Source organism: Tamandua tetradactyla, chromosome 18, assembly GCF_023851605.1.
Source record: "Tamandua tetradactyla isolate mTamTet1 chromosome 18, mTamTet1.pri, whole genome shotgun sequence".
Taxonomy (NCBI): domain Eukaryota; kingdom Metazoa; phylum Chordata; class Mammalia; order Pilosa; family Myrmecophagidae; genus Tamandua; species Tamandua tetradactyla.
The window spans coordinates 73350848-73606774 of NC_135344.1; the positions used below are offsets into that span (position 1 = coordinate 73350848).

A 255927-nucleotide genomic window follows, 5' to 3' on the forward strand; every position below is an offset into this window, starting at 1 on the left:
GTCTTACAGGCATCCAAAAAATCAGTCTTGGCTGATCGCCATGGGTGTCACCATTTCTCCAGGAACCAAACCATCTTGTTTGCAACCTCAATCAACCCCTCACCCACCCCAGTGATCAGCTCCTCTTACTATCTTCCAGTGCTTTCACTCCACTCCACTCCCAGCCTTGAACTGTCCTTTGTTGCATAGAGTTGAGCTCTACTCTCCCTTCCCTGTTGCATCAGCCCCTGAATTAAGTCTCAGAAAGTATCTGAACATCCACTGGACCTCAGGCCTCTCAACTGGACTGACTCAGAAGCACCATGGACCTGCTGCCTCTGCCTGCTTGGATGCCCAGGGCCTGGATATGAGTTTGAAGATAAATTTCAGGAATGTTTTTAATCACTTAAAATCTTAGGCTTATCCTACGTCATGTATGCAAGGTCACAGAAAACTAAAACCTGACGCCCACATCCTTACTGAAACTCTAGGTTGTCTTTTTATTGGGTGCATGGTCGGGGAATCGAACTCCTACGGGTAAGGCGAGCATTCTCCCACTGAACCACCCGTGCACCCTCTGGGTTGTCTTGTAAGTGGCCTTTTCCCAGGATCTAAAGAAGCACTTTAGATGACTCAAAGTACTCATTGCTGTGGCAGACCATGGAATCAGCTAGATTTCTCCCTGGACCAGCTGCTTCTGGGTCACTAAGGCAGTCTCTTAACATGCCCAAGTCACACGTGCCCTCATGTGAGAAATAACCATGACTGTGGACGGCACCACCATGACCATCTGTGCTCCAGCTTCAGGAAACTAAAGGAGTCGTGCCAAGTCAGGGACAGATTTTTATCCAACAACTTTGTAGACTCTGATACAAACTTTTATAATAATACTTTGATTTTTCCTTAACTAACTCCACCTCTCAAAAATGATTCTTCTCCTCCACCAATAAAAAACATCGATATAAGTGCCAGGTGTTTTTTTTTTAATTCTTATTTTAAAAGAAAGAGATGATATTTACAACAACAATAAACAGAATTACATTTGTAGAAGTTGTCGTAATGGGGAATAAAAATAAATATCAAATCCAAATAAAAGAAATAAGGAAAAGCTTGAATTCACATAGAAAAAATATCCTGGTTCTTACCTGATGCAATTAATGATAACACAATGCCTGAATTTCAAATGTGTAATTCAGCTACAGAGACAATAATGTTTCAAGAGGAAATAAACATATAAGCATAGAAATCCTGTGCTATTCAGCAAACTTCCCAAAGTCCTTGACTGAGAAGAAGGTACCCAAAGTGGCAGACACAACTATTTTACTCATTGGAAAGAAATTCTCAATTACGAATGTAAAAAATAGTTCTCTTCTATACATTAGTCTCAAATTTTATTCCACACAACCTGGCCATTTCTCCATGAATGTATAAAACCAAGTCCTGAATTTGCCAAAACTTATTACACATTAAGTATCTATCAGCCTTATGCCGAGTATACTACATACAAAATGTAATAAATTCGCAAAAAAATTTCTGAGAAATAGATATTATAATCCTTCTTTTACACATGAGGAGACTGAGGCTCAGGGAGGTTAAATAGTTTATCAGAGGTCATATGCAAATGAAAGTGGGATTCAAATCCAGGACCAAATTTGAAAACTGTGCCCTAAACTGCCATACTATACGTCTTCTAGGTACAAGATGGTACTAGAATTCAGAAGAATGGAATACTATGGAAGGAGAATTGTATGTAATTTACTAGACAACTAGCTTAAGGAGGTACAAATGATATTCAAAATTATTCTATCATGAGCCACTAAAGCTTTCCACTAAGCAGTGCTCCAGTTTCCTTCTTTCATTGTCTTGGTTTTGCATTGTTCATTGATCCTGTATTTCTTGCCTCATTGATCATTCCATGTACAATTTGCATCAATATGCCTTTTCCCTTCCGTCAGGACTTGGAATGAAAATTACAAAATTTCATCACTCTGCAGTTGCTCAAAGTACAGAAACTTTACCAAATTTGCTTAAGGAATTTTGCTTTCCTTTGATGTCAAATGATGCTGGCAGTAAATTGTGTCTCTCTGTTCATAAGATTCCATCTGTCTTCATATATACTATTTCTTCATGAAATATATGTCAGCGCCAAGGGAATTTTTTCTAAGTACATTTATTTCTTAGATGTACTTAGAATTAGTACCTTTTTACAAAGCAGTTTTATTGAGATATATTTACACACCATACATTCTGTCCAAACCATACCATCAATGGCTCACAGTACAATCACAGAGTTGTGCATTCATCACGGCAATCAATTTTAGAACATTTTCACTATTCCAAAAAGAAAAGTCCTATACCCCTTATCCACCCCCCATCCATTATAGACTCTTAGTGTTGCTGTAGTACTTTTGCTACAATTGATGAAAGAATATTAAAATAATTACAGTTAATTATAATCCATACTTTTTGCATTAGATGCATTTTTCCTATATACCACTTGTATTAGCTTGTTAAAACTGCCAGAATATACTAGAAACAGAATGACTTTTAAAAAGGGGAATTTATTAAGTTGCAAGTCTGTTGTTCTAAGCTGTGAAAATGCCCAAATTAAGGCACTAACAAGACATTACCTTCCCTCAAGAAAGGCTGATGCCATTCAGAGCACCTCTGTCAGCTGGGAAGGCAAGTGGCTGGTGTCTGCTGGGGTCTTTGGCTTCTGAACACCTCTATCAGCTGATAAGGCAGATGGCCATGTCTCTACCAGCTTCCCCAGAGGCGTTTTCTTTCTGCATCTCCAAAGGTCTCTGACTGTGTAGGGTCTGTCTTTTTCCAAAATGGTTCCCTCTTGAAGGGCTCCAGTAAGCAATCCTGCCTTGAATGGGTTGAGACACTTCTCCATGGAAACCACCTAATCAACAGGTCCCACTCACAACTAGGTGGATCTTATCTCTATGGAAATCATCCAATCAAAGTTTCCACCCTAAACATTAGGTCTGCCCCCACAAAATTGGATTAGGAAAGAAAGCATGGCTTTTCTGGAGTACATAACAGTTTCAAACCAACACAACCCTGTTTTCTATTTCTACTTTGAGCTTCCTTGAACAGGGAGAAAATAATGCCTTTTTCATGTCTCTGAATCTTGCCTTTTACTCCAACTGGCTACTACAGTCCAGACAAGATCCTGGACACACTGATGATTTGGTTGGTGAAGCCTTACCGAAGTGTGCCTTCTCCACACTGGGCCCACAGACTTTACCCAGTGGAGTTGCTGTTTTATTCTGATTCCCATCTCTGTGCCTTCAGCTCGGACTCATTTCTTCTCCTTTTCTTTAGTTCTGTCCTTCTCGGTTAGTAGTTTAAATTGTACAGACTACCTCTTTTCTGCTTTGGATCTAAATCTATTTTCTCCAGCTTGTATATTTATTTTTAGTCACTACTGCCCTTTCTCCTCAACATTTATGTGTCCGAACCCACATTTATGTTCATGAATTCTCATCTTGCAGCCAAAGCACCAAGGCTGGGAAAGCACTTTGTTTCTTAAAAGGGTCCTGGGACAGAGGGAAGCTCAGCTGTCAGCCTCCTGATGACAGGGACTCTGTGTTGGCCTTTTGCATCCCCAGCTCCTGGCATCAAGTCTGGCTAAGATACCAGGGGGTGCCTGATGAATATTTTGGGGAACAGAGGCAGTATGTATGCCCATGGGTGGTTTGATTCAGAAAATTTTGAATATCATTGTTGGGTTTATTGTTTGCTCTTTAAGTAAGAACTCTAGGACATAAAAATAACATGGTTGGGTTGGAATGTGTGGGTTTTGTGGAAGTGGTCTCATTTATTTTACAAATATTTAGTATTTCCACTCTTTGGGAGCAATTCCTCGGCCCTGTGGGGAACACTAAACTGTTCAACGTGCTGCTCTGTCTGGAACCCCTTGGGAAGTCCAGTCAACAGGAAGAAATAAGGTTGTTATGGATGGAATCGTGTCCCCCAAAGAGACACGGCCAAGTCCTGACGCCAGGCCTGTGAGCGTGTCCCTAATTGGAAATAGGATCTCTGAAGATGTTAGTAGCTAAGCTGAAGCCAAACTGGGTCAGGGTGGTGTCCTTTTGAGAAGAGGAAATTGAACACAGACAGAGATAAGGCAGAGGGAAGAATTGTGATAACTAGGACAGAGAATACCATGGATTGCCAGGAAGCCCTGCCCAAAGTCAGAAGAGGTAGGAAGAGATTCTTCCCTCCCCATCGCTCAGTGAAATAAAATGGCCGCCTGCATGGGGCATTGCCGGGAGGGGCCCTCTCTCAGAGAAGGGATTTTTCTAGAGAACAAAAACAATTGACCTGCAGGGGCTCTCGGAGAAAATGGAACCCACTCTGTGGGGCTGCAGAGGAGTAACACCTGGTGATAAACCAGTTTCAGACCAGTAGAGAACGCTTAACTGAAGGGACAGCACAGCACACTAGCCAATGTGTATCTGCCCCCCCACTTCGTAAGCCCCCCCCCCAGTCCACCCCATGTAAAAATGGAAATTCAGCGTGAGCCGGGCAGGACATTTCCTCACTGGCTTAGTGTTGACCCTCTAGCTGCTCCCCCTTTCCACTTCCTCTTCCTGGGTGGAGTCCTGCCCTATTCATGAATGGCTCCATGCTGCTGTGAGAGCCAAGACTGCATGGAAAGTTTTTCTTCCAACATGGTTTAAAAGGAAGCCCTGTTCTGCCGACATCTTGATTTTGGGCTTCTAGGGCCCAGAACTGTGAGTGTGAAGCCACGCGGGGTGGTACTTTGTCATGGGTGCCCCGGCCACAACCAGGCAATGGTGGTCCACAAGTAGCAGTGTGCCTGGGACGATGCCCATGGGTTTCAGCTCTCCTGCCTCCCTTGGCTATATCGTTTTAACTTGCAATAGCCCTGTCAACACCTCTAATGAAAAATGAACTAACATGAATCATATCGCATGGTGTTCAGCTTCTGAGGTTGAGTCCCTCGGATCCTTAAAAGGGACCTCTTGACCTAGGTTTCAATCACAATAGCGGCCTCCTCTGGGGAGGAGAGTGGTGATGGACTGTATGGAGTATTGGACAAGTCGGTGCGTGGTGCCCAGCTAGCTTCCACAATGGTTTGCTCTTATCGTTGCCTGAATCGTTCTCCCTTCTAGAATCTCACATTCAAAAGAGAAGCGCATCACCAGTCACCCAGGCTAAAACTACAGGTCCTTGCCCTCCTCCCCCTTTATCTTCTAAATGTAAATATAGTATTTGGGGGGGAAAGCTGAGAGCATCCAGCTTCATTATCCCCACGCTCACCAGGATTTAGAAAAGACTAGAGGATAAATTTGCTCATGGAAAGACTATAACACAAATAAATATTGCATCACAGAGAAGATGCAAATGATAGAGAATGGCTGTAAAGATATCAACATATTTAAAGGAAGACAGTGTGGCTCTGAAAACATTAAACAAGTGTCTTCCCTGACCAGCCTGAATGAATACTCACAGCAGCCTGGAGGTGTTGTTTCCCAACTTGGCTAATTTGATACATAAAAAATTGTTTCTTGATGTTTTACCCTGCATTTTTATTTGCTAGAGAGGTAGGCTACTTTCTTCATACATTTGATTCCAACCTGTGAATTGCCTGATTGTGTCTACTAAGTGTTTTATTTAAATTAAAATTAATTCTTTCTATCTTAATATCTTTAACTGAGTCATATTTATGTCAAATATTCTTCCAGATTGCCGTTTAACAAATTTTTGTTCATGATATTGCTTGCACAAAAGAGATGCTAATTTTGATATGGCCCAATCTATTCATCTTTCTCCCCGGGAATTCTGACATTCAATCTGCTTTTCCCTTCCCTCCATTTAAGTGGAATAGAGCCAGTGCCCTCTGCTGCAGCACATGTCCCAGCCCACCACCCACACCAGCTTTCCATCAGTCACCCAAGAGTCAGGGGCTCCACATGGCCTGGAGCTCACGCATAGGGTAAGGAAATAATTGTACGGAGAAAGACCTATTTCCAGAAATATTTACCCCAAACAGGATTCTGCCCCAAATCCCTTCTACCAGAGCTGTTGGTGGGTTGGGTTCCAAGGGAAAAGTCCAGTTCAGAAGAAAACTATGACATAAGACACGTATGTGCATGTGTCCACATGGGTGTGTGTCCATGTGCGTGTGGGGGGTTGGTCTGCGAGGGAGCTGCTAGGCACTTAGAGAAGACTAGGACTTGTCAGAGAGGGGACGGGCCCCAGCAGAGGCTTGGGAAACTTAAACAATCTCTTCTTATTCCCTGTTGTTTTTTTTTAACCTGGCATGTCTTTCAGTGAAGCCGTTGATATTCAGCTGAAGTGTGAAACTGCGTATTGAAGCCTCCCTTGGGAACTGAGTGTAAGATGGAAGAGAATTATAGATAATTCTATAAAAAGAGCTACATCTATAAAGAGAATTGTAGATAATGTTTATAGCCATGTGTAAAGGACCCATACTGCTTGCTAAGCCTGGAGTCTTCTGTAAGTTCCGATCTGAAAAATTGAGGAAGGAAGTAAGGATGTGTGGAAGTTAACACTTCCTTTTTAATGGATATTAGCCGCCCTATAAACAGTTTTATAGGCTTAGGGTAGGGAACAGAGTGACCCACCTTTCCGGTTTCCCCAGGACAGAGGGGATGCAGGACTTTCAGAATTTAAACTTGGACAGTCCTAGGCAAACTTAGCCCCACACGTGGGAATCTTAAGCAATCCTACCCAAAATAATGCAACAGCTTTTTTATATCCACTTTTCAAAAACTGTATAATATAACATATATACACAGCAAAGAAAGAATAAAGCAATAGTCTTCAAAGCACTCTTCAACAAGTAGTTAGTTACAGGATAAATCCCAGCGTTTGTCATGGGCTACCATACCATCATCCCAGGTTTTCCTTCCAGCTGCTTCAGAATATTGGAAGCTAGAAGGAATAAATATTTTTTATCATCACAATTGACTGTTTTGTTCTTTTTGTGAAAAATAACATATATACAAAAGAGCAATAAATTTCAAAGCATACCACAACAATTAGTTGTAGAGCAAATTTCAGAGTTTGTGTGGGTTACAATTAAACAATTTCAGGTTTTTACTTAGAGTTGCTCTAAGATACTGGAGAGTAAAAGAAATATCAACATAATGATTCAGCAATCATACTCTTCTGTTAAACCCTACCTTCTCTGTATAACTCCACCATGACCTTTGATTTTTCTCTTACTCTTCAGGAGTATTTGAGCTATGCCCATTATAATTTTTTCATGTTGGAAGGAGCTGTCAATAATATGGGATAAGGAGATGGAACTAGCTGATGTTCTGGAGAGGCTGGGCCCTCTAGGTTTCAGGATTTATTTGGTTCAGGAAGCCATCTGGAGGTTGTAGTTTTCTGGAAAGTTACCCTAGTGCATGGAATCTTTGTAGAATCTCATATAATGCCTTAGGTATTCTTCAGGACTGGCTAGAATGTTTTGGTTGTGGTTTGGCGAGTTATGATAGGTAGCAATGTCTAACTGAAGCTTGTGTAAGAGTGACCTCCAAAGTAGTCTCTCATCTCTATTTGAACTCTCTCAGCCACTGATACCTTATCACTTTTGACAAAGAATGAAATTGCAGATCTAAGATGTTCAGGAAATTCCATAAATTCACATAAACAGGGAATGAAGGAGCCTGGATTTAAACTTAATTCTGTCTGATATTAAAATGCTTCTCCTGCCCTATCACATTTGAGATTTATGGCCCTCTCTCATTTACTTGTGCACCAAACATTTCAGGGTACTGAATATGTGCGGCACGAAGAACTAGCTTATAGATTATTTTTATAACAAGCTCTGTCATACTGGTGAGTTGTGCAAGTCCATGAATAACATTTCAAGTCACTTTAAGTTAGGGGATGGTTGGTAGGCTTTTCATGGTCTAGGGCCATCTTGGGAACTCAAACAGACCAAAGAGAAGATCACATGCACACTCACATATGCATACACACACACACACACACACACGTTCACACACTCATGTACATGCACACACATGTGTGCACACAAACACACTCATGTACACACATGCCCACACTTGCACAAGCACACATACCACTTGCTTTGCCTGACTAGGTTCAAACTCTACCCATCTTGATCATCTGCTGCTTTACTTGCGGACTAGTTTCGATGGCATTCATGGCATGCTGACTCTGGAAGTTATGCTTATTTTCTTAACGGAAACAGTAAGAAAAATGAAGCAAATATACCAAGCCTCAGGCATTTGATAGCACACTCGAGTTTCCTGTTTGTCTGTCTCTTTCCTTTAGAAGCCCCACACCTCCATGTTCACACTTGCTTGTACACGTAAAACTAGCACAGGGTCCATCTCATAGCCTGCATCCTCGTGTTTGCTGTAGGATATATAAACGGTTAAAAACACAAACTTCCAAAGATATGAGCTCGGTTGTTGCCATTTGAAATTAATTTGGTTTTCTAGTATGATCACAAATAATGCTAAAGTACAAAAAAAACGTCAAATACAATGTCTTTAAGGAAAAGAAAAAATCTTACATCCCAAGTATCGTTAAAGCAGTTGTAGTAAAACTTATATGACTAGCCAGAAAGAAAAATCTACCGAGGGCCTGAGAAATTAATCTGGGTGGGCTTTTTATCTACATAATTGTAATTTAATCTCCCAGTTTTACAAGAAAGCAATGAAAATGAACAGAACTGACTGGGTTACATACTACCTATGACTTTTGGGAGGTTGTCACAGCTGAATTAATTTGTCCCTGTTTCATGGGAGATGTTAAATAAAGGCCCAATATTTTGTCTTCTTTTAAGTCCACACTTTCAGCTCAAACAGGATTCACAGGCCTGTAGACTCTGTGAACAGGGCCATCCAGAAAGCATGGAGTTAGGTGATCAGGTTGGCATAGGATGCTCAGTGTTGCACTCAGGAAGGCGTATCTAGAGATTTAAAAATGATCGCCGGACATCAGTCCTTTGGGAAAGTCCAGGAGAGGTCTCCATTGGTGAAGCAAGGGTTTGAGCTCCTCTGACTAGTCCCACTGAAGTTGCAACGGATAAAATAGAGACGGGGAGTCCCCCCACCCCCATCTGCTAACTAATGTCCAGCTGCTCCTGAGCCACTATTAAAAGCTGCCACTGTCCTTTCCGGATGCAGATGGATGACAAGGGGTGTCATTCACAAAGGGTTTTGTATCCATTTACCTACCCGCACTTCACCTCAGCGGCCACATTCCCAGGCGTTGTCTGGGGCTATCCCGTCCCCACAGATGGAGACCCCTCCACTTTCCCAGGCCTCTCCATAAAAGCGGAGTCCCTTGCATGGGCTGCCTGTTCTGTCTCCAAATCTGTGGGTGGCTTGTGATGTCCACCTCCCTGGCATTCTAAATACTTCAAATCCCTCTTCTCCCTGGTGGCTCAGGATTCAACTCCTCAAAATGTGCTCAATGGGTCTGAGTTACAAACAAGAAATGCAGCACATGCCAGCTGGGAAGTTTCTGAAACTCAAGGAAGGAAAGCAGGGAGGGCGGGAGCTGGGGGTGACTCATAAAGGACAGATAATAAAAGACAAAATGATATTGCGAACACTAAAGTTCCATAACAAAGATGTTATTATTAAAAACCAGGTTCATAAACATTTTTCTTTTTCTTTAATTGACCCTTGAGCAGACAGCTGTCTCACCTCTGGTGTATCAGAATCAGCTTCCTAATATTATTTAACACGCCGATCCAATTTTGTGTCACATTATTTTCTACAAACTTTATCAATCTACCTAACGTACACAATTCGTTTAATACCTAAGTAACATATACTATTGTGTGCTACTAGATGCACTCTAGAAAAGACCCTCCTTAGTTAAGAGATTTGAGTGGTTTTCACCCCTTTAATTTGCAATAGTGTAGATGTACTACATTTGTAAGATGATTTTGGGGTGTCTTTAATATATTTCATTGCTTTTTTGAGTGTGTGTGTGTGTGTTTTTGCACAAGCCGGCAGGTTTGCTAGTTAGTTTCTTTGTGCTGAGTAAATGCTGAGAGAAGCTTAGGGGTAAACTTTATGAAGGAGGTGGAATTTGAGTAGGTCCTTGAAGGATGATGGGGCTTCGCCACACAGGCTAAGAACACTTCAAGTCTGGACACCATCTTCTAATGGTATGATGTTGATGAAGACGTTAAAGCAGCAGAAAAGCAGAAGTCTGAATTACTACAATGTCCTTTTACTTTACAAAGGTCCATAAAGAAAACTTGCATGTTCTACTTTTTTGATCAGGTAATTATGTCCCATTGACTTTGTTTTTTTAATCCCTGCTTAAGCTATATCAGAATTTATTTGCAGAAAATTCCAAAGGACTCTAGGTGGGTCCTTCATTCAGCTATGTAAGAGCATGATGATAGCATTCATGGAGAACAAGGTATCTTTAAAGAGTTGAGAGCTGCCTCATCTCCTCCCTCCTCCCCCTCCTGGGCTAGTTTTGTGTTTCAGTTGGGTTGACCATGGGGGCATGTTTTTTCCCAAGGTCGCAGTTGTCCACCAGGTCCACCTGGCTGAGAAGGCGAGTCAACCCACGAGCGTGGTCGGATGACCGCCTAGAATTGCTACTTTGTAAAGCAGAGTGCATGTCCTCTTCAGAATGAGGCAAAAACAAGGTAATGTTTAATGGCGCTGGGGATAAGAGAAAGACAAGCAGACCAAGGTGATTCTCATTTTTGTCTGGGGACAGTCCTGCCTTCTGTGACTTAATGCAGCTTTACTAACCCTCACTCATTCTATGGGGTATAGAAAATGAGAAAATTTCCCTGTGTTTTGATGGGCTTTACCCCTCCCCCCACTCCTGAACTCTTTTATGAAAAAATTTCTTTAGGGGAATTTCTTATCTTGGAAAATGACACTTTTCCTACTGTTTAGTTGCTATAGCTACAAAGAAAAAATAAAAAGAATTATAACAATGACTCAATTTTCATAAGCTGCCCTTGTGAATTAGTAATAAATTAGCACCACTATTTTATCATGCTGGTTCTTCATTTAAGTTGGGGTATCGATTTTGGTTTATCAACATTTTTGCACTTTGAAATTATGGGATGAAGTCTTGGGGTTTTGTTCCATTGGATAGGTTTTTTTCAGCAGGAGGTATTTTCGCAATGGGTGAACTCTTTCTTTTAAATTTTTGTTTTGAAGATACCATCTTTTTTACTTTAAGTATGATATTTGAAATCTGGAGACCATCCACCTATGTGGATTGGCCAACTTTTAGGAAGCAAGAGGAAAAGCCAGGCGTGCCTGCATAAACATGGAGATTCAAACACCGCCAGCTGGATGGCCCACATGCTGGAATCCCCTGAAGACACAGGAGAAGACAAGGCTCTGCTGTGCCCAGGACTGGGAATTCTGTTTCACTCTGCCCATAGAGAAGATGTTCTGTACTTTAAATGCAAAACCAAGGACAGATACTGACACAATAGTCCCAAAGTTGAAAGCTAGGAAAAGATGTTGACCTTGGCCCATGGCTACTTTTTGAACACTGTAGTACAGAGCTGCATGAATGAATGACCTTCCACAACCGGGCACGTGGCACGTGGGAAGGTCCTGCTGCTTGGGGACTCTCATTGACAATTGTGTTTATATGGGTGTCTTTTTGATTCCAGCCTTCTAGGACTTTACTCTCTGAAGGTCTCGATTTGGAAGTCCCCATTGCATGGGGCTTTTGGGTGGTGGGTAGTTTAAACCTGGTCTCAACCGCAGCAGAGCCAGATAATTAAGGTGGGTGAGAATGGAAATGCCGTCTATCAAAATTGAAAATCTCGCTCAAGGGTTTGGGATTTTTTTAAAAAAATCGTATTTCTGATTTGAAATGCCAGTGACTTATTCGGGTAGTATGCCCGAAGGCTGACATTTTTATGGCAGTAACAAATGAAGCCACGGAGTGGATGAGGCAGACCAGAAGATACACTGAGAAGGAAAGAGAACGTAATTTAGAACAGCCTCCCTTAGATGGGTTGCAGTCCTTTTGTTTCCTAGTTTAGAAAGGCTGCAGAAGGACCTCGTGCCGTGACTGCTGGGCGCTCCGGGTTTCTAGCTACGGTTCCGGGCGCTGGGTTTCTGCCCACTTGAGCTGGTCTGGGAGGGCAGGGTGGGGGGCGGCCAGCAGACCGGCGGGGTGGGGCGGGGCCAGGGCGGGGCTTAGTCGGGGGCGGGTCCGGTGGGCGGAGCCTCCTGGGCAGGCCGCCGCTGCTGCCGGGCTGGTTGGCGGCGAGGAGGCGGAGACCCGAGTGCGCTCGCGGGGTGGGTGGAAGCGGCGGCGGCGGCGGCCGGGGCTGTGGGACCCGGGCCCAGAGGATGCAGAGCCCCTGCCTCGGCCCAGCCGGAGCAGATGATGGCGATACGGGAGCTCAAAGTGTGTCTTCTCGGGGTGAGTCCTGGGGCGCCGCGACCCCGCCGGGGCTGCCCGCTCGCTTGGGACCCCCTCCCGGGACCCCCGCCCGGGACCCCCTCCCGGCGATCCCTGCCCGCTTCAGGCGGGGTGCAACCGCCCGCGCCCCTGCGCCGGGAGCCCAGATGCTCCGAGGACGGGGTTCAAGGACTCCCGCGTTCATTTCCTCGCCGGGGTTCCGTTGCCCCTCCGCTCCCCACCGGTTCCCGGGACCCCAGCCCAGTCCAGGCGGAGATTCAGCCGCCCTCGGCCCTGGGGCCTGGCCCTCCCCCGCTGCCCCGCTGGAGTCTGGCGGGACCCTGGGACGCGCGCTGTCCCTCCCCACCCAGGGCCGCCGGATCCCTCCCTGGGGTTAGCCGGAGGGTGAGGGTCCCGGCCACCGACCGCCCCTCCCGCCTCGCTGGGCTCGCCGCTTCGCTGTGGTGATTTCCTTCCGGCGGAAAGTTTACGTTACTTGGCCAAGTGTGGCCGAGGCCTCTTTTGCCTCCTGGGGGCAATATGTTTACCACCCCCCACTCCTTTAAAAAAAAGAAAAAAAAAAAAAAAAAAGCCCAAGCCAGGGTGAAAACCGAGAGGGTGGCGGGGCTGGAGGGTGAAGAAAGAAAGTTCTGCATGCTAGTGTGTTTGGAAAACTTTTGTGCCTCGGATAAAGAAGCAGCAGGCTAGGAAACTCCTTCCCCATCACCACTTCCCTTCGCTCACATGGGGCTTTCTGACCCTGGAGAAATGTAAAAACGGCCAGCAACACACACACACACACACACACACTACACACACACACACACACATACACACACACACACAGCCGTTTGGATTGGCAGACCAGAGAAGACACAGATCAGCCCCTGGGGCACCCCCCTTCCGCCCTGGGGAGAGTCAGCTCGTGTTCAGGGTCATTTCCTTGTGGGTGCCACATCAATTTCTACAATTACTTCTTGTAGAAGAAGAGCTGGTTCAAAACTGTGTTTTGAGCAGCCTTTGGCATCCACGCCGGGTGTTCCGCCCTTCTGGTTGGCAGATCTGGTCTCCTAAGAAAACCATTTACTAAAAAAGAACAGTGAAGAGATTAGAGCCATTCTTACTTGTCTCAAAGAAATGTTAACTGGGCTGTGACTGTGGACGCACAGAAGTGTTTAAAGAGGAAATGATTCTAGAGCATCTCACCAGCCTGTGCCACTTGCCAGGGGTTAGAACCCAGCTGTGCTAAACTGAGATCCAGTCCTGGCTCCCTCAAGCTCTTCTTGAACCTTGGGCAGGACAGTGCTCTTGACTCGCCCATCACTGCCCTCCGCCAAAGTATTCTTTACATTGGCTTGTCCGGTTTGCTTATGGTTCCAGGGCATCTGACCCTGTCCCCCCCACCCCCTCTCGGGCACAGACCCCCACCAACCCCCTGTCCCCCTGGCACCCTTGTGTCCTGCTCTGGCTCTGCTGATTGTTGTCAGTGTCGCCCGGGCTTGCTAATAGAATCCAGGCGTGAATTCCTTATGGGGAATCATTTCATGTTTCCTTGGGAGGAATTGCTGTAGCCCCAGGAAAGGCCTCCAGAGACTTGGAAGGAATGTTTGGTTCCGAGGACTCAGGAGGCAGCATTGCGTATGTTGCGTGTGTCAGAATTGGCCCCAGGAAGAAACGAAGTGGGGAATGTTTTTGCTTTTTTTTTTTTAAACGTTTTCTCCCTTGTCATCAGTTTAGGCTCCATCCCATCTATGACTCCGTCTTTCCAATGTTGGCATTTAGGGATGAGTTTCTATATCCTTCTGCAAGGAACTGATCAGGTGGCAGAATCTTGTCTCAGGAGGCAGGAAACATGGGTTCTCATTCTTGCCCACGAACTGGCTGCACATTTTTGGACAACTCACTCATTTTGCCTCATCTACAAAATGAGCATGGTAACATCTTCCTTCTAAGGGAGGGGACTATTTCCTGTTAACCTGCGATTCCAGGGTGACAGTTGGAAACCTGGGAGATGAGAAAGCTGGAGGATATCCCTTCATTTCCACCCCCCTCCTCTTATCTCCAGGAATGAAACACTCTGTTTTAGAGGCTTCCTGCAGGCAATGCCTCACCTTTTGTTCACTCCTGCTATGTAGTGAATCACTTGATGGGGATTTGAACTTGGAGCAGATGCCAGAGCAAACCAAGGAGGTATTTCTAGGCAGATGGAGGCTTTGAAGCACCCGTGGTAACACACCGTATCTGTGGTGTCCATTTTCTGTGGTGGTTGTGTTTTAAATTTTATTTAGGTCAGAGCTTATCTTATATGGAAGGGCGAATGACCTTACTCTCTAGTCTTAGTAATATTTGCTCAGTACCCTGGTTTGGCTTGACTTGGGGGCACAAGAGCTGCTCTTACAAGAAGGGCCGTTCTCTGGACAAGACAGCATTTGGGTGAGATCCAAGGGTTTTCTGTCTTGATTTGAAGTGGGTGGAAGAGAGAGTCCATGCTAAGTCCAGAAATTCTTGCAGATTTTTTAACAGGAACCCTGTTAGCTTCTTGGTCTTTGTGTAGGAAGGTCTGTCCTTCCAGGATGTGGTCTGGCATACCACCAGCACTCAGCTTCCTCTTTTTTGGACACCACCACATCTTCCTGGAGTCTCTTGTGACAAAGACCCCAGGAGCCACGCCTCCATTGGCCCTGTTGAGATCCCTTTTGGTTTGTCCCCATCCTAGGATGGGATAGAAAAGGTGGCCCTTGGTGGCCCAGTGAATGAAACCTTCCTATTTCCCTGGGAGACTGAGGGGCTTGGCTTTTTGTGCCCTGGCTATTCAGGGTTTATTTGAGGACATGCCTCTCATTTGGCACAGGCTGGTTTTGGGCATAGGCAGTTGCTATGCTGGTCTTTTCCTCTCTTGGTGGGCTGGGGACTCTGCCTTCCCACGGTAGGGTTGTTTGCAACAGTTGGAGGTGAGGGTAGGTCACAGGCCATGTCTTTTTCACCCATGCCTGGGTCTTTCAGAACCTGATGCTTCTCATCATTTTCCTGGGACGTTAGGTGGGTCTGATTTTATTTTTTTCCGTGAGTGCTCCCAGATGGGATTAACAATGGTCTGTGGAACCGTCTCTGAATGCTTTGTGTTGTGAGAAACCAAGAACTCAAGAGCATTAGGTTTATTTGGAATTACCTCTTATATTCTTGGTTCTCTCCCTTTTTTTCCCAACCACGTGTGAACCTTTTCATGTCTGTTACACGTGGTTACACCTCAGTGAGCCTGTGTGAATGCCCTCTCTTGGGGCACTGCTGGGCCCCTTAGGGAAGCTCGCCATTCAGGAGGACGTGTGGGACAGGGGATCACAACGAGTGATCCTTGTTAGACACTTAACGGCCCCGTGGGTCTCATTCTTGCCAAGAAAGTGCCAAGCATCCTATTTAGTAATCTGAACCAGGATTATGAAACATGTAGCTTAAAAACAGCCCCCCCCCATAAAATCCGCAAATTATGTTAAAAATAACTAACAAAAACAGTATTCAGGCAGCAGCTGTTTAAACCCCAAAGGTGGAACGGTTCCCAGTATGCATTTTCAACACACATCACCACGTGGCAAAAAGGAGGAGGAGAGGGAGAAGGGAGAAAAAGAGGAGGAGAGAATCTTTATTTTATTGTTTCCTCTGTGTGCACTTCAAAACTGCTCCCTCATGGAATCCCAAAGAGATGTATATTTGGATTTTGGTTGTCTTGACAATGATTGTAGAGTGATTTCTGCTTCCTCCACAGCTGAACGAGCAGTTGAAAGGCAGTTGAGGGCTTCCCTGCTGCAGGGAAGGAGCTTCTTGAAGCATCTACTGTTGGCCTTGTTTTCATCAGAGAGCAAAGACCTTGGATTTGTCATGACACCTGGGCGATAGGAGACCTCAGATGCATACAGGACCTTCATGAGAAGGGTCTTTGGCTGCAGAGGGCATCTGAGGGGCTGAGGATGGAACAGATTTTGCTCAAAATTACAGCAGAAAGTTCTAGCTGTCAGAACCTCACATGGCCTTCTTTGATCCCTGGTGAGCTTCCTCTTTCTGAAATGTTTCAGTCAAGTTAACCAAATTTGGTTGGGGCGTGGTGGGGGAATGAATGCCCAGGGTTCAGGATTGGGGCTAGATGATCATCACATTTGCTTTCTAAGCCTGAGATTCTATTAATATACTTTTTTTTTCTTTCTTTCTCAGAAACCAGCATTTCTTTGGGGGAGTGGGGGTGGGGGGGAGGGGGAGCTCAGAGAGGCAGGACAGCAACTCTTTCTTACCACACTTGTTTCCTCTATTAAGTTGAACCCTTCGCGGAAAGTATGGCTCAGCATTGGTAGCTTCTTCGTCACATGAGAACAGATAGAAACCATATAGTGGGGCATCTTTCTAGCAATGTCCGGCAGGCATTGTCCCTTGAGCAATAACGAAACCTGACCCAATCCCTCAGGTCCTTCTGGTACATTTTGGCTCAGTGTCACTATTCCCACCAGACCTTCTCTGTGGGGTATGCGTCAGAATCGTTTGTGGAGCATTTTCAAATACCTGTGGGTCCCTCTTCCCATCCTCACCTATGACTCACTGTGGCCTCCACCTCTACCCTAGGCCCACATCACCTGTTCCAGTGGGTAACTCTCAGGGCTGTTCCGGTTTGTTACTTTACCACTGGAGAACAAAAACTTCACCTTTAGAGGGCCTAAGCAGATCTTGAGCTCACCAAATAGGAAAGGTCTTCACATTTAACCGTGTCCAGTAAGTTCAACAACTTTTGGTGTTTGTGCCTTTGTGTATGTGTTACACTTGCGTTGTCTTTGTTTTTGTGATGTCTGGTATACATTTGAGAATGGGTTAAGCATTCATTCATCTTTTCACCATTTATGGCCATTTCATGCCAGGAGCTGTCGTGGCTGTGGTCCCTGTCTACAGAAATGGCTGTCTTTCCTGGGAAGTGGACACTGGCAGTGGATCCCAAAGTGTTGCTTTTAGTGAAATTCCAGCATGCATCGCGGAGGGCCCTGGAGAAAAGGGAAGCAGTTTAGTGGGAGGATGATAAGTTTTCACTCACCCATCTTATTATTTAGGGACATTTAGGGACAGAGGCATTTACTAATTTAATTACTTATTTATATCAGAGTTGTCGAGTTCTCTTATACTACGCCTTCCTCTCCACAGTTTCTCCTGTTCTTAACATTTTGCATTCCCTTTGTTTCAATGGATGAACCAATATCATTATGCTCATATTACTAACTAAAGTCCATGATTTATGCTAGGATTCACTCTTTGTGTTGTACAATTCTATGGGTATTCTAAAATTGTTATTGTGATACCGCATATATGACATAACATTTCCCATTTTAACCACTTTCCTGTGTATAGTTCATTGGTCTTAATTACATTCACAATGTTGTGTTGTCATTACCAAAACTTTCCCATTTCTCCTCCTCCCCAAACAGAAACTCTGTACCCATTAAGTGGTAGCTGCCCATTCCACACCCCCGACCTTGGTAACCTGTACTCTGATTCCTCACTGTGAATTTGCATTTTCATGTAAGTGGACTTTACAGTATCTGTCCCTTTGTGTCTGGCTTATTACACTCAACGCCATGTTTCAAGGTTCATCCATGTTGTTACATGTATCAGAACTTCATTCCTTTTTTATGACCAAGTAATGTTCTGTTGTATGTATAGACCACGTTTTGTTTATCCATTTATCTGTTGAGGGGCACTTGGGTTGCTTCCACATTTCGGCAATTGTGAATAATGCTGCTGTGAACATCCGTGTACAGAGGCAGGGGTTTTGCTCACAGTTTGATATGAGTACCTACTGTGGGAACTCGGCTGGAGATGAGAAGTTGATGAAGCAGATTCTGGTCCCACTTGTGATCGAGAGCCTTCAAGTTTGGCAGAAAAGACTGTCAGGTGCACAGAACGTCCAAAGGAAGTCCCTGCCTCCTAGTGCAATGGGGTGTAGGGGAAGGTAGAAGGATTATAGTGGGGTTGAGAAGGGAGGAAAGTCTGGTAAAGCCTCAAGGGGTAGGAAGGGTTTGAACTGCGCCTCCAAGGATGAGTAGTGCTGTGAGTGGAAAGAAAGGTGGGCTGGGAAGGCTGGGCACTGGGGACCACTTGGGCTGGAGCTCAGAGCTGCCTGGTGTTTTCTGGAGTTGGACGGGTGATGGAGGGTGAAGAACAGGCCAGGCCTGCCAGTCTCTCCATCCCAGTCTGGTCCCAGGGGGACCCTCTGTCTCTCCATCATATGGTCTTTTATTTTTAATCCCTACCCCCCCATGTTTTGTTTTGAAAATTTAAAAACTCACAAAAAAGTTGAAAGAATGGTACGAGGAATAGCTGTACACCCATCACCTGTATGTAACAGATGTAATATTTTGCCACTAGTGCTTTCTCTCTCTCTCTAATGTATGTAAATAATGCTAAGTGTTTTTCTGAAACATCTGAAAGTAAGTTGCAGATATGATGACGCTTCACCGCTAAACACTTGGGTATGTATCCATTAGGAAAAAGCACATTCTCCTGTACAATTGCAATGACATTGTCTCACCCCCCACATTCAACAGGGATACACAATAAGGTAGCGAACATATAGGCCATATTCAGGTGTTCCCACTTGCCCCCAAATACCCTTCATAGCGTTTAAAGAATCCAGGATCTAGTCAGAGAACACACGTTATGTTTGGTCTCTTTAATCACTGCTAACTAAAGCAGTTCCCCTTCATTCTTTTGCCATGACGCTGGCATTTTTGAAGAATCTAGGCCAGTTGTCTTGTAGAAACCCCCACAATCTGGATTTGTCTGACTGCTTCCTCGTTGCTCATATTGGATTAAGTGTTTTGTAAGAATACAGCATAGACAGTGTCGACTGGTCTTATTGTCTATGGGACTCATGTATAACAGTAAAATACTCTTTCCCATTTTACTCTCTGGTATTCATTAGAAAAATATTGACTGGCTTCTACAAGTGCTAGGGGCTGCATGTCTGAACTAAAAGGATGTTACCCTAAGGAACTTGCATTTAGCAGGAATGTGGGAAACAAACAATGCAGCCAGTCTGAAGGTTGTTGGTGCTGTATGGAAAGAAGGGGTGCAGGAGGTCTGGGAAAAGTGGAGGGCAGCTGCTGGGCAGGTGGTGGATGATGGAGTCTCTGGCAGAGGCCGGATGGAAGTGGCGCCTGTTGCTTCTCCAGGGATTGATTTGGTTGTGCAGTTGTGGTCCCAGGGGTGCCCTCTGAGCTGCTGGGAGTGACAGGTCTGAAGAGCTGGCATTGTCTTCTTGCTGCCTCCCTTGGTCAGCAGAAGTGAGGGAGTATGGAAAGTAACCCTGGGTCTCTGACCAGGTGCCTCAGCGAGGAGGCTTTTGCTTTGATGAGTTTTTCTGATGTATTTCTTTGCTCTTGATGCCGCAGACCTGCCTCATCCTCTCTGAAGGTCAAGGTGTCACTTCTTTTTGCTCAGGATTTAGCCCAGAAGGCATCTTAGGTGACTCTCAGTGCCCCCAGGGGTGCCTAGAAGACTTCCGCTATCAGGAACTTGAATGGGTCCCGCAGGAGAGCAAACAGAACCCAGGGAATAATTCCCCTTCTCTTTTCTCTTCTTTGACCAAGACAACAAGGAGAGCTGGACCCCTTTCTATCAGCAGTATTTGTTTTTCTGGAAGAAAAGGACATCGGAATTGTCCGCTGTGGCTCCCTTTCAGCCCTCATGGAATCTCTGTTGTAACTGGGCTCTGCAAATCTGAATGCATAGTCCTACAAATTACCTTCCCTGAAGACTGTCCCAAGGAAGGGAGGAGGGGCGAAAGAAGAGAAGGACAAGGAGGAGGAGAGAGAAGTGAGAAGAGGAGAGAAAGGAGTACAGTATCGCATACTGTTTGCCCTCTGCTGGTGAGGAGAAAGAACAGGAGCTCCTTTTTCTTTTTCCTGGGCAAAGAATTGGCCAGGGCATTATTTACATTTATAACAAGTTTAATTAAGAAAATCTTCCTTCCTGTTTTTTAAAGCACATCCCATGGCATCAATATTACGAACTTAATAGAGTTATCTTTCATTCTAGGAGCTAAAACGATTCTCTAACCTTTTATTTTTGGGGGGTGCGTGGTCTGGGAACCGAACCTGGGTCTCCCGCATGGAAGGCGGGTGTTCTAACCACTACACTACCTGTGCACCCTTCTCTAAACTTTTTGTAATAAACTTCTAAAAAGTTAACTTTTTCACTGTTAACGTGTACCTGCTCATCTGAATTAAATTTTGAATCTAATGATAAGGTTAGGGGGAATGATTTTTAGAATGCAAAGGTGAGGGATATGGGATTGAGCCACCCACCTCATTTCCCTGTAGTGATATGTGATCATTGCTCCCTCTCACCAGTTCCCGTCCATTTTCCTTTTTAGATAGTTCAGGTCCTACAGCTGCAGAGAAATCCTTCTGCTGCCCTGTCCCTCATCGCTTGTTTCTCACAGCTCTCCTTTGCCCCGTCTTTTGTTTTACATTCTGGTGACGGGTCCTTATTTTATGATCAACATCAGCGTCCCCTCCCTGCTCTTTGTCTCCTCTGGTGTGTGTCTGCCCTTTTCTGCCCGGACAGGCTCATTTCCCTCCATCATTTTAATTTGCTGTCTTCTGTCCATTCTCCCTGGCTGAGTCATCTTCTGCCCTCCTTTAAAGACGTCCAGAGCTTTGCTCTTGTAGGAAAATGTTTCTCACCCATTTCTTCGCTGGCCTGTGATCCCGAGGCTGTGACTCAGAGAGTTGCCTGGCTGGGGGTTTGGTGGTCGCCCCCCAGCAAGCGGCTGGCAGTGTTTATGGGTGCAACCTGGCCTGGCTGACCTTTTCCAGAATAATTCACACGTGTCATCACGTTCTGTTGGTTCCATTCCACAACCCAAGAAAGAGGGTCCCTATAAAGTCAGTGGAGATTTAACCAACACCTGTGCATGGGTAGGTGCTAGAGGATGGGTAAATGCTCAGGTCTCAGAAACGTACAGTGTGGTTCCTACCGTGGTGGGCACTGTAAAATGTTTCCATCACGGAGGAGCCTCTGGCCTTCAGGCTTGGAGTGTATCAGTGTTTTTTGGCTGATAAGGTGCAATTGGGAAGAGTGAAATAGCAGCAGACAACCCATGGGCCAGATGCGTGGCGGGCAGGGGCCTGTTCTGAGCTGGGAGGACGTGGACTGCTGGGTGATCCCAGGGTGGGGGTGCTGGGGGGCAGTGGGCACGGCTCTGTTAACACTGTGCATCCGAAGGTAGAGAAAGGTTCTGAATGTCACAAGACTCCAGGGTCCATGTTACCTGCATGGGGGAGAAGACAGATTCGGATTTCAACGGAACTTCCCCTTTTCTTTTTGCTTCTCTCTATTCATTTAGTGAGCGTGCATTTCTCGTGTGATTCAATCAAAGCCTGTGGAAATTGATGGCCGGGCCCAAAAAGAAATGTTCGGCAGGTAGCGATCAATTTGGTTCTCCCTGGGAAGAACTGATAAACTGAAAATGAAATTGGAAAGGAGAAGATTTGGGTCAGATTGTAGGAAGGCCCTGACCTTGGGAAGCTGACCCCTGGTGACTGTGAAATGCCTGGCGTGCCATTCTGCTGCCGCGGCCTGGAGAGATCCACCTGGCAGCGATGTGCCCGCATCAGGGCCTGCTCTGGGGGTGGTTGACCCTGCGGGGCTAGGTGAGGTGTGGGTCTGCAGGTCTGTTCGTGCGGCCTGCTGGGTTTCTGTGGCTGGGCATTTCAGTAGTGCTCCGTGGGAAAAAAAAAAAAAATATATATATATATATATATATAAAATACCTCCTGGATTGAGCAGATGATCATATAATAACAGAATCACCGCACCTTCACAGCCAGTAACTCTGGCTAATGAGGAACGAGCAGGTGGAGTTGGTACACACTGGGGGATAGGACGAGCACGTGACTGCACAGCACCTGGCGACAGGTGTTTCCAGAGCATCTGCCGTGTGCCAGGCCCTGCTCTCAGTGTCGGGGATGCAGCAGGTGACAGGGCAGACTCGGAAGGCCCGAACCTCACCAGTGACACACTGGGGTGGTGGGAGCCAGATGGCTCACAGGTCAGGGTGTAAGTGCCTGGGGAAGTAAAGTGAGCCAGCGCCCCAGGCGGTGCCACTCGGGGTGAGGGTGGTTTCAGCTAGTGATTGAGAAAAGCCGTGTTGAGAAGGTGGCAGAAGGGACAGCCAGGCTCTGGGGCTGGGCCGGGGGTGTCCGGTGTGTTTGGGGGACCCACAGGGGGATCTGATGTTGGCGTGGGAGTGATGTGATGGGTGAGGAGTGGGAGATGAGATTAGCGAGGCTTGGGGGATGATCGTGCGGGGTCTTGGGGTGCCGCTGCAGGAACTTGGGCATTCGCGTGGCGTGGAAAGGGGAGCTGTTGAGGTTTGTTTGTGCCAAGGAGAGAAGGCCCCGACCTACACTGATGTGGACCGTCTGGCGGCCTCGGGTTGGGGAGCGGGCTTTGGGGAGGGTGGGTCACGGGAGGATGCCAAGGGGAAAACAGGTCAGGTCGGAGGCTGTGCCACCAGAAGATGGTGAGAGCTGGTGTCCTGGCCCTGGTGGGAAGGGAAGACCGACGGGACTGCAGACAGATCGGGGAGGGTCCGGGAGTGAAGCCATCACGGGGCACACGGGGACAGCCGCGCCGACCTGGGATTGTGACCGCGGTGGTCACTTCCCGCTGTGTGCTTCAGAGGGAACGGAGTCCACTGGAACCGATGTCATTCCTTTGAATGTGACTTTTTATCGTTGGTTTTATCGTTGAATTTGTTTTCCATTTATTGGTATCTTTTTAGAAGAGCATTAACAGACTCTTAAAAGAGCCTGAGAAACACCCCCGTGCCCAGTGCATTTGGCTGTGGACCAGGAGGACTGTTCCGGAATTAGGGGTCAGAGTGTGGACAGGGCTCTGGCTGCAGGCAGGAGGCATCACTGGTCCCCGGGCACCCTCAGGTGAAACGTGCAGGGGTGTTCACAGGTGAGTGTGTCCACAGAGCCTGTCCCACTCCACACCTTTGTTGCTTGCTTGGGTGTGACAAAACCAACAGGTGATCTTGAAAATCCCACATTCTCCCAGGGGTGTGCATGGCGTTGGCTGAAACCTCCAAGTGTACATGGGAAAATTAGCCAGATATTCCCTTAGGCTTTTTGTTTGTTTGTTTTTTTGGCGTGGGCAGGCTCCAGAAATTGAACCTGGGTGTCCGGCATGGCCGGCGAGAACTCTGCCACTTGCCTGCCCATGAGGTATTTTTTTTAAACTTTTTATTTTATTGTGAAATATAACATATATACAAAAAAGCAATAAATTTCCAAGTACATTTTAACAAGTAATTATAGAATAGATTTTTAAAGTTTAGTATGGATTACAGTTCCACGATTTTTCTTCTAGCTGCACCAAATACTGGAGACCAATGGAAATATCAATATAATGATTCAGCAGTTTATTCATACTCATTTGTTAAATCCTATCTTCTCTGTTTACACTCCTCCTTCTCTTTAAATAATATATATATATATGTAATAAATTTCAGAGAACATTGCCAGAATTAGTTGTAGAACAGATTTCAGAGTTTGGTATGGGTTACAATTCCATAATTTTAGGTTTTTATTTCTAGCTGCTCTAAAGGTACTGGAGGCTAAAAGAAATATCAGTATAGTGATTCAGCAACCATACTCATTTGTTAATCCCTACCTTCTCTGTATAACTCCACCATCACCTTTGATCTTTCTCCCACTCTTTAGGGGTATTTGGGCTATGCCCATTCTAACTTTTTCATATTGGAAAGGGTTGTCGATAATATGGGGTAGGGGGATGGAACTAGTTGATGTTCTAGAAGGGCTGGCCTCTCTGCATTTTAGGACTTAATCTGGTCCAGGGACCCATTTGGAGGTTGTAGGTTTTGGAAAGTTACCCTAGTGCATGGAACCTTTGTAGAATCATATATTGTTCTTTAGGATGGGCTGGAATGGTTTTGGTTGGGGTTTGCCCAAGTTATGATAGGTAGCAATGTCCAACTGAAGGGTGTGTAAGAATGAACTCCAGAGTAACCTCTCGACTGTATTTGAGCTCTCTCAGCCACTGATACCTTTTTTGTTACACTTCTTTTCCCCCTTTTGGTCAGGATGGCAGTGCTGTTCCCATGGGGCCAGGGCCAGGCTCATCCCTGGGGGTCATCTCCCATGGCATTAGGCATTTTTAAAAAATGCTTCTGGTCATAACAATATTTTTATCAGCCTGTGGATAATGAGCTCAGTTATTTAAAGATCTTCCACAGCAACTCATTTTAAAAGGAACTATTAGTAAATGTGGCAAATCAGTTTTTTAAGAAAAAGATTCTGATTTATAAAGAAGAGTTATTATTCTAGGCCTCCACTTCATAGGGTAATCTTATTACGTAGCATAGTGTGTATTACTATACAATCAAAATATTGATATTTTTAAAATGTTGCTGTTAAAATTACAGTTCTTAGGACGTACTGATTGTATGCTGTTGCTTCTATTCACATGAATTGCGTTACTGCACGTTTTACTTGCATCAGCCCTTGGCTTCTGATTTGTTAATCTTAACAGTTGCACCACAACTAACCAAAGGCGCACTGTCTCCCTTTTGCCTAAGAACGAAATGGACACAGTCTCATTGCCCTGCTTCATATGTCCTCAGCTTCCTGCTTATCAAAAATATCCATGGAAAAGATAACAACAGTCATTATAAACTTTAAAACACTATAATAACCTGTAATTGTCCCTCCTACTGATTCCACAGCATGAGTAATAGTTGAGAAGGTTGGGGTACAGTCCCAACCAGGAAAACACTTTAGAGGGGTGCCCATGCAATGCAGAAAAGCATGGAATCACTCTTTTGAAAACAGGTAATATCATTATACTCATAACAGATGACATGCATTGAGTATAACTCATGTGGTGAGTGTTTCGGCTCTCCATTGCTGTGTAACAAATCACCCCCAGATGATTGTTGTTTCTCCTGGTTTTGTGGGTGGCCTTGGCTCGCGTGGGCAGGCCTGACTTGAGGCTTCTCATGCAGTTTTGGTCAGGTGGAGCCGGGCTGGGGGCCTGGGCTGGGCTAGCTGGGCCAGTTGGGGGTGGTCAGACAGCTCCTTTGTGACCTTACCACATTAGTAGTTGGGGGCTTCCCCACAGCTAAAGAGGTGCTAAAGAGGGATATGAAGGTGGAAGGGAAAAGACACTGGATGCTAGATCTAAGTCACATGAAGTGGTAATGACCTGGGTAAACATAAATAACATAAATGCCAGTACTATTGTAGTTTTGGTTTGTAACTCTACTTTTTACTACCTACAGGACCTAAAAGGCAAATGCATGAGACGTAGTGATTAATCCATGGTTTTGGATTCATAATATATGAATATGCAATTTGAGATAAGAATTAGGAGACAGACATGGTGTAAGAATGTAGTTTCTGTATACTATTGAAGTTAAGTTGGTGTCCAATCAAATGTCATTGTTACAGGTTTAGGATGTTAACTTTAAGCCCCGTAAGTAACCACAAAGAAAATATTGGAGAATATGCAAATAAAGTAGAGTACAGGTTACCAGAAGCAGGGGCAGGGACGATGGGGATTTAGTGCATGATGGGCTTAGGGCTTCTTTTGGGGTGATGGGAAAGTTCTAGTAATGGTTGTTGATAAATAGGGCACCGTAGTCCTCTGTGATTAAGCCCTCTGAGTGGTGTGCTTGGGTGTGGTTGAGATGGGAAAGCTTATATTGTATGTATGCTGCCACAATTGGAAAAAAAAGAAGAAAGAAAGAGCCACTAAAAACAGAATGACAGTTAAATATAATACTTGATCCTGGATGAGATCTGTCAAGGAAGGAGGAAAGACTCAATAGGGCATTATTGGGACATGAGAAAGCTGGAGTATAGACTTTAAGCCTTATATCAATGTTAAATTTCTTGAACTTGACAAATGCAATTATGGAGGTTACATAAGTGAATGTCCTTATTCTTAAGAGATGTATGTGGAAGTATTAAGTGCCCAGGGACCATGATGTGTACAGCCTGCTCTCTAATGTTCAAAAAGGAGATCCAGATGGATGGATGGATGGATAGATGGAAGTACTGTTAGACAGACTGACAAATAATTAGATAGAATGATATGGCAGATGCAGCAAAATGTTAAAATTGGTGAATCTGCGTAGCTGGGGGCAGTGATGGGGGTATGTTGAAGTTTTGTCTGGATTTGTATTGCTTTTGTATATGTCCTGTAAGTTTGAAATTATTTCAAAATAAAATGTTTAAAGAAAACCCCAGAATATCACCAGCTCCCCTGGAAGCCCACCTTGTTCCTCCTTCCAGTTATTATCTTATCCTTTGGGATGGGAGGTGGGGGCCGAAAAGCAGCCCAGTCTTCTGACTTCTGACACTGTGAATTAGTTCTGCTTGTTTTCAAATGTAGCACGTATTTGCTGTAGGATTTTACTTCACTGTTTTTAAGTAATTGCACTGCAATGGCATTGCGACAAGAGGCGCCCAGTTCTTGGGTTGTGGAGTTGCCGGAGGAATGCTGGGTGAGTCCAGTTCTCCTTGTCCGTTTGCCCTCAGTGTGCTACACAAATCACATCGTTTTCTGTGTTTCCTGGGATGTGAAAAAGCTTGTAAAACAATGTCTTAGGAGGCTCTCAATTAATTAAGAAGAGAAGCATGTTAATCATATGTAAGTAAGCCCTTCTGAAGTGTTCAAGGGCATTTAAAAACAATTCTCCCAAGTATGCGAAACATTTCCTCTGTAATCCTGTTCCCATTTTTTCATGGAGAAAACCTTTGCTAAGATCAGGCTTCCTTAAAGTTGTTTTTAATGACTCTACTTAATACATGCTTGTAAAGAATAAAAAAGCGCAGAAAGATACCAAGTGAAAAGTAAAAGACTTCCTCCCTCTGCTAATCACGTATGCTTCTTGTGTGTTTTTCTAGATATGGTCTGTTTTAGTTTCCTTGTGGCTAAAGCAAATACCATGCATTGGGTTGGCTTAAGCAGCAGGTATTTATTAGCTCATGTTTGAGGCTTGGAGAAGTCTGAAATCAGGGTGTCACCAAGGCAGTACTTTTCCCCAGCAGACTGTGGTGTCCTGGGGCTGACTGCTGGCGATCCTTGGTCTCGGGCTCCTGCCCCGCGACAGTGCACATGGCGGCCTCGCCTGGCCTCTCCCTTCTCTCACAAGTTCTGTTGAATTTCAGCTTCAGGGGCTGTCCCCTCTGTGGCTGTTTTCTCTCTCTGTGACCTTCCCTGTAAGGCCTTCAGTAATGGAGTTAAGATCCATCCCGTCTCAGCTGGGCCACACCTTAACTGAAGTAACCTCCTCACAAGGTCCCATGTACGAGAGTTCACCTGCACAGGTATGGGTCAACTCTAAGAACATGTTCTTCTGGGATACTGTGCCACACTGAAACTGTTATGTACCCCAGGAAAGCCTGGGGTCTTAATCCTGATCCAGTTTTGTGGGGCAACCTTTTCTTTTAATCCTGATTCAATACCATAAGGTGCAAACTTCTGATTAGATTATCTCCACTGAGATGTGATGTGCACAATTGTGGGTGTGACCCACTCATTCAAGGTGCGTCTTGATTAGTTTAATGGGGTCCTTTTAAAGAGGAAACATTTTGTAGAAATAACAGCTGATGTAGACATTTGGAGATGAAGACAGAAGTAGCCTGTGTGCTAAGCAAAGACTCACAGACATAACCGGGACCTGAAGAGAAGAAATCTCTGGCCTTGGCAGCTAAGCTAAGAGATGAAACCCGGAGTTTTGTCCTGGAGCAGCTAAGTGAATGCCCACGACACTCAGGAAACCACTGGCATCCGAATCTGGGCACAGGGATCCCCCAACACCAGCTGTGTGCCTTCCCAGATCACCCTTCCTTGAGCCAAGGGTATCTTTCTCTGGGTGCCTTAGTTAAACATATTTATGACCTTAGAACTGTAAACCTGTGATTTATTAAGTTCCTTTTATAAAAACGGTTCTTTTTCTAGTATGTTGCTTTCCAGCAGCATTAGGAAACTAATACAGATGCACAGTTCCAAATCATCCCATGACTTACGCATAAGCGAGGGTTATTTACTTGCCTTCTTTACTTAGCAGTAAACCTCGAGTTGTTTTCCTTGTCAGAACCTATAAATCTGCCTCATTTATTTTAGAAGTCTTACAATATTTTATCACAGCAATATATCATGCTTTACTTAATAGGCGCCCTATTGACAATGTTAATGCAAACTATTCTGCAATAAAAATCCTTGTACCTGAATCTTAATGTGCTTGTTTGAAATATATTTGTAGGATAAAGATCTAGAACTGGAGTGTTGGGTTAGAAGGTATGAACGTACTATCTTGAAAAAGATATTCCAGAATTAACCTCCAAAAAATTATACCCATTGATATTCTCTTTAGGTGTATGAGGGCATGTTTTTCCATCCCTTAACCAACACTGAAAGCCATCATACTTTTCAAATCTTTGTTATTATGATAGATTAAAAATGATAACCTGTTTTGATTTGCATTTTTAAATTATTTTTAGTGATTTATGAGCATCTTTTCCTATGTTTATTGACTATATTTTTCTGTTACCCATCTATTCACAACATTTTCCTGTTATCTATGGGATATTTTTCTTTTTTTCTTTCTTTTTTTTTTTTTAGTGCTTTGTGAAAACTCTTTGTATATTAAGACTCCAGACTCTTTGTTATTTGTATTGCACATATTGTTTGCTTTTTTTTTTACTTTGTTTACTATGTCTCTTTAGTTATACCAACATCCAAAAATGTTGTGGTTTTGGTGTTCTATGTCTTGCTTAGAAAGCCCCTCTCCATCCTAATGTAATAAGTATTTTTGCTACATTTTGTTTTAGTACTTTCATAGTACCTTTTTTACATTTTTTTACCATATAGTCATGTGGAATTTATTTTGGTATAAAGAGCCAGGTAGGGATCAGGCCCTTTTTTCCTTTTTAACTCCAAATGCCTAGCCAGTTGTTTTAATACCACTTATTGATTAATTTATCATTATTTACTGATCTGATATGCTGTCTTTATCATAAGTGAAATCCCCCTATTTACAAGGGTCTCTTCATGGCCTCTATATTGTTCTATTAAAGATCACTTTATTTCTGAATTTAAAAAATCAGTCATTAGTGTCTGAACTATGAGTTTTACTACTAGTCATTTCATTTCCTTCTCTCTTGACAGACCTGTCTCCTTTATTCTGTTGTACAAAAGAAGTAACATAGTTATAAGGAAGGATGCTGCCTCAGTAATTATGTGGTAGATTCTGGGTGATTTTCTGTATGCTCTAGGCAAAAAGATCTGTTTTGGAAAAAACGTAATTTGAATCATTGAGATGGACTGATGAAATTCAGCTCTTGTAAGCTGTGTGTGGAGGTAGCTAAAATGTAAGATTTTAAGCTTAAATACAACTTCTGCATGTTATCTGGAGATATTTTTAGTGTAAGTTCTCAGCTAGCCAAAAGCTTAAAGGGAATATTTTAAATGTGCATTTGATGTTTTAGTATTTTAGAAATATAGTCTTCAACAAAGCCCTTTGAGTTTTGTTATATTTTTGAAAATATGGTTAGAAAATTAATTGCATCTGGAAAAACCTGAAATTCTAGGATTTAAGTCTTGTTTCCTGAGGACCAACATCGTCCTCGTACAAACGGAATGAAGTGACGTGTTGGAAGGACAGCGTGAATTCAGGAACAGGGAAGACATACGTGTTTAGTGTTTGCTGCATCTACGTTCCCTTTGTGTGAGATACTCAGAAGAGTTGTGCATAGCAAGTGAGTAGCAGGTATTAGTTTCTTCTCTCTTTTTTTCTTTCCTGGTGCTATGGCATGAGTTTAGGGAAAACATCTCCTTTAAGTTCTGTTCTGCAATAGGTGGAGAGAAGGAAGATGTCTCTGTGTTTATTCTCTCTTGTGAGTTGAGTTTTGAGGATAGTGAGCCGACGTCTCTGGATTTTGAGAGTTCCCCTTGAACCTCTCCGGAAATGAAATCAGAACTGCAGGGATGAATGCATGCTGTTTTTCCATTGCATCTGGACTTATGCCCTCATAATTTATGGATCTATGTTGTTTCATGCACCTGCTTGTAAAATAAGCACTTTTTAATTTGGAGACATTTTAGCCATTTGGTATAATCAGAGCTTCCATGATATTTTCTCTGTTTTTTGCTTCCGTTTGGAGGATTTTGTTTTTTACCTTATGTAAATGATTTATTAGCTCTACTCTGGTGGGGAAGATAAAATAAAAGAGAGGATAATTATATTTAAAAATTTTACCACTTTTAGCAATAATGACATAACTTGTGCAAGATGATATGCTCTCTGCATTTTATTCAGACATGCTGGCTTTGCGGGGCATTGGGACAACCCATATTAAGGAATCTGCCCTTTCTAGTGCATTTCACATGCTGGTGCCTGCGTGATGATATAAAACATTGTAACCTTTCTGAAAAAAAAAATTTTAAGCTATGATAATAAACTCCACCCTCAAACATACATGAATTGAAATAAAACAAGTTTTAATGTTGTTTTGTAAAGGCAGGCTTAAAAATGTAATTTATTTTCTTTTTATATGCATTCTAAGTACAGAGTACAAAATGCAGACGATACAAAAAGATATACAATGAAAAATATTCCCCCGCCCACTGCCCGAGCTTGCATTCCAACTCCCCTCTCCAGGAGGCGCCAGTATCTTGGACCCCCTTTAGAGCTGGGGTTCTGGGCCAGTCGGGTTGGGGTTCCTGGGAGTCGGAGTGGCACACACGTGTGCAGGCTTGGAGAAGGAAAGGCTGGGTGAGGCAGGGCCACTGGGGCGTGCCACTAGACCCTGGGTCAGCCACAGTCCTGTGGTCCCTGGCAGTGGGCCGGGCTGGGTGAGCAGAGGGCGGGACCCACACTCCTGGAGCAAACAGCAGGACTGCTCGTTCCCAGGCACTGCCCTGGGCGCGCCCTGCCAGGGTTTGCCCTCTCGGGCCTCGTTCTGCCCAGCCAGGAGCCGAAGCGGCAGAGTCAGGGGCCTGCACACAGAGAATCGGCGGAATTTGAACCCAGGTTCTCCTGCAAAGGCTGCACTCCTTTCAACGTTGTTCCTTTAACACCACGAGAACATTACTCTATGCCTCCCCCGCCCCACCTTAACTGTCACGAAGTGACAGTGTCTTAGGCAAATTTAGAAATTCCACAGAGGGACCGACTCCTGGCAGTAGGAGCACTGCAGGTGCCCTGGACACCTGGGCTGGCAGTTGGAATTAGTGAATTTGCTCATTCAGCAGATATTTATGGAGCTGCTGTTAAAATGCAAGCGTTTTGCTAGGTGCTGAGTGTATTGCCAATTTAGATGGTCTGTGATAATGCTGATCTTATCAAGAATAATGATCTGGAGCATTGGCTGTGTGGAATTCACTAGGGGGTTACTGTAAGGAACTTTAGAGAGTGAAAAATTTGAGGACAGCAAACGGGAAAGAGTGGTATTTTGATCTGATCCTTAGCTGGGTTGGTACCTGGCTTTAAAATGTGATGGCTCTGTGTTTGAATCAGTGGTGGGAAAACAAGCAAGTGATGGATTACACAGTTTCCACCATCTCCAGTGCTTAGGTATTTTCCATGCTGTAAATCTTTGATTTTTTCCACTTCATTGTGAGTTGGGATCACTTCCAGTGGCATTTGTTGAGAAATTGCTAAGTCAGTGGGAATTATGAGTCTAAAAGCTAGGGATAAATTGAGCTTAACATGTAATACAGTCTATTTAAAATGATCCCAGATCCTTCCTTCCCCCGGTAATAACGAACACTGGAATCACACTGTACATCGGGTCATGCATTTCTTATGCATTATATGAAATAAATGGCATCTGTTCTGATGAATGGGTCTCAGGAAACCTTGGCCCCAGATTGTAATATTGGGGTCCAACATTGCTCCAGGTCTTGTCATCAATCAGACCTGGGGCCAGCTGCTTCCAGCAAGGTAGCGCTTCCCGTCTGCAGAGCTGTCCATTCTTCAGCGTTGGCAGGAGCTGTAAAGGCCCAGCTCCTCCTCTTCCATCCCATGCAGCCTAGAACACTGATTCCTACTCTCTACCTACAGCCCCAACTCAAACCCCATCCCATCTTCGTGGGGTGGGTTTGACAAGACTTCTTGGCTCATGGCTCTGCCTGCTTCCTGACTGCTCATCCCTCTCTGCCTGCTGGATGAGGTTCTTGCAGCTGGCCTCTCCATCAGCATCTTCCTGTTTCTGTCCCATCTTTTCTCACAGCCCAGGGCTACTAGGGTGCCTTGTACCATCATCATATGGTGTTCCCCTAGCGAGATAAGGTCCCTTAAGTCTGAGGAGGTAGTTATTAGAAAGAAGAGGCCAGATAAAATGGGAAGCATAATGTAAATTTCTGTGTCTTACACTTCCATTGACAAAAGTCAGTGCATTTTGCTGGCCATAGTTCTAATTCTCTCTGTTTTTGTTTGCTAAGGCTCCCAGAATGCAACACATTAGAGATGGATTGGCTTTTAATAAAGGGATTTATTAATCCCTTTTTATAAGTTACAAATTTATAGTTCTTCAGAGGAAAGGCAGCTAGCTTTCCTCTGGCTTCTCTGTCACATGGGAAGGCACACAGTGAAGTCTTCTGGCCTTCCCTCCCAGCTTCTGGGTTTAAACGGCTTTCCACAGGGCAATTCCTTTCTGCATCTCCAAACATCTTGGTCTGAGCTCCACGTGCTGAGAGAGCTACTGAGTCTCTTCTGACCTCTCTCTTTTAAGCCTAGAGCTAATTAAATTAAACATCATTTATTGCAGAAAGCACCCCCTTACCCAGCTGCAGATGTAATCAACCATGGATGAATTTCTCTTGCTGATGATTTAAGTCCACAGCAACGGAACAAGGGAGCATCATTACCTGGTCAAGTTGACACCCAAAGTTAACTGTCACATTCCCTAACTGGAAAGAGAGGAGCATCTAAAAGTGAGGATAGGAAAGAACGTGCTCTGATACTTGGGCGAAGAGTGCTGTGGAGCAAGGGTCTGTGCTTATCACATGGGCAGCAGCTGGAGGAAGGGAGGGGGAATGAAATAAGGTTGTGCATGTGGGTCCCTCAGATCAAGTCAATAATAGCTGAGATCTGTCAGTCTCTCTGCGTGCTGGGCAGACTTGTCTTTTGAGCTTTCTTACCACAACCCGCTGTTGTTATCATCATTGTACACTTGGAAGTGAAGCTTCTCAGGCTCTCCTGCAGCTATACGTGGCAGGACCTCTGTCTACATCCAGGTCTGTTTCCGTCCAGGCCTGTTTATGTCTAGGTCTTCCTGGGAAAGGGCAGGGTAGGTTACCTGTCTAAGCAGGAGAATATGGATAGAAACTGCAAGGTTTGAAATTGTGCCTAAGCAAAGTGTAAGCCACCAGCATGCCAGGGGCTAGAGCCCATCCAACCTGGGCTTTAGCTTCACTTGTTGCCTAAGAGGCTGTGTCCAGTTGGGGGCTGTTGGGCTGACGTGCAGGCACAGCTAGGCTGGAGGAGGGGGCTGCGGTGGTGACAGTGGAGGAGTGGCAGAAGGAATGGAGAGGCTGGCACTTTCATCATGGGAAGTGTTTGCATATGGGTCATGACAGCTCTGTAGGAGCGTGGGCGTGTTCACTAGGTGTGTTCTGAAGCCAGAATAGCACTTTTCTTTTGTTTGATTTTATAAAAATTTATTTATTTTTTATTGTGGTTATATATATAATGAAATTTGCCATTTGTGTCCAAAATTCAGTGGCATAAATTACATTCTCAGTGTTGTGCTGCCATCACCACCACCCATTACCAAAACTTTTTCATCACCCAGAATAGAAACCCTGTCCCTATTAAGCATAATGCCCCCTGTATTCCTTTTGCCCCAGCCCCTGATAACCTGTAATCTACTCTCTTTCTTTAAGGATAGCAGTTTTTAAAAAACTTTTTATTGTGGTCACATATACACAACTCAGAATTTCCCAGTTTAACCGCTTGAGAGCATGCAGTCAAGTGGTGTTGATTATATTCACAGTCTTGTGCCGCCATCACCACCATCCATTATCAGACTTTTTTGCACCAGGTATAAGCTCTGTACCCATTAAGCAATAACTCCCTGTCTTACCCCCGACCCCAGCCCCTCATAACCTGATGTCGGTCTATGAATTTGTCTATTCTAGGTATTTCATGTGCTTGAGATCATACAATATCTGCCCTTTTGTGTCTGGCTTATTGCACTCAACTTGATGTCTTCAGGGTTTGTCCATGCTTCGCATGTATCATGACTTCTTTCCTGGTTAATGTTGAATAAAATCCCATTGTGTGTCTAAACCACATTTTGTTTATCCATTCACCTGCTGATGGATGTTTGAGTTGCTTCTGCCTTTTGCTGTTGTGGATAATGCCGCCATGAACTTTGGTGTACAGGTTTTTGAAATATGCCTAGGAGTGGGATCGCAGGTCATATGGTAATGCTGTGTTCAACTCTCCTAGGAACCATCACCGCGGCTGCACCATTTACATTCCCAGCAGCAACATATGAGGGTTCCGATTTCTCTGCATCCTCGACAGCACTTGTTATTATCCATCTTAAAAAATGATACCCAGAGTAGCATTTTTCATTAGCAGACTTGGTGGGTGGTAGAAGGATTAAGAAAGCTCTGGTCTGTTTTGTGTGATACCAGCAGGTGCTTTCTCTCACTGCCAAGGAGGAAGCTGCCCTGGCCTGCCAGTGCCCTTGTGAGTTATAACCAGAAAAGTGATCCCTCTGCCCTTCCCATTTTTAATCTCTTGGAGGCGATATGGAAGGTATTTTGAAGCAGTTGTTTTGGAGTACATTTAAAAATGATATAAATTTGTTCAAATGTGTTGAAAGGAATAGTTCAAAATAGCCTGTCCTTTTATGTGAGTTGGCTGAAGTTGAAATGTTTGCAATTTGGGGAGACAAGTTAGGAAGGTCCTGGCCTACATGTCCATTTGCAGCAGTGGTTCCACGTCCTCCAGCCTGGAACGGTGAAGAAAAACTTGGGTTGGGCTTTTTGTTTTTCTTTCAACTTTGCTTGTCTGGCATTTTATTGAAATGGCCACTTCATTTTTCTCATGTGGGACTCTTAGGTGAAGTGGTTGAAAGTAGAGGCCCAGGGAACTTGTCTATGTGCTACTTAGATCTAGAGTGAAAATGCTTTTCACCATCAAGTATGGTTGCTTTTTGTAAAATGCTGTTAACACACCCAGCTTCACATGCCTGAAATGTGCTGACTGCTGTTTGAATTGACAAAATTTATTTTTGCTGGAACATTCACACTGTTGTTGCCTGTGACCCTCAAAGAGGGAGGCTTCCTTGGCTCAGACACCAGATCACACACAGAACTTTTCTCAGTCTCCAACCAGTGCCAGAGAAAACAGGTATTTTCTCTGTTGTACCCACCTGATTTTTGTCTGGACAGATTGGAACTGGGTCCAGTCCCAAACCTGAATTATGCAAAGCATAAAACACAGTCAAAGAGAATGGAGCACATGATTGCCTCTTGTTTTAAGAAATTCCTTGCAGCATCAATTTTTCAGGGAAGCAGAGCCTACCTTATGAATAGAAACTCAAAAGAATAGGGCTGCCTCGGTTCTGCAAATGAAACGCATGCACGGTGCCTTTGCCGTGGGAGCTGGGGCTCCTGAGATGCCGGGTGGAGGAGGTCTCGCTGGTTCAGGCTGGTTCAGATTTGGCTGCAGCATCTGGTGCTATTTACTTGCCAGCCTGATAGCGTGATGTGACTTTTGCTGCTGCCACCATTCATTATCCAGACCTGGATGTCTCAGTTTGCCAGACTGCTATGATATGCACCACATAATGGGCTTGCTTAAATAGCAAGCATTTATCATCTCACCGTTTTGAAGGACTCCTGGCCTCAAAATCAAGATTTAGTCAAGGTTGTGCTTTCTCCTGGGGTCAGTGGCATTCCAGGATTGGTTATCCTCCATCACCTGCCCACCCCTCTTTCTCTCTCCCTCTTTGCTTCTGACTGTAAGGTTCCAGTCATGTGGATTAAGACTCATCATGATTCAATTTGGCAATGTCTTGACTAATAACATCTTCATAACATCCTGTTTACACATGGGCTGCTACCCACAGGAATGCATGTCAAGACATGAACATGTCTTTGGGGGTGATGGGATATGATTCAATCCCTACCTCTGGTTCTCCAAATTCCTGAAGATCTTGGGAGTCCACCAATATACCTCTCACCCTATCCCATTGTTTTGTTCCTTGGCTGCAAGGGGCTGAGACATCAGTTCATGGCACATTATCCCGGGTCCATGTAAATACTGTTTCTTCTTTTTTAACTTATTAATTCATTTTTATTTCTTTATTTCACTCCCAACCCTCTACTTAGAATCTACAGCGACCATTCCATTGTGTTCATTGTGTATCTTTTGTTTCTGTGGTCATATCTTTTTAATACGTTCCTTCTGGCTTTAATGAGCCATTCCTACTGTTTTAGCTTCCTGGATGCTCAAGCAAGTATCATGAAGTGGGTTAAACAATGGGAATCTGTTAGCTCACCATTTGGAGGCTAGAAAAAAAGACCAAATAGAGGCATCATCAAGGCGATGCTTTCTCCATGAACACTGTGGCATTCTGGGGCTGACTGCCAGTGATCCTTGGTCTTAGCTTGTCACATGGCCAGGCACATGGTGGCCTCTTCTGGCCTCTGTGCTCTTTTCTACATTCTGTTGAATTTCCTGTTCTTGCTTCATGTAGCTTTCTCTTTCTTTGTGTGAATCTCCTTCTTTTATAAAGGTCTCCAGTAGTAGGATCAAGACCCATCCTGATTGAGGTGGGCCACATCTTAACTGAAGTAACCTCATCAGAAGTCCTGCTTACAGTGGGCTCCACCCATTGTATTAAGTTTAGGAATGTGTTTTTCTCTGGTACATACAGCTCGAAACCACCACACTTACCACACCTGACTTTAGGGGTGATGTTCGTGTGCCCAGCTAGGTGGGTTTGTTGCAGTTGTCTCCAGGAGGCGCAGCTTGGGTCCACAGTCTGGAATCCTGGAAGAATAAGGTCAGTTGTAGGGGCGTTGAGAAAGAGCCAGAGGAACGATGTACAACGGAAGGGTCGTGAGAATCACCCTATGGAAGGAAGCACTTGTGAGAGCTCTGATCACATGAGCCCTGGCCTCGGCTTACAAGCCTGGCTCTGTGGACCTGCCATCTCTGGGCCAGTAGACGTAAAGGATGAGCAGAGGTGAAGAAGCGCAGGGATAGATTTCTACAGGACCACCCAGTCACTCCCCCCACTGCAGGTCTGTCTTCAGTAGCTAAAGCAGAACAGACAGAGACCATGGTCATGGAAGGACAGTTCTTAAATCAGCCTGGAGGCCCCCAGGCCAGCCTCATCTTTGTTGTCTTGAGGCAGAACTCCTGGCCACGGAGGGCGAGGAAGAAGCCCTGGAGTGGAGGCCTCATGTGTGAGTTGGCTCCAGGATCAAACCACCCTGTCTTGAGCTGTATGCGGGGAAGGAATTGTCACTTGTATGAAACACTGTCTCACTTTGGCATCATGTACCTGACTTGTGGGTGATTTCACTCTCTTAAAATGGATTTCTTCTTTTAGATGTGCAAATGACCAGTAAGCACATGAAAAGTTTCTCAATATCGTTAGCAATTATGGAATTGCATATCAAAACCACAATGAGATACTGTTTCACACTAGGATGGCTGTTCTTAAAATAACAAGTCCTGGTGAGAATGTGGAGAAATAGGAACCTCATGCATTGCTGTGGAAAAGTTTGGTGGTGCCTCAGAAAGGTAAACATAGAATTACCATCTGATCTGGAAAACCCGTTGCTAGGTCTAAACCCCAAGGAACTGAAAGTAGATGTCCAAATAACACCATGTATATCAAAGTGGCATTATTCACAATAACCAGAAGGTAGAAGTAATGAAATGTCAACGGAAGAACATTTTCTTTTGATTCTTTTATCTACATCCTAAACCTAGAACTGGTGCTTTAGAAGCACATTACCCACAGTTGTTACTTATCTTTGCTCTGGGTCCTTTCTCTCTGTCTAGACCATGCAGACCAGAATTATCCACGGTTCCCTTGTGGGTGACCCTCAGTGATGCTGGGTGATGTGTGGAGAAGTCTTCTCCAAGACTCTGGAAGAGTTTCCCACCTTGCCTCCCATACTCTTTGGTTCATTTGTTGATAGGTAGATTTGAAATCTTCCAATGTATATAAATCTGTATTTGCTCATTTGTAAGTTCCTTGATGACTTAATATATCAAACTAGGTGCATTCATCTTGGGAATTTTTTCTAAATATTTGCCGATGGTGCTAATACGATATCACATGTCCAAAGCACTTCAGTAAATGTTTATTAGTAATTAGGTTTACCAAAGGCAGTGACGTCCTCAGTGGATTATGCTTCCAGGTTCTAAAGAGCCTTCAGACTACAGTGGTAATACCTTTACATTGAAAATTGTGTATCATTTGGATTAGAATATACTAATTTATTTGTTTTTAAATGCAGTTCTATTGAGGTATATTCATATACCATATATTCATCTGAAGTGTACAATCGGTGGTTCACCGTATAATCATAGAGTTTTGCATTCATCACCATACTCAATTTTTGAACATTTTCATTACTCCAAATAATAAAAAATGAAAATAATAAGAATAAAAATAAAAATAAAAAAGAACACCCAGAATATCCCATATCCCTTATGCCACCTATTATTTATTTATTTTTTATCTTTATTTTCTTACTCATCTGTCCATATACTGGATAAAGGTAGTGTTAGTCACAAGGTTTTCACAATCGCATGGTCATACCATAAAAGCTATATATTTATACAGTCATCTTCAAGAATCAAGGCTACTAACAGTTTCAGGTGTTTTCTTCTAGCTGTTTTAATACACTAAAAACTAAAAAAGGACATCTATATAATGCATAAGAATAACCTCCAGAATGACTTCTTGACTCTATTTGAGATCTCTCTGCCAGTGAAACTTAATTTTGTTTCATTTCTCTCCCCCTCTACCCAAGAAGACTTTCTCAATCCTACAATGCCCAGTCCAGGCTCATTCCCGGGAGTCATGTCCCGTGTTGTCAGGGAGATATACACACGGAAGTCGTCTGGAAGTCGTCTCTTACTCCTAGGGAGTTTACATTCCAAGTTGACTTAGAGAGAAAGGCCACATCTGAGCAACAAAAAAGTTTCTCTGAGGATGACTCTCAGGCATAATCACAACTAGGCTTAACTTCTCCAGTCTGTGTATGCTCTGAGCTCTTTCCAAAATTGTTCCCTTTTAAAGGACCCCAGTAAGTGGAATAAGACCCACCTTGAATTGGTGAAGACCCATTTCCATGGAAACCACCTGATTAAAAGATCCCACCCACAACTGGGTGGGTCACATCTCCATGGAAACAACTTAATATAAAACAATAAGGCTGTCCCCACAAGATTGGACTAGGAAAAGGAACACAGCTTTTCTGGGGTGCACAACAGCCTCAAATTAGCACACTCCACCAGAGCTTGGCCCCACCCACCTATTCTTGGCAAAGATCCACCTTTTAGGTGATTATCTCCTTCACTTGCCTTGTTACTTTGCTTCTCAGACCTATCTTTTTTTAAAAACATTTTTATTGATAAATCTTAACATATAAATATTCCATACACGGTGTCCAGTCAGTGGCTCATGATATCATCACAGAGTTGTGTATTCATCACCGTGATCATTTTTTTTAACATTTGCATCACTCCAGAAAAAGAAATTAAAAGGAAAAAGATAAAACTCATACATACCATACCCCTCCCTCTCATTGAATACTAATTTTTCCATCTATCCAATTTATTTTAACCTTTGTCCCCTATTATTTATTTTTTATACATATTTAAAATTTTTATTGATAACATACAACACAAACATTCTTAACATACAAGCATTCCATATATAGTATACAATCAATGGCTCACAATATCGTCACATAGAATATGCATCACCATGATCGTTTTTTAGAACATTTACATCACTGCAAGATGAAATAGAAAGAAAAAAGAGAAAACTCATATGTACTGTATCACTTAGCCCTCCCTCTCATTGACCACTAGTATTTCTATCTACCCAGTATATTTTAACCTTTGTTCCCCCTCTTTTTTCTATACCCCTTACCACTCCCTTTCATTGATCACTAATATTTCAGTCTACTCAATTTGTTTTAACATTTGTTCCCTCTATTATTTATTTATTTATTATTTTTTAAAATTTATTTTTTAATTTATGATACATAATCTCATACAAACACAAACATTGTTATATGATCATTCTGTTCTTGTTATATAATCAATAACACACTATCATCGCATAGTTGTATATTCGTCATGATCATTTCTTAGAACATCTACATCAGTTCAGAAAAAGAATTTTTCTGTTTATGAAAAGAAAACAGAAAAAAATTCATATATACCATACCCCTTACCCCTCCGCTTCACTGATCACCAGTATTTCAATCTATTAAATTTATTTTAACATTTGTTCCCTCTATTATTTATTTATTTTTAATTCATATGTTTTGCTTGTCCATCAATAAGGTAGACAAAAGGGGCATCAGACACAAGGCTCTCACAACCGCACAGTCACACTGTGACAGCCATGTCATCATACAATTATCTTCAAGAAACATGGCCAGCGGAGCACAGCACCACATTTTCAGGCAGTTCCCTCCAGCCTCTCCATTACACCTTAACTAAACAGGTGATATCTATTTAATGCGTCAGAATAACCTCCAGGACAACCTCTCAATTCTGTTTGGAATCTCTCAGCCATTGGCACTTTATTTTGTCTTATTTCGCTCTTCCCCCTTTTGGTCTAGAAGATTTTCTCAATCCCTTGATGCTGAGTCCCAGCTCATTCTAGGATTTCTGTCCCATGTTGCCAGGAAGGTCCATACCCCTGGAAGTCATGTCCCACATAGAGAGAGGGAGGGCAGTGAGTTTGCTTGCTGTGTCGGCCGAGAGAGAAAGAGGCCACATCTGAGCAACAGAAGAGGTTCTCTTGGGGGTAACTCTTAGGCCTAATTTTAAGTAGGCTTAGCCTATCCTTTGCGGGATTGAGTTTCATATGAACACACCCCAAGATTGGAGACTCAGCCTATTGATTTGGTTGTCCCCACTGTTTGTGAGAATATCAAGAATTCTCCACTTGGGGAAATTGAATTTTCCCCCTTTCTCACCATTCCCCCTAGGGGACTCTGCAAATACTTCCCTATTCACTGTTCAAATCGCTCTGAGATTTATCTGGGCATCACTCTGGACAGACCTACGAAATCTCATGCCCTACGCAAGGTTCCAAGTACTATGGTGTTTGATTAAGTTGTCCACATAAGTTATATTAGGAAATTCAGTAGTCAAAATATAAATTTTGTACCAAATAAACATTTTTTACTTGTCTCACACATACGTTAGTTTTAAAATATTAATTACCATCTATTTTCAACACCCTGCATTATTGACATTCCTTTGTTCTTCCTCATGCAAAAACATTTTTAAATTTGCACATTTAGTCACTATCATTATACACTGTAGGCATTTCTAGATTATATCATCTCAGTCTTTATTGTCTATCTTTCCTTCTGATTTCATTTGTGCCCCCAGGCCTCCTCCTTCTCACATTCATTCTCACATTCAGCTTCATTCAGTGTACTAACATAATTGTATTACAGTTAGGTAGTATTGTGCTACCTATTTCTGAATTTTTACAATCAGTCCTGTTGCACAATCTGTATCCCTTCAGTTCCATTTACCCAATATCTACCATGTTTATATCTCCTGATGGTCTCTGTTACCAACTGAAATTGTCCAAGTTCATTCACTAATGACAGTTCGTATCAGTGAGACCATACAGTATTTGTCCATTTGTTTCTGGCTAATCTCACTCAGCATAATGTCCTTAAGGTCCATACATGTTGTTACCTGCTTCATGACTTTATTCTGCCTTACAGCTGCGTAATATTCCATTGTATGTATATACCACAGCTTGCTTAGCCACTCTTCTTTTGATGGACATTTTGGCTGTTTCCATCTCTGGGCAATTGTAAATAATGTTGCTGTAAACACTGGGGTGTAAATGTCCATTTGTGTCCTTGTCCTCATGTCCTCTGAGTAGATACCTAGCAATTGTATTGCTGGATCATATGGCAATTCTATACTTAGCTTCCTGAGGAACCACCAAACTGCCTTCCACAGCGGTTGTACCATTTGACATTCCCACCAACAGTGGATGTGTGTGCCTCTTTCTCTATATCCTCTCTAGCACTTGTCATTTTCTGTTTTATTGAAAATGTCCATTCTGGTGGGTGTGAGATGACGTCTCATGGTGGTTTTGATTTGCATTTCCCTAATAGCCAGAGAAGTGAGCATCTCTTCATATGCCTTTTAGCCATTTGTATTTCCTCTTCTGAGAAGTTTCTGTTCATGTCTCAGACCTATCTTAACACCACCCTTGCCTGGGTCAAAGCTGACAATTGACAAAAACTGACAAAAAATGCCTGAGGTTTTCTCTAATAAGATACTTAGAATAGTTTTTAAAAAAAACAGAAATCCCTTTTCAGAGCCTGTCTCCAGCCCCAAAGGTTCAGAAGTCAAGAGCTGGAGCTGATACTGTGCTCTGTGTGCTCCTGTTCCCGGGGTACAGCTCTTTTCCAGTGTTCTGAGCTTGGCTTGCTCTCAATGCCTCTGGTTTTCTTTCTGTTTTTGTTTTTTCGTTCTTGTTGTTGTTTTTTGCCCATCAGCCCTGCCTCCTCTCTGCCTGGACTGACCTCCAGGTTCCTTTCCTGTGCTTGGAGTTTGTATCCAGAAGTCCAAATCTGTTAATTAAAACCACAATTGGAGTTTGGCTGAGCTACCTTCCCTTGCTTGTAAGACTGCTTCTTTTTCCCATGGGGAAATGTCTCCAAGGGAGCCTGCTGTGTCGGTGGGGGAGGGGCCCCAGCCTCCGCAGGCCAGGGGCTTTACTTACAGCTCTGCACTGTGAATCTCAGCCTTTTTCACCCATTCCAGACCGGTGTACGATGTGTGTCTGGTCACAGATGCCCCCCAGACAGTTGTTCCAGATAGTTCCTTAGAGGACTAACTAAATTCCACACACTCCTACACTGCCATCTTGCCCTGCCTCCCTAACTTATTTTTAAAGCCCAGTACTCTTTTATGATAAATTTTCAAGTTTTCACTTAAAATCCAAAATGATTTTGGTGCCAGCATTTGTAGATACTGTTGGATGAGAGGCCAAAGACTCATTATTGTTGTTTTTCCAGTCTGCATTTTCCCTTGTCTGTTACTATTTATTATATATGTATGCATGTAAATGTTTTTATATCAGTTTTAAGACAAATCAATGCATTTACTTGTCTGCATAGACTTGGCCAATCAATTTTGAATGGCGTGTCCACGGGACACCCACGCTTTGTGACTTTCCACAGATGATGGCACCTGCTTCTGCAATAAGGTCAAGAACATAAAAGTTGCAATCGAATACCATAAAGTGGAATTCCGTATGTCAGTTTAATTCTCTAAGAGTTTGTCAGCATAGTTGGTAATCCCATGCGTTTCAATTTCAGTTTAACCCCAGCCATTCCACTGTGGCAGGTGATAGCACGCACACACCCAACACCCATGCACACATCTGTCTGCACACACACTCCCCACGTCCACCTGAAACATGCATCCATCAGCACACGCGTCCACCCCCCACTCCCCACATCCTGCACACACGCAGCCACCCACTCACACACATTCACTCAAACACATGCATCCCCACCCCCACATCCACCCACAAAACACACACCTGGACACACTTACACCCGTATATACGTCCATCTGCACACAGACATATCTACCCACAAATACACACACCTGCACCCACGTGTCCACCTGCACATCCGCACCCAGCTGCACACGCACAAGCACACATGGTTTCCTTTTATCAGAAGTTTTATTCATTTTGTTCTGCAGGTTGGGGAGAGGCTGAGTGGTAGAAAACAGCATCTGTAGTTCAGTGCACGCAGTATATGCTGGTTTCTCCTTGGGAAATAAGCTGCTTTCCCACGTACCGTTGGGTGTTGGGTGGGCACATAACGCACTTAGTTATGTGCTTCCACAGTGAAGCAGATGTGTCCTCCTCCGTGGGGCTCTTCCCCAGACAAGTTGTGGCCAGAGAACATCTTATGTTGACTATTCTGGCCATTGGACAGCACCAGGTGTCTCAGTAAATCACTTTCAGGCTGGTAATAGGATGTCACTAAGGGAGAAAAGTGTAGGCTAGAGCAAATTGTCCTGTTATCTATTATAGAATCTTAACTAACAATGGGTTACTCATCAAGGGGTTGAAATACCCCTTGCCATAAGGAAACCAAGGAGGGATTGCTGAAAGGGTCAGAGGATTCCAAGAGAGACCCCACCCCCTTCCGCTCCTTTGAAAGGCCCCTGTTAGGAATGGTCACAAAAAGAGTTCTGTGTGCCCTGACACTCACCAACAAGACATGACTGCCAAAGGCTTGGTCCTGGCCCGCAGCCAGCCGGCCAGCACTTAAATGATGCATGTTGCCATGGCAACCCCATAGCCTCACGTGTGCGCGAAGCAGGTGACAACAGGAAATACATGCAGCTGTCGAGGAAGGATGAGTGCAGGCTGGAAGCGAGCATAGCCCTGGTTCACGGCATGTCACCCCAGCCTGTGCCACTGGGAGCCCTGGGGCTGACTGACCCCCCATGGAACAGCTGCGTATGGAAGCCTGGGGCTGACAGACCCCCTATGGAACAGCTGTGTGTGGGGTGGGGGCATTTCAAAGTAAGGACATGGGGGAGGATATAAGGTTTTTTTTTTTTTGGTGGTGTTTAACAACAAAGCCATTCGATGTTAATGCAATTTTTATGAAAAATGACTATTTTCCAAAACAAAAAAATTAGTGAGGAGAGTGGGACTTTTACATTTTTGCAAATCTCTTTAATGTCTGGCTTCACAGAAAAAAGCTGGACTCTCATATCTGCTTTTGCATTCAGTCTATTATGGTATCACACATTACACAACTTCTGGAAAACTCAGTGCATTCATGAAGCATTGATAGTGAAAAACAATCTATCTTAGTATTATAAAAATAGTTTTGACATTAAGTACCCCCTAAAAGGATGTCATGGACCCCAGATCCAACTTTGTGAACCACTACTCGAATCGAATCTCTTCATTTGACACATAAGAACATTGGAGTTCAGAGAGATTGAGAATCCAAAACAACGTGGCCTGTTAATGGTAGAATATAGATATCTTGCTCTACTTCTCTAGGTTTCGGTTCTCAATCAAACTTGGGGAATATACCCTAATGGCCTGTTCTGTTCCTTCCATTCTCGAGATTGTCACAATATATTACTAAAACTTTTATTAAATAAAAAAGAAGAGGAAAATCAACAAACACGATAAAATCTACAGCAGGTACAGCATGTTAGCATTTGAATTATGATGTCTATTTGAACTGAAATGCCAGACAAATTCTGTTACTCCTTACTCCATGGTGGCTAGTAATGACAAACTGCTGAGTAGACATTTTATATAAATATGGAGACCAGATTTAACACAGCATCACCATTTATCACATGCTCTGTGGCTTGCACACAATTCAGTGACATATCCCAGAAAATTTTTTACACACACTGGCCAAAAAGAAGGTGAGTATATTAAGAGACTGTAAATAAAGTGGCAATCCACTGGAATGTTTGAAGTATAATGGAGAGGCTCTGAAGTATAGATGGTTTTTCATTTCCTAACTCAGACTTTATTTTGTCTTTTTATTTTTTTTTAAATTAAAGAATCCTTTTGGCCACCCAGGGATGATTCCTTTGTATCCTACCAGATGACACATCTTCTTTAAAAGGATCATAACCTTGTTCCTTTAAGCAGTGTAGTACCCAGAAAAGTTGGTCCAGTGGAGGGAATTCATCCCAGGGAACCCTACTCCCAATCTATGAGATAAGGTCGGATGTTAATTTCTAAGTGATCCTCCATCTCTTAAAAGAGATCAGAATGTTCATTTTTATCAAGCTCTACATTATTTGGTTTTGAGTCGTGCATGAGCCAAATACACCTTTCCTTTCATTAATATAGTGACATAACACTAATCGCTTTCTCAATAAAAGAATTCACCACCAAGGCAAAACGAACATTTTTCGGGTGACGAGCTGCTGCATCCTGGGTTCCCCTTTGAGCATATTCTTTCCAGCTTTCACCAAACTCCAAGTGACGCCCAGGGAGTTGGAAAGTGCCGCTTTGCACGACCTATTCCTCTTCCCCAGGACACAATGAGGATGCCTGCAGCTGCTCCCCACATCTCCCACCACCCGCCCACCCAGCATGTGGGTTTAAGGAGATGGGCTGTAGCACTTGGCGTGGTGGCCTCTACAAGTAAATCACACACGTTTGGATCTCAGTGGTTTAGAATTTGGGAGAGCTCAGACACGGGATCCCTGGATGCGTTTAGCTGCGTGTCCCTTCTGAAATGGTGTGCTGAGAAATGGATAGGGTGAACAGGCTTGAACGGGGGTTATTCTGAGCCAATTGAGAGGAATACCCAGATTTTTAAGTTTCTTTGATGTGTGGTCTGAATTAGAATACAGACTGAGCTGCTCCACCACGAGATCCGAAAATACAGTAATGGCTTAAACAGGATGGAAATCACTTCTTTTACCTTTAAACATCCTGGTAGCTGGTTCAGGGCTGGTTTGGTGGCTTGTGGGGTCAGCATCTTGTGTCCGCTCCCATCCTCTTTGCCACACTGACTGGGTGGGGTGGGGGGGGGGCGAGACGTCATCTCTGGTTGGGGGGCCAAGGGCCCAGCTGGAACTCAGTGTCCATGAGAGAGCACTGGGGGACCACCAGCTTTCCCTCCCATGAGGCCAGCGATGGTTTGACTGGAGCTCTGTGTACTCGGGACCCAGAGGGAGAGAAGCAAGATGGGAGGTGGGCAGAGTGCTGAGACTCTAACTAAATAGACTGGGCTTTGAATTGCGACCCCATCTTGCTGCTCCTGAAGCCTGAAGCGGGGACCGGAGCCTCTCTGAGTCCCAGATTCTGCGTTTGTAAAGTGCTGATGATAGCATCTCACAGGGTTGTTGAAGTAAAGAGCATAAATGGTAGGAAAGCATCCAGGATCATGCCGGTCGTAGGATAAATTCTCAGACACAGTTGGTTTGTCCCTTCCTCTCTAGGAAGGGTTGCAGAAGTCATCTGCTTCCCTAAAGAGACAAGTTGATTTGCTCAGGAACTCGATTTAATTTGCATGATTGCACCATGATTACACCACTTTATAGTAAAGATGTTTATTTTTGCTGCTCCAAATGCACATTAAAAAATCCTGTTGAAATGGTAGGAAATAGACATTAAAATCTCCATTTTAGAGACAGAAAAATAAGCCCCAAAGAGTTATATAGCTCACAGTGTGAAAGATCCAGAATTCGAAAGCAGCTTTGTTTTACTCCTGAGCCCTTTCTATAACTACTGCACATATAGGCAAGGAGCAGAAAGAAAGTTCGCTCTGAAATGGTGAAGTGTATCAGAATCACGGGAAAGACCTGTTTCTACACAGATTGCTGGGCACTGCTTTCAGAGCTTCTGATACAGTAGGTGGGGCCGGAGACTTCGCATTTCTAACCATTTCCCAGGTGATGCTCATATGGAAACTACCTTTTGAGAACCACTGTTCTAAACCAAGATTTCCTAGAACTTTAGATTTCACACAGCAATATGATTTTGGGGGGTGAGGGTGGGGTTCATGGTCAGAGAATCCCGGTCTCCCCCGTGAAAGGCGAGTGTTCCATCACTGAACCGCCTGTGCACCCCCAGCAATATAATTTTTAAAACTGAAGTTTGACACAAGGTTATAAAATTTTATTATGCTAAGTTACGACATAAATACACACCAAAAAAAAAAACTGCACAAAAGTGATCTATATTCTAGTAGCCCTATATTTGTTTTTGTTCATTTACATTTTTTATTAAGGTATAATCTACATGTGGAAAATTCACCCTGCAAGTTTTGACGAATGCACATGAAACCAGCACCACAGCCAAGATATAGGACAGTACCATCCTCACAAAATCTACTCCCATACCACCCAATAACAAATCCCTCCCCAATTTCCAGCCTCTAGCAACCACTGACGTATTTCTTTTTTTTATAATTTTACCTTTTCCAGAATGTCACATAAGTGAAGTCAAACAGTTTGTGGCCATTTGAGGCTTGCTTTTTCAATATGACCTAATTTGCCGTCCATCCATTTTGTTGTGTGTGTCAGTAGTTTGTTTCATTTTATTGATGGAGAGAATTCTATTGTATGGATATACTGCAGATTGTTTATTCTTCGGTTGAGGGGCATTTGTTTCCAATTTGGATTAATCACGAAAACAAGCTCTTATAAACATTAATGTAGGGGTTTTTGTGTGAACATGTTTTCATTCCACTTGGGTAAATACTTAAGAAGAGGATTACTGAATGATAATTTAAGGGTGTGTTGAAATACATAGGAGATTCTCAATTCATTTTTCAAAGTGGCTGTATCACTTTTACTTTCCCATCCATGATGTATGAGAATTGTTTCACATACTTTCTGGAACTTGATATTGTCATTTTTTATCATAGCCATTTAAATAAATATATAGTGCTCCAAAAAAACAAAAACATCCTGTTGATTGACGAGTGTTCCCCAAGAGGCAACTTTGTCCTTTTTTGTGTTCCGGCCCCTTCAGAGCAGGCAAATGAAAAAGCAGGTTCCCTTGGGAAACAATGTGTGCAAGCTACCTACCACGGTCTTTGGGGCAGCCTGTCGCCTCAAAGGAGGCATTTTATTTTATTTTATTTTATTTTTTTTTAGGAGGCATTTTATTGAAAGCAAAAAGGTTGGGGCTCGCAGTCTTGAGGGCTGTGAGGTTTGCCCATGGGCCCTGGATCCTCAGAACTGACCCCACAGTGTCAGATGCTTAACGTGGACTTGCCCCTGAGGTGCTGGCTTTGGGCAGGTGCGTCTCGACCCTGGCACAGCACAGCAGAGGAGGCAGCCGAGCACCCAGTGTCAGCATATCAGGACACACCCAGCAAGCCGCTGCCTGTCCATCACGAAGACCCTAAGCTCCGGGTCACAATCCACTCACATGTGCTCACATCGGCACTCACTCACCTGCTCACAAGCTCACACATCCCTGCTGCCACCTGCACTCACACCCCTACTGGTGTGTGCGTTCATACCTGCACCTTTACTGCCATTCACACCTGTGTTCATGCCCCATGCCCATACCCGCTCACTTGCACGCTCACTGCACTCACACCCATTCACCCCCATGCACACTGCACTCACACCTGTGCTCACACCCACTAGCCCACGTGCACACTGGATTCACACCCGCAGTTCTCGTGCGGCACAATGTCAGCTAGGCTCTTAAGGCCCGTGAGTGAGTTGAAAGGCCCTTCCCTTCCCCTCTCCTCTCTTGCAAGCACCCTATGGCAGCAGTGACTCACTCACTGTCTGCCCCCAGGACATGTTAGCAGGTCTCTTGCTGCTCCAGCCACCTGTCATCCCAGCTTCAGATGCTACAAGGGACTTCCTTAGATTGAGCTACTTTCCCCGGGAACCCTGAGACTGCCATTGTGTTTGGGAGGGGGTGGGGGTGTGACACTTCGTTTGGAAATGCCCCCCTGCATTGCATGGCTCCTTTGTCTCTTCCATGAGCTGAATGCATTCCTGGCTCGTGCACTTGGGCTTGCAGAAGAAGCCGAGTCCCCAGTGGAAGCCGTGACACTGAACCAGAGCCCTGCTCACTGCCCAAAGCCTCTCCAAGCTGGCTCCCCAGGCCTCCCCAGCTAGCTTCTTAGAAGACCAAGTGGAAGGGAGAAGGCCGCTTCCCAGAGCTTTGGCGTGGGTCTGAGAGGGGCGAACGAAGGTCCGAATTTACTGAGAATGAGAAGTTTAACTGAAGGTCAGTGCCCAAAGTAGGAGCTCAAAGCGGAGTTTTCCTTAGGGTTTGACAAGGCTTGTTCCACAGTTCAGACCTGGTGGAAACAGAGAGGGAAGGTTTTGAGGCCAGTGTTTCAATGAATCGTAGGATGCAAACTCTTGTAGGAGGTTCCGTTGAAGGGTTAAGAGTGGACGGCTCCTGGGGAGTTCCTGTAATGAACAGTCATCCATTTGTCCATGTAGGAAGGTCCGGAAGAGTAAAGAAATGCTAATGAAGAGAGAGGCAGCCAAATCTTGTCATTGCAGATGGGGTGGGAGGTGTGGTCTCAGCCCCCAGACTGAATGCAGGGCCCGCCCCCCTGCTTTACTAGTTTACATACCGAGGGCAATTTACCCGTTTCTTCTTCATAGCTTTTTGTCTTCTAAGGAAAGATACGTTTTTATTCTTAAAGGTGGTAACATGGGGAAATACCCTTTTCGAAAGCACAGTACAAAGACTATCAAATGTTTACCAGCAAAATCAAGACTAGATAGAGACAGCTCTTTGCAAAAATTTGGTCCCTAAACCCTACCCACTTTTGAGTGAAATTGTTTTGTTTGAAATCATTTATTTGTCTTGAATTTTGTGAGTTTTTTTTTCCATGTGTGTAACTTTCCCTATATAAGCGTATTAGGACAGATGAACAGGTTGTGCATCATTTGAAGTACATTAATAGACGTAATAGAATTAATTGTTGTATAAGTAACTCTGGTATACTTGAAAGTCGTAAAACAATATGTTTTATTACAGAAAATAAACAGGAAAGATGTAATCGGGTTGAAATATATTTCATTTACTTGAAAATAAGGCATTGCTATAATTCAGGTGATAATATCTGAATGTTTGTGTAATGCCTATGTGAAAATATTTTAAAATTACCTTTATTTTCTGTATCTCCAGAAGGGTTGGGTCACAGTCGGGCTAATCTTTTAGGAAATCAGGCCAATTCCTTATTGCATCTCCCAGATCTATGCTATTTAGAGATTGGGTGGGTTTGGGAAACTCCTGGGACCTGGCTGCCCAGATGTACTTCTGACTCCAGGACTCCGGGAATCTGCTCCACAGCCCATGTGCAAAACCAGTTCTGCTAGTCATTCCCCAGTGCCTCTGAGTCACTACGGGAAGCAGTGGGGAGGCCTCGGGGCAGCCCCCAGCAGCCCAGTTTTGCATCCTTGTTTGTTTAGGGTCCCCCCTCTTTTACGCCTGGGCCTCGGTTTGCAGAGAGATGTTCACTCACAGACCACACAGCTCTAGGCTACTTTGGTGCAGCCCTTGCCTGAGGCACAGATGGGACAGCCAGGTCCTCCCAGCTCCTCCCAGCTCCTTCCCTGCTCCTGCCCCCAGACGCAGCCCCTCTTACCTCAAACCTAAGCTACCCCACGTGCTCTGCCTGGTGTGGGGAGGCACATTCATCTTTGGTCAGTCAGTTTAGTTCTCATTTTTATTACTTCTGTGAACTCCTTTTCTCATCTACACCTTTACTTTTTCTCTTTATTTTCTATAAAAATATAGAAAGGAAATATAGAAAGGAAATGTGGACTAAGCAGAAAAGATTATTGGGTGGCTCCAATGGAAAGCTATGGTTTTGGAGCACACCCTTCCCAGGTATGTGACTCTTGGCCTTTCGTCACCTTTGCAGTTTCCTACACTGGAAGATGGGGATGAGTGATAGCAATGCAAGATGATGACCATCTATAGACATGGGAAACAACATCTGTCTGGGTGGCTACTATGATCCCTTCCCCACACCACCATAAAGAAGCCGGTTTCTTGTCCATTTGTAAACTCATCTCCGTATTCTTTTACCTCCGGATAATTTTGTGCTTCTCTCATTTTTCCTTTGAATTGGTTATAACATCTTATTAATTCCCTCATGAATAATGAATTCCATAAAATCATTAATGTGTTCATTTCATGTCTGTATGAGTCATGATTTTTAACCTTTGAAAAATTATTATTTGACATCACATTTTATGGTCCCTACTAAAAATAATAAAGATTTTCTTAGTAGGCCGATGACAGGCAAGGACCCTAGTAAGAGGAACTTGGATGCAAACAAAGGAAAGAATTAATTAGTTCTAAAGGGTTCAAGATGCAGAAAGCTTTGCTCTTAATCTTGTAAAAGTATGCGTTCATAAACAACTGAAGAAGAATAAATCACAAGGGAAATTAGAAATTATTTTGAGACAAATGAGAATGAAAACAGGTATACAAAAACTTTATGTGATACAGTGAAAGCAGTGCTCAAAGGGAAATTCAATAGCTGTAAACACTTACATTTAAAGAATGTAAACCCAGAGCTAGCAGAAGGTAGGAAACAAAAGGTTAGAACACAGATAAACAAAATAGAGAGTAGAAAAACAATAAGGAAAATCAATATAACCGAAATTGGTTCTTTGAAAAGATCAACAAAATTGACAAACCATTAATTAGATTTAAGGAAAAAAGAGAAAAGCAAGAAAGAAGAGAACTTATTTGTGACTGTATACCTACAAATTAGATAACCTAGATGAAATGGACAAATTCCTAGAAGCAAACTACCAGAACTGACTCAAGAACAAATAGAAAATATGAACCTATAACAAGTAAAGAGATTGAATCAGTAATCAAAAACTACCCAACAAAGAAGAGTCCAGGACCAGATGGCTCCACTGGCAAATTTTACCAAATATTTAAAGAATTAACACTAATTTCTCTCAAACTCCTCCAAAAAATAGAGGGAACACTTCCTAATTCATTCCATGAGATCAGTGTTACCCTGATTCCAAAGCCAGACAAAGTACCACCATAAAGAAAACCATAGACCAATAATATCCCTTATGAGTATAGATGCAAATATCCTCCACAATATACCAGCAAACAGAACCCATCATATTGAAAGAATTACGTACCATGACCAAGTGGAATTTTTTCCTGGAATGCAAGGGTGGTTCAACACGAGAAAACCAATCAATGTAAAATGCTACCTTAAGAGAATGAAAGAATAAAACCAGATGATCATCTCAACTGATGCAGAAAAGCCATTTGAAAAAATCCAACAACCTTCCATGAAAAAAACATTCAGAAAGTAGAAATAGAAGGGAACTTACTCAACATGATAAACGATGTTTTAAAAACCCGCTGCTGACATCATCCTCAGTCGTGAAAGATGGAGCGCTTTCTTGCTAAGATCACGAACATGACAAGAAAACCCACAGTCACCACTGGTATCTCAACATTGGACTGGAAGTCAGCACCCAAGCAATTTGACAAAGAAAATGAAAGAAAGGCATCCAAATCGGAAAGGAGGAAGTAAAACTGTCTCTGTTTACAGATGATATGACACTATGCATAGAAAAGCCCAAAGTTCTACCAACAAAACCTGCTAGAGCTAATGAATTCAGCAAAGTTGTAGGGTAGAAGATGACTGCACAAAATCAGATCTGTTTCTATACACTAGGAACAAACAATCCATAGAGGAAATTAAGAAAGCAATTTCATTTGTGATACCATCCAAAAGAAAAAATACTTAGAAATAAATTTGAAGGATGCGGAAGACTTGTACAGTAAAAACTACAAAACCTAAAGAAGACCTAAATAAATGGAAATACTTCCCATGTTGATGGATTGGAAGACTTAATATTGTTAAGATGACAATACTACCCAAAATGATGTACAGATTCAGTGCAGTCCCTGTCAAAATTCCAACAGCCTTTTTTGCAGAAATGGAAAAACTGGTCCTTAAATACACATTGAATGACAAAGGCTCTGTGCTGGTTTGAAATGATGTCTGTACCCATGTTTTAATCCTAATCCCATTTTGTAAAGGCTGCCATTTCTTCTAATCCCTATTCAGCATTGTATGTTTGCAACTGTAATTAGATCATCTCCCTGGAGATGTGATGTAATTGAGAGTGGTTGTTAAACTGGATTAGGTGACAACGACATGTCTCCACTGATTCGGGTGGGTCTTGATTAGTTTCTGAAGTCCTGTAAAAGCGGAAAGAAACATTTTGGGGAATGAGAGATTCAGAGAGAGCGAAGCAGAACGACATAGCCATGAGAAGCAGAGTCCAACAGCCAGCTACCTTTGGAGATGAAGAAGGAAAATGCCTCCCAGGGAACTTCATGAAACAGGAAGCAAGGAGAAGAAGCTAGCAGATGAAACCGTGTTCACCGTGTGCCCTTCCAGATGAGAGAGAAGCCCTGACTGTGTTCACCATGTGTCTTCTCACTTGAGAGAGAAACCCTGAGCTTCATTGGCCTTCTTGAATCAAGGTATCTTTGCCTGGATGCCTTTGATTGGACATTTCCATAGACTTGTTGTAATTGGGACATTTTCTTGGCCTTAGAACCATAAACTAGCAATTTATTAAATTCCCTTTTTAAAAAGCCATTCCATTCCTGGTATATTGCATTCTGGCAGCCAGCAAACTAAAACAGGCCCCAAATAACTAAAACCATCTTGAAAAATAACAAAATTGGAGGACACATACCATACGAATTTCAAAACTTATTACAAAGCTACAATAATCAAAATAGTGTGGTGCTAGTATAAAGATAAGGTGTATACGCCAATGGAATGGAATTGAGATATCTGAACTGAGACATCTGTGGTCAGTGGATTTTTGGCAAGGGTGACAAGATCATTCAATGAGGGAAAGAATAGTTTCTTCAAAAATGGAGCTGGGACAACTGGATATCCACATGCAAAAGAATGAAGTTAGACCCCTATCTCACACTGTCTACAAGAATTAACTTGGAATCTATCAACAACAGAAATATAAGAGCTAAAGCCATAAAACTCTTATAAGAAAAGATAGGGATATATCTTCATGACTTTGTATCTGGCAATGGATTCTTAAATAGGACACCACAAGCAAGAGCAACATAGGAAAAAATAGATATATTGGACTTCATCAAAATTGGAAACTCATGTGCCTAAGAGGTCATTATCAAGAAAGTGAAGACAATCTACAGAATGGGAGAAAATATTTGGAAATCGTATATCTGATAAGCGTTAAGTATCCAGCATATATAAAGAACTTTTACAATTCAACAACAAAAAGATGAACAACCCAATTAAAAAATAGCCAAAGATTTGAGTAATAATTCAAAGACGATAAATATAATGGCCGATAACCACGTGAAAAGTTGTTCGAAACCATTAGCCATCAGGGAAATGCCACTTCACCCTCAGTGGGATGGCAGCAACAACAGTAAGAAGCAGCAGCCGAAAATAATAGAGAAAAGAAATGGAAAATCGTGAGGATATGGAGATAAAAGAACACTTGTACATTGCTGGTGGGAATATAAAATGGTGCAGCTGCTGGAAAAGATTTTGATGGTTCCTTGAAAAGTTAAAACATTGATTGCCATCACCCAGCAACCCCACTTGTAGTTGTACACACCACCCCGGCTCCCAAATTGAATACAGGCGTGCGAACAAAAACTTGTTTGTGCATATTCATAGCAGCCCTATTCCCAATTGCCCAAGGGTGGAAACAATCCCTATGTCCATTAGCTGATGGAGGGAAAAGCAAAATGGGGTAGATACCTACAATTTATTATTCAGCCATAAAAAAAGAATTAAACTCTGACAACATCAATGAGAACCTCTGAAACTTTAAGCTAAGTGAAAGAAACCTGACGCAAAAGGTTACCTATGGTATGCTTCCATTAATATGAAATATGCAGAACAGTTTTGGTTGCCAGGGTTGGGGGAGGGGTGAGCAGGAAGTAACTCTTTAATGGAGGTGGGGTTCTCTTCTGGGGTGAAGACAATATTTTGAAACCAGATAGAGCCAGTGGCTACACAACACTGTGACTCTAAGTGTTTCTGAATTACATACTTTAAAATTGTTAATTTTTGTTATGTGAATTTCACTTTAATTAATGTAGACACCTACGTGTTTGATAAATGGTTTAAATATGAGTACTTACTCCCCCAGGACCAAGGTCAGTTGTGTTACACATCCGACCAACAGCATCCACACAGAAATTCCTCCCAGAAGTTCCCAGGATCTGCACGATTCCCAGTTGAGTTTCCTAAAATGCCACCTCTTCAGCTGTAAATTAGCTCTGATCAATAATAGATTCCTTGCAATGAACCTCACAAAGGCAAGAATTTGTAATTTTAAGTGCTGATTATTTCAAAATTTGATGATATGAAGTCAGGGGACAGGAGTTTTGGGAGGAAATGTTAGTGTAAAAAGGTACACTTGTATAGAAAACCTTAAAGCAGAATATATAACTTGACTCCTAACCCTTGTCTCACATCTGTTGCTGCTTAAAAATAAATCCATGTAGTACTTTGTATATGGTTAGAGAATGCAAATCACATGGAAAGGTGCAGAATGAAAAGCAAAGGCCTCTCTGTTTTTGTGGGGTTTTCCTTTTTAAGGAAATGTTTTATGCTGGTGTGCTTGTGCTCATGTGCAAATTTTTTTAAACAAAAGAGTGATTGTAGATTTGTAGACTTGCATATAGGCTTCTTTGGCTCAGTGTATTTTGGAGCTCTTTCTTTCCTCATCTGTACCTACAGAAGTATTCTTTGAAATGCTGTATAATCCTCAGATGATAATTGGCACTTTTTTTTTTTTACGTGGGCAGGCACTGGGAATTGAACCCGGGTCCTCTGGCATTGCAGGCTGCTGAACCACCGTGGCCCACCCAGATAATTGGCACTTTTTAAACCTTTGCTGTAGCCAGCATGCGTCTAAGTGCTTTAGACATATCTTATTTAATGTTCATGGAACTCCTATGAGATAAGTACTATTATTGCTCCATTTTATGGATGAAGGAACTGAAGCAGATTCACTGTGAGAGATTGAAATTCAGTCCGTTGGACCCCAAAGCCTACACTCTTAACACCCCACGTTCTGCTCCTGACATAGTCAGCTTCTTTACTGCTGGCTTCTGCCCTTTGGATGTGCTCTTGCCAGCGGATTTCAAAGGCATGTGTGCTCTGCATCTCCCACTCCAGCTACTGACCTCTCGGTTCTGCTTTCTTGAGACTCTTTTTATTCTGCCCTCCTCAAACTAAAGAGACAAGGAAAAACCACAAAAATGAAGGCAACTATGACTCAAGCTTGCAAAACTGTTCCCAAGAATGGCTGTCAGACCTTCATCTCTTAGCCTGGAACAGAGAGTGCCTCTAATTTTTATAGCTTGGAGCACATGCAAAAAGAAAAACCCTTATGGATTCTCAGTCTGTCCAGTAGGGGAGGCAAGACCTAGCCTTGATTCCCAGAGGAGCAAGAGACATGCTGAGATGAATGGATCTTCTCTGCCTGCCCTGACACGCAGTGATTCGGCCCCAGAATAAGAGGCTGGGACTGGGAAGCTGAGCTCGTGACCCTGCAGCTAGTGGGCTCTCTTGTTCATTTACTTCTTCCTTTCGTCACACTGGTCCATTGTGTCACCCTGAATGGGGCTCCCAGCTGTGATGCAGCTGTAACCCCTGCTCACAGATGAGCTTCCCTTGCAGAGGTCAGAGGTGAGGAGTCAGGACACTTGGTGAACTTAGGGCACATTGCCAGATGAGAGGATGTTCTGGAGATGTGTTTAAATGAGAGCAGTTCTGTACTGGAGAGTTGGGTTCCTTTTGTTAAAGAAGGAAGAAATGGATGCACAGTGATGCAACCCAGCCACGTTGCCACTGTTCTGAGGGAGCATAAGCAACTAGCTGGCTTGGATCCAGAGTCAAGATTAAAGCTCATGGAGAACATCGGCCCCAAAGACTCTCCCTTTGACCGGCTGAATGGCTGACCCTGATTTGCCTGGTTGCTGCCAATACAGTTGGTTGGCCCTTTGGATCCACTTAACCTTCATGGAGAAAGCCCCTGTCCTGGAAAACGCACCTGGGCCCTGGAAACCCCACCTAAATCACTGACATCTTTTGGGAAGGGACCAGGTAAATGGACACAAAATAGCGAGAGTCCCAGTAGGCAGGTTTACCAGAATGTTCTCATGTGCGTCAGACTCTTTGGAAAGCCTGTTTTGTGCCACTTTGGGTAAGAGACCTCTGTTACAGGCAGGAAACCAATGTTTGAAATTAGCTGCTGCGGTTGTCCAGTCAGATCCTGGGAGAGCTGAAGTTTATGCTGAGTTCCGAGACCGTCTGCAATAACTTTCGTGTCCTCTGCAATTGTCCAAACCACTAAGTGAAGAAACATACTTCCTCTGTATTCATCTGACTAAATTATTATCTGCACAGTTTGGGCCCTGTAGCTTTCCTCTACCTCCGGTCTTCTTGTCTGCTTGAGACGCTTAGGTGGGGGCTGGAAGATGGGGGGAGACGCTCTCCAGAGTCAAAGCGTGAACAGACGAACGGGTCCAAATTGAAATCAGAATTTCACTTCTGGAACGAGTCATTGTTCTCCCCTTTTTCTTTTGCTTTCCTGTTCTTTTTAAAGAAGCCGTATTAATCAGCTGTGTTTCTTTGAAAAGCTGGAATGTAGAATTGGATCACTGCCTGAAAAGTTAGGAGTATGCACATAGCAATGGTGTAGCTTTCTGTAACTTGATTTAAGAGCGTGCATGTAGTGACGCTTTAAACCTTGACCTTGCCCCACCGTGTGGATTAGGTTTGCTTGAGCTGTGGGAGCCTAAAACATGGCAGGGCGAACGCTGCAGACATCTCTGTGAGAGGCAGAGTAACCTCGATGGTGGCAAGGCGCAGCTGTCAGCCTTCGTGAGCTTTTCCAGGCTCTGCACACCAGCTTTTCTGTCAGCAGGAGAATTCATTATTTTGGTGCCTCACCCAATAAGCACAGTGGCAGAGCAGCACATGATTGCGTTCATTTTTTGTACATCATAAATACAGCAGAAACCAATTCAAGTTCGTGTATGTGACAAAATGGCGCATGTAAGAGTGCGATGGGAAGGTGTTGGCAATGTTGCAATGTGACCTGGGACTCGTCTATAAGACCCTCATGAGCGTTTCCTTCTGGGAGTTGAGCCTCAGATGGGGAGCTTGCTGTTGGAAAGCTACTGGGCATCTGGGTATTATAATGGCCCCATGGTTTGGATATGAAGGAAGGTACAGGGGAGTCTCATGGAACCCAAAGCAGGAAAGCAGCTGGGTCTGGGGAAGAAATGGAATGTGCCACAATCGGTGGTGATGGGTGCTTGGCGGCCTGGCTTCGTTTCTCTCTGCATATCTGCTGCATTTCTTTTCCTGGTCTCTTCTCCTGCAGGAGGTGACAGGTGGCTGCCTCCCGCCTCCAGGCACACACTTTAGGGTTCTAGGTTTTAGGGAAAGCTGTGTCTGTGTTTTCCTTGGCTGAGGGGTCCTCAAAGCGGGGTGCATTGTTGTGCAGCAAGAAAATATATTCAGTTTCCAATCTCGTGCCCTGTCCTTTACTGCGGATGGCCCCTGCTGCCATAACTGCCACTTGGAGTTGCAGGACAGAGGCCGGCGCTCAGGACTCAGCACTTGTCAGCAGTATCTTTAGGATCCAGTCGCCCTGGTGATTGGGAGCAGGAAGCAGAGCAATAGAAGATTGAACAGAATTGGTTATCTCTGTGACTGAGCCATGTGTGGCTCCCAGAGGGGTCAGCAGCAATCACTTGTCCTTTCCAGGCTTTGGGCCCAGCGTGGTCCGGAATGTCTGCCCTCGGAGATGAGTGAAGAGCCTGGAACGTTGAGGCTAGGAGGCACATGGGGGTCCTCTGTCTATTTCACCAGACCCTACAATTATTTAGATTACATTGAGAAAATCCGATGGGGCCCTTCTCATCTGAAAAAAATTATATACCCACCAAGGTTTTCGTATGACCTCCCAGGCTACAGGATCCCTTGGTCCGCCCTAACCCCGACTTAGAGAAGGCGAACGGGGTGGGGGGTGGGGGACATACCTGGGGCGGAACGGAGGAGAGGCCTGAGGGGATGCAGGGCTCTTTCAGTTCATGGCCTCGCCTTGTTCAAGCGGAAAGTTTATTTTTGCAGTAGAAACAACGGCAGTAACGCTGAATTCCTGTAGGGGGCCAGGCACCCGGTGTGACCCTCTGGGTGCTGTGGCCCTGATATACTGACCGTCAGGACGGCTTGGGCTTCCGAAGCCCCTTGGCCCAGTGGGGGTGCAGGTGGGGCACGTGTGGAGGAGAGGCTCCAGGGTAAGGTGGTCCCAGAAGAAGCTCATCCTGGGAAGGAGCAGGGTGGGTGGGTGGGGTGGTCGTCGTTTCACCCTGCCTTCGCTGTGACCCGTTTTCTCCAAAGCACTTTAGGATCAGTTGCATGAGATTGTCTTTACAATAGTCTTGTGAGATGGGTTAGCAGGGCTGTTGAAAGCCTAGAGGTGACAACATGTAGGTCCTTTTCCCTCCCGCCTGCTTCGGGTCCTCCCACCAACCCCCGTATGACCAGAATGCTGGGTAAGGGGACAGTTGGTTGTTTGTCTTGCCAGGGTTCCTAAGTCCCATATCCACCAGGTGGGGGGAGGATGGGAAGTACGAGGAACAGAAGCCACCTCGACCCATGTTTGATGCCCGCCGAGTCTCAGTGGTGGAATGATATAGCGAACAAAGAAGAATTTTTCATGATGAAATAAAAAAGGCAGCTAATAAAATGACACAGTGCTTCACGGGGAGCTTTGTACTTGCTACTCAAAGCAGCTCTGAATCATCTAGATCAAATCTTAAAAGCAGATTCCCAGATCTCCAGTTCTCTGCTTTCTGATCTTAGAGGCTGTGATGTCTTCCCTTGGAGGTTCACTCTGGAGATGTAACTATCACTTTACACGGTAGTGCTTTATTCATGCTAACTTCACTTTTCTGCTTTAGGTTTATCAGTGGTTCTTAAATTTCTCTGAAAAGGTTTTGTTCCGTTAAAGCCACGCAGGAGCTTTCCTTTCTCACAGCCTGTGCACATATTCACCGTGACTACAATCAGAGCAGAATCCTCTAAGCCCTAGATGTTTTGTCCTCCTCATCCTTCCCAGACCAGCGTCTGCATTGCCCATGGCATGGCAAGCACGTTAAAATAATACTATGTGGGCACGGGGTTTCCAAAACACGACACCTATTTTTTTCTTATTCAACTTTAAATTTTGAAATAATTTCAACTTTACAGCACAGTTGTAAAAATAATATAAACCCCATTCTTCAGTATACAGCCAAGTATCCAGATTTACCAATTTTAATATTTTGCCACGTTTTCCATTTCTTTCTCTCTCTTTCTTTCTATCTTTCCATCCATCCATCCATATGTCTTTTTTGTTTTTGGATTTTAATTTATTTTATTTTTTTAAATACCAAAAAAAAAACACTGAACAAATGCAAACATTCCTATTTGATCATTCTGTTCTACATATATAATCAGTAATTCACAATACCATCACATAGTTGCATATTCATCATCATGGTCATTTCTTGGAACATTTGCATCTATTCAGAAAAAGAAATAAAACGAAAACAGAAAAAAATTTATACATACCATACCCCTCACCCCTCCCTTTCATTGATCACTGGCATTTCAAACTAATTTTAATATCCATATCTCTTTATCTTATACATCATCCTCCTTGAACATGTGATACTTCCACGTGCATTTTCTAAGAACAAGGATGTTCACTCATAACCACCTTAAGTACAGTTATCAAGTTCAAGACCTTTATCGTTAATATAAAGCTTATAGTCTATATTTCAGTTTTTTTTTAAGTCCCAATAATATCCTTTTAGGCCTTCCCTCTTCCATTATTAAATCCCATCCGGGATCGTGTGTTGTATTTAATTGTTATTGTGTCTTTACTTAGTCTTTTTTTTTTTTTAAATAATGAGAACATATTTGCAACATTAACTTTCCTATCTCAGCTATTCCCAAGCAGATCATCCCATGGGATTAATCGCATACGCAGTGTTGCATTACCACCCCACCTTCCATTAACAGAACTTTGTCACCACCACAAACAGAAACTGTAAATCTCCATTTCCCCCATGCCCCTGTCCCTGGTTGCCTGTGTCCTGCCGTGTATCTCTATGAATTTGCCTCTTCTAGCTATTTTGTATGTGAAGACTCACACAATATCTGCCCCTTTGGATCTGACCTGTTTCACTCAACGTGATGTCTTCAAGATTCATCCATGTAGTGGCATGACACTAATTTTGTAATTGGGACTAAAAACTGATTTGGAATACTCATTTCCTTAAGATCCACCATTTGTCAAACACTCTTGGGAATTTCCTATTTTCTTAGGAAAAAAAAAGTCCAGTTATTCCAGGCTGTGTTTCAGGAGCAGGTAGCACATACCCTGACCCTTTCCAGTGCACCTACTGCAGCCTTTCCAGACCATTCCCCTCACCCCCAGTCCTGGGCCCCACCTAACCCTACTGCTTCACCTCCCCCGGGGACCCCAGTCCCTTGACAACACCTTACCTTTTGGTTTGCTTTTATTCAGTTTGATGTGCCTTTGTCTCCTCTGCTACTTAGCAAGTGCCAGCTCGGCCTTTGAGATACAGCTCGAGTGCTGCTCAGAGAGCCTTCCTTCACTGCTCTGCTCCCCCAAGATGCTGCAGTCTGCTCTTTCTCTGTCTCCTCACAGCATTTCTTTTTAGTGTATGCCGACACCGATGTGCTGTATGCTGTCAGCCTGTTTTTACTTGGGGGCTGTTTTGTTTTTTTGGGGTTTTTTTTTGGTGCAAGGTCCAGGAATCAAACCTGGGTCTTCCACATGGAAGACAAGCTATTCTACCTCTGAACCACCCATGCACGCTGTTCTTTCTTTTTCTTTTTAACATTTTTTTAAATCACAAAATATATATACAAAAAAGCAATACATTTCAAAGTACATTTTAACAAGTAGTTATAGAACAGATTTCAAAATTTGGTATGGGTTGCAGTTCCACAATTTCAGGTTTTTCCTGCTAACTGTTCCAAGATGCTGCAGGCTAGAAAGAAATGTCAATTTTAGTGATTCAGTAGTCATTCTCATTTGTTAAATCCTGTCTTCTCTGTTATAACTCCTCCTTCTCATTTGGTCCTTCTTCCACTAGTGAGGGGTATTTGGATTATGACCATTCTAACATTTTTCATGTTGAAAAGAGTCTTGACAATATGAGATAGGGGATGGAACTAGTTACGTTCTTAGAGAGACTGGTACCTCTGGATTTCAAGACTTATCTGGCCTAGGAACCATCTGGAGGGTGTAGGTTTCTGGAAAGTAATCTTAGTGCATGAAACTTTTGTAGAATAATCAGGTAGAGTCCTGGGTATTCTTAGGGTTAACAGGAATGGTTTTGGTTGGGATTTGGCAAACTGTGGCAACTAGCAATATCTAGCTGAAGCCTGTATAAGAGTAGCCTCCAGAATAGCCTCTCGACTCTATTTGAACTCTCTTAGCCACTGATGCCTTATTTTGTCACATTTCTTTCCCCCCTTTTGGTCAGGAAGGCATCGTCCATCCCACGGTGCCAGGAGACTTTCACCCCTGGACGTCATGTCCACTTGGGGGTGTTGTTTTTTTTCAATATTTTTATTGAGAAATCTTTACACATATACAGTCCATCCATAGTATACAATTACTGGCTCACAATATCATCATATAGTTGTGTATTCATCACCATAACCATTTTTAGGACATTTGCATCACTCCAGAAAAAGAAATAAAAAGAAAAAAAGAAAAAACTCATAGACCCCATACACCTTACCCCGTCCTCTCATTGACCACCAGAATTTCAATCTACCCAATTTTTTACCCCTTACCCCCCCCACATTATTTATTTTTTTCATCCTTATTTTTTGATTCATCTGCCCATACCCTGGATAAAAGGAGCATCATACACAATATTTTCACAATCACATAATCACATTATAAAAACTGCATCATTATGTAATCATCTTCAGGAATCAAGGCTACTGGAATACAGTTCAACAGTTTCAGGTACTTCCCTTTAGCTACTCCAATACACCATAAACTAAAAAGAGATATTTATATAATAATAAGAATAACCTCCAGGATAACCTCTTGACTCTGAGATCTCTCAGCCACTGAAACTTATTTTGTCTCATTTTTCTCTTCCCCCTTTCGGTTTAGAAACCTTTCTCAATCCCATGATGCGAGGGCCCAGCTCATCCTGGGAGTCCTGTCCCACGTTGCCAGGAAGGTTTACACCCCTGGGAGCTGTGTCCCACGTAGAGGGGAGGGCAGTGAGTTCGCTTGCTGAGTTGGCTTAGAGACACCACATGTGATCAGCAAAAGAGGTTCTCTGGGGGTGACTCTTAGGCATAATTATCAGTAAGCTTAGCTTCTTTGCAGAAATGTGTATCATAAAGGTTGAGGGCTCAGGCTGTTGAACTGGTTGTCCCCACCTTGCAAGAATATCAGGAATTCCCCAGATGGGGAAGTTGACTATTTTCTCCTTTCTCCCCTAAGGGACACTTTTGCAAACACTTTTTCATTCTCTGGCTAAATTACTCTGGGATGCATTGGGGCATCACACTAACCTGGACAAATGAACAAGATCTCAGGCCCTGTTCAAGATTCCATATGATTATGGTGTTCGACTAAACTAACCATACAATTTAAATTAGATAATGTGCTACCCAAAATATAAATTTTGCACCAAATAAACATGCTCTCCCTTTGGTCTCACATAGAAGTTGCAGTTTTAAAATGTGGACCATATATCCTTTACCTTATATTCTGATTTACCCCAGTCCTATCCAGAGCAACTTCATTCATATCTCTAGTTGAAGTCCGATACCTTTTAATAGTTCAGTATCTGAGAATTTAGGATAACAGTTACGACTCCGAATATATGTGACTGCTCTAAGAGCTTACAACCTAGGACACTTTACAGTGGCCCCCAACCTGATGACCATTCTCTCGACTTCAACTCTCCTGTTTGTATATTATATATTATAGTTAGTCCATATGAGTGAGACATGATAATATTTGTCTTTTTGTTCCTGACATTTCATTCAACATACAGTCCTTAAGGTTCATTTACCTAATTGTGTGCCTCACAACTTCATTCCTTCTTGCAGCCATTCAGTAGTCTGTTGCAGGTCAAGACTACCACAGTTCCCCCTTCCATCCCTCACTCGCTGTACCCTTAGGCTACCTCTATCCATTGCGAATGGCAAACACTGCCGTCATAAACACCAGGGTGCAAATGTCCATTCATGTCCCCACTCAGTTCCTCAAGGTATATACTGAGCAATGAGGTTGCAAGATCATTTGGCAACCCCACCCCTAGCCTCCTGTGGAACCACCACCTTGCCCTCCAAGGGGCTGCCCCTCTCATTTCTCTACCGACAGTGAACAGGTACAGCTCTTTCTCCACATTTTCTCTAGCACTCGTTTCTCTCTGTTCATTTTTAAACAATTTTATTCACACATCATACACACGCCTTCACCACCATATTCTATCTGAAGACATTTCCTTTTCTTCCACAAAGAATCCATACCCCTTTCCCAATCCCCACACCTGTTGAGATTTAGTTTTGGCATAATGCCTTTGTTACATTCAGTGGAAGCATATTACAATATTATTATTGACTATAGACCCTAACTTACATTGATTGTACTTTTTCCCATATACCGTCTACTTTCAACCCTGTAATATTGACATTCATTTGTTCTCCCTCATGCAAAACATTTTTTAGTTTGTACATTTAATTACCATCATTGTACACTCTAGGCATTCCCATGTAATACCATCTCAGTCTTTATCTTCTAATGTTCCTTCTGGTTTCATAAGTGCCCCCAGCCCTTCTCCCTCTATCATATTCACATTCAGCTTCATGCATCACCCTCTTAATTGTAACTGTACCTTGTGGCCATTACCTCAAGATTGAATTATGGCAGGTTCGCTTCTAGGCACACTCAGTGCTTGTTAGTAGGACGCAGCTCCTTGTGGCCTGTTGCTGGCTGTTGACCGGAGGCTCCATCACTCCTTGGCTGTGTCCTCTCCATACACAGAAACTGACTTCACCAGCCCAGATAATGAGGGGACCACAGAGGGAGCATGAAGAGGAGGTCCAGCATAGTCTTTGATCATCTAACCTTGGAAGTGACATCCCATCCTTTTTGCCCTATGCTGTTAGATGGGGCATACAGACCAGGAGGTGGGGAACAAGGCGGGGCGGCATTTAGACATTGCCTACCATGATTATGACCATTATTTTTACTTATTTGCTAGATCTGCAAACTATGGAACCATGAATAGTAAGTGTTTTGTAAGAAATTAGAGAATACAATGATAAAAATTCGAGGTTTGGAGTGTGGGGCCCCCACAGGCCCCATATTTCATGCAGTCGAGAGGCGTTTTCCTCCGGGAAGTGGGGCGCCCATGTCTTTGGCATTGAGAGACCCATCTTGCCCAACCAGCAGCCCACATGAGCTGCTTGTGAAGGAAGCAGGACAACAAAGGAACAAAGAGTTCCTTGGGCAGGAAATGTGACTTCAGTAAAACACTGTGTTAACATTTTCTTTTTTTTTTAACAGTTAAAATAACACCTTCTAAGTCTCATCAGACAAACTGAAATTTCTGCTTAGCTACACAGAGTTTGTGCTTTGGGACAAACTGATCTCTGAAAAGGCCAAACAGCCAAGGGGGCTATTGTAAGAAAGCGGAAGTGGAGGTGCTAGGAAACTGGCTCTTCTTCCCCATGTAAAGATCGTCTTCCTTCTTCTTTTCCTTCTTTAACTTATTTGAAAAGTAAGGGAGGAGAGATGGTGACAGGAGGTCCTGTTGATATGGAGAGCTGGCACTTAGATTTTCTTAGTCCCCCTGTGTGGGTGTCTCCAGCTTTCCTGGAACTTGGTACAGTGACATCCTTGCCCACCAGCAGGGCGGGGCAGCCATCTTGCCATTGGGGCTGGAGGACAGACGGACTGAAAGACTGACAAGCTTGGGAATTCCTCCAGGTCTGCTGACTCTGGAAAAATGAGATGCCAACACATTTAACAATAATAGGAAAGGGGCAGTATTTCTTAATATCATAAGTAATTTTTTACTTGAAGCAGTTTCTTTGGGGGCAGATGAAGTCTCAGAACCATAATCATCTATCTCGTCTTTTTATTTTTTAATATTTCTATTGAAAAATCTTTATACATATACATTTCATACGTGGTGTTCAATCAGTGGCTTACAATGCCATCACCTCTTCATTTTTTGGAACATTTGCATCACTCCTCTGGTCTTTTTAAATTTTCATCTGAAGGTCCAGAGAAAATCTGAAATCGAGTCTCAACTCTGACACACAGTGTCCTTGGACAACTTTCTAAGCTCTAATTTCTTTATCTAAAATGATGACGTTGATACTTACCCAATGGGGCTTTTTTTCTGAGAATCAAATCAAATTATGTGCATGAAATTACTTTATCTAGTGGTATTCCATTGTGCTGGGGTGGGATGGTCAACTCTTAACCTAGGACCTTGGTTTCCCACACCACTGGGCTCATGGCCCCTGCCTGCAGACTCCCTGTTCAATACACACCTGTCCAGAATGTCCCATATTGTGTAAAATGTACAAATCAAAATTTTTTTAATTTGTTTTGCATGGGCAGGCACCGGGAATCGAACCCGGGTTTCCGGCATGGCAGATGAGAACTCTGCCTCTGTACCACCATTGCCTGCCGTACAAATGAATTTTTAAAAATCCAGAGAATTGTTATCAGTTTTTGAAGAAACACCGGATATAGAACATTATAGTGACTTTGGTAAATTTGAGAGGTATGAAGAGAGAACTGGCAGCTAGATTGGAAGAAAATCACTGTGAAACTCAGAAAGACGAAAAGATGGAGAAGAATACGAGATATGCATGAGAAGCGTAATTGGAGTCCTGGAAGAATGGAAGAAGGTAATGGAGCAGAAGCACGGCCGGAAGAGATAACAGCTAATACTTTTGCATGGATGGCTTTAGCTTAGTGCCTGGCACTTTTTACGAGCTCGATAAATCTCAGCTGTTGTCATGTCATTATTATTATTTACTCACCCCTGCTCCTGTGAAGGATGCACACTATTGCCGGTATCACTGGGGCCTGAATCCATCCAAGCATTTGTTCAGCCAAGGTCTCCTCACAGCACAGGGAGTTCTGCTTGCATTAAAGGCACGGAGGGTCTGGTTTGCACAGCTCCACATCCTCACTTTGAAACAGGAATACGTTTTCCTGTGGAAACAGTGTTATACGTGGACTGGGGCTTGCTCTTTTTATCCCCTGTCCTTGTAGGCACTGAATAAATGAATGTGTGTGGGCATGCCTTCTGGAGAGATGTGATTTGGCCAGTGAACAGAGCTCTGGATATGCAGAGAACAAAAGTCTGAGCTTTCGTTCTGCCTTGACTAAACTAGTCATGGGTGGACCACACCGTGACTTCAGATAACACCTTCACGAGGTCCCGTTCACAGGTTCACCCCCCTGGATTAAGAGCTTGCGTTTGTTGGGGTCCAGAATTCAACCCACCACGCCCTCTACCCCCGCCCCCCCCCCCCGCAGTGGAACTAAGCAGCCTTTTGGGTCTCACTTCTCTTGCCCGTGGTTTTTTTTAATGCAATTTTATTAATACATATTACATAGTCACATACCATGTAATCATCCAAAGTGTACAATCAGTGGTTCACACTATCATCATGTAGCTGTGCATTTATCATCACAATCGGCTTTTTTTTGTGTGTGTGTGAAAAATGACATATATACAAAAAAGCAATAAATTTCAAAACACACCGCAACCATTAGTTGTTGAACGGATTTCAGAGTTTGGTATGGGTTACCATTCCCCAATTCTAGGTTTTTACTACTAGCTGGAGACTAAAAGAAATATCAATATAATGATTCAGCAATCATACTCATTTGTTAATCCCGAACTTCTCTGTGTAACTCCACCCTTACCTTTGATCTTTTTTTCTTTTTAACTTTTTTTATTGTATGATCTAACATATATACAAAGCAAAGAAATATAAAAAAGCAATAGTTTTCAAAACATTCTTCAACAAGTGGTTACAGGACAGATCCCAGAGTTTGTCATGGGCTACCATATGATCCTTTCATAGTTTTCCTTCTAGCTGCTCCAGAATATAGGAGGCTAGAGGGCTTAAATACTTATCATCACAATTGACTTTTTTTTCCTTCTTTTTTTTGTGAACAATAACATATATACAAAAAGCTATAAATTTCAAAGCACAGCATGACAATTAGCTGTAGTACATATTTCAGACTTTGACGTGGGTTACAATTTCCCAATTTTAGGTTTTACTTCTAGCTGCTCTAAAATACTGGAAACTAAAAGAGATATCAATTTAATGATTCAGCATTCATATTCATTTGCTAAGTCCTATCTTCTATGTATAATACCACCATCACCTTTGATCTTTCCATACCTCTCTTTGGGGTTGTTTGGGCTATGGCAATTCTAAATTTTTTATATTGGAAGTGTCTGTCACTTCCAAGGGGTAGGGAGATGGAACTATCTGATGTTCTGGAGAGGCTGGGCCCTCTGGTTTTAGGACTTATCTGGACCAGGGACCCATCTGGAGGTTGTAGGTTTCTGGAAAGTTACTCTAGTGCCTGGAACCCTTGTGGAATCTTATACCTTTCTTTAGGTGTTCTTTAGGATTGGCCGGAATGGTCCTGGTTGAGGGTTGGTAGCTCACCTTTGATCTTTCTCCTACTCTTTGAGGGTATTCGGGCTATACCCATTGTAACTTTTTCATGTTGGCAGGGGCTGTCGATAATATGAGTTAGGAGAATGGAACTAGTTGATGTTCTGGAGAGGCTGGCCCCTCTGCATTTCATGACTCACCTGGTCCAGGGACCACCTGGAGGTTGTAGGTTTCTGGAAAGTTACCCTAGTGCATGGAACATATGTAGAATCTTTTATAACATCCTGGGTGTTCTTTAGTATTGGCAGGAATGGTTTTGGTTGAAGGCTGGCAAGTTATGATGGGTATCAATGTTTAACTGAAGCTTGCAAAAGAGTGACCTCCAGAGTAGCCTCACGACTCTATTTGAACTCTCTCAGCCACTGATTCTTTATTAGTTACACTTCTTTTCCCCCTTTTGGTCAGGATGGCATTGTTGATCCCACGGTGCCAGGCTGGATTCACCCCTGGGAGTCCTCTCCCACGCCGCCAGTGAGACTTTTACCCATAGATGTCATGTCCCACGTAGAGGTTGCCCATGGTTTCTCCCCCACAAGGCAAGTCCCACACAAGAATGGTAGGAGTGATAAGCTCCTTTGCACCTCGGTGGTGCCCCTTCCTCCGCCTGGTCCGATTCCTAAAGTGTTCTTGGCCTCCCTCCCTTCAGGGGTTGGAAGAACCCAACCATCCCATGATTTTGCTTGTTTTCTCTCCACCCACCTGCACAGTCCTCCTAAATCCCCTAATTTAGCTCCTTAATGCTTAAGACTTTTTAGAAGTAGGCAAGGCTGAAAGTCTACATATTTCGATAAATAAGTGAATATATGACATATACAAACAAATGGATGCACAAATCCCATGCGCTATGGGTTACCTCCGATTCCGAGGCCAGACGGAGATGCAGAGCTCCTCCTTTCCCGAGTGGGGTGTGAGGTTTAGGACCATTTCTGTAGGATGTAATATGGGCACACATATTCCAGCACTTCAAGATTCTGATAGGAATGAAATTAAATTTTAGAAGGCCACTCTATGTGCCATAATTTAATTGAGAGCTAATATATTTTGGTCATTTCTAATTTTTATTAATAATACTGTGATGTTCTTATAGGTGTTAATTTTTCCCTTCTTTTAACTACATGTTTAGGAATGCAACTGTTAAGTCTGTGGGTTTTGTTATGCTTTATAACCGCCTTTTCATAAGAGGCATATTGATGTATACATATTATCAGCCTTGAATATTCCTTATCAGTTTCCTAAAAATCCTTACCATCGATAAACATGTTTTAAATGCCTGCAGATCGAGGCTGAGCCAGTTTGGGGTGGGGGAGTGGGTCGGCACGTGACAAGTGGAAGAGTGGAAAGACAGATCAGGACTGTCGTTTCTTTGCTGGAGTTTAGGGATTGATGCGTGATGCTTCTCTGCGGAGCGGGGTTGAAAAGGATTTTGAGACCCTTTTCAGGTCCAATCAAATAAATAAAATAGTATATCCTGAATTGAATAGCAGCGCCTGCTTGGCAGGATTAAGGAGTGTTAAAATATTTGCCAGGAGTCACTATTCTTTATCTGGAGAGGTAGGAAACCTTACTTGTAGGCGGTTATCACAGCCCAGGAGTGAACTTAGGAGTGAACTTTCCACATTGGCAGTGCCTGGAGTTTAACTTGACAGCATCCTAAAGCTTTTGGTTTGTGATTCCATAATTACAGATTTAGATATGATGAGGACAGGTGACATTTCAAACAGCAAAGATTGCGATCTCAGAGTAAGTGCTTCTCAGAATTGTATCCTTAGCACAAAATAAACTTACGTGGGCAGAATATCAAATGGGGGATCCATTTCTGAATCCCTGGACGGAACAAATTGCGTGGCGTCAGCACGCTTCGATTGATCGCACAAACGAGAATAAAGTATCAATGATCCCAAGGAGAATGTGGACTCAACTTCATTCCCGGGCTGTGGAATCGGAACGGGCTTTAATTGAATGCCCCTCATCAGATTGGCAGGACGCTCCCCTTTTGTCTCTGCAAACCAGCAGCAGACAGAAAGACTCAGAACCCAGACTCTCTGGAGCAATTTGAGCAATACACCGTGAAACTAGAGCGCAGTAATGAAATATTCCCTGTGAGTTCTAGAAAATTGACTTTTTTAAAATAAAGAAGCTTAACATTCGGCAGAGAGGTTGATTTAAATTAAACTGTGAGTCTTGAGGACGAGACAGTTTGGTTCTGGCTGTACCACCCAGCCCTGCAGCCTTGAAGCCTGTTTTGTAAAACCAGGGCCTTGGACAAGAGGGGCTGTGATGAGAATCTTTTTTTTTAAATATATTTGTTTAATTTTTAAAAGAAATTTTGTTTTTAAGAACAATTCTAGATCCATGAAAAAAGTCAAGACGCTAATAAAGAGAATTCCCATCCTGCACTCAGTTTCCCTTATTATTATTTTAAATTTTTATTAATAATATCGATGAATATACAACACGAACATTCTTCACATATGAACATTCCAAAATGTTGACGTGGCTCACAATATTACCATGTGATGAGAATCTTATGTGGTGGAAAACCAAGTACCTGTATGAGTTTCCATCGTGTATGTGAGTTTCCATCAGTGTCGGTCTACGAAAACTACAGTGGCCTTTAAGCATGAAGAACGCGCTGTGGTCGTCTTGTCCCGGGTTCTCCGTGGTGCCGCAGCCCGAATGAGATCCGGTCTGGAAAAGGAAAGCACGCAACTGATTGATAGTTGCCGGGTGTGCTGTCTGCGGTCCGCTTGGACCCCCAGCTCCTCAAACCTGATGCAGGGCCTTCCCCTCGTGGCCGGCGGGGGAACTGCAACCGCGCGGCTGCCCCCGGAGCTTAGCTGTTTGTCCCAAAGCCTCTGGCCAGAAATTTGGGGATTTCTAGAGGGGTCCAGAGAGGAAGTGTGGTAACTTCCCGCGTTATTTTGATAGCAGTAGAATTAATCTTACTCAAAGCTTTAGCATTCAGAAAATACATACTCTTGGCATCACTTTAAAGGACGTTTCCTTTTCTAAGCCAAACTAGAAATTTCCCTCGCCTTATTTCTTTCCTATTAGGTGCATAAGACGGGAACATGTTGAAGGTTAAATTGTAAACACACACACACACACACACACACACAAAACAAAGAGCATTTGGCTTGAGAATTAATAGTTAGATCGAAATTCCCACAGGCATTACTGCTTTATTCAGAAAGGCTGGCATTTTAGCGTGAGTCATTTGTAGAATACTGAGTAGAGCTGAATAGTTTTAATGGGGCCTTTTCATATTTCCTCTTTAAGGGCCGTTTGAGGCTTGGCCTTGCAGGACAGCATGGGCTGCTTTGAGGGTTTGGCGTCCATTTTTCCGAGCAGAGTCCTTGGAAAGAGGAAACGGAGAGATGGCAAAATAGTGCTTCCCAGGGCAGAGACCAGTTGGTGGGGTGCACGGTCTGGGCAAAAGCCCTGTACCCTAAGGGTCAGGGGGTGCCGAAAGAGTGGTGCCATACAGCTGGATGGAAGAGGGACCTTTCTGGCTGAGATGAGCTTGAGGCATGAGAGAGGGGGAAGATTTCCGAGCTGGGGACTCCTGTGGACGTGGGTATAAATTGAGAATGCTGGAAAGTGGCTGCAGGTGCACTAGCCCTCCCAGCCTCTACCAGTGTCAGACACCTGTGCCCTGGGCCAGTGGGGACACCTGGTGAGGATGGCTCCCGTGGGTGCTGCAACACAGGACAGGATTTACTGTGTAGCATTTCTCATGGGAAAGTAAATTTGAAAGTTCTCCATGGAGCTTGGGGGTATGCACCCCATGAACTTGTGGTGTCAAAATTAAAATTGCATGGTCAGTGTTGGGGAGACTCTCCCAGCCTGCCTACTTGACAGTGTGTGGGAAACCCTGTAGCCCCAAGGACATTTCCTTTATCTTCAAGGGCGAGGTAGGGTGTCACAGTTCCTCCGTTTTAGATTTCTACAGGATTGCACAGGTTGGGGGTTGCCGAGGCCTCCTGATCCACAAAGGATTCTAAAGCAGGGGAGCTGAGAAAGAACCAAGCTGTGGTTTGAGGACTGGGCAGGATCATTAGCTGGAATCCATACTGAAGGGGCAGCTCAGAAATAGCAGCAGCATCGATCTGGAATCTTCTGAGATGTTTTAATTCTGTTGTTACCTCTGAACCCCCAGCATCGATTTGTACACTGCAGATAAACAGCTCTTTGCAGTGTTTTCTTCTGGCCCCAGAGCCAACACAGAGGCTTCTTTCACTGGAATTTGAAATTTTCTGAATCTGATGCATACCCCAAAACTAGACCCCTTTGTCCCAGGCACCCTGGAATTGTCCCCAAACACAGTGAGGAGATGGAGTCAAAATAATTCAGCTTGCCAGTTGGTTTTTCAAATCTCATTTCAGGTTCCAGTGTCTGCAGAGAAACACACCTCTCTGAGTTTCATTTTCGCCTTCATCTTTTGGCCTCTCAACCTGCACCTTTAGTGTAAGAGAACTCTATCACTACTTTTCCCTACCTGGGCTAAATAATTTGGTCTTGTCTCTCTTTCCCTTTTAGATCTCAAAACGTCTCCATGATACTTTCAGGTGAGAAGGCAACCTGATGTGCCTTCTGTGCCCTGCCTTGTTACCTGCCCTCCCCTTGCCATCCACCTCCACAGAAGCAGCTCTTAGCCGTGGAGGGTGGTTGCTTTCTTCTCGTTTCACTTCCTAGGCATCTTCCCGACTTTATCTTTTAACTCTTGCTTTGAAATTTAAATTTCTACCACCACATTTTTTAATTTCTAAGAGGTCGGCCTTATTCTCTCAATGATTTTTTTTTTAATTGTAGCAGAACTTATTTTTTTTATTTTTCTCTTAATTCAAAAAAATTTTTAAGCATAACATACAAACATGAACATTCTTACCATATGAGCATTCCATTCTTGGTATATAATTAGTAACTTCCCAATATCATCACATAGTTATATATTCATCATCATGATTATTTCATAGAACAGTTGTATCAATTAGAAGAAAGAAAAAGAAAAAAAAAATTCATACATACCGTTCCCCATACCTCCCTTTCATTGGTCACTAGCATTTCAATCTACTGAATTTATTTTAATATTTGTTCCCCCTATTATTTATTTTTAATCCATATGTTTTACTCAGCTGTCCATAAGGTAGATAAAAGGAGGATCTGAATGATTTTTTTAAAACAGCATTCTGCTCTCTGGTACTTCTTCGCTGCCTGTGTATTTGTTTATTTTGCACGGGCAGGCACCGGGAATTGAACCTGGGTCTTGGGTGTGGCAGGTGGGAACTCTGAGCCACTGTGGCACCACCTATTTAGTTCTAAAAGGCAGAGAGTAGAGAGTGGATTGAAAACTCTCTCTGCACTGCGGTTGACTGGCGCATATGGCCTTTACTTGGGGGACCCAGTCAGCATCTGTTGGTCTTTTTCTCTTGTTCGGAGAAGAATCCTCTCCTCTTCTGCCTGGGTGTGCCCAGCTCGGGGCTGCCTGCCTTGATTAACTGGGAGATGCTTTGCTCCTGGGGTGTGGTGGCCCCAACCCTGATGCTTCAAGATGTTCACTGACTATTTTCAGAAGAGCCCCTCACCGCTCCTTAGCTGTGCCTGATGCCCCATCCCCACCCTTTGTCTGACTCTGGTTTCCTGGAACCTCCATCTCCTCCTGGAGTGCGAGAGACCTGGGACCCCGAGGGTATGTGTTCTAGTTTGCTAGCTGCTGGAATGCAATATACCAGAAATGGAATGGCTTTTAAAAGGGGGAATTTAATGAGTTGCTAGTTTACAGTTCCAAGGCCGAGAAAATGTCCCAATTAAAACAAGTCTATAGTAATGTCCAGTCAAAGGCATCCAGGGAAAGATACCTTGGTTCAAGAAGGCCGATGAAGTTCAGGGTTTCTCTCTCAAGTGAGAAGGCATGTGGTGAACACAGTCAGGGTTCCTCTCTCAGCTGGAAAGGCACATGGCAAGCAATGCGTGATCCGCTGGCTTTGTCTCCTGGCTTCCTGTTTCATGAAGCTCCCCAGGAGGCGTCTTCCTTCTTCATCTCCAAAGGTCGCTGGCTGGTGGACTCTGCTTCGTAGTGTCGCTCTCTCTGAATCTCTCATTCTCCAAAGTATTTCCTCTTTCATAGGACTTCAGAAACTAATCAAGATCCACCCAAATGGGTGGAGACATGTCGTCCCTTAATCCAGTTTAACAACCATTCTTGACTAAATCACATCACCTAGGGAGATGATCTCATTACAGTTTCAAACATACAGCATTGAATAGAGATTATTCTACCTTTATGAAATGGGATTTATATTAAAACATGGCTTTTCTTAGGGGGCATACTTCCTTTCAAACCAGCACAGTATGTTTTTGTGCAGCCTTTTGGCTGACCCTGTTTTCAACCTTGCCGTCCAACTCTTGGTATTTTGGGGGATGCTGTGGCACAGAGAAACTTGCTTTTCCTTAGCATTGCTCACTGAGGCTTCGGTGGCTTCTCTTTCTTAGTTACCACTCATCCATCGACTCTTCATCCTCTTTGTTTTTGTTGCTGTTGCTTATCCAGTGTTCTCTTCCTCCCATCTCTTTGACCTTTTATTCCTTAAACCATTTTCTGAGTTTTTCTGAAGAAAGTGGATATAAACATGTCTTCAATTTCCAGTGTTAAACTGCACCTCTCTCTTAATCAGCTTTACAAAATTATTCAACAGAGAAAGACCTGAGATGGGAGCTTTATACAATTCAACAAAACTGGAGGTTGTTATGCAGTCTTCAGATTACGAAGAGAAAATGATAGAAATGTAGAAGTCAGAATTTATAGGTCTTGTAGGGTGATACCTAAAAAAGTAGATGATGTATTTTTGGAAGACTAAAGTTTTAGACAAAATCATTTCTATTTCTATCAAAAGAATAGGACATGTTGCCATAATTCTTCTCCAGATCTGTCCAAAAATCTCCAAATTTCTGGAAATCCATGTATTGTGAGCCTGCTGGTCCTAGGTTAATATTGCGTTTATGTTGAACACCGTAAGTACATGGAACCTTGAGTAGGGCATGAGATTTTGTGGGTTTGTCCAGAGTGATGCCCCAATAAATCCCAGAGTGATTTGAACAGTGAATAGAAAAGTATTTGCAAAGTTCCCTTGGGGGAATGGTGAGAAAGGGGGAAAATTCAGCTTCCCCAAGTTGAATTCTTGATATTCTCACAAGCAGTGTGGACAACCAAAGCTATAGGCTGAGACCCCAGTCTTGGGGTTTGTTCATATGAAACTTAACCCCACAAAGGATAGGTCAAGCCTACTTAAAATTAGGCCTAAGAGTCACCCCCAAGAGAACCTCCTTTGTGGCTCAGATGTGGCCTCTTTCTCCAGCCAACACAACAAGCAAACTCACCACCCTCCCCCTGTCTACATGGGACGTGACTCCCAGGGGTGTGGACCTTCCTGGCAATGTGGGACAGAAATCCTAGAATGAACTGAGAGTCAGCTTCAAGGGATTGAGAAAACCCCTAGAATGAGCTGAGACCCAGCATCAAGGGATTGAGAAAACCTTCCCGACCAAAAGGGGGAAGAGTGAAATGAGACAAAGTGGCAATGGCTGAGAGATTCCAAACAGAGTCGAGAGGTTATCCTGGAGGTTATTCTTACGCATTAAATAGATATCACCTTGTTATTCAAGATGTAACGGAGAGGCTGGAGGGAACTGCCTGAAAATGTAGAGCTGTGTTCCAGTAGCCATATTTCTGGAAGATGATTGTATAATGATATAGCTTTCGCAGTGTGACTGTGTGGTTGTGAGGGCCTTGTGTCTGATGCTCCTTTTATCTACCTTGTCAACAGACGAGTAGAACATATGGAATAAAGATGAATAATAGGGGGAGAAAGATATTGCATTTATGTGATGCGTGCCATATTTGGATACCTTTTTTTTAAATTAAGGTGATACATTTTCGTTATAGAAAATACTAGTAAGAAATAAAAGAAAATTCCCCCGCCCCCCCCCCCCCCATCCGTCAACCGGAAATAACCACATCTCTCCTCCCGTCTTGTTTCTATCAGGTCAGAACCTGGCACCCTGACTTCATGGTGTGTCCCTCTTCCCTTTCAGGACACGGGGGTGGGGAAGTCCAGCATCGTCTGCCGCTTCGTCCAGGATCACTTTGACCATAACATCAGCCCTACTATTGGGTAAGCTCCCACGTGCTCCTCACCCTTGCATTTCCCCCTTTCCCAGAACTCACAGTGACCACCCTGTGTGTGCCTTGAGCCTTCGGGCAGGGCCACAGTTTTCATCCCAGCCGAGGAGAATCGATCCCAGCTGCCAACACTTGAGCAGGCCAGACATTCAAGGACCTCCAGGCAATGAGTTTTGGCTCAGTGTCTCTGTCAATATTGTTTTTTTTTTCTCCCTAGTCAGCCTACCTCATGCCGCAGTCTAAGGCCATTTCCTGACTTGCAAGGGCACTATTTTTTTGCAAATCGTCTCTGCTTCATTTCCAGATGGAAGATGAGATGCAGGACAACTCCCCAGAGTGTCTGCGTTAACTTGCCAGCCGCGGAAAAGCTGTCCACTCATGAGTGTTGTCTGAACATTTATGGAACAGGCTGGGAGTTTCCATTTCTCGATTGATCTAATGCCAGCCTTTCCGCTTTTCTTCAGCTGGGGAAGGATGGAGGGGATGGTTTAGTTCTGAGACTCTGGCCTGGGAAAAGACGAGTGCCCTTCTTCTCTCTATCCTTTTTGTGGACTCTTTGGCCAGTGTGCTTTTGCTGCGCCATTTTGCAGGTGCTTGCTTTTTCTCACTCTTTTAGAAACTTGGCCTCAGTTATTTGTCATCCCGAAAATAGAATGCTCTTGGTAGAGAGGAAAGTGGTGTTTACCTTCAGAAGGAAAACGATGTGTCCATATATTTGGGGAACCTTGTAGGATTGATGAGAACCAAAGGAAATTGTCTGCATCAATTCCTTTGATAATCGAGAAAATTCATGGCCGGAAACAAGTAGATGTAGCCATACCACATAGGATAAATAATTTTTTTTTCATTTAACATTATACTGTGAATTTCTTATCATTAAATGTTCCAGCTCCAGGTGTTTTTTTTTTTTTTTTTTAATTTGTGTATAGAATTTTTTTTTCTCACGGGCAGGCACCGGGAATCAAACCCAGGACTCTGGCATGGCAGGCGAGAATTCTGCCACTGAACCAATTCTGCACCACCCTGTGTATAGGATTTTGAATTCCATTTCTTCTGCTAGACTTCAGACATAAGCATTTCTTCATACCTTAAAATTTCTTCATAAACACAATTTAAAATGATTATAACATAAAGTTGCATACTTTATGCAACTTCATTCCTCACTTTTTTGGAGTCAATATTATATCCCATCCTTATGTATTGTCTTTTCCTGATACAGTTTAATTTCCCAATTTTAAAATCTCTCAAAGAAAATTTCTTTTTTTCTCTTGGATTTTGAGAAAATGTTGCCAATCCCCTCTCCAAATCCAGATTCAGAAAAAAACAAAACAAAACTAGCATGACACTTCCTTAGTGAAATGTACAGGTTTTGGAAGATAGCCTGTACGGAATACACTTTTTAAAAGGTCAGCGCTTCCCCCAGCACTGGTGAATTGGGTGGACTGGGAGTCTGGCTCGTGAATGGGTTTGTTTAGCAAGCACAGTGTTTTAAAAATTTTAAGCCAATATCGAAGGAGGTTTTTGCGTAATGAACTTGCATGTCTGGCTTCATTTGAAACATCGGTTTACCTGGCAGCCCTGGGTCCACATATGGTCACAGCTGGAGCTGAGTCGCAGCCACCCAGTTTGGGTGGGTGGGTCCTCCCCACTCCCCACAGATCCCACCGTTTAGTGTCACGGTTATTTTTGTCATTACTACTTTTACGCCTACCCTACTTCACTTACTTATATCTTCTGCCTAGCTCTGCAGACATTTCTGTCCAGGTGTCCTCGCCCAGGTGCCTACTTGGAGTCCCCCTTTTGGGCTCTCCAAGGGACAGAGCAGGCTGGTGACTTGTTTAGGTGTACGCCGCTGGTGAGAAACAGACTTAGGGTTCATGCTGAGTCTACTCTCAGAGCATTCCCTTGCTCTTTCCACAACCACACTACCATTGGGAAAAAGCCATGGGCTGGGGAGGGTCATTGTTTCAGCATTGAAAGGTCCATCCTTATCATCCCCTGTGACTCACTCTGAAACATCTTGGCTCTGCTGTTCGAGGAGATTGTGCCGACTTCTTCTGTATGTTTCTATTTCTAATTCTCTGCCAGATTTTGGTTACCAAATATAATGAAGTCAGTTCATTATTGAATATGCCCCCCCCCCACTTCCACTCTGAAAGGTGATCTATACCCAAGAAAGCCCAAGATTCCTGAGATTAAAAGCTAGCAAACAAGTGGTAAAACAAACCCAGAGAACGAAAGAACGACGGTTGCCATAGTCATTTCAAATATTGGTAGTCTTTTCTTTAGTGGACAGAAATCAGGAACAGAGAAGGACAGATAGATAGATAGATGGGTGTTAGATGGGTGGATGATATAGTAGGTGATTGATAGATGGATGAATAGATACATGGTGGATGATGTAGAGAGATGATAGATTATAGATGGATGGATAGGTAGATAGATGATGGGTAAATGCAAAGATGGATGAGTGGACAGATGGATGATACAGGAGATGAATGATTGGTAGATGATGGGTGGATGAGTAGGGACATGATAGATGGATGAAGGATGGATGGATGGAGGGTTAGATAGATAATGGATAGATGATAGAGACTGATGATGGATAGATAAATAGATATAGATAAATGTGTCTCTATTATATCTACTCACATCTACCTGTCTATCTATCATGTATATTACTGCTAAAACATTCCTTATGGACTCACTGATACCAAGGGAAACTTCACAGGCATGCATACCCTCATTTGACTTTCACAATAACCCTTTTTATTATGCTGGGTAGACCTGGCTCTGCTTCACAGATGAGGAAACTGTGGGGCTTTCTAAGTATGTGTTGTATTCAGACCAACAGTGAGGGCCTCTTGTACTTTCTTTGACCAAGGACAAGGTAGTGTTCTGGGTCTCAGTTTTTAAAACTTTTCTCCTTGTCTGGAGTATGAGGGGGTTGGATTAGTTATTTTCTCTCCAACTCTAAAAGTCTATGATTCTAAAAAACTTTAGACTTGAACTTTGTTTTCTAAGTCTGAGGAGAACTTTTTTTAAGGGCAGGTTTGATGTCTTATTTATCCTAGTGCCTAGAAGGTACTGGGGGAATGGGTGAAAATCTGACATACTTTGAAAGGAAAACAAAAGCAAAGATAAACAAAAAGAAAATATTGATAAGAGTTGTCATAAAATTTTAAAATGTCTTTATGAAACTCCATAAACAAAATTAAAGAGTAAATGTTAAATTGGGAAAATATTCTTTAAAATAACTACAAAGGGTGAGTACAAAATTATTTTATTTATTTTTATTTTTTTAACTTTTTTATTGTATGATATAACATATATACAAAGCAAAGAAAGAAAAAAGCAATAGTTTTCAAGGCACTCTTCAACAAGTAGTTACAGGATCGATCCCAGAGTTTGTCATGGGCTACCATACCATCATCTCAGATTTTTCCTTCTAGCTGCTCCAGCACATTGGAGGCTAGAAGGAACATGTTTTACTCCAAGCTGTTCTAAGATACTGAAGACTATTCATGTTGGAAGGGCTGTCGATAAGAAGGGGTCGGAAAATGGAACTAGCTGATGTTCTAAAGAGGTTGGCCCCTCTAGGTTTCAGGACTTACCTGGTTCAGGGACCATCTGGAGTTTTAAAAGGTGATTTTTTTGGTGGGGGGCATGGGGGAGTTGCATGGTCTGGGAATCGAACCCAGGTCTCCCTCATGGAAGGAGAGAACTCTATCACTGAACTACCCTTGGACTGCCCAGAACAAATAGTCTTAAAATGATTAAGAAAAGGATGGACTCCCCAACTGAAAAGTGGGAAAAGGCCATGACTTAGAAATTTACAAAAGAAAAATGAAAGTGAGTAATTCACAATGAAAGGAAGTTCAAACATAGAAATGAAAACAGGAGTGAGATATCATATTCTACCATCATTTGGAAATATTTGAAAGATTAATATTGATTGGGGAAAAGGCCATCATACCCTGTCATGAGTGTGTAAAAAGGTGGTTCAACCTCAATTTGGCAAATATAACAGAGGTAGAGTATTGAATTCTTAGAAGTAGACAATTCAGCCTACAGAAGGAATTGTACAAGGACGCAAGGGTGGAAATGCAAGAATATTCATTGAACTCTTGTCATGATACTGAAAAGCACATAATCAATATGTCCATCAATGGGTAATGAATAAATTCATAGCATGGTATATAATATTCAGCCATTTTAGGTAGTGATGTTGCTCTGTATTCATAGAAATGGAATGTTGCCTATGATATAGTAAGTGGGGGGGGATTTTTTTTTAACTTTTTTTATTAATTAAAAAAAATTAACAAACAAAACATTTAGAAATCATTCCATTCTACATATATAATCAGTAATTCTTAATATCATCACATAGTTGCATATTCAGCATTTCTTAGTACATTTGCATCAATTTAGAAAGAGAAATAAAAAGACAACAGAAAAATAAAATGATAATAGAGAAAAAAAAACTATACGTACCATACCCCTTACCCCTCGCTTTCATTTACCACTATTTCAAACTGAATTTATTTTAACATTTGTTCCCCCTATTATTTATTTTTATTCCATATGTTCTACTCTTCTGTTGATATAGTAGCTAAAAGGAGCATCAGACATAAGGTTTTCACATTCACAGAGTCTCATTGTGAAAGCTATATCATTGTTCAATCATCATCAAGAAACATGGCTACTGGAACACAGCTCTACATTTTCAGGTAGTTCCCTCCAGCCTCTCCACTACATCTTGAACAACAAGGTGATATCTACTTAATGCGTAAGAATAACCTCCAGCATAACCTCTCGACTCTGTTTGGAATCTCTCAGCCATTGACACTTTGCCTCATTTTACTCTTCCCCCTTTTGGTCGAGAAGGTTCTCTCAGTCTCTTGATGTTAATTCTCAGCTCATTCTAGGGTTTTTCTCAGTCCTTTGATGCTGAGTCTCAGCTCATTCCAGAATCTTTGTCCCACATTGCCAGGAAGGTCCACACCCCTGGGAGTCATGTCCCACACAGAGAGGGGAGGGTGGTGAGACTGCTCATTATGTTGTCTGGAGGGAGAGGCCACATCTGAGCAACAAAAGAGGCTCTCTTCGGGGTGACTCTTAGGCCTAAATTTTAAGTAGACTTGACCTATCTTTTGTGGGGTTAAGTTTCATGTGAACAAACCCCAAGACTGGGGGCTCAGCCTATAGCTTTGGTTGTCCACACTGCTTGTGAGAATATCAAGAATTCAACTTGGGGAAGTTGAATTTCTCAGTGGGGGGGAAATTTATATAGAGTATTTTCGATTTGAAGAGTAAATTTCTATAAAAATTATTTGTAGGAACATATATACCAACTTAATAGTAGCAGTGATGACTAGGTGATGAGATTATAGTTGATTTTTATTGTTCCCTTTTCTCTTTTTTCTTTCTGTGCTTCTTTTTTGTGAAATACATATGTTGCTTTTTGTAATGGAAACAGACTCACTTTTATCAGTAGTCTGGGATGTTTATTTTAAGTCCTTTAAAGAAACAAAATGTTCTTTGATAATATTAGCTCATATCACTTAGAAAAAATACCTAGAATTTCCACCAAGTGCAATTCTAAGTGAATAATTAGAACCTTCTCATCATTAATCTTTGGTAGGTGTATCTATGTTGTGGCATAGTAAGAGAATTACGGGAACATACAGTTTTCTACTTCGAATTTCAGTTTTTTGAATCGTATTCTTGAGAGAAGTATTGGAATTGAGAAACTCTCCCAGGATGAGGGCTGAGAACTCGCAGGACCTGGTAAAACAGGAGGCGTCAGGCCTGGACTGGGAGCTGAGCTGGGTGGGGGCTGAACCACTGAAAGTAAATTAGGGAAGACATCCCGACCCATTTCCCCTAAAAACTTCAATGTGAAAGTCCTAAAAATAAGAACATAATGATGACACCATCATCTGCCTAGAAAATTAATGTTGATGCAGCGATCGTGTCTGATGTATAATCCAAATGCTAATTTCTCCAGCTGTCCTAAAATGTCTTTTAAAGCTGCTTCTTTCTCCAGTTGAGAAGCACATTTTGCATTTGATTGTTTTATCTCTTTCCTTTCTCTTAATCTGATTTCCAGAAAATCTCCTTGCCTTTTATTTTGTTTTCCATGACACTGATTTATTTGAAGCATTAGGTTCTTTGTTTCGTAGAATGTTCCATTTCTAGATTTGCTCGATTATTGCCTCATGAATAAATTCAGATCAAACATTTTTGGCAAGAATGCTACGCAAGTGATGTATGTACCTCTTGTTCTCCCATATCAGAAGGCGTATAATGTTAGGTTGCCCCATTGTTGGAGATGTATGTTATGTTTTAATGAATGGAAGCCTTTATCTCACGGAAGAGGTCCCCTTTATCGGGCTTTTTACATCTTTCATAAGGGCAAAGAGCTTAGAAAGAAAAAGCTTAGAAAGAGGCAAGAGGCAAAAAAGAAAATGTCATCAGGTGTTTCCTTATCTTCTGAGAATTTCAAATCCTTGCCCTTTTTGATAGAGAAAACACAAATTTTGGTAAGTTACCTGTCTTTGACCCTGCATTGATAGAAGTGGGTTGGGGATTAGATACACAGTATTGTATGATTTTGGTAGCTAGTATTGATTTGGTATCAGCAAAGGTAAACAGACAAACAAAAAAGGTAAACAAACAAACAAAAAGAGGTGGCCAGACAAGGCAGATTTTCTCTCTAGCCTTTTCAAGGCCCAAACCTTAGCATGCCACCATACCAGCTGCCTTTTCCACTCTTTATTGCTGTAATATTAATTTTTAAAAAAATCTCAAGGTTATACTCTTTCCTGAGATCTTCAGAATATTAGAACAGTTGAAGCGAAGTGTTTTTGGAAACTCGATCTTTTGAATGCATTCTTTGTCATCGTCCCCTCCTACCCCCCACCCCCGCACCCCAGGCCTCCCATTGGGCTAACAGAAGATCCAGAATAGTTTCTTTTGGGTGTGATATGTGATATGAATGTAACAGTCCTTCTTTCCTCTTGGTAGTCTCCTGCCCTGGCCCCAAATTAACTTGTTTGAAACAAATATCTTTGTGACGGTTGTGGGGGTTAATTAGTAATACGGAGATGTTGACTCTTTTTCCAGGGCGTCCTTTATGACCAAAACGGTGCCTTGTAGAAACGAACTTCATAAATTCCTCATCTGGGACACCGCGGGTCAGGAACGGGTAAGCATGCACCGCAGTGGGCTTTCTAGGGAAGACACGGAGACCCGTTTTTGAGGGCCTCTTTTCTTAGGCAAGACTCTGTTGGTGGCCAAGTGAGAGAAGCCCAGCTTGAAATAATTGCAGGAGGAAAAGAGGATGTACTCTCCAGCTCTGTGAAAAATCTAAGGGTCTACCTGAAGGCAGGGCTGAGTTGTCAAAGGAGCCCATCTCTCTTGATTCCTGTCGCTTTCTTTGCTTATCTCTCTGTTAGCTTCCACTCCCTCCCCCACCCCACCCCAGGTGGCCTCCTTTCTGCCGCCTCAGTGACCCAATGAAGTTGAGCCCCATATTTTTCCCCACGTGTTGCAGCAGGAGTCTTAAGAGATTGTGGGTGAGCACGTTTGGACACATGCTCATCACTTGTACTCAATGCTTGTGGTGTCCAGGAGGTTTGGGTGCTTCTCCCGGTGGGGCCAGTCCATGCCTGTCCCCAGAAGGTCACCCTGGCTGATGGTAGGGTAGGCTCGATTCCCCGAGGAAAATGTGGAAAATGGGGGAACAGACCCTGGCATACCTGGAACAGATGGTTTCCCTCTCACTGTCAATTCTTTTCAATTTGCTGAGGCTATTTAATGGAGAAGAGTATCTGTTTAAGTAGCTCATGTCTTCAGATTTTAAAAGGTGAAATGGTGAATGCCAACACAGATTGTATCTGTCACAGGGTATTTGTATAACTAGAGTGTGTGTTATCAAAGTGGAAAGGCTAAGTGAACTGTTCCTTTTCAGTCTTAACTGAAAGCTGAAAGCCTGAGCAGAACTTTTATTGCAGATGATGACTCTAGAGTAAAAGTGGTTAAAACTTTCTCTTGCCTGATCCAAGTTCAAATGCCACATCTGCCAATCGTCTTTAAAATTTCGACATTCCCTCCTTTTTCCACTCACTTCCTATCGCCCGTCCCTGCTTCATTTTTCTCCGTAGCTCTTACCACCTTCTCATGCACTATTTAATTCACTTAATAATTCTGTTTATTGTCTGTCTCTCATGAGGAAAAGAATCAAACATTCAAGAAAAGCCATCATTTTAATTATCAGCTCCTAACTAATCAAGTGTTGGTTTATATAATTTTCACTTGATAGCAGTGCTCTTTTAAAATTAATGTTCCAGCATATGTAGATACAGGCATTTTAAAGAATTCGTTTTATGTGAGAATAAATCTTCTGACCTACAAATTCTAACCTCATTATACTGTCTTCTGTTTTACTGCTAAATTGAAAGCGCAGACTTTTGCGAGAATCCACTGCCTGGAGTGGTATTGTCACTGCTAGTCAGCTGTGCCTGCTGATTCCTTTGGAAATGAGATGACAGATTAAAGGGGGGAAAAATGTCTATTTAGGGATCTTATTTCTTTACATATTTGTGTGTTCCTTGTACTTGATCTGCTTTTTTTTTGGCGGGGTAAGGGGGTGGTGGTTGTTTAAATTCGGGCAGAGAGATTTTCTTGCTTCCCTATTTACTTTTGGCCACGAGATGGTTGCTTTTGCAGCTGCTTTTACTGAGCATAATAAATCAATTCTACAAATAGCTGGCTTAGCATCAGTAGTACTACTGCTTTCACTGCCGGCTGATGCTTCCGGAGTGTTTGCTGTGTCCCATACACCATTCTGAGTGCCTTATTGTACGAACCCATTTAATCCTCTCTGCTCCACTCATGGGGAGGGACTGTTATTATTCCCACTTACAGAGGAAGACGTGAGGCATATAGAAGACAATAACTTGCTCAGAATCACCCAGCTAACAAGGCATAGAGCTGAGGTGTGAATTCGCAATCCGATAAGAAAAATAAAACACAAAATAAAACAAAAGCCATATTGTCGAAAATGAAATCATCCAAAACCCCACCGTGCAGATATTCCCACTTTTGGGCTTGGATGATCGCTGTTCTTATATCTATGTGTGTTGGTAATTTTATATCAGTGGATCACCGTTCTTTATAAGCTGCTATTTGTGACTTGATAATACAGTGTGACTTTGGGGAGATTTCTGCATGTCTTTTCATCGATTTATGTATTCTAATACAAGTTTGAAGGGGTGATTGCTTTGGGTGGGATTTGGCACGCTGCTAAATGTTTGCGGCAGGGTCCCTCAAAGCAGAACAGCGAAGGAAGGTTTTTCAGATGACTGTATTTCTAATTATTTTACCTAAAATTTGAACTCTAGAGGTTATTGGCATCTGTGATTGTTCTGAAAGGTCCGTGATTTTTCTCAAAAGCACTGGTATTCTATGTGCAAGGCTTCCCTCTCTGTAATTGTGGTACTCCTTTATGTTTCTGGGGGAGAGCGATTTCGTTCTGGAAAACAATTTCAGGAGCATGCCTTTTAGACCTGGATTTGTGGTGTGCGTGTGAGCAGTGTTTTGGGCGGGGATCTTCTGATCCCTCTAATCCTGCGTAGTCACACTTGGGCACACTGAGTGTAGCCTTGCTTTTCTCCAGTGACAGCAAGCTTTCATTCATTGTGGCATCTAGTTACCGGCCTTAATTGTGCTTGTAATGACGTGGCCTACTAATGTTTGAGCTAAAAATACTTCCCTTCTGTTGCTAGTGCCTATTTGCTATTTGTTCTGTCTGATTAATTATCGGAAGCCAGTTGCATTATCCCCCCTTATCTTTGTAGGAATCTGCTATTGTGCTCCTTGGTTTTAATGGTTTTAAACGATCTCACTGGATTTATGATTTGCCAATATAAAGACATGAATTTCTGTGTTCTCAGAGGGAGATGCTATTCAGCTCCGTGCTTTGCATGCGGTAATTACTCAATTTGTGTTTATTTCTGAACTCATCAAACCAAGTCCTGCCTGGCGTGTCAGGCTTCTTAATGCTCTACCTCTGTCTTGATTCTGTAACTATATGGGTTGCACAAAGTCAGGCTGCTGAAATATTGTTTTCCCCTCTAAACCCTGGAAGGGTGAAAGGACCCCTCCCTCTTTGCTCTCTTTGTATAAGAAAGGGCTCGTTATTGATGTGCTGCTGCCTCAAGATTGCTTTTTTTTTTACCCCCTGCGTGGACAGGCACCAGGAATCCAACCCGGGTCTCCCACATGGCAGACGAGAACTCTGCCCGCTGAGCCACCGTGGCCCCGCCCTCAGTCTTGCTTTCTTCATTCAACCATAGCTCGTGGACATTCTGCCTCATTTCTTTTTGGTCTATTTGGCCATCCAGGGAGTGCCTCGACCAGAAACACATCTTTTCTGTAACTGTTTCCCCGATGATTGTGGAATTTTGTTTGAAGCTGAGCATTTTCAAGATTTGCGTATTCAGTGAGCTGTTGCCTCCAGAGAGCTGTCTGGAAAAAAAGGGCCTGTTGGAGCCAGAGCGTCGGGGTGGGCTCTTTGAGCTGTTCTCCCATCCTCTTAGGGTGACGGTGCAGGTTTCTGCCTCACCCCGAGCTGTGATGAGATCACGGAGGTCAGAGATGTGCTTGGAAGGACGTCAGCAGGGACCCACCGTGGCGGGTCCGCAGGCGAGGGGAAGGAAGTTATCTGCAGAGCTCCTTCCTGTCTCCTGGCGGCCGAAAGATATGACATATGCCCTCGCATATCAACAAATCATTCCTCACCATTGAGTTTCCTTTGGCACCCTTCTTTGTTGTCCTACTTAAACCAGGTGAATATGATAGCTATTATATTTATCTATTTGATAGGCAATTTAAAATGCCTAATTGCAGTAGGAGATGCACCTTCATTTTCTGTACGTGTGCTGACAAATCATTTTGTCTGCTCTAAAACACAATTTCAATGCATAGGATAACGACATTAAAAATGTCAGTATAGGGTGGGCCACGGTGGCTCAGCAGGCGAGAACGCTTGCCTGCCATGCCAGAGGACCTGGGTTCAATTCCCGGTGCATGCCCATGTTAAAAAAAAAAAAAGAAAGAAAGAAAAAAGGCAGTATAGTGGAAGAATTTCAGACTTCGTTTTCTTATCCTGATTCCTCAGTACAATGCTATTCCAAGAATTTAATCTAGTTTTTCATATTAAATAGTAGAATCTTAATTTTTTCTTCTGTGTTGGTTGAAGTCAGTATTTATTAGCTGCCTTCCTAGTGAATTCGCAGAATCTCACCAATGGTACTTTTTAAAATTTTGTTTTCCACGAAGGCCAATTGATGGTTCTGCTGTGAGAATGAAAGCTCACGTCGGAAATCAAACTCATTAATTTATGCTTTTTAATGAAGAAACTGGGAAGAGATAATATAGAACTAAAAAATACCCTCGATTATCTAGCAGGAATTGTCTGGCTTTGAACATTAAGGTAAAGATGACATTATAAAAAGTGCTGCATAGCAAATTGTGTAATTTGTTACTACTGTTCTTTTTCTTTGGCTTATTTTTTAGTTTTTAAAACATTGAAAATGAAAGAAATACTAAGTAGCAACAAATGAAACAGGGCACTACAGGACTGAGTAAACTAGTTTTATCCAGTGTTAAGAATTGAACTATTGTAAATTCTAAGGACAATCTTAAATAAGCAAATTTTTATTTAGTACACAGGAATCTTCGTCCTGAGAACTGGTACATGGCTGTGTGTGTGAATTCTTTCTGCCTTTTTACTTTAGAATTATTTTAGACTTACAGAAGAGCTGCAGAAATAGTACAGCATGCTCTCGTTGAGTTGGCCCGTGTCGGGCTGTGGACCTGTGCATTGGCTTGGGGTGGGGGCGAGAGCTGGGGGTCCACCCCTGCATGCTCATTCTGGGGCTGGGCAGGCAGCAGCTGTCTGGGAGATCATCCCACGGCATTGGAGAGGCACAGCAGGCAAGGCCAAGGTACGAGGCCTTGGAATGCTTGAGGTTTAGAACAGACACGTCACTTCTCCAACACTTTAGCTCTGTTGGCCAAAGGAAGGCATGTGGCTGAAACCCAAAGTCAAAACTCAGCCTTCAGTGAGAGAAACTGAGAAGTTGGCATAAATACGGCACGGATTCATGGAGGAGCAAACATTTGGTGCTAAACATTTAATCTACCCTAGGCCCCTACTTGGCTTTGCTTGCTGTGACTACAGCTCCCTTCAGTCTTTTTCTACTGAGCTTTACGTTTACACCATCCATGAAATTTCAACCAAATTTCCTGATTTACCTGTTTAAAAACTCTAGAGATTATGCTTGATATTCCATGGCTTTTGGAGTGTATTCATTACCTCTTTTTGCCTCAGTGGGTTCCTCTCACCGAATTTCCTCTCTATATTGGGCAGTGGTTTATCAGAAGAGCCCAATGAGAGCAGCTGTTGTTGTGGAGTTCTGTCTTTATTTTTGCCTTGGCAGGGGCAATCTCTGTGCAGTCCTACCCCGTTCTAGACTCATGCAGAGGCCCAGCCTTGTGAGCTTTCCATGGTCATTCCCTGGCTCACCTCCAAAGTAGCTGAGAAACATTTTCCTCCATCCTGGGGTTTTGGTGGTTGGAAATTACATTAACTGATGCATACCTTTGTCTGTATTTTTTTTTTAAACAACTCTACTGAGATATAATTCACACACCACACAATTCACCCATGTAAAGTATACCACTGCTGGACTCTAGTATATTCAGATTTGTGAAATCACCATTACGATCAAATTTGGCACATTTTCATCACAAAACCCCTTTCCCATTAATTATCACTGCCATTTCCCCCCCGGTTCCTCATCTCAGGCTGCTTTCTCTCTATAGATTTGCTCTTCTAGACATTTTGTATAAATGGAGTCATATGATATTTGTTCTTTCATATCTGACTTCTTTCACTTAGCATAATGTTTTCAGGGCTCATCCTTGCCATAGCATTGGTCAGTACTTCATTTCTTTTCATGGCCAAATAATAGTTCATTAGATGAATACAGCATATTGTAATTATCCATTCTTTGGTTGATGTACATTTGGGTTGTTTCTATTTTTTGGCTATTATGAAGAATGGTTTGACTATTATGAATAATACATGTAGAAATTTTTATGTGGTTGTATGTTTTGTATTTCTTGGGCACATATCTGAGAGTGGAATCAATGGGTCAGATGGTAACTCTATGTTTAGCATCTTAAGGAACTGCTAAACTGTTTTCCAAAGTGGCTGCATCGTTTTGCATTTCCACCAGTGACATATGAAGGTTCCAATTTCTTTGCGTCCTTGCCAACACTTGTTTTTGCCCATCTTTTTTATTATAGCCATCGTAATGAGTCTGAAGTTATATCTCGTTGTAGACTCTCCCTTCTATTCCATTGGTCTATATGTCTGTTTTTATGCTGGCATCACACTGTTTTAATTACTGTAGCTTTATAGCAAGCTTTGAAATCATAAATTGTGACTCTTCCAATTTTGTTCTTTTTCAGGATTGTTTTAGTTTTTCTGACTCTCTTGCATTTGCACATTAATTTTAGAATCATCTTGTCAACCTCTGCAAAAAACTCCAACTAGAATTTTGATAGAGATTTTGTTGACTCTGTAGGTGAATTTGTAGATGAATTATAGGTGATAAGTAAGTTGAGATTACAAGTGTATGTAAATGCAGCCTGGAGCTCAAAGTGGTACCTAAAGACAAAATTTTGAATAAAGATTTAAGCCTTTTTAGTGTTTAAATGTGTTTCCTCTAGTGAATTCATGCAGAATCATAAATAAAGGTTAGGCTTGTGAAGTTATGCACAATTCAGCAAACCATTATTAGACTTGACATTTATATGATAAGCTTTTTTCCCAAGGAATCTATCTTCAAAATAATAGTATTTGCCGCTGATTAAGTTTTTTTTCCAGTAATATTATCTAACCTAGGACCACACTTTATTATCTCAATTCATAGTGATAAAGGTAATAATATGATAATATTCTGAAACCCAGAAATTCAAAAGGATGGTAGTCATTTCCCCTAGGTAATGTAGAAACTTTTTTTTTCCAATTGCACAATATTTCAAGTGTTCCGGAAAAGCGCAAATAATGTAATAAACATACGTACCACCAGGGTTTTAAATCTTTGTTCCTCTGCCAGAAGTTTTTCCTGAACGCGAGGCATCCAAAGGAGCAGAAGGCATAACAGTGCCCCCCAGTTTAAAAGGAGGCAGTAATGAAATCTGGACTGTTTAGCCCCGTACTGTTTAGCCACGCTACCCGCTTACCTGCTTTGGGTTAATTTTGAAAGCGGCCACCAGCCTGCGATAACTGGGAATGTCTGGTGGTTGGAGAACGTGAGCTAGGATGTGGAGATGCAGCCCAGCAAAGCCGTAGTGGAAACGTGGGTCTCCCCAGGCCCTTGAGAAAGCCAGAGAGCCGAAGGTGGCACTATCTGAAGCCATCTTCAGGCTTTCCAAGCATCAAGAGAAACTTCTTTGCCCTCTTTCGTTTTTGCCACAGGGCCCCAGAGTTTATGGTCGAGGAAGCGTTTCCCCATTCGTAGTCAGGGGGTGCTTTTACCTTCTGAAGGTCATGAAGCTCAGGGCCTCTTCCAGTCCTGGAATGAACTGCTCTGTCCTTTCTCCTCTTGCTTGTAGCAGCAGCTACAAACGCCCACGACACATGGCACATTCTCAAAACCTGCTTCTACCCGCTGCTAAAGAGAGATCACTTCACCTTACTGTACCTTCCTCACAAGGCCACAGGAGACCTGCTGTCATTGGGTGAGAGAGGCAGAGTCAACACATGTCTTCCATCATCCCCTCCCTTTCCAGAGAACATAGTGCTCTCCAGTTGAGATCCTGGTAAGAAACTGCCCACTCCCTCCATCCCTCCCAAGGGGGAAAATGGCATAAGGACTATATGGTGGGATGGCAGATCAAAAGCTTGGAGACAACATTTGTGCTGTTAAAAATGAGATAGGTGGTCAGGGATTTGGACCTTCCTGGCAACGTGGGACAGAAATCCTAGAATGAGCTGGGACTCAGCATCAAGGGACTGAGAAAATCTTCTCAATCAAAGGGGGAAAAGAGAAATGAGACAAAATAAAGTGTCAGTGGCTGAGAGATTCCGAACAGAGTCGAGAGGTTATCCTGGAGGTTATTCTTCTGCATTAAATAGATATCACCTTGTCAGTCAAGATGTAATGGAGAGGCTGGAGGGAACTGCCTGAAAATGTGGAGCTGTGCTCTGCTGGCCATGTTTCTTGAAGACAATTGTGTGATGATGTGGTTGTCACAGTGTGACGATGTGGTTGCGAGAGCCTTGCATCTGATGCTCCTTTTGTCTACCTTATCGACGGACAAGTAAAACATATGGATTAAAACTAAATAAATAATAGGGGGAGCAAATGTTAAAATAAACTTAGTAGATTGAAAAAAAAATGAGATGGGTAGTGATGGTTAAAGCTGAGCCATGCCATCACGGTTTAGAAAACACATCAGAGAGGGTTCCCATCAAAACCTCAGGAAGCATCTTGAGCTAAGACTGTGACAGCTGCAGAGGCCCCGTGGTCTCTGCGTACACATGCATACATGTGTACTTACTTACAATTATGGGGTTACTATAGTAAAAGGATGCAGATGAGAAGAACCCAAAAGAAGAGAGAGGTCCGGGAGTGAGCCAGCTCCGACACAAGCTTCCCTCTTCTCCGCGTGGAGTCAGAACATACCACCTTTCTGGCCCAGTAGTCGTAATTGATCATGGACGCTCTTGGTTGGAAGCTGGGAGCTGCATTTTGCTCATATGGGTGATGCCTGGGATTGTTGGCTGGTTGGGGTAGAAGTGAAGTTCATGTGTAGAATTTTCCCCTGGATGTCAGAATGCCGGCGACAGGAGGGAGAGAGAAAGGCAGGGCATGTCCATGGAGTAAAATGAATTCTTTGGGGAAGAGCATCTCATCAGCAGTGAGATGGGAGAGCTGAGAGTGAAGGATGTAGGAAGTGGAGGGTGGGCACAAATGGGCAGCAGAGAGAGACATTCCATCAGGGAGCTGATTTTGAAGAGCAAGAACAAGCTTGTTTGCATAAAGGATAGATTCTAGAGCATTGCTCTTTCTCTTTCTTCCCTGGGCTTGGCCACCTCCCACTTCGGTGTTCAGGTGTCTCTCCTCCCTCTGCATGCGCCTTCTCTGGCCCGCTCACTCTCTCTGGGCATGCATGTTCAGGGTGGAGTGCAAAAGCCTCTAGATCATGGATCTCCCCAAACTGGGCAACGGCTTCGATGAACGTGTGTTTCAGTCCAGGATGCTTCTTCTAGTTATGAGCCTCATCGGGGCTTCTTGGGCTGTTGCCTCTTTTCCGTTCTGCCAGCTCTCAGAGAATGTTGTGGCAGAGCTCCCGGGCAGCCGTGCTGGAGGCGGAAGAGTTTCAGGGCCCTGCAGTTGAAGTTGTTTTACGGGTCTCAGCCCTTTATGGAGTTGCATTTCTCTCTTTCTCTCTCTCTTCTTTTATGAGAGAACCAACTGTGGCTTACTTCCTAAATCTAGTTAAAGTGGAGGGGAAAGGGTTTCTCAAGTTCTGAGAAGTATAAATTCTCAAACAGGAACTCTGGCAAATGGACTTTGTTCAGTAACAGAGAACATGCTTCTGAGGTGAGCTGAGGACGTGTCTAAAAAGGAAGCAGCTGAGCTTTCTTTAGGACAGAGACCTGGGTGTTTCAAGGCACTGTATCCTGAGTAGCCCCTTGGAAGACTGCCTGGCTGCACCCTTCCCTCTGAGAGGAATGTACACCTCTGGAAGGCAGGGACCTCTGTCTCTTCTTCATTCTCTCTTTGAGTTTCCCACGGCTGCTGTAACAAATTTTGGGACCTAAAACCGTTTTATACGGTCTTACAGTACTAGAGCTCAGAAGTCTGCCTTCCTGCGCTGAAGTCAGAGCATCTGCAGGGCTGTGGGTTACCTTCTGCAGGCGCCAGAGGAGAACCCGCCTCCTTGCCTTTTCCAGTTTCTAGAAGCTGCCTGTGTTTCTGAGCCTGTGGCCCCTACCTCCACCTTCAAGGCCTGCCAAAGCGGCCGAACCCTTCTCATGCTGCCATTCCTCAGGTTCTCTCCCGCCTCCCTGTTCTTCTTCTAAGGACCCTTGTGATTATCTTGGGCCACCTGGATAATGCAGAATGCAGAATAATCCCCCCCCCCCATTTTTTTAAAGATCAACGGCCTAGCAACCTTAATTCCATCTGCTACCTTCATTTCTAAGCTAGAGAACCTAACATTTTCACAGGCGCTTGGGTTTAGGACCTGGTCATCTTTGGGGCACCATCCTGCCCTCTACACTCCCGTTCCCCATTGCTTAGAGCAGTGCCCTGTTGCATGCTTCATGTTCAGTGGCTACCTGTTTAAACAGTGAACAAGCTTAATGCAAACCTGTACCTTAATTACATCAGCTTATGCAGGGTTTTATTTCAGAAAAGCCACATGGGAGTGGACAAAACATGGAATTTGGGATCAAAAAACAAGTGTTCAAGGTCTGGTTCTACCATGTAAGGGTTAGGTGTCCTCGGGCAATTTGCCTAGCCAATCTGAGCCTCAGTTTTCTCATCTGCACAACAGGGACAGTTCTGTCTGCTCTCCTGCCTTGACAGGGTTATTGACACATCCAGTTTGTTCAGTCATTATGTGTTTTTTGAGCCTCTGTTATGGCCTAGTTGGGGAGACTGGGAAAGTGTTCTCAGAAGAGCTACAAAAAGAGAGAAAGTGCATCTGTAGTGAGAAGCACGCCCTGTGTCCAGAGGGAGAGGCTCCAAACGAAGGAAAAGCACGTGTGTGGCCTCGAGCCTTGGGGTGACTGTCTTCACAGGGCAGCGAGGGTACTGGGGGCCAGTGACAGGTAGGACAGAGGTTCAGGGAGGGCACCAGGGCCTCTGAGACCACTGCCCAGAGTTTGGATTTTGTACCAAGTTACTTGGAAGGGCTTTGAACAGGTAAGTAACACAATTTGATCTGGACTTACATTTTAAGAAAAAATTAGTCTGATTTACAGTTCACATAATACAATGTCATGTATTTGCCTCAAAACACTCCGGTGGTGAGAGCAGGGTGGGGAATGAGGAAAGGGTGGACATGGCGAGCCACGTCGGTCACAAACGTGACGCGAGGAGGTTCGTTATACCACGCACTTCAGATTTCTATCTGTTGGAAAATCTTCCACAATAAACAGTTTGAAATAAAGAATTCTGTGCTAGATGTAAATAAGTCCGCATAATTCTGCAGTTGAAACTGGCTCCCTCTGGCTGCAGCATGACTAGCTGGAGGCTACTCTTGTCTCTAAATACTCTTACTGGAACTTGCAAGACAACCAGGCAAGGAAAGACAAATTCCCCTGGGGCAAAGGTGGGAAATCATGGAGGAGGTGACATCCAGCTGGGTCTGTGGGCTACGGGGCATGGTGCCAGCTGACATGGCAGGGAGGACTAGCCGCATATGAAGGACAGACAGACAGAGTGATGAGGGCATGTGTGATGGTTAATTTCAGGTGCCACCTTGGCTGGGTGATGGTGCCTGGTTGTTTGGTCAAGCAAGCACTGGTCTGATTGTTACTGTGAGGGTACTTTGTAGATTTAAATCATTAGTCAGTCGAGTGCATCCATGGGTGATTGCATCTACAATGAGCAAAGGAGACTGCCTTCAACAAAGAGAGAGTCTCCTCATCTAATCCAGTGAAGGCCTTAAAGGGAGAACAGAGGATTTCAGCAGTCAGGAAGAAGAATTTCCATCTCTACTTCAGCCAGCCAGCTTCTCCTGAGGAATTCATTCGAAACCATCATCAAAGTTCTCAATTTGTGGCCTGGCCTGTGGAATTTGAACTCGCTACCCCCCATGGTTGTGTGAACTAATTATTATAACAAATATCATAATTTTACATTCATAGATAAATAGATAGAAATGGATCCTGTAGGCTGCTTCTCGGGAAACCCTGGCTGGTACATGGGGACAATGTGGAACGCTGTGTACCTTGTCTGTGAGCGAGCCCAGAGGGCTGGCAGCCCCAGGGAGCCCGAGTCAGGCCCTGGCCCAGCGTCTCCTGGTCTGCACAGAGTCCTGGGGATGTCTGCGCTGCCAGCCCTGCAGTGTGTCTGCTGTTGAAGGTGGGATGCTCCACAAGGTGAGCTCTGGACTCAAGCAGAGCGGAACGGGGAAGCCCACAACTGCCCTCGTGGCTGATATCATGGCACAGGCACAAAATAGATGTGTGGGAGGAGAAAAGATGAAAATGAGGGTGAGGCGATAGGTGGTTCTTGCCCTCTGAATTTGCTTGCCCACAGAACTGGGCCTTCAAGCCAAAGGTCCCTGCAGTTGGGTAATTTCCTGGGTGGGAGATGAGCGGAGGACACTGTCATTCCTACTGTGTCCTCAAACCTGGCCTTCTGTTTTATATATTGTTCTGGAGATAGGAATATTCCAGTTCATTTCTTTGTCCTTTAATAAACACTAATCCATGCCCTTCCACCCAGCTCCTTGGATTTCTATTTATCAGCTTCTACTGAAGATTTGCACAGAACCTTGTGAGGAGTCAAGCAGACATCAGGCTACTTCTAAGATCCAGATTCCCCTTGGTGCTTTTTCTTCAACCCTTTGATCCTTGAAAGCTGAGGAAGTTCTTTGACTTTACTTGGCATTTACAAAAAAAAAAAAAAAAAGAAGGAAAATGCTAAGAGATACCACCTTCTCATTGAAAAACTAATGTATTCTTTTCAAGTATTTTGTGAATAACTTGGGAATACATTTTTTGAAGTGGTGGTTTGCCTATGATAGCATTATTCAGAAATAACCATCGTTAATATTTTGGCATATAGTCTTCCACCCCCTTTTCTCTATAGCTTTACCTCTTTATTACTGGGTTTTTAGGATCTCTGAGTAAGCATATTTTTAAGCCTTCTCCTTTTCTATGGAGAGAGAGGGTCTAAGTAAAAATCAGAAACATTCTTCTGAATGGCAGAGAAAGAGCATTCAACGATGAATTTTCCCATTCAACTTTTGCCAGCTGAGAATGTTGGGAATGTTAGGAATTTTCTGTTACCACTTCCTTCTTTGTTTGACTCCTGATGGATCTCTGGGTACGATTAGCTTCTGCCCTTGGCCCTCCGTGACCTTGGCTTTCCGTGGAGGGAGAATTTCTGGCACCAGACAGGTTTATGCTCCACTCAGAGCCCCAGCAGTTGGCTCCTGTGGCCACATTTGCACAGTTCTCCGGGGACAAATTGTCCTCTGAAAGCCCTTCCACACCCCCGATCCCTGCAGGTTTCAGAACCCGATGCCAGAATTCTGGCTTCGATAATCCTCATCTGGAGAAGCAGAGCTCAGCTGGGGCCCTGCTTGTTTGGAAACCTCATTTCTTTTCCACCACTGCTGATTCTTGACTTGCAGAGTTCTGCTGCTATGGAATTTACAGTGCCACAAACCTGCCTTTAAGGAATTTGGCTTAGACCAGCCTGGGTGGTCTGAAGGGTTAGATTTCCTGGAATGGTACTTTCCACTGTGCTGTGAGATGGTGTAGGGTGGCAAGAAGGGGAGTTTGCGTTGCACTTGAAGCACTCAGAACAACCAAGAGCTGGACAAGCCAGCGGGCTCCATCCTGAAGCCCATCTTTTGTCAACTATGGGCATTGTCGTGGAGTTGCAGAGCTGGGCACACCGTGGCTGTGCCATCAAGCCCATCCCCAACTTGACTTCCCATTTTTCCAAATACAAAAGCCGGGGAGAGCCAGGCACACTGGTCTCTCGACTCTCTCTTGAGTCTAGGTGTCTTTATACTGTGCTCCTAAGGTAGGTTCTTTGCACAGTGGGTCCCTAGATGTTAATAGAGATTACTTGAAAAAAGGTAAAAAGGAAAGAAATTCTGAGTAAAAATAAATAGGTTTCTCTACTTTATAGAAATTTTCAGCACCTTTAATGTAGTTTGTAAAACTTTGACAGTGCATCATTCTATGCCGTGTTCCTCAAACTTTTTTGGCCAGAAAACGTTTTCTCCAAAAAGTGCATCAAGGAACTTGGGTTCTGTAGAAGAACCTTGAGCAAATGTCCCCTGATGCCATCTCACCTCATGTGCCATTTGATATTTTTCCCGAAACCTCACAATTGCTGCCCAATATCCCGTTATATGTCTGAACCACAATGTCTGCGTCCATTTCCTGGTTGTTAGACATTGAGATTATTTCCAGCCCTTCAGCACAACCAGTAATGCAACCGGAATGAATTCTGCTCCCTCTTTGACCATCTTCTGAGTATTCACTTAAGAAGTGGAATTGTTGAGCTAAAGACTCCTGACATACAGTGTCCAGTTGCTTTCTGGAAAGGTTATGGCCTTTTATCCTTCTGCCAGCTGCGGGGGTGGGGGCAGGTTAGCATGCAGCCATGAGAGCTGAGAAGTCCAAGAAACTGTAAGTGCTTAAAGAAGGCTGCCTTCTTCCCTATCGCCATGTACGCATCTAGCAATGAAAACACATACACACAAACACGCACACACACTCCAGCCTTTTGTGTGTGTGTGTGTGGGGGGATAAATTAGCTTTTCACAATTCTCCATGCTTCTTCTAAATAATTAAATGACCCTCGAGAATTATCTGGACATGTTTTTTGAACTTGGCCTTCTGAATATTTTGTTGCAGAGTTAGGGAAGAAGGGATTTTGAATTGGCATCTGTGGTGCTAATTTTCAGATAACCTTTCAAGGTGAGATTTAAAAACATTAGTCTGATCAACTTCCTGTGATTGTGAACTTTATTTCTATTATTTGAGTGCATCATCAGTTTTAATTCCCCACAGTAACTGAATTATGTCATGTTGAGTATTAAGGTTGATTGTGGCTCTTTTCTTTAATATTTGTCTGTGAAAAAGTGTATACATCATCCTCTAGAAGTGATTTATTTTTTTGTCCTCCACAAAAATTATCCTTTGGTCAATGCATTATGGGTTTTGGAACAGAGATGTGAATTTTTAACTCGTCAAAACCCCCAAGTCCCCTCAATAAAGTCTTTTAAGTGGCATCACCAACAGATTTATTTTAAAGTGATTCCATTTGGAGGAAGGAAACCCTGAGTAATGCATTATATACAAAGATTATTCAATAATTCATGGGACCTGCACACCGGTGGCCATTTAGATTCCATTTATGGCTGTTGAGCTGAAAATGAACCCTGTCTTACAAAATGTCCACACTTTGCTACTCATGCTCAAGCCACAGCTATCTTGACTTCTGAAAAATAGGTTCTGTCTGGACTCTCCTCCTCCGTGTGTTTACACAGACCGCTTTTTACATGAAGCTGTTTTGTAAAGAATGGACATTTTTATGGTTGGGCTAAAGGACACTTTACCCGTATCACAGCGGGAATAAATACATTGCATAAACACATTGCTGTTGGGCAGGAATTCCGATTTTGATTTCTGCACACCAGGACGGGATCTCCAGAGGGTGGTTGAAATATATCTGTCAATGCCTAGTAATTGTAAGACCCACGATGCTGGGCAGCTGTGGAATGTGAAGGTAAATGGGGCTCTTTTCTCTAGCAAGTGCCCACCTGGAAGTGTCCTCCTGGCCCCCCTGCACAGGGAGCATCCAGTTGCTGGCAGAGAGGTGCCCCAACGGCTGGAGCACGACCCCAACGTGCTCTACTGCCACACAGCTCGGCTGTGGAATTCCACAGCTCATCCTGAGTGTCAACCTGCCCTTTCCTATTTTGAAAACCACAGAGGCTCTAGGGTGATCCATTTTCCAGGGGAGGGGCGTGGGTAGAGGGAAAGGCAGCCTGTTCCCCTGCCTCCCTGCTCGAGCATCCTCTAGCCTTCTTCAGAGCCAGCATGGAGGAGCCCTGGGGACCAATGGGCCTCAGATATTCAGATGACTGTCTCCATTTGGCAAGTGTCTGTCCGATGATTAGTGCTCCTCAGGGAACAAAGAGGAATGACTTATGGTTCTGTTATTTGTTGGGAGAGCTGCAGGGATCCTTCCTCCCCACCCCCCCGTTAATTCGTCAACATTTTGAGGAACATTATTTTATACCTGCACACGCAAACATCTTACCTTCGATTTTATTTTGCTCCACACGCTGCTTTGAGACTCTTTTCATTTAACAATATATCAAAGACACCTTCCCCTACCAATAAAAATCCTCATTATCATTTTAATGGCTGTGGAAAATTCCATTGTATATATACACCATGAATTCCCTGTGATGGACATTTAGGCTCGTTTCTAATTTTTTCTCCCGTGTGTGTGTGTGGTGGGGGGTGGGTGAGATGAGTGCTGCAGTAGGTTCCTACAGAGCAGTTGCAGAGTCAAAAGATAGATATACTTCAACTTTTGGTCTATGCTACCAACAGCAGCTTGGAAAATGGTGTTAAAACTCATTCCCACGCAGCGAATGAGAGTCCATCCCTCCCACTGGGTATTACAAGTCTTTTAAATATTTAATATGACCTCACCGTTGTTTTTCTTTCCATTTCTTTTATTGCAATTAAACGTGTTTTACAAGTTTTATTGGATCATTATATTTCTTCCTCTGTGATTTATCTGTATAGATCCTTTGCCTATTTTTCCTACTGAGCCAATATCTTTTTCTTACTGGCTTTCCAAACCCCTCTTAGATTCTTTCAAATTAAAAAATAAAGGATGCGAAGGGGTGCAAGGGTACTTCAGTGTTAGACTTCTTGTCCGCCATGCAGGAGACCTGGGTTCAATTCCCGGCCCATGGACTTCCCAAAAACAAACAAACAAAACAGAATGAAACATTCAACAAATAATGCTGCAGGAATGGGATACTCACGTGGAAGAAATAATGAAACGTGACCCCTGCCGTACAGCACACACAAAAATAAAAATAAAGGACTCAAATTTAGACCATACCTTTTTCCAAAATGCACATCTAATAATGCATACATTCTCAAAAATAGTGATCTCTCCTCTTTGGAGATAAGCAATTCTGGATGCTGCTGCTGTGTTAGCCTGTTGGGATGGATGGAGCCCACCTCGTATCTCACCATTTGTGGACCAGCCAGGACCTCTGCAGTTGGAGAGCTGGCCACCGTCCAGCTTAGGGCATGTGGGGCCAAGATTGCCCTTGAGGGCAGTTCTCCCTGAGAACACTCCACAGTGCACTTGGGATTTTTGCCAGCATCCTATTTTCCTACCCTTGGCATACATCCTTTTCTGATGGCTGTACAGTTCTCGTGAGCTTGCCCTGAGTCCCTCATCTTCCATAAGTGATGTCGGTGATGAGTAACAGAGAAAAGAAAATTCACAGGACGACAGCGTTTAAAATAAAATTTATTTTTGGCCGTTGCCCAAGAGTAGATTTCAACGTCTGTAAACCACAAGCCTATGTGCAGTCCGGGAGGTTAATTCATTATTTAATAAGAACACTTGGAAAGTTTGAGAGGGAATTTTGGGGTACAATAGAGATGATGGGGTACGAAGATTTATACTTGATTTAGGATCGTATAAAATCTGTTCACCTTTGCCTAAAGCTGTTCATTCTTTTTCGACAGTTTCATTCATTGGCTCCCATGTACTACCGAGGCTCTGCGGCAGCTGTCATAGTGTATGACATTACCAAACAGGTAGGATGTCATTTATGGTGACTGTGTACCATAGGAAGACTCGGCTTCCAGGTATCCTGAAGTAAGATTTCATAGTATGCTGGTAGGGGACAATGAGCATTCTGTATTGATTCATTTGACCTATGTGTAATGAAGCATCTCAGACTTACCTGTGAAAGTAAATAAACAATCATAATCATTTGTTCTTTTTTAATGTCCATTTGTAGAGCCCATGTCATGTCAGCTGCTATTCTCCTCCAGGATGTCAGCTTTTTAAGAAAAGGAAGGTTATTTTTAAGTTTTGTATGTCTTATGATTGTAGAATACTTATTTCCCATTAGTGCTTCAACCAGACCACTTAAAATGCCAAAGGCAATGCTTACATGTGTATAAATCAGTGTACCTGTGTTTGGGTCGATATAATATAAATATATTTTTAGGTCATCAAGTTGAGACTCTAGGATATCCATCATAAATAACTGCAGTGGTTTGCCGACTTTTTTTTTTTCCATCCATACAAATTTAATTATTTTACCTTTTGCTTTGGAATGCTGACTCTGTGCATGAGACCTTTGGTTTAACGATCCATTTCTATTGTCATTCATGAATTCCTGACCACTGCTACCTAAATGTAGTGTGTGCTTATCTCGATTGCTGGAAGAAGGTGGTGAGTGAAGGGCAAAAAGGAAAACAGAATGCTAAACACACAAACACACGCATGTATGATTTTTTCTTTCTTTTATCCTGATTCATGTAGAGTCAAGGTACAATTTTATATTAATGTTATTTATAGAAGAAAATTACTAATATTCATTTAACTTCATCATTTTAATTTTAGAAGAGGAACCTTGTATGGGCTATGAACTATGACAGCTAATGTTAAATTTCATGCCAAGATAAGGGTGGTATGTTCGTCTGCGTGAGTCTCCTGAAAATCTGTTTCTCCATTAAATTGTGTTGGGTTTGTATTTCTGCTTGGCTGAAATACTATGGTGATGGGTCTTTCTAATGACTCATGGACACTTTTGGTTTAGGACTCATTTCATACCTTGAAGAAATGGGTTAAAGAGCTGAAAGAACATGGTCCAGAGAACATCGTGATGGCTATTGCTGGGAACAAATGCGACCTCTCAGATATTAGGTAAGGTGCCTTTTATAAAAAGTGTTGTGTGTTTAATCTCCTTTATCCCTGAATGTCTAAGTGGAAAAAAGCTATTTATTGGGCCTGTGTGGTTAAGTCTGCTCTCATCGTAACAACTGAATTGGTGGCCATTCCCCTATGGAAATCGATATGGTATTTATTCAACTAAAATCAAATTAAGGGGAAAATGATAGGGAAATGTGAATTTGATGGACAATACAGGTATAAATATTAAGATCATATTTCCTCTACCTAACAGAGAGACTCCAGAAATCTTTGGACTAACTCGCTTTATTACTTTTAGAGGTACCTTTTCTGTTATTACCCTAACTAGTACCATCATCATTTTAGTAATACTTTCATATGGTCAGGAGAGTTATAATATTTAATCTTTTCCATAGGATCCCTGTTGGTTTTGATTCTGATTTTAGCTTAGGGATATCCTCAAGTCTGTACAATCTCACTATTTTGTTATGATCTGAATGTAGCACATTGGCTTCCCCCAAGACGGTGAACTGTTGAGTTTCCTTAACCTAGAGAGAGGTTTGTAGGGACTGAGGCCACACGAATTAGAGACTTGGTGATAGCTTTATCTAGCCTGATGAGCTATCTGTTTTACTCAAAAAATATGTTATACAAGGAAGGCGTGCATTTGTACTACTCAAGAATTCCGATAACTGATTTTTGGAGCAACAGCTGCATCATGCTTCAGGTTTTGCTGAACCAGATATGCCTAAACCAAAATGAAATAAACAAGAGAAGTGGATCTTGCAAAACTTCTTAACATGGCATTTGACAAATTACTCTGTTTCTTTGGGACTTGAAAAGGTTCATATCAAGTTGCATTATGCTTGTTTGTAATAATAGCCATAAACCCCACAAAATCGTTTGTTTTTCTGGGGGATAGACAAATCTTTAAACTCCCCAGGCTTAACTCAGATATCTACCGGCTATACTGCAATCCTAAAATAGCTTGTGCCCAGCAGAATTGCATTCACATTTTTTCCTTAGGGGGTGGGGTGGTGGCAGGGACGGGCAGCGTTTGTTGAGAGAAGGTAGTATCATCTAACACTGTGTAACTGCAGGAAAGAGACAGCGTTAAAAGGAACCAAGCCTTGAATATGGTGGGAATACTAATGTACTAGAATTTAAGCAGAAAACAATTTAAACTTGAGTGGCATCAGATAGGATGAAGCATGAAACTGAAATCCAATTGATTATTAATTTCAACACAAAGGGGGAATTTATTGAAAAGATACTGGTATCCGCATAGTAACAACAGGGCTGCCTTTAGCTCCTAGTGTTTGCTATGTTCTAGCTTTAGTCCCTGGAGAGAGATCTGCTTGGCACCTCTGTTTATCACGTCAAATTGCTGTGGAGGGTGGTGCGATGGTGGCTGAGCAGGCAGAATTCTCACCTGCCGTGCTAGAGACCTGGGTTCGATTCCCAGTGCCTGCCCATGCAGAAACAAACAAACAAGAAAAGCCATGGAAAGACTTCCCTGCACTGTGGCCAGGCACCTGTAGTCAAAGGAGTAGGTCTGAGTAGTACTAGATTATTTTCCCACAATAACCATGAAACTGGGAGGGTAGGATGGTCTTAAAGTGGAACAGTTCCTTAAAAAGTGTAGGCCAGCCTGACAAAATATGCTCGGGGTAGGTTGGCTGGCTGCCGGCACCTCAGAGCACCACCCTTTCTCAGGGTGGATTCAACTCTCATGCTTTGGTATAGCATTCTCATCAGTGGTCTCTCGTTGGTGCCGGCTGATTCCTATGTATGCAATTTCAGATTACCCCAGACAGAGATACTAAGCTGTTTGTATATAACCTGTCCATTCCCAGAAACTTTGGGTATTATGTGGCACATGGAATGCAGAGTTAGAGCTCTGATGCTATGAAAGTCAGCAGCACCCCATACAGCAACTGTTTAAAAAGTTGAAAAAGTGATCAGGCTTTGACTAGAGAAATGAATGAAGCTGATCTGAACTGGACTGGGGTAGATCAGAATACAAGCTGAAGGATGATATGTCCATGTTTTAAAACTTCAACACCTGTTTGAGATCAAAGGGAGAAATGTGTATTTGGTGCAAAATTTATATTTTGGGGACTGCATTACCTAATTTAATGCATGGTCAGTTTAGTTGAACACCATAATTACATGGAATCTTGAATAGGGCATGAGATCTTCCTGGTTTGTCCAGGTTAGGTGATGCCCTGATATATCCTAGAGTAATTTGGGCAGTGAATAAAAAAGTATTTGCAAAGTCCCCTTACGGGGCTGGAGAGAAAGGAGGAAATATCCAACTTCCACATTTGGAGAATTTCTGATATTCCCGCAAGCAGTGGGGACAACCAAATCAATGGGTTGAGCCCTTGATCTTGGGGTTCGCCCCTATGAAACTTATTCCTGCAAAGGATAAGCTAAACCTACTTACAACATGCCTAAGAGTCATTCCCAGAGAACCACTTTAGTTGTTCAGATGTGGCCTCTCTCTCTCTCTCTCTCTAAGCCAACTCGGCAGGTGAACTCTCTGCTTTCCCCACTGCCTGGGACATGACTCCCAGGGATGTAAATTTCCCTGACGACATGGAACATAACTCCCGGGATTCGCTGGGACCTGGCATCTTGGGATTGAGAAAGCATACTTGACCAAAAGTGGAAAGAGACAAAATAAAGTTTCAGTGGCTGAGAGATTTCGAACAGAGTCAAAAGTTTATCCTGGAGGTTATTCTTATGCATTATATAGATACCCCTTTTTAGTTAATGGTGTATTGGAGTGGCTGGAGGGAAGTAACTGAAACTGATGATCTGTAGTCCAGTAGCATTGATTCTTGAAGACAACTGTATAATGATACAGCTTTTACAATGTGACTGTGTAATTGTGAAAACCTTGGGTGTGATGCTTCTTTTACCCAGGGTATGTATAAATTAAAAAATGAGCTAAATTATGGATAATAAATAAATAATGGGGGGATAAGGGGTAAAATAAATTGGGTAAATTGAAATACTAATGGTCAATGAGATGGAGGGGTAAGGGGTATGGGATGTATGAGCTTTTTCTTTTTTCCTTTTATTTCTTTTTCTAGAGGGATGCAGATGTTCTAGAAATGATCATAGTGGTTAATACACAACTATGTGATGATATTGTGAGCCACTGATTGTATACCATGTATGGACTGTGTGTATGTGAGGATTTGCTAATAAAAATAGTTTAAAAATTAAATTTAAACAAATGCCCCAGCCAACATTATCCATCCATCTCACTTGCAAATATTGCCCACGTTCCTCTCATCCCCAGTGGGAGAAAATCCAGGTCCCATCTAGCTCTGCATGCAGGGGTGAGTTCTTGGGACCACTGTCTTGTCTCGTTTGGCCCCAACAAGAACAAATGGTTTCTCCTCAAATTCTGCAATTGTGCTTTACAGCATGGAATATATCTCTTTTTTCATACACAGGGTTATCTTAGATGGTACTTGTTATTAATCACACAGCAAGAAAATGACCTCCTGGGCAATTCTTCAGACCTATGATTCAGTTAATGAGAAAGATTAGTGTGGTGCCAGAACACTTTTTATTTATAACATTTAACATATTTTATTGAGGTATAATTTACAGACTATAAAGTTTATCCACTTGAATTGTACAGTTCAATGATTTTAGTCTATTTATGGAGTTGTAGCGTTATCACCTCTAGTCCCTGGCAACCACTGATCTCTTTTGGTGTCTTTAGATTGGCCTAATTCTGGACGTTTCGTGTAAACAGAATCATATACCGTGTGGTCTTTTGTGTCTGGTTTCTTTCACTTAGCTTAATGTTTTCAAGTTCATTCATGCTGTAGCGTGGATCAGAACTCTGTTCCTTATGTATATGGTAACAGAGTAAGAATTCTAAAAAATCCAGGGAACTGCACTGCACAATCAGCGACTCCTAAGTTAAACTCTGCACCGTAGTTAACAGTACAGTTACGAAAATATGACTTCATCAGTTGGAACGAATGTTCCACATCCATGCAAATTGTTAATAATAGGGTGGTATCTGGGAATCCTGTACTTTATGCATGGTTGTCCTGTAAACCCACAACTTCTCTATTAAAGAAAAAAAATTTTTAACCAAAACACTCCGTTCTTTTCTATAGCCAAGTAATGGTCCATTGTGTGGTTCACCTACTACCCTTTGTTTATTCCTTCATGTGTTGATGAACATTTGGATTGTTTCCATCTTTGGGCTATCACAAGTGTTGCTACTACGGACATTCTGTAAAAATTCTGTGTGTCCACATGTTTTCATTTATCACGGGTACATACCTGGGAGTGGAATGATGGGCCATATGGTAACTCTGTCTTCAACTTTTTAAGGAACTACTAGATCGTTTTCCATAGTGGCCATGCCATTTTGCTCTCCCTCCAGCAATGTCTGAGGTTTCAATTTCCCCACATCCTTGCCAACACTTTTTATTATGTCTTTTATGTTATAGACACCCAGTGGCCATGAAGTTGTGTCTCACTGTGGTTTTGCTTTGCATTTTCCTAATGACTGGTGATGTTAAGCATCTTTTCATGTGCTTGTTGGACATTTGTTATATTCTTTGGAGAAATATTTCTTCAGATTCTTTGTGCATTTTTTAATCCTGGTCTATTTATTTTTTTATTACTGAGTTGTAAGGGTTCCTTATACATGCTGGATACAAGTCCCTTATATGCTATATAATATTTCCTCCCATTTACAGGTTGTCTTCACTGTCTTGGTGTTTCTCTTGAAGTGTAAATGTCTTTCTTTTGTTTTGTTTTGGCATGGGCAGGCTCCAGGAATCAAACCTGGGTCTCTGACATGGCAAGCGAGAATTCTGCCATTGAGCAGTGTACATGTTTTATATCTAATTTATGCTCAAGCAATTACCTAACTCAAAATCACAAAAACTTACTCCAATGCTTTTTTTCTAAAAGTTTTATATTGTTTTTAGTGTTTACATTTAGGTTTGTGATCCATTTTGAGTTAATTTTTGTGTATAGTGTGAGGAAAGGATCCACATTCATCTTTTTGCACGTGGGTATCTAACTGCCACAGCACCATTTGTTGAGAAAAGTATTTCTTCCCCATTGATTTTTCTTAGCACCTTTATTGAAAATCAGTTGACCTTAAATGTGAGGCATCATGCTGGAGCTCTAATTTGTATTCAATTGATACTATATGTCTGTCCTTATGCCAGAGCCACACTGTTTTGATTGTTGTAGTTTTGTAGTAAATTCTTGAAATTGGGAATTTAAATCCTTCAACTCTATTCTTTTCATGATTGTTTTGAGTATTCTAAGTTCCTTTTATTTCTATATGAATTTTAGGATCAGCTTGTCATTTCTGTTAAAAAAAAGGCATCTGGGATTTTAATAGAGATTGTGTTGAATCTTTAGATCAGTTTGGGGAGTATTTCCATCTCTACAATATTAAGTTTCTGATCCATGAACATGAGATATCTTTCAATAATGTTGTAGAGTTTGGTGTACTGCCCTTCATTCATTTTGTTAAATTTATTCCTAAGTATTTGATTCTTCTTGATGCTGTTGTGAATGGGAATGGTTTCTTTAATTTCATTTATTTTTTTAAAACTTTTTATTGATTTTTAAATTTTTTAAAAAATATGGCAAGAAAGAAACACAAACATTCTTAACATATGATCATTCCATATTACATATATAATCAGTAATTCACAATATCATCACATAGTTGCATATTCATCATCATGATCATTTCTTAGAACATTTGCATCAATTCAGAAAAAGACAACAGAAAAAGAAACAAAATGAAAACAGAAAAAAAAATTATACGTACCATGCCCCTTACCCCTCCCCTTCATTGATCACTAGCATTTCAAACTAAATTTATTTTAACATTTGTTCCCCTTATTACTTATTTTTATTCCATATGTTCTACTCGTCTGTTAACAAGGTAGATAAAAGGAGCATCAGACACAAGGTTTTCACAGTCACAGAGTCACATTGTGAAAGCTATATCATTATTCAGTCATCCTCAAGAAACATGGCTACTGGAACACAGCTCTACATTTTCAGGCACTTCCCTCCAGCCTCTCCATTACATCTTGTATAACAAGGTGATATCTACTTAATGCGTAAGAATAACCTCCAGGACAACCCCTTGACTCTGCTCAGAATCTCCCAGCCATTGACACTTTGTCTCATTTCACTCTTCCCCCTCTTGGTTGAGAAGCCTTTCTCAATCCCTTGATGCGGAGTCTCAGCTCACCCCAAGATTCCTGTCCCATGATACCAGGAAGGTCCACACCCCCGGGAGTCATGTCCCATGTACACAGGGGGAGGGTGGTGAGTTTGCTTGTTGTGTTGGCTGGAGAGAGAGGCCACATCTGAGCAACAAAAGAGGCTCTCTTAGGCCTAATTTTAAGTAGGCTTGACCTATCCTTTGTGGGGTTAAGTTTCATATGAACAAACCCCAAGACTGGGGGCTCAGTCCATAGCTTTGGTTGTCCACACTGCTTGTGAGAATATCAAGAATTCAACTTGGGGAGGTTGAATTTTCCCCTGTTCTCACCATTCTCACTTTTTTTTTTTCATTTTATTTTATTTTTTTAAATACCAAAAAAACACATAACAAATGCAAACACTCCTATTTTTTTTTTTTTTTTTTTTTTTTTTAAAGAGAGAGGGAGGAAGGGAAGGAAAGACAGAGAAGGAAGGAAGGATGGAAGGAAGGAAGGGAGGAAGAAAGGGAAACATTTTTAAACATTTTCTTGTTTTATTATATTTTGTTTGTTTGTTTGTTTTTTACATGGGCTGGGGCCGGGAATCGAACCGGGGTCCTCCGGCACGGCAGGCAAGCACTCTTGCCCGCTGAGCCACCGCGGCCCGCCCAAACACTCCTATTTTGATCATTCAATTTCATTTATTTTTTTAAAATTTTGTAATTTGATTTTATTGATATACAATTGGTTTTAGTATGTTGAGTTTATAACCTGCAGCCTTGTGAACTGGTTTATTAGTTCTAATTGTTTTTAGTGAATTCCTTAGTGTTTTCTACATACAAGATTATTTTGTCAGTGTAAAAATAATTTTACTTCTTTCTGCCCAATCTGGGTGCCTTTTATTTATTTTTCTTATTTAATTGCTCTGGCTGGAACGTTCAATTTAATATTGAATAAAAGTGGTGAGAGCAGACATTATTATCTTGTTCCCAATCTTAGGGGGGAAACCAGTTAGTCTTTCTCTATTAGGTATGATGTTAGCTGCAGATTTTTCATAGATGTTCTATATCAGGTTGCAGAAGTTCCCTTCTATTCCTAGTTTGTTGAGATTTTTATTGTGAATAGTTGTTGGACTTGTCAAATGCGCTTTTTTTTTGCATTTTTTGATATGTGTGTCATTTTGGTCTTTTTATTCTATTAATTTCAGCTTTCAGAATTCTGTATCTTTGGCACTCAGCAGTTTGATTATAATATGCAGCAGTGTGGGTCTTTTTGGATTTATCTTCTTTGAAATTCATTGAGTGTCTTGGATGTATATATATGTATATATGTATATGTCTTTCATTGAATTTGGAAGGTTTTCAGCCATTATCTTTTTGAGTATTCTCTCTGCCCCTTTCTCTCTTCTCCTCTTGGGACTCCCCTGATGTATGTATTGGTATGCTTGATGGCGCCTCAGTTTCCTCAGGCTCTGTTCAGTTTTCTACCTTCCTTCTTCTTTCTGCCTTTCGGACTGAGTGATTTCAGCTATCTTCAGCTTCTCTGACTCTTTCTTCTTCCAGTTCCAATGTGCAATGAGCCTCTCTGTAATTTGTTACTGTGGTCTTCAGCTCCGTTTGGTTCTTTTCCATAAATTCTATCTGTCAGTATTCTCTGTGTGTTTATCTCCTATTTTCCAGATTTTCTTTAATTCTTTGTCCATGTTTTCCTTCAGGTCTTTGGGCATATTTAGGACCATTTTAAAAAAACCTTCTCTGCTATGGTCCAGGCCTAGTCCTTCTCATTGACGGTTTATAATGCTTCAGTCTTCTCCTCTGCATGCACCATTGCTTCCTGTTTCTTTCTATGTTCTGTAAAGTTTCATTGAAATTGGACTTTTGATATTTAATGTGTTATTACAAGAATTTGAACTTGGCAGCATCTGTTCATTGAATGCCAGGGACTAACAACAAAAACAACAAAAAGAAAACCTGTCTCAGTCTTTGCAGAGTGGCCTGTGCAAGTGTTCTCCTTCCTGACTCATCGGTACAATCATTTTGGAAAATAGCCCCAGGCCAAAGTAGGGTCCTAATACCTTTTGCACATGGATGCATGTGTTGTCCTAGGAATTCCCCTCTTCTCTATGAAGCAGTTTCCTCACAGTCTGGGCACTGACCTACAGCCAGAAATCCCTTGCCTCAGACAGCACAATTTGACTGCTCTGCTACAACATTCTGTAGGAGAGTCTTGTGAGCTGCCTTTTATACACAAGGCAGATTCTGGGAGGGCAAGTCCCTCAGGCCACCAGAAATACATGCTCACAGAATGTGTAGAAGGGTTCCTGTACTCCCTCCAGAACTGGGACCAGTCATCTGTACTCGTAACTCCTGTCCAGCTCTACACAGAGCTTATGAGTGGGGGGGAGGGGCAGCCAGGGCCCCAGGAGAGCCTACCACTTTTAAGTACTGTTTTTATTTTATTTTATTTTTTTAGAATTTGAACTTAACTATGGCCCATTTGCATTGTGGTTGAGATACCAGAGCTTCCCTGGCATGCTATAGAGGAGGAAATTCAAAGGCTTGGGGAATGAGGGGTGTTGTGGTGCATTTTTTGTGGGACCTGCATACCGACCCCTCAGCTGTATTCCACAAGAAGGCCCAGAAGACATTCTCTTCACTAAGTTATTAAGAAATAAATCATTGAGGGAAGTACCTGCATTCTTGGAAAGAATGGTGGTTTGCATGCTGGTTTTCCCCTTGTGAGATGCTTCTCTGCTATTGGGCTCCCTGATTTCAAAGGTGATGAGGGGATCCTGGAATAGCAGAGGCCAGGGGGAAAGCGCCTCATTAAAAGTGATATCAGGGAAACTTCCGGAGAAGATGGCGGCTTAGTAAGGTACGCGCGTCTTAGTTCCTCCTCCAGAAAAACTACTAAATAACTAGAAACAGTACAGAACAGCTCCCGGAACCACGACAGAGACCAGACACACAGTGTACCCCAGTCTGGAATGGCTGGACTGGCTAAGAGACTCCACTGCGGTGAGGTCCCCGAGCGATGCATGCTTCCCCGGGCCGCGGCGGCTGGTGGCCGGAGCCCCTCCCTCCCTCCTTCCCGGGCAGGCTGGGAGCCTCGGATCAGCGGTTCCCCAAGTCGCAGCAGCCAGCGACTGGAGCCCCTCCCACACACGCGGCTTCCCGGGCCGGCTGGAAGCCTTGGATCGGCGGTTCCCCAAGCCACGGCGCCCCTCCCACACATGCGGCTTCCCGGGCGGCTGGGAGCCTCGGATCAGCGGTTCCCCAAGCCGCGGCGGCCAGCGCCCCTCCCCCACAGGTGACTTCCCGGAGGGAAAGGAAAGAGTCTCCAACAGTAGTAGAGACTGAGCCCAACCTAACACCAATAGTGGCATTAATGAACAACTTCCGACTACTAAAAATAGCCCCTCAGCTCAGGTGAAACTGATCAAGGCGGAAGTCACCTATTGGGCTAACTGAAAAAAAGGAAAGGGGGTGAAACAGAGCCTTCTGCGGCTGTTTCTATGGAGGCTTCGTTGCCTCTGGGCTCAGCGCTGGGATTACATAGGTTGCAACTGCCCCGAACGCAGAAACAGGCTGCTTTCAGGGCTCTCTACCACCTGAACCTTCCCCGCGGGAGGGGTGAAACGCAACTCAGGTGGAATCCCTCTCTCAAGGAATTCAGATCCCAGGACTTCACAATTTGAAGCCATTAAAACCAACCTACAACCTTTCCTCTGTCTCCACCACACACCCAGCAGTGAGAGTCTTCCAAAGTTAAAGGAGCCACAACATCTTTTGCTGGTGGGACCCGCAGACAGACAAGCACCACATACTGGGCAGGATAACAAAAACAGAGCCCAGAGACTTCACAGGAAAGTCTTTCAACCTGCTGGGTCCCACACTCAGGGAAATCTGATTAAATGCCCAGATGCCAGCAAAAAATAACAAATCACACCAGGAAAATTGAAGATTTGGCCCAGTCAAAGAACAAACCAATAGCTCAAATGAGATACAGGAGCTGAGACAACTAATTCTGAATATATGAACAGAAATGGAAAACCTCTTCAAAAACCAAATCAATAAATTGAGGGAGGACATGAAGAAGGCATGGGATGAACAAAAAGAAGAAATGGAAAGTCTGAAAAAACAAATCACAGAACTTATGGGAATGAAAGATACAGTAGAAGAGATGAAAAAAACAATGGAAACCTACAATGGTAGATTTCAAGAGACAGAGGTTAGAATTAATGAACTGGAGGATGGAACATCTGAAATCCAAAAAGAAACAGAAACTATAAGGAAAAGAATGGAAAAATTTGAGCAGGGGCTCAGGGAATTGAATGATAATATGAAGCGCACAAATATACGTGTTGTGGGTGTCCCAGAAGGAGAAGAGAAGGAAAAAGGAGGAGAAAAACTAATGGAAGAAATTATCACTGAAAATTTCCCAACTCTTATGAAAGACCTAAAATTACAGATCCAAGAAGTGCAGCGCACCCCAAAGAGAATAGATCCAAATAGGCGTTCTCCAAGACACTTACTAGTTAGAATGTCAGAGGTCAAGAGAAAGAGAGGATTTTGAAAGCAGCAAGAGAAAAACAATCCATCACATACAAGGGAAACCCAATAAAACTATGTGTTGATTTCTCAGCAGAAACCATGGAAGCAAGAAGACAGTGGGATGATATATTTAAATTACTAAAAGAGAAAAACTGCCAACCAAGACTTCTATATCCAGCAAAATTGTCCTTCAAAAATGAGGTAGAAATTAAAACATTTTCAGAAAAAAGTCACTGAGAGGATTTGTGACCAAGAGACCAGCTCTGCAAGAAATACTAAAGGGAGCACTAGAGTCAGAACCGAAAAGACAGAAGAGAGAGGTATGGAGAAGAGTGTAGAAATAAGGAAAATCAGATATGATATATATAATACAAAAGGCAAAATGGTAGAGGAAAGTATTACCCAAACAGTAATAACATTAAATGTTAATGGACTGAATTCCCCAATCAAAAGACATAGACTGGCAGAATGGATTAAAAAACAGGATCCTTCTATATGCTGTCTACAGGAAACACATCTTAGACCCAAAGATAAACATAGGTTGAAAGTGAAAGGTTGGGAAAAGATATTTCATGCAAATAACAACCAGAAAAGAGCAGGAGTAGCTATACTAATATCCAACAAATTAGACTTCAAATGTAAAACAGTTAAAAGAGACAAAGAAGGACACTATCTACCAATAAAAGGAACAATTAAACAAGAAGACATAACAATTATAAATATTTACGCACCGAATCAGAATGCCCCAAAATACGTGAGGAATACACTGCAATCACTGAAAAGTGAAATAGACACATCTACCATAATAGTTGGAGACTTCAATTCACCACTCTCATCAATGGACAGAACATCTAGACAGAAGATCAATAAAGAAACAGAGAATTGAATATTACAATAAATGAGCTAGACTTAACAGACATTTATAGGACATTACACCCCACAACAGCAGGATACACCTTTTCTCAAGTGCTCATGGATCATTCTCAAAGATAGACCATATGCTGGGTCACAAAGCAAGTCTCAACAAATTTAAAAAGATTGAAATGATACACAACACTTTCTCGGATCATAAAGGAATGAAGTTGGGAATCAATAATAGGCAGAGTGCCAGAAAATTCACAAATACGTGGAGGCTCAACAACACACTCTTAAACGAGTGGGTCAAGGAAGAAATTACAGGAGAAATTAGTAAATATCTCAAGGCGAATGAAAATAAAAACACAGCATATCAAAACCTATGGGACGCAACAAAGGCAGTGCTAAGAGGGAAATTTATTGCCCTAAATGCCTATATCAGAAAAGAAGAAAAGGCAAAAATTCGGGAACTAACTGTCCACTTGGAAGAACTGGAGAAAGAACAGCAAACTAACCCCAAAGCAAGCAAAAGGAAAGAAATAACAAAGATTAGAGCAGAAATAAATGAAATTGAGAACATGAAAATAATAGAGAAAATCAATAAGACCAGAAGTTGGTTCTATGAGAAAATCAATAAGATTGATCGGCCCTTAGCAAGATTCTTCTTTTGTTAAGATTCTTCTTAACAAAAAGAAGAAGAGAGAGGATGCAAATAAATAAGATCAGAAATGGAAGAGGAGACATAACCACTGACCTCACAGAAATAAAGGAGGTAATAACAGGATACTATGAACAACTTTACGCCAATAAATACAACAATGTAGATGAAATGGAGAAGTTCCTAGAAAGGCATGAACAACCAACTTTGACTCAAGAAGAAATAGATGACCTCAACAAACCAATCACAAGTAAAGAAATTGAATCAGTCATTCAAAAGCTTCCCAAAAAGAAAATTCCAGGACTAGACGGCTTCACATGTGAATTCTACCAAACATTCCAGAAAGAATTAGTACCAACTCTGCTCAAACTCTTCAAAAAAATCGAAGTGGAGGGAAAGCTACCTCATTCATTCTATGAAGCCAACATCACCCGCATACCAAAACCAGGCAACGATATTACAAAAAGAGAAAACTACAGACCAATCTCTCTAATGAATATAGATGCAAAAATCCTCAACAAAATTCTAGCAAATCAAATCCAGCAGCACATTAAAAGAATTATACATCATGACCAAGTAGGATTCATCCCAGGTATGCAAGGATGGTTCAACGTAAGAAAATCAATTAATGTAATACACCATATCAACAAATCAAAGCAGAAAAATCACATGATCATCTCAATTGATGCAGAGAAGGCATTTGACAAGATTCAACAACCTTTCCTGTTGAAAACACTTCAAAGGATAGGAATACAAGGGAACTTCCTTAAAATGATAGAGGGAATATATGAAAAACCCACAGCTAATATCATCCTCAATGGGGAAAAATTGAAAACTTTCCCCCTAAGATCAGGAACAAGACAAGGATGTCCATTATCACCACTATTATTCAACATTGTGTTGGAGGTTCTAGCCAGAGCAATTAGACAAGAGAAAGAAATACAAGGCATCAAATTTGGAAAGGAAGAAGTAAAACTATCACTGTTTGCAGACGATATGATACTATACGTCGAAAACCCTGAAAAATCCACAACTAAACTACTAGAGCTAATAAATGAGTACAGCAAAGTTGCAGGTTACAAGATCAACATTCAAAAATCTGTAGTGTTTCTATACACTAGCAATGAACAAGCTGAGGGGGAAATCAAGAAACAAATTCCATTTACAATTGCAACTAAAAGAATAAAATACTTAGGAATAAATTTAACTAAAGAGACAAAAGACCTATACAAAGAAAACTACAAGAAACTGTTAAAAGAAATCACAGAAGACCTAAATAGATGGAAGGGCATACTGTGTTCATGGATTGGAAGACTAAATATAGTAAAGATGTCAATCCTACCTAAATTGATTTACAGATTCAATGCAATACCAATTAAAATCCCAACAACTTATTTTTCGGAAATAGAAAAACCAAAAAGCAAATTTATCTGGAAGGGCAGGGTGCCCCGAATTGCTAAAAGTATCTTGAGGAAAAAAAAAAAGCTGGAGGTCTCACGCTGCCGGACTTTAAGGCATATTATGAAGCCGCAGTGGTCAAAACAGCATGGTATTGGCATAAAGATAGATATATCGCCCAATGGAATCGAATAGAGTGCTCAGATATAGACCCTCTCATCTATGGACATTTGATCTTTGATAAGGCAGTCAAGCCAACTCACCTGGGACAGAACAATCTCTTCAATAAATGGTGCCTAGAGAACTGGATATCCATATGCAAAAGAATGAAAGAGGACCCGTATCTCACACCCTATACAAAAGTTAACTCAAAATGGATCAAAGATCTAAACATTAGGTCTAAGACCATAAAACAGTTAGAGGAAAATGTAGGGAGATATCTTATGAATCTTACAATTGGAGGTGGTTTTATGGACCTTCAACCTAAAGCAAGAGCACTGAAGAAAGAAAGAAAGAAATGGGAGCTCCTCAAAATTAAACACTTTTTTGCGTCAAAGAACTTCATCAAGAAAGTAGAAAGATAGCCTACACAATGGGAGACAATATTTGGAAACGACATATCAGATAAAGGTCTAGTATCCAGAATTTATAAAGAGATTGTTCAACTCAACAACGAAAAGACAGACAACCCAATTACAAAATGGGAAAAAGACTTGAACAGACACCTCTCAGAAGAGGAAATAGAAATGGCCAAAAGGCACATGAACAGATGCTCAATGTCCCTGGCCATTAGAGAAATGCAAATCAAAACCACAATGAGATATCATCTCACACCCACCAGAATGGCCATTATCAACAAAACAAAAAATGACAAGTGCTGGAGAGGATGTGGAGAAAGAGGCACACTTATCCACTGTTGGTGGGAATGTCAAATGGTGCAACCACTGTGGAAGGCAGTTTGGTGGTTCCTCAAAAAGCTGAATATAGAATTGCCATACGACCCAGCAATACCATTGCTAGGTATCTACTCAAAGGACTTAAGGGCAAAGACACAAATGGACATTTGCACACCAATGTTTATAGCAGCATTATTTACAATTGCAAAGAGATGGAAACAGCCAAAATGTCCATCAACAGACGAGTGGCTAAACAAACTGTGGTATATACATACGATGGAATATTATGCAGCTTTAAGACAGAATAAACTTATGAAGCATATAATAACATGGATGGACCTAGAGAACATTATGGTGAGTAAGACTAGACAAAAACTAAAGGACAAATACTGTATGGTCCCACTGATGTGAACCGACATTTGAGAATAAACTTGGAATATGTCATTGGTAACAGAGACCATCAGGAGTTAGAAATAGGGTAAGACAATGGGTAATTGGACCTGAAGGGATACAGCCTGTGCAACAGGACTGGATACAAAAACTCAAAAATGGACAGCACAATACTACCTAATTGTAATGTAATTATATTAAAACACTGAATGAAGCTGCATCTGAGCTATAGTTTTTTTTTTTTTTGTATTTTGTATTTTGTATTTTTATTTTTTTCTCTATATTATCATTTTATTTCTTTTTCTGTTGTCTTGCTATTTCTTTTTCTAAATCGATGCAAATGTACTAAGAAATGATGATCATACATCTATGTGATGATATTGAGAATTACTGATTGCATATGTAGAATGAAATGATTTCTAAATGTTGTGTTAGTTAATTTTTTTAATTAATAAAAAAAACTTTACATTAAAAAAAAGTGATATCGGGGGTGCAAGGGTAGTACAGTGGTAGAAGTCTCGCCTGCCATGTGGGATACCTGTGTTCAATTCCTGGCCCCATGTACTTCCCAAAAACAGACAATCAAAAGCAAGCAAACAAACAACAACAACAACAAAATTCAACAAATGGTGCTGCAATAACAGAATACTCACATAGAAAAAGAATGAAATGTGACCCTGGCAGTACGGCGTACAAAAAAAAAGGTGATATCAGTAGGTTTTTTGGATGTGTAGGTGGAAGGACATAACTAAATGTTTTAGTTTCCTAAGCTGCTGAAAGCAAATACAGAAAACGGGTTGGCTTTAACAATGGAAATTTATTAGCATACAAGCTTACAGTTTTGAGGCCGTGAGAATGTCCAAATCAAGACATCATCATGGCAGTGCTTTTTTCCCAAAGACCAGCTGCTGGTGATCCATGACTCCTCTGCTGGATGGAAGACACATGATGCCATCTGCTGGTCTCTCCCTTCTCTTCTGGTTTCACTGCTTTCAGCTTCTTCCCTGGCTTTCTCTCTCTCTGTATTCATCCTGTTAATCAAATACTGCAGTAATAGTTAATCCTGACTGAGGTTGGTCACACATTAGCTGAAATAGCCTCATCAAAAGATCCTACTTACAATAGGACCACACCCACAGGAATGGATTAACTTTAAGAACATGCTTTTCTGGGGTACATACAGCTTCAGACCACCACACTCCGCTCTCTGGACCCCAAAAAGGCACATTCTTTCCCTATGCAAAGTACATTCATTCCGACATAATATCCCAGAAGGTTTAGGTCATTTCAGTAACCTTACTAAGTACAAAGTCTCATCAAAATGGGTTACATGTGTGGTTTGTCCTGGAGCGCAATTACCCTCTGGCTGTGAACCTGTGAAATCCATAGAACTAGTTATCTACTTCCAATATACAAAGTAGGACAGCCATGGGATAAGCATTTCCGTTCCAGAAGGGAGAAAGTGGAAAGAAAACAGTTCCAAAAACCTGCAGGGCATTCTCCATTAGATTTCAACATCTGAGAGTCATCTGTGGCATGATGTTTTGTCCTCTGGACTGGATGGAGTGGCAGCCCCACACTTTTTAAGTGCTTCTGCAGTGGCCCTACTCTGACCAAATATGGGGTCCTACTCTCCCTGAATATTGAGGTGAAGGTTCCACCTCATCAAGCATCAGAGTGGTGGTCAAACTCTAGGCGCCACACTTGCCAAATATTGGAGTGGTGGCCAAGCCCTCTCTGCAATCCCTCGGGCATCAGAGAACCCTGGGGTAGTAACACTGTTCTGGACAACAGGATGTTTTGGAAAGCCTGCCCTCTTCAAGCTCTGGGTAGACTTACCCTTTCCACACTCATGGGTGGACTTGATCTCTTGGCCTGAGGACATGTCTTTGGTCCAGACCCCAGCTTCCATGGTTCTGCCTTTGAAGTCATTTTTCCTTCAGCCTGTCCCTTTTCTCTTAGTCCAGGCTGGAGTATTTCTGTTTATACAGATCTTGCAAAAAACTTGCTGGTTTTGCATGTAGTACACACGGTTCTGAGCTATCAGACAAGAGAATTTTCCTCACATCCTTTCTGGATATCTACGTTTCCAGTCCCAACTTGCACTGAAATGGCTGACTGTTTCAGCTATTTTAGTTAAACCCTCATATGGAGTACTTTTGTCTGAGGATTTGCTTTCTAGAAATTCAGAATTTTCCAAACCATTAATTTTTGGTTTCACTGTGCCCAGGAGTTCATTTCTCAGCATTGTACTATAATCTGCAAGGAGAAACCAGGCTTCACTTACCCCATTTATTTTGGAAATTTCCTCAGCTAAATTTGAAAGCTTGTCACTTTCAGATTCTGCCTTTCATCTGACATCAGGATTTAATTTTTCCAAGTTCTCTGCCCCTTTAAAGCAAGGGTTGCCTTTCTTCTAGTTTGCAATGGCACAATCTTCATTCCTGTCTAAGGCCTCCTTAGAAGTTCCTTTAGTGCCTGTGTCTTTACTAATGGTTTCTTCAAAGCAATCTAGGCCTTTTTTATCAAGTACCTCACAATTCTTCAAGGCTCTACTTATCACACAATCACAAAACTGTTTGTATTTGCTATCAATATAGCACATTTTTGGTATTTTCTGTAATAGCACCCCTCTCTTGGTAACAAAATCTGTTAGTTTCCTAGGCTGCTAAAAGCAGATACCATAAAATGAATTGGCTTTAACAAGGGGTTTATTAGCATACAAGCTTACAGTTTTGAATAACCAAATCAGCGTCATCAAGCTGATACTTTCCTCCCAGAGATCAGCTGCTGGCAATCTTGGCTCTTCTGCCCCATGGCAAGGCACATGGCAGTGCCTGCAGTTCTCTCCCTCTTGGGTTTCATTGCTTTCAGCTTCTTGCTTCCGTGGCTTTCTCTCTCTGTGTTCATCCTGTTTATAACGAACGCCAGTAAAAGGATTAAGACTCATCCCAAATGATGTGGGTCACACTTTAACTGAGGTAGCCTGATCAAAAGATCCTGCTGACAATGGGTCCAAGCCCACAGGAATAGATTAACTTTGAGACCCACAGGAATGGATGAACTTTGAGAGCTTTTCAGGGGTACATGCAGTTTTAAACTGCCACACAAAGGTTTTGTGATTTGATACCATGTAGACTTTTTAATGCTTATTAAAGTTTAACTATACGTTTTCCAGGTTTAGTAGTATATTCCTGGTAAAATTAAAAATAAAATACTAAACAGAGAAGTTCATGTATAGAGAGACTGAGAAAAGGGGTAGGAACCTTGTTTTAAAGTTGAAAATCCCTGTTTTGTGAGCACTTTGAAGGTAGTTTAACACCAACATGTAGAATTTGTTGCTGACTTATCTTTTGCCCAGTATTTGGGAGCTAAACCATTCACTGATAATCTAGTCATCAAATATTTAGAAAATTCTTACTATGCTCTTTTCTGTGAGAATGCCAACATAAGTAGGAGTTGGCCCTTACAATCAAAGGACTCATGATCAAAATCGGTGTCTGGATGTGTGAGTGAGAGAGATACATAAACTGGAAATTAGGACATAACACAACAGCCAGTATTATAGAAATATGAACATTTTGCTGTGATCGATAACTGATCAAATCCCAAATCTTTGCTTTCATTCAGTATTCCATGATCCCATAAATACAGCACTTAGAACTATCAGCAGGGATAACAAAACAGATAAGAATTCATGCCCTAGGCTCTGTAGTATATTGTGTATCCCACATGTACAGGGTCGAGTTTTTCAACCTGCCTAAGACAAACTCCCATTCTTCTCTCGTGGAGCTCGTTCACCCCACCCCGTTTTCACTGATTCCAGGGAGAGCAAACCAGAGACCCTTCACAACTCCAGTCATTTGAAAATGTCACATTTGGAGGATGTATGGCTAGCAATGGAGTGCTGTCACTCCAGCCACTCAGAAAGATGAGGACACAGGCTGGTCCTTCATTTTAGACTGTTGACATCCCAACAGCAATCAGTGGTCCACAGAGAAGGTGGCAGCTTTCTGTTCTCCTTCTAAGAGAGGTAGCCTTTTTCTTGATTCAGTGCTTGCCCTGCTACTGCATTCTTTTAAATGTTTCATGGAGCTGTGAGAAAGGGCTTTCTGCCAGTTTTTGCTGATTGTTGGAAGCTTCTTTTGAGGGATGGTGGCCTGAAGCTTCTCAACCTGCCATCAGTATCCTGCTTTTGATATTACACATTACTGTCTTTTCATGAAATATTACCATTGGAGAAACTGGGCAAAATGTACAACGTGCCTCTTGGGGATTCTTTCCTATAAACTGCCTGTGAATCTACAATTATGTCCAAAACCCTGTAATTATCACAGTTAAAATTTCAAATAACAAAAAGCCAATTTTGATAAAAATCATAAACGTATCATATATGCATATGAAAACTATTGTGAAGAAATTTGTGATTGGCTAACATTTCATAAATCCACTGGGTCAAATGACGAACTTAACCATCCTCAGCATGCCCAATTTACAGAAGAAAGAAAGATAACTCAATTTAAAACTCCCATTTTGGAAAAAGCCAAGGGAGAAGGCTGATGAATCAGTCCCTTCCCAGGTCTGTACTGTCTCATTGGACAGGAATAGTCTGGAGATAATAGGGCTGTGTACCTCCTTGTCATCTGCCTGTCCTTTCTAAGGCAGTGGAATCAGTTTCAGGGCCGACGGGTTTGGCTGTTCCTCGCTCTGCCTGCCTGTAAGATTTTTCTGGGGAGTGAGTCAGATCTCAGAACCCCTGACCTTATTCAGAGGTTGATCTTCTTTTACTCTAACCCTAAACTGCTTTGCTCTCCTGTCATTTGCACGACTGTTTTATTTTTGCATTTGTGAGTTGGAGAGGGACAATGTGTAAATTAGGACCTGCACATGTTGTGTGTGTGTGTTTGTGTGTGTCTCATCCAGCTGTCTTTCACTTTAGAAGGGTGTAAATCCCAGAGAGGAGCTTTGCCTGTGCTTTTTTTTTTCCCTGCATGGGCAGGCACCGGGAAATGAACCCGGGTCTCTGGCATGGCAGGCGAGAACTCTGACTGCTGAGCCACCGTGGCCTGCCCTGCCTGTGCATATTTTGAGAGCATACTAGAATTTAAGTAGAATTAGCCATCTGAACACTTCGGCGTTTTTGCAGACGTGCTGTGCAGCGACAATGCCTGGTCAGCTGGTCAGCATGTTTCATCTCTAGCGTGCTCCAGAAGATGGTACAAAGTTCTGACCACGTTACCCAGAATGAAGGGTGAACAGAGGCCTCTGGCCAGGTAAAGTTAGGACTTCTAGTTTGGAGTTGTTTTTTTTCAGGCTTCTGATCTTGGTGAGAGATTTTCCTAACTATCTTGAATAGTCCTAAATAAAATCCCCCTCTCCTCAAATTCTGGTGGAATTGCAGTAACGTCTAGCCTCTCAGAACTGGAGGAGTGGAAGCAGCTGGAACCGGTGCGGTGTATAAGAAGACTCACCCTGGGTTTGCTTGTGCTTCATAGGTGCTCGGTGGATTTCCTTCCTTGTCCTTCCCCCCACCCCCTTCCAGGCTTCCTAAGGGAAGCAGCACCTTAGAAAATTGGGGTGTGATCGGAGAAGGCATCTCAGGCCTCAGTCATTTTCTCCCGGTGGTCACAGTGGGAAGTGACCCAACCAAAGAGATACTGGAGGTTAGGAGCTGGGAATGGGACTGTGGGAAAGATGAACGACTGGCTGTGCTGCCTCCGGAGCAAGAGAGGCTCAGGGAGTGCCAGTGCCCTCTCACCTCTTCCAAGGAGTGGGATCACGGTCTCTAAGTCCTCTACCAGTATTTTTTGGAGTCTCTAAGAGAAGCCTTGAGAAAGACTGCTGGGGAATCAAGATTTTTTTCCTGGAGTAGAGATGGTATACCAAAGAAACGAGTACCTTAGAAGTGAAAATAGCATTGGGTAGGAGGAAGGGAATTTGTCCTGTGGATTTTCTATCATTCCGTTAGCAAATGGTTTTTTTTTGCATTCTATGGATATTTAAATATATTTTGAAAAGAAGTAAATAATTTTTGCTGGCTCTTTCTTGTGCAGAACAATGCCATGGGAAGTACGAGGAAAGAGGCAAATAGTATTTTCCTTAGCATTATTTACTTCTATTAGAACGGAGTAGTACACTAGGGGAAAAATATCTAATCAGCTATACAAACTATATTTAATCAAGTTCCAAGTGATGTGGTACAGTCCAGAAAGGACAAAGGAATTCAGAAAAGGGAAATTCCATAGTAATCTAGAGTGATATGGAAAGGCTCATAGATGGGATAGGTCACAAACCGGGCTTTTAGGATTGAGTAAAGTCTGGAGAGATGAAGAAGGTCGGAGGAAATTCCAGGAAGGGGAAAGACGGTGGGTACAGCATGGAGATGGGAGTGAGCAGGGAGGGGTCGGTAAGAATCTCTACCTGGTCATTCGCCTTGGGCAGTGGTGGGTAGTGTGGGCATAATTTATGAATGGACTCAGAAGGACAGAAAACCGCTTGGGCTTGATGCATTGGCTCAGGACGGCAAACACCTTCCAGCCACATGGCGGGCATTGCCATCAGTCATGGCACATTGTCCTCCTGAGCTGTCGTGGCCTCAGGTTCCCTCCGGGCACTTGGTCCAGGCAGCCCCCTATTTGCTGACCTTGAGGTGGGCTGCGGGAGCTGGTTTAGATTTTTGCACAAGGTGAGTGATTCATGGAACTTTCTGTGCAACCTCGAGCTGGAATCTAGGAGAGTAGTTGGAATTTACTGCTTAACTTTCCCTTCCAGAACTTCCTGCAGGGCACACCCAGCCAGGTTAGAAATCATCTAACACTGTCTCAAATTTTTGGATAAAATTGAGGCTTTTAGCAGATTAAAAAATAGATTTGGTAACTTTTTTTTTTTACTAAAAGTGCATGATTTAAACTGCTTTCATTTCTTACATATGACTCCGAATCTCATTCCAGTCTTAAAAGTAGGCCAGAAATGAGTCAGAGTTTCTTAAAAATTATACAAACCAATTTACAGATTTTGAGATGCTGGGTAATAAAAATCCAATTTCTTCCAAATACTAAATTCCCAAAAGTCGATGAAAATCGAAAGTCACCGAATGGTCTGGAAACAGCATGGCAAATATTAAAGTACACATAGGTTTTTTTGTTTGTTTGTTTTCCATGAGATGTTGAGTGTTCTAGTTTACTAGCTGCCGGAATGCAATATACCAGAAACGGAATGGCTTTTAAAAAGAGGAATGTAATAAGTTGCTGGTTTACAGTTCTAAGGCCAAGAAAATGTCCCAATTAAAACAAGTCTATAGAACTGTCCAATCAGAGGCATCCCGGAAAAGATACCTTGGTTCTAGAAGGCCGATGAAGTTCAGGGTTTCTCTCTCACGTGAGAAGGCACATGGCGAACATGGTCGGGGCTTCTCTCTCATCTGGAAAGGCACGTGGTGAACACGGCGTCATCTGCTAGCTTCCTCTCCTGGCTTCTGGTTTCACAAAGCTCCCCAGGAGGCATTTTCCTTCATCTCCAAAGGTCGTTGGCTGGTGGGTTCTCTCTGCTTTGTGGTGCTGCAACCTTCTCTGCTCTCTCTGAATCTCTCTCATTCTCCAAATGTTTCCTCTTTTATAGGATTCCAGTAAACTAATCAAGACCCACCCGAATGGGTAGAGACAGATCTCTACCTAATTCAGTTTAACAACCACTCTTGATTGAGTCACATCTCCAGGGTAAAGTTTCAAACATAAAGTACTGAATAGGGATTAGAAGAAACAGCTGCCTTTACAAAATGGAATTAGAATTAAAACATGGCTTTTCTAGGGTACACACAGTCCTTTCAGACTGGCACAATAGGAAGGGTAGATCTGTGCTGTTAAGATGTGTTTGTGTGCTCTGATGTGTGTCTTCACATGTTTTACCTTCTCCTGATGCGGGCCAGGTGGCTGGGCCTGCATCTGCAATGCTGTCGCTGAAGCAGAAGAGAGAACAGATAGCTGAGCTCTCCAGAGAGGGCCTATGAACTCTCTTTTTTTGCAAAAATTATTAAATATTTTTAATATGTTATGCATATCTTGAAGAATAATCTGGTAATAAAATGAGCAGCTATGTCACTGTGCTGGTGAGCCTCCCTCTCAATTGCACCCCCTCCTCTCCATCCACCTGACTTTTGTGCTAATCATTTCTTTGCTTTTCCTTATACTTCACCAGGCTTTGCTTCTCTAAAAAGTAGATTGTTTGGTGTTAACCCGTTTGTTTGTTTTTTTATATTTCACATCTCTCCAGATACTTTTTTTTTTTTTTTTTGCTGTGTCACCTGTTTTTTAACTTTATCTAAATGGAATAACAGTGTACGTAGGCTGTGATTGCTTGTTTTTCTTGCACTCAGCGTGCTTGGGAGGTTCGTCCCAGTGACTGTGTAGCTCTAGTTTGTACGTCTTCATTGCTCTTTGCTGTAGTCGGTTCCATGTTCTGAGCATGACACAATTTATCTATCCATTCTATTGCCGATGGGGATTTGGTTATTTCTGGTTTGGCGTTATTGGCAGGCATTGCTTATTGAACACACTTTCATATGCCTGAAAGCACCATGCTTAAGCATTTCTCTAGACTCAGTGCATAGCTGAGTTGAGATGCTGAGTCCCCGGGTGGGCACATTTGATGAGGTAACGCAGTGTTTTCCAAAGTGGATACTGAGACAGTGTGAGCGTTTCTGCAGGTCCTACAAGTCTTAGAATTGTCCGACTTGTAGGGTGCGTAGTGATATCTGATCATTTGCATTTTCCTGATTACCAAAAAATTGGCATTTTTTTCATATGTGTACTAGCTGTTCAATTTTCCTCCTACTTGAAGTACTTGTTCAATTACTTCACCATTTGTTCTGCTGGGTTACTTAGCTTAATCTTATTTATTCTTAGAATTTAAAAATATATATAATATATATATATATACTTAGTTAAAATATATATAAATATTTGATGCTATTCCTTTGTCATATGTATGTGTGAAAAATAACTACAAATTTATGTCATATTTTTTCCCTTTCTTTATGTTGTCATGTCATCATCAGAAGTCCTTAACTCCTTGGTAATAGAATTTATCAGTTTTTTCTTTTATGTTTTTATTACGTGGGGGAGGGGGCGAACGGGTGATGTCTTTCTTAAGAGATCTTTCCATACTCTCAGGATCATGAAGATCTCCCCCCACATTGGGTATCTTAAAAGCTTTATAATTTTATTTTTCGTATCTGTCTGTAAATCACTGAAAATTGATTTTTATATCTTCTGGACGATTTTTGCCATATAGATGACCCATTTGTCCCAGCATTGTTGACTCTAAAGCCCATTCTTCCCCCCCGATCAGCAGTACCATCTCAGTCCGATGTCCAGTGTCATATATGCAGGGTTTCGATTTCTGGGACTCTCAGTTCCGCTCTATTGGCCCACTTATCCATCTTTAATCAGTACTACACTGACTTTATTATTCCTACTTGATCATACGGCTTGATCATCTTATGTAGTTTGGAATCTCTCTAGCCAATATTTGTGGGCCCCAGAGTTCTTCACCAGAGTGTGTAGCTCGGATGTGGATGTGTGTGTTGTGGTCTGGTGGAGGTTAATGCATTGTTCAGGTCCATATCTGCATTTGGTGAAAGTGGGGGGTGTGAAGTTAATGGCTGATTAAAAAAAGGTGTTTTTAAATAAAAAGTTTCAAAGATGGTACAGGGAGTTCCTCTATAGCCCACATCTAATATCACCCCTTGTTAACATCTCAGGGCACGTTTATCACAACCAAAGAACCAATATTGACGCTTTATTTTTAATTAAAGGCCATCCTTCACTTAGATTTTATTTGTTTTCCTCTAATGTCCTTTGTTGTTATTGTTACTGGATCCCACCCAGGATTTCATATTCCATGGAGTTGTCGTGTTTCTTCTGGGCTGTGAGAGTTTCTCAGACTTTGCTTGCTTTTAATGACCTTGACAGTTTAAAGGAGGATGGGTCAGGCATTTGTAGAATGTCCCTGAATTGTTTGTTTGACGTCTTTCTTGTAATTAGACTGGGGTATCCATTTGGGGGAGGAAGAACACAGAGGAAAGGTGCTGTTGTCATCACGGGCCCTGAGGATGCACGCCATCTACGTGACTTTTCACTGATGAGGTTGACCTTGATCTCCTGCCTGAAGTCAGTGTTTGCCGGGTTTCTCCACTGCTGAGTTTCCCCCTCCCCTCTCCCCTTCCCATGCTGGCCTCTTCAGAGGAAGTCACTAAGCACAGCCTGGGACCAAGGGGCGGGAAGCTAGGCTCCATTTCTTTGGAGCAGGGTCTCTACATAAATTACTTGGAACTCTTCTGTTGGGAAGATCTGTCTCTTCTCCCCCATTTATTTATTCAACCATTTATTTATATCAGTATGGACTTGTGGTAGTTAGATTCAGTTGTTAACTTGGCCAGGTGAAGGCACCTAGTTCTGTTACTGTGGACATGAGCCAATGGTACGTGAACCTCATCTGTTGCTGATTACATCTGCAGTCCGCTAGGAGGCGTGCCTGTTGCAATGAATGACGTTGACTTAATTGGCTGGTGCTTAAATGAGATAGAGCAATGTAGCATAGCCAAAGCAACTTGACATATCTCATCTCAGCACTCGCAGCTTAGCCCAGGGCTTTGGAGATGCAGAAAGGAATCACCCTGGGGAAAGTTGTTGGAACCCAGAGGCCTGGAGAGAAGGCCAGCAGAGATTACCCTGAGCCTTCCCACGTAAGAAAGAACCTCAGATGAAAGTTAGCAGCCTTTCCTCTGAAGAACTTATGAAATAAATCCCCTTTTATTAAAAGCCAATCCGTCTCTGGTGTATTGCATTCTGGCAGCTAGCAAACTAGAGCAGGACTCATCAATATTTATTTTACCCTTTGAGTTGTAATCCAGTACTACATTATTTAATTTCTTGCTCAAATTGTTCCAGCTCTGACCACTGGGAGTTCTTTGTGTTCACTACTGTGCCCTTTGACTTATGTCATTCATTTTGATTTTTGAGTACTTTCTTGCTTTCTGTCAAAAAAAGGTAGTTGAGGCTCATCTTGCATTTTCCATGGAATCCTGGTTTCTTTTATTAGAGAATGGTGTTAGAGGCCAAGATCTGGGTGCTGGGTGTTCTTGTGGCTACAGGGGTGTCATTGCATCTAGGCCTTCTCAATGAAAAGAGCTATGAAATACATGTGTATATATTAACCCATATACTACATATTTCTACATCTACCCATCTGTATCTGTAATAATATTGTAACTGGGAGATTAAAAGTTAACAAATAATTATGATGACTGAATGATTATATAGAGGCCATTTTCTTGTATATTGTAGAATAACCAATAGGAAATACCTGACATTATTGAAACCCACAGAACTACTTTTGATTGTTTGTTTGTTTTGTTTTGGGTGCATGGTCTGGGAATCAAACCCAGGTCTCCCACGTGGAAGGTGGGTAGTCTAACCACTAAACTACCTGTGCACCCCTACCACAGAATTACTTTTAACCAAGATGCCTTGATCCTTGATAATGATTGTATAACTATATAACCTTTATCTTGTGATTATAAAAACCTCATGACTGCTTGTACCCCTTATCCTGTTTTACAGCACTGGAGTCTTACGATCACAAAGCAACCGCTTCATGTTTATTAATGAAGGAACTTGAGTCATCGCAAAACTAATCCTCCCCAATCCCTAAGCTATTTTACTAGTCAAAGCTAGAGCTAATCAAAATGAGCCTACCTAACACGTGTAGTAGCTTGGACTTTAACCAGTGAGTGACCTATACCTCATTATAATACTAAAAATTCATGGCCCTCATCATATTAAGGTCGCCAGTTTCTGACACACATCCTGTGACCAGGCGCATAATCATTCTGCGCATGGCTATCTCTAACCTCATCGTGAGCCACTTCCATTCATTATCATAAACCTGCCTAGCTTTGGATGCTCTAACGCTATCAGCATTACCACTCCTCAGAAAGTCAGAACTTAGGCCCATCAGTCATCTGTTCTCCATGCTTTGCACTTGGCAGTAAACTCTCCCTTTGAAACTCTGGTGTCACTCATAGGTTATGTGCATCAAGCAGAGAACCCTGCGTTCCATCGGTAGCAATTTAAACTTAAGTTCGTGTTGATGTCTCCGACTCTAATCCAGAACTGCATTCATTGTAGCCTTTCTTGGGGGTGGGGGTGAGGGGATGTTTTTAAAAAGTCATCAAGTAGTGAATGACTAAACAGAGTGAGAAGCTTTTGTTCCTGGAGACTTTCTTAGAAGAAGTGGTCATTTTTTTCCCTTTCATTTACCCACTGCCCGAAAGTTTGAGTTCCCACATGTAAAATTTCAACTAAGAATTGCACGCCAGCTCAGTGATTACTTTCAAATGGCATGATTTTTTTCCAGATTTTTTTGAGGTATATTCATTTATCATATATTCCATCCACATTATACAACCAGTATCTCACACTATCATCACTTGCTATGTAGTCATCATCATACTCATTTTTAGACCATTTTCATTACTCCAAAAAGAAAATTATCAGATAAACACAGAAAAGAAAACCCAAAACATTCCATATCCCTCATCTTTCCTATTACTGACCCTTAGTATTGGTGTGGTACACCAGTTACCATTGATGGAAGAATTTTAAGGTTATTACTGTTAACTATAGTCTGTAGCTTACAATAGGTATTTTTCCACTACACATCACCCTGTTATTAACTCTTTGTATCAGTGTCCTACATTTTCACCAGTTCACACAAGTACTTATTTAAATCTGTAGTGTTAATTGGTGACACATGACTCTAAACAACCACTTTCAACCCAAATCATGTATGATACAACACCATTCCTTGTATTCCCACTGACAAGTTACCGTTACCCCATATCTATTTCCAAACACTTTAGGTTCAACCTCATTATACACCCTGAACATATTAGATTACCATTCCCCTTCTCTAAGTTTTGTCTGTTTCTAGATATCCTATATTCTACGTTTCAAGACTCTGAGTCTGCATATTCCCTATCATATTCATGAAATCATGCACTATCTGTCCTTTTGTGTCCAGCTTATTTCACTCAGCATTTTGTCTACAAGGCTCATCCATGTTGCTATATGCTTCAGGACCTCATTTCTTCTTACTGCTGCATAATATTCCATTATATATCATCTTTTGTTTATCCATTCATCTCTCGATGGGCATTTGAATTGCTTCCATCCTTTGGCGGTTGTGAACAATGCTGCCATGAACATTGGTTGGCACCTCTCTGTCCATGTCCCTGCTTTTCACATCTTCTCGGTCTATACCAAGGAGTGGAATTGCCAAGTCATGTGGCTTCTAAATATTCATTTATTCAGCTGTCTAAATAACTGAATAAGCTGTCTTCCACAGCACCTATACTATCACATGGCACAACTTTTACTTTTTATTTGCTCTGTATACTATTCTTCTAGGAGATAGACTGAAAGCAGCTTTATCATCATCATCATTGCTGGCCAACACAAATTGGATGCTTGCTATGTATACAGCAGACACTAATCTTTAAGGAAACTTATGTGAGGAGTTTACTATCATTCTCCTATCTTAGAGGCAAAACAGCTGAGACACAGAGAGGTGAAGGTGCTTGTCCCAGGTCATGTGGCTGAGAACATAGGATCCAGCCTCAAGCCCAGGTGGCCTGTTCTAAAACCTTGCCCTTGACCATCATGCTGCTTTGCAGCTCATGTAAAGTGTGAACAGGTTCCATGAGGGAGAATAATTTCCAAAATACAAAAAGAAAATGGCAAAAAAAAAGATGAAGAAAGAAAATGGCTGCTGATTTGATTCTGCTTAGAGGATTTGGAGCTACCAGCTCTTTCCAGTGGTGCTCTCTGATCTTTTCAGGGCTGCCCTCAGTTTCTGTTTGGAGAACAGGCAGTTGGCAAAGGAAAGATCACGTCTCCTAGAGAACCTGTGTTTACTGATGTTTTCCATGACGAAACAATCAATTCAAGTCTGTGGCGAGAACCCGAGCCTGCTTGCTTGAACTTGACACTGGGAATTGAGCCGCAGGTAAATAGCAGCTCTGGACACTCATTATGTATGGGGAAAGCCCCATGGGAACGGAAATTCTTCCCAGGGTGCAGATGTCAAGCGCCCCAACTGAAAGTGCTTAGATCATTGTGAAGGGATGTTGTCCAATTATATATTTACTGTAAGGATGGTGACTATACTTCTTTTTAAGAAAAACAATTCATTTTCCTTTTAGTTCCCTCTCACGGTTAAATCAATCCTAGTATCTGTAAGAACTGGCATTTGAAACAGATTTTGCTGCTTTAATTAAAGTGTTGCCTCTTCTGTGTGTTACACAAATATCTTGGGTATTTAGAGAAAATATGAGCTAATGGGAGCATAACAAACTCTAATTATGCATTTCACAGGAAGTGAGGAAAGCTATGGTGATATGCCCATGCTAAACCACAGCATTGCAGACACCCTGCAGCTTTCCTTTGCCTGATTTTGATGGAATGTTGTGAATGATTTCCATTGCTTTTGGCTAGAATACCTTAAACACGTAGGATGGTTTTGACAAAAAAATAATTCCTCCAGACATTCGCCCGCTGCCGTTGCCATGCTACTTAACTGCTGGCTTACTTAGGTCTTTAAGCTTGACATTGCAAGGGGGCGCTGGATGGGGGAAATGGGTAAAAAAAAATAGAGAAAATATTTTAATGAAGTGTTAACTGTTATATCCCAATAGATTGGCAGAGTTTTTAAATGCTTAATTATTGCTATTATGGGAATCTAGAAATATAAAATCCATTCTGGAACACACGTAACCTTTGTGGTTTGTTTTAAGAAGATAGGAAGAGCTCAGGAATCCACTGAGCTTTTATTTTTTTCCACTACCAGATGGTGCCCAAGAAACCCGTATTTTATCATGCCCTAAGTGTAGTCATCGTGATATAGATTTCCAGACTCTTAACTTCATACTGTCAGATCAGGAATTGGCACAAATATCAAATGTCATGTTATCAGCCCCGCCCTAAAAGAGATCCTCAGGCCTTAGAATGCGTACGAAGCTCTTGGGAAGCTCTCTGAAATGCAGATTTCTGGGGCCTGCCCAGTAGAGATTCTGGCTCAGTAGTTTTAGAGCTCTGGGATCTTTACTTCTGATATGTCCCAAATGATCACTGGCATTTCTGGTCCGTAGAAACCTCCTTTGAGAAACAGTGCCCTGAAAGATTCCAGACTTTGGTCCTTGGGATGTCCTTGGAAGATGCCTAGAGGAGCCCATGCTCTAATTTTCGTGCAACAGAAGGTTGCAGGGATCACTCTGTCTCGTTGTTCTTAGCACCCAGGATCTCTTCACTTAGCTGTTTCATTTCCTGGGAGAAGGAGAACTTTTCTACCCGTGATCTAGGCTACCTGGAGACATTCTACAAAATTTGAGCATCCTACAGTTGACCTTCTGTGAACACATTGGAGTTGTATAATGTCCTTCAGGAGAAGTTTGTAGTTGAAGGATTTAGACACAAAATAACCATCAAAATTATTCAGACCTTATTGAAAAGAAGCAAAACTCGAAGTACTGCTTTGGTTTATTTCAGGGCCCTATCCTGTGCAGTGTGTTTATTAGAGTGGAGTGGCCCGTGGTCCCTGGTAATGACCACCTCTCGCTAGTGTGCTTTTATTTCCCCATCATTCTCTAATTTCCTAACCCTGTGCCACTGGGGGAAGAATAAAAGAAGTCTTTGAAGGGGGTTTTGCCCTGAAACTGAAGGAGTAATACTAACATTAAAGTGTTTTGATGAGTCAGTAGATGCCAACCTGGAATTTAAGACATGTTTCCAAAGTGAATGGAGATTTCCCCCCTTAGTTGGGATTAGGAACCCTTTAGCCAAAATCAATGAAAATTCCTGAGCAAGGATAATCTGAAAGCTTGGCCCAAAGGTTATGTATTAAAATGCTGGGAGACTATGTGCTGGAGCAGTTAGAAGGAGAAATCTGAGAGAATGGTATGGTAGCACATGACAAACTCTGGGATCTGTCCCATAACTACTTGTAGTAGAGTGCTTTGAAAACTATGGTTTTTTCTTTCTTTACTTTTGTATGTTTGTAATATTATACAATAAGTAAGTCTAAAAAAATGTTGGGATAACTTGCAAGAGCTTTGTTCCACATTTGTTTTCATCACCTTTCTTAGTTTAAGTTTTTAAAACTATAAAATAACACAGAACGTGAAAAGTAAAACTGTGTTCCCCATGTCTCCCATGTCCTCTATTCTAACAGACCAATTCATATTGCTCTTAACAGCTTCCTAATAGCCTTCCAGAATATTTTATACATGTACATATACATACACACACCACTCTCATTTTAAAAAACACATACACTAAAAATAAAGTTACTATTTCATAACTTGCTTTGTTCACTCACCCTAGTATGGACAGCAGTCCTTAACAGCCTGATGGATTTATTCACTTTTTTCTTTGACAGTGGTGTAGTCTTCCTTTGAATAGATGTATCACGATGTGTTTACACCTCCTCCTTGATGGACAGTTTGATGGATTCAGATTTTTCATTATTGCAAAGATGTTGCAAGGAACTTCCTGGTACATATTTGTGCACACCTGCATAAATTTTACGAGCAAAATTAACTACTGGAAGGGGAATTTGAGGGTCAAAGCATATGTTCATAGAACATGTCTGTGTTGCCAAATTGTCCTCCAAAGAAAAGACACCAGTTTGCAAACCTACCCACAGTGTATGAGAGTTATTATTTCTCTGTATTCTAACATTCTGTATTATTAAACTTTTTCATCTTGGCCAGTCTGGCATGTGGAAAATGTGATCCTCATTTTCATATCAATTTCTTTAATTCCCAGCAGTATTAGGAAAACCGCTTATACACAAATGCTAACCAGTTAGAAAATCAGGTAGAAGTTAAATCTCTCTTTTGAGTAGCAACATAGATTTAAAATATCTAGTAATAAACAGTTTTGGAGTGTATGTAATTTTTTAAATTTCAAAATATTTGAAATTCCAGTAAAGAATTTACAAGAAATGAGCAAGACCTATAGAGATAAAACTGCACAACTCTACCATATGACATAAATGAAGACATAAACGAAAATGTATCTTTTAAGAAAAAAAGTACATTTTTTTAATGCTTAGAAAGACTCAATGCTGTAAAAATGTTGATTTACTCTAGATTAAACTATGAATTCACTGAATATCTAGTAAGTACACCAAAATAACTTATTGAAAGTCGATTTTTGCCAAATAATCCTACAATTCATCCAGAAAAATAAACTTGCAAAATAATTAATATTGAGAGGGAAGTAATCCCAGCAGATAGTGAGATATATTGGCTACATAAAAACATCTGTGTAGCAAAATACCATGAACAAGATCTAAATGCAGATGTCAAACTGAAAAAATATAGAAAATAATTACAAAGGGCTAAGTTCCTTAACATGACAAGAGCACTTAAAAATAAGTAAAAGAGGTGTATGGATTTGGAATCACAGGATGGATGGTCTCTGCGGCTGCATTAGCTGCTCACAGGTCCTGGACGAGTTGGAATTCTCCAGTTTGAGCTTTTCTCACGGGCAGCAGTGAAGTGTTCCATGGAGAGTTGCACGGTCAGATGATTCAGTGTGCTTCTAACCGCGCCAAGTGGCTTTGAATCCCTTCGAGAGCCTTTTGAGGGATCGGATACTGTCGCACTGCCACAGGATTCTCCGCAGAACCCCGACTGCCTCACTGGAGTGAATCAGCCGCACTTGCACCTGGACCTGCCCAGCCCAGAGCAGGGGGAAGGACAGCAGGCACCAGGAATTGAATCCAGGTCTCCCGCATGACAGGCGGAATATCTGAGGGGCCAAGGTGATGGCTTAGCAATGTGCACATTTTAGTTTGTCCTCCAGAACAACTACTAAATAACCAGAAACAGTACAGAACAGCTCCCGGAGCCACGTCAGTGACTGGACACACAGCGTACCCCAGTCGGGACCAGCTGGACCAGCTGCGAGCCTCCCCAGAACCCAGGGAGAGCCTTCCAAAGTTAAAGGAGCCATAACATCTTTTGCTGGTGTGACCTGCACGCAGACAAGCACCACATAGTGGGCAGTATAAGAAAACAGAGCCCAGAGACTGCACAGAAAAGTATTTTAACCTGCTGGGTCTCACCCTCAGGGAAACTGATGCAGGTAACTCCTTCCCCCTGATAGGAGGCTAGTTTAGTCTGGGAAAACCCGGCTGGAGTCTATAATACCTATATAGACCCTCCTAAGTGTGGGGAGGGAAAAGGCACCATACAATCAGGGCAAGAAACAAGAAAACAAGAGCTGAAAAATTATCCTCTGTTGAACAAAACCTAAGCTAGAGGTCCAGAAAAAGCTGAACTGAAGGTCAAAGAACAGATAGACAACAAACTCATCTAGCAAGAAAACCCTAGGTAAGAGAAGTGAAATCAATATCCAGAATAAACTAATTAAGGTAATTAAATGTCTAGACACCAGCAAAAAACAACAAATCACACCAGGAAAATTGAAGATATGGCCCAGTCAAAGGAACAAACCAGTAGTTCAAATGAGATACAAGAGCTGAAACAATTAGTTCAGAATATATGAACAGACATGGAAAACCTCATCAAAAACCAAATCAATGAATTGAGGGAGGATATGAAGAAGGCAAGGAATGAACAAAAAGAAGAAATGGAAAGTCTGAAAAAGCAAATCACGGAACTTATGGGAATGAAAGTTACAGTAGAAGAGATGAAAACAATCTACAATGGTAGATTTCAAGAAACAGAGGTTAGGATTAGTGAACTGGAGGATGGAACATCTGAAATCTGACAAGAAACAGAAACTATAGGGAAAAAAATGAAAAAATATGAGCAAGAACTCAGGGAACTGAATGATAATATGAAATGCACAAATATATGTGTTGTGGGTGTCCCGGAAGGAGAAGAGACGGGAAAAGGAAGAGAAAAACCAATGGAAGAAATTATCACTGAAAATTTCCCAACCCTTATGAAAGACCTAAAACTACAGACCCAAGAAGTGCAGCGTACCCCAAAGAGAATAGATCCAAATAGACATTCTCCAAAACACTTACTAGTCAGAATGTCAGAGGTCAAAGAGAAAGAAAGGATCTTGAAAGCAGCAAGAGAAAGGCGATCCATCATGTACAAGGGAAACCCAATAAGACTATGTGTAGATTTCTCAGCAGAGACCATGGAGGCGAGAAGACAGTGGGATGATATATTTGGATTACTGAAAGAGAAAAACTGCCAACCAGGAATTCTATATCCGGCAAAATTGTCCTTCAAAAATGAGGGAGAAATTAAAACATTTTCAGACAAAAAAATCACTGAGAGAATTTATGACCAAGAGACCAGCTCTGCAAGAAATACTAAAGGGAGCACTAGCGACAGATACGAAAAGACAGAAGAGAGAGGTGTGGAGAAGAGTGTAGAAAGAAGGAAAATTAGATATGACATATAAAATACAAAAGGCAAAATGGTAGAGGAAAGTACTACCCAAACAGTAATAACACTAAATATTAATGGATTGAACTCCCCAGTCAAAAGACATAGACTGGCAGAATGGATTAAAAAACAGGATCCTTCTATATGCTGTCTACAGGAAACACATCTTAGACCCAAAGATAAACATAGGTTGAAAGTGAAAGGTTGGGAAAAGATATTTCATGCAAATAACAACCAGAAAAGAGCAGGAGTAGCCATACTAATATCCAACAAATTAGACTTCAAATGTTAAACAGTTAAAAGAGACAAGGACACTATGTGCTAATAAAAGGAACAATTCAACATGAAGACATAACAATCATAAATATTTATGCACCGAACCAGAATGCCCCCAAATACATGAGGCAAACACTGCAAACACTGAAAAGGGAAATAGACACATCTACCATAATAGTTGGAGAATCTAAAGCGAGTCTCTTACAGATAGCGTACACTTAATGTTGTTTTATCCATTTTTCCAATCTCTACCTTTATATGGGAGAATTTAATCCATTTACATTTAAAGCAATTACTGATGAGGAAGAACTTACATCTGCCATTGTGCTACTTGTTTTTGGTATGTCACGTTTTTCAAGTACCTCATTTCTTCCATTACTGCCTTCTTTTTCATTAATTTTTTTTTTGTAGAAATTGTTTTGATTCTTTTTTCCTTTCCTTTTGTGTATTTATTTTAAAGATATTTTATTAATGGTTTCAGTGGGATTAAAATTAAAATTTTTAATTTATAACAATTTGGCTTGAACTAATAGCTATATAATGTCAATAGCATACAAGAACTCTGATCCTATACAGTGCTGCAATTCCCCCATATATTGTTATTGTCACAAATTATGTATTTATACAATGTGTGCCTGTTAACATAGATACATAATTTTATGCATTTGCTTTTTAGATCACGTAGAAAACAAAAAGTGAAGTTCTAAACCAAAAATATAATGATACTGGCTTTTATGTTTGCCTATATGGTTATCTTTTCAGAGATCTTTATTTCTTTGTAGGGTTTCAAGTCACTGTCTAGTGTCCTTTCATTTCATCTTGAAGGACTCTCTTTAGCATTTCTTAAAGGGCAAGTCTTCTGGTAATAAATTCCTTCAGCTTTTGTTTATATGGGAATATTTTAACTTCCTCTTCATTCTTGCAGGATAGTTTTGCCGGATGTGGAGTCTTGGTTGACAGGTTTCTCTTTCAGCACTTTAGGTATGCACATCTTACTGCCTTCTGCTCTTCATGGTTTCAGATGAGAAGTTGGCTGTTAGTCTTGTTGGGGATCCCTTGTATGTGATGAGTCGCTTCTCTCTTGCTGCCTCAAGATTCCCTGTCTTAGAAATCCTGGAATGAGCTGAGAATTAATATCAAGAGACTGAGAGAACCTTCTCGACCAAAGGGGGAAGAGTGAAATGAGACAAAGTGTCAATGGCTGAGAGATTCCAAACAGAGTCGAGAGGTTATCCTGGAGGTTATTCTTATTCATTAAGTAGATATCACCTTGTTGTTCAAGATGTAGCAGAGAGGCTGGAGGGAACTGCCAGAAAATGGAGAGCTGTGTTCCAATAGCCATGTTTCTTGATGATGATTGAACAATGATATAGCTTTCACAATGAGACTCTGTGAATGTGAAAACCTTGTGTCTGATGCTCCTGTTAGCTACTATATCAACAGAAGAGTAGAACATATGGAATAAAAATAAATAATAGAGGGGAACAAATGTTAAAATAAATTTAGTTTGAAATGCTAGTGGTAAATGAAAGCGAGGGGCAAGGGGTATGGTATGTATAATCTTTTTTTTCTCTATTATTGTTTTATTTCTTTTTCTGTTGTCTTTTTATTTCTTTTCCTAAATCGAGGCAAATGTTCTAAGAAATGATGAATATGCAACTATGTGATGATATTAAGAATTACTGATTGTATATGTAGAATGGAATGATATCTAAATGTTTTGTTTGTTAATTTTTTTAATTAATAAAAAAAGTTAAAAAAAGAAAAAAAAATAAGTAAAAGAAAAACAATTTTAAAAAAGTGAGCAGAAAACATGTACAGGATTTCACAGAACAAGAAATATTTCTAGAAAGTTGCTCATATCCATCATTGAATAAAAGTTAGTCAGAATTAATGTCAGATTTTTCATTTAGAAGGGACTTCAAAACACGCTGCAATTTTACTCTTGGAAAAATGCAAGGAAATTAATGTATTTAGCAAGTTGGCTGATTTGGGCTGTGTTTCCGACTTGTCTCTATCAGTGATAACTGGACTGGGAGACTTCCTAGGTCATAAAATGAAAGGGTGAGTTGGATAAAATTCTGAAGAGCCTCTAGCTCCAAGGTTGTTTGAGCCTCCTATTTACTTATTTCCTCCACTTGCAATATTTCCTTAATCATTTTGCACTTCTTTAAGAAAATGATGCCATGCCACCCTCCTTGCTGATAAGACTTTATAAGGATGTGTTTAAGAAACAGTGCGGTAAGTCCCCCTGGGGGGACTGAGGAGAAAGGAGGAAATATTCAACTTCCCCATCTGGGGATTCCTGATATTCTCACAAGCAGTGGGGACAACCAATTCAATAGGCTGAGCCCTCAGTTTGGGGGCTTGTCCCCTATGAGACTTATTCCTGCAAAAGAGAAGCTAAACCTGCTCACAATTATGCCAAGAGTCACCCCCAGAGAACTTTTGTGGCTCAGATATGGCCTGTCTCTTGCTAAGCCAACTTGGCAAGTGAACTCGCTGCCCTCCCCCCGTATGTGGGTGGAATTGAGAAAGCCTTCTTGACCCAAAGTGGGAAGAGAGAAATGAGAAAAAATAAAGTGTCAGTGGCTGAGAGATTTCAAACAGTCGTGAGGTTATCCTGGAGGTTATTCTTATGCATTATATAGATATCCCTTTTTAGTTTATGGTATATTGAAGTGACTAAAGGGAAATGCCTCTGGAACTGTGTTCCAGTAGCCTTGATTCTTGAAGAAGACTGTATAACTACAGCTTTTACAATGTGACTGGGTGATTGTGAAAACCTTGTGTCTGATGCTCCTTTTATCCAGGGTATGGACAGATGAGTAAAATCATGTGTGGAATGCATGTGTGTGAAGGCTCCTCAATAAAAATATTAAATAAATAAATACATAAATTAATAATGGGGGAGAGAAAGAGTAAAAATTCAGTAGATTGGATAACCCCTTCCCTCCCATGAGAGGGAGGGGCCAGGGGCATAAGATGTATGAGTTCTCTTTTCTTCTTCTTATCTCTTTTTCTGGAGCGATGCAGATGTTCTAAAAAGGATCATGGTGATGAATACACAACTAGATGATGGTATTGTGAGCCACTGATTGTGCATCACGTGTGGACTGTGTGCGTGTGGTTATTTATCAATACAAATTTTTTTTTTTAAAAAAGAAACAGTGCACTAAGAAATCACACATTCTTCTGAATCATTTTATTGTTCACTTTTAAGAGTGTTCACAAGCACACACCTGGGCTGAGCGAGTGGGGGAGCCAGACCTGTGGGTGTGGCTGTCGGGGAGCTGTTCCCCGAGAAGGAAACCACTCTCCTGTGGACCCCCCATGGCAACTGCCTGAATTTATTGACTCGCTCACATCAGGTGCTTTCCTAGGCACTTAGGAAAGACCGAACTGAAGCCCACGGCTGAGCCCTGTCCTTCCGCAGGGGCAGAGAGAGGGAGGTCCCATAGAAGGAGTGGGGGCCCTCAGTGCAGGGTTTTCAGGAGGAACCCCTAGAGCAGAACCTTCCCGACAAGCCTCTCAGGAGGGAGAAAAGCATTTTTCTACCTTGAATCTACCACACTGATTTCCTTCCCTCCTACAAGTGTTGTGTTGGTGTTGGAATTTCTTCCTGGTGAAGCTGTCTTCCTTTCCTCCCTGTCATTAGGGGAGGGGACTTAAACAGCCGTGAAATTCGAATGAAGTCAGCTGCCCCCGTTGCTGGGTTACACCCATGAACAACAAAACAAGGACCCTCACTGGGCAGCACAGGCCTGTTTAAAATTCCAGAGCCCCACAAGAATGTTATTCCTGCTTCCCGTCCTGCTCTCCCTTCCATGCTGAGCACACGAGGCTCAGGTCCCCTGTCCCAGCCTGAGAGGCACAGCAGGCTGCTGTTTGGACCTTACCAAACCATCAGCTGATAAACATCAGAGCTGGGATGTGAGAAGGAGACTTCCCTTCCGTGTGGTCAGCACCTTTCCTTTCAGGAAGGGGAGTCCCCTTCCTGTCCCACTTGGAAGGGTGGGTGAGCTTCTGCCCCTGGGGCTTTTCCAGTTGCCATTCCCAGCACTAACCACACTCCCCATCTGAGCCCCACACCCCACCCCCACCTCCTCCTTTCTGCTGAAGATGACTTGGGGTCATTTAGTCATTCAGTCGTTCAAACATTTACTGATACCAGAGCCGGTAGGATCTCAGGATACTGAAATGGAACCACGGTTCTGGTCTTAAGAGATCCTCAGCCTATTTAGAGAGACACAGTTTCACAAGGATGATGGTATTATAATGGTAGTATGCCCAGGCAAGTAAGATATGGGATCACAGCCTCTACTTTTTTACTGGTTGGATGGGCTTTCCTGAGGAGGAGCCATCTGAGCCCTCTAGGATGCCAAGTGGGCAGGGAAGGGTGGACAAAGAGCAGGTGCAGGACCCAGAAACAGACATGAGCATGGTAGGTTTCCAGAATGGCACCCAGTGTGGAATGACTGTAGCTTTGGGTGCAAGCAGGGAAGGAACAAGAGATAAAGCCGTGGCTTGCTGAGGTGTTGGGATTCCTCCAGGGATGATTAGAAGACCTGGAAGAACTCTGTTCAGAGGAATGCAGGATCAATTTGTAGTTTGAAAGGTCACTCCCGTGTCATGTGGATAATGAGTGGCAGGAGGCTAGAAGACCAATTTAGCTGTAGCAATTTGTCCAAGGCTTGATGAGGCTGAGCTAAGGCTAGGCCAGGGTGGTGGAGGTGGGGCAGATGGGATGCAGCAGAGAGAGGGAGGAAGTCATTGGGATGACTCAGCAGTTTCGGGCTTGGGAAGTAGCAGGTTGAAGGGAAGAGTAACAGATATGTGGGTGAAAGCTTTGGACAAGTTACATTTGTGACGCTCATTTGCTCTTCAAGTAGCAATGAGCACCCATCAGGCAGATCAAGAGGAAGGTATAGAGAATAGAAGTGAAAGGGTGGGGTTTCAAGCACTTTATGCCTGAGACCAAACACCCTACCCAAACTAGCCCCCGAGGGCATCTTGTTGAATGCATCCAGTGTTGGAGGAAGTCACCCATCCTAGACCCTGATCCAGTATTGCTTTCTTATCACTCACCTCTTGACTCTGACCCTGCCCATGATCTCTTCTCTAGGTTCCTCAAATTCAGGTTGCCAATGGGAGAGATGTTTATTTGGTGCAAAATTTATGTTTTGGGTAGCATATTATCTCATTTAACTTGTATGGTCAGTTTAATTGAACACCGTAATTACATGGAATCTTAAATAGGGAGTGAGATTTTTTTTTAACTTTTTATTGTACAGTATAACTTATATACAAAGCAAAGAAGAAGAAAAGCAAGAGTTTTCAAAACACTCTTCAACAAGTAGCTACAGAACAGATCCTAGAGTTTGTCATGGGCTATCGTACAATCCTCTCAGATTTTTCCTTCTAGCTGTTCCAGAATATAGGAGGCTAGAGGGCTTAAATATTTATCACCAGAATCGACTTTTTTTCTTTCTTTTTTGTGAAAAATAGCATGTATACAAAAACGCAATAAATTCCAAAGCACAGAACCACAATTAGTTGTAGAACATATTTCAGAGTTTAACATGGGTTACAAGTCTACAATTTTAGGTTTCTACTTCAGCTGCTCCAAGATACTGGATACTAAAAGATATCAATTTAATGATCCAGCATTCATATTCATCTGTTAAATCCTGTCTTCTCTGTATAACTCCACCATCACCTTTGATCTTTCCATCCCTCTCTTTAGGGGTATTTGGGCTATGCCCATTCTAACTTTTTCATATTGGAAGGATCTGTCACTAATATGGAGTAGGGAGATGAATCTAGCTGATGTTCTGGAGAGGCTGGGCCCTCTATGTTTCAGGACTTAAATGGTCCAGGGACCCATCTGGACATTGTAGGTTTCTGGAAAGTTGGGTGTGAGATCTTTTTGGTTTGTACAGGTTCGTGTGATGCCCTGATGCTTCCCAGAGTAATTTGGTCAGAGATTTAAAAAGTATTTGGAAAGTTCCCTTGGGGGATTGGAGAGAAAGGAGGAAATACTCAACTTCCTCACCTGGGGCATTCCTTATATTCTCACGAGCTGTGGGGACAACCAATTCAATAGGCCGAGCCCTCAATCTTGGGGCTCACCCCTATGAAGCTTATTCCTGCAAAGGAGAAGCTAACCCTACTGCTAATTATGCCTAAGAGTCACCCCCAGAGAACCTCTTTTGTTACTCAGATATGGCCTCTCTCTCGAAGCCAACTCAGCTTATGAGCTCACTGCCTTCCCTGCTACATGGGACATGACTCCCAGAGATGTAAATCTCCTTGGCAACATGGGACCTGAATCTTGGGAATGAGCCAGGACCTGATATCATGTGAATGAGAAAAGCTCCTTAACCAAAAAGGGGAAGAGAGAAATGAGACAAAATAAAAGTCTCAGCGACTGACAGATTTCAAACAGAGTTGTGAGGTTATCCTGGAGACTATTCTTATGCATTACATAGATATCCCTTTTTAGTTTATGGTCTATTGGAGTGACTAGAGGGAAGTACCTGAAACTGTTGAACTGTGTTCCAGTAGCCTTGATTCTTGAAGAAAACTATAACTATATAGCTTTTACAGTGTGACTGTGTGGTTGTAAAAACCTGTGTCTGATCTCCTTTTATCCAGGGTATGGACAGATGTGTAAAAAATGGACAGATGTGTAAAAAAGGGGGGGGGGATTAAAAATAAATAAATAATAGGGGGAGATAAAGGGTAAGCATTGGGTAGATTGAACTATTGTGGGTCAGTGAAAGGGAAGGATAAAGGGTATGAGATGTATGACTTCTTTTTTTTCTTTTTATTTTTTTTTCTGGAGTGATGCAAATGTTCTAAAAATGATCATGGTAAAGAATACACAACTAGGTGATGATATTGTGAGTCACTGAGGGTATAATATTGTTGGGCTATATGTGTGTGGATATTTCTCAATAAAATTTTTTTTAAATTGAGGTTGCCATGGGAATGGAACTGTAATCCATTCCTGCAGACTCTGGTTTTCCCACTTCTCCAGCTCTTCAGATCTCCCATAGCCTCAAGAGGGAATCCAACCCTACCTCTGAACCTGGCTTCCATCCTGAATGTTGGCCTGTGTAGAATGGCCAGCCAGCCTTGGCCGCTTTCAGGTGAGGGCAGGAGAAGAGGGTATGACTCTAGAGGATCGAGAAAGAAACCCTGAGTAGTGCTGATATTTCAGGGTTTGGCAGAAAATAATCCTCTCTAGACAGAGAGGGTGAAGAAACAGCCAGAGGGAAAGAAGGAATCCAAGGCTACGCTTCCAGTGAGTTTGCAGTGAGTCGTCTGGAACTCCCGATCTTCTGAAGGCGGCTTGGTCTAGGTGTCAGCACTGCCTTGCCCATCAGAATCAGCTGGTCACTTGTTTGTATCTTGACTTGGGTGAACTAGTTTCCATTTCCGTTTCCACGCCGAGCCCTATGCCCTGCATCTAGCAGACACTCAGTAGATACTTGTTGAAGCCAGGGATGAAAGTCCCTGGACGCCATTGTCTCTTGTAATTGTGCTTGTGGGGTCCAGTGGTGGTGTGTCCCTCTTCTCAACTGCTGTTTTAATGTCTGCAAGAGACTCTGAGAAAGTAAATTCCCGCCCTTCCAAGGCTTTTTCAGATTGCCATGGAAACGTATTTTGGCAGCCTTGGGAGCGGTTGGTCCTTCTAATCTCAGCTAATATGAGAGGGTCTTTCACTGGTTCTCCCCATGCTTCAGAACTCCGCAGCCTAAGGAGGTGGCATGGCGCACCCATCCCCCCTGCACCTACCCAGACCCATGTACTTGACAGTTTGAAGCTGTTTTGCACCCCATATGTTCTTTGCATATAGAATTTGAAAGAACCGTCTCTGGAGTGTGGGTGCCAGGTGGCAGCTGTGTTCTTCGGGCCTGGTGGGAGCTGACCTGGCTGGGCGGGCAGGGTCGGATAGCTGGGTTAAATCCTAAACCCAGCTCTAAACCCTCTGAGTAGCCGGGTCACCACGGCCACGTCATTTAATGAGACTCGTTAATAAATGTGGAAGAAGTCCGAGGGGCATCTGGCTTTTTCTCCATGTTAAGGTCCTGTATTGTAGACTCAGAAATAATTAGCTCCTCTCTGCCTATTATCTCAAGATGGATATTTCGGATTGTCCACAAGTGACTGTTCCATTCTCACCTTAGTCCTGGCAAAACATCTTCTGGACTCAGGAGGGGGGAATGAATTTTCTCTCCCCCGAGGGGTGTGTGAAGCCTCCCTGGTCACCAGACCTGTCCCTCCCCAACCTCCGCCCCAAGACGGCGAGCGGCAGGCTAGAACCAGTCTTATCTGCCCTGCATTTAGGCAAATATGAGACCCACCCTTGTATTTTAAGATTTGATAAAGACTGCCAGGAAGAAAGAAAGAAAGCAGGCAGCTTGCCAGGCTGCAAGGAGAAAAGCCCTTTACTGGAATGTTTCTAATGTAAAACTTACAGGCGCCAAAAACCCAAAGAATAATGGCTACGAGAGGCCCTGGGCTTGTGCTCCAGGACAGCTCTTGGAGGGTTTGGGTCACGGCAGCCCAAACACCAAAGGACACATCAGGCACGAGATTAGACATGATTTTTTTTTTTTTTTAATATTCATCACCATGATCATTTCTTAGAACATTTGTATCAATTCAGAAAAAGAAATAAAAAGAAAAAAACTCATACATACCATACCCTTTACCCCTTCCTGTTATTAACTGCTAGTATTTCCATCTACCCAATACCTTTTAGCCTTTGTTCCCCTTATTTTTTTTCTATACCCCATACCACTCCCTTTCATTGATCACTAGCATTTTAATCTACTCAATTTATTTTAACATTTGTTTCCCCTATTATTTATTTATTTTTAACCCATATGTTTTACTCATCTGTCCATACTGTAGATAAAAGGAACATCAGACACAAGATTTTCACAATCACACAGTCATGCTGCGGAAGCTATAACATTATACAATCATGTTCAAGAAACATGGCTACTGGAACACAGCTCTACAGTTTCAAGCACTTCCCTCCAGCCTCTCCAATATACCTTAACTGAAAAAGTGATATCAATATAATGTGTAAGAATAACCTCCAGGATAAACTCTCAACTCTGTTTGAAATCTCTCAGCCATTGACACTTTATTTTGTCTCATTTCTCTCTTCCCCCTTTTGGTCAAGAAGATTTTCTCAATCCCTTGGTGCTGAGTCCCAGCTCATTCTAGGATTTTTGTCCCACATTGCCAGGAAGGTCCACACCCCTGGGAGTCATGTCCCATGTAGAGAGGGGAGGGCAGTGAGTTTGCTTGCTGTGTTGGCTGAGAGAAAGAAAGGCCACATCTGAGCAACAAAAGAGGTTCTCTGGGGGCAACTCTAAGGCCTAATTTTATTTATTTATTAGTTTAAAAAATTAACAACAAACACAAAAACATTTACATATTGTTCCGTTCTACATATACAATCAGCAATTCTCAATATCTTCACATAGTTGCACATTCATCATTTCTTAGAACAGTTGCGTCAATTCAGAAAAAGAAATAGAAAGACAACAGAAAAAGAAATAAAACGATAATAGAAAAAAAAGATTATATATACCATACCCTTTACCCCTCACTTTCATTTATCACTAGCATTTCAAACTAAATTTATTTTAACATTTGTTCCCCCTATTATTTGTTTTTATTGTCTAAGGCCTAATTTTAAGTAGACTTAGCCTATGCTTTGTAAGGATAAGTTTCATATGGACAAACCCCAAGACTGAGGGCTTGGCCTATTGCTTTGGTTGTCCCCACTGTTTGCAAGAATATCAAGAATTATCCACATGGGGAAGTTGAATTTTCCTCCTTTCTCGCCATTCCCTCAAGGGGACTTTGCACATACTTTTTTATTCACTTAAACGTGAATTTTAATTAGGATTTAGGAACAGGAGAGGGTCTTCCACAGTGACTCAGCAGTTGAAAATGGAAGTTAATGGTCTGCAGAGGGGAGGTGGGAGAGTGCAAAGGCTAATAAGGGTTTAGAATGCGAGTGTGAACAGCAGGTTCTTGTGACACCAGGGGTTGGAGGTTTGTTATCAGCAGTGATCAAGGGAGGGGAGTGTTAATGCTCTGTTTATGATACCATTTGTATATTCTCCCACCCACTTCTCCAGGAGATTTGATACTTTGATTTCTGTCCCAGTCATTGCAGGCGGAGACATGCAGTAATTTACTCTCGATATGGAGGAAGGTCCTGGGTCCTGGGTATCCACGGCTTGTCTGTTAGAAACAATAAAGAGGATCGAGAACCATGATTTTTCCTAATATTTTAGAAGTGCAGACTTAGTCCATACAGCCTACGAGGCCTGTCCTCCCTGGTTTGTAATCCTGGAACAAAGGCCTTTTAACTGGTGGATTCCACTTAAGCCCTTTTCCAGCTGGTGCCTGAAAAGCCCTCCTTTTGGAGGATTGGAGGTCCAAAGGAATTTAAATGCCAAGGTAGAATTTCTCCAGTCACTTTGTAAACCTAGTAAAACCATTATAGAAGTATCTGCAGAGGGTTGGAGGAAAGGGAAGTGGCTGAAGGAGTTGCCTCTTCACTCCCCCTGCCCACGTGCTCTCCTGCCATCCACCATGGGTCCCCCATGACATACCTGCTCAAGGCCCAGCCACTCTGACTTTCCCTTTATGTAGAGCCCACGTCATTAGGTTTTAAATCTACCCACAGTACCCAAAGCAGTGTTTGATATAGAATCAACTCTTTTAAATAAAACTTTTTGTTTTAAAATACTTCCAAGCCTATGAGACAGTTTCAGAAGTAAACACCATACACAGGACTCCAACATGCTCCTACCCCCTTAGACACCTAGATCCACCAGTTTTAACATTTTGGCACATTTGCCACATCATTTTATTTATCTATTTTTCTACTTTCCTGTCTATCCATCTATCTTTCTGTATGTCTATCAATCCATTTTCTGAACATTTGAGTCTAGATTGTACATATCATGCTCCTTGAACACTTAATACTGCCATGTAATTGTCCTAAGAACGAGGATATTCACTCATGTAACCACCTTAAGTGTATTTGTCAAGTGCAAGAAATCCAACATTTTTTCCTGTGTCCCAATAATATTCCTTTGAACCTTTTCTTCTCCCTTGTTAGAACCCATCCAGGATCATGTATTGTATTTGATTGTCGTTATCTCTTCAGTTACTCTTCTTCTTTTTTTTTTAAATTATGGAGACCTATGTACAACATAGACTTCCCCATCTCAGCCACTCCCAAGCAGACCATTCAAAGCGGCTAGTCACATTCATGATATTCTGGTACCCTCATCACCTTCCATTACTGAAACTTTCCAAACTCCCCAAGAAGAAACCCTATGCTCATGAATTATGCATTAACTCCCCATTTCCCCAGCCCCCTGTCCCCCACTCTGGAAGCCTATATTCTAATTTCTCTCTCTAGGAACTTTCATAGTCTTGTGTTTTCTTTGTAGTTACCATAGGGCTTATATTTAACATCCTAAATCTGTAACAATCTAGTTTGCTTTCATGCCAACTTAATTTCTATAGTCTGCACAAACTATATTCCTGTACCCCTCCATCCCCCCACTTTTATGTAGTTCTTATCACAAATTATATGTTTATACATTCTGAGTCCAAAATCACTGATGTCTCATTACATTTCATACATTTGCCTTTCAGATCTGGTAGGAAGTAAAAAGTGGAGTTACAAACCAAAAATACAATGGTACTGGCTTTTATATTTACCCATGTCATTACCCTCACCAAATATGTTTATGTCCTTATGTGGCTTTAATCTATTGTCTATCGTCCTTTCCTTTCAGCCTAAAGGATTCTGTTTAGCATCTCTTAGAGGATCAGTTTACTGGTAACAGACTCCCTCAGCATTTGTTTTTCTGGGGATAGTGTAATCCCTCCCTCATTTTTGAAAGGCACTTTTACCGAATATAGAATTCTTGGTAGGCAATTTTTTGCTTTCTTCTTTAAATATATCAACCCACTGCCTTCTTGCGTTCATAGTTTCTGATCAGAAATCAGCATTTGTTTTATTGATGCTTCCTTATTTGTGACACATTGATTCTTTCTTTATCTTTGGCATTCAACAGTTTGATTATGACATGGCATGGTGAGGGTCTGTTTAGGATTTATTTTGTTTGGAGTTCATTGAGCATCTTAGATGTGTATATGTCTTGTGTTAAATTTGGAAAATTTTGGCCATTTGAATATTTCCTCTGCCCCTTTCTCTCTTTCATCTCCTTTTGGGACTCTGACAGTGCATATATTGGTAAGCTTCATGGTGTCCCAAAAGGTTCCTCAGGTTCTGTTCATTTTTCTACATTCCTTCTTTCAGCTCCTAAAAGTAGAATGATTTCAGTTGTCTTAGCTCCAGGTTCTCCTGATTCTTTCTGCTACCAGCTCCAAACCATTACTGAACTTCTCTAGGCAATATTTAATTTCTGTTACTGTGGTCTTCAGCTCTGTTTGGTTCCTTTTCATAATTTCTTTCTTTCTATTGTTATTCTCTTTGTGTTCATCATTTTCCTGATTTCCTTTAATTCTTTGTTCATGTTTTCCTTTAGCTTTTGGACTGTATTTGAGGCCAGTTTTTTTCTTTATTAGAGAAGTTGTGGGTTTAACAGAACAATCATGCATATAATACAAGATTCCCATATACCATCTGTATTAGCTAGGGTTCTCTAGAGAAACAGAATCAGCAGGAGATATCCATAGATATAAAATTTATAAAAGTATCTCACATAACAGTGGGAATGTAGAGTCCCAGGTCTGTAGGGCAGGCTGCAAGCTGGTAATGCCAATGGAATTCCTCAACAAACTCTCAGGAGAGGCTGACTGGACAACCATGGGAATGCAGGAGTCCCAAATCCAAGGGCAAGCTGTGAAACTGGTGACTGATGAAGGGTCTGGATGAACTCCACAGGAGAGTCTCACTGGCTGAAGCAGGAAGAGTGACTGTCTCTTCTGAATCCTCCCTAAAAGCCTTCCAATGATTAGATTACACATCATTCTTTGCAGAAGACACTCCCCTTGTCTGATTATAAATGCAGTCAGCTGTGGATGCAGTCAATGTAATCGTGATTAAGTCCATGAAATGTCCTCATAGCAACAGACAGACCAGTGCTTGCCTGACCAGACAGCCGGGCACCACCACCTGGCCACGTTGATGCATGAACCTGACCATGACACCATCCTGTTATCAACATCCTGCATTGGTGTGGATTTAAGGCCATTTAAAAATTTCTTTTCTGGTCTATCTCTGGTCTGGTCCTCTTCATTGATGGTTTCTAATGCTTTAATCTTATCCTTTGCCTGGAACATTGATTTCCTGTTTCCTGGTATGTTTTGTAATCTTTTGTTGAAACCTGGACGTTTTGATGTTTTAATGGATTAAGGCTAGAATATAGACTCAGAGGCATCTGTTCCTGTTCTAGTGTGCTAGCTGCCAGAATGCAAAAGAAATAAAAAAGAAAAAAAAACCTCATACATACCTTACCCCTCTCTTTAATTGATCACTAGCATTTCAATCTACTAATTTTATTTTAACATTTGTTCCCCCTATGTTCTGGTTTGCTAGCTGCTGGAATGCGATATACCAGAAATGGAATGGCTTTTAAAAAGGGGAGTTTAATAAGATGCTAGTTTACAGTTCCAAGGCTGAGAAAATGTCCCAATTAAAACAAGTCTATAGAAATCTCCAATCTAAGGCATCCAGAGAAAGATACCTTGGTTCAAGAAGGCTGATGAAGTTCAGGGTTTCTCACTCAAGTGGAAGGGCACATGGTGAACACAGCGTCATCTGCTAGTTTCTTCTCCTGGCTTCCTGTTTCATGAAGATCCCCGGGAGGCATTTTCCTTCTTCATCTCCAAAGGTCGCTGGCTGGTGGACTCTGCTTCTCATGACTTCATCATTCTCTGCTCTCTCAGAATCTCCCTCATTCTTCAAAATGTTTCCTCTTTTATAGAACTTCAGAAAGTAATCAAGACCTACCCAAATACGTGGAGACACATCTCACCTAATCCAGCTTAACAATCACTCTTGATTAAATCACGTCTCCAGGGAGATGATCTAATTACAGTTTCAAACATACAATACTGAATAGAATTAGAAGAAATGGCTGCCTTTACAAAATGGGATTAGGATTAAAACTTGGCTTTTCTAGGGTACATACATAATTTCAAACCAGCAGAGTTCCTTAAACTCATACCTGGCTAGTATTATGACAGAGCTTTCTTTGAATGTCAGGAGCTAACAAAAACAACAAAAAAGAAAACACCTTTCCAAGTCTTTGCAGATTGACCTGTGAAAGTAGCCTCCTTCGTGACTTATACATAGAATGAGCTTGCAGAATAGTTCCAAACCAAAGTATAGGAGCCTCCCTGATCCTTTCTGTGCATGCATCATGTCTTGAGCTTGTGCATGTGGCCTAGGAACTCCTCTTTTGCACAGTACTGCATGTCTCCTCTTCCCTAGAAAACAGTTTCCTCAGAGCCTAGCCACTACACAGCCAGCAGCCCTTGCCCCACTGAACCACAAGGCTGCTCTCCCACAGTTTCCTGTAGGAACACTGTGTGAGCCACCTTCTACGCATAGGGTATGTTCCAGGACGGTGAGTCCCTCAGGCCGTCACCAAACAGAATGGCCAGACATACATGCTACCAATATGTGCATGAGGGTTACCCTCTGGAACTGAGACCAGGGTTCTATACTGGGAATGCAAACCAGGCCACACTGGTGAGGAGTGAGGGGTGAGGCCAGCAGGACACCATGAATTCCTACCACTTTTTTTTTTTTTTTGCATGGGCAGGCACCGAGAATTGAACCCAGGTCTCTGGCATGGCAGACGAGAATTCTGCCATTGAGCTACCTTCACACCACCCGAGATCCTACCACTTTTAAGTGGCCTTTTTCTTGATTTGGTAAAGAGTTGCAGTAACAGGGTGAGCACCCCTCTTGCTGGTTGTTCAGAGCTTCTTTGGGAAAGGAGCCTTGAACCATCTTACCCCGCCATCTTGATCCAGCAGGATCCAAAATCAACTTTTAATATTGGGAAATGAGTACATTCTCCTACCTTTAGGTCTTTGCTCTGGCTGTTCCCTAGGGATGAACACCCTTCTATCACAAGTTCTTGTCCATATCCTGTCCACACCCACACTTACAGTTACCTCCTCCAGGCACCTTCCCAGGTTCCAGTGGTCAAGTTGCATCACTGTCTACCACCCACTCCAGAGCACTTTGTCGGTGCCTTTATCATTCCCATATTGCAGGTGCCACAATGCTCTGGATGGAGGGGCCCTGGATTTGTTTGTCTTTGTTCTAAAATATAGGTTCCAGAAGGCAATTATCCCTACATCTGGGACTGGCATACAATAGCTGCTCAATAGGTATTTGCTGAATGACTGAATAAAACTCTAGAACTGTATCTTTTTTGAGCCTTGGATTCACCACAGCAGCTTCAATTGGATACAGATCAACAAATGTTTTTTAAAGTCTTCATTAAACAGAGTTCAGGTCCTTGGACCTTTGCAGGAATGCCCTCTTAAAGGGGAAGTTCCCATATGCCATACCGCCTCTCAGAACTACAGCCAGGCTCATTCCAGACCTCCAAACCCCATTACAGACCAAGAAAACATTGTCTCTGAATTGTGAAAGATGATATCTGAAAGTCTGACAAAAAGCACAAGCAGCATAGTTGTTGCTCAGCTTGGGGGCCACGGGAGCTGTTTTGAAGAAGACGGAACCATACTAGGGTTGAAACTGATGCTGGTGATACTGTGTTTTTGAATTTGAATCTCACCTGGGATTAATTTTTTTTCTGTCCTCTCATGACTTGATTTTTCTCACATGCCAATGTATTTGTAGGTATGCTGGACTTTAGGGTATGGAGTGGTAATTTCTCATCTTCCATTTAGTTGTTTTAGTGGTATCTTCAGTGTCAGGTCCTGTAGCTGAAGGCCGTGTGTTTTAGTTTGTAAAGGCTGTCGGAATGCAATATACCAGAAATGGAATGACTTTTAAAAAGGGAATTTATTAAGTTGCAGATTTACAGTTCTAAGGCCATGAAAATGTTCAAATTAAGGCAACTAGAAAAAGATACTATAACTCCAATGATAAGGCCAATGAAGTTCAGGGTTTCTCTCTCAGCTGGGAGGGCACATTGCAACGGCTGTTAGCTTTCTCTCCTCATTTCCTAAGGATACCCCAGGGGCATTTTCATTCTGCATCTCCAGAGGTCTCTGGCTGTGGGGGTTCTGTCGGTTCTAAAAGCTTTTTCCAAAATGGTTCCCTCTCAAAGGGCTCCAGTAAGCAGCCCCACCCTTGAATGGTTGGAGACGCATCTCCATGGAAACCATCTAATCGGAAGTTATCACCCGTAATTGGGTGGGTCACATCTCCATGGAAACAATAAAAAAGATCCCACCGAGCAGTAATGAATGAGGATTAAAGAACTTGGCTTTACTGGAGTACGCAACAGATTCATACCATGCTACTCTAATTATTGTTTGTGATTACATTGTAAGCTTTAAATTGTAACCTTTGTAGTCTAAGTAGAATTCATCATCTGTATTATATTTTGGATTTGCAGTTTAATTTAGTATTGTTTTACAGTGACGTTTTGCATTTTATATTAGTTTGAAGTAAATTATTTAATTTTTGAATTCTGGAATTTCGATCATTTACTGTAATTTGCAATATAATTGTTGTGAAATACATGAATAAAGATGAAAAAAAAAATCAGACACAGACAAACAGTTTAAAAAAAAAGTCACCAGTATTTTTCAAAGACATTGGAAATCAACCCTGGCCATGAAAACTGGTATGTATATACCGTATTCATAATTAATTTTCCTACTGTTGTGGATTTCTTTCCTTCTGTGGGGCAGAGAACACTGTTTTACTTATGCAGATGCCAGAGACCAAGTTTTAAATATTAATAAGTCTCACCCATACTGAGTTTTCAGTACTTGCTGAGTGATTGAGTGGTTGTTGTATAGGAAAATAGAGGTGCTGTTTCCCCAGGGGCTTTTTGTTTGGTTTGTTTTAGTTATTTGTATGTCACAGATAAGCATTCATTTCCGAACGACTTGACCTCTTTTTCAGGGAGGTTCCCTTGAAGGATGCTAAAGAATATGCTGAATCCATAGGCGCCATCGTGGTTGAAACAAGTGCAAAAAATGCTATTAATATTGAAGAACTCTTCCAAGGAATCAGTAAGTACATTCAACCGAGTTTCCAGCTTAGCCTGCATTTTTATGCTTCTAGGAGTCAAAGGATAAAAATCAGAGCTCTGAAAGAGAATGTTTACTCTGTGCGAGTTTATCTGCTGCAATGGACATAAAACCCTTGATAATGCATTTGTGAATACTTGTATCTCTTTTACCTCCCAATTCTAAATTTCCAAAATTCTATGCTCTAACCTGTTATCTCTGTGTTTTGCGAATTAAAATGAAGTAACCCAATTACAAAATAAAACTTAGTTTAATTAAAAATGACACATCCTCCAGCAGTTTACCTTGATATGTTGAGGGAAGAAAAAATAAGATAGTGATAAGATAAAGAAATCCAGAGTGACTCATTCAGCTGAATGACCCCAGGCAAACAAAATAAGGGAACCTTTTTTTTTTTTTTTTTTTAATTTTTTTATTAATCAAAAAAAAGAAAAGAAATTAACACAGCATTTAGAAATCATTCCATTCTACAAATGCACTCAGTAATTCTTAGTATCATCACATAGATGTATGATCATCATTTCTTAGTACATTTGCATCGATTTAGGAAAAGAACTAGCAACACAGCAGAAAAAAATATAGAATGTTAATATAGAGAAGAGAATTAAAATAATAATACTAATAATATATATATATATATATATATATATAAAGGAAAAAGAAAAAAAACAAAAACAAAAGATACAAACACACAAACAAACAAACAAAAAACCATATTTCAGGTGCAGCTTCATTCAGTGTTCCAACATAGTTACATTACACCTAGGTATTATTGTGCTGTCCATTTTTTAGTTTTTGTATCTAGTCCTGTTGCACAGTCTGTATCCCTTCAGCTCCAATTACCCATTATCTTACCCTGTTTCTAACTCCTGCTGGTCTCTGTTACCAATGATATATTCCAAGCTGATTCTCAAATGTCGGTTCACATCAGTGGGACCTTACAGTATTTGTCCTTTAGTTTTGGGCTAGACTCACTCAGCATAATGTTCTCTAGGTCCATCCATGTTATTACATGCTTCATAAGTTTAGTCTGTCTTAAAGCTGCATAATATTCCATCGTAGGTATACGCCACAGTTTGTTTAGCCACTCGTCTGTTGATGAACATTTTGGCTGTTTCCATCTCTTTGCAATTGTAGATAATGCTGCTATAAACACTGGTGTGCAAATGTCCGTCTGTGTCTTTGCCCTTAAGTCCCTTGAGTAGATACTTAGCAGTGGTATTGCTGGGTCATAATCCATTCTGCCATTCTATGTCTTTTGATTGGGAAATTCAGTTCATTAACTTTTAGTATTATTACTGTTTGGATAATATTTTCCTCTACCATTTTGGCTTTTGTATTATATATATCATATCTGATTTTCCTTCTTTCTACACTTTACTCCATACCTCTCTCTTCTGTCTTTTCGTATCTGACTCTAGTGCTCCCTTTAGTATTTCTTGCAGAGCTGGTCTCTTGGTCACAAATTCTCTCAGTGACTTTTTGTCTATAAATGTTTTAATTTCTCCTTCATTTTTGAAGGACAATTTTGCTGGATATAGGAGTCTTGGTTGGCAGTTTTTCTCTTTTAGTAATTTAAATATATCATCCCACTGTCTTCTAGCTTCCATGGTTTCTGCTGAGAAATCTACACATAGTCTTATTGGGTTTCCCTTGTATGTGACAGATTGTTTTTCTCTTGCTGCTTTCAAGATCCTCTCTTTCTCTTTGACCTCTGACATTCTAACTAGTAAGTGTCTTGGAGAACGCCTATTTGGGTCTATTCTCTTTGGGGTGCGCTGCACTTCTTGGATCTGTAAATTTAGGTCTTTCATAAGAGTTGGGAAATTTTCAGTGATAATTTCTTCCATTAGTTTTTCTCCTCCTTTTCCCTTCTCTTCTCCTTCTGGGACACCCACAACACGTATATTTGTGCGCTTCATATTGTCATTCAGTTCCCTGATCCCCTGCTCAAGTTTTTCCATTCTTTTCCCTATAGTTTCTGTTTCTTTTTGGAATTCAGATGTTCCATCCTCCAGTTCACTAATTGTAGCTTCTGCCTCTTTAGATCTACCATTGTAGGTATCCATTGTTTTTTCCATTTTTTCTTCTTTGTCCTTCACTCCCATAAGTTCTGTGATTTGTTTTTTCAGATTTTCTATTTCTTCTTTTTGTTCAGCCCATGTCTTCTTCATGTCCTCCCTCAATTTATTGATTTGGTTTTTGAAGAATTTTTCCATTTCTGTTCGTATATTCAGCATTAGTTGTCTCAGCTCCTGTATCTCATTTGAACTATTGGTTTGTTCCTTTGACTGGGCCATATCTTCAATTTTCCGAGCGTCATCCATTATTTTCTGCTGGTGTCTGGGCATTTGATCAGATTTCCCTGGGTGTGTTACGCAGCTGGTTGAAAGCTTTTTCTGTGAAATCTCTGGGCTCTGTTTTTCTTTTCCTGCCCAGTAGGTGGCGCTCGTGACGCTCGTCTGTCTGCACCGCAGTTGGCCCGGGAAACCGCGCGTGGAGGTGGGGGTCGCTGGCCGCCGCGGCTTGGGAGAGTGCCGGTCCTAATTGCCCAGCTGGCCCGAAACGCCAAGCGTGACGGGAGGGCCCCGCTATCCAAAATTCCCAGTCAGGCCGGTGAGCCACGTGAGTGGAGGGGACCCCAGTCGCCAGCCGCCCCGGCCGGGAAAACGCGCGCCCCTCGGGTAGCTCACCGCAGCAGATTCTCCCTGCCCGTTCAGCTGTTCCGGAATGGGGTACGCTGTCTTTTTGGTCTCTGTCGTGACTCCGGGAGCTGTTTCGTATTGTTTCTGTTTCTTTAGTTGCTTTTCTGGAGGAGAAACTAAGACCCGCGCGTCTTACTAAGCCGCCATCTTCTCCGGAAGTAAGGGAACCTTTTAACAACTTATTTTGCCTGATGGAACATCAATAAAAAATAACATTTCCATCCCATGTGACCTGAAATTGGAAATTGTGTGGGCCATCCATTTGTACAGGTGTCTGCACTTCTGATAAGTTGATGGAAGGGGAGAGCTCCCTCATCTCAGTTTCTAGTCACGTGCTTTTTACTTTCTCTGTGCTGGTTCCCCACAAATAGCATTTATCCAAAGCTCTTTCCCAGCTAATGGCCTCACCTACATCTCTCTGTAGCCTGAGGATTCAGAATGGTCAGAATTCGCATTCTTAAGTTCTCCCTGGCATGGTTTTTTGGTCCTGCCCGTGGCTGTCTGAGGCGCTTGCAGGGAACTTCAACCAGCATTCATTTGGGGCATTGCAGAAAGTACATATGTTTAGTTAAGTGTTGGCTACACCTTAGGAAATGTGGGCCCCCTGACCATTTAGCAGTTGTGTTCAAATTCCTTGGCCATAGAAGGTTCCAGAAGGAAAACTGATGACGGGTCTTGCTTCTGCCTGAGCTCACTGTTGGCAGCTCTCAAAGTCAAGGGGGCTGGCACTTCCCAGAACAGATCCGATTTCTGTTGAACTGGTTTTCGTTCATTACTTTATACCCTGAGAACCCACAACAGAGACTCTCTTGTTTGTTTCTTTTGGCTTAAAGGTGAATTCACTGGAGATGGGGAACTCTGACCTGTGTTACTCTGTGAGGCAGTGCCAACAGAATGCTTGTGAAACCCCCCTGCAGCCCCAGCTCTCCTTGTTCCCTGCAGTCCACATCACCTTCCCTTCCTTCCACCTTGGCAAGGTTTTTTTTTCTTCCTGCTCTTATTTCATGCTTTCCACAAAATAGTTATTTTAGCTTGCTGACCTGAATGGCTGAACTCCAGAGTGATAACAGAAAACCCTCATTTCCTAGGGCCCTGCTCCTTCCCAATAATGAACGGGTCCCATGCTCTGATTTAAAGAGCCCACTCAGCTGCTCTTTAAGTTTTGTAACTCTTGGTGACAGCCAGGAGAGTGGAAGTTGAGCTCATTCCGTTAACCTCCTGTATCCCCAGATCCAGCTCATTCTCTTCTGGTGACTTTGAGCTTCTCTGGTATTTTAGGCTAGTTGCATGACTAAATACATTTCCTTTTCTTGTAATTAGTAAAGCAAGATAGCTTCTGCTGACTATTACGTCCATGCCCTTCTTGTGCCCAGCACCTTATATTTTGTAGGGCATTCTCCCCAACGCTGGCTCCTTGGACGCCTGCTGTGGCCTGCAGAGTAGAGAGCAGGCTGCAGGCCCCAGAGCTGCGGACCTTGTACATTTTGAGATTTCTGCACCAGCACGGAAGCTATCTGAGGCTTATGAGAGTCATTATTAAAAGAGGAAATGAAATGAGGGCGTCAAAGAAGGACAAGATCCTTTCTTTGCATGGCTCGGCCAGTGTAAATCCCTTCTCGTGTCTGAAGGCTCTACGGCTCCAAGTGATGGGGAATTTGAACAATCAAATCCTTAGATCCAGCTTTCCTCCCGGCTGGAGGAAAAAACAAGTGTGCTGCTTAAAGCACCTGGGTAGTTATGGCCTCACAGTAAGTAATCCCTATATAGGCTTTAGAATACATGCCTCACCTCATCTTTCATGTGAAATAAATAATTGTTTGTTGCTGTTTTGTTATGCCATGGTTATAATTGCCTTCACAAAAACAACCAAACAAAAAGCTTACAACACACAGTCCATGGCAGAAATCTCTGTCCATGTAGGTAGTTGCAAGCTCTGTGGCTTCCCCTCTCTTTACTCCTTCAAGTGAATTTCTTCAGATTGGGGTTTTGTAGCCTAATTACAGGTTAATTTAAAACGCAGCACCAAGCACTCCTAAATATACTGCAGCAGACGTTTCATCTGTTTTCCTTTTCCCTGCTCCTACTTGTATTACATGCACTCCTCCCTGAGCTTAAAATAGAACCAGATATTGCTGACACCTAAGCTCCCCAAAGCAATGTTCCAAGGCAAATATGCCTGGGAGAGAAGATGCAGTGAAAAACCGAGAATGACTAGTGCAAGGCAAAGTCCTTTAAAAAGGTGTGGTTAAGCAAAATAAATTCACAGTGACTTGGATGGAAAGGCAAACAGTTCTCTTTTATGTTCCTAGAGTGTTCATAAACCAGAAGTGGGACAACTGTGTGTTCTGGACATGAGCTATTACATCTGCTAACTGGGATTTGTTTGCCAAAATATTAAGTATTTTTTAAAGACTAGAAGAGATTTAAGTGCTGTCCTGGTGTGGACAGTCTGTGCACAGTCTTTAGACCCACAAATAATGCATAATCTTTTGATTGCTTTTTTTGATCTTTTAATTTTTCCAGAGACTTCTTTCAAAATCACATTTTGGATGTACTCCCCCACCCCCATTGCATGGAGCTAATTCTCTTCCATACGTTTCTACACAGGATCTGTTCATTTTTCTGTTTGGGGTTCTTATAGCTTTAGTTTCAATGCTAAACATTTCCTCTCTGAGTTCAAATATAAGGAGAAAAATTCTTGGCCAAGAAAATAATCATACATTTGAATTTTTGAAATAGTTGTATGAAAGCCCAAAGGACCTTGTGTTGCCATATACTTATTATGGTGCTAAAAATTAAAAGCAAAACCAAAAAATCTTGATGGTCTTCCATCTGGAACTACTCTTCCTGTCTGTGTGTTTGGCGTAACCTGAAAGACAGGTCTCCAGGGCTGTGATTTCGGTGTTTGCTCCTTGGCAGGTTTGTCTCTATCCTCTGCTGGATACACTTACTCTGGCCCTGTACTGCGGTGTCACTCCTTTTCTCTCTGTCTCTCCCCTCAAACCCCAATTCCTTCAAGGTCCAGTTCAAATCTTCCTCCGTCATGAAGTTTCCATCCGTTCCAGCTCTCTCCAGTGGCGTCTCCCTTGGTCATTTGCACATAGTTTATCTTTCAATAGTTCTCCAAGGGTTTCTGTTACCTGCCTTGTCCTCAGTGAGACTGGAAGTTCTTGGGGAGCAGAAGTTTCATTCTTTTCTATTCCCTACAAAGATCAGACCGGTAAATAGTGGTGTGCTGAGTTCAGGGGGTTGGATTTAGACCCTCATCCTTTTCTGGGGGGTCATATTTCAGAGGGTCACTCAGTCAAGTTAATTGTAGTTACTTTTCTATGGGGACTCTTAGGATTGACTGACACCAAGAAGTTTGGCCAAGCCGAGTTTCTTTCATTCTTTCATTCACTCAACAAGCCAGACGTCGGGGATTAATGGTGAACAGGACAAACTGAAATTGTGTGTGTCTGTGTTGGCAGGACAACCTTTAACCAAAAAGTGAAATAGGGGTATAATTGCACATTGCAATACATGCTATGGAGGAAAAGGACAGGGACTGTGAGAGATAAGACAGGTTGGGTGGGGACAGCCTCCCCAAGGAAATGACTTTAAGCTGGGCCTGCCTGAAAAATGAGAAGAAGCTAGTTGGGCAATGTGGTAGTTAGAGTCACGTGTCAACTTGGCCAGGTGAAGGTACCTAGGTCTATTGCTGCAGACATGAGCCAATGGTACATGAACTTCATGTGTTGCTGATTACATCTGCAGTTGGCTAGGAGGCGTGCCTGCTGCAGCGAATGATGTTTGATTCAATTGGCTGGTGCTTAAATGAGAGAGCTCAACGTAGCACAGCCCAAGCATCTCAGCATACCTCACCTCAGCACTCACAGCTCAGCCCTCGCAGCTCAGCCCAGGCCTTTGAAGATGCAGAAAGGAATCACCCCAGGAAAAGTTGTTGGAACCCAGAGGCCTGGAGAGAAGGCCAGCAGAGATCACGCTGTGCCTTCCCACGTAAGAAAGAACCTCAGTTGATAGCTGCCTTTCCTCTGAAGAACTAATGGCATAAATCCCCTTTTATTAAAAGCCAATCCATTTCTGGTGTGTTGCATTCTGGCAGCTAGCAAACTAGAACAGGCAGAGAGCTAAAAAGTTCTTCCTGGGTCAGTGCGACAGTGGCTTAGCAGGCAGAATTCTCACCTGTGATGCCGCGGAGACCCAGGTTCAATTCCCGGTGCAAAAAGAAAAAGAAAAAGTTCTTCAGGCAGCGGAGCACAGTCCCCAAGGCAGGAAACTATGTGGTCCATTAAAGGAAGAGAGGGGCAACCAGTGAGCTAGAGGGTGGTGGACTCGAGTGTGGGCCAGAGAGGTGAGGTTAGAGATGTGGGTATGAGGCAGACCATTGCAGGGCCTCGAAACCGGAAGGAAGGAGTGGGAGTTGGGGGTTGCAGTGTATTATAAATGCCATCAGAAGTCCCTCAAGTATTTTAGGCTGGAGTGTGGCATATCCAGTTGACATTTACAGAAAGGTCACCCTTGGAGAATGGAAGGCAGAAGTTTTAGCCATGCTCCAACAGCTAGGATGTTGTGGCAATCATCGAGAAGAGAAATGGCTAGAACAAGGGTGGAGAGAAATGCAGATAGATTTCAGAAATATTTTTGAGATAGTGCCACTACCGGGGAATGAGTTGGATATCTGGGACAAGGGGGAGGGCGGTGCCCATAGTCGCTCCCAGGCCTCTTGTTTCAACAACTTGGGGCACGGCGGACCTAAATGGGGAAGGTTGGCCTGGGAGCAAGTTCTCTGAGGCTGGATTTGTGATTGTGAGGAGCACAAGTTTTGTTTTCTGGGTTTTAATTATTCAACTCCAATACCTCTTTCTCCCCCCACTCTCTTCCGAAGGACAAAGAGAGATAGGGTTATAGGCTCACCAGAAAAATGTCTGGTTTGGGACGGGACGCCAGGCAGGCAGCTGTGCTTTTGCTCTAGTTAGTTTGGAAGTGATGGTGGTGAAGACAAACGCAGGGCTTTTCTCCTGAGCGTGTTATTTGGGCACACTGCAGACATCAGACTGAGTTCTTTGTTTGTTGTTAGTTTGAGAACAAGGTGGGAAATACGTGTTTTTTTTTTTTTTAAGTGAATATAATTAGAGGTGAAAGCATATGGGTATAGAAAAATTAGAATAGGGTGTTAATTGGAAAGACGAGGAGACTTGTGGGCTGTATTTGTGTCTTATTCTATAATCGCTAGTTGCACAGGAGTGTTATCTCTTTTAAACCCAAGGGATTTTTTTTTAATTCTCTAGGAAGTCACTTTTACTTCTTTTTGGGTTAGAACTGGATAAAGAAATTTAAAAAGAAAACAAAGACATTTGCAAATTTTCTAATAGTGGCAAAGCTGTCAGCTGAAGATAAGTTTAGCTGTTAGGGGACAAGGAGAGGACAAAGTTTTCCACTTTTATTCCTACCGAAAAATATACTTTAACCAATGCAGGAGCAGCAGATGCCTGTGACATGGGGTCGTTTTAGAACCTTGACACATGAGTAGCAAAGCCTCAAAAATGTCTTGTCTTTTCACCCAGAATTCCTAAGGTCACTTGTGCAAATTGCAGTAATAATGTTTAGCGTGCAGCAAGCTGTTTGTTGCCCAGCCAGTGTGTAGATAGATATCTGTCGACTCATGAATGCGTGCGCCATCCTGTGAATAGACAGTACTGTTGTCGCTATTTTACATATGGGGAGTTTGGGGCGCAGAGAGGTCTGTCACTTGTTCTTGGTCATACAGACGAGAGGCCCAGGGTTAGCAGGCATGCCATAAGACAGCCTATCGTCGGTATCGCGTCTCGTGGTCGCATTATTCATGATTGTGAAAAACAGGAAATGCTTTACCCGTCCAGCAGTTGGGAAACAGTTTTCAAAAAGCATGGTACACCAGCACAAACACATGATTACAAAATGATGATGTAAATCTTTATTTACTGACTTTTAAGTCAGATAAATCATTGGCTGTGAAATTAAAGTTACTGAGAAGTGTATATAATATTCCAATTTCCTGAAATACGAATGATGAAATACATATGCTAGTAAAAATATATATATTCTTCTGGGGAAAAAAATGGGAAGGATATGCATTAAAATGTTAACCATTGTTTCGTGGTAATGAGATAACAGGGAACTTGAAAATGAAATCTTTATTCTGGAAATTTCAATCATATATATATGTAGAATAATATAATGAACCATCACAGACCCATAACTAAACTTGTTTGCCCTCTACCCCAAACTGCGTCATGTGTAAAATAGCAATTATTATAAAGAGAATTCTAGACACAATATCATCTGCAAAATATGTTCAGTATGTATGTTTTTTATATAATAAAATTGTCACAATAACTAATGCTATAATCATATTCATTAATATCATTAAATATTCTATTTTGTTTCAAATTTCCAAATATCTCATAATTGCCATAAATGGTTTCTTTGTTTGCACTTTATAGGCTGTTGAATGAGGCTCCAAATAAGTTCCAGGGATTATTAGGTCTTGTAAGCCCCTCTTAAGCGATAGGGTCTCCCTGCATCTCCCACTGTTTATTTCCTTCATGCGATTTGTTATTGAAGAGCTTGGATCAGTTGTCCTGCAGATTCTCCCACAGAATTGATTTTGCTGATTGCATCTCCTTGGTGTCATTTTAGGGTCCCCCTCTCCCTGCTGTGCAGACTGCAAATTGGCTGGTGGATCTAGAGGCTGCATCAGATTCAGGTTCAATTTTAGGGAGGCAAGGGTATTTCACAGCTGGTTTTGTTTTGTTTCATCAAGAGATACTTAATATCTGACTTTTCTGTGTGATATTAGTAGCCATCCATTTACAAACCCTAGGTCCATTCATTCATTAGGGGCTGCATTTTAAGTAATTGTAATTTAAATTTTATATTACTGTGTTTTAGCCTTTTTTTAATGATGATCACATAAATATACAATAAAATGACAGGCCTGGCTTAAAAACTTAAAAGAAACATAAGCTTGTCTGTGTTGTAGACATTTGCGGTTTTGGATTTCTAGCCCTTCCCCTTTTCCCTCTCTCTATTGGTGGCATAAACCTTCCTTCAAGTCCGTAGATGTATAACTTAAGTCTTTTTGATCCCCGTCTTGACTTTCCCACTTGCAGTCAGTTGCTGCATGCTGCCAGGTCTCTTCCTGCAGTTTCACTTCACATTTTTGCTTTCTGCTTCCCCCTGACCTCTCTTGGACAAGTCCCCGGCGCGTCCTGCCTCCTAAAGCATTCTAGTCCTGCATGGAATGTGAGCTCATTCTTCATGGCCAAACTCTTTCTCCGACTATCTAAGGTCTCCTAGGAATTCCGATATTGAGTTCTCTGGCTGCAAGAGGGAAGGCACAGGGAATGACCTCAGATTTCATGGCTGCCCTGTTCTGTATTCTTAGGGCAGAATTCCATTTGTGCTCCACAAAATGGAGAGGCTCGGGGGCCAGTATCAAGAGTAAATTTTGCCAAGTGCTAGTAAACTTGGTTGATTTACTGATCTCAGATGATTCAGAAAATCAGGATCGAGAAACAGAAGTTATACAACTGCCAACCCTTAAGGCCAAACCGAAGATGGCTGAGCCAAGTAAATCCTGGGAGTGGAAGGAGCAGGAGAGCAGACTGGAGACAGCCGAAGTTTCAAGGAGGACTCAGAGCTCGCACAGGAAATGGCTGCTCCACCCTACAAGGAAAGGGAACAGCTGCAGCGAAGCTTGCTGCTTTATTTTTGCTCTTTGCAAAAGCATTACATCCACCAGTCCAGAGCGGAGTAAAATTTATAGGCTTAGAATTTGTTTTCATGTCTTGCATTCCTGAGGAGTCATTTATAAAACCTGCTTTTTCTCTAGGCTGTCAGCTTTCGGGAAAACCAAACTTGAACAGAAAAGCCTTTTAACTTTTCCCAAACAGAGTCTTACACCATCCAAACCCTATTAAAATAAACACTCAGGTCTAGATTTATACTCAAGGACAACTTGTTACAGAGGTTGCGGGCTTAGAGGACATTTTGTAAGAGTAGAAATACACAGATGAAGCTCAGAGCGTTTTCAGATGTTTATACATATATATATTCTTTGTCCAACTCTGTGCCCATGTAAATAATACTGATTTAACAGTGTTCCAAGGTGATCACCTTGGAACAGAATACCGTGGCCCTCTTCCAAGGCCGTTCTTTTGTGTAAGTGCATTTAACCTTTCAGTAGGTTCTAAATACCTGAGACCACAAAATCGGAGCTCCCGCTCTGCTTTCACAGTGCCCTTTCCAAGGGGGGCTTGCCTCATTGTTAGGATCTGGCTTTCTTCTTTCTCTGCTTTCAAGTGGGAGCACTTCCTTTCTGCTAGCTCTGCTGGAAGCTGGAATGTGCATGACTCCTCCCAGGTGGAGTGCTCAGTAGAAGCGGGGGCTGGGGAGCGGCAGGCAGGGTCCACGCACATCCGCTAATCCACGCCCAAGACCTGCGTCCTGGGGTTTCCTGGTCTTGTCATCAGTCCCTCCAGAATGGCCGTGTCTACACCGCATTATAATTCCAAGTCACCTCCTGGTCTTTGTCTCGGTGAGGCTCAGATAGGAAATAACTTGTCCACATGCACGTAACCGGAATACTGACCTTCTCAACTCTCCAAACCCTTTCCACCAAATGAGAAAAATGAACTCTGGAGAAACAGCAACAGTTCTGTCTTTGGGAAATATTTTGTTCTGATAAGAGTGATATGGAATATTCTGAAGATAAAAGGACCTGAGGGTGCACGGATGGTTCCATGCTAAAATTCTTGCCTGCCATACGAGACCTGGTTTGATTCCCAGCCCGTGCACTCCAAAAAATTTTTTTTCAACACATGGTGCTCTGATAACAGGATATTCACATGGAAAAGAATGAAGTGTGACCCCCACCTAACAACATACAAAAAGAAGAAAAGGACCTGGCACTTCTAAGAAGCTGGCTTCTCGCTGCCCTGCCCCCTACATGGGACATAACTCCCTGGGGTGTAAATACCCCTGGCAACGTGGGATAGAAATCCCTGTATAAGCTGGGACCTGGCATCAAGTGATTGAGAAAACCTTCTCAACCAAAAGAGGGAAGAGAGAAATGAGACAAAGTGTCAGTGGCTGAAAGATTTCAAACAGAGTTGAGAGGTTATTCTTATATTCTTATGCATTATATAGATATCCCCTTTTTAGTTTATGTTGTGTTGGAGTGAATAGACAGAAGTACCTGAAACTGTAGAGCTGTGTTCCAGTAGTGTTGTTTCTTGACGATGATATAATGATATAGCTTTCATGATGTGACTGTGTAATTGTGAAAACCTTGTGTCTGATGTTCCTTTTAACTAGGGTATGGACAGATGAGTAAAAAATATGGATAAAAATAAACAAGTAATGGGGGAACAAAGGTTAAAATAAATTGAGTAGATAGGAATTCTAGCGGTCAATGAGAGAGAGGGGTAAAAGGGTTATGGCATATATGAGGTTTTTCTTTTTTGTTTCTTATGCTGCAGTGATACAGGTGTTCAAAAAATGATCGTGTGAGGAATATACAACTATGTGATGGTATTGTGAGCCACTGATTGTACACCATATATGGAATGTTTGTATGTTTATATATTGTTTTATCAATTTAAAAAATGCTGCTGAATAAAAGTCCTTTGAGGGATGGGAGAAAAATTATGGAACTATTAAACTTTACCACTGGGGAAACCCTGGATACTGTGCCAAACATTAGGGACACCCAAATCAATAAGCCAAGCCCTTGATCTTGAGACTTGCTCTTGTGAAGCTTATGTATGTAGCAGAGCTTACCCTACCTACAGGTATGCCTAAGAGTCACCTTTAGAGGACCTCAGATTTGGCCTTTCTCTCTCTAAGCCCAACTCTGCAAGTGAAACCATTGCCCTCCCCACTACCTAACATGACATCCAGGGGTGAAAGTCTCCCTGGTAGCATGGGAAATGACCCCCAGGGATGAGCCTGGCACTGTGGACTCAACATTGCCATCCTAACAAAAAAGGAGGAAAAGGAGTGTAACAACTAAGGTTGCAGTGGCTGAGAAAGTTCAAGTACAGTCAAGAGGCCACACTGGAGGTCACTCTTACACAAGCTTCAGTTAGACATTGCTACCTATCATAACTTTCCAAACCCCAAACAAAACCATTCCTGCCAATCCTAAAGAACACCTAGGGCATTATATAAGACTCCACAAAGGTTTCATGCACTAGGATAACTTTCCAGAAACCTACAACCTCCAGACGGGTCCCTGGACCAGATAAGTCCTGAAATGCAGAGGGCCCAGCCTCTCCAGAACATCAACTAGTTCCATCCCCCTACCCCATATTATTGACAGCCCCTTCCAACATGAAAAAGTTAGAATGGGCAGGACCCAAATACCCCTAAAGAGTGGGAGAAAGGTCCAAGGTGATGGAGTTACAGAGGGAAGGTTGGGTTTAACAAATGAATATGATTGCTGAATCATTATATTGATTTTTTTTTAGCCTCCAGTACCTTAGAGCAGCTAGAAATAAAAACCTAAAATTGTGGAATTATAACCCATACCAACCTCTGAAATATGTTCTATAACTATTTTGTTGCAATGTACTTTGAAATTTATTGCTTTTTTGTATATATGTTATTCTTCACAAAAAGGAAAAAAAAAGTCAGTTGTGAAGATAAAAATATATATATTTCTTCTAGCCTCCAATATTCTGGAGCAGCTAGAAGGAAAAATCTGAGATGATGGAATGGTAGCCCATGACAAACTCTGGGACCTGTCCTATAACTACTTGTTGAAGTGTGCTTTGAAAATTATTGCTTTTTTCTTTCTTTGCTTTGTGTATATGTTATGGTATACAATAAAAAAAAGTTAAAAAAAAAAAAAAGGAAACATAGACAGGTGAGTTGTAAAATTAGGAAGAAATTTGAAGAGGTCTTCATTTTCCGTCTCATTTTGCACTCCGATTTTTGAAATCTTGCAAGTCAAGGACCCAAGAGAACTGAGAAAAGAACATGATGCTTTTATTTTTTTCTAGTTAGACATGCAACATTGATAAAGATTTTCATTAAACAGACCTTTGTAATGAAAAAATGGTGCTGAATAGTTACATGATGATAGTGTGAGCCTTTATTGTATACTTTGGATGGTTGTATGGTGTGTGAATATATCTCAATAAAAGTGCATTTAAAAAAAGCAAAAGAAAAAAATGGTACTGACAGCTTAAAATCCATATTTCGGGTATTTTCCTAGGGAAAAAAATTTGAAAACTGCCACAGAAGGTATGTACATAAGGAAGGACCAAAAGGTTACTGCTGTTTTGCTAACTTCAGAGTTCATCTAAGAATAACACCAAGTTGATGTTAATATAAAGTATTGATTTTTATATTGTCAAAATCAGTTAAACATTTCACCCCTTAAACTGATAGGTAAATAGTACTTGTCTCCTGGTTGCACCCATCAAAGTTATAATTTTGTACCAAAAATATTTCCGGTGCCTCCTGAGGGTGTCAGGTGGTGTGATAGGGACCTTTGCTTTTTGCACCTAATGAGGTAGGGCCCTGGAACATCTAACTCGGCCACATACATCATCCCTCTGAAACGCAGCACTTTCTCTCCAGGAGTCAGGGACACTTCATTAGAGTAGCTCTTTAGAAAGTGCTGGTTGTCGAGCCCTCACTCTACAGGTCCTGGCTTGGGACCCCTTCTTTCTCCAGGGAGGGGCATCAGGCTTGAGACTTTGCCTTCTGGCCCCCACAGTTCTGCACAGGCGATGGGCCTGGAGCTGGGCAGGGTTGACCTCGGACCTGGTTGAGCCTGCCGGGCCTTCCTGGGGGGTGGACCAGGGTTCGGGCCGGGGGTCCGGCTGGGCGCTGAGGTGTGGGGAGTCCCCATGTGCACCCTGCCGTAGGAGTTCTGTTGAAGGTTGACCCACCATGGACTTCAGATGGAGTGAGGCTGGAGACCCCTCAGCCCTGCGCTGCTACCCCTGGTACCTTGATGCAGGACCAGGAGAAGCTGGAGCAAAACCTTGAGAAGACCCGGGACATCGAAGCTGTACAGGAAGAACTTGGACAGTTTGGACAGTTTGCCCAATTCTTTTTTTTTTCTTAAATATTTTTATTGTGAAATATATATACAAAACAATACATTTCAAAATGCATTTTAACATAGTTATAAAATGTATTTATTTTTTTATTATTTTTTTAATTTTTCTAAAATACCAAAAACCACCAAATGCAATCATTCTTAACTTTTTAAAAATTTTTTAAATTTTATTTTTTAAATATCAAAAAACACCAGACAAATGTAAACATTCTTATGTTGATCATTGCGTTCTACATATATAATTAGTAATTCACAATATCATCACGTAGTTGCATATTCATCATCATGATCATTTCTCGGAACATTTGCATCTATTCAGAAAAAGAGATAAAAAGAAAATAGAAAAAAATTCATACAGATCATACCTCTTACCCCTCCCTTTCATTGATCACTAGCATTTCAATCTAAATTTATTTTAACATTTTTCCCCCATTATTTACTTTTATTCCATATGTTTTACTCATCTGTTGATAAGGTAGATAAAAGGGGCGTCAGACATAAGGTTTTCATAGTCACACAGTCACTTTGTGAAAGCTATATCATTATACAATCATCTTCGAGAAACATGGTTACTGGAACACTCTACATTCTCAGGCAGTTCCCTCCAGCCTCTCCATTACATCTTGACTAACAAGGTGATACCTACTTAATGCGTAAGAATAACCTCCAGGATAACCTCTCGACTCTGTTTGGAATCTCTCAGCCATTGACACTTTATTTTGACTGATTGCTCTCTTCCCCCTTTTGGTCGAGAAGGTTTTCTCAATCCCTTGATGCTGAGTCTCAGCTCATTCCAGGAATTCTGTCCCACATTGCCAGGAAGGTCCACACCCCTGGGAGTCATGTCCCACGTAGACAGGGGGAGGGTGGTGAGTTTGCTTGTTGTGTTGGCTGGAGAGAGAGGCCACATCTGAGCAACGAAAGAGGTTCTCTGGAGGTGACTCTTAGGCCTAATTTTAAGTAGACTTCACCTATCCTTTGTGAGTTTGCCCAATTCTTGAAACAAAAGAGGCTCACCTGGGGTACACTCAGGCTGATGTGGGGCTCCCCATGGGGTTTCTCTTTGGAAAGGAATTCACCCCAATGGCCATCTACCATTTTGAGGCTCTACGGCTGAGTTTCAAGGACATGCAAAGATGTGGCCCCTGCTACATATGTTGGTGGAGAAAGCTGACAAGACGTGCAAAATGGAGCCCCTCCCGCAGCAGGCCCAAAGAGAAAGTGGACAAGCATGGAGAACTGAATGAGAGGCCACCTGGAGAACACATTCCTGCAATGCCCCAAACCCATGCCCCAGCAGATCAGCCACAGGGCTCAGCAGCTCGGGCTCAATGAGGGCATGGTCCGAGTGTGGTTCTCTAACCGGCGCCAGAGGGCAAAATCAACAGTCACTATTGGAAGGGAGGGGACTTAAAGGCTGCTGAGTTTCCACTCTGGAGACTTTCTCCTCTTATAAGGGGCAAACACTTCCTTTTAATTGTGATTCAAAACATACACACATACGCATACACATACACACATCATGCCCAGAAGAGGGAAATACACACTGTCATGGTTAGGGACAGGTGTCAACTTGGCCAAGTTGTGGTACCTGTTCATCTGATTGGGCAAGCGCTGGCCTGTCTGTTGCAATGAGGACATTTCATAGGATTAGGTCATGATCACGTCAGCTACATCCACAGCTGATTCCATTTGTAATCAGCCAAAGGGGAGTGTCTTCTGCAATTAGTGATGCTAAATCCAATCATGGGAAGCCTTTTAAGGAGGACTCAGAGGAGAGAGGTTGCATTCCTGCTTTGGCTGGTAAGCCTCTCCTGTGGAGTTTATCCAGGCCATCCATTGGAGTCATCAGCTTCGTAGCCTGCCCTGTGGATTTTGGACTCTGCATTCCTACAGTCACGTGAGACACTTTCATAAATTTTATATTTGCAAGTGTTCCCTGTTGATTCTGTTTCTCTAGAGAACCCTAACTAATACACACACTTACATGAGAATGGCCTGCAAAAACATTGAATAGCTTTGTTTCTTTACAAAATGACAGAAGCAATAGCTGCAGAAATCATTGTCACCTTTTTAGTTTCTCCGTCATGAGATGAAGAGCTATACCGTTCATTTTGGATTTTGGACACTTGCCAATGACCCTAACCTTCATGCATTAGCTTTGATGAACCGTCCCACCGTTCAGCCTGCACAGTGCAGTGTAGGACCCTTGGAAGTCAACTATTTCTGCCCCTTGTGAAAATGCAGCTCTGCCAGGGGGGGTTGACTTTTCTTTCTGGGCCTTAGGTAACAATCAGCCTAAGGACTTTGTTTTTTGTAACTAAATTCCTTTTCCCTTCTTTTTCTAATTACTAGTTACTTAGTAAAAACTAAGATCCTACTTAGCTAGTAAAAATTCCTTATTTTGGAGCTAGTGTTTCATGCCCTTTTCAGTGAGAGAGAGAAAAGCAGAATAGAGAGCTAATATGTACCACGGGATGAGCGTGGCTTTAGGATCTATCAGAAAATTGAGTTGCAGGTTGAAGAGCCAGCTGTACCACTTATTATCAGTGTGGCCTTTTTAGCAAATAGAACATATTCTCTTAATTGTAATAGGATGGTGATAATTTCACAGAAGTAAGTGAGGATGGTATCTGTGAAAATCTTTGAAAACTGTGAGGTTCTAAGCAAATATTTGTTTCCAGATTCCATTGCATTTTCTTATAAACAGCTTTATGGAGATATAATTCACATACCACACAGTTTAACCCCTTTTAAAGCATACAGTCAAGTGGGTTCTAGAATATCCAGATATGTGCAACACCGCCGACAATTTTAGAACATTTTCACTACCTGAAAAAGAAACCCCATACCCTTTAGCTGTCACCTCCTATCCTTCTCCCTTGCCTTTTAACTTTTTATTGTAGGATTATACACAGAGAGTCTAGGATAATTACATTTCTAGGAGGATTACGGTACCCAATTCATCTCTATGTTGAGAAGCAAACAAGATGGGTCCCAGCGGTTGTTATTAAAGTCACAGTCCCTTGAGTGGTTCATGGAAGCAGGAGCAGTTCTGGGAAGACTGGGCAGGTAAAGAGAAGGGAGTTGGGAGCGTCCCCCTAGAAGCGAGTAGCATTCCAAGTCCGAGGAAGTCAGCCGTTTTATCAGGAAACAGCTTTGTCTTTTTCTCCACTTTCTAAGCATGAGTTTGACTTAATGCAGCCAAAAAGGAAAGGAAGGAAAGGAAGGAGAGAGGGAGGAAGGAAGGGGCAAAGAACCACATCTGTAGCTCCTCTGCTTTCTGTACAGCCCAAACATTGGTAGATGTTTGCAGCGAGGGCAGAATCTGCTGCGCTGTTGACGAAGGAAGAAGGAACTCAACTTTGGCTGCTCTCTCTTCCAGGTCGCCAGATCCCACCCTTGGACCCCCATGAAAATGGAAACAATGGAGCAATCAAACTCGGGAAGCAAACCACGCCCGCTGGTCGGCGGTGCTGCTGACGTCCTGGAAGCATCCAGAACCCACCCCGGGCCCTCCCCGCAGGGCCTGGGTCCCGGTGGCCTGGCACCTTCCAGTCAGAGAGTGAGCCCACTGGCTGTGCGTTAGTGAGGACCTGCAGGGAACAGGGCAGAAAACGCCCCTGGGAAAGGAGCTTATAAAATTCTTGGCTAGAGTCCACTGCAAAGTGGCTTTGTAGTGCGTGAAATACACAAGAGGATGGATTTCAGGTAATGAGTAGATGCTGAGTTGCTTGTTACAAGACCTCAAAGAATTGTTGAATTTGTACAAAAGTCTTAAGACTTATTGTGGGTGGGGGGGGGGTCGGGGAGGACTCCAAATAGTGTACCATTTCCTGTGTCACCTAGCCAAATTTCAGCCACTTCTTCAGCACCAGTGCCTTTGTCACCTAACCAGCCCTTACTGAACAGCAAACTTAATTGAGAAGGTCAGCTTTTAGCTGGCTTTGGAATGAAGCCTTTGTCTGAGACGGCTAATTAGACCATCACTCAATATCAAGATGAGCTCTTACAAAAGCGAAACACATTTTAGAAACTTTTCTCCACGCCTCTGATTTTTAATCGATCAGCAGTTTTCTACATTCGGGTCATAAATGAACAACCCAAATCTGACTAAAATATTGCATATAATTTGGGAGTTGGAAAGCCTAGTTTGAAAGCGTCATTTAAGTATTTACTATCAGTAAATACAGTGACTGATGTTGAATATAAATGGTATCCAGAGACCATCTGGCATGCAGCACCCCATAGTACTAATTATTAAGGCAATATGCCCTGGGCAGGCAATGGTGGCTCAGTGGCAGAGTTCTCACCTGCCATGCTGGAGACCTAGGTTTGATTCCCGGTGCCTGCCCATGCAAAAAAAAAAAAATCAAGAGAGATATGTCCTGGTGTCTTAGCTAGGGAAAAAAAAATCATCTGGAGGATGTTTGAGTCTAGATCAAAGGGCAATCTTCCCATAGCTGCTGATTATAGATTACAGGCAGTATCTTAAGATTCTAGCCCCCTAAACCCCGACAAAATCAGAGAAAACATTTTCAAAGTTGCCAGGCTTGGGGAGGCAGGTATCAGGGCAAACCCGAGATGCTGCCCTGGAATGCCGATGAACTGAGAACAGGTTTCTATGAATTCAGATTCCCTGTCTACTCAGTTAATTAAAAAGAGATGGGAAAGAAGAAAAGCTATTTCAAAGTATATTCAAAACCACTCGCCGTTGTAGCTTTCATAAAGACCTGTGATGAAGAAGCAGTTGGTTTCCTGTCAGGCTTATATTGAGAGGTGATTCTTAGAGGCAGAGCCTTTCTTGGGGCTTTTACAGGAAAACTGCAAAAAAAGGGCTTAGACACGTTAATCAGGGAGCAGAATGGCCAGGACTGGCTGCTACTTTGCTTCTTGCACTTCCAAGGGCCAGCCAGCATTTATTGAAAACCTAACCTCCAGCGTGAACTAACTGAAGACCTAGATCCCATAGTAGTTCGTGGGCTAGTGCTTTCGAGACCTGTCAGGGCCATGCCTGCTGCCCTCTTGATAGATTAGAGACACTATCTAAAGACACATCAGAAGAAGTGTCCTTGAAAGAGCAGGTTTTCAGGTGCCACGTTCTTGTCCATGTGGCTTCGTTCTGACCGCAGTCAAGGAGATAGGGCAGGATGAAATCACAGATTTGTTCTGTACCTCAAGGATGTGCCATCCATTTGAGGTTCTTACTGCTTCTCCCAACTTGCTAGAGTTGAATGAGCGTCTTAGGATGGGAAGGCTGGAAAATACTTATGTCCAGTTCAAATGAGAGAGCCTCTTAGCTTTTCCAGGCAGGTACCTCAAGAACTGTTGGCAAGAGGGACTTGGCTGGCTTGAGGGATCCTCTGCCGGTGTCTTGAGGGTTTTCTCCACATTGTCAGTATTACTCACTGACATGGTTCTGCTTGTAGACCAAGCAATAATCATGCTTCTTTTCAAAGGAAAAAAAAATCTGAGTTGATCATTGAGGTGCCCACTTTCCAAGTGTTTTCCAGGCTTGTCTCTTGGCAGTTGGCAAAGAGAGAATGGACAGCTCTTGGGCACACAAGCATTGGAATCTCCTCTGAGGAGAGATGCTTGGGCCTCATCCATCAGTGAGACTTTCCCATCTTTATTTTAGCTTGGGATTACTTACTGGATGCTCTAATAGTTGAAGTATAACCATATAACATTATATGAAGACCTTGAAATTCCTGTAGCTCCAAATGTAGTTTCATGAGAGGGACCATCCTTTGCTTCCTGTCCCAAAGCCCACTACTTTTCCCCGGTTTTCTTTTCTCTCTTGTTTGGTGTGTTTGTACATATGTAAATATGATTTATATCCGTTACACTGACTTGTAATCCCTTTGGCCGGCTGAGTTTGGCTCATGGCTCTCTGTTATATCAAGTCAGCCATGGCTTCTCATAGGGACTCCTTCCCAGTGGAAACCTCTAAGGGCTCATGCAGATGTTTGTTTTAGGTACGTAATTGACCAGCCATTTCAGAGCTAAAAATGGTACATTAGGATGCTGAGTATGACGTTACCTTGCAGGCTATAAAGGGTTGATGGCCTAAAACTAAACTTTAGCCAGTGATTGGGGGCTGTGCCCCAGTGAAACATGAATTTATTTTCTGAGGGAAGAACAAGTTCAGGGAACATGGCAGGTGATGGCTGAAAACTGTGGGCTCCACTTCTCATGTCTCTGCCAGGCTCCTGACAAGGTGAGGTAGCTCCTAAATTAAAGGGCTCGGATCTGTTCAGACTCATGAGGTGTACGGTTGACTCTCTTAGCTGCCATTGCTTAGACCAGGCCCGGTGACGCAGTGTCTGCTCTGCCGTGCGAACTGCCCCTTTTCCCATGTTTCTCTCAAGGGTTCTGTCTGGGCTGGACCCAGTTCATGCGTCTCGAAGATGTCACCACAGATTGTTACAACTTCTCCCCCTTGTATCCGCTAGCAAAGCATTCACCTTGACAGTCCCTACCTGTATCTATTATTTTGGGTTTAACACACACTGATTCGTACTAATAAATATTTTAAATTTTGCTGAGCCTATCTGTGTCTCGTTATGATGTTCAGTACAGTAATTTTATTTTTAAGTCACAGTCACATCCGTAATAAAAATGGCAACTCCCCAGAGCATCTTGTGCACCTGTGCATGGGAAGGGACGTTTGAGGGTGTTCACTGAATTGCTGTTTGCAACAGCAAAAAGGGAATGGCTGATAAAAATGTGGCAAAGTCACATGACAAAAAACCAGCGGGCACGTAAAACGAGTGCATGCTCTCAAATGCACCAGCGTGAATCTTGGAGGCAGAAGGTGGAGTGCAGGGCTGCCTTTCTGCATGGCCTGAGCCATGTGCCAGGTGTGCCTGGCACGCTGGCAAGGTGCAGGGCGTGCATAGCCTTAGACCAAGCAGTAATGCATCACCTGTGTGTGCATGCATGCTTGTGCGTGGTGTGTGATACACATATGTGTGTGAGAGGGTTGAATGTGTACATGTGCAGTCAGGGAAGAATCAGAAGGAAGTGTGTACTCACCTCTAGGGAGGGGAAAGTGAACAAGATCAGGGGGAGAACTTTGGGCAGTCAACTTTGTTGATAATTCCTTATTTACTTCATGAAATAAAAATCTGAAGTCACTGTGACAAAATGATGGTGTTTTGTAACTTGAGGGCGTTTTGTTTTATTGGTCTCTATTTTTCTGTTCCCCTCACCCACCCACAAGGAGGCAGGGGTTTGGAGAAAAGAAGCAATGAGCTGGATTCAAGTGATTTCGTAAACTAAATCGAATTACTAAAGACTTAGTAAGTGTAAGTGCCGCTTAATGCTCTCAGGAAATTTTATGAGATGCATTTACTTTGCATTTACTCAAAGTCCCCCTTCCATCCTTTGAGCCAACCCCACCTTCCCCCAGTGCACGCACGCTTTCTCACTCACACCTGTGCATCCTGTGCTTTCTATTCAGAGTCTCATTTCGTATATAGATGAACCTGGAAAAGCCGGGCGTGGAAAGGGAGAAATCAGTGCCTCATGTTCTCAGAATCCAAGTCACTGCCCCAGGAGCATGCTGTGACTGTTGTCAATGTGTAATCAAACGAGAAAAGGAAACAACCCACCTTCCCCAACAAGAGCGCCTGTGTTCTGAGTTTGTAAGCACACAAGCCTTTCACCTGCATTTACCAAGAAGCGGTTACCTATTTATGGCAATTTGGGGAAATGTGTCTAGAAATAATCTGATCCCCATGACTGGCTCAGCCCACCTTCCTCCCCCCAGCCTCTTTTCTCAACAGTCTTGTAAACAGGGCTCCTGTGTTCTCCTTTGTCCCACCTTGGGAGTTTATTTATGAGGAAGCCAGTGTCTGACAGTCACGGACTGGGGCATCTGGGGCCTTTGTGGCAGTTAACACTTTTTGCAAAACAGTATCGGGGGTTCTAGGACAAGGAGTCAGAGCTCTCCTTGCATGTTTTGTCCCTAAAGCAGGGCCAGCTGGCTAGAAGGGGAGGGAGACCTCATGCTAATTTCAGCATTGTGTCCAGGGACATCTCTCCCGCATTGCAAGACATACTGCATCAATGTGCTCTTGGACTGACTGTGTACGTGTGTAAGGTTACCTTCTCCCCTCTACCCCAGGGTTCTATTAAAAAAGTAAAAATACTGCACGAGAGGTTGGCAAGTATACCAAAAACAGGCACTCTTGTGCATGCTGGTCAAATATAAATTGGTACAATCTTTCTAGAGAGCAGTTTGGCAACTTCTGAAACTTTGGAAAGTTAATTCCTAGATCTAGGAATTAATTCTCAATGTCTATAAAATATACCGGTTATCTATTGCTGCCTCACGTATTTGCCCAAAACATAGTGGCTAAAAGCAATGACCATTTATTATCTCACAGTTACTGTGAGCAGGGGTTTGGGGAGGCTGAGCTGGGTGGTTCCAGCTCAGGGTCTCAAGTAAGGTTGAGTGGAGATTTTGGCAGGGTTTGCTCTCATCTGAAGGTTCGCCTGAAGCTGGGGGTTCCACTCCCCCAGTGGCCCGGTTCTGTGGCTGATGGCAGAGGCTCAGCTTCTCGCCCAGGGGACCTCGCTGTGAGCACCCTGAATGGCTGATCCAGGAGCGGATGTGGCCCCAGCGTCTTTCTCTGCTCTGGCTCTGATGTCACACCTTGCCATTATTGTCATTTTACACCAGCTTTTTCAGGGTTTGCCTCTGCTTTTACGACACTGAGAGTTCTACTGTCAAGATGATATTCCCTCTCATTTCCTTTGACAATTTTTTGGATACTGAGCTGACTGTGTAGAAACACCCTATTTCTATGTTCTGGGACAGTTTATATTGCTTTAAATATTTTCTCCTTGAAAGTTTAAAACACATCTGAAAACACCTGGATATGATGTCATTTTTTTTTTTTTTTTAATTTATTAAACATAGCATACAAACATCAACATTGTTACCATGTGATCATTCCATTCTTGGTAGATAATCAATAACTCACAATATCACCACATAGTTGTTGTATATGCACCATCATGATCATTTCTTAGAACATTTGCATGATGTCATTTCTAAAAAGAGTTCTTAATAATTTTATAAAAGACTTCCTTGATTTTTCTATTATAGATGTCTTGAGACAAGTTTGATAATTTGTCTTTTTCTAGAAAATAGTCCATTTCATACAGATATTCAAATTTATCGGTACAAGTCAATGTAGAATTTAGTTATATATTTTAAAACCTCCTTTGCTTATCCTAAATAAATATTTTTGTTCTTTTTTAAAAGACAAAAAGATGATATCCCCTTCTGTGTGTTTCGGGAGTCAGTTTGGGGAATCAAAGCCAGAACTCAGCTCTCCCGGGCCCTCCTTTCAGTAAATGGCCCCGAGGCTCACAAGGTCATCCTCAAGTATAAGTGTAGGGAGAGCGCATCTGTTAATCCTCACATATTTATCCTACTGCATCATGATTTTAGAGTGCTTAATGACAGGATATAAAGAAGTACATGATCCTATAACAAAAATAGCTGCATGGCTCTACCAGAAGAGGAGATATTGGTGGTTACTGTTAGACTGTTAAAAATACATACTTAGGGGCGGGCCGCGGTGGCTCAGCGGGCAAAGTGCTTGCCTGCTATGCCGGAGGACCTCGGTTCGATTCCCGGCCCCAGCCCATGTAACAAAAACGGAGAAACAGAATACAATAAAACAAGAAAATGTTTAAAAATGTTTCCCTTTCTTCCTTCCTTCCTTCCTTCTCTCTGTCTTTCCTTTAAAAAAAAAAAAAAAAAAAAAATACATACTTAAAAATGCATTTTGAAGTATCACTTTTCAGACAAGCGTTCTCCTGAGAGATGCTGAAGCACCAACTTTTAAACTCTGCTCCTCAGGGGTCCTGAGGCCATGGGAGGGAACTCGGGGGATCTCAACAGCATGGGCCGGGGAGGGCACTGTGTGTTTGGGGAGAGAATTCCACGTGAGATTTTCTTTGCAATAAGGAGGCTGATAATTCTGCTGCTAATAGTAGTTAGCAAAAACATTGCGCAACATTCCTGGAGTTTGCCTTTGACTCCACGTCTTCTCCCCTTGATAATTTTTCATCTGTGAATTCTCTAGGCCAGGGACAATCAAATGGGGCCACCCTGACTCTGCCAAAGTAAACCCTCAGGAGATGTGCATCATTTATTCATTTGAGGAAACAGTGCACGCCAAAGGGCCCTACTGGAGCTTTGACCCTGGTCCCTCTGACTGGGATGCTGGAACTATTTTTCAGGGCTCAGCAAAGGAAGGAGAAACCACACTAGATGCTTTAAAACATGGACGTGGCTTTTAAAATAGACTTGTTGGCAGGGCTGGGGGAGTGGGTCTCAGCCAAGTTCATAGAACAGGTTCCCTGATGCTGGGTACTGACTCTTTAGCCCCAAGAGGGCCTTCCCTCCTGCCCCAGGCTGGAGGTGGAGAGTCAGGAGACCACTGTTGGAATGTTGGATTTCATGAAAACTTTAACATGGATATAAAGCTCACAGTTTATGTTCCCATTTTTTCATGCATCCCAATAATGTCCTTTTGAGACTTTTCTCCTCCACTATTAGATCCAATCCAGAATCATGTATTGCATTGTCTTTTTTTTAGAAGCAGTTTTATTGAGATCTATTCACACACCGTACAGTCCATCCAAAAGTAGACAATCCACGGCTCACAGTATCATCATGCAGTTGTGCGCACAACCCGGTGATCAATTTTGGAACTTTATCATTGCTCAAAAAACCAAAAGCCAAAAACAAATCTTCCCAGATCCCTCCTCCCCCCATTATTGACCCTTAGCATTGGTGTGGTACATTTGTCAACTGTTGATGAAAGAGGATTAAAATCTTGCTGTGAGGGTGGGCCACTGTGGCTCAGCAGGCAGAATTCTCGCCTGCCATGCCAGAGACCCGGGTTCGGTTCCCTCTGCCTACCCATGCAAAAAAAAAAAAAAATCTTGCTGTTAACTATAGTACATAGTTTGCAATAGGTGCATTTTCCCCTTATACCTCTCTATTATTAGCTCCTTGTAATAGTGTCATACATTTGCTCTAGCTTAGGAAAGAACTTTGTACATTTGTACAGTTAATCACAGTCTTTGTCCACCACAGGGTTCACCGTGTCACACAGTCCCATGTTTCATCCTCTAGCTTTCCTTCTAGTGGCAAACAGGACCCTAAACTTCCCCTTTCATCCCCAGTCACACCCATAATTCAGCACTGTTAATTGCACTCACTGTTATGTGCTACCATCACCTCTATCCATTTCCAAATATTTAAATTCAAACTGGCTAAACACTCTGCACAAATTAGGAATCTGCTCCCCATTCTCTAGTCCCATTCTATCTCCCGGTCAACTTTATTCTAGATTTCATGACTGTGAGTTCACACATTATAATTAGTAATTATAATTTATAATATCTGTCTTTTCGTGCCTGGCTTATTTCACTCAGCATTATACCCTCAAGTTTCATTCATGGTGTCACATGCTTCAGGCCTTCATTTTTTCTTACAGCTGAATATATTCCACCTTATGTATACACCACGTTCTGTTTATCCATTCACCAGTTAAGAGACCCTTGGGTTGCTTCCATATTATTATTGTCTCTCTCTTTTTCTTTTTTTCAATGTGGAAAGATATATACAACCTAAACTTCCCCATCTCAACCCCTCAAGCAGACCATTCACAGTCACAATATGGCAGTACTGCCACCACCATCTATTACCAGAACTTACCCTCCACCCCTCCTGCATTCACTCAGAACCGCAGCTCCTTTGAGAGTGTCATGTTACATTGGGACAGCAGGCGTAGGACAGTCCCGTACACTGGATCACAGGGGCACCTGGTTCAGTCTCGTTTGCCTCCGGTGAGGGGGAAAAGTAGCATCTGGGAGGTGGGGCAGATCTCGTCGCAGCCGTCTTCCAAAATGTACCCATCCATTCAACAGATATTTACTGAGGAACCTGTGAGTCAGGTGGGCCAGGCAGACCTTCGGCCCCATCAGATGCATGCAATTATCAAGTACACCAAGGGAAGTGATGGCTGGGAAAAGACAAGGCAAACCAGAATGGCAGAAATGGGAAGAGGCATTCCTCTGTGGCCTCTGAAAGGACCACATGGGTGGAAACCAAATCTTGGCATCCTCTTAACATCCTGCCTCAGTTTCCTCCTGAGTACCCACATCCCAGATGAAGTGAGATCCTTGTCTGTAATGCACTTAATAGGGGAATTTATGATTACTATCATGCCACAGGCTTCCATCTTTGCCCTAGGACGGGGAAGAGTTCTTTCCTGTTGCCTCCTAGTCTCAGCTTCCTCCTTTCTGTTCCCTTCCTTTTTCTTTCCTTGGGAGACCCTGTGGCAAAGACACAAAAATCTAAACTCAGGCCACCTGGCCCACTCAGCTTCTGTTTCAGCCTGTGTGAAATGCCGATTCATATGAGCACATCTACAGTTCTGGAATACCAAAAGCTTCGCAAATGGGAGGAATTTTCCTAAGTAGCAAAACCTGACCTGAACTAAGGTGATGTGACATAACCAGCACGTCTCTGGCCAGGGCTGCAGAAACAGCACTGTGCTCGATTGCAGCACCACCCCCAAACCTACCCTGCCCCCCATCTTCACCAAGGCTCTGCTGGGACATTCTGTAATTGAGGCACTGCATGACTCATAGAATCCAGATGAAATCCCGAGCAGTGCTATACAAGGCCCCAAGGGCCTGTTTTAGCCTCCTCTAAGGACTGTGCTGTGATGCTGATTGGGGCAGCACATCCCTGAGGGCAAGCGGCTCCAGGGGCCCTGTTTGCAAAGAGGACCTGGGTTCAGCACCTCTTGGGGGGCTGCACAGCTTTACCCACACAAATCCCTCATCATAGACTTGGCACCAATTAAGTCCTCCAAAATCCTAATGGCGAATGATGAGTTTAGTGACCCGCTATGCACCGGACGCTGCTCTAAGTGATATTGCATCATCTTACCTCTTTTTGTTTTTACAACAGACCCTATGAGGTAGTGCAATTATTACCTCCATTTTACAGACGAGAAAACTGACACACAAGATGGAAAACGAATTGCTCAAGATCATAGATGAGTAATGGAGACAGAATTCGAGGGTTAGCTGCTACTGTTTTCTCCTTTTTTACTTGCTTTGTAACTACTGAAAATAATCACGGAAATCCATGTTTCTTAAATACTTCCCTGAGCTACATGTCTTCAAATTTTATCCCTTTTTATTAACCCCCAAAACTATTCTGAGAAGGATGACTCAACTGTTTTCTCAGAGCTGTGGAGATCTGGAGTCACTTCCTCAACTTTACACAGTAAGTGGGACCTGCCTTTACACCCAGTTCCAACCTGTTCCAAATCCCACATGAAGTTCTTGCACCTCAGGAGGAAGTTCTGCTGGGGAAGCTGATAGTCAAGCAGCTGAATCACCCTTAACCAGAAACTTCTGGCTTGACTGAGCTCTTCTTATCTGATCCAGAACTGCACGGGTCTCCCTCCTTGACTCAGGCCCCTTGATTTATCTTTTCCTTTTCCTGGATCCTGACATGGAAACCATTGCTCAGCTCGGCTCTCGCTTTTTGAAATGACTTTTCTGTCTGGCGCAAGCAATCTTGCCTTCCTTGGGCCAAACCCTGAGTTAGCTGCAGGGAGCCTGGTGCCATCCCTGGTGTCCCCAGGTGGGTCTGGGTGACCAAATGGGACCTGCTTTCTCTGCTCTCTTTCATCTCCTGTGTTCTCTGCATTTGTACTTATTTTCTCCTTTCCTGCTCCTTTGGAAAAGGATCCAGACCCAGCTCCAGGGCGTGCCTCTCACCTCAGCTCTGGTTTTATCACAAATATTGTTGTATGTGTATGTGTGTTTGTTTTGCTTTTGCTTCCATCTTAAAATTCCCCTTGAGCTGTCTTCCCCTTATCACCCAACATAGATGCACAGATCTTCTCTCAGTGTGATCAACTGGTGTCTTCCTCTTACCCATCTCTCTCCCTCATACTAATGAAATCCTTATTTCATTAACTTCTCACTTGAATGTGATCCTATCACTCATTCTGGTCTTTCAAAGGTCACCTCATTGCCCAACCAATGGCTTCTGTCCACTTCTCTGTCAGTGCAGGAGGCTGCTAACCACTTCCCCTTGAAACTCCTGGGCTGTGACTTCTTGGCCTGGGGTGCTGTGTTTCCTCCAGCTTCTTCAACTGCTCCTTTCCACTTTTCCCTTGCTGCCTCTTCTTATATTTCTGACCTGCTTAAAAGCAGGTATTTCCCAAATCCACATTCCCGATCCTTCTCAATCTCATCTGAGGTGATGGTTTCAACTATTGCCTCTAGGTGTTTGGCTTCCAAATTGTGGCCTGGCCTGCCTTCTTTGCAGAGATCCCACTAACTTCCCAGCTGACCAACATGTGTGCCCTCCGGTGTCCTCCTTCAGGTCCAGTACCCCTTCCGGCATGCCAGGCCTCTGTGTCATCTCTGCAGTCCCAACAAACACTGCATCCTGTCCCTGGCTCAGGCTTCAGACATCAGAGTCGGTTTCACAGACCACAAACCACAATGTCTCAGCCCACGGCCAGGCATTTACCAAACCATGTAAATGCTTTTTCTGGCATTTCTTCAATCTTCTAACCTGCTTTCCATTGTCCTACTTTAGACTCATGAAATATTCTATCTCAGTTATTGTGATAGTTTCTTTTTTTTAATAAGCTCTTTAAAAAAATGTTGTTTCTCTTTATTAGAGAAGTTATGGGTTCACAGAACAGTTGTGCATAAAATACAGGGTTCCCATACACCACCCCACCACCACCATCTTTTGTTGCTGTGGAATATTTGTTACGATTGATGATAGCACCTTTTTATAATTGTGCTGCTGATCAAAGTCTGTGGTTTAACTTAGGGGTCACAGTTTGCATACTGTAGATCCATGGATTAAAAAAATTATTCTGTTACTATATGTACAATCTAGCACTTCCCCCTTTTAATTATGGTCAGATACATATTTTGGTTCTGTTCATTGTGTTCACAAAGCTGTGCTATCATCCAGCATCCTTTACCAAAACATTTCCCTCATTCGTGCTGGTTTGAAAGAATGTATGTCCCCTAGAAAAGCCATGTTTTAATCAAAATCCCATTTCATAAAGGCAGAATAAACCCTAATCAATACTGTATGTAATTAGATCATCTCCCTGGAGATGTAACCCAATCAAGAGTGGTTGTTAAACTGGATTAGGGGGAGATGTGTCTCCACCCATTTGGGTGGGTCTTGATTAGTTTCTGAAGTCCTATAAAAGAGAAAACATTTTGGAGAATGGGAGATTCGAAGAGAGCAGAGAATGCTGCAGCATCACAAAGCAGAGAGTCCACGAGCCAGCGACCTTTGGAGATGAAGAAGAAAAATGCCTCCCGGGGAGCTTCATGAAACAGGAAGCCAGGAGAGAAAGCTAGCAGATGATGCTGTGTTCACCATATGCCCTTCCAGATGAGAGAGAAGCCCTGACCGTGTTTGCCATGTGCCTTCTCACTTGAGAGAGAAACCCTAAACTTCATCGGCTTTCTTGAACCAAACTATTTTTCCCTGGATGTATACCTCAGATTGGATATTCTATAGACTTGTTTTAATTGGGACATTTTCTCGGCCTTAGAAGTGTAAACTAGCAAATCATTAAATTCCCCTCTTTAAAAGCCATTTTGTTTCTGGTATATTGCATTCCAGCAGCTAGCAAACTAGAACACTCATTCCAGATAAGAACGCTGTACAGTTTAAGCCTTAACTTCTCATTTCCTATCCCCACCCTGTTCCCTGGTAACCTATATTCTAGATTCTGGCTTTATGTGTTTGCTTATTTTGTTTCAAATCAGTGAACTCGTACCATGTTTGTCCTTTTATATCTGGTGTACCTCACTCATCATTATGTCTTCAAGGTTCATCCATGTTGTCGCAGGTATCAGGACTTCATTCTTTTTTGCAGCTAAATAATATTCCATTATATGCATATATCATGTTCTGTTAATCCATTCATTGGTTAATGGACATGTGGGTTGCTTCCACCCTTTGGCAGTTGAGAATAATGCCACTATGAACATGGGTGTGCAAATATCTGTTTGAGCTCCTGCTTTTGATTCTTCTGCATATATTCTTTTGCAAATATCTCTTTGAGCCCCTGCTTTTGATTCCAAACAGTAGTGGAATTGCCAGGTCATATGGTAATTCTATACTTAGTTTTCTGAGGAACTACCAAACTGTCTTCCACAGCAGCTGTACTGTTTTACATTCCCGCCAGCAATGAATGAGTATTTCCAGTTCTCCACATCCTCTCCAACACTTATTTTCCTTTCTTTTTTTCAATAGCAGCAATTCCCATGGGTGTGGAATGATATCTCATTGTGGCTTCGATTTCCCTAATGACTAATGATGTTAAACATCTTTTCATGTGCTTTCTGGCCATTTGTGTATCTTCTTTGAAGAGATATCTGCTCAAGTATTTTGCCACTTCCCATATTTTAATGGGGTTGTTTGTCTTTTCGTTAAGTTGAAGTATTTCTTTATAAATACTAGATATTAACCCTTTATCAGATATGTAGTTTCCAAATATTTTCTTCCATTGGGTAGGTTGTCTTTTACTTTCAGGATAAAGTCCTTTGAGGAACAAAAGTTTTTTGTTTGGATGAGGTCCCATTTATTTTTTTCTTTGTTGCTTATGCTTTGAGTGTAAAATATAAGAAACCATTGCCTAACACAAAGTCATGAAGATGACTTCAAGGCATTTGATAGCTCTTGCTCTTATATTTAAGTTTTTGATCCATTTTGAGTTGACTTTTGTATATGGTGTGAGGTAGGGGTACTCCTCTTTTTTTGCAAATGGAGATCCAGTTTTCCCAGTACCATTTATTGAAGGGACTTTTCATTCACAATTGAGTGGTCTTTGCCACCTTGCCAAAAATCAGTTGGTCATAAATGTGAGGGTTGATTTCTGAGCTCTCAGTTTGATTCCATTGATCTATGTCTGTCCTTCTGCCAGCATCATGCTTTCTTGATTATTGTGGCTTTGTAATAAGTTTTAAGATCAGGAAGAGTGAGTCCTCCAACTTCGTTTTTCTTTTTCAAGATGGCTTTAACTATTTGAGGCCCCTTTATTTCCATATAAATTTGATGACTGGCTTTTCTATTTCTGCAAAGAAGTTTGTTGGAATTTTGATTGGGATTACCTTGAGTCTATAAATTGCATTGGGTATTATTGACATCTTAATGATATTTAGTCTTTCAATCCATGAATACATATATATCCTTCCATTTATTTAGGCCTTCTTTAATTTTTTTTAGCAATGTTTTGTAGTTTTTCTGTTTACAAGTCCTTTATGTCCTTGGTTAGATTTATTCCTCGATATTTGATTCATTTAGTTGCTATTGTGAATGTATTTTTTCTTGATTTCTTCTGATTGTTCACTGCTTATATATAGAAACACTACTGATTTTTGGGTTTTGAGTTTGTACCCAGCCACTTTGCTGATATCATTTGTTAACACTAGAATTTTAATCAACTTTTTTTTTAATAATTTCAAATTTACAATACAGTTGCAGAAATAATGCAAACCCCATACAGAGAACTCTAACATATTCTGCCCCTCCCCCACATATCTAGATCCCCCAGTTTTAACACTTTGTCACATTTACTGTATCATTCTACCAATATATCAATCTCTCTGTTTCTCTCTGTTTTGGTCAGGGTTCCCTAGAGAAACAGAACCAAGAAGAGAAATCTGTAAGTGTGAGATTTATAAAAGTGTCTCACACAGCTGTGGGGACACAAGCATCTAAGAACCATAGGGCAGGCTGAAGCAGGGCGACTCCCATGAAGGATCTCAAAGAACTACACAGAGAGGCTCACTGGCTTAAGAAGCAGTGAAAATTCTCTCTCCTCCCTTAAAAGTCTTCAGCTGATTGGATCAAATCCAGCTAATTGGATTATCTCATTTGTGGAAGAGACATCCTTATTGACAGTAGATGTAATCAGCCACAGATGCAATCAACTGACGATTGATTTAATAAACAAGCCTTCTAGTTTCTCAACCAGCCATGAAATATCCTTGCAGTAACATTAGGCCAGTGCTAAACTGACCAGACAACTGAGCACCATCACCTGGCTAAGTTGACACCTGTACCCAACCATCACAGTCCACCCCTTGTCAACTTGGCAGCTATACACTTCACCTTAAACCATACTTAATCTCTACACAATAAACAGACATATGTTTCACCTAACAATACTCAACTGTCCTGTGTACAAACAGAAATGCACCAGAACGCTCCAGAAAAGGGTGCAAGTCCGTAGGTGACATTCACTCTTAAACTTGATATCCTATAACTTAAATACTGTAACATGAACAATTCAACTTATGTTATATGATGAGAAGAAAATAAGATATTTGCTTTATGTATAAATACAAACATAAAACCAAACAAGAAGGAAATATTCATACCATCACAGTCCTTGTTTCTGTAACTGGTCATGTGGTCATAGTTCATATTTATCACTACCTTCTTCCACTACCCATTCCATATTCCCCTTCCTCTCAGCAAGCACTTCAGCTGCCATGGTTCTTTGCCTGGTGGGGTGATCCAAACCTTCATTCCTGAAGTTTCCGGGCCAGTGGTAGTCCTGCCTGGATTGGGTTGTTGCAGTTTTCAATTGACTTTACTCACAGGGCATGGTATTACTAAGAGATGTCCTAGGGGAGCTCCTGTATTCCAGGGAAATTCTCCTTTACCTTCATTGTGTAGTTGCAGTCCTATTTCCCCTTGAGAGTCAGGATCAGTCACCCCAGTCAGTACAATAATCCCCTTCCTTGTCTGTTGCTTTAGAGACATGAAAAGCCCAAAGTGGCCACCTGGCAGTTTTAACTTCCAGTTCAATGGAATCATTGTTGTGTCTCCTGGTAGGATCACTCCTCCTTCTGGAACTAAGACCTGTAGACCATCAGAGCTTAAGGTTTCAGGGACAGTAAGTAAACATTTTTATAGTGGATCACCAGGGTAATAATGAATGGTACCACTCCCATTTCCACCCCTTGATTCCTGGACCTTTGAACCCTGGCTGTGGGATAAACAGCACCATAGAGTGGATGCTGATTTAGAGCAAACACAGCCTCCTGGAGACCATTGCCCAAGCCATATTGCCACCTAGTTGGTGCCATAGTTGGGTCTTAAAAAGGCCATTAGAAAATGGGGAAAAAAAGAAGCCATCCCACCATTCTATCAACCCAGCTGCCTCTGGATAATGGTGGCCATGATAAAACCAGAGAATTCCATGCAGTCCATTCCTGCATTTTATTTCCTGTGATGTTGGTTCCTTGATCAGAAGCAATGCTGTGCATAATACCATGATGTTGGATAAGGCATTCTGTAGTCCAAGGATGGTAGTTTTGCTGGAAGCATTGCATGCAGGGAAGGCACACCCATATCTGAGTATGCATCTATTCCAGTTACAACAAATCACTACCTCTTCCACGATAGAAATGGTTCAATGTAATCAACCTGCCACCAGATAGCAAACTGATCATCTTGGGGAATGGTGCCATATCAGGGACTGAGGGTGGGTCTCTGCTGCTGGTAGATTGGACACTCAACAGTGACTGTAGCCAGGTTGGCCTTGGTGAGTAGAAGTCCATGTTGCTGAACCCATGCATAACCTCAATCCCCAGCACCATGCCCACTTTGTTCAGGAGCTCATTGGGCAGTGGCAAGAGTGGATGGGGAAACAGGATGACTTGTACTCACAAAACGGGTCATTTTGTCAACTAGATTATTAAAACCTTCCTCTCCTGAAGTTACCCTCTGGTGAGTATTCACATGGGACACAAATATCTTCATGCTTTTTTCCCGTTCAGAAAAGTCTATCCACATACCTCTTCTTTAGACCACTTTGTTGCCAATTTTCCCATCATGCCCCTTCCAAGCTCCTAACCATCCAGCCAAACCATTAGCAACAGCCCATGAGTCAGCATACAAACACACCTCTGGACAGTTCTCCTTCCAAGCAAAATGAATAGCCAGGTGCACTGCTCAAAGTTCTGCCCACTGGGAAGTGTTCCTTTCACCACTGCCCTTCAAGGACATCCCAGAAAGGGACTGTAGTGTTGTAGCTGTCTACTTTCAGGTGGTTTCTGCATATCATGCAGAACCATCTGTTGACCAGGCCAGTGTTTTCTCTTCCTCAGTCAACTGAATATAAGGAACTCCCAAGAGGCCATAAATCCGGGTTGGGAAAGAGAAGATAATGTGGCAGGAGAGGACACCATGAGGGACAGTTCCTCATATAACTTACTTGTGCCTTCAGGACCTGCTCGAGCCCTATCTCTTACAGCTGCATAATATCCCATCATATGTATATACAGCAGCTTGTTTAGCCACTCCTCTGTTGATGGACATTTTGGCTGTTTCCATCTCTTGGCAATTGTAAATAATGCTGCTATAAACACTGGTGTGCAAATGTCCGCTTGTGTCCTTGCCCTCATGTCTTCTGAGTAGATACCTAGCAATGGTATTGCTGGGTCATATGGAAGTTCTATACTTAGCTTCCTGAGGGACCACCAAACTGCCTTCCACAGTGGTTGTACCATATAACATTCCCACCAACAGTGGATAAATGTGCCTCTTTCTCCACATCCTTTCCAGCATTCATCATTTCCTGTTTTAATGATAACAGCCATTCTGGTGGGTATGAGATGATATCTCATTGTGGTTTTGATTTGCATTTCCCTAATAGCCAGGAAAGTTGAGCATCTTTTCATGTGCCTTTTAGCCATCTGTATTTCCTCTTCTGAGAAGTGTCTGTTCATGTCTTTTGCCCATTTTGTAATTGGGTTGTCTCTCTTTTTGTTGTTGAGTTGAACAATCTCTTTATATATTCTGGATACTGGATCTTTATCTGACATATTGTTTCCAAATATTGTCTCCCATTGTGTAGGCTATCTTTTTACTTTCTTGAGAAAGTTCTGTGATGCATAAAAGTGTTTAATTTTGAGGAGTTTCCATTTACTTCTTTCTTTCTTCAATACTCATGCTAGGTCTAGGAAACTGCTTCCTAGTACAAGATTTATAAGATATTTCCCTACATTTTCTTCTAAAAGTTTTATGGTTTTAGGTATAATGTTTAAGTCTTTGATCCATTTTGAATTAATTTTTGTATGGAGTGTGAGATATGGATCCTCTTTCATTCTTTTGCATATGGATATCCAGTTCTCTAGGCACCATTAATTGAAGAGACTATTCTGTCCCAGGTGAGTTGGCTTGACTGCCTTATCAAAGATCAATTGTGCATAGATGAGAGGGTCTATATCTGAACACTCTATTGAATTCCATTGGTCAATATATGTATCTTTATGCCAGTACCATACTACTTTGATCACTGTAGCTTCGTAATACGCATTAAAGTCAGGTAGTGTGAGATCTCTGACTTTGTTTCTTTCTCAGGACATTTTTTTTAGCTATTCAGGGCACCCTACCCTTTCATATAAATTTGGTTATTGGTTTTTCTATTTCTGAAAAGTGAGTATTTGGGATTTTAATTGGTATTGCATTGAATCTGTAAATCAGTTTAGGTAGATTTAACATCTTAACTATATTTAGTCTTCCAATCCATGAACATGGTATGCCCATCCATAAATAGGTCTTCTGTGATTTCTTTTGATAATTTGTTTTAGTTTTCTTTGTATAGGTTTTTTGTATCTTCAGTTAAATTTATTCCTAAATATTTTATTCTTTTGATTGCAATTGTAAATGGAATTTTTTTCTTGATATCCCCCCTCAGATTGTTAATTACTAGTGTATAAAACACTACAGATTTTTGAGTGTTGATCTTGTAACCTGTCGCTTTGCTGTACTCATTTATTAGCTCTAGTAGTTTTGCTGAAGATTTTTTTGGGTTTTTAACATGTAGTATCATATCATCTGCAAATAGTAAGTTTTACTTCTTTCTTTCCATTTTGATGCCTTGTATTTCTTTTTCTTGTCTAATTACTCTGGCTAGAACTTCCAACACAGTGTTGAATAACAATGGTGATAGTGGACATCCTTGTCTTGTTTCGAGCCCTATCTCTTATATACAATTTCCCATTTTATGATAAAGTGCAGCTTGTGCACACCCAACTTTATGGCTTGGTGGGTCAGACAACACCCAGCTCATGATAGGCAACTCAGGTCTCACGTTAACTTGATGGCCCATGGCTAAGCATTCAATCTCTACTAAGGCTCAATAGTAGGTCAGAAGATGCTTCTCAAAAGGAGCAGAGGAGCGTAAGCCTTTACTCCAAAATCCTAAGAGCTTGCATTGTTCAAAGGATAGGGATAGAAGGGAACTTTCTGAACATAATAAAGGGAATATATGAAAAACTCACACCTAGCATCATCTTAAATGGGGAAAGACTGAAAGCTTTCCTCTAAGATCAGGAATATATGAAAAACTCACACCTAGCATCATCTTAAATGGGGAAAGACTGAAAGCTTTCCTCTAAGATCAGGAATGAGACAAGGATGCCCACTGTCACCATTGTTATTCAACATTGTGCTGGAAGTTCTAGCCAGAACAATTAGACAAGAGAAAGTAGTAAAAGACATCCAAATTGGTAAGAAAGAAGTAAAACTCACTGTTTGTAAGGAAGAAGTGAAACTCTCACTGTTTGTAGATGATATGACACTATATGTTAAAAATCCTTAAAAAATCTATAGCAAAGTTGCTAGAGCTAATAAATGAGTACAGCAAAGTGTCAGGGTACAAGATTAACACTCCAAAATCAGTAGTGTTTCTGTATACTAGTAATGAGAAATCTAAGGAGGAAATCAAGAAAAAAATTCCATTTACAATAGCAACCAAAAGAATAAAATATTTAGGAATAAATTTAACTAAGGATACAAAAGACCTATACACAGAAAACTATAGGAAATTGCTAAAAGAAATGAAAGACCTAAATAAATGGAAGGACATACTGTGTTCATGGATTGGAAGACTAAATATAGTTAAGATGTTAAATCTACCTAAACTGATTTACAGATTCAATGCAATACCAATTAAAATCCCAAATACTTACTTTTCAGAAATAGAAAAACCAATAACCAAATTTATTTGCAAGGGCGGAGTGCCCCAAATAGCTAAAAATATCTTGAGAAAGAAAAATGAAATGGAGTGTCTCACACTATCTGACTTTAAAGCATATTACAAAGCTACAGTGGTCAAAACAGCATAGTACTGGCAGAAAGATAGATATACTGACCAACGGAATCAAATTAAGTATTCAGAAATAGACCATCTCCTTTCTAAATAATTGATCTTTGATAAGTTAGTCAAGCCAACTCAACTGGGAGAGAGCAGCCTCTTCAATAAATGGTGTTTGGAGAACTGGGTATCCATATACAAAAAAATGAAAGAGGATCCATAGCTGACACACTACACAAAAATGAACTCAAAATGGCTCAAAGACTTAAACATTAGAGCAAAGACCACAAAACTATTAGAAAAAAATGTAGGGAAATATCTTATAGATCTTGTGATGGAAGTGGTTGCTTAGACCTTACACCCAAAGCACGAGCAATGAAAAGACAAATAGATAAATGAGATCTCCTCAAAATTAAATACTTTTGTGCATCGAAGAACTTTATCAGGAAAGTAGAAAGGCAGCCTATGCAATGGGAGACAATATTTGGAAAGCACATATCAGATAACAGTTTAATATCCAGAATATATAAAGAGATGCTACAACTCGACAACAGAAAGACAAACAACCCAATTAAAAATTGGACAAAGGATATGAACAGACACTTTTCAGAAAAGCAAATGAAAATGGCTAAAAGGCCCATCAACCTCACTGGTTATTAGGGAAATGCAAATCAAAACCACAATGAGATATCATCTGACACCCACTAGAATGGCCACTATCAAAAAAAACAAACACACACAAAAATCAATCAAACAAACAAACAAACAAAAACAACAGAAAATGACAAGTGCTGGAGTGGGTGCAAAGGAAGAGGTGCACTAAAGGCCTGCATTGTGATTCTCCTACAGGGGTCTGCCAAAGCATCTCTATTTGCCACTGACACTTTAGCACCATTGGATCTGCTGGATCATATAGCCCTAATGTGGTAAAGCAGCTTGCACAGCAGCCTGTACCTGTCGTAGAGCCCTTCTTATTCTGGCCACCCCTCAAAAGTAGTAGCTCTTCTAGTCACTCTGTAAATGGACTGAAGTAGCACACCAAATTAAGAATATGTTGTCTCCAAAATCTAATAAGCCAATTAGGCATTGTGCCTCTTTTTTGGTCATAGGAGGGTCTAGATGCAACAGCTTATCCTTCACCTTAGAGGGGATGACTTGACGTACCCCACACTACTAGATAGCTAGAAATTTCACTGAGGTGGAAGGCCCCTGTACTTTTGTTGCATTTATTTCCCATCTCCTGACATGCAGATGCCTAACCAATAAGTCTAAAGTAGTTGCTACTTCTTGCTATTAGGTCCAATCAACATGATATCATCAATATACTGGACAAGCGTGATGTCTTGTGAAAGAAAGAAATGATCAGGGTCCCTGCGGGCAAGATTATGATAGACGGCTAAAGAGTTTATACATCCTTGAGGAAGGACAGTAAAGGGATACTGCTGGCCCTGCCAGGTAAAAGAAAATTTTCTGCTGGTCATTACTAACAGCTATTGAGAAAAAAAAGCATTTGCCAGATCAGTAGCTTCATAGCAGATATGAGGGAATGTGTTGATTTGCTTAAGCAATGATACCACATCTGGAAAAGCAGCTGCAATTGGATCACCACCTGGTTAAGTTTACAATAATCCACTGTCATCCTCCAAGACACAAGCCACATAGGAGAGTTGAATGGGGATGTGGTGGGAATCACCACCTCTGCAACTTTCAAATCCTTAAGAGTGGCACTAATCTCTGCAATCCCTCCAGGAATCCAGTATTGCTTCTGATTTACTATTTTTCTGGGTAAGGGCAATTCTAATGGCTTTTACTTGGCCTTTCCTATCACAATAGCCCTCATTCCACAAGTAAGGAAACCAGTGTGGGGATTCTGAGTATGTCAATTCCAATTATGCATTCTAGAACTGGGGAAATAATCACAGAATGGATACAGGGACCCACTGGACCACTGTGAGATGAACCTGAGCTAAAACTCCATCGATTACTTGACCTCCATAAGCCCCTACTCTGTCTGTTGGACCAGAATGACATTTTGGGTCTCCTGGAACTAGTATCACTTCTGAGGAAATGTCTAGTAATCTGCAAAATATCTGATCATTTATTTTTTCCTAGTGCACAGTCATCCTGGTAAAAGGCCATAGGTCTCCTTGGGGAAGGCTGGGAGGAAGGTTGACAGCGTAAATTTTGGAGAATGTAACAGGTTCCTTCCCTCTGTGTATCTGTAAGGGGCTCTAGGTCTGTAATAGTCTCAAGTCTGGGAAGTGGTTAAGGAACCGTGACTATCTGTTTTTGTAATTCACATTAGACTTCTGTTAATGTGACCTAGAACTCTTCTGTTTATACAGCTCAAACAAGAATTTAGTAGATCAACCATCTATTTTACTTCTAGGTACCCCACGATCTACGTCAACACCCTAAGTCTCTGTGAGTCAGATTATTTTGACTGCTGCTTTGAGTCTGCTGTCCTTTATGGTAGCCACACCTTGTCTGTGGTGATTGTTGCCACACAGCTTCTGCCAACTCGGGATCTGGTCATCCCCATTGTGTTTAAAGATTCCAGCTCAGTGACAGTAGTTCCTACAGTAATATCTGACCTACAAAGAAGGGCAACTACAGAGCTCTTCAGGGATGATGAAGCTGATCTCACAAATTTATTCCTCAATGTCCTGGTAAAGGGTGTGTCCTCTGTACATTCCTAGGGTATTTGAGCAGGTCTTCATGATAAATCCACTCTAACATTCAGATCTCTCTAAGCCTTTTGATCCCCTCATCTACATTATACCAGGGCAGTTCAAATCCTTAAGTCTTCAGGTAATGTCGGTCACCTTTTAATCCATGTGTCAGCCAACCACACAAACAAACTGTTAATGCCCTTTCTAATCCTTTAAGCTACAATACTGAATGTAGAATCTCTGCTTAGTGAGCCCATATCAATAAAGTCAGCTTGATCCAACTTTATATCCCTTACACCATTATCCCACACCCTTTATATCCATACCCACATATATTCCCTGACTTCTGTCTACATAGATTGAAAACTCATGCAGTTCTTTTGGAGTATAGTTTACCTCCTCATGGGTTCACACTTTGTACCTCACCTTTAGGGGCCTGTTGGGACTTTATTTATAGGTCTTGAGGAAAAAAGGGGACTGGGGATGGGTCATAAAAAAATTGGAAGTGTTTTTCAAGCCAATTACCTCAGGGCATTTTGTTGTACTTTCATCTTGTGAAATAGGATTAATTATTCTGACAGAAGAGTTAGGGCTGTTTCTGCAGGGGAGGTGGTTACAGGTTTAGCAGGCACTGAAAGGTTAATCTCTATGGTGGACATTGGATGGTAGACTCCTCAGGGTAGAGTGGAGGCCAGGGAGCTCTTTCCTCAAGGCAGGCTGAGGTCAGAAAGCTCTTTCCTCAGGACAGGCTGGTGGTTGGGTAGCTATGTTTTCAGGACAGATCATTACAGATCTATATAGCAAATCCAGTGTCTCCATGTCCCCACTGCCATCATTATCAACCCATATGTCCCCATCCAAATATTCAGGATCCCATTCTTTTCTAATCAAATGTATTTAGTTGTGACTATCTCTTTAGTCTCTCTCTCTCTCTTTTTTATTTTTCAATTGTGGTAATACTTACTTTAACCGTAGACACCCTGCAAGTTTGAAAATTTAGTTTGTGTTGTAGATCTGCTACTCACACAATGACACACTGGGTCTGGTTTTCAGAGATCTCAAGTCTGTGACCACAGGAAATAAAATTTTCTTTCAGAGCACATAGAAAGTTTTACATCTTTCATACAGCATTTAACTTGCAAATTTGAACCTTCAGCTCATCTCTTTCCCTCATAACTGTATCCAGCATATCTAAGAACAATCAGCCAAAATTATTATATCTCTTAATTCCACAAAACTCCATGAAAGTGTCAAAAACACTCTCACCCAGAGCCTTGCTTTGTATAGCATACAATGAGCAGAATCAAATTGTGATGTTTTGTGTATCTCTATTGCCAACTCATGCCATGGACTGTCAGTGCCATCTTGATTATTGCAAATAGAGTCATTAATGCCTTTGAGTCTAATCAGAGTAGAAAACCAATTGCAAAACCCCATTTTTATGATTCTGCTTCTCAGGAACCACTCCCAGTGCCAAACTGTATTAGACAGGATTCTTTAGAGAAACAATCAACAGGAGATATTTACGAATAGGAGATTTATAAAAGTGTCTCACACAACCATGGGGACACAAGAGTCCAAAATCCATAGGGCAGGCTGTGAGGTTGACAACTCCAATGAAGGGTATCAACGAACTACATGGGAGAGACTTGTCAGCTAAAGAAACAGTGAAAATTCTCTTTTCTCCCGTAAAAATTAACTTAAATGATTAGATCAAATTCAATGGATTGGATTCTCTTGTTTGTGGAAGACACATTCTTCTTTGATTGTAGATGTAATCAGTCACATATGCAATCAACTGACTGAAGATTTAATTAACCAGCTTTCTGGTTTATCAATCAACCATGAAATAGCCTTGCAATGATGGTTAGGCCAGTGTTTGACTGCCCAGACAACTGGTCACCATTACCTGGCCAAGTTGACACCTAAACCCGATCATCACAATCTCTAACTATTATCTGTCAATGTATCTATTTTCTAAACATATGAGAGTAGGCTGCACACTGCTCCTTGGACATAATACTCCCATGTACATTTCCCAAGAACAAGAATATTTCACTTAACTAACCACCTTATGACAGTTATCAAGTTCAAGAAATTTAACATTAATATAAAACCCACAGTATACTCCAATTTTTTCATATGTCCCAATAATGTCCTTTTCTCCTCCAATCCAGGATCCAGCCCAAGATCATGTATTGCATTTAGTTGTCATTATCTCTTTAGTCTCTCCCTCTCTTTAAAAAAAAATTTTTTTTTCAATTGTGGTAGTAAATGTACAAGATAAACTTTCCCTTCTCAGCCACTGCCAAGCAGACTATTTAGCGGGGTTCATCACATTCACAATGTCATGCAACCATCACCACCTCCCACTATGAGAATTTTCCCATATCATGATAGTTTCTTAGTGGTCTCTTTGAATTTTGTCTTTGGCCCCCAAATCCATTATTGAATACTACAAATAACAGTGAATCTGCCAAGGTGCAGCTCAGATCAGATCATTTCCTCAAATACTTCTGTGGTTCCCATTGCAACTTAAATGCAATTCCAACTCCTTAAGCTGTCATGAAAGCCCACCCTCATCTGGGCTCTGCCTCCAGCTGGGTCGCTGGCTGTTAGTGCTGCTCCTGTCCTCCCCAGTTCTTTAGTGCTTCTCCACATGAAGGCCATCCCATTTTCTCCTTCTCTACCTGGCCAGGTACCACCTGCCCTCCCATTGCTCCAAATAATGCCATGGCACTTCCCCAGTGGGAAGAAGAGCTCTGTCTTCTGAGTATTGTAGAGTTTGGGGCAGCAATTTAGCCTATGAGTTAAGGTCAAATAGTGTTCATCAGAGATTGTACCTTTTATTTTGCATGAAACACCATCAATCTAGTATTAAGTTGTCTTTTTTTCCCCCTGTTCACTCAGAATTGTAGCTGAAGATCAAGAAATGAATTAGCTATTAACTTGAATTTCAGGAAATAAGGGAAAGTCAAATGGTAGCTACTTCAATCCTATTCTGTGAGGTTTTTTGTTGCTGATGTTATCCTGTATGGCAGGGTCACAGTTCATTCTTTTTTCCATGTGAGTATCCCATTACTGCAGCACCATTTGTTGCATCTTTGTTTGTTTGTTTGTTTTGTACTAATTGGTACTAATTCCTTCTTAAATGTTTGATAGAATTCACATGTGAAGCCATCTGGTCCTGGACTTTTCTTTTATGGGAGCTTCTTAATAACTGACTCAATTTCTTTGCTTATGATTGGTTTGTTGAGGTCATCTATTTCTTCTTGAGTTGATGTTGGTTGTTCATGCCTTTCTAGGACGTTGTCCATTTCATCTGCATTTTTGAGTTTACTAGCATAAAGTTGTTCATAGTATCCTCTCATTACATCCTTTATTTCTGCAGGGGCAGTGGTTATTTCTCCTCTTCATATCTGATTTTATTTATTTGTATCCTCTCTCTTCTTCTTTCTGTCAACCTTGCTAAGAGTCCATCAACTTATTGATTTTCTTATAGAACCAACTTCTGGTTTTGTTGATTTTCCCAATTATTTTCATGTTCTCAATTTCATTTGAGGTCATCTAATCTTCGTCATTTCTTTCTTTTTGTTTGTTTTGGAGTTAGTTTGCTGTTCTTTCTCTAGTTCTTCCAAGTGAGCAGTTAATTCCTCAATTTTTGCTCTTTCTTCTTTTTTTAATATAGCCATTTAGGGCAATACATTTCCCTCTTAGCACTGCCTTTGCTGCATCCTATAAATTTTGATATGCTGTGTTTTCATTTTTATTTGCCTCAAGATATTTACTGATTTATCTTGTAATTTATTCCTTGAGCCACTGGTTGTTTAAGAGTGTGTTGTTGAGCCTCCACGTATCTGTGAATTTTCTGGGACTCTGCCTTTTTATTGATTTCCAACATCATTCCTTTATGATCTGAGAAAGTGTTTTGTATGATTTCAATCTTTTTAAATGTATTGAGACTTGTTTTGTGACCCAGCATATGGTCTATCCTTGAGAATGATCCATAAGCACTTGAGAAAAAGGTGTATCCTGCTGTTGTGGGGTGTAATGTTCTATACACATTGCTAAGTCTAGTTCATTTATTATATTATTTGAATTCTCTATTTCTTTATTGATCTGCTGTCTAGATGTTCTGTCCATTGATGAGAAAAGGGAATTGAAGTCTCCAAATATAATGGTAGATGTGTCTATTTCTCTTTTCAGTATTTGCCTCATGTTTTGGAGCATTCTGACTTTGTGCATAAATATTTATGATTGTTATATCTTCTTGCTGAATTGTTCCTTTTATTAATAGTGTCCTTCTTCATCTTTTAAATTGTTTTACATTTGAAGTCTAATTTGTTGGATATTCGTTTATCTACTTTTGCTTTTTTCTAATAGTTGTTTGCATGAAATATCTTTTCCCAACCTTTCTCTTTCAACCTATGTTTGTCCTTGGGTCTAAAATGCATCTCCTGTAGACAGCATATAGATGTTTTTTTAATCCATTCTGCTGGTCTATGTCTTTTGATTGGGGAGTTGAATCCATGAACATTTAGTGTTTTTACTGTTATGGGAAGTTCTTTCTTCTACCATTTTGCCTTTTGGATTTTATATACGTCATACCTAATTTTTCTTCTTTTTACCTTTACTGATAGTCCTCATTTGTATCACTCTTTTCCATACCTCTGTCTCCTGTCTTTTCCTATCTGTTTCTAGTGCTCCCTTTAGTATTTCTTGCAGAGCTGATCTCTTAGTCACAAATTCTCTCATTGACTTTTTTGCCTGAAAATATTTTAATTTTCCCCTCATTTTTGAAGGACAATTTGCTGGATATAGAATTCTTGGTTGGCAGTTTTAATCTTTTATATCTCAAATATATTATACCACTTTCTTCTCACCTCCATGGTTTCTGCTGAGAAATCTATACATAGTCTTATTGGGCTTCTCTTGCATGTGATGGGTTGCTTTTCTCTTGCTGCTTTCAAAATTCCTTCTCTTTGACCTCTGACATTCTGATTATTAAATGTCTTGGAGTACATCTATTTGGATCTATTCTGTTTGGGGTATGCTGCACTTCTTGGGATCTGTAATTTTAAGTCTTTCTTAAGAGTTGGGAAATTTTCATTGATAATTTCCTCCATTAGTTTTTCTCCTCCTTTTCCCTTCTCTTCTCCTTCTGGGACACCCACAGCATGTATATTCATGCGCTTCATGTTGCCATTCAATTCCCTGAGTCCCTGCTCATATTTTCCCCTTCTTTTCCCTATATTTTCATTTGCTTGTTGGATTTCAGGTGTCCCATCCACCAGTTCACTAATGCTATCTTCTCCCTCTTGAAATCTGACATTGTAGGTTTCCATTGCTTTTTTCATCTCTTCTACTGTGTCTTTTGTTCCCATAAGTGCCATGATTTGTTTTTTTCAGACTTTCTATTTCTTACTTTTGTTCATTTCTTCCCTTCTTTATATACTCCCTCAATTCATTGATTTGATTTTTGATGAGATTTTCCATGCCTGTTCTAACATCCTGAATTAATTGTTTCAACTCCTGTATCTCATTTGAATTGCTGGTTTGTTCCTTTGACTGGGCCATATCTTTAATTTTCCTAGTATGATTTGTTATTTTTTGCTGGCATCTAGACATTTAATTTTCTTAATTAATTTATTCTGGAGATTGTTTTCACTTTGTTTTACCTAGGATTTTCTTGCTGGATGACTTTGTTTTCTATCTGTTCTTTGACATTCAGTTCAGCTTATTCTGGACCTCTAACTTTTATTTTGTTTAACAGATCAGATTTTTCAGTTCTTGTTTTCTTGTTTGTTGTCCTGCCTATATGGTGCCTTTTTTTTCCCTTAAGAGGATCTACTTAGGTATTATAAACCCCAGTTAGATTTTCCCAGACCAAACTGGCTTCCTCTCAGGAGGTTAAAGTCACTTGCATCAGTTTTCCCTGAGGGTGAGACCTAGCAGCTTGAAATACTTTCCTATGAAGCCTCTAGACTCTGTTTTTGTCCTATCCTGCCCAGTGTGTGGTGCTTGTCTGCCTGCAAGTCCCACCAGCATAAAGTGATGTGGTACCTTTAACTTCAGCAGACTCTCCTTGCTGGGGGTGTGATTGAGACAGAGGAGAGGTTGAGGGTGGCTTTATCCACTTCAGTTTTCCAGACTCGGGGGTCTGAATTCCTTAAGGGAGGGATTTTACCTGAGCTGGGCCCCACCCCTGTCCTGGGGAAGGCACAGCCTCCAAACAAGCTTAATTCTGCCCTTGCCTGAGGCAGTTGGAACCTGAGAAGCCTTGCAGTTGTATCCAAAGAGCAGTCAAGCCATAGAAACACAGCCACAAAAGAGAAAAGAAAAAAAATCTTTTTCAGAGCAGGATTCCATTTCTTGGGTTTGCTGATCAAGAGCTTAAGTTGGTACATTGCTCTATCTCCATGTGCCCCCTCCTTTCTTTCAGGGCCTAGACACTTTCAAGTATTTTGTGCCATCCGCTCCAAAAAAAAAAAAACAAAACCTGTGTTTATTTTTTCTTTTCTTTTTCTGTCAACGCTGCCCCCTCTGCACTTGGGCAAAACCCAACAACGTAGCAAACTCACTGCCCTCCCCCTGTCTACGTGGGACATGACTCCCAGGGGTGTGGATGTTCCTGGCAACATGAGACAGAAATCTGGGAATGAGCTGAGACTCAGCATCAAGGGATTGAGAAAACCTTCTCGACCAAAAAGGGGAAGAGAGAAATGAGACAAAATAAAGTGTCAATGGCTAAGAGATTCCAAACGGAGTCGAGAGGTTATCCTGAAGGTTATTGTTATGCATTAAGTAGATATCGTCTTGTTAGTCAAGATGTAATGGAGAGGCTGGAGGGAACTGCCTGAAAATGTAGAGCTGTGTTCCAGTAGCCATGTTTCTTGAAGATGATTGTATAATGACATAGCTTTCATAATGTGACTGTGTGATTGTGCAAACCTTGTGTCTGATGCTCCTTTTATCTACCTTATCAACAGATGAGCAAAACATGTGGAATAAAATAAATAATGGGGAAAAATGTTACAATAAATTTAGATTGAAATGCTAGTGATCAATGAAAGGGAGTGGTAAGGGGTATGGTATATATGAAAATTTTTTCTGTTCTTTTAATTTTTTTTTCTGAACTGACGAAAATGTTCTAAGAAATGATCATGATGAATATGCAAAAACAAAAACCAAAAACCAGCAACCTCAGCTTTTACTTGAGGTTCAGCTGAGTTGGGGGCCTATTTTTAGTAGTCAGAATTTATTAATTAATTCCACAGTTGGAGCTTGGTTGAGCTCAGCCCCTTGCTATTAGTAAAGTCTCTTTCCTTTCCCTTCTGGAACCAGCCTGTGGGGAAGGAGTGCAAGCCTCCCCAGCTTGGGGGACCCACGGTTCTGGGTGGGATCACAGCTGGTCCAGCTTGTCCAAACTGGTGCACGCCGTGTGTCTAATCACAGATGTGGCCCCAGCAGTTGTTCTGTACTGTTCCTGGCTATTTACTAGCTGCCTTGAGGATGAGTTAAATCCCATACCTCACTAAGCTGCCATCTTGGACCACCATGTTTTTTAATCCATTCCTGTGGGTGCAGAACTCTTGTGGGTGGGAAATTTTGATTAGGTTGTTTCAATTGAAATGTGACCCACTCCATTCAAGGTAGATCTTAAGCCTTTAATGGAGTCTTTTATGAGAGAATAAAAGGCAGAAAATATCAGGAGAGCTCATAGAAAAAACCCCAAAGAAGTTTAGAGAGTGCTCAGGGAGAGAAGGGCCCCAGACATGCTAAGAGAGGACCCACAATAGGTCAAAGAGGAGGCCACTGGAATTAGGGGCTGAAAGCAATGAAACCTGAGAGTGAAGGACCAGGAGATGCTGGCCATGTGCCTTGCTATCTGACAGAGGAACCCCAGATGCCTGTGGCCTTTCTTCAGAACAGGGAGAATCCTGTTGATGCCTTAAATTGGACATTTTCATGGCCTTCAAACTGTAAATTTGTAAACCAATAAATCCCATTGTAAAAGCCAACCCATTTCTTGTATATTGCATTCCAGCAGCTTTAGCAAACCAAAACAGATTTTGGTACCAGGAGTGGGGTGATGCAATTTGCAAATACCAACAATGCTGAATGGATTTATAAGTGGATAAGGGGAAGATTCTGGAAGAATTCTGAGATGCTTGATATTAAAGGCCTATATTGCTTTGAAGAGACTATTGGTAAAAAATATGAATGCTGAAATGATGAATGTGTCATTGCAAATGGGAAGAAAGTGACCTTCATTTTAAAGTGGCAGAGAATTGGGTAAAATTGGGTCCTAATATAGGATGAGAGACAGAATTTAAAAGTGATAAGCCTGTATACCTAGCTGAGGAAATTTCCAAGCTAAATGTGGAAAGTGCAGCCTGGTTCTTCCTTGCAGCTTATAGTAAAATGCAAGAGGAAAGGGTTAAGCTGAGAAGTGAATTCTTGGATACAAAAACCCCCCAAAATTGAGTTTGGAAAATTCTGAGCTTTTGGAAAGTGATGAATCCCAAGAGAATACTGTCCCATGTGAGGATTTAACCAACTCTTTCAGTACAAGTCAGGATTGGAGATGCAGCTATCTAGAAAGTATTTGTGGAATATTTTATGGCCTGATGGTTGGGACCCCTGTGTACTGCATGTGAAATAGGCAAATTTGTTGTGAGATCTGTATGAATGGAACCACTACCAGCCTGCGCTAAAAGGGATAGATTGAAGGAAAAATAACTTCAAAGGCAGAATTATGGAAGCTGAGGTCTGGAACCAGGACACTTTGGGCCAAGAGAATGGACCCACCCATGCACATGCAAAGGGTGAGTTTGCCCCAGAGTTTGCAGAGGTTGGACCTTTCTCCCCACTGTTCAGGAAGATTGCTGCCACCCCAGGGCTTTCAGATGCCTGGAGAATTGAGGGGAGCTTGTCCTCTCTGTTGTTTAGGAAGGGTTCTGCTGCCCCAGGCCTCAGAGAGGGTGAAGGACGTTCCAAGGGGATTAGGGAGAACCTAGTCACCAGTCCCACTGTTCTGAAGTGGTTGAGTCCCTGCCCCAGAGATGACAGAGAATCCATGTGCTTCCCTGATGCCTCAAGAGCGTGGGGCTGTGAACATAGCGGTAACCCCAATACTTGGAGATGTTGCCACCTTCACCTCTGGTTGGAGACAGCAGAGCTGCTGCATAAGCCCCCTGAGAGGGTGGGACTGCTGCTCTCTTGAGTCCAGAGGATAAAACGTCATTCTATAGATGACTTTTAGACCTGGGAATCTAATGCAGTAGGCCCTGCAAATTTTTGGAATGGCTTGGGTCCAGTGACTTCCTGTTTTCTTTCCAGTTTCTCCCTATGGAAATGGGAATGTTTATCCTATGACTATCCCTTCTTTTTATATTGGAAGCACATAACTTGTTCTAAATTTCACAGATTCACAGCTAGAGGAGGATTTTGCCTTAGGTCAGACCACACCTGTAACTGATTTTGATGAGACTTTATATTTAATACCATTACAGAAATTATTTAAGGTATTTGTGATAATTGTGATGGAAAGACTGTATTTTCTATATTTAATAATTTTTTTAGGGGGTCCAGGAGGTGGAGTGTGCTGATTTGAAGCTGTTATGTACTCCAGAAAATGCCATGTTCTTTTAATCCACTCCTGTGGATGCAGACCTTTTGTGGGTGGGAACTTTTCATTAGGTTGTTTCAACTGAGATGCAATCCACTCCATTCAAGGTGGGTAGTAAGCCTTTACCAGGGTCCTTTATAAGAATAGAAAACAGAAAAATCCAAAAGAGCTCAGAGAAAAACACCCAGAGGAGTTTAGAGCTTAGAAAGAGAAAAGCCCCAGAAATGTTAAGAGAGGACACACAGAAGCTCAGAGAGGAGGCCACTAGAGCCAGGAGCTGAAAGCAACAAAAATAATTATAAATTTGTTGGTATACAAGGGTTGGTGTACAAACATGTATTTCCTAGTTATAGTTTCTGAGAGGGCCTAGAGGCAATGACATTCAGTATCAATCAGCAATTGAGCCCAGATTTTGGTTTCTAAACACCATTCTTCAATAAAAGGGACCAGGGCTCTATAAAGAAATGGCTGATTCTAGCTTGGGGCTGGTAATATACAGGATGAGCCTGGAGCATGTTATAGTGACTAAAGATGAGGAAATGCTCAAAAAAACAAAATGATGGGTAAAAGGGATACGGAAATCATCATAAGCTCTCTCCATGTCCAAAGCTGTAACAATGAGTATTAGATCATAACTCAAAGTATAAAATAAACGTCTATGAGTCAAAGCTGCTATGAATGGCTGAATGAATACATACATGGGGAGAGGAGACAAATCTCCCCAAGAGAAGACTTCCAAATAAATTATGTAAATACTTGCCTGCAAGGACGTGGAGCCTAATTCCCCACTTCTTGAATACAGACTGTGCTTAGAAACTTCCTTCCAAAGAGGAGAGCATGGAAATGGGGGAGGAAGCAGTGGAGAAACCTGGCAAACACTACCTCAACCAGGTATGGTCAATGTCAACATCATCAGTGATAAGTCACAGTGATAGTATGTCTCCTTGATATGACGTGGTGAGAATGACTCTGTCCCTCTGTGGTCTTCTTCCTCAAAATACATATCCCCACTCTAATAATGAGAAACACATCAGACAAATCCTGAAGGACATTCTACAATAACTCATCACTATTCCTTAAGATCATACACACAAAAAAGGAAAGTCTGAAAAACTGTCACAGTTCAGAGGAGCCTAAGGAAGCAAGACAACTAAATGTAACATGGTTGTTCTAGCTTGCTAGCTGCTGGAATGCAATATACCAGGAACATAATGGCTTTTTAAAAGGGGAATTTAATAAATTGCTAGTTTACAGTTCTAAGGCCGAGAAAATATCCCAATTAAAACAAGTCTATAGAAATGTCCAATCAAAGGCATCTAAGGAAAGATACCTTGGTTCAAGAAGGCTGATGAAGTTCAGGGTTTCTCTCTCAAGTGGAAAGGCACATGGTGAACACAGTCAGCATTCCTCTGTCATCTGAAAGGGCACATGGCAAACACAGTGTCATCTGCTAGCTTCTTCTCTCCTGGCTTCCAGTTTCATGAAGTTCCCTGGGAGGCGTTTTCCTTCTTCATCTCCAGAGATCGCTGACTCGTGGACTCTCTGCTTCATGGTGCTGCAGCATTCTCTGCTCTCTCCGAATTTCCTTCATTCTCCAAAATGTTTCCTCTTTCACAGAACTCCAGAAACTTATCAAGACCCACCCAAATGGGTGAAGACATGTCATCACCTAATCCAGCTTAACAACCACTCTCGATTACATCACATCTCCAGGGAGATGATCTAATTACAGTTTCAAACATAAAAAAAATAATGCTGAATAGGGATTAGAAGAAATGGCTGCCTTTACAAAATGGGATTAGGATTAAAACATGGCTTTTCTAGGGAACATACATCCTTTCAAACCAGCACAATAGTCTCCTGGATGGTGTCCTGGAATAGAAAACAAAACAAAACAAAATTTTAGGGAAATCTAATGAAATCTGAATCAAGTTACGGATGTTAGTTAAAAATAAAGTATCAATATTGGTTTCTTAGTTATGACAAATGTACCAAAATAAAATGGTTAACAATAGGGAAAACAATAGGATGTGGGGATAGAGGAACTCTCTGTATCATATTTGAAACTTTTCTGTAAATTTCAAACTATTCCAAACTTAAAAGCGTATATAAAAATGCATTGCCATTGAAGTTATTTTCATTCTAAAAGGAATAAAGAGGGCATTGAACACAATTAGAATTCAAGACAATACACTAATTCTATGAGGATTTTGTGGTTTAGAAGGAGGATAGTTATTCAGGAAAGGCAGGAGTAACTTATAGAAGAGATAACATTTTTGAAATGATTCAGAAAGGATGGGCAGCTTTTCCACAAGGTTTTAAAAGGTAGAGGTCATTCAAGGAAAAGGCAAATTTTTAAAAAATAGGGAAGAAGAAACAGAAAAATAAGCGAAGGATGAATTGAGAGGATAGAGTACCTTCACGTCACCTGGAGCATATGTCGGTATAAGGCAGTAATAAGAAAGCCAGAAAGGCCCGGTGGTGCTAGCATCATCCATCCTGAATTTCAGATTAAGAAGTATATACATCACTCGGTAGGCAATAGGGAAAACATTAAAAGTTTATGGACAAATGAGTGATGTAATCAGAGATGTCCTTTAACAAGTTTGAAATGGCTGTGATGTAATAGAAAATTGTAGAAGAAAGTCAGTTTGGAGAGACTATGGGGGAAGCTTTCATAATAGAAATAGGAGGCAACAGGGATCTGACAATAGATTCAGAAAATGGAAAAAAAAATGTTCCAACGAGCCATGCGGATGTTCTCAAATTGATTGTGATGGTGAATGCGTAACAACGTGATTATACCGAGAGCCATTGATTGTACACTTTGGATAAATTGTGTGGTGCTTGAATAAAACTGTTTAAAAAATAGGAAATCAAATATCTAGAACATAGGTGACCAGAAGATATAATGAAGGCATAGATGGGGAGCTGTGCTCAAATTGTGCACAATATATAATAAGGTTGATTAGTAAATGTTTGGAAATGGGTGGAGGTGATGGGAGCACATTATAGTGAGTACAATTAATGGCAATGATATGTGGATGCATTTATGGTTGAAAGGGAATGTTTTGGTCATGTATGTGACTAGAGCAAAAGCCAGAGGATGAAACATGGGACTGTATGACATGGTGAATCCTCTTCATGGTGAAAATGTTCTAGAATTGATGGTAATGGTGAAGGCACAACTATGTGAATTCACTAGAAGACTGTATACTTTCGATGGATTGTATGGCATGTGAATTTATCCCAATAAAACTGCTTGAAAATGTTTTTCCAAGGATGGAATCTAACAAATTTGAGGTATAGAGTGAATATAAGAACAAGGACATCAGAAATGAAACCACGATTTAATAGTTGTTGTGAACAAGAATGATGGGACCATTCACAGGGTAGACTGATGGAAGAATTCATGGATCGGGGGAGATGGACAGAAATGACTTTTGATGTTTTAAACTGGATTTGTCCACAGAGCATCTAAAAAGAGGGACTCCATCAAGTTGGTAGTATGGATCTAGTCCTTTGAGGAAAGGCTGGAATTACAGATTTGGGATCTATTGAAAATTAATTTTTTTTATTAATTAAAAAAAATTAACTAACACAACATTTAGAAATCATTCCATTCTACAAATGCAATCAGTAATTCTTAATATCATCACATAGGTGTATGGTCATCATTTCTCAGTACATATGCATCGATTTAGAGAAAGAAATAGCAAGACAACAGAAAAAGAAATAAAATGATAACACAGAGAGAAAACAAAAATAAAAATAAAAAGTACAAAAATATATAAGAAAAAACAAACAAACAAAAAAAACTATAGCTCAGATGCAGCCTCATTCAGCGTTCCAACATAATTACATTACAGTTAGGCAGTATTGTGCTGAACATTTTTTTTTTTTAGAAATCATACCATTCTACATATGCAATCAGTAATTCTTAACATCATCACATAGATGTATGATCATCGTTTCTTAGTACATTTGCATCGGTTTAGAAGAACTAGCAATATAACCGAAAAAGATATAGAGTGTTAATATAGAGAAAAAAATATAAAAGTAATAATAGTAAGAACAAAACAAAACAAAACAAAACAAAACAAAAACCTATAGCTCGGATGCAGCTTCATTCAGTGTTTTAACATGATTACTTTACAATTAGGTATTATTGTGCTGTCCATTTTTGAGTTTTTGTATCTAGTCCTATTGCACAGTCTGTATCCCATCAGCTCTAATCACCCATTATCTTACCCTATTTCTAACTCCTGCTGAACTCTGTTACCAATGACATATTCCAAAGTTTATTCTCGAGTGCTGATTCACATCATTGGGACCATACAGTATTTGTCTTTTAGTTTTTGGCTAGACTCACTCAGCATAATGTTCTCTAGGTCCATCTATGTTATTACATGCTTCATAAGTTTATCCTGCCTTAAAGCTGCATAATATTCCATCGTATGTATATACCACAGTTTGTTTAGCCACTCGTCTATTGATGGACATTTTGGCTATTTCCATCTCTTTGCAATTGTAAATAACGCTGCTATAAACATTGGTGTGCAAATGTCCGTTTGAGTTTTTGCCCTTAATTCCTTTGAGTAGATACCTAGCAATGGTATTGCTGGGTCGTATGGCAATTCTATATTCAGCTTTTTGAGGAACCGCCAAACTGCCTTCCACAGTGGTTGCACCATTTGACATTCCCACCAACAGTGGATAAGTGTGCCTCTTTCACCGCATCCTCTACAGCACTTGTCATTTTCTGTTTTGTTGATAATGGCCATTCTGGTGGGTGTGAGATGATATCTCATTGTGGTTTTGATTTGCATTTCTCTAATGGCCAGGGACATTGAGCATCTCTTCATGTGTCTTTGGCCATTTGTATTTCCTCCTCTGAGAGGTGTCTATTCAAGTCTTTTTCCCATTTTGTAATTGGGTTGACTGTCTTTTTGTTGTTGAGTTGAACAATCTCATTGTAAATTCTGGATACTAGACCTTTATCTGATATGTCGTTTCCAAATATTGATTCCCATTGTGTAGGCTGTCTTTCTACTTTCTTGATGAAGTTCTTTGATGCACAAAAGCAGGAGTTCCCATTTATTTATTTCCTTCTTCAGTGCTCTTGCTTTAGGTGTAAGGTCCATAAAACCGCCTCCAATTGTAAGATTCATAAGATATCTCCCTACATTTTCCTCTAACTGTTTTATGGTCTTAGACCTAATGTTTAGATCTTCGATCCATTTTGAGTTAACTTTTGTGTAGGGTGTGAGATATGGGTCTTCTTTCATTCTTTTGCATATGGATATCCAGTTCTCTAGGCACCATTTATTGAAGAGACTGTTCTGTCCCAGGTGAGTTGGCTTGACTGCCTTATCAAAGATCAAATGTCCATAGATGAGAGGGTCTATATCTGAGCATTCTATTCGATTCCATTGGTCGATATATCTATCTTTATGCCAATACCATGCTGTTTTGACCACTGTGGCTTCATAATATGCCTTAAAGTCCGGCAGCGTGAGACCTCCAGCTTCGTTTTTTTTCCTCAAGATGTTTTTAGCAATTCGGGGCACCCTGCCCTTCCAGATAAATTTGCTTATTGGTTTTTCTATTTCTGAAAAATAAGTTGTTGGGATTTTGATTGGTATTGCATTGAATCTGTAAATCAATTTAGGTAGGATTGACATCTTAATTATATTTAGTCTTCCAATCCATGAACACGCTATGCCCTTCCATCTATTTAGGTCTTCTGTGATTTCTTTTAGCAGTTTTTTGTAGTTTTCTTTATATAGGTTTTTTGTCTCTTTAGTTAAATTTATTCCTAGGTATTTTATTCTTTTAGTTGCAATTGTAAATGGGATTCGTTTCTTGATTTCCCCCTCAGCTTGTTCATTACTAGTGTATAGAAATGCTACAGATTTTTGAATGTTGATCTTGTAGCCTGCTACTTTGCTGTACTCATTTATTAGCTCTAGTAGTTTTGCTGTGGATTTTTCCGGGTTTTCGACGTATAGTATCATATCGTCTGCAAACAGTGATAGTTTTACTTTTTCCTTTCCAATTTTGATGCCTTGTATTTCTTTTTCTTGTCTAATTGCTCTGGCTAGAACCTCCAACACAATGTTGAATAATAGTGGTGATAGTGGACATCCTTGTCTTGTTCCTGATCTTAGGGGGAAAGTTTTCAATTTTTCCCCATTGAGGATGATATTAGCTGTGGGTTTTTCATATATTCCCTCTATCATTTTAAGGAAGTTCCCTTGTATTCCTATCTTTTGAAGTGTTTTCAACAGGAAAGGATGTTGAATCTTGTCAAATGCCTTCTCTGCATCAATTGAGATGATCATGTGATTTTTCTGCTTTGATTTGTTGATATGGTGTATTACATTAATTGATTTTCTTATGTTGAACCATCCTTGCATACCTGGGATGAATCCTACTTGGTCATGATGAATAATTCTTTAATGTGTTGTTGGATACGATTTGCTAGAATTTTATTGAGGATTTTTGCATCTATATTCATTAGAGAGATCGGCCTGTAGTTTTCTTTTCTTGTAATATCTTTGCCTGGTTTTGGTATGAGGGTAATGTTGGCTTCATAGAATGAATTAGGTAGTTTTCCCTCCGCTTCAATTTTTTTGAAGAGTTTGAGGAGAGTTGGTACTAATTCTTTCTGGAATGTTTGATAGAATTCACATGTGAAGCCGTCTGGTCCTGGACTTTTGTTTTTGGGAAGCTTTTGAATGACTGATTCAATTTCTTTACTTGTGATTGGTTTGTTGAGGTCATCTATGTCTTCTTGAGTCAAAGTTCGTTGTTCATGTCTTTCCAGGAACCCGTCCATTTCCTCTAAATTGTTGTATTTATTAGCGTAAAGTTGTTCGTAGTACCCTGTTATTACCTCCTTTATTTCTGTGAGGTCAGTAGTTATGTCTCCTTTCCATTTCTGATCTTTTTTATTTGCATCCTCTCTCTTCTTCTTTTTGTCAATCTTGCTAAGGGCCCATCAATCTTATTGATTTTCTCATAGAACCAACTTCTGGCTTTATTGATTTTCTCTATTGTTTTCATGTTCTCAATTTCATTTATTTGTGCTCTAATCTTTGTTATTTCTTTCCTTTTGCTTGCTTTGGGGTTAGCTTGCTGTTCTTTCTCCAGTTCTTCCAAATGGATAGTTAATTCCTGAATTTTTGCCTTTTCTTCTTTTCTGATATAGGCATTTAGAGCAATAAATTTCCCTCTTAGCACTGCCTTTGCTGCGTCCCATAAGTTTTGATATGTTGTGTTTTCATTTTCATTCGCCTCGAGGTATTTGCTAATTTCTCTAGCAATTTCTTCTTTGACCCACTCGTTGTTTAGGAGTGTGTTGTTGAGCCTCCATGTATTTGTGAATTTTCTGGCACTCCAGCTATTATTGATTTCCAACTTCATTCCTTTATGATCCGAGAAAGTGTTGTGTATGATTTCAATCTTTTTAAATTTGTTAAGACTTGCTTTGTGACCCAGCATATGGTCTATCTTTGAGAATGATCCATGAGCACTTGAGAAAAAGGTGTATCCTGCTGTTGTGGGATGTAATGTCCTATAAATGTCTGTTAAGTCTAGCTCATTTATTGTAATATTCAGATTCTCTGTTTCTTTATTGATCCTCTGTCTAGATGTTCTGTCCATTGATGCGAGTGGTGAATTGAAGTCTCCAACTATTATGGTATATGAGTCTATTTCCCTTTTCAATGTTTGCAGTGTATTACTCATGTATTTTGGGGCATTCTGGTTCGGTGCGTAAATATTTATGATTGTTATGTCTTCTTGTTTAATTGTTCCTTTTATTAGTATATAGTGTCCTTCTTTGTCTCTTTTAACTGTTTTACATTTGAAGTCTAATTTGTTGGATATTAGTATAGCCACTCCTGCTCTTTTCTGGTTGTTATTTGCATGAAATATCTTTTCCCAACCTTTCACTTTCAACCTATGTTTATCTTTGGGTCTAAGATGTGTTTCCTGTAGACAGCATATAGAAGGATCCTGTTTTTTAATCCATTCTGCCAGTCTATGTCTTTTGATTGGGGAATTCATTCCATTGACATTTAGTGTTATTACTGTTTGGATAATATTTTCCTCTAACATTTTGCCTTTTGTATTATATATATCATATCTGATTTTCCTTCTTTCTACACTCTTCTCCATACCTCTCTCTTCTGTCTTTTCGTATCTGACTCTAGTGCTCCCTTTAGTATTTCTTGCAGAGCTGGTCTCTTGGTCACAAATTCTCTCAGTGACTTTTTGTCTGAGAATGTTTTAATTTCTCCCTCATTTTTGAAGGATAATTTTGCTGGATATAGGAGTCTTGGTTGGCAGTTTTTCTCTTTTAGTATTTTAAATATATCATCCCACTGTCTTCTAGCTTCCATGGTTTCTGCTGAGAAATCTACACATAGTCTTATTGGGTTTCCCTTGTATGTGATGGATTGTTTTTCTCTTGCTGCTTTCAAGATCCTCTCTTTCTCTTTGACCTCTGACATTCTAACTAGTAAATGTCTTGGAGAACGCCTATTTGGGTCTAATGTCTTTGAGGTGCACTGCACTTCTTGGATCTGCAAATTTAGGTCTTTCATAAGAGTTGGGAAATTTTCAGTGATAATTTCTTCCATTAGTTTTTCTCCTCCTTTTCCCTTCTCTTCTCCTTCTGGGACACCCACAATACGTATATTTGTGCGGTTCATATTGTCCTTGAGTTCCCTGATACCCTGTTCAAATTTTTCCATTCTTTTCCCGATAGTTTCTGTTTCTTTTTGGAATTCAGATGTTCCATCCTCCAAATCACTAATTCTATCTTCTGTCTCTTTAAATCTATCATTGTAGGTATCCATTATTTTTTCCATCTTTGCTACTTTATCCTTCACTTCCATAAGTTCTGTGATTTGTTTTTTCAGTTTTCTATTTCTTCTTTATGTTCAGCCCATGTCCTCTTCATGTCCTCCCTCAATTTATCGATTTCATTTTTGAAGAGGTTTTCCATTTCTGTTCGTATATTCAGCATTAGTTGTCTCAGCTCTTGTATCTCATTTGAGCTATTGGTTTGTTCCTTTGACTGGGCCATATTCTCAATCTTTTGAGCGTGGACTGTTATCTTCTGCTGCTGGCGTCTGGGCATTTATTCAGCTTTCTCTGGGTGTTGGACCCAGCAAGGTTGTAAGATTTTTCTGTGAAATCTCTGGGATCTGTTTTTCTTATCTTGCCCAGTAGGTGGCGCACGTGGCACACGTTTGTCTCAAGTGTTTGGAATGGGTCTCCCCCGGTCACCGATCTCCGCGGCCTGGGGATTTCCGATCCAATTCTCTCCGTTGGTTCAGGGGCCGCACATGGTGGGTGCGTCAGCTGCCGTGACTTGAGGGGACCCTGTGGCTGGTCGCGGGCCACAGTGGGCCTGGGGGATTCCCCACTGGACCAGGAAGCCTCCCGCGGGGGTGGGCACTGTGGCTTGGATAGCCCTCTGATCCGAGACTCGTAGCCGCGGACTTGAAGTCGAGACTCGAAGCCGCCCGCAAAAGAGGGGCGCCGGCCACCTCTGCTTGGGAAACTTGCCTCTCCGAGACTCTCAGCTGACCTGGGAAGGAGGGAGGAAGTAGCTCCGACCGCCGCAGCTACCGCTGCTCGGGAAATCACGCGCCGCTCGGGGGTCTCACCACAGCCGAGTCTCGCCGTCAGACTAGCCAGTCCAGACTTTGGATAGCCCTCTGATCCGAGACTTGTAGTCACAGACTCGAAGCTGAGACTCGAAGCCGCCCGCAAAAGAGGGGCGCCGGCTGTCTCGGCTTGGGAAACTTGCCTCTCCGATACTCTCAGCTGGCCCGGGAAGGAGGGAGGGAGTAGCTCCGACCGCCGCAGCTGCGGCTGCTCGGGAAAACGCACGCCGCTCGGGGGTCTCACCGCAGCCGAGTCTCGCAGTCAGACTAGCCAGTCCAGGCTTTGGATAGCCCTCTGATCCGAGACTCGTAGTCGCGGACTAGAAGCCGAGACTCGAAGCCGCCCGCAAAAGAGGGGCGCCGGTCGCCTTGGCTTGGGAAACTTGCCTCTCCGAGACTCTCAGCCAGCCCAGGAAGGAGGGAGGGATTAGCTCCGACCGCCGCAGCTGCGGCTGCTCGGGAAAACGCACGCCGCTCGGGGGTCTCACCGCAGCCGAGTCTCGCAGTCAGACTAGCCAGTCCAGACTGGGTTACGCTGTGTGTCCATTCCCTGCCGTAGCCCCGGGAGCTGTTCTGTACTGTTTCTGTTCACCTATTAGTTGATTTGGGGTCGGAGGAACTAAGACGCATGTACCTTACTAAGCTGCCATCTTGGATCCCCTGAAAATTAATTTTTATGAATTACTGACATTCTCAAAAGAAAGAGGATTCAGAAGGAGATATTTCTGAGGACAGAGTTTGAGAGTGATAGGAAACAGTGGTCAGCAAGGTAGGAGGGCTGGCTATGAATGCTGTAGAAAGGTCTCAGGTTACAAGACTAGGAAGGATTGTTGGGTTTAGGAGCTAGAGGGCACATTGATCACCTTCAAAATAGCTTTTCTCAATAGTTGGCACAGAGGAAAGTTTTAAGGAGGAGAAAGTTAAACTCTTCAAGACTTTTGGCAGTTAAAGAAAGGGGCTGGCCATGAGATGCCTGCAAGGGCTGCAGGATCCAGCGAGATTTGGTTTGTTTTTATTTAGGACAGATGGAACTTTTTTTTAATTAAAACATTTTTTTTAAACATAACAACATACAAGCACAAATATTCTTACCATTTGATCATTCCGTTCTTGGTATACAATCAATAACTCACAATATCATCACATAGTTGTATATTCATCACCACGATCACCTCTTGGAACATTTGCATCAATCCAGAAAAAGAAATAAAAAGAAAAAAGAAAAAAATGTTTACGTACCATACTCCCTCTCCCTCCCCCTCACTGATCACCAGCATTTCAATCTAAATTTATTTTAAGATTTGTTCCCCCTATTATTTATTTATTTTTAATCCATATGTTTTACTCAAACAGATGGAACTTTTAAAACTTTCATAAGCAGAGAGGAAGAAGCCCGTTAAGAAAACAAAGAGATAGAGAGTGTGGCATGAAGGATTGACTTCAGAACCCACCAACTGGGCATTTGCTTGTTATTACATGATTTGGTTGCCTTGTCAACCATCTCTAACTCATAGTTTAGTTCCAAATTAAGCTAGTTTCTATTAATGGATTTGTACTATAATATTATTTCCATATACTAATTTAAGAATGTTTAAACAGAACCTAAAGCATTATATAAGAAATACAAAATGATTTCACTACTCAGACATTAGTAAATTTCTGTGATAGCTATTTTCATACACTACAGAAAGGAAAAAAATTCTGAGACAAAAACAAGATGGCAAGGAAAAGATAACCTAAAATCTTCCAAAGTCTGTAGGTCACTGGAGAATTGTTCTGGGGGTAAAGTTTAATTGAGTGTGAAATGTTATTCACTTCATGCCATTCGCTGTTGGTGTGGTTGTTATGAAGTGGATGCCCATATATACTATTAGTGGCCTTGTACTTTGGTTTCAGCCTTTGGGTAAACCACCATGGCAATAAATGTCAAGAGCCAGAAATATGCTCAGGCCCACTAATCACAACGTGGGATCGTTTGTCCTAAAAAATAATATGAGAGAAGAATAAATTTACAAGCCAGAAGATTTATACCAGTATAAAAGTAGCTATAATAGGGAAACTTGGGAAAACACTCAAGTTCAATGACTAGTTAGTATAATACTAACTCAAATATCCACCTGAATGACTAATGAGTACATCGGTAAGAAGTGTTATTATACAACCCCTAGAAGATATAAGTTTAAATGGAAAAATACGAACTTGTGCACTGAATACAGCTGTATGTATCTGGACAGAAACAGGAAAATGATCATTCAAAAATTAAAATGACTGACTTGGGATGGTGAGATTATGAGTGGTTGTGGGTTGTTTTCTTTTTTTCCCAAAATTCTATCTGTTGTATTTTTTTTGTCAAATGTCTTAGTTTCTGAAGTTGCTAAGACAAATACCACACCATCTGGCAGCTTAACAACAGGAATGTGTTGGCTCACAGTTTCAGAGACTGGAAGGCTTGCCTTCTCTCTGGGTCAGTAGCCATGTGAACCCAGCAATCCTTGGGTTCCTTGGCTTTCCCCTCACATGGTGATGTCCTCTTCTTTCTCTTCAGGATTCCATTGACTCCTACTTTCGGGCCCCCACCATGACTTTCTCTTCTGTGTCCAATTTTATTTTTTTCCTTATAAGGACATCAGTCATACTGGATTAAGTTTCACCCTCATTCAGTTTGGGCACAGTTTAATAACATCTACAAAGATGCAATTTACAAATGGATTTACACTCACAGGACCAGAGGTTGGGACCCAAACATGTCTTTTGTGTGGGACATGAGTCAATCCCCATCAGCAATAAAAAAAAATAAAGAAATGTATTGTTATGCTAAAAGAACTTCTTCTGTCCTGGAGCAAAGATAGGAAAGAACGTGAGAGGTAAAGGAGATAGCCTCTTCTGCTTCAGTTATCATGGAAATTATGGCAGAATCCTTTCACCTACAAATCTTAAACTGGAAAATATGATTTCTAGTAGGACTCCTTTCTTGCAGAATTCTATAGCATCCCTGTTTTGTATATTGCTTGTGTTTTAGTGGTGAGTCATACTAAATTTCCATTCACCTCACGTGCCCTATCCATTAAATAACCAAAATAGTTTATAGTTTGAGAAAATGCTTTTATTATTCCACAGGACATTGGTGAGAATGTTGATAACCATTTATAGAAAAAAATAAAAGTCCTCAATGTGTATACACAATCACTTTAACTTATCTCTGAGATGATTGACTCTTTAATAAGACAGCAAAAGGAAGAAATTACAGACTGACTTCATCTTAAACTATTTTCTCATTGCATTAGAATTCTCATTGTATTGCATCCTGGATTGTTTTAGTGCCATCTATTGTGCTCAGACTCAAGAGTTTAGTAGTTTACATATAAATATATCACTAGGAGTAAAAATCATTAAAGAGATGACTGATGGATTTAATTACATAAAAATTGAAGCATTCCTATATTGCTCCAAAAGTGTTATAAGCAAAATTAAAGAAGAGATTGAGAAAAAAATGACAATAACTGGCAAAAGTTAAGGACATTAAAACTTATGTAAAGATGCCTCAAGAAATTTTTTTTTTTAATTTATTTTTTTACATGAATAGGCACCGGGAATCAAACCCAGGTCTCTGGCATGGCAGGTGAGAACTCTGCCTGCTGAGCTACCCTGGCCCACTCGCCTCAAGAAATGTTAAGCAAAGAACTTAATATGGCAATTTGCAAAGGAAGAGATACAAATTGGTAACAAATAAAAAAAAGTTCAACTTAATAAAGAAATGAAAATTAATACACTAATGACATAACTGTTTTGTCCATCAAATGTTCATTCACACCTTGCTGATAGTTAAAATTGGAATGATTTCTTAGAAGCATTTTGATAATATCTATTAAAAGTCCTGAAAAAGGCCCATTGCTTGATCTAGGAATGCTGTGTGTGGAAATGTATTCTAAGAAATAGGAATGTCTGAAAAGATACAACCATAATATGTTTATGATGATATTATTTATAATAACAAAGAATTAAAAGCCAACTAAATGTCCATAATTAGAAATTTATTTAAATAAATTATAGTTCATCTATTTGAGGGTCATGAAACAGTCATTAAAATGATTCTTTTCATAAATCTATTTCCATAAGGATAATATCCCCAGAGAAAGAGTCAAAAACTCAAAAAATAAATTGAACTCATTTGTGCTTTTTTTTGCATGGGGAACCACGGGGAATTAAACCCAGGTGTCCAGCACAGCAAACGAGAACTCTGTCAGCTGAGCCACCGTGGCCCGCCCTCATTTGTGCTTTTGACACCCATTACTAACTAAACAACAAAAAAAATTCCATAGGTCAGGGGTCAGCAAGCTATGGCCCACTGGCCAACTGCCTGTCTTGGTAAATAAAATTTTATTGAAGCACAGTCCATTTGCCTATGAACTGCCTGTGACTGCTTGCATAGTACAACAGCAGAGCTGAGTTCTTGTAGCAGAGAACATGTGGCTTCAAAGTCAAACATGTTACTATCTGACCCTTTACAGAAAAAGTTTGCTTGCCCCCTGCTACAGGTAAACTTTTTGACATGGAAAATATTCTAAATGCATCCTTTAAAAAGATTACAAAACAGTATCGCTTTTGAAAAGCTTAGAAAAGAGATGAAGACTATGCATCACAATTTAATAGAGGTACCTTATCTCTATTCCACTTTTAAGTGTTATGAACGTGTATTATTTTTGTCACTATAAAGCCAAAAAATTATGCAGGCCAAAATGCATAAAACAACTAATGCTTAATGTAGCTGGTGTGTGTGGTAGAAATGAATTTCCCCTCAGTGCTTCCTCCAGCTTCCTTCCAGTGTGCAGAGCCCAACAGCTGAATGCCGCGTCGTTTGACCCCCTTGCAGCTGGTTCTGGAGGCAAATTAGATTCCACTGATTAGAAGAGCCTGCAGGAGATCGAGACCTCCCATCCTCACCCCACCCCACCCCCACCGTTGCAACCCTGCAGGTTCCTGTTGAGGTCTAGAGGTGGGGCATTGGGGCAGAATCCCAGCAATCATCTCTCACCTGGAGGAAAGTTGTAGCAGTGGCTGAGCGATAGCAGAAAGTTCTTGAAGCCAACAGTTCCAGCCGTTGAGCTTTGATTATCCCACTTGCCTGAGATCAGGGGATGGCACAGCTTCCCTGGCAGGCCAGTGCCACGGTGTGGTTCATTTTTTTTTTTTTCTAGAAATCATTCCTGAAGCCTCAGCTAAAGCCAGCTTTTCCAGCCATTTTGTGACCACCTAAATGGTTCTCTGCCTGAAATAGCTGGTTGTTTCTGATTCCGAAGACAGAATCCCAATAGACAGGGTTCCTGAGCAATTTGGCAATGAGCCTGTGCTGAAAGAAAAAAATATACATTTTATGTCAAGTCAAGTGCCTGGAATTCATCTGAACTGCAGAATGAAGAGTCAAAATAATCGGTACTGCTCAGTCAAACAGGAAGCACAATAAGACCTTCCAGTATAAATGTAACAGGGTCCCAGATATCCTCACTTTTACTCAGATGTGCATGGACGATGCAGCTTTAGCATTTTTCTAAACTGGATCTACTTTTCCTCGTGAGTCTTATCTCAGCGGGGTTGGGGAAGGGGTGGTGAAAGGCTGGAACCTGGAATTAAATCTCCCATTTGTGGAATTTCAGCTTTAAAAAAATACTCTTTGTGGTCACTGCTCCGTCTTGCCAATTCCCTCCCTCTCCCCGTAATGTCTGGCTGCAAAGGGTGATGTGGACTTTCGAAGCCGAGCTGATGGCCTCTGTGAAGCAGCTGGTCTGGACTGGTGACCCCTGTGTCATTCACGTCTGGAGCTTGGGGTCCTAGTCATTGCTCCTGGTCATAAATTCCCCTGCTCAGTGGCTTCTTTGTCCCTCCTCTTGGCCTCCACTTGTCTTAGGTTGCCAGCACCGTTGTCACCAACTGCCACAGACTACTTGGCTCAAACCACAAGCATCTTATCGCACATCTCTGGATGCCAGAAGTCCACGTCGGGGTGTCAGCAGGCCACACTTCCTCTGAAACTGAAGGGTTTCAGGGGTGGCTTGCTGGGAGTTTGTGGCATATTCCAATCTGTTTTTCCACCTCATGGCCGTCTGTCTCTCTGTGTCTACATTTTCTCTCCTTATAAGGACCAACCATATTGAAGTAAGACCTACTCCAATCCATCTTGGCCTCATCTTAACTCGTAACATCTCCAAAGAACCTACCTCCAAACGAGTTAACTTTCACAGGCCTAGGGGTTAGGGCTTGGCCATGTCTTTTTGGGGGGGACATAATTGAATCTCTAACACTGGTCTTTCCAGGACACTCATAGCCCCACTCGGGGGTGCAGGGCTTTGGGATCTCTGGTTGCCCCTGCCAGGCCCCAGGCCACATCTCCAGCCTTACCGGCTGCTGGTGGCCCCTGCTGCCCTGGGGCCTGTGCGGTATGGGAGCCGTGGGGTCAGATGCACATGGGGCTCTTCCTGGCCTTCCAGGTGGAGTACGAGGCCCCTCTGCATCCATCTGAATACATCTGACCACCCCCGTGCCAAGATATCCTCTGGAGAAGGTAGACCAGACCCTGTGCCAAGGTGTTCCCTGAAAAGGGTAGACTGGTCCTGTACCAAGGTGTCTGCTGGAGAGGGTAGACCAGCCTCCATGCAAGGTATTGCTGGAGAGGGTAGGCCAGGCCACCTTTTCCATCCTCTTGCCTCCGCTCTCCATTTGGACCCCTTGCCCCTCCTTCCCACACTCTATCGGGGGTGGGGGTTGCAACGTTTTTGCTTCTTCCTCTCACTTAGGGACTCCTTCTTTCATATTCTGCTCCTTTCCAAAAAGCTGGAACCCCTGTACAGGACAAGGTACAGAGAGAGAGAAGCTAATTTACCAGTAAGCCAAGGTCCAAAGATGCTGTTCTTTTGAAGCTAATAAAATCCACTCCTAAGGATTTATGTGAATTTTTACTATTTCCTTTCTCAGAACATTGGCCAAGGTGGTGAACAGTGAACAGACAGAACCTGATCTTTGCCCTTATCCTTTGCTTTAAGACTGAGGATAAAGACACGAGAGGCCCCTCAGCTGAAGAAGTTCTTTACATTCGAGAGTGAGGAAAGCAGGAGACCTTCCTTTACACTTGATCTCAGCCAAAAGGCTAAGAAGCAATGCCTCCTGCCCTTTAAACATTAGTTACAAAGGCTTCATCAGTCTTTGCTCAAAGCTCCCCCAGTGAGAGAGGGCAGAGCCTTCTTTGGCAGTATCTGAGAAAGCAAAGTGGAAACATGAGCTCTTCCCTGGAATAAGATTGATGTAATTGAGAAATATGGATTTACGAAGACCAAATCTCTCTCCCCATCTCCATCAAGGGTAAATAAAACGACAAAGGATAAGAAAATGTATTTTGATATAAAAATCCAGATCATTGAACCAACATCATAAGATACAGATCATGTAGCGCTCTTATCATTTAAACAACCGTCTTGACTTCAACATTTAAATTATTGGCACGGAGCTAAAGCAGACGAGTGTATGTGGAGAAAGCAAAAATTCCACATTGTCCTGGAGCATTGAACTGTATGTGCTGTGTTGAGTGAGGGTGGGAAACAAGCAAATTATTTTGAACTGACTTAAAGAAATCTTCCTGGGAGAAAGGTATGTGGATTCAGATTCCACGGGAAGAGGTAAATGAAGCTGATGGTAACAAAATTAGCCACAGGGGACTGTGCCCCTCCAGTAAATGGTTAGCATGAGGAGAGGAGGAACGGGCACAGGTGTGACCAGTTGTGCCTGCATGAGAGGGGGTTACAGACCAGGGCTCAGAGAGCAGGGAGGCTGGGAGTGAGGCAGAGTGGCAGGAGTTTGGCATACTTTGGCCAGCCATCTTACTATCTGGTGGCTAACAAGCTCTCCTTGGTAAATGCATGTGGCGGGTGAGTCATCGAAGAGAAAGTCAGCCCTAGGGAATCCTGGAGTGAGATGTAGGAAAGTCGATTTCGACCTACCAAAGCAGTTCAGAGCCTGGGCTTTAGAGCCTACCCCACCTACCAGCTCTGTGACCTTGAGCAAGCTACATCTCTTCTCTGAGTCTCAGTTTTCCCCCCTTCGTACCAGGGGTGGTCACAATGGCATTGACCTCGCTGTGTTGAGGTGATGTGTGAACAATGGCCGTGGGTGCTTCCCAGGGGACTGAGCCCAGGCTCTGTGCTGGAGCTCTCATGAAGTGCTTGGATGTTAGTCTTGTGACTACAGATAGGCCATCGGCTGTGACGTGCTCCACAAATACACAGCGTTACTTATGATGCTAGGTTGGGAAAAGGTGGAGGGTACAACTTTGTCTTCACTCTGAGACATAACTGATGGATAAGGTGTGGGTGTAGGCAGAGAACTGAAAATGGAGAATGGCGAAATTGGAGCACTGGAAGAACAGGAAGAGAAGCTGGACAATCAGGAAGAAACCTATGAAGGTGACTCTAAAGGTATGGGGGAGGGAAGAGAACTGTCTCAGGGACCCAGGCGTAGAGGCAACAGTCAGCAATATTGACCCAAAGTTAAAAATCTACCATCGTGGAAACAAAAATACTACCTAAAGGATCTAAGTAATGACATGTGGCTTGACCTCTGTTGAACGTGATCATTCAAAGTCATACATGATTTATCAGGCTTCATTTGTGATCACTATGAATGACTTTCAGTCTCCCTTGAAGTGTACAATCAGAATTCTTTTGTTTCTTCTTTTCCTTCATCTGACTTTTTTGCTCTATTGGTTTACTTTTTTTGTTCAGGAAGCCCATTACAGTTTTGCTCCAGCAATACTGTCCTCCTGGTCCCAGAGCTCTCAGACCAAATCCAGGTCCAGAAAAAGGCTGTGGTCCCCGAGATACCTGAGCTGCCCGCAAAGGAGACTATCATCCCTCAACCCACAGACATGCTCCAGTCCAAGGAAGGTGGCATCCCAAAGCCCTCAGGACTAAGAATCCAGCCCAGGGAAGGTGATGTCTCAAAACCCTCAGAAAAAAACATTTGGACAAGAGAGAGCAACTCCCCAAAGCCCTCAGAAAAGACCATTCAGCCCAAGGAAGGTGATGTCCTGAAACCCTCAGAACTGGCAACCCATACTGAAGAAGGTGATGTCCTGAAGCCCTCAGAACAAACTATCAAGCCCAAGGAAGGTGATGCCCCAAAGCCATCAGAAAAAACCATCCAGCCCAAGGAAGGTGCTATCCTGAAGCCCTCAGAACAAACCACACAACCTGAAGAAGGTGATGTCCTGAAGCCCTCAGAACAAACCACCCAGCCTGAAGAAGGTGATGTCCTGAAGCCCTCAGAACAAACCACCCAGCCTGAAGAAGGTGATGTCCTGAAGCCCTCAGAACAAACCACCCAACCTGAAGAAGGTGATGACCTGAAGCCCTCAGAACAAACCATGCAACCTGAGGAAAGTGACATCTTAAAGCCCTCAGACACACTCCATCCTGAGGAAGGTGACATCCTGAAGCCCTCAGTACAAACCACCCAGCCTGCGGAAGGTGATGTCCTGCAGCTCACAAAACTAACAATGGAGCCCCTGGAAGGAGACAGGGTGAAAGGCATCCAGGGCAAGGAAGACTTCGAGGCTGCTCTCAAGGAGGCTGGTGAGAGACTGGTGGCTGTGGACTTCTCAGCCACGTGGTGTGGGCCTTGCGAGACCATCAAGCCCCTCTTCCACACCCTGTCTGTGAAGTACGACGATGTGGTATTCCTAGAAGTGGATGCTGATGAGTGTGAGGAGCTTATTAAAGACTGCGAGATCTTTTGCATACCAACCTTTCAGTTTTATAAAAAGGAAGAAAAGGTGGGTGAGATTTGTGGTGCCATTAAGGACAAACTGGAGGCAGCCATTACAGAATTAAAGTAATTATGTATTCTGAAAACATTGACTCAGCTGTCTATAGCTTGTGAGTTTTTCTGTTGTTGTCATAAAGAAGATCAGGTATAACAAGAGTAGGTGCCAAATGCCCCTTTATTGTAAATTGTAAATATAAATTCTGTCCTTTTCACAAAATAGTCAAAGCCAATGTGGCAATGTTTCTGTTGATAGGAAAGGATAGAATTTCCTTTGGTGGAGGTTGAAGTCTCACTGCCCGCTATTTTCCAACCTTGATTTTTTTTCACTCTCCCTTGGAAATTCAGCACATTGTTTACAGCAACATTGGGAATTTAGCTAATTCTCCCATAGAAGTACATGATCTAAAGACGAGAGACTTCTCTTTTCATGTTCACATGTCTTTGGGCTTCCTAATAAGATGCTTTTGGAAATAAAAAATCCGAAGGATTCACATATCTTAATTAACTTCCTTCTTGTGCAGAGAGTAAAATAGAGGTCTTGGGAAATTAAATATATGTGATTTGTTGGTGGCAAAACTGAGCCCATAATTTTCAAAAATTATGTTCAAGGCTCTTTCTACTACTCCATGGTCACAAAATCTGAGACAGAGCTCCCAGCTCCCAGTTTCTCAGACCAATAGCTTTCATGTGACCCTTGGTACCATTATGACATAGCTCCCTGGTGGGAAAGCCCAGTTTCGTCCCCTTGGCAACTGGGTTTCTGAAACCTTCCCCTAGATGTGGTCCATGTATGTTCGGTCCAGAGTGTTTTAAAAAATTTGAATCAGTTGCCAACATTTTAAAAACCAGGATTTCCATTAAAATCTAGATATCTAACTTTTCTTGAAGAATGGTAAGATCTTGCAGTGGGGGCTTGCCTTATCTCAAACCATTTACTCCTCAGGAGCTGGGTTGCAGCTACCTTCATTAGATGATGGGACATGCACTCTCTCGTCCCCTGTTGCTTAACCTGGCTGGCTTCTTTCATTCATTTATACAGTTGAGTTGCCATACCGAGTTATTTTTTTTAATTGTGAAAAATAACATATATTTAAAGAGCAACAAATTTCAAAGCACATCACAATTATAGAACAGATTTCAGAGTTTAGTATGGGTTTCAGGGATACAATTTTAGTTTTTCTCCTTCTAGCTACTCCAAGACACTGGGGACTAAAAGAAGTATCAATATAATGGCAATCCCTATCTTAAGGTTTTCCACAAAAATGGCACCCCATCAATTCCCAGAGTGTGCCTGCCCCAACTCTCCTCAATGATGCCTTCAGTCAGAGACCTCACAACACAAAATCCGGACAACATCAAATAAAATACAACACATACTTAGACTTTTTTCCAAGAAGATTTGGAATAATCTACAAAAAGCATTAATGATAAGGCTAATAGTAGAAGGAAATTAGAAACATAAAAATAAGGAACAAATATGTCAATAATGAGGGCTTATATAATCACTCTGAGAGGCAAATTTTATCCCATACATCTTGTCAATGGGAGGGAGGTAGAGTGGGAAAAAGGGAAACTCAAGAACACACAAAAGTCATTACCTGAATGGAAGAAGTATCTGAATTTGAAAAAGTAATACAATTTTCTTTCTTAATCAAATACCTGAATAAAATTTCTCATCTGGGACCTTAACTTGGAGATATTCAACAATGGCTATTTTTTTTTAATAATAAATTCAGAACTATTTTTGTCTGGCTATTCCTGGTAATAATCTTTAATAAAAGTCCAAATGTGATTGTAAAGCACTTTTCAATGATAAAATTATGTATTCAAGGTGTATGAGTATGTAGCTTTCCTATTTTCATTCAAACGAACATTTACAAATGTTCCATACCTGTTGTTTGTCTCTGACAGAGACCGTCTTATGTTACTATGGAATCTGGGAACTGCTTTCATGTGACTGTGAACAACTTCTTAGGCATGTAGTCAACCCCACTGTTCCCAATGTCCTTGAACAATTTAGTGAGTTCCTCAGCACCCCAGACTATGTAACTTGGGGGAATAGGGACCCTGAAATCTAACATTAGCAAGTTGGACCAACTGCTTTTTCAAGGCTGTGACATTAAAGACATTTCTACTGTAGGTTGTCCTTTATATTTGTTTCTAAGTGATGTAGTGAACATCCTTGAAAATGATTGTGATCCAAAAGGATAGATACTGTATGATTCCACTTTTATGACCATAGTAAACATAAAATCAGAGACTTATAATACAGAATATATGGGACCTAGAGATACATGGAAACCAGAGATGGGTGAATGGTTAGCTAATGAGGTTGAACTTAAATGTAAGGGAATAAATAGAAGTGAAGGCAGTTCACTAGTGGGTCTACAAGTATATTAACATATTGAAGGTGAACATGATTGAAAGGGGTTGTATGTGTCCCACCGATTAACTCTACAAATATAAATAAGTTCTTGCTTATATATTAACACTACAAATATAAATAGGTTCTTGCTTTGAAGTAAACTACTTCAAAGGTGTGAATTTTGTACAGTGTATAAGTATGGGTTATACGGGGTGTGCTGGTTTGAAAATGTTTATGTACCCTAGAAAAGCCGTGTTTTAATCCTAATCCTGTTTTGTAAAGGCAGCCATTTCTTCTAAATCCCTATTCAGTACTGTAAGTTTGAAACTTTAATTAGATCATCTCCCTGGAGAAGTGACTCAATCAAGAGTGGTTGTTAAGCTAGATGAGGTGGAGATGTGTCTCCACCCATCCTAGGTGGGTCTTGATTAGTTTCCTGGAATCCTATAAAAGAGAATGACAAGAGAGAAAGTTAGGAGATTCTGAGAGAGCAGAACGACATAGCCACGAGAAGCAGAGAGTCCACCAGCCAGCAACCTTTGGAGATGAAGAAGGAAGCCTCTTGATGAGCTTCATGAAACAGGAAGCCATGAGAGAAAGCTAGCAGATGACGCCGTGTTCACCATGTGCCCTTCCAGCCAAGAGAGAAACCCTGACTGTGTTTGCCATCTGCCTTCTCACTTGAGAAAGAAACCCTGGACTTCATCAGCCTTCTTGAATCAAGGTATCTTTCCCTGGATGCCTTTGATTGGACATTTATATAGACTTGTTTTAATTGGGACTTTTTCTCGGCCTTAGAACTATAAACTAGCAACTTATTAAATTCCCCTTTTAAAAAGTCATTCCGTTCCTTGTATATTGCATTCCAGCAGCTAACAAACTAGAACAGGGGGAAGCTGCTATTATATGTTATCGGATATGTTTAACAGGAAAACATTAACAGTACCACAGTATCAATGCAACACCAGGGATAAATAATGGGAGTAGAGACAAGAGTTAAGGAAAGGTTTAGATTTCCTATTTGGTGAGGGTATGTTTTTTTGTTGTCTTTCTCTTGGGAACAATGAAATTATCTAAAATTGAGAGTATTAATGGATCGTTGACTTTAGACATTATACATGATGCCTAATGAATGGAGGTGGCTGAAGGATGCATTGACTGAGAAGTAGATTGGTGAATGATGGTGTATACATATGATCAAATATCATGCTGCTACAAAAGGCGAATGAAGTTGCAAGGTATGCAACATTGTGAATGAAGCTGTGAGACATTTGGTGAAGCAAAATAAGCCAGAAACAAAAGAGCAATTATTGTATGGTTGCATTTAGAAAATACTAATAAGAAAACAGAGGCCTAGATTGTAAACTCTTTTAACAGTCACATTTAGCCTGGAGTGGTAATTATTATTTCTGGATTTTGAGAGGCTGTTTTATATATGTACAAACCTGGTATTTAGAGTTAAAAATGAAGCCAATCAGGTGGGGATTAAGGTAATTCTGAACACAGGAGTGAGGAAAACATTGTATTTTAGAACCTAATCTACTCTTTGAGACCAAAGGAACAAAGGTTTATTTTGTCCAGAACCTAAATTTTCTGTAGCACATAATCTGACTCAACCTGTCTGGATAGCTCATTTAAACAATCCAAACACAGGGAGCCCAGAATAAAAATAAGGGCCCTTAATCCTGTATAGCTTAATGTAATGCTTGGATAAATTCCAGAACATATTAAGCTGATAATCAAAAATTATTGGCAAAGTCCCTTGAGGAATGGGAGAAAAAATACAGAACTATTAAATTTACCACCAGGGAATCCCCTGATACTGTGTCAAACATTAGGGACACCCAAATCAATATGCCAAGCTCTTGATCTTGAGGTTTGCTCTTGTGAAGTTTATACATGTAACAGAGAAGCTTAGCCTAAGAAGCTTAGTGTATCTATAGCCAAGCCTAAGAGTTACTTGTGGAGGACCTCTTTTGCTGCTCAGATGTGGCCTCTCTCTCCCTCTCTCTCTAAGCCCAATTCTGCAAGTGAAATCATTGCCCACATGACATCCAAGGTTGAAAGTCTTCTTGGCAGCATGGGAGATGACTCCCAGGCATGAGTGTGGCTCTGGCACCATGGGATTAACAATGCCATCTTGACCAAAAAGGGGAAAAGAATAGCAGTGGAACAAATAAGGTATTTGTGGCTGAGAGAGTTCAAATAGAGTTGAGAGGCTACACTGGAGGTCACTCTTACACAACCATCAGTTAAACATTGCTACCTACCATAACTTGCCAACCCCCAACCAAAACCATTCCATCAAATCCTAAAGAACACCTAGGGCATTATATAAGACTCTACAAAAGTTCCATGCATTGGATAACATTCCAGAAACTTACAACCTCCAGGTAGGTTCCTGGACCAGATAAGACCTAAAATGCAGAGGGCCCAGCCTCTCCAGAGCATCAACTAGTTCCATCCCCCTATCGCATAGTATCAATAGCCCCTTCCAACATGAAAAAGTTAGAGTAGGCATAGCCCAAATACTCCTAAAGAATGGGAGAAAGATCAAAGGTGACGGTGGAGTTATACAGAGAAGGTAGGGCTTAACAAACAACAAACAAACATACAAACAAGCATAACAAACATACAAACAAGTATGATTGCTGAATCATTATACTGATACTTCTTTTAGTCTCCAGTATCTTAGACCATCTAGAAATAAAAACTTAAAACTCAGAAATCTGTTCTACAACTAATTGTTGTGACATGCTTTGAAACTTATTGCTTCTTTGTATAGATGTTATTTTCCACAAAAAAAGAAAAAAATATTTCTTCTATCCCCCAGTGTTTTGGAGCAGTTAGAAGGAAAAATCTGAAATAGTGGAATGGTAACCCATAACACTCTCTGAATTCTGTTCTGTATCTACTTGTTGAACTGTGCTTTGAAAATCATTGCTTTTTTCCCTTCTTTTCTTTGTATAAATGTTACATATATATATTTTTAAATGATTCTGATTGTAGCTTTTTCAGGAAATTTTATAATATTCTCGAGGAAACTCAAGGGAGGAAGGCAAGCACCAGTCTTTGAAGGTAACCCTTCAGGGCCAAGACAACATGAAGCAAAGTGTGTGGCTCTTTGATGCACTGGTTTGAGTCAGGGAGAAAATCTAAATGACCAGAGAACCCATTCATGTCCTTCAAGCTACCCACTGTCAACACCACTTTTCTCAACTGTTTGGACAATAGTTGAATAGCAGCCAGTTCAAAGGTATGTTCTCTGGAAGAAACCTTGAGCACAGACATTGTTTTTCTGATTAAGAAAGAAGCATGCACTTAAAAAAATTAACCAATCTATTGTTATAATCTCAAACATTATTCTGTAAATTCTGGCCATGGCAGGAGGACATGTAGGAGAAATAAGCTTTTCTAATGAAAAGGATGATTCCAGATAACCATATTGGCTGTGGATGATAATAATCTAACTAAAGTCTTAATAAGAATCAATGAAAAATCTGTAAGAATTAATAAAATAATGCAACAAAGTAGTAGCAAATAGAGTAATATCCAAAATGCAATAGTTTCCCTATGATTCAGGGACAAATATTTGGAAATTATTGTGGAAAAAGGCTTCATTCACAGTAATGACAAAAATAAAATATCTAGCATAGTTGCAACCAAAAAGGTAAAGATCATTAAGTCTAAATCTAAAAATTTTGAGAGGTATAAAACAAGTATGTCTGAATAAAGTAGGAGAGGGTTCTTTTTCCTCATTGGAGAAAAAGATCACAAAGTGTTGATTCTTTCCACTTAATTAATAGGCTTAATGTAATCCCAAATAATATCTCAATGGGATCATTGGGAGAACATGACAAAATATTTAAGAAGTCACTGAGAATAATAGGCAAGAACAGGTAGGAAAGGTCTTAAGTAAGGAGTACAGAGGAGAAATTTGTCTTATTGGATGATCAGTGTCTTGATATAGTAATTATAAGACTGAGGTAGTGATGCAGGAAAAAAAAGAGCAATGAAACATAATAATAACCAAGAATCAGACCTTAGTATACTAGTAGTAGTATATGAAGAAGGAAGCATTTCAGTTTGATGGAGGGTGAGTGGATTTTTTTATTTTTCAAAAAATTATATGGGGAAATTTGGGTGTTTGAGAGTAAAATCAGTTAAAGTTCTACTCCCATGCCAGACATCAAAATAAATTTAAGTTGGGTTAAAGAAAGCATGAAATATGAAATCATAAAAAATGGAAGAAAATTTAAACATTTATCTGATTCATGGATGGAAAAAAGGAGTTTCTAAACACAAATGCAAGTAAATAGATTTGAACACATAAAAATTAAATTTTTCATGCCAAAATGAAATAAAATTAACAGGAAACAAGAAGTTGAGAAAAACATTTGTGAATTGTCTGACACAGTATTTAATAGATTTACTATATCTTCAAGCAGAGAACTACCATCACATACAAAGATAAAATAGAGACAAACCGCTTGGAATGCCCCTGAAAAGGTTTAGAATTGTGACTTCAGGAGAATTTGGAACGAAGAGAGAAAGAGAGAGACAGACTGTAAAAGAAAAAAGCAGGGTTTTTCTAGTCTGAGAACATACAACCCGGTATCGATGAAGCCTCGGTTAGACCAGATTTCCTCAGCCAACTTCAAAGGAAAGGGTCCCGAACAGATGAGGAGGATGAAGATGAAGATGTTGAGGAGGTGAGTGAAGCTGATGCTATGGCAGCTCTTCTTACCGAAAGACCTGAAGGGAAGGTGTGATGGTCAGGCTCATGTGTTAACCTGGCCAGGTGATGGTGTTCAGTGGTCTTGTCAAGCAAGTGCTGGCCTAACTGTTACTGCAAGGACATTCTGTGGACTTAAATCATCAGCCAGTTGATTGCATCTATGGTTGATGACACCTACAGTCAATTGAGGAGATTGCTTTCAGCAATTTCAGCAATGAGAGATCATTTCATCTTATCAGTAGACGGCTTTAAAAGGAGAAGTTTCAGCAGTCAGAAGAGACAACTTTCATCCCTACTTTAGCCAGCTAGCTTCTCCTGGGGACTTTATCAAGAACCTCCATCAGAGTTGCAAGCTCACAGCCTGCCCTATGGAATTTGGATTTATGTATCCCTACAGTTGTGTGAGACACTTTTATAAAATCTCATAATATTTACATATATCATCTGTTGGTTCTGTTTCCTTAGAGAATTCTGACTAATATGGCAGGCCAGGAAGGAATAAGAATGAAAAATCAATGAAGAGAGGATTTATATGGAAACCCTCTCCTTAACCTCATGGTCCATCCTAGCCTCAGGCCAATTTCAAAGTCAAAAGGAGATGGAACAGCATATTGTCCCCAAGGTTTATTCAGTTTGTTGTGTGCCCTCAATGTCCCTTCTTTTTGTCACCACACCAAATGCCATCATATAACTGTATCACCATTTGCCATTGTGCTTCTCAGTCATTGTACCCTTTGGTTCCCCCATCTATTGGGCATCATAAATAATGTCCAAAATAAACAAACTGTGTCTTACAGTATCTTCATTTGGTTGTACAATCAGCAGCACTCTCAGTTTTAAGCAATTTTCATTGGTTCATAATGACAAAGAACTGGCAAACACTATGTCACCAATTATCAAATCAAAACTATCTCCTATCACTTGTCCCTTCCCCCCTCCCCAGTTAGTTATCCTTGGTAGAGCTGTGGTACTGCTGATGTCTTCCTGTTAACTATTGGCCTTAGTGTGCATTTTTAGTCTCCCCCTATATTCCTCTGCTATAGACTCTTTGTCCACTATCAAACCATCAAAATAGTTCATTTGAGAACTTATTTATAGTTGTAAATTCAGTCAGTGGGATAGATAGCACTATACATCCCCTTTCTATCCGATTCACCTTCAATATGGCAATTCCGGAGGCTGCTCTTATGCAAGCTTCAGTTAGATAGTGCTAATTGCCATGGTTTGCTAACCCCCAATCAACATCATTCCTATTGACACTTTAGAACACCTAGGGCTCAAACTGAGACTCTATTAAGCATTCATGCATTGGCTTGCCTTCCTAGAACATATAATTCCTGGAGGGTTCTTAGGTCAGATAAATCCTGAAACTCAGAGGGGACAAGCCTCTCTAGGATTATCAATTAAATACTGTCCTTTAATGTGGACACCCCTTCTCAACATGAAAAGCTCAGAACAGGCATTGCCGAAAGAGCCCTATAAATTGGGAGAAGGATTAAAGAGAAGGAGGAAGTATAACAGAGAAAATGGGGTTTAAAAAATGAGCATGACTGCTGAATCATTATATTAATATTCTTTCTAGCCTCCAGTGTTTTGGAGCAGCTAGAAGGAAAAATCTGAGATGGTGGAATGGGATCTGTTCTGTAACTATGTGTGCTTTGAAAGTCATTGCTCTTTTTTTCTTTGCTTTGTATATATGTTACATTTTACAATAAAAACGTTTTTTTTAAAAAGGAAATGGCACAGTTTCTGTTTGGGGTGATGGAAAAGTTTTGATAATGGAGGGTGGTGATGGGGAGCCATTGTGAATGGAATTGACGCGGCTGAATCATATACTTGAAAGTGGTCAAGTGGGAGATATTATGTTGTATAGATGGTGCCACAATAACAATGTTAAAATAAGATGGGAGATGACATTGTCTTAAGAACTGTATAAAAATGCAGAATGATCAGAAATAAGACAAGAGATCGGTAAATGATTCGTTGTGATCTCAAGTTCACAAAAAGTTTGCAGAGAAATATAGTAAGTATTAGAGTTTTATGTATCTGATTATGAAAAGACTGTAAAATACAATGAGAGAGAGAAAGCAAACATGGAACACTTATAAAGAGTGGGTTCTGGGCGGGCCGCGGTGGCTCAGCGGGCAAGAGTGCTTGCCTGCCGTGCCGGAGGACCCCGGTTCGATTCCCGGCCCCAGCCCATGTAAAAAACAAACAAACAAACAAAATATAATAAAACAAGAAAATGTTTAAAAATGTTTCCCTTTCTTCCTCCCTTCCTTCCTTCTCTGTCTTTCCTTCCTTTCCTCCCTCTCTCTTTAAAAAAAAAAAAAAAAAAAAAAAAAAGAGTGGGTTCTCAGACATAAAGGATGGGATTGAGGTAATACGTTGGGGACTCCTGACCTAAGTGATGCTTTCAAAATTAATTTTTCTCTAAGTATAAACAATTTGATTTAACAGTGAGAATCTACATAGAGTACTTCTTAGATGCATGATGCTTCTGTCTTTTCGAGGCAGAAGTATTTATTTTAAGTAAATTCTAATCAGCAAATACATGAAAGGTATGGTATATTATTGCATAGAAAATGCCATTTTGATTTTGGGCAGATTTTGAGGTTTCCCAGATCTTGTAAGGGATATGTAAAGTGGTACATTTTATGGAGATAAAAGTTAACTGAAAATAAAATAAATTGACAGGATGCAAATTTTGAAATAACCGTGGCACTTTAGTGAGGAAATCCTTTAAGGTCCACAGTGAAAATAGAGGCTCAGTGCAACTATGACAAATATTTGGATTGAGATTGCCTGGAGTCACATAAAGCTCAGGGTTGTGGCTTAAAGATTTAGGAAAAGCAGGGATTTCAAATTTCAGAAAGGAATAAAGATGACTTATTTGCATATGAAAAACTTGCTAATAGAAACTGGTCAATGTAAAGAAGTTAAGGTAAAGAGAGGTAGTGACTGAAATGAAGATGTGAATCTTCACAACTGAAAAAAAATGTGATAATTTTACTGCGAGTTGGTTAAAAATGCACAGAAGTTGAGGGTTGTCTTCTTTTGGGATTAATATAGTAAGCTCAAGAGTGGGAGCTGGCAAGGGAAGAAGAATGGGGAAGAGAAGGGATGTCTAGAAGAGAGTTGTTGCTGACCTTATTGCTGTTCTCTGTAAACTCTCCTGCAGGTTTTGCTGTCTCTGGAACATTACCTTACTGGTAGGTCTTGAAAAAAAGCTGAAAAAAGTGCTGCTTATTTCTGTGATGCCAGATGAAGTCCATAAAGCCTTAGTGTTTGAAAGGTGAAGTTCATGTGTCAACCTGGCTGGGTGATGGTGTCCGGTTGTTTGATCGAGCACACTCTGACCTGATTGTGACTGTGAAGGTATTTCATGGATTTAAATCATCAGTTGATGGCATCCAGGGTTGATTGTATCTACAATCAACAAAAGAGATTACCTTCAGCAATGAGAGAAGTCTCATCCTGTTATAGTTTGCTAGTTGCCAGAATGCAATATACCAGAAATAGAATGGCTTTTTAGAAAGGGGAATTTAATAAGTTGCTAGTTTACAGTTCTAAGGCTGAGAAAATGTCGCAATTACAACGAGTCTATAGAAATGTCCAATCAAAGGCTTCCAGGGGAAGATACCTTGGTTCAAGAAGGCCGATGAAGTTCAGGGTTTCTCTCTTAAGTGAAAAGGCACATGGCGAACACAGATTTTCTCTCTCATCTGGAAAGGCACAATGTGAACATGGTCAGGGTTCATCTCTCATCTGGAAGGGCACATGGCAGACATGGAATAATCTGCTAGCTTCCTCTCCTGGCTTCCTGTTTCATGAAGCTCCCGGGGAGGCATTTTCCTTCTTCATCTCCAAAGGTCGCTGGCCGGTGGACTCCGCTTCTCGTGGCTGTGTCATTCTTCTCTGCTCTCTCTGAATCTCCTTCATTCTCCAAAATGTTTCCTCTTTAATAGGACTCCAGAAAATTCTCAAGACCCACCCAAATAGGTGGAGGCATGTCATCACCTAATCCAGTTTAACAACCATTCTTGATTGGGTTACATCTCCAGGGAGATGATCTAATTACAGATTCAAACATACAGTATTGAATAGGGATTATTCTGCTTTTTTACAAAATGGGATTTTGATTAAAATATGGCTTTTCTAGGGTCCATACATCCTTTCAAACCAGCACACATCCCATAAGTAAGGCTTTAAAGGGAGTACTGATGATTTCAGCAGTTAGAAAGAATTTCTATCACAACTTCAGTCAGTCTGCTTTTCCCAGGGAGTTCACCAAAGCCTTCATTGCAGTTTCCAACTTGCAGCCTGCCCTGTGGAATTTGGACTTGCCAATCCCCATGGTTGCATAAGCCAATTCCTATAATAAAATCTCATAATATTTACCTCTTTATCTCTATATCTATTTCTATCTCTATGTCCTGTCAGTTCTGTCTCTCCAGAGAACCCTTACTAATACAAGCAACAAAGATAAATGTAAGGCTAATGACTTATAGATCAATATATTTCACTAATGTTGGGAAGATTCAGGAGGAAGTCATGAGTAAGCCAATGATTCTTAGTTTAGAAATGGCAAGTGAGGTTAGCCACCTTCTAGAGAAGGCTTTAAAGAAGATTTCCTTTAAATTATGCCAATTAACAATGGCTGGTAGTAAATAGTGTGCTGCTATCCTATAAAAAAACAGTTAAATTACTTGTGTGATACAAATGCTTGAAGTTACTTGTGTGATGCAAATGCCTCTTTCCAATGTTTCATCTGAAGGTTTGTTTTTTAAAATTTGTTTGTTCTTTAGTATTTATAAATACAAATTATAATTTGGCTTCAGTATGGATTACCATTTTCACAAATGTATGTCAGACACAAAAATGCTAAAATGAAACTGGGTAATTTAGATGCCAGCTGCCATCATCCAGCCTCTTCAGGCCCCATCATGGTACAGATTCTTTCCTTAGAATCTCAATGGGGAAAAAAGGCTGAAAAAAAATAAAAAGAAGAGACTAAAAATGGAAGAACTTAAAGACAATTTATTGAATGAAATAAGCAAGATACACAAGAACAAATATTGAATACTTTCACTCATATGAAATACCTTGCATAAGCAAATACATAGAGAAAATAGATTACAGGGTACCAGGGCTTGGTGAGGGGTAGGGAATGGAAAGTTATTGCTTAATGTATACAGAGATTCTGTTGGAGTCGTGAAAATGTTTTGGTAATGAACGGTGGTGATGGTAGCATATAATATGGTTAATGTAATTAATATTACTGAAGTGTACAGATGTTAAAATGGGAAATGTTGTATATATCTTAACACAATAAAATTTTTTCAAAAGGCCGAAATGTAATATGAGTGGTTCAGATGCAACACATACTGATATTCCAGTTGAAGGGAGAAAGGTGTGCACATCTGCGAGGGAACCTAATGCTGCTGCAATGAGCCCACAGCCAGGAGAGAACAGATTTACATGCAGGGGATGTGCAGAGTCCATAGGAAGTCCTCTGGGAAACCTGTTTAGAGGTGTATGTGAAGCTGAAATCTCCTCCATTTGATCAAATTAATCTCGAATTTTCAGGGTCCTTCTTTACCTTGATGACTTGTTTAAATATGAGGTCTTGGTAAACCAGTTTATCCCCTTGGAGGAGATTAGAGTTCTGTCCAACAGTTCAAGTGAAACGTGTCCATCTCTCCCTTATCCAGAAGGCATAGGGTTGAGCTGACCAGGAGGGAAACAGGGAGTTCCACAAAGCCAGGGGACTGAGAGTAGAGGTCCCGTCTCATCTCAGGTAGCAGAGGAAGCCAAATAAAGCTGAAGATGAAGCAGTGAGGATGAGACCCAAGAAACCAGGAGGGGCTCTGGGAGTTGCCGAAACCGTAGTGGTGTTCATGGGTATAAAAGTCAGAATCTGGTTGCTGGGGGTCGATTGGGAACAGATGTCATGGGGAAGGTGTGGGAAGTGAAGGTGGCCTGTCCAAGGACAACCACTGCTGGTGGTGGCTCAGGGATGGGGCAGGACTGGGTCATTCTGACCTAAAGGGCCAACCCTGAATGGAGACAATCTGCCCCACTCCAGATCTCAGGAGCACACTTGCAGCACACCTATAATTACATAAAGAGATGCCTTCAGGTTATAACTACAGTTGAGGAAAATATAAAGAACATTCCATCAATGGGTGGTTTTGTATAGCCCGAGCATTATTTCCGTATTTCAAATTCTCTTATCAAAATGACTGAGGCATTGTGAAAAATAATATTCTACTGAAATCATGCATAAATTTGCATTTGGTTATTATACAACCCTCAGTACTTCATTTTTAAAATAATAGGTTGAAATTGATCAAAAATTGAAATGCAAAGGATGCCACAAGCAAATTCAGACTCAAATTGTGCAGTTCCCTTCTCTTCACCCCAACACACGTTAGCATACTTAATTATTTTCCTTTTTTTAATTCAAGGTACAGCAAATCCCACTGTGGGATTAAATATCCTGTATTTCAGACTTTTTGGCCACAATGATATTGGTAAGCATAGTCTAGTTCAATTTTTAAAAATTCATAGGTAACACAATTTTAGATTTCTGGGTTAGCCCAATGATTTATTTAAAACAGAAATAGCCATATTTCTTTCTTTGGCACCTACCCCAGTGTTCTAAACAAAAAGGCTGGTTAATATCATATGACACATATGAAAGGTGATGACCAAATTCATTGAAGGAAAATAATGTAAAGAAAAGGAGACATTGCAAAATGGTGCTTAAGCAGGGAGCATTTCTGAGGATTAAAGCAAGGGCTATCTGGAATCTCTCCGTGGATGGGGAAAAGAGTGTGTGAAAGAGTGGAGGAGCAGGAGGCTAATGACAAGTCATGATCCTTTGCTCAGTCAATTTTCACATCTAGAATCCACTGGCCAAAGAGATGACCAAACTCCAGGAGGAAGGATGCTGCAACCCTATAGCAAATATGTACTGTGTTGACTCCCCCGTGTCTGCCCCAAAGGGTCTGATGGCTATTTACTTGGTCAGTATATCCTGGGGAAATGGGAGACCAAGACTTTTCCAGGACAATTGGATGCAGTATTAGTTGATGTCAATACCTGGAAATCTGAAATGTCATCTTGTGTGTACCCCATCCCCTCCCAGTAGAGTCCCAGCTAACGTCTTGCTTACAGCTGGCCCCCTCTGACAAAACCTCTCCCTCTTGGTCATTTTCCCTTTGCCTAGTATATAGTTGATAACTAGAATAATGTCCTCTTTGGGTCCTTGGCTTGTGACATGTGGTGGCTTGGAGCTGTTGTGCACCCAGAAAAGGCCATGTTCTTTTAATCCATTCCTATGGGTGCAGATTTATTGTAGGTGAGCCATTTTGATTAGGTTATTTCAACTGAGATGTGACCCGCCCTCTTTAAGATGGGTCTTAATCCCCTTACTGGAGTCTTTATAAAAGGATAAATGACACACAGAAAAAGTCCAGAGGTCTCAAAGAAGCTCCAAGAGAAGCTGAGAGAAAAGGACACACCCACAGAAGCTGAGACAGGAAGCCACTGACCCCAAAAGCTGAAAGCAATGAAACCTGGAAGAGAAGGACCAGCAGACACCAGCCATGTGCCTTCCTATGTGACAGAGATGTCTCAGGTTCCTCAGCCTTTCTTCAGAGAAGATATGATTGTCGATGCCTCCAGGTGGACATTTTCCCGACCTTAGAACTGTAAATTTGTAAACTAGTAAATTCCCATTGTAAAATCCAATCCATTCCTGGTATATTGGATTCCAGTAACTTTAGCAAACCGATACACTAAGAGCTATCATAGCCGGCAAAGCTAGGTAGGAAACTCTATAACTGTACCACCTCCTTCTCCAGGACCAAAAGAGTAAATCAAGGTAAAACTACATCCTAGAGTTTGCACCTCTATGAAAACTCTAAATGATGTGGAGGTGGTCCCTGAAAAAAAAATCTCCATTTTTTTTGTCAGTCTGGTCTCTGCAAAAACTGGATAGCAGAGTACCACAAACTTAACTGAGGTGTAGTCCCTCTGTAGCTGTTCCACGGAAGCAGCACTGTTTGCTAAAGCAGATTAATAAAGGTCTCAGATACATGTTATATGGCCACCAATTTGTCCAATGTGTTCTTTTTTATTTCTGAAGCGAAATGGTTTGCATTCATGTGGAACAGACCACAGTCATTTACTGTTTTTCTTGAGGACATTGCTAACTTTTCCACCCGCTCTCATAATATAATCTGGAGGATTCTGCACTGTCTGGGCATTTTGCAGAACATCCCACTGACCCATTGCATGGATGACGTCATGTTGATCGGGAAGGACATATAAGAGGTGGCTAGAGTGACACATACACCCCAGAGGGTGAGAGATTCAGGAACCTGCCACTTCAGTAAAGTTCTGGGAGTGGGGTGAGATGGATGGGTTCACTGATCAGATGTGCTCTGATGTCTCCTCCAAGTTAGAAGATCAACTGTTGCTCTTGCATCCTCCCCCACAAAGAAGGAAGCACTGTGCCTGGTAAATCTCTGGTTTCTAGATACCACAAAGTCTGCATTAGGAATACTGCTCTGGGACAGGTGTCATGGAAGGCTGCCAGTTGTGAGTGGGGCCCAAACCTGGCCATATGGTCTGAAGTTCCAGCAGACGCCATGGGGCTGGAAGTGTCAGTGGTGGGAAAAGATGCAGCAGTGCAGTATATGGCCAGCACAGAGGGAGAGTCGCAGCACAGGTTCCTAGTGTACAAAGCAAGAACATGTCACCTGCTGCAGAAAATTCTACAGCTTTTCAGAAACAAAGCCTGGTGTGTTGCTGAGGCATCTGGAACTGCCCCATATGAGCTGCTTTCTATCAGATCCACCAAGCCTCAAAGTCAGACAGGCTCAGCAGCAGTCCATGGTAAGGTAGAAATGGTACATTTGGGATTTAGCCCAAGCAGGAAAAGAGAGCACAAGTAAGATGCAAGCACAGGGAGCCCAACCCCCCATGTTGTTCATCATAGTTGCACTGGTACCCTCCCCCAGCTCACACCTTTGGCCATACAGAGAGTTCTGTTCAACCAGCTGAAAAGAAGTAAAGAGCTCAATTGTGGTTTATACATTGGTCAGCTCATTGTGAGGACTGAAGGTGAAAATGGACAGGTGGTTGCATTACACTACATTTAGGGGCAAGGGAGATGGAAGATCCCTAGGTCTGTTCCTTTCCGTCTGCCACTCCCTGCAAGGCTTTGTGAGGAGCAAAGACAGATGAGAAAAAAAACCACAGGGCAAAGAGAAGAAGGGAAGAGCACTTGGGCCTTAGGTTCATCAAAAACCACTGCCCCAAAAAAACTAAACCCTCTCTAAGTGAGAAACCATAATGTTTCTCATTATGTCTGGGTAGTTCAGAGTATAAACTGCAGACAAGAGAATTAAGAATATGGACGTTTTGAAGGATAGGTCTTTGAAACACATAGCTTCTAGGGAAGCAAATAAAAGACTGAATGGAGGGCGGGCCGCGGTGGCTCAGCGGGCAAAAGTGCTTGCCTGCTATACCGGAGGACCTCGGTTCGATTCCCGGCCCCAGCCCATGTAACAAAAAACGGAAAAACAAAATACAATAAAACAAAGAAAATGTTTAAAGATGTTTCCCTTTCTTCCTTCCTTCCTTCCTTCTATCCTTCCTTCCTTCTCTCTGTCTTTCCTTTAAAAAAAAAAAGACTGAATGGAAGGGAATTTGTCAATACCTAAAACTATATACATACTTACCTTTTGATCTAGAAATCCCACTTTTAGGAATCTCCCATGAAGCTATACCTTGACAATATGAAGATATATGCATCCAAGGTTATTCACTGAAGCATCGTTGTTGATGATTGGAAACAAAACATTGGAAACAGCCTAAATGTCCATATTGGGAAATCAGTTGAATAAAGCATCCACCCAGTGGAGTACTATGCCACTCCAAGAAAGAACAAGAGAACTCTATGCATTGATAAGGAGTGATTTCCAGGATATGTTGTAAAGTGTAAAAAAGAGTTTAAGTAAAACTGTGAGTTATAGAATAAAACGCCCATAGCTGCTCATTTGTGCTGAAGAAATCTAAGGGTAAACTAGAAACTAACAAGATTGGCTACTGAAAGGATTGAGTGGGGCCAAGGCGGTCAGAAAGCTATAAGGGAGAATGGGGGAGGAGGGAGGAGGGGGCACGGACACTTTTCTAAATAAGCCTTTTCACATGGCTCTTACTCTTAGAACTGTATTAATGTGTCACACATCCCAAAGTAAAGACAGTAGGATTTTGTTTTACACACACCCAACACACATAAATTCAGATATACACCACTGGCAATCAAAAAAGAATAAAGGTAGACAACTTATGCGAAGGGCTTTAGGACATAATTCATTGTATAAAACAAGGTCCTATTGTAATTAAAACAACCAGGAAGGGTGGGAGGCAAAATAGAATACCGACAGTAACAAGTAAATTGTACCAAATAAATTTAATTGTATTACAAATGAATAACATCACCACACTGAAGGGGGTGGAGAAGAAAAGCACCAAACTGAATGACTTTGGAAAGCAGTATTCTGACTATTCCATGAGGTTAAATATCATGCCCTAGCTAGTAAAATTGTCTTTCACAGGGTTAGCAATTCTAAGACTACTTCATATGCATACTAAGATCGGGCATATATGTAAATATATTAAGGAAATGAGATCCAGGTTTCTTATTGCTGGTGAAAAGAATTATGAATAAGGAGAGGGAAAGGAGGTAGAACAAACATTGTGATATTGGGTCGGAATGGAAGGTGTCAGTCTGATCTCATGGTTATATATGTATATTGACAGATAGGCTCACTCAATCTGCATGTGTGCGGGTGTTGTATACCTATGTCCTAGCAACGTCCACCGAGAAGGCATGGAGGTGATGGAGCCCCAGTAGCAGTGATTCACATCCAGAGCCCAGACCTTGGTTTCTAAACACCAGTATTTAAAAAAAGGAACGAGCGCTCTCAGGATTGGGGCAAGGAAAATACAGGATGATCCTGAAACAGCTTGTGTTGCCGTGAAGTAAGGAAACGTTCATAAAGGGATGGAGACACATTCAAAGAACACAGGAGCCAACTTTGAAGGAGCTCCAGATGGCCAAATGTGGGTTAAGTTGAAAAACGGCATGAAGAATGACAGCAGTGGATTGTAATAAAATAAAAACCTATGAGTCCATATGTATATAAAGAAATAAGGGAACACAAAAGAAACGGGAGAGAAGCAGCAACTTCCCTTACAGTAGCTGTTTCAGTTTGCTAAAGCTGCCTGAATGCAATGTACCAGAAATGGAACGGCTTTTAAAAATGGAATTTATTGAGTTGCAAGTTTACAGTTCTAAGGCCTTGAAAATGTCCAAACTAAGGCATCCAGAGAAAGATACCTTAACTCCAAGGAATGGGTGAATGATGTTCAGGTTTCTCTCAGCTGGGAAGACACATGGCCATGATTGCTAGCTTTCTCTACTGGCTTCTTCAAATGGTTTCCCTGGGGGCATTTACTTTCTGCATCTCCAAAGGTCACTGGCTGAGTGGGCTCTGTCGGCACTAAAGCTTTTCCCGAAATGGTTCCTCTTAAAGGGCTCCAGTAAGCAACCCCATCTTGAATGGGCGGAGACACATCTCCCTGGAAACCACTTAATCAAAAGGTACCACCCACAAGTGGGTGGGCCACATCTCCAGGGAAACCCTAAAAAGGATCCCACTCAGCAATACTGAACGAGGATGAAAGAACATGGCTTTTCTGGGGTACACAACAATTTCAAACCAGCACAGTGGCTTTCCAAATAGAAACATTGCTATTAGGCAAACACCCCCATACTAACTGTCCCAGGCAAGAATCACACTGATGGATGCTAAAATTAGTGAGTGACTGTGTGATTAAGAAACAAGACATATGCATAGTCTTGAACTGTCACCACGAGACACTTACCACAAAGGGGAAATAATGAATTTACAGTGGAGACACCTGGCAGCTGCACCTTAACCACCTGACCAAGGTTATTTCCAGGAAGAAACTGGCAGAATGCACCATTTCATGGGATCCACTGCACAGGACACAGCATTGCTGTCCTTGCCAAAAATGCTCAACATTGATCTAATCGTGTGAAAACATCAGACACACCTCAAAGGTGGGGGTGTGTGAAAACTGTACACGCATCCTGGAGTGGATCCTGGACAACTGAAAGACATTAGTGGGAAAACTGGAGAAATTCTAAAAAAGGTCCGTAGATTGGCTAATAATGTTGCATCCAGGCTGCTTTCCTGTTTTCGATCATTGTTCTGTGGTTGTGTAAGACATTAACTTCAGGAGAAGCTGGGCGAAGAGCATAGAGGAACTCTCTGACCTCTTTTTTTGCAACTTTTCTGTAAATCTAGAACTATTTCAAAATAAAAATAAGAAAAAAGCAAATACGGATTGAGCAGCTTCTGTATTTCAGACCCCAGAAAGTCCCCCAGACGCTGGAGATACAGAGGGACCAGCCTGCAGTCCCTGCTCTTGTGGGGTTTACATGACATTGTAAGCCTCAGGCTGAGCGTCCATCATTTCAATAAAGACCGTAAGAATGCCAACCTTTACAGATGGAATTATTCTGACTCAAGGTTTACGTCATTTATAGTGGCACTCAGCTTTCATCTCAATGTTTTCATAAGAGAGAATATACAGTCATGGCTCAGATGTTGCCCAGAGGCTTATTACATGGTTTGGACAGCTCTGGAATTTTTATGCTGATTCCTAAATTGTTATGTTATACTATGTCTTCGTGGTGGGCATGGTCTAATTTCAGCTCAATTCATTTCTTCTGCAATTGAACCATCATGAGATAGGTGCCTGACAAGGCATGTGCTATCCGGATCGCCCTCTGTGTGCAGCTACAGAAACTTAAAAAGCCAATCAGACATAGTTAAAATCTATGATTTGCATCTAAACTGTGATTTCATTTCCATTTTTTAGCTTTGCAGTTCTTCAAAAATCTGTGATTCTATGGATCTTAGACCAGATTAAAAATAGGAATAATTAAAGTCCCTGTTGCCATCTGCTCAATTCATTTGTCCACATTGCTTCAGACCATCCATGCTCTCCTGGCTGGGAGTCTGGGCAAGGAGCAGCCTTGGTGGCGGGTCCGTAGGCCGAGTGAAAACAAACGCCCTCCAGTGGGTCTCACCCATGACCACTGCACATGCAGCTGATTGCAGACCAGGGAAGGTGCAGCCAGCCAGGGGAGCAGATCCAGGCTATAGCCTGGAGTCAGAGTCCTGTGGCTTTTCTTGATTGCCAGCATGCTAGGCTCTCGCATTGGCAAATTGGTCATTTAAAGGGAGCTGCGAGGAGCTAAGCAGAATCTGAAAAAATTAGGCAAGATGTGGGGGTTTTCGAGGGTTTGGGTGTTTGTCACATGTGCGAGGGAGTGCAGTTGGGTGAGCCAGTGAAGCTGTGATAGATTAAATACCCCAGAGCTTTTTAATTTCTCTCCAAAATCCTCAATCTGAGGAATCAGCTCAGCAAATCTCTTTAACAAGTTTCTGTACCCGATCTCTGGCAATTGCATACAATAAAATTAAATCAACACGCTTCCTGTACTGGTTTGAAAGGATATATGTCCTCTAGAAAAGCAATGTTTTAATCAAAATCCCATTTCATAAAGATAGAACAATTCCTATTCAATACTGTATGTTTGAAACTGTAATCAGATCATCTCCCTGGATGATATGATTTAGTCAAGACTGGTTGTCAAACTGGATTAGGTGACGACGTGTCTCCACCCATTCCGGCGGGTCTTGATAAGTTTCTGGAGTTCTGTAAAAGAGGAAACATTTTGGAGAAAGGGGAAGATTCAGAGAGAGCAGACAATGCTGCAGCACCATGAAGCAGAGAGTCCACAAGCCAGCGACCTTTGGAGATGAAGAAGGGAAATGCCTCCCAGGGAGCTTCATGAAACCGGAAGCCGGGAGAAGAAGCTAGGAGATGATGCCGTGTCTGCCATGTGCCTTTCCCCATGAGAGAGGAACCCTGACCGTGTTCACCATGCGCCTTTCCAGATGAGAGAGAGACCCTGAACTTCATCAGCTTTGTTGAACCAAGGTATCTTTCCCTGGATGCCTTGGATTGGACATTTCTATAGACTTGTAATTGACACATTTTCTCAGCCTTAGAAACTGTAAACTAGCAACTTATTAAGTTCCCCCTTTTAAAAGTCATTCTGTTTCTGGTACATTGCATTCCAGCAGCTAGCAAACTAGAACACTTGACTTCAATTTCTTCTGAACATATCACACACTGACCGTGACTCAAGCTGTCTGTACAGAGAACACTCATGGTGTTGAACCTTTCCTCCGGCACATCGTGCCATCAACCTGACATATTTATTTTGTAGCCCAGTCCTTGCAGGTGAATGAATGAGTTGAATCTGGGCACACTCCTGAGTAGACCTGAGTTGTGTTGACATTTCCCCTCCACACACCTCCTTTCCCCAGAGGTGGTCTTCCAGTTGGGGTGAGTAATCGCATCATTACTCAGATTTAGACTAAACATTTCAGTTTCTGACTGGCAAGGTTAGGCAACACTAGGTTGTGTGTGTGTATGTGGCTTATATTTCCAAGGAGATACATTTTTTGAAATATATCCCAGTCAGTTCTTAAAAGCTCCCTATTTGGCAAGCATTATGCTGACCACTGAATACACCTTATCACATTTAGTACACCTAAGCAATATTAAATATATGTTGTGTTGTTGCCATTTTATGGGTGAGGCCAAAGAGTTTAATTGCACAACACAGGGCAAAGACCATGGAGTCCAGATTCCAGCGGCCTGTGCTGCCAGCTCCACTAGGACTCCACATATTGTCAGAGCAACACAAAGAAACCCGTGCGTCCAAAGACCAAGAGACATCAGGCAATGGGTCAGATGGGGATTTAATGTTCAGAAACACCTTGTGATTTCTTCTTGTTTGGTTTCCTTTAAGAACATCTGTCTGAAAAAAACATTATTAGGGTGGGCCACGGTGGCTTCTCAGGCAGAGTTCTCGCCTGCCATGCTGGAGACCTGGGTTCGATTCCCGTTGCCTGTCCATGCAAAAAAAAAAAAAAACCATCAAAACCAAAAAACCAAAAAACAAAAACATATTATTAGCCACAGAGGATCTCTGGTTGTACACAGCGGCTCTAATCTGAAATCTATGGAAGAAGAATGGAATGAGCAAGGGGAGGAGATGCATTCAATGAACAAGGTTGGAGTCAATGAAAATGTAGTACATGCATACAGTTTTGAAGGGAAAAACTACTGACCAAAGCAAGCCAAGTGCACTTACATACACCAGTTCAGTGGCTTGTGTGGGAGTGGATGCTGCTAGCACCCAGTGAGGACAAGGGGCGCTGTATACCCTCGCACATTCCCGATAGAAGTGTGAATTTCTATAACCCTTTGGATAAACAATCTGCAGTACCTATTGAAATATGAAATATCTTCGATCCAATGGCCCTATGTAAATAAAAGCATTCTAAGGTAAGGATATGTGTATAAGGATGCTTATTGCAGTATTATTTGCTGTGATAAAAGCCTGGCTCAATCTACATGGTCATCAATAAGAGAACAAATGGTACCTTAGTAGGGTAATCTAGTTTATATGGATTCAGCTATCAAAATGACTGAGTTGGAACTGTGCCAATTGACCTGTTCAGATATCCATAATATACTGTTAAGTAAATAAAGCAATGCCATAGTAATTCTTTAGGATTCTTTTATGAAAAAAAAAAAAACTAGCTATATTTTTATAAGTATGGATCAGGCTGGGGAAGGAGACACAAACCCAGGCAGTTAGCACTGGGTACCCGAAGTGGGGTGGAAATGGGGAGTTGTTTTAGTTTCCTTGGTTGCTGTTCCAGTTTGCTAGCTGCTGGAATGCAATGTACCAGAAACAGAATGGCTTTTAAAGAGGGGAATTTAATAAGTTGCTAGTTTAGACTTTTAAGGCTGAGAAAATGTCCCAATTAAAACAAGTCTATAGAAATGTCCAATCAAAGGCATCCAGGGAAAGATACCTTGGTTCAAAAAGGCCAAGGAAGTTCAGGGTTACTCTCTCAAGTGGAAGGGCACATGGTGAACACAGTCAGGGTTCCTCTCTCATCTGGAAGGCCACATGGTGAACATGGCATCATCTGTCAGCTTTCTCTCCTGGCTTCCAGTTTCATGAAGCTCCCAAGGAGGCATTCTCCTTCTTCATCTCCAAAGGTTGCTGGCTGGTGGACCATGGCTTCTCATGGCTATGTCATTCTTCTCTGCTCTCTCTGAACCTCTCATTCTCCAAAACATTTCCTCTTTTATAGAACTCCAGTAAACCAATCGAGACCCACATGTCATCACCTAATACAATTTAACAACCACTCTTGATTAAGTCACGTTATCCAGGGAGATGATCTGATTACAGTTTAAAGCATACAGTGTTGAATAGGGATTATTCTACCTTTATGAAATGCGATTTTGATTAAAACATGGCTTTTCTAGAGGACATACATCCTTTCAAACCAGCATAGTTGCTCAAGTAAATAACTTGCAAGGGGTCAACCTTAAACAATGGGGATTTATTAGTCTACGGTTTTGAGGCTAAAAGAAAGTCCAAATCAAAGCATCATCATGGTAATGCTTTCTCCCTGAAGACTGTGGCATTCTGGGGCTGGCTGCTGGTGATTCTTGGTCCTTAGCTAGTCACACAGTAGTGCAAATGGTGGTATCTCTTGGCTTCCTTCTCCTTTCTTTTCTGGGTTCTGTTGGGGTTTGGCTTCTGGCTGCTCCCTATGTGGCTTTATCTTTCTTTTTGTGTGAGTTGCATTCTCTTCTAAAGGACTCCAGTATTAGGATTGAGATCTATCCTGATTGAAGTGGGCCACACTTAACTGAAGTAGCCTCATCAAAAAGTCCTACTTATCTTCACACCCATAGATATGGATTAAATTTATGAATTTGTTTTTCTGGAGTACATACAGTGCCAAACCACCATAGGAATTGTGAGAGTAAACTTTTTATTCACACCCCTTTGGCTTTGCTTGTTCCAAATGTGCATATGTTCCTCAAGTTATTTTCTACAAATATCGTTAATCTTATAGTTTAAACCACTTTAAAAAGTCATGCAGGGTGATGCAACAGTGGCTCAGTGGCAGAATTCTCACTTGCCATGCTGGAGACCCAGGTTGATTCCTGAGCCTGCCCATGCCAAAAAAAAAAGAGAAAAAAAATCATGCATCTGGGATCTGTTCTGTGACTACTTGATGAAGTGTGCTTTGAAAATTATTGCTTTTTCTTTCTTTGTTTTGTATATATATTTTATAACCAAAAAAGTTTTTTTTAAGTCATACAAACATTAATTCAAAGTGTCAATAATAGGGGGGTATGTGTGAATGGTGTATTTTTACATGACTTTTCTATAAAACTACAACCTCTCTAATGAAATGTGTTCTCCCCTCCCCGCCACAAATCTACATTTCAGGCAAATTTACATGTACAAAGAAACATTAATCCGATCAATAATTTTCCTTTTATCTCTAATAAGCACAATTATAACAAGGAGGGGGTGGGAAGTCGGTCAAAGAAAAATCTCCAAGATAAGAAGTTTATTCTCAACTGTTCTTTTTCCAGCCTTGATTTTTCTATGGTGAAGCTTCAATCTGCCTTCTATTGGAATCTTGTATTTCTCACATCAGTCTGAAAAATTTGCTACAGTAAATTACATATGCCCCTGTACATAGGCATTGCATCCCTGCAATTCTTCCTAACTTTGCACATATTTCAATTAGTGCCCACCCCATATCATATATTTGTCTGTTTTAGAAAGATCTCTTGCCTCTGCTTTATTCATCTTTCACTACCACCCCCACCGCTGTTGCTGTATGAGGTGAACGTTTTCCAGTCCTTGTCTTATAGGAGAGTTCAGCAGATTTCTGCAATACTGACCGCTTCTTCTTGATACACTCTTAACTTCCTCAACACCTCACTCTCTGTGCTACACTAATAGCAGGAAGCTTTATAATAAGGGGGATTAGATTAGGTGTTTACAAACAACGTTGGAAGAGCTGGAGGAGCAGGTTCTAGATTTGACTTCCCAGAAGTAACTTCTGATCAGGAAGCTGGATTCAAGGAGGGCCATTGCTTCTGATGTCAGTGCTTCTGTTGAATTTGCAACAACTAACTGCCTCTTGGTATCCAGGAAGCTAGAAATGAACCCTGAATCATGGCTGCCGAAAACCTCCTGTTCTCTGTGCTCTTGTCTCAGCAGAAAGACAGTCAGAAGGGGCAGACAGATGTCCTCTGTCCCATTTCTAACTTCCAAGTATGACTTGAGTGTATCTAATTGGTAGATCCTACTTCATGAACAGAATCCTAGTGACACAGGCATTGGTATTGGCAGTACAGGAAGGTATTCCTGAAGGATGTTGGAAAGGGGGTATCTGAATCAGGACACAGTGTACCTCACAGCCTCCTGGGCTTCCTCCCTCCTTCCTCTCCTCCCATCTGTGCTATAGCATTCTATTTGGGAGGTGTGCCAGTTTGAATCTATTGTGTACCCCAGAAAAGCCATGTCCTTTAATTCTCATTCAAAATTGCTGGGTGGTAGGTGCATTTTTAATTTTTCCACAGAGATGTGACCTACGCAATTGTTGGTGATAACTTTTGATTAGATGTTTCCCATGGAGATGTGTCTCCACCCGTTCAAGGTGGGGTTACTTACTGGAGCTTTTTAAGAGGGAACCATTTTGGAAAAAGCTTTAAAGCCATCAGTCCACACAACCAGATACTTTTGGAGATGAAGAAGGCAAATGCGTCTGGGAGAGTTTCATGAAACAAGAAGCTGGGGGAGAAAGCTAGAAGATGTCGCCATGTGCCTTCTCAGCTGAAAGAGAAACCCTGAACTTCTTTGGCCTTTCTTGAATTAAGGTACTCTCTTGTTGTTCACAGCTTTACAACTGTTAACTTGCAACTTAATAAATTCCCCTTTTTAATCTATTCAGGTATATCACATTCCGGCAGCTCGCAGACTAAAACAGGAGGTATTTAAAAATTGCAGCTCCCCCAAACAGTACAAGGCTCTCTTTGCTTCTCTATCTGTATCAGGTGATCTCATCCATTTAGATGACTTCAGTTCCCATGCATGTTTAGGACTTGATTTAATTTTCAGCCCAGAGCTCTTTCCTCTGAGCTCCAATGAGAACATCCCATTGCTTATCTCCAAGGCATCTTGCATTGACCTGTGATCTTCCCTTCCCAGCTCCCAACAACAAAAGCTTGTCCTCTCCGGAAATGGCACCTCATCTATCCACCCACACAAGCTGGAAGTAGGGGAAACATCCTCTAGATCTCATTTTCTCTCACCACCCTCCAAATCCATCCATATCTGAACCCTATTGATTTTACTCCCTAAATAGCTCTGAAATCCATCCAGTTTTCCCCATTTCCAGGGCATCTACTGTGGCTCAAACTCCTACCCTCTACAATGCCATCCTGCCATGTGAACTACAGCAATAGTCCCAATTGCTCTTCCCATAGTTCCTCTTACTCCTTCTAATCCAACCTCCATGCTGTAGCTCAGAGGTATGTTAAAGACCATTTCACTCCATAGTTGAAATGTTTGGTTGGTTTCCCATTTTCTTAGGATAAAGACCCAAATCCTTAATATGGCCTAAAATAAGCCACATAACTTGGCTTTTCTGGCTTCGTCTGCTGCTCACTGCCAGATTTATTCACTGTAGCACACTGGCCTTTTTTTCAATGACTTAGAATGTACCGTGCTTATACTGTGCCCTTTGCCTTGCATACTAAGTAATCGTTCAGAACACAGCCTTGTCATTTCCTTAGGTAGCTCTTCCCAACCCCAGACCTATTTGCACAACATCAGACTTCTGAGCCCTAGTGCTTACCACAATTTAGATAAAATAATTGCAATATTAGTTATTTCATATTTGTCTCTCCTGCTTGAGTGTCAGCCTTTAAGGACAAGGTCGTGTCTATGGGTTCATTGGTACATCATTAGCATCTTGGTGCAAGGCACATGATGAAGCTGGATAAAATAGGACAACTGTAAGTCCCTGGTCTCCTATTCAACTCTGAAAGAGTTAACAGACAACTGCAAGTTTCTTGTTTCTTACCTAACTCCAAAAGAACTTATACAGAGCTGCAAACTTCAGCTGCAGACTTCCTGCAACAAAAATTTCCCAAACGCCCCCAAACCTCCCAAAACTACTGAAACCTCCTCAAACCATAAAAACTTGTAAAATTCTGGGCCCAAAGCAAACTCTTAGTTAATAATAGCAAGCACAATGTCATAAAGATTGTTAACCATTTGCCCAAAGACAAATTTCAGGTATGTGACAACAAACCACTAATTCTGCTAGCTGTCTCCTCCTAGAACAAAGAAGACACGTACTATTCAAAGGTCACTGTGGAAACCTGCCACTGGTAAAACTTTCCTATAAAACAAGCTGGGGGCAGGCAATAGTGGCTGAGTGGCAGAGTTCTTGCCTGCCATGCCAGAGACCCGGGTTTGATTCCTGATGACTGCCCAGGCAAAAAAACACCCAACCAACCAAACAAAAAACAAGCTGGCCTACTCCATTCAGGGCATGTCCCTTCTGTGGGCACACCTGCATTAACCTCTCTAATGTGTACTCTCTCTTTCTAATAAATGTCTCTTTCAATAAACTTTACTTATGCCTACTGGCCCTCTCATCTCTGAATTCTTTTAGTTTAAAGACTATGGAACTTGGATCGGGGTTCAGCTGGCACCTCTGCCAGCAGGACATGGGTTACAATACCAGTAAATTAGTGTTCCACATTGATAAAGTACCAGTGCCCAAACCAGGCACTGCATTCAGCTTTCTTGTGCCTTAACTCATTTATCCTCTTAATGAAGCTGTACAGCGGTTCAGCTGTTATTATCCCTATTTTACAGATGTAGAACATGCACAGAGAGGTGAAGTAAGCTGCCAAGGTCACAAAGTGGAAAAGGGGATTTGGATCTAACAGTTCAGCTCCAAAGCCTGTGTGCTTGCGTGACACAGTATTTATTGAAAGCAAGTCCTTTTTAGCATTTATGGAATTGACCTACTCAGGGAATTGATCATAAACAAATTAAATATTCTAGAGCACCTCTTTAGTAAAGTGTAATATGTTTAACTATGGAGATGGTTATACTTTTTACCATGTTTTGGAAACTGTTTTTGTGGATCTTTGCCAAGCTCCTAAGAGATAATCTGTCCAAAGGTGAACACTCCTGGTGATAGAAATAGACCAAAGTAATAATCGAGGCCTTCGTACCTCTGAGACACATTAAAAAGTGGTCTTTAAAGATATGGGCTTGGAAGTATATATACGTTTTGCTAACAGAACAAACCTGAACTTCTAAGTGAACAGAACAAACCTGAGGCCAAACTTGTCATTGTTCCTAGTTTAAATGTTAACAGATAAGTCAATTGCATTTTAAACTGCTGTCTTAATTGCTTAGCATTGTCACTTTTTTTGTGGCTTTGGGAAGAGCAAAAATGCACAGGATGGAAAATAGGGTTTTGTTTTACCCCTTAAGTTTGACTCTAGTACTGGCTTGAGAGGCCCTCACCTGTGTTTTCATATCCATATTTAATAACCAAATTAACCCTTTCCAACTGCTGCAAGGTTGTCCTGAGTAGCCTGTAATGATGTTTGTATAGTTCTTTGAACTGCTAGAAGAAGGTGTTAATAAATCCCAAAGAATAAACCACTTAAACAGAGCACCATTTGATGAGGGGTAGACAATTCTCTGGGGGCTCTGAGTCATTATGAATGCAATGCCTTAAAACAGTCATGGGGGAATTATTCCCAAGGCATTTCATGTATTGTTAGAATATCAGATTTGTATAGATTTTAAGACTATGCCTATAGGATTTGGAAGCAATATGGATGGAAAGAGGAAAACTGTGGACACACTTGGAGGATGCTTTGATGGACAGAGGTTTCCTAATGATACAGACTGGGAAATTGGGGTACAGTCAGTTACACTTGGTGGGTGGGAAATCAGTGTCCCATAGGGGAGTGACTGGGAACTTCCTCAGCATGCTTTATCTGCTAATTGGGTGCGTGCACACTGGGAATTTCCAAAGGCTTTCTGGAAAGAGAGATTCCATCCAGCTGTGGAGGGGTTAGGGGCCAGTTCAGCCAAGGCTTCTGTTCCCTCCGCTAACTTGCCAACCCAGGAGAGGTTCTAAGGCAAGCAAGGAACTGTAGTTAGTGAAACCTTTTGGGAACATCAGTTTACAACTAAACAAATGTGGGACACCATCCAGTGGAGTGACTGCCAACCTCAAGCCCCCGCCTCCTTTTTTTAAACATTAAGCTCCTTTTTGATAAACATACACTTCTGGTAACCCTCCTTTAATAATTAAATTTTCAAAAATACCTTTTGTGAATACAAAGAAATCAAGGGAAAGGTAATGTTAGAATATGCTTTTCGAACTACATAAGCATTCCAATCCCCCCACGGTCTTCTTTCTGGTTGTGGGGCAGGCTCCAGCGAACGCTAGGTCAGCTATTCCTCCGCATTGCACACGAAGCCTTGGTCAGCCTGGGTCTAGACGACTGTTCCATTCGTCTCATTTATTTTCCACACAAACCTAGCTTGTCCTTTATCGCAGTAGCCTCAACGTGTCCTTTGTTTTGCGGCGCTTCCTAGGAATTTAAATTCAGGATGCACTGCAAAGGTTTATTTACAGCACATTGTTCATTTGTTTCACTTGATGGTCCTGTCCCGGGCCACCACGCGGGCAACCGGTTGAAGATGTGTCAGCAACTTTGCTGCTGGCATTTTCCTCCTTATTCAGTTTACTACAGGCGGCCGTGGGTGCTGCAGGCGAATTCGTTCCTAGCGAACGTGACGCCGGTTTTTGCTTTGGAGCTATCATTCATCGCAGCCAAGGAGCAGCAGCGCTGTACATTCGGACTTTTGTCATTTGACGTGTGTACC

At 41.8% G+C, this 255927-nt stretch overlaps 2 protein-coding genes, 1 long non-coding RNA gene and 1 pseudogene across 6 annotated transcripts; 3 read left to right on the forward strand and 1 right to left on the reverse strand.

Moving 5' to 3' along the window:
• Window positions 1-12243: 12243 nt before the first annotated feature.
• On the forward strand, window positions 12244-177346 carry RAB31 (RAB31, member RAS oncogene family). Of its 2 annotated transcripts, none has more exons than XM_077135982.1 (7): window positions 12244-12399; window positions 78124-78203; window positions 85340-85421; window positions 102786-102857; window positions 103871-103977; window positions 155848-155957; window positions 174184-177346. In XM_077135982.1, the coding sequence occupies exons 1-7, from the start codon at window positions 12361-12363 to the stop codon at window positions 174279-174281; spliced, it is 588 nt and encodes a 195-aa protein (XP_076992097.1). In that variant the 5' UTR covers window positions 12244-12360; the 3' UTR covers window positions 174282-177346. The 2 variants fall into 2 exon arrangements, with proteins under 2 accessions (XP_076992097.1, XP_076992096.1); XM_077135981.1 differs by lacking the exon at window positions 12244-12399 and adding an exon at window positions 13983-14568.
• On the forward strand, window positions 170490-172293 carry LOC143662778 (POU domain, class 5, transcription factor 1-like; annotated as a pseudogene).
• A 42678-nt stretch (window positions 177347-220024) lies between the features above and the next one.
• LOC143662337 (uncharacterized) lies at window positions 220025-224617 on the reverse strand. The gene is made up of 3 exons (XR_013165296.1): window positions 224032-224617; window positions 221036-221350; window positions 220025-220879 (listed from the first exon to the last, which is right to left on the reverse strand). It is a non-coding gene; the product is annotated as an uncharacterized LOC143662337 (long non-coding RNA).
• Window positions 224116-225902, forward strand: TXNDC2 (thioredoxin domain containing 2). Of its 3 annotated transcripts, XM_077135985.1 has the most exons (3): window positions 224117-224462; window positions 224769-225380; window positions 225468-225902. In XM_077135985.1, the coding sequence occupies exons 1-3, from the start codon at window positions 224378-224380 to the stop codon at window positions 225878-225880; spliced, it is 1110 nt and encodes a 369-aa protein (XP_076992100.1). In that variant the 5' UTR covers window positions 224117-224377; the 3' UTR covers window positions 225881-225902. The 3 variants fall into 3 exon arrangements, with proteins under 3 accessions (XP_076992099.1, XP_076992100.1, XP_076992098.1); XM_077135984.1 differs by having other exon boundaries at window positions 224116-224450; window positions 224769-225902; XM_077135983.1 differs by having other exon boundaries at window positions 224118-224462; window positions 224769-225902.
• The last annotated feature ends 30025 nt before the right edge of the window (window positions 225903-255927 follow it).

Bases quoted from the DNA above. Each gene is read 5' to 3' on its own strand.
- RAB31 (XM_077135981.1), top strand. From the start codon at position 14,446: ATGAAACACTCTGTTTTAGAGGCTTCCTGCAGGCAATGCCTCACCTTT. The intron at 14,569-78,123 runs GTATTTCTAGGC...CTTCCCTTTCAG, and splicing joins TGCCAGAGCAAACCAAGGAG to GACACGGGGGTGGGGAAGTC. The intron at 78,204-85,339 runs GTAAGCTCCCAC...CTCTTTTTCCAG, and splicing joins AACATCAGCCCTACTATTGG to GGCGTCCTTTATGACCAAAA.
- TXNDC2 (XM_077135983.1), top strand. From the start codon at position 224,378: ATGGAGAATGGCGAAATTGGAGCACTGGAAGAACAGGAAGAGAAGCTG. The intron at 224,463-224,768 runs GTATGGGGGAGG...TTTTTTGTTCAG, and splicing joins CTATGAAGGTGACTCTAAAG to GAAGCCCATTACAGTTTTGC.